The sequence below is a fragment of the Convolutriloba macropyga genome, chromosome 4 (assembly GCF_964194025.1).
Source record: "Convolutriloba macropyga chromosome 4, txConMacr16.3, whole genome shotgun sequence".
In the NCBI taxonomy this organism is placed as follows: Eukaryota; Metazoa; Xenacoelomorpha; order Acoela; family Convolutidae; genus Convolutriloba; species Convolutriloba macropyga.
Window position 1 is genome coordinate 49,729,915 of NC_134471.1, and position 288,358 is coordinate 50,018,272.

Sequence of the window (288,358 nt, forward strand, 5' to 3'; positions counted from 1 at the left end):
CCCGACCCCGGATTAAAGTTTTGTTGAAAAACGGATGTAAGAATTGCGGTGATTAGCGGTAAAAAGCTTTCACCGCAAAGCGCTTGCATTTTATTGCGGTTAATGCGGTTCTTAGCGGAGTAGTTTTATTTTATCCGCATTCATTGCAGTCCTTTCCAAAGAAAACTTCCGGGTTCAAATTTCTGAGCTCCTGCATGTCAGTCGCTTTTTCTTCAGCTGTTGCGCTGTCAGTTAATTCTAGAATGTTCCTTTTGAAATTAAATCAGACTAAATCAAATGCGTTATTTTTTTTTTAAGATTTGCGTTTTCTAACGGTAAGTGTTTGTATGATTTGCGGTGAGATTCTTAGCGGTGAAATGTTTATGATTTTTATCACCTAAGCGACAAAAAAACTTGTCACCTATCCAAATAGAAAGGAAAGAAAATAAAATTTCACTCCATAAAGCCCCAAACAAAAATTTGTTGTTTTTACTGGTTAACTGACTTCAGATGTTTAGTTTCTAGTGGTTAAAGTTTTAGCAGTCAACGCAAAAAACAGCCACTCTTACAACCATGCACCAATTGCACCGCAATTCTTACAATTTTACAATTTTTAGCGTTGACATCTCAACACGCGATAATAATAAAGAAGCAAAGCAATTTTATTGACTTGCTGGAGCAAAAATATCGTTATCTGATCTCGTAGATAACTGTTCCAACCCCACTCAGTAGAGGGAGCAACTACATAATCAAATCATTTTTTTCTTTGTTTGTTCTGTCAATTTTGGCCGATCGATATATTCATTGTAGGATATCGTGGGTGGTGTCATCAGAAAGATCCTCCAGCGTCGAATTTGAAATTAATTTTTTTTAATTTCAGTTTTTTCGAGGGGTTATCCGGGTTCAAAATTTTTGTGAACATTTGATATTTGTTGTAATTTTGTTCTTTTTTGGCGTCATTTTAGCTAAACTTTTAACATGTATCAGTAATTTAATTCAGAATTGTATTTTTACAAAAAATAAGGGAAAATTCCGAGTTTCTTTAAAATGAGCAGCGATAAAGGCCAGTCTTGTTCTCATAGTGAAGTTTACAATCTAAGAGTTTCGATTTAAAATTTTCTTTTTGTTTTTTTCTCGTGTCATTTGGAGACAAGTATCTTCTTAATTACCATTTACGGACGAATTGCCCAATGAACGTTTATTTTGTTTTAGGAAACATCGCTGTTGATGTTTATGGCTTCCACACTGTGTTTCTGAATATTTTTTTTCCTGCAATGATTTTTTTTCAGACGTGTCAGTCTCGTTGATTAAAATTGCAATTAGTGCACTATAATAGAGGATTAAGTGATCCTACTTTTTGATTTGAATGCATTCGTAATGGTTTTTGAGACTTGAAGAAAAATTATTTACCGTTTTCAAATCTTTTCTGTGATCTTATAGGACTTTCACATTAATGCCATGTGGGTTATGCTTATTATTGAATCAAAACAGTTTCTGGTTAGCGGTTTTTTTTTCTAATTATTAGTTTTGTGATTTTGATACTAAGAGTTTGCCACAGATTTTGTGACCACTAGATTTAATCCATAACGGTGGTTCTCTTTCAGAATTGTTGTCATTCTATAGCAAATTGAAAGCTGCCATTGGCGTTCAAAAACTTTTTGATCAACCTAGGGAAAGTTAGCACTGTTTTAGTGGCTTCGGAAATTATTTTTTGCTTTTCCTTACAGACTTTTATTTGTTGCCTTTATTTGTTGTCCTTTTGCAGTCATAAGACATATTCTGATTACAAAATAATTTCATCGGCTTCCAACTGAGGTATACACTAACGTTCTTAAATTGTTTGTCAAGCGTGTTGTTTTAAATGACTCGGATACCAGGAGTTTTTTTAAGAATAAGTTATTTTTGTATATAGGCTACTAACAGTTGATGTTTTTAAATTCAATTTATCATAGTCTTAAGTGATCCCGTGGGTGTTGAAAAAAACGAATTTTTTACATTTTTTCACTGACTATTACATTTTGTTTTATATTTTCGACACTTTTTTTGCTTAATTTTTTAAAATTTGGTTTTCGCCCCTAATTGCCGTTTTTATGTGATTGTATATTTTTTCTATTTAATGAAAACTCTCAATAGTTTTGATTTGGTAGAATGGGTAAGTACCTTGATAAAAATTGTTTAGTTGATGGTTTATGGTTGTCTTTTTTTCTGTTAATTACTCTAACAATTTCATCATTTTTTTGAAATTTTTCTTGTTTGTTTTTTGTTGCTTTTATTGTCAACCTCAAACTTATTCTCATCAAGGAGAGGTCACATCCACTTTTTTGTGATATAAACGTCAGCAGTTTTTTCAGTTTTGAGTTACATCCGGTGTTTTATATCAATATCAATTTTATATAAATAAATATTATTGAAAATAGGTGAACAGTTTTCATATTTATGATAATTGAAATATTTTAAGTAGATGTTGAAATAATAACATATAGCCTTAAAATAATAGCTGGTGACCTAATAGTTTCAATACTTTGGATTCTCGTAAAATCTTTGTAATTTTTTGATATTTTTTCATCTGTAGTTGTTTCATTGTCCTCTCTTGTGGCTTAGTATCAACAAGACGGACCCTAAGAGGACTTATATTTTTTTGTTAAAGCTCTCTAGAGTTTGGTTTAATAAATAATTCATTTAGTAGTTTGGGTTTGCATTTTTTTCATACAAATATCTTTTTTTGTATATTTATAATTTGTCCCAGGCCTAGACCTCGACTTATGAAAAGACTTTAAAAGTCTAGTAGGGGGGCCAATATTGACTATAATTACACGGTCGAGCTTCCTAGTTAAAGTCGAGCTAATTGATTCAATGAACCCTTGATCAATAATTGATTCAATGAAACCAGCTAGCTTAAGTGTATTGGACCTAGTCCTGTTAGCCATCACAAAATTTCGGTGTTATTCAGTTTGTTTTCCCTTCCAAATTTATGAACTATTTTTAAAAAAATAATGCAGGTTTTTGAGGGAATTGTGGTTCTTCAGAATCTTGAATAATGAAGTGGTATACACGCTGACTACGATATATGCAATTTTGCACGGAACATTTTAAGGGCAAAAAAGCAGACTTATGAAAAGACCAATGATGGACCCATGAAAAGACTTTCACTCGACTTTGTTGGCAAACATTGTGTCGAGCTTAATTCCAGTCCAAATTTTAGGTCGAGCCAAAGTCTTTTGTAATAATTTGCGTTCAGTTAAATTCTTTTGCGAAAAATTTGAGTCGAGCTAAAGTCTAGAATGTCTTAAAGTCCAGCTAAACTCTTTTCATAGCTCAAATGAGTCGAGTATGGTCTTTTCATAGTGCATTTTGGTCGAGCATTGGCTTTTCATAAGTCTTTACATAGACCTGGGGTGTATATCTCTAATATCTCTCTGCGTTTGTTGGACAGTTAAATCACAACTTTTGATGAGCGGGGTCGGAACTTATCTCAAATTCTGGCGTTATATGAAATGATAGATGGAAGGGATAACCTTTGCAACACTCGAGCCCAAGTTCAGTTACTCGCTTGACTCTTCACTGGTCAAAAATTTTACACGCCTATTGCAAAAAAGTAATTATTTACCAGTAATGTAAAAACTTTGATTTTTTGTGAGTCTTAAAACAGTTATATTCAAGTTGAAGTTATGAAAGTTTTCTACACCATTTCAAAAAACTTTGTCTAACCACGAAGACTTAATTATGTTTACCTCGACACATGCTAGTCATTAATTTCTGCGTCCCGAAGTACTTTGGTCGAGTGCGGTGTTGTTTACGCCGTAATTTTAGTTTTCTTAAACTCATTTTTGGTGAGGCACTTTGACATTCTTAGAAATGAAACTACATTTTGACCAAACGTTGGAGCAAACCGCACGGTAGTTACCATAATTTCAGTTTCTTTTGAAAATTTTCGGTTAAAAAAAGGACTTGAACAATAAATGTGTTTCAAAGAATTACGGAAAAAAAAACTGATTCAGCATTGATGGTATCACAAAATTTTTGATTATGACTTTTGTTTTATATGATGTAATAAAAAATTGAAATAAATCATCTTATTTACAGAAATATTTATGTATATTGCAAATATAGACTGACAATTATTGTTGCACTACTTAAGCCTAATATCGACATTCACACTTTGGACGAATATTCTGTTTAAATCATACAGACTGCGGCAATAGAAAACAAAAGACTGTTGAATTGAGAAAAAGAAACATCGGATTTTATCCACATCAGTGACAAATCAGGTGTTTTGTATGAACATGATCAAATTTGCTTTTTTTCTGAAAAAGCTGCAATGGTGGAAACACAAACAATAACAAAATCACCACGAGAAAACATCCTTGTCAATAAATCAATTCCGGTTATATGCATCAAATCGCCAACCCAGTGGATAAAAACTGAACTTTTGGTAGCAAGAAATGAAATAATGTCTGGCCTAGTGCTTCTGTAAGCCATCAATAATGCGTTGGAATAGAAACTACGATTATTTGAAAGAGTACGATCGTTCTCTTTAAGGTCTTTTAAGGAGAGACTAGAACCCTTCGGGACAAACTTCAGGGGAAAGCGTGTTATCAAAATACCCTGTTCCTTACACTTCATGCAATGAACTATTCATTTTCACCGCTCAGCAAAATTAAAGGAGTACTTGACTAACTTTGCCACGATAGAAATAGTGTTTGAATGCAGCAAAAAATAGCGGGAACGTCGATTGCAATGGAATGGTTAATATACCATGAAGGTAGAGAAAAACAAATGGTCATATTTGCTACCAGAAATGAAAATTTCCTCAAAATAACAGGGGAGATTTGCAGAAGATAGAAACTGCAGTAAGACAAAATGGACATCGAATATTTGTAGCCATACAATTGCAACTGGTGTGACAATGAACCTTGTCGTAACCCTAGATGCTTAGTGAGCCTGATTTGCGATAACGACACCTTAGTTCGAATTTGTTTATCGGTATTTCATCTGTTGGAGCTGAGCTTAAGGAATAACAAGCTTGCATAGGCGGGGAAAATAGAAACAAAACATTTTCTGTTGTCTTAGTCATTTAATAGTTATAGTTATAGTTCTAGTTCTAGTTACAGTTTGTCACGTGAGAAAAAAGAGAAAAGGGGGAAATAACAAAAAGCAACACACAGAACTCAACGTAGTAGCCGCAGAAAACGGCTGAAAGTATAACTCAGCAAAATATTGCAAAAAAAATTGTCTTGAGCAGTAAATAACGTGTTACTGTGTCTTGAACTAGAAATATTCCTGAGCAGTAAATTGTTACTGTGTCTTGTATTCCAAATATTATTCTTGAGCAGTAAATTCTGTTATTGTGTCTTGCATCAACGAATTATTGGAGCTGAAATTCAACTGTCACAACCCCAACTTCTGGTATTCTCAACTTTTAATGCAACGGTAAGTACAGCAGAGCGGATATACAGTTACAAAAGCGAACTGCATAAACGAAGTATCCGGACAGATTTTGTAACCACTCAGAACGAACTGGGCGGTGTAAAACTTTCTTTGTGAAACACAAGGAGAGCAGCCGTTACATTTGGTCCGCCGACCCGGACAGTGGAATAAACTGCTGTCCAACCCCACAGTCGAAGTGACGAAGTCATCGACGAACGAGAACAAAACCCAACGAACAATTCAACAACGCAAAGCCAAATAGGCAAAGCAAATAGGAACGTTGAAACGCATAAACTAAATTAAAGCAAACAAACAAAGGAGCTGTAGAGGTTCAAGCTGCAGTCCCGAAGTACACAAGAAGTGACTCCGTCACAGAGTCAAAGCGTTTTGGATCGCCAGATCAACAACTTGCGAAACAAGTGGATTGAGAAACAGAAAGAAGGTTTTGAGCTCATTGATAATCGAGATCGACCAAGCAAGCTCAAGACTCTTTATCAGCAGATACTGCAATTGGACGACAGCATTCAAAAACTCGTGAATAAGAAAGCTGAGACTCTCCGAGACCCAGATATTTCTTTAAAACGCAAACTTGAGAGAGAAAAATACTTTCAATATTTGAACGCAGAGTGGTTACCGTATATCCACGGAGAGACAAACATGTCAAGCCAGCAAAGCCAGTCAACTCTTCATGCTAATGAAGAGCAACCACCTGCGAATAATGTGCAGCAGTTAGCACAAAACGTTGGAATTCCAGAGTTTAACCAAAACCATGGTAACACAAGCAATGCAACGACGAATACGGTTACACGGACAATCAACCAGGATACAGAAAACGCTTCGGAAACATCTTCAGTGAAACGTCAGGTTGAAGAACGAATAAAAGAGTTTGAAATTGAATTTGAAAGAAAGTTGCAAATCGAACGAGCACAATTTGGTCGAAAGAGGTTGGATCTAGAAATGCAAATGAAAGAACTAGAGATGCAACATCAGCTTCGGGAAAAAGAGCGAGACCTAGAGCGCCAATTGCAAAGAACAGCATTGGAGAAAGATGACTTACGTTCTCAATCGACTAAGGCGCGTGACAAGTCACCTTTCAATTGGACCCCAAAAGGGAGAGATGTCTCGGAGTGGGCGAATTCGATGAACAACACGCAAACACCAATTCGACCAAGAGCTCGCTTTGACGTCAGCCCTGAACGAAATAAGCAGAGGCATTACCCATGGTACCCAAACTCTCGCGAACGCTCAGTAAGTGTTGAAGGGCGGGATATATCGCCGATAGCTGGAAGGCACTACAACACTGGACATTCCTGCAGTAGTTTACCAAAATTGAGGTTGAACAATTTTGACGGAAACCCACTGGAGTGGCCTGAGTGGTCTAGCATGTTCATAGCAACAGTAGATAAACGCACGATTCCCGACTCAGAAAAAATGAGCCATTTGAAGACTCTGCTAACAGGCAAAGCAAAATCTGCAATCTCGGGAATGGGCTATTCTGGACAGTTTTATAGTGCTGCCTGGAACATTTTAGAAAGAAAATTTGGAAGACCGCATGTAATCATAGATGCACAGCTCGAGAGCCTACGAAAAGCTAATCAAGTGAAACCTCATGATTCAACCAGCCTGATTAATTTTTCTGTTATTGTATCTAACTTCGTGAACGTGCTTAAAGAGTACAAACATATTGGTGACTTGCAATCAAGTTCGACATTGTACATGGCAGTTGATAAGCTACCACAGGTTCTTAAAGAAAAATGGTGGTTCTACGTCGATGACAAAGACGAGGACTGGCCTGACCTTATCATGTTTGAAAAATGGCTATCACGAATGGCATTCGTGCATGAAGGGTTTTCAGCGTTTAAAGGGGAACGCAAAGAAGAAGACAGACGCAACACAAATAGAGAAAAACGATTCTCGAAGACATCGAACTTCAGTGCAAGTTCAAAACTGCAAGAAACCAAGCAGATGCAAAACAACAACTGCCCACTAGCGGATGGCACTCATAAAATATGGAACTGTCCAATATTTAAGAATATGAATGTCACCGATCGCTATGCAGCAGTGAGAAAAGAACGTTTATGTTATGGATGTCTGGGGAAAGGGCATGCAATCAAAGATTGTAAAGTCCACCCGTGCGGTATAAATGGATGTACCAAAAAGCACAACAGACTGCTACACTCAGAAAACCAAATGGACGAGGGTAGTCACGCAGTTAATGTAAGCGCAGCAACAATAAACCAGAGTAACCAAGTTACTAGTTTTCTTCAAATAGTTCCTGTATCGGTTCAGAGTGGTGGTAACAGGCTGACTACCTACGCTTTCCTCGATAGTGGTTCAACAGTATCATTCATCGATCAAAGTGTTAAGGATCAACTACAAGCAAAAGGCACGGACGTTACCTTAAACATAGCTGGCATACATGGGACGCAAGATTTGAGGACAGAGAAGGTTCCTATCACAATAAAGGGACTACATTCAAAGGTGCATTCGATTGAAGCGTTTGCACACCCATCAATCTCGTTGGGAAACACAACATATGACTACAAGGAACTGAAGAACAAATTCAGACACCTGAATGTTCTCACTAACAGAACATTCAACCTGATGGAAGTAGGTATTATACTTGGACAAGATGCCTACGAAATTCAACGTCCATTGGACTATAAGATTGGAACACGAAGTGAGCCTTTCGCCGTCTTAACAGAATTAGGATGGGTAGTCAGTGGTCCCATGACAGGCAAGAAAAGTCAAAATGTTTGTCATTTTGCCTTCACAGAAGATGTGAAAGTGGCAGAAAATATCCAATCATGGTGGGACATAGAAACTTACGCTTCCAAAATAAATGTTGTAAGTCAATCAAAGAAAGAGCGACAAGCTCAGAAGTTTCTAGAGAGCACTACAAATATTACAGGCGAGCGGTACGAAGTGGGCATGCTCTGGAGTGAACCAGAACCCAATCTTCCAAACAACTACGGCTCGGCCCTTGGTCAGCTCTACTCACTGGAACGCAGATTCCAACGAGACCCAAATTTAAAAGAATTGTATCAACAGTCAATTGATACAGATGTTGAAAAGGGATTTGTGAAGATCCTTGGTAAATCGGAAGTCAAAGGCACTTTCGGAAGAGAATGGTATTTGCCACACCATCCAGTACTAAACCCCAACAAACCGGGTAAAGTTCGCCGTGTTTGCAACGCTGCAGCAAAATACAAGGACGTATGCCTAAATGGCAAGCTGTTAGCCGGACCCGATCTACTACAAGGGTTGATCGGAACAATATTCAGATTTCGAGAAGGACCAATTGCCCTAACCGCAGATATTGAATCAATGTTTCTGCAAGTGCAAGTTCCTGAACGGGATAAAAGCTGCTTGAGATTCTTGTGGAGACCAACAATGAACGAACCTGTGCAAATTTACGAGTATCAGCGTCATGTTTTCGGAGCAAAGAGTTCACCAACATGTGCCAACTACGCTCTGAAGCGAGTAGCGATCGATAACGAGGACGAGTTCCCAATTGCAGCAAAAACAATCCAAAACAACTTCTACATGGACGATTTCATCAAGTCAGTCGAAACACCTGAAGAAGCAATCAAAGTTTTCAAACAACTGCAACCTCTTCTCACAAAACATGGATTTGAACTGAAGAAGTGGATCACCAACAGCGACGTGGTAACCAACGCAATCCCAGAGGACTTAAGATCAATCAGCAAAACAAAGCAGGTTGAAGTAGAACCCAGCCAGGAAGGGTCATCAGTGCTTGGGCTTCAGTGGACGATTACCGATGATAGTCTACAGGTTTGTAGAGGTACAAGCAAAGAAGTTGAGACCCCAATCACCCAAAGGAAGATCTTATCTCTAGTTTCTTCAGTGTTTGATCCTCTTGGACTGTTTGCACCATTCAGTGTCCATATGAGACGACTCCTGAAGAGCATCTGGACCAAAAATGGACAACATTGGGACAACTCAGTGGAACCTAACGAAGAAGAAGAGTTTCTGAAATGGAAAGACCAGCTTCCAGAAGTAGCAGAAACCAGCATTGATAGAAGATACTTCAGCACAGCCAAGGACAAATGGGAACTTCATGTGTTTGCCAACGCATCTGAAGACACAATGTGCGCAGTGGCATACCTACGTTCAAAGCCCAAAGAATACTCAGCAGACTTAGCATTTGTAATCGGAAAGTGCAGAGTCGCACCGATGCAACAACTTTCCATACCACGCTTGGAACTACAAGCAGCAGTGATGGCGGTGAGACTTAAAGAACAGATAGTGAAGGAACACGAATCGAAGATTCAGAGTTGCAACTTTTGGTCAGACTCCACTACTGTTCTGCAATGGATTCATAGCTCCCACCGTAAGCAACAGGTGTTTGTTGCAAACAGAGTGGCTGAGATTTTGGACACAACTAATGTTTCACAGTGGAATCATGTGAGTGGTATTAACAATCCAGCTGACATCGGGACACGAGCGATCAATGTTGACGAACTCAAGAGAAGTGAATGGCTCACTGGGCCGGCCTGGTTGAAGCAACGAGAGAACGAATGGCCTGAACAGTTGAATTTAACTTTTGCTTCAGACGAACAAAACGACGAAATGGTCTTCTCAGCAAAGGTTCATGAGAAGAAGCCGATGATTCAGTGGGAACGATTTAGCAGTTACAATCGACTAATAAATACAATGGCATACATACAGCGTGTATTCAAAAAACACAAACCGGCAACAAAAACACTAAGTGTTAAAGAAAGAGAGGATGCACAGGCAAGCATCTTCAGACTACTGCAGCAAGAACAGTTTACTGAAGAGATGAAATCTCTCAAGGCTGAAAAGGAAATTCCAAAAAACAGCAAAATCCGCCAGTTTTCACCATTCATAGACCAGCAAGGACTTATTCGTGCTCAAGGCAGAATAGGTAAAAGTCAATTGGGCTTCGAAACAAAGCATCCAATACTGTCACATTGGAAGCACCATGTAGTTGAATTATTTTTGCGAAATGAACATAGGAATAGTCATCACGAAGGTACTGAACATGTCAGAAACATAGTTCAGCAGAAATTCTGGATCCTAGGCATACGAAATGCTTTGAGATCGATCAAAAACAAATGCATTAGATGTCGAAAGGGAAGAGCCCAAACAAAGGCACCAGTAATGGCAGAACTACCTGAAGAACGATTAGTCGCATCAACAGTGTTCTCGAATGTGGGCGTAGACTATTTCGGACCATTCACAGTAAAGATTGGTCGAAGAAACGAAAAGCGTTGGTGCTGTCTTTTCACATGCCTTACTGTACGTGCGGTACATATAGAGATTGTACCAAAACTAGACACTGATTGTTGTCTGAACGCAATTATGCGATTCATTGCACGAAGAGGCAAACCGGTCAAAATGATTAGCGATAACGGGACAAACTTCGTTGGAGCTGAAAAAGAACTGGCAGAGTATATAGCAGCATGGAACAGGGTGCGAATTGAAGAACATCTGATTCAACAAGGTATCAGATGGAAGTTCAACCCACCTGCAGCACCACACTTTGGAGGAGTGTGGGAAAGACTGGTTAGGAGTTGCAAGAAGGCAATGTACGCAGTGCTGGGCAATCGATCAGTCACGGAGGATGTTCTGTCAACCACGATGTGTCTTGTTGAAAAGACGCTAAATGCTAGACCGCTGACACAAGTCAGTTCTGATGCTACCGATTTAGAAGCTATTACTCCAAACCATTTCCTACTTGGCAACAAGAACCCTTGTTTACCGTATCTATCAGGTGCAGAGCAATTTGTTGATCATAGAAAGCTCTTCCGACAAACACAAGCTTACGCAGACCTCATCTGGGACAGATTCCGTAAAGAATACTTGCCAACGTTGAATAGTCGAAAGAAATGGCAGACCACAACGGAAAGAAGTCTTCAGCAGGGTGATCTTGTGTGGTTAGTGGAAGACAGTGACAAACGTGGATATTACAATCTGGGTCGAATAACCGAAACATTTGAAGGTTCCGACGGAGTGATTCGATCAGCGAAAATCCGAACAAAAGATGGATACTACAAGAGGCCCGTAGTGAAGCTCGCTCCACTACTTCCAACTGACGATGATGTTTTCACGAAGGAAAACAGGGCCGGCGATGTTGGAGCTGAGCTTAAGGAATAACAAGCTTGCATAGGCGGGGAAAATAGAAACAAAACATTTTCTGTTGTCTTAGTCATTTAATAGTTATAGTTATAGTTCTAGTTCTAGTTACAGTTTGTCACGTGAGAAAAAAGAGAAAAGGGGGAAATAACAAAAAGCAACACACAGAACTCAACGTAGTAGCCGCAGAAAACGGCTGAAAGTATAACTCAGCAAAATATTGCAAAAAAAATTGTCTTGAGCAGTAAATAACGTGTTACTGTGTCTTGAACTAGAAATATTCCTGAGCAGTAAATTGTTACTGTGTCTTGTATTCCAAATATTATTCTTGAGCAGTAAATTCTGTTATTGTGTCTTGCATCAACGAATTATTGGAGCTGAAATTCAACTGTCACAACCCCAACTTCTGGTATTCTCAACTTTTAATGCAACGGTAAGTACAGCAGAGCGGATATACAGTTACAAAAGCGAACTGCATAAACGAAGTATCCGGACAGATTTTGTAACCACTCAGAACGAACTGGGCGGTGTAAAACTTTCTTTGTGAAACACAAGGAGAGCAGCCGTTACATCATCCTTTCGTTCGCTTTGAAATGCAGCTCAAAACTGGATCAAGAAGAGCAGCTGGCCGAGATCTTACTTGAGCGAACGACAGCGACAGTAGCAGGGCCATTTCTGTCCATTTTTTTCTTTACAAAATTTCGAAGAAGGTGTTGTCGGGGTCCTCTCGAATTTTTGCTTGACTTAAATTTGCAACTTCAGGATTGCTTGAGAGAGCTTCATTCTTGCAACTGATTGCCTGACGTTTTACCATCAAGATGCGAAACTGAAGAATCACAATCAATACAAATTGCTTAATTTGATCCATGCACCTACGTAACATTAGTAGCTCAGAAAACGACCAAAACTCACATTTGTCCTTTAGTTGAGTAATCTTCTTGTAGTACCTTTGTCACAAAAGATTGCATTATTTGCCTCAAAGTAATTTTGTTTTCAAGCGGAAATCCCATCATCAAGGAACCATTTGTGTTGTTGAGAGTTTGGAACTTCACATGGATCAATGTCTTAGTCGCCACAGCGTCAGAGTGACAAGAGGAGGCCCCTGTATTTTGAGTATCAGAGCGAACTAAAAGCTGCAAAAACTGCTATATAATCGTCAGCTGCTTAACAAAAAGTTTATTTGGTTTAACTGAAAGGCTTTTGAAAACAATTTTTAAAATATGAGAGTTGATAGAACATTCAGCAAGATTGTCAAATACGCATTTTGTTAACTGAATAATTGCCCGTTCACCTCCCACAACAGTTTTTCCAAAATTATGTTCTACTAAAAAAAATCTCTAGCTTCACAATTTTGGACTCCCTAAAAATTTTGCCTAGAGCTTTTGCAAAATTTCATCAATAGCAATTAGACAGACGCCACCTCCATTTTTCTTCACGGTTGTTAAAGAGCAGCAACATAGAGTGCTTGCAACACAGAGTGTTCACAAATTCAAACAAAGTTTTTTGTGTTAACCCCGAATAAACGTCATTGAACCAAATGGGGAGATATGGCCACATGCCCTTTGCTCGAGCCAGCCACTGTGTGCTTTGGAAGCCTTGTAGTTGCTCATACTCTGCATTTTTGACTTAAAGTTGACTCTATGCCACAAGAGATTGAAAAATTTAGCTAATTTATACCGAAACGGAAATCTTGCAAAGAATTCAGGGTACTTTTTTATTAAAAACAGTTTCCTCTACTGACGACAGTTTCCTCTACATTTCAACCGAACAAAACATTCAACGGGAACAAAACGTAATGTTGGAAAAAGAGCATAACAAATGCACTTTTTGTTCTCAAAATACTCTTTTTTCTAATTTTTATGCTTCAATTTTTTGTGGAAACTCTTCCTGAATTGCTTTATAAACACATTTCGGGAGCACGGTACGCCCAAACTGATTTTGATTTCACCCAAATGTCATACCACCACCATCATACCAATTTTTTGTGTATTAATGTGCGTTCAAAAACTTGAATTTGATAGAGACTATCCACATTTTCCGGAAGACAACAACAGTTCAGACGAGTACAGGTAACAGTGACTCGGAAATTGCCATTGATGCCTATATGAATAGTTATAAAATTGTTGAATCAGATATTGTTGCGGTATCAAATTTTATGTTTTCAACGTATTTTTAGTCTATTGTCCGTCTTTTTGAGTTTTGTTTGAGGCAATCGGCATCATACAACAGGGACAATCGGTTTCTAAGCTATCAGTTGGTGTAGAGTTTTACTCAGCAAAATGAATATGAAGTTTGTTGCTGTAAAACGTAGTCAGTACGAACCGCATCGCATCAAGAAAGGTCACAAAAGATCCTGGAGCCAAATTAAAACACTTACAAACTGCACTTGTTTAATTTAGTCCACAGCCCCTCGAAGCAGAAAATCACGAAACCACTGTGAAAAAAAAACAAAACAATGAGATGCTTGTGCCAAGTATTTGAATTGGACCTTAAAATGATTAAAACAGTAAAAGACAAAAACAACAGGAAAAATTAAAATAAGGAGGAATTTTTAGGTTCAACTCTATTTTATCTCATTTGTGCAGTTCTTTTTTTTGTTTTAATCATTTGTCTCTTGATTTTCCAAATTTATCTTCTTTTAATCAGAGACTTTAAGCAATCACTTTTGTTCCAAATTGTCGAAAGAAACGGTAGTTGGTGTGAGAGTGTAGCTTAAACAATTTAGGTACTTAATAATGTTCACGCCTTTTTGCTTTCAATCAGCCGAAGCTTCTTTTAACATCAATAACAATAATCTTTGACTCAATAACATTCTATAAAAAACCCCGTTTTTTTGTCTCGCCTTCAGTACACTAAAGTTTCAACCCTGTGACTAAAATTGACTAGTACATATTTCAGTTTGTCAATGCTTTCTGCTCAACAACTGTTGTTTTGTTTTCGTTCATCATGCTGTTAAATATGTCGTGCAAAATTCTTATCTTTTGGTATCGCTGAAGAAAACTTCTTCCAATAAAAAGATTTTGGGAAACATTCAATTTGTTTTTGGTGTTCGGTTTAAAACTAATTTCATGAAAAATGTGACATTTTCCTAATAAACACACTTGTCCCAACTAGTAGGAGATGCTTCAACTTGTACTGAAGAGCTCACGAAAACAATATACACCATAACCAATGGTTGATGACATTATACCACAGGAGGAATTGATTAGCAGAAACAAAGGCTGAGAAAAGATTTTGGACAAATTTAACTTTGGAAATTGAAGAAGGAATATTAAGGACGTATCTCATTAATGCTTATAGTTTTTTATATTAGGTTTGTGCAAATAATTCTCATATCTGCGCAGCTAAGCAATAAGCGCAAAAAAGCGCGTGTTCTCTTGAGCAGGTTACGCCAGAAATACCATGGCTGAGTGTTTCAAACTCCTGGCTGTGAACACCGATTGGACTAAGAATTACAATTTCTCTTTGCTTGTCACTGAAAAAAAGAGCACCTTTGATTTCATTTACCGTCAAGTAGAAAATCAAGAAAATGAAAAAAAGTGTTTATTGCCGCTCTTTTATTCTAGGCTCAGGTGTTTAACATAAATGCAAAAACCTAATTTTCGTGCAATAAGAGATCCTTGAGAAAGTCCGAAAAGAGAAGCAGCTACTGGCTCCAGATTGATAGATATCCGTTGTGAAACAGAAAATTAATTTCCAGATCTGGCAAAAAAGAAGAGCGTTGTGCTGGTTGAATGCCTTCCCGTTGAAAATATACAATTTCGATGTAACCAAAGAAGATTTTAGAGATGACATTGCCCTGAGATACGGCTGGGATGAGCCGTTCGATCACATATCGAAGCAGGAAGGCTTCAGAGACAACCTGTTTTGATTTAAAAGTGTATAATCCGTTTGATAAGAGTTGCCCTAATAGCATACCCTATTCATTTAAATATTAAGAGACCATCAAAAAATTGAAGCATGATTAAAGAGTAAACGGAATCCGGAAGACCACCTACTTTCTTCTGACATTCATCTGAAAATAGAATTCAAACAGGATTATATAAACCTGTACAAAACTTAGCTGCGCGTGCTTGCTTTTCTTAGAAAACCAACCTGTCCTAATTTGTAGGAGATGCTTCTACTCGTACTGAGGAGTTCTCGCCAATAATATACACCATAAATCATAGTTCATCAAATTCTGTTAAAGGAAGAACCATTATGCAGAAACAAATAGACCAATGATAGGCTGAGGAACGTTTTTGGACATACATTACCGGGTTGCCGTTGTCTAAATTAACGCTAGCATTCATAATGCCGGGTCAAGCATGGTTTCAATAAACCCAGTAACACAATAACTTCCTCTGGAAAAATGAAAAAAAAAGAATATGAAGGAGGTAATTTTTTTAAGGCTTTGCTTTTTATATTAAGTTTGCGCAAATGTTTCTCATATCCGGGCAGCTTTGCAATAAAAGCATAATAGATCGTGTTCTCTTGAACAAGTTACACCAGAAAAAGCTCGGCTAATTGTTTCGAACGGCTGTCTGTGGGTATCGATTAAAGTGGACTATTTATTTTATTTTCTTTTTGCTTGTCAACGAAAAAAGGTAGACCACCACTGTTTTCATTTATATTTAAGTTGACTTTCAAGAAAATGAAATGTGTTCGTGGCCAATCCTTCATTCTAGGCTCAGTTGCTTAACTTGAATGCAATAACCTAATTAGCATCCATCAACAGATCCCTTAGAAAGTCTGAAAGAGAAGCCGCTACTGGCTCCAGATTGAGAGCTATCCGTTGTGAAACAGAAAATTAATTTCCAGATCTGGCAAAAAAGAAGAGCGTTGTGCTGGTTGAATGCCTTCCCGTTGAAAATATACAATTTCGATGTAACCAAAGAAGATTTTAGAGATGACATTGCCCTGAGATACGGCTGGGATGAGCCGTTCGATCACATATCGAAGCAGGAAGGCTTCAGAGACAACCTGTTTTGATTTAAAAGTGTATAATCCGTTTGATAAGAGTTGCCCTAATAGCATACCCTATTCATTTAAATATTAAGAGACCATCAAAAAATTGAAGCATGATTAAAGAGTAAACGGAATCCGGAAGACCACCTACTTTCTTCTGACATTCATCTGAAAATAGAATTCAAACAGGATTATATAAACCTGTACAAAACTTAGCTGCGCGTGCTTGCTTTTCTTAGAAAACCAACCTGTCCTAATTTGTAGGAGATGCTTCGACTCGTACTGAGGAGTTCTCGCCAATAATATACACCATAAATCATAGTTCATCAAATTCTGTTAAAGGAAGAACCATTATGCAGAAACAAATAGACCAATGATAGGCTGAGGAACGTTTTTGGACATGCATTACCGGGTTGCCGTTGTCTAAATTAACGCTCGCATTCATAATGCCGGGTCAAGCATGGTTTCAATAAACCCAGTAACACAACAACTTCCTCTGGAAAAATGAAAAAAAAAAGAATATGAGGGAGGTAATTTTTTTAATGCTTTGCTTTTTATATTAAGTTTGCGCAAATGTTTCTCATATCCGGGCAGCTATGCAATAAAAGCATAATAGATCGTGTTCTCTTGAACAAGTTACACCAGAAAAAGCTCGGCTAATTGTTTCGAACGGCTGTCTGTGGGTATCGATTAAAGTGGACTATTTATTTTATTTTCTTTTTGCTTGTCAACGAAAGAAGGTAGACCACCACTGTTTTCATTTATATTTAAGTTGACTTTCAAGAAATTGAAAATGTGTTCGTTGCCAATCCTTCATTCTAGGCTCAGTTGTTTAACTTGAATGCAATAACCTAATTAGCATCCATCAACAGATCCCTTAGAAAGTCTGAAAGAGAAGCCGCTACTGGCTCCAGATTGAGAGCTATCCGTTGTAAAATTAAAAATAATATCCTGATGTCTCAAAAAAGAAGAACGTTGTGATGGTTGAATGACTTCCCATTGACAAAATACAATTTTGATCTAACCAGAGAGAGTTTAGAGATAGCATTTCCCTCATATGCGGCTGGGAACATGTAAAATGACATGCATGTGGACGAACATTTAACAGAGCGCATGCGTTATATTATTCAAAGGTGGCAACACTCAGATCTGGAACAATGATAAACGCGATTCAATGGCCGATTTGCCAAATAAATTATCTGATGGCTTCGATGTTAAGGCCTTCACATAAAAATTGCCACAAATGATGACGCCAATCGATCCTAAATCAAGCAATTGAGCTGTTTGGTTCGCGCTTCAGCAATATTTGTTTTAAATTGAATGTGAACATTCCGTTTGCTAAGAGTTGACCTAATAGCATTCCGGACTCACATGAATATTAATATACCATCAGAACGTTAAAGCTTGATTTAAGAGTAATTGAAGTGCAGAAGGCCGCCTTCTGTTTTTGACCATCTCCTGCAATAGGGGAGTATAAGCCAGTCAGCGTCGAAAGCTGGAGGTTGGCTGCAAGAGTTTGTGAGATAAAATAGATTCATATTCAGACAGGATTACGTAAATCAGGACAAATATTGGCTCCGCTTGCTTCCTTTGTTCCATCTTCTGCGTTCATTTCGCGTGATCAAAGTAAAGGAATCCCTAAATTGACGCTTTTTTGGAGCCATAGTAGAGCAGGAGCACTTTCTCTTCTTAATCACCATATAAATTATCCAAATCTCTATATAAAACAAATTTGTTCCCTTTCATATTCCTACAGAAGCTAGTTTTTAACACCAGATGTCACTTTTTCGATGTTAATACAATGGGTGTGTGTGTTTGTGTGTGTGCGTGCGTGTGTGTGTGTGTGTGTGTGTGTGTGTGTGTGCGTGTGTATGTGTGTGCGCTTGTTTGGGTGTTTGATTGTGCATGTGTAACTGTGTATTAGTTAAATTGTCTTTCCCGAGTTAACCGACTACACTCTAAGGAAGGGGATTTTTTGTTTGACGGATTTTTACAGGCTTTGTATTACTATTCCTTGATTAACAGGTACTGGTTGTATTCTTGTTCGGGAGTTGTATTTTTATATGCTGTCTACTCAAAGCCAATTTTCCCACTACATTTTTCAATGCAGAATCTTTAATTCTAATTTTGTGCAAAATTTTTCCGCTGATAAAGATTGCCTGCCTTGTTGTTACCAAAATCTTTATAGTGTCATCCTTATTAAAGATTGTAATAGTTTAAAAAATTTGCGTGTCTTGATATTCAAAATAGTTCATTATGCTTTTTCAAAATTTATGTTTTTGATGAAAACAGTTTTTGAAAAACCTAGGGTATCTTTAAAACTTAATATTTTTTGTAGCAGTATTCCCTTAATCGTTCCCCTAACCGTGTAAACTTTTGCAATGATAAAAACATTTGCGAAATTTTTTTGCCTGTAGGTGAAACTCACTCTAAAGGCTCAGAATATATAGCACCTTTGCGCTTAGTTTTTTTCATGAAGTTTTGACTATTTTAATCGAAATAAGTGGTATCACTTGCTTTCCGTAAATTTTCTGCGTTACAGACTTATTGTTTTAAAGTTTGTATCTCCAACACCAGGTGAGGCAATTTTTTTGTTTTAACAAACATTTCTAAATGTTCCTTCGATTAAAGGGCATACTGATTTTAGGAGTCTTGTGTTTTAGGTGGCCGAAAAGACATCGTTATAAACGTTGCTCGTTTTAAGTGCAAAAATGTGGCTACGTCTTATAAGCAAAATTTTAAATTTATCTCTGGCTGAACATCAACTTATATCAAATCATCTTCAGCCATTGTTTTCGATGCTCAAATTCTGTTATTACAATTTTTACTGTCTTCGACAGTAAAGACTTTTGTGGAATGATATTGTTGAAATTGTATCCGCATAATATCATACAAAAAGAAGTAAAAGCGAAAATGGATAGAAATTGCCAGATAAATTACAATAATACTTCATCAGAGGAAGCTCCTGACAAACTTCCTCAATATTAAAGTACTGCTCGCCTTGTTAGATAAATTAGTTTCTTGATCTCTCATGTGTCAATTTTAATCCACTGCAGGTCCTTTAGAGCATTTTATGCGCCTTTGGACCAATTTTTTTCCCTCTGGTTCTTTTTGTTTTATTATTCACTTCTTGTGGCTTTTTCTCCGGATTAGGAATTTTCGTTTCCTACTTACTTTTCTGTATTCTCCTTAGTCCTCAAAGAGGATTCGCTTAAATCCGTGGAAACTATGGCTGCCTCTTATAGCACTTTAGTAGTTTTATAATCTTATTTCGTACCTTCATTCTCAAAGGTTCCATCCGCTAAAATTGCAGGTTTTCGGACTTCTCCCTTTCCGGTTGTTCTGTTGGTTTTAGATTTTTTCACTGTATTTGAAAAAATTTTTTTCAATTATATCATCTTTGTTTGAGTTATCCCAATAAATATCTTCCTCCTCTTCCATTGTTAAATTTTCTTTTGCATTAAGACCAAGGACAAACTGCTTTTCTTGTGTTTCATGTTATTCTAATCGTCATATAGGACCTTAAAAACATTCTTTGTCTATTTGTCTTTCACCTTAAAATTTAAACTGTTTAAGGCTTCCTCAATGGTTTTTGGTCATCTATAGAAAGAAGTGATTTCTGGTGTATCTCTGGTTGGATTAAAAATTAACACTTCTTTTCTCATTTTGTAGCGTGGTCCATATTCTGGCGTTCTGGGTCGACATCGATAAACTCTTGCGTTTCCAGCAGCTGTTGTTTCATTTTGGAAAAATGTCTTTTCGTGTCGAATGTATTGCGGTCTGTGGTGTGCTATAAACATATTCTATAGGTAGTAATAGTGGCAAATTCAATACAACAAAACCACATATGCTGGGCTGTGTTTTGGTAAACTACGGATTGTCAATTGGTAGGCCAACATCGCTTGAGGGACAAGTTTTGTCCCCTCTTTTTGTTATTGGGCTATTTATTTGAAGAAGCATCCTTCAATTGTTTCGTTGGATATTTCAATCATATCTTTCAATTGTAGGTGGTAAGATGTTGTTGATGTCCTTGGGGGTCTTAGTTCACTAAAAAGACTACGAAATAATTTCGACTTGAAAATTCGACTTTTGGTTACTGGGCATTGTTCAACAAACGCTCTTGCCACGGTTTTTGCCTGTTGCTTGGGTAGAGCTACGCCTTCATACCAATGTGTTGCATTGATATCCGATAAGCAATATACATGAAAACCTGAGCGCGAAGTGGACCCATTATATTGAGAAATACTTGCCAAGATGAATGACTAGGCTTCTGTTTTGCGAGCTAATGTTGATTTTTAATTTTTGTGCCTCTCTTTTTTAGGTACGCGTCGCAACGTTCTATCCAATATCTTACGGTCCTTCTCATACACGGCCAATGAAATTCTTTGCAAGCCCTTTATTGTGTTTTCTCCTTCCCAAAGTGACCTGCACTAGGAAAGCACTACAACATTTCAAGCGCGCGGGACACTCCGACGGTACCAGTATTTGGTAAACAGTTTGATAGTTAGGACCGTTTGGTGTTGTTGAAACGAAATCCTTTCTGCGAGACAATGATTTGTATACTGAATCCTGTACTTCCGTAACTCCTTGGAAGCTCGATTTTTCATTCTTCTTGGTTCTGGTTTTTTTATGTTCCATGAGAAGACTTCATTGACTAGATTGTGATTTGGCTGCGAATCTCGCAATTTCATCATCCTCAGTATGAGTGATTGCCAACCTCGACTCCAACAGCGGAAGTTGTATTGCTCTGCGTTAATCGCAGTAGCATTAGTAAAAGCCGTTTGATCCTCATTTTCTTTGTTTTTTTGCGGCATACAGTCATCGTGTGGAATTTTTTTCTGCTCTATGCTTGGTTTCAAAATTAAACAGCACAAGTTTGTCTTTTCATCTTGCGCATCATGATGTCTGAACCTTCAAAACTGTTGATCCATACAATAGCTCTTTGGTCCTATAAGCAAAAAATGTTGATAAAGTAAATAGTTCACAAAATGATGCGTAAAATGATCACTTGGATTAGTTCTTGTTAATTTGCTTAGTAGTTGCGTTGGCTTTTATTCAGAATTTTGTTAGCATATGCAATAATTCTACCTTTGGCTCTCTGATTTTGTGTGAGAATTACTCCAATGCATGTTCGCGAAGCATTCGTAATTTTTGAATACGGATCCGTATCATTTGGGTCTCTTAGAAATCGGTCTCTCTAGAAAAGCTTTTTCTTTAATTCGGTTAGACCACTTTTGCACTCTGTACCCGCTTTATATTTATCTGATTTTTTTAGTAACCTGTAAAGAAGTTCTGCTGTTTTTCTGAATCTCGTAATGAATTTTTGACAATAGTCGACAAGGCCTACCAAAACCCGGATCACCTCCAGAGATGATGGTTCTTTCATTCTCTTTACCGTTCTTTTTTTTCGGGTTGATCTCGACAAAACTTTTGCGTATAATGCTTCTCAGGCACGCTTTTAGAGAAAATTGCCTTTTCGATCATTTACCGTTTAAATCATTTTCCGCTAATCGTTGGACAACCAGTTTTAATTCTTTCAGATGTTCATTGAATTTGTTCATGGACGTTCATGGATAGCGTCATCTAAGTAAACTAGATCTATTTTTCAAGAGACGCCAGCAACAAATAATTCCAATGGGCTTTCAAAATCTCCTGGCGCAGAAACTAATCCGTTAGGATATATTTCCCATTTATGCAGTCTTATAGGTGTCGTAAAAGCTGTTGAAAATTGACTCTCTTTGATGTCCATTTTGATGTACCTTTTATTTCACCGTAACAGCGAGCATGCTTTCTAAATTTCTTTGATTAGACCATGACAGTCTACAAATAATTGATAGGTTTCTTCTTCTTTAGTACCAGTTATGATGATGCTGCCCAGATGGAGAGTGTTTGTTCGACTAAGTCATCTCTCTCCAAATCTTCAACAATCTTATTTATTGCTTTCTGATTCTCAAATCTCATGCTGCCATATCTACGGTTATATGTAGGAGCATCTTTTTTTTCAATTTTTTAAATGATTAATTCGTTGGGACAAAACCCTTTGTTTGAATTTTACGAAAATATTATATCATTCCTAATTCACAGAGCAATTTCATTGAACTCGGCTTTACATGCTTCTCAAAATCAAATTCATCTCCTGATTTTTCATTTATATGGGGTTTGTTTTGCTGTACTTTTGAAACTTCTCAATGTTTTTATCATATGCGCTTCTGGCATATTTTTATAAATTTTCCGTGTTCAGAAGTTGAGTTTAAAACTCGAGCCCATTTGACATCAACAACCATGTCATTTATCGATCTGGCTATTGATAAATCTGATCAAATCTGATTTGTCTGCGAATTCTTTTATGGAATCGACAATAATATCTGCTTGTTGTGTTTTGCTACCATTTTTTCATCAACCAAATCCAATCAATTAAAATTTCGCATTAAGAAGCTATTTCATCACCTTCCGCTGAAATTAAAAACCGGTTTTCGCTGATTCGCTGTGATGTGAATAAATTCAATTTTTCCCAATTTTCCCGCAAAGTAGTTCATTTTTTCTTGTGTTCAAAGTATAAACAAAGCTGTATACATACTATATGCCTAACAAACAAGGCGTTATTGGTATTCAACTGTTTTTTGTTCAGATGTAAATTTTTGGTGTTAACTTTAGACAGCAGTTATCCACATTGCATGCAATTCCGGTTGTTGGAAGTTATCAATATCTTTATTGCAGATTCTGATCTGGTTATGTACTCCCAGTTGCCTATATAGTGTGTCGCTTAAAAAATAAATATTACATCACTGTCAACTAAGACCAATATCACTTTGTGTGTACCCATTAATTTTTGCAAACAATACTTCCACTGCGCTGATCCCGCAGCGAAATTTTTTTTTGCCCGTTGGAAGTGCAGCCCTGCCATCTTCAGCTAGTTCTCGTTTAAGCACGTACAATTTTGTTTTCAATGATTTGGGCTCACCTTAAAAAATCCTGAATGCACTGAATGCATGGTTTTGTTGACAGCAAAAGCGACATTTTTTTCTCAAAACTCTCTGCTGCCTCTGACTGCTCAGGAAAACTGCTGTGTGACCGATCTTGACTTCTCTTCTCTTTGCGCTTCCTGATAATGGCGATTGTGCCCTACTGTCCTAAACGTTTCGTATATTCACAGCGCTGCGTCTGGTATAGCTATTATAATTCCGTTTCTATCTCCGCTTTCTTTTGAACCTCGCGCAGCACCGCAGGAAATTTTTTTGTCCGCGACAAAACTTTCCAGTTATTTTTATCGTTATGGTAAAAAATCCGCAAAATTCGCCTTAAATTCTTCATTCAAATAACTAACTGAGAGTCTTAATTCGACTGGAGGGCAGAAAACAGCTGCTCATTATCGTCCTCCTCAAGTCTCGCCTACTTATATATGTAGTGCTTTTGCTATTCTTTTGTTCAAAGTCATATCCATTTTGCCTATGTTCTTTCTCATGTCGAGCTGCACCTGACTATTTTCTATGCCTTGGAGGAATCTCCTCAAACTAGGTGTTCTCTCATCTCAGTAGACTCTTGGGGGTACGCTTTTAAGCTAAATTTTGCAAATCAACGGGAAAATCTGTTAATTTTTCAGCAAACGGGGAGATTCTCTGAGCTAACCTACTCGGAACACTATTGTTTTCTCAATATAATGATATCTCAAAGCTTTAAAAGTCTCAACATAGCTCTTCTCATTGTCCTCTGAACGTTTACCATAGAACTCATTAGCCGAAATTTGTAAATTTAACACAATATAAATCGGCCGTTATCAATTTCAGTCTTGGCACCGTTTACTGATACTTTGACAGTTTTGAATTTGTGACAAGGACTCCAGTTAATTGTAACAAAACTTTCTAAATCATTTGATTCTGTGAAGGGTTCAACTATCAGTGTTTTGAGGGGTTCAGCGACATCCTTGTTTTATTTAAACGCTTTTGTTTTTCAATGTAATTCAGTAATTCCCTTTAAAGCTGGAAACTAATTTTGACACTCAAGTTCAACAATTATGAAATCTTATTAACCGTTTCTTTCATTCCTGAAGGAGTAAAGAACACTAAAGTTTAAATTTTTTGTTTAGTCAAAACAGCTCAAACAAAAATACAGCCAATTTTTAACGCTAATTTATTACCAAAAAAAAATTTGTTTGATTGCACTTATGTTATTCAAATTGTTAGGGAGTACTCACCAAAAAAGTTTACGAGTGCAGTTCTTCTTGTGAATCCCGACATCAATCCACACTTCCTCTTCCTGGTTGTGAGGTTGAGACATCAAACTTGAGTTAATATCAATTTTCAGCAAAAAAAAAGAATTGAATGAGGTCTTCGATCAAAAGAAATCAAATGTTGGTTTCCAATTTACATCTAATCAATGTTGCAACACTAGCAGCCAATCCCTGCGCAATTTTTTAAATATGTTTTTAATTGAACATTGTACTTTGTGAAAACACACAGAAGAAGTTTAATTTTTTAACCGGTTATGCGGAAAATAAAATTGTTAAACTAAATTCGATATATTCTTCAGCTCCGATAAAGGATTGTTGATCATTGAAAGAATGACATTCTTACTTTGGTCAGTGCCAATTATCGGTTTATCACATTGGCAAACTAACAACGCTATTTCAGTTTTGTTAAAAAGTTGCTCAAAGCCTGAGCTCTGTCTGATCAAATGTCTATTTTGTTTTCTTGGCACCTATCAAAGGTACACCTCTCCGACCTGTTTTGTCGATACCTGGTAGTTCCTACGAAAGTTGAACAAATTTCTGGCACAGTCGTTCTTTAAACTACTGGGCGCAAACATTGAAACCAGCACGCAAGATGCTAGAAACACTTTAGAGCCACCCTCTCTTGCGGATAACAAGCAGATAAGATCTCTTGAAGTAAAAAAACTGAACACCAAAGTGCCGGTTGGAGAGGCTATAGAAATTTCTCTAATAGAACTCTATTCAAGCATTCTAGCTCCAGAGAATTTGTGACAAGGACTCCAGTTAATTGCAACATAACTTTCTAAATCATTTGATTCTGTGAAGGGTTCAACTATCAGTGTTTTGAGGGGTTCAGCGACATCCTTGTTTTATTTAAACGCTTTTGTTTTTCAATGTAATTCAGTAATTCCCTTTGAAGCTGAAAACTAATTTTGACACTCAAGTTCAACAATTTTGAAATCTTATTGACCGTTTCTTTCATTCCTGAAGGAGTAAAGAACACTAAAGGTTAAATATTTTGTTTAGTCAAAACAGCTCAAACAAAAATACAGCCAATTTTTAACGCTAATTTATTACCAAAAAAATTTGTTTGATTGCACTTATGTTATTCATATTAGTAGGGAGTACTCACCAAAAAATATTACGAGTGCAGTTCTTCTTGAGAATCCCGACATCAATCCACACTTCCTCTTCCTGGTTGTGAGGTTGAGACATCAAACTTGAGTTAATACCAATTTTCAACAAAAAAAGAATTGAATGAGGTCTACGATCAATAGAAATCAAGTGTTGGTTTCCAATTTACATCTAATCAATGTTGCAACACCAGCAGCCAATCCCTGCGCAATTTTTTAAATATGGTTTTAATTGAACATGGTACTTTGTGAAAATACACAGAAGAAGTTTAATTTTAAGCGGGTTATGCAGAAGATAAAATTTTTAAACTAAATTCGATATATTCTTCAGCTCGGATAAAGGATTGGTGATCATTGAAAGAATGACATTCTTACTTTGGTCAGTGCCAATTATCGGTTTATCACAGTGGCAAACTAACAGCGCTATTTCAGTTTTGTTAAAATGTTGCTCAAAGCCTGAGCTCTGTCTGATCAAATGTCTATTTTGTTTTCTTGGCACCTATCAAAGGTACACCTCTCCGACCTGTTTTGTCGATACTTGGTAGTTCTTACGAAAACTTGAACAAATTTCTGGCACAGTCGTTCTTTAAACTACTGGGCGCAAACATTGAAACCAGCACGCAAGATGCTAGAAACACTTTAGAGCCACCCTCTCTTGCAGATAGCAAGCAGATAGTATCTCTTGAAGTAAAAAAACTGAACACCAAAGTGCCGGTTGGAGAGGCTATAGAAATTTCTCTAATAGAACGCTATTCAAGCATTCTAGCTCCAGAGATTTCTAGGTCCGCGATCAAATGTTTATTAAGGCTAGTTTGGACAAATAATTATTTCAAATGTAACGGGATCTAGTGTGTACAATGAGATGTTTTTCCGGGAAAATTTGTAGAATGTGAGTCATACAAAAACTAGTTTCATGCAAAATGCCAAAACAAAACAAATGAGGGATAGGCCATTATGAAGGATGTTTAGATTTTGTTTGTACGTATTGCAGCAATCAGCAGAGAGAGAGGCAGATTGTGGGGAAAAATTTTTCAAAATGTATGTGAATGACACCATCTGCACAGCTCGTCATTACACAAAAACTTGCAAATTATCTTACAAAAAGTGAACACGTATAAGGATTTGGTTTTTTTCAGATCAACTTAAACGTGAGCAGGGAAAACAAAATTACCTGCCATTGGCATCCACTGATAGAGGAATAAAACTGATTTTTCCAGAAGTGCACCACTTCAGCATAAGAAACATGTGTTTCAAGGGACAGTCTGCAGTGTTTTTAACACAACATCTGTTTGGTTGTCTTTAGATTAGGCGCTTGAAAATAACAAGACAGGCTGGACCAAAAATCAATATCCAGATTTTTGGTCTTCAAAGAAACAGTGGAGCAGACCTTAGAAAAGATAATAAATGGCATTAAAGATCAATTGAAAACTGTGAAAGAAACTTGAAGAAACTATGTGACTTGCAAGTGGTAATCATAACGCAAAATATAATATCATGCCTCCCACACTAAAATCATCCTTCGATAAAAGCTTAATTCCATAGTGGTATGTGAGATAAATTTTAATGGATGCAGATGTTGGGCAGACAAGCTTGTATGTTGCAACTAGGATATCAGACCATCAAATGATGAATTCACAGGTGGGCCAACATCTTGTTGGATGGTTTGGCTACACGAATGACATTGAATGCAAAATTCGGGATGCTTGTCGTACAGTAGAGAAACTCATGACCATCGAAGCAATATACGTCGGCAATTTGAAGCGGGAACTAAACACACACGATGAATATAGGGGGCGGGAACTCATGCTAAAATATTAGGTTAAATCATAATTTTATTGAGTTGGAAAATAAAAATAGGCCAAAAAATGCTTGGTGCACGACAAAACACAATTTTCAGCACTTTCAAAAGGGGATGCTTGGGCTTAGGGCAAAATCAGAATTATTCGAGAAAAACGAAAACATGGTCAAAATTGAAAAATTAGGAATAGGCATATCTTTAAAGAAATCAATAACAGCTATAAAAATGAGTTGTAAATGGGATAAATAAAGTACAAGCGGCAAATTTCTATTAAATTTTTTAATATAGTTCTTAGAATTGTTTAAATTGTTGTCTCAGACAAATGTAAATACATATTCGTTTTTTCTTTAACAATTGTGAATCAGTTTTAATCTGACGGTGAACGTAAATTCGAAAGCGTTTGTTTTAAATATTAGAATTAGTTATAATTTGGCAACTTTTTTGTCTATATCTACCTTGTTTCGGCCATAAATCAGGTAATAAAATATGTTTTAAAATAAACATTTGACTGTGAAGTCAAATCTTTTTGGGTTTTTCCTACTATAACCGCCTCCCCTCAATGAAAGTATAGACCCCCATTATGATATAATTAACACGATTGGGGAGGAGCGTATATGTTATCTCATGACCGAACTTTGGGCCCTATAGTGGGAAACACTTCTTTTTATATACATATAACACTCACACTTTGAACTAATAAATCAATAGTAGTAGTAGTAGTAGTAGTAGTAGTAGTAGTAGTAGTAGTAGTAGTAGTAGTAGTAGTAGTAGTAGTAGTAGTAGTAATAGTAGTAGTAGTAGTAGTAGTAGTAGTAGTAGTAGTAGTAGTAGTAGTAGTAGTAGTAGTAGTAGTAGTAGTAGTAGTAGTAGTAGTAGTAGTAGTAGTAGTAGTAGTAGTAGTAGTAGTAGTAGTAGTAGTATTAGTAGTAGTAGTAGTAGTAGTAGTAGTAGTAGTAGTAGTAGTAGTAGAAGTAGTAGTAGTAGTAGCAGTAGTAGTAGTAGTAGTAGTAGTAGTAGTAGTATTGGTAGTAGTAGTAGTAGTAGAAGTAGTAGTAGTAGTAGCAGTAGTAGTAGCAGTAGTAGTAGTAGTATTAGTAGTAGTAGTAGTAGTAGTAGTAGTAGTAGTAGTAGTAGTAGTAGTAGTAGTAGTAATAGTAGTAGTAGAAGTAGTAGTTGTAGTAGTAGTAAGAGTAGTAGTAGTAGTAGTAGTAGTAGTAATAATAGTAGTAGTATTAGTAGTAGTAGTAGTAGTAGTAGTAGTAGTAGTAGTAGTAGTAGTAGTAGTAGTTAGTAGTAGTAGTAGTAGTAGTAGTAGTAGTATTAGTAGTAGTAGTAGTAGTAGTAGTAGTAGTAGTAGTAGTAGTAGTAGTAGTAGTAGTAGTAGTAGTAGTAGTAGTAGTAGTAGTATTGTAGAAGGCTTCTGGAATTATTCCCCGGGTGGTTCACACCCTTATTCTTCAGTTAGATGAGTTTGTGTGGATGTTACAGTCCGTACATCAGCAGTAAACTCTCCAGATACAGGGTTCGTTTTCCACAAAACGTTTCCTAAAGAATCGCGTGTAGATTTTGGTTATCCTTTCTTTTCTTTTTGATCTGCTCCTTAAATCTGTTATTCTACAAAAAATGTTGCATAATATTGCCGCTCTCATCCAAAGATTTTCATCGCTTTTACATAGTCTTGCAACAATAACTTCATGTGTGCCTTGTCTTGTTTTTTTTTCATTTGTGTTGTATTTAATAAACTGATTTATATTTATGATGCATTCGCCGTTGGCAATATTACAGTAAAGTAAGAGACTGTGGAGGTCTAAGTACATCGCAAGAGCTAGAATATTCAGATTCAGAAGCCTGTTTTTGTAGTCGATGGAGTTTCCAAGGATCCATTTTGTTGCATTTTTCTGTAGTTTCTCTAGCAACACAAGATCCCTTTTGTTAGGGTGCCATAACTCGCTCGAGTATGATATAATGGGGACAGCATAGCCTTTATACGCATTTATTTTGTTAATGACTGTCGTTTTGTTTGATATGTTTCTTCTAGGTACCAGAGTGCTCGCATTGCTTTGGAAAAACGTCTATTTGCGTTCGCTGTCCAGGTGAGATTTTCCGTGACTACGACGCCTGAATTTTTTTGACTGTTCCCGGGTCTAACGATTTGGTCACACATTTTATCTGGTCCTTTTTTCTTGATAAAAAGTATGCTACATTTGTCTTCGTGAAGGAACATTTCGTTTTCTAGGCACCAGAAATGTAGTTTGTCCAAATTTTTTTCGAGCGAAATATAGTTGATACTGATCAGTTGGTAGTCGTCGGCATATCCATATGTAAGTCTATTATCTATCAATTTTGGGAGGTCATTTATATAGGCAAGAAACAGTAGTGGCCCAAGTAGGGACCATTGAGAGACCCCGCTTGTAACTATTAAAAATCTAGAAAAAATTGTTTTAAGATCAAGTTTCCTATTCCGTCCAGACCTTTGCTTTTACTGATGTCCAATTTCTGTAATATAAGGCTAATCAGATCTCTTGTTCATGGTTTTATGTTATGACTTTTTTAGGGAATTGTTGGTTGGTTTTCTTGGTTTTCGAGCTAAACACGTTATGGAAACACTGGTTGAATAATTCGGTTTTGTTCAAGTCGTCTGTTGCTCTGTTTTGGCCATGAGAAATTTCGCTCTAATACGGTGGTGCTTTTTTTAACTGACCTTAGAAAACCTTGCTATTTTGCTGAACCTTTTGGAGCTGAACACTTCAGTTTCACAACTCAGTTGATCTTCTGTCGTTCTATTAGATAATTCATCATTCAAAAGAATGATTTTAGATAGTGTTGCTTGGTTGTTCTTTTTTCTGCTTTTGCGATGCATTGTGTCTAATTTTTTGATAATATGTGACGTTTATTTAGAGATCCAAGAAGGCAGGTTTGCTCTGTGAGTTGTCATTTTTGGTACGTCTTTTTTCAATAATTTGTTGAACCAGTGGTACCACTGATTCATGAGCTCGTCAATATTACTATAGCAGTACGGCTGAAAGGGTCTCTCTTAAATTATCTCGTTTAGTTTTTGCAAATCGACTTTGTTTAGAGCAATATTCGCCAATCTATTTGTTTCTGATTTGTCGACAGAGAAAAAAAATTTGTTCGGAATGGGTAATGGTCTGAGCACTTAGCGTTGTTATTTTGTATTGGTTGCCTAGAGTTTTATCAATAATAGACTCTATCCAGATCTTGGGCTCGTTTACCAAAAAACACATCTAGTTGCTTAATATTACCCGTTAGGTCTCTGAAATCAAATAATTGTTCAAAGTAAAGTTCAGTTAAGAGGCTTATATAGTCATTTTCATACTCATCGCTTGAATGCATTGTTTTCTAGTCGGTGCTTACAAAATTAACATCACCTGTAACTTTTATTGATTTGGAATCCATAGAATTTGGTTTGTTTGTCACATGATTAAGAAATTGCTGGAATGTGTTGAGGTTCCATCTGTAGGGACTGCTTTGGTGGATTAGAAATACATGCGATTATATAGGAAGAGTTACTTGAATATGTAAATTACAACGGTGTACGAATTTGGGACTCTGTGTCTTTTGCATTCAGGGTTTCTTTGACAGCAACATGAACGCCTCTGTGTTTGGTGTTCCCGTCATCATATAGTTATTCTTTTCGAAAAATTACCTAACATTTTAAAAATAGAGCTTCGTTCGGGACTGCGTCAGTGAGCCAGTTTTCATACATAGTAAAGAGTTCGCGAGACAGCATCTCCGTGTGAGCTCCAGATTGCTTTGGACATTAAAAGTAACAGTTGTAATCTCAGCTTTGTTCAGTTGATTTAGTCAATCCTCCCAATCTTCAACTCAGTCATTGTTGACTTTCCTAAAGAGCTTAAGATTTTGGATCTTTATTTCACTTCTGTTAGTATTGCCCATTTGGAGCAGTTCGGGTCTTCTTCTCAGTTGTTTGTTTTCAATTTGTAGTTCTTCAGGTGTGAATTCTTTGCAAATGTAGACCTCTTTATTATAGTTCCGCATTTTTGATAGAGACATTAGTAAGATTAGTTTGTCCCAGCTGTTAGCGAGTTTGATAAGGATTGGTCTACATTTGCTCTGTTTGTATGTGCCAAGTCGACAGCAGTCGTTGATTTGGGTGTTACTGTTCAGGAAGCTCGTTATTGCATTTACTTCTGACTTGTCTGACTCAGCCTTTTTTGTCGGGTCCTCATTTTTGCTTTCTTCAACTCCTCGGAACCTTACTTCATTGTCTTCAACTAACAGCTTGTTTTGGACCTACTTTTTTCAGTTGGAAGTTTTAGTGGTTCTCCCGTTGGTACGGCTAATACCTTAAGCTTTTCATTATCTTTCTCTCAATTGTTTCGTTGACCACACTTTTGAAAACTGATTGTCAGCTCTCTATTTGTTGCTTTTGTGATTATTCACTGCCTCAATAATGATATCTCTTTTATTCAGAGAGACATTTTGGTTGCAGAGGAGAAAGGTGATAATATTTAATTCTTGTGGAGCAGCTATGAATTGTTCGCTCATTTTTGTACATTTGGATTTCACATACATTGTCTTTTCACAAGATATGCACCCAAAGACGGCTTGATTTTTATTTATGTTGTATGCGCATGTTTCGCATTCCATTGTGAGTGTTTCTGATTGCTCATTCTGCGGTTTTCCAGCATGTGGGCCTATTGTTTAAATTTAAGATTTTCTCAAAATTTAAAATTAAAAAAACAGAGAAAAAACAAACAATGTCCTGTAGAGCCCAAATGCGCACTCTCGGAGTTTTTCTTTTATTTACAAAAATTGAGACTGGGGGTAGCGTTTTCAGACAATTCACTACTGCAACCGAAAAAGGCAACCTTGGATCACTGTGCGAAACTGCCGCACTTGCACGTAACTGCACATTTTATGTGCTCGGATGGCCTCTGCTGTCAGTTGCGATTGAGTAGTTTTCGTATAGTATTTTGTTTTTTAAGATTTTCGTTAAGGCCGAAAATGTTCAGGTGCACCCCGTCATCGTCAAAATGATGTACGTTGCTGTATAGTTCGTGCAATATCGCGTTGCGACTCAGGGATTGAATCAGACTGTTTGTAGCGACTGTACGCTTTGTCGATTTGCCTCGAGGTGTTTTTTCAATAACAAAAACTTTTGCTACTAGCACTAATGCGTTTGCAAGCTTTCTGTGTTCCTCAGCAACGTCGATTGGCTCTTTAGCCGTAAGTCGGTCGCCGTATAATAAATCGTTACCACCGATGAATAAAACGATTGTTTTGTAAACGTCTTTTTCATGGGCTAATATAATCGGAAGCGTGTCGTATTTGTGCTCCGGGGAGTGATAAAATGTTGAAATTTGGAAAAAATAGGTTTTTCGCTGGTGAGTAAGCTATTAATAAATTCCTCTGGGTTGATGTCTTCAATGTGTGGAACCTCATCGGATTGCACCCGTCTAAGCTAGGAAGGGACGGGTCTTGGAAATTATCGGAATATGCGTTAGAACCCAATCGGGCACTCTTGGACACGAAAAAAGCTCGTTTGTGTTCCTAGCTACAGTAAATCTGAAATCACACGATTTGAAAAGGGGAAATGATCAATTTATTAAGTCCCGGTATTTATCACGTGTATTTACTAACGGTTTTGAATTGCTGATATAGATTGCTTCATTTGTCATTAGTTTTTCAAACCGGCAAAATGCGTCGAATATGTCCCAATTAAACTTATGCGATGTACCACAACATTCAACGATGTCCTACCGTTGAGTCTTTCTTTTGATGTTCTGAAATTCTAGTGGTATCATGCCGCTAGATTGGCCAGTTGCATGTTACAACTGGTGCTAGGACAATAAATCCAAAGACAACAGATTGAAAGGGAAAATTGGGACAATAGATTGAAAATTAAATTGTTCGATTTGCGTATTGGCCAATCAGATTTGAGCGCTCATTTATTATACAGCATATAACATGTTCTGTTGTGATATTTTGTTCGGTTGTGATAGCTTCATATTAAGTCCCACGGGCCGCTAAGGTATGGCTCGCGAGGCATGGCCATAATGTGGTCATTATATTTCAGCTCGAAAAAACTCTTAATTTCAACCAATAAGAATAGATTGATTTTCGGTCTATTGTCCCAATTTTTCTGTTCTCGATCTTGTTCTTTCGATCTATTGTCTGGTCGCCGTTATAACTACATGCCGCCAGAAATGGATTTGTATCCATTACATTTAACTTTATATACCACAACCGATTTCGAATCTCTATCAGAAGGTGAGCACGCAAGTTCTTAAATTTCTCGTTGTGAAAATGATTTGAACAGCACACAAATGATGTTTCCTCTGTATTGGACTAAAAACCTTTGCTTATGCCCATTTTTAAGACGATTGTTTGCGTTGAGATTTTGTTCTTTCGGGAAGTTCTGCTGTAAGGATTTTTATTCAACGTCTTTTTAACAACACCGGATGACCACTCTGTTTTTGTTCCAGGTCTTGATTGTTTTGTCTCTCCTGATAAAAGCCACAAAAGATTTCTATTCATGGCATGTAAAATGCAATGTATGAAGTCCCTTGACTCATATTTTTCTTAATTAACGGTGCATAGCCTAATTGTTGTGATAAACTTATTAAATAGTTTCAGATATAATTGAATGTCAGGGTAGCCGTGGTTGCCCCTTTTGTAATGTTGATTGTTGGAGCTAGCTCACTGCATCATTCTCTGGAAAAGTGGGATAACATTCGAAAACGACTCAGAGGGAAGGTCATCTCGAAACCAGGATACAATCTACATCCAAAGGCTAAAGATAAAGACAAGATAATACAAAATCGATTGCGATACGTTGAAAAAAACACCAAAATTATATTGTGGCACGATATTATCAATAATACGGTAACAAGCCCGACAAGCGATAATAGAACACCCCTCAACGGTGATCAATTAAAAGTTGAAATTGAACGTCTACAACAAAAAGTTGATATAGTTGGAGTTGTTTATTGTGTCAGAGAAGGCGCTCCTGAAGTCTACAACAAATTGAAAGAAACTGAGATACCAGTGTTGCATATAGTCAAGAATCTCTTATCTCGCCGAAAGCAAAAGGATATGAAGGTGTTGAAAAAGTACAGTAAGCTTCACTTGGATCCATTTCTCGAATTGAAAACGCTCTTCTCAATCGTACGAAACATCGGTGATTTGAAGCGAATTTGCAAAAAGAAAAATAGCAAACCCCAAAAACAACGAAAGAAAATTCCGCCAACAAATAATCAACTTTGCGGTTAGTTTAAGTTCTGTGAAGTTCCTAGAGATTAAGTTCCGTGGTCCGGATCAGAACTTTTAACCTGAAGTCCCAGTCGTTAAGATTATTTTTTGAGAAATTCCTAGCAATTAAGATCCTTGGTATTGCTCAGAAAATAATATAACACGAAATAGGGAAAAATTGTAAAACTTGCAAGAAGACCGTTAACGCGAACGAAAAGAGTTATACTGGTGTGGCATGTAATTGTAACACGCATCTGACTCCTGAATGTACAGCTCTTTCTCCAGCTGCAATTACTGGCATTAAAGAGCTTGGTATGAATGCCATGCTACTCTGCAATGATTGTGTTGAACAAAATGAAAGGGATAACGTTATTCGTTGTCGAACCCTGGCAAAAGTTGCTGAAAAAATCGATAGCTTGGATGTTGTGGAAAAACTGAAGAATATGGAAAAGCGATTAACGGACTTACTGGATGAGAAAATTGGAAATGTTACGAAAATGACATGTGACAAAGTTGAAAAAACATATGCTGCTGTCGTTGCTGTTGAAACTACTTCAGGAAAACCTAAAGGAGTTAAAACTGATGTAAACTCGAAAAGTCACAATATCAATAAATGTATAAGAATACAAGGGATACCTGAGGATCCTAATAAAACGAAAGGGGAAAATCTTGTCCCAGCAAACGATGAAGTTAACGATCTGCTCAATTCGATAGGTGCAATTGCACATGTAACGAAGACTTGGAAAATTTTGAAATGATAGAAAAAAGCCAAGGGCGATATTAGTAACCTTGACAAATGAACAGGAAACAAGAATCACTCTTGCAAAATGTCAAGAATTCTGAAATAGTTTCGTCGAAAGAAACATTTAAATGCTGCCAGCGTTGTCGAGGGATGACGCACTGAAAGAAAATCAAATGTTAAAAAAACGAAAGGAGCTGCTTGACGGAGGTGTACCTAAGGAGAAATTGAAAATTCGAAATCTTGAACTTTACAATGATGGGGTCAAAGTTCAGTTGGATGTACCGAATGCCCACTGACTAGGAGGCTTTCTCCATATCCTCCAACTAAATACAAGAAGCTCAGTAAATATCGAAAGAAGATCAAAATTCGTAAATGCAGTAATTAACTCAGATTATAATGTTCTATGTCTATGCGAAACCTGGTTGAACGATAACATTCATGACTCCGAACTCTTTCATAACGATTACAAAATTTATAGAAGTGATCGGGCCACGATTGGAGATAGAAATGCGCATGGAGGTACCCTCATTGCTGTGAAAAATACTCTGATATCGGAAAAATTAAATTCCACTCTACCCAACTCATGTGTAGCGTGTAAAATTACTCTGAATGACACTCAAGTATTTCTATATGCGTTCTACAATCCACACATATCAAGTTCATATCAATACACGATAGAGGACTTCCAACTGCTCCTGAGAAACATTCCTAAAAACAAACCAATTGCCATCTGTGGAGACCTTAATTTTCCAGAAGCAAACTGGAAGTTACTGTATAGGACCAACGAGACTGAAGGCAAAGTCATCGAAATGTTTGAGGAAAAATTGTTTCGGCAAATTATCGACTTCCCGACATGTGGAAACAACATCTTGGATACTGCTTTCTATCAAAATTGTCATCTATCCGCTGAATTAGACAAATCTTTTCCATCTATCTATAATCTAACTGACCATGAAGCTATTCGTCTATCCTTAGAAAACCCAGTTACTGAAACAAAACCATTAATACAGAACTTTAGAAGTTTTGGAAATGCTGACTATGACGCTATAAACGAGCATCTTGTTGAAAAACCGTTCCAATCAATTTGTTACATCAACATCAACAAAATGAGCGAACAATTCACAAGGTATCTTGACGGAATTTTTTATTTGTATGTCCCGAAAAGAACAAGGCATAGACAATCACTGCCACCTTGGATTTCCTGTGGTACTTCAAATCTGATTAATAAGCTGAAGACACAGAAACGTTTATTGGAGAATAAACCAATATCTTACAGAAAACAGTTGGTTCTAAAACTGGAAATCAAAGTCACTGATTCAGCTGAAGAAGACAGAGTTGTGTACCAAGAAAATTTACTGGGATCGAGAGATACAGACAGAATTTTTAAACATCTGAAAAGCCTAAACAAATCTGCCTGCCTGCCCAAAGTTTTGATGAATGATACCAAGCAAAGTTCACCTCGAAGAGAACAAGTAAATATGTTAATTCAATTTTTTCACTCCGTGTTCTCCCCAAAAACTAATTTCAGTTTGAAAGATTTAAAAGTACAGAAACCCTCTCTCACAAATTTTGACATCTCGAAGAGTACCATCAGAAATAAAATGGATGATATTGATGCCTCAAAATCCAGAGGACCGAACGGTATACCTCCGATTTTTTACGTAAAGACGAGCAAGAATCTCTGCAGTATCATGCATTCTGTCCTTCGGAACATAAAAAGGCTGCGGAAAATACCCGATAGCTGGAAAGTTGCTGCCATAACGCCTATTTTCAAAAAAGGAGACCAAAGAAAAGTTGAAAACTACCGGCCTGTCTCACTATTGAAAATTGATAGCAAGATTCTGGAAAAATGTATACACATTGCCTTGTATAATCATTTTCAAATTTTCCTATCTAAGAGTCAACATGGTTTTGTAAGGAGAAGACCTGTGCAAACAAATATGCTGCTGTTTCTTAAAAGAATATATGAAACTCTTGATCACGACCCTCAATCAGAGATTATTGCTTTCTACACTGACTTCTCAAAAGCTTTTGACAAAGTACCACATTATGAGTTAATTCAAAAATTGATTGACATTGGAGATGGAGGATGTTTGCTCGAAATTTTAATCGACTACTTGAGTGATCGACGACAATATGTGCGTGTGGACAATAACAGTTCGAGGATACTCGATATAACAAGCGGGGTACCACAGGGGTCACTCCTAGGCCCTATACTGTTCTGTATATTTATTAACGATCTTCCAGATGTTTTGATGTTTTCTGAGACCTTATCTTCGCTGATGATCTTAAAATTTTGGCTGTACAAAGAAGCTACTGGGAAGTCCAAGATGATCTACATGGGATTGAGAACTGGATAATCCAAAATAAAATGGAGCTGGCAATAGACAAGTGTGCGTATCTGAGTTTCAGAGGCAGAAATCAAGAGTACAAATTGATGGGAAAAGATTTGGCGAAATTCACGACTGTCAAGATCTTGGTATTCACGTGGCGGCTGATGTATCGTGGAAACAACATATTTGTGAAATTGGGATTATATAAATCCTTAATTCTTGCCGGTATTGCTGTATGGTTTCACGTGCTTGACTGCAGGAAGAACTGAAATTCAAATTCTGGAAAAGTTTCAAAAAAGGTAGTCCAATGGATAACGGGAAATGAAGATACAGAATACAAAAGCCAGCTTCGACTATTAAACATATTGCTATTACCAATGTTTATCCAACTTAACGATCTATTGCTGGTTTCAAAAGCTTTGAAAGAAGAGAATAGCGGCATCGAGCTACCTGAAGTACATACGAAAGAAACAAGGAACAACTAAATTTTCAAAATGACGAAAACTAGAACAGAGAAAGCGCGCAGCGAATTCACCTTTAAAACCTGTCGAATTTCAAACCGTCTAGAAAATTTAATAAACTTTAGGGAACCATCTGGACTGAAAAACCGAATATTACGTACAATGTGGAATTTTTTCGAGAAGAAATTTTCTGAGCGAAATATTTGCACTTGGCAATTGTTCTGCGATTGTCAAAACTGTAGAAACTATTGGACATTATTTTAATTTGATGACTGGGATTTTAGACCCTTCAGCACAACTGTAAATCCGCAACAACAACAACAACAACAACAACAACAACAACAACAACAACAACAACAACAACAACAACAACAACAACAACAACAACAACAACAACAACAACTACAACAACAACAATAGCTACGGAATAGCTTGTTTTAGGAGTTGTTTGGATTTTTCTTTCTTTCGGTTCGCTCCAATTATAACCTTTTATGGTATAGTTAACATAGTTGGGTAGGATTGTGCTATGAGATAAATGACCAATTACAAAAACTGCATCAAAGGATTGGAATTCACTTCCTAAATAACTAAGGGGTTTGGAAAAGTAAAAAAACCTTCCCAAAAGAATTGAAAAAATTTTATAAATCTTTTTCTGATAGTAAACAATATACAACTTATGGGTCGGTTAGTTGGAAATCTGTCAGATTTTAAAAAAAAGTTCACTAAAACACGACTCATGAATTCAACACTACCTGGTCGTGCTAAGAATTAACTTAATTTAATTTAGTTACACTTATGTACTGAAATAAATAACCACACTCCAGGCAGTATTATAACAATGGTTGGGTCTTTCCCATTATAGCCCCCCAGCTTAGTGGTCAGATAACCTATATCCCCCCAAACATGGTAATTATACCATAATGGGGGGCTATAATGGAAAAGACTCCAATGGTCAAACTCTGTTACTTTTTATTGTTGCCACCCGACCATTGTTGCCACCCAAAAAGATCTCGGAGTCGTAATGTCTCGAAATCTCTCTTGGAGCGCAAACTGCCAACTTAGAACAACCAAAGCGTGGAAAGCCTTCTACACATTAAAACGAAATGTTTCGAGCAGAACCTCAATGGAAACAAAACTGAACGCTTACATAGGATACGTAGTGCCCGTACTCACTTACGCCTCCCAAGTCTGGTACCCTTCGAAGACTGACATGAAATCAATCGAGAAGATCCAGCAAAAGGCAACAAAGTGGATATGCGGTGGAAACGACGAATACCATCAAAATACTCCCACTCTCCATGTACATGGAAGTGCACGATGTCCTCTATCTCCTCTCAATGATAGAAGGCAATTACTACGTCCCCGAAGACAAACTGCCAAAGCGAAAAGACAACGAAACAAGACAAAAGCAGGAATTTGAACTCCCCAAACACCGACTACATAAATCAGACGAAAACTTCTTCTTCAGAGCCGCAAAGCTATTCAACATCATCAGTAGGACAACGGAGACGCCAATGACAAAGAAACTTCTGACAGAGATGTACCAAAACTATTCCACAGAAGCTATAACGAACTCGACAGCTGCACTTGGAGACTTCTGTGGAATCTGCAATCCAATGAAAAAACTCGTGCCAAACGAAAACTGAAGGTTTCCACACCCGAGGGCTCCGACCCTAAAGACTCTCCTACTACTACTACTACTACTACTACTACTACTACTACTACTACTACTACTACTACTACTACTACTACTACTACTACTACTACTACTACTACTACTACTACTACTACTACTGCTACTACTACTACTACTTATGAATGTTATGATTAATAAAGTCTTTTTTTATGACCACAAAGCGGCAGGATATAATAAGAAAGACCTTAGTTTTGGTATTTTTTCGCTGTTTAACTAAATATCCAACTGCTTGTATATATTATACATTGTCAAATTAAAGCGTCTTTTCTTCACGCTCGATATCTTTTAAAGTAGTAGTAGTAGTAGTAGTAGTAGTAGTAGTAGTAGTAGTTCAGGCTTCTGCAATGCACGGGTTGAAGCACCCTTGTTGATCGTTATAAATGAGATATTTTTGAAATGGGGTTACAGTTTTTGCACAGGCAGCAAATTCTCCAAGTGCACATGTCAATTTCGTGAAAACTTCTAAATAAGAATTTCCAATAAATGTCGCTGATCCGATATTTTAAATTTTTGTTGTCTGTAAAGTTTGTCTGTTTGACAATATTATAGAGATAGGCTGTTCTCGACCAGAAATTTTCGTCGCTTTTGAATAATCGTTATTTCGTAAGTTATTTCACATTTCGCGCCTTGTCTCGTCCGATTATTGTTGTTGAAATGTATAAACTTATCTATGGCAATGTTGTATTTATTGTTTATGAGATCACATAGTAGTAATAAGCTGTGAAGTTCGAAGTAAAAAGACAGAGGTAGAATTTTCAGTTTGATTAAACGCTCCTTATATGTGAGAGAAGAACCTATTATCTATTTCGTCGCACTTTTTTGGATTCTTTCGATGAGTACTAGATCGCATTTAGACGGATACCACACTTGGCAGGCGTAGGATATAATTGGTACAATGTAACCCGTGTATGCGCTTAATTTAACTTGAGGGAGAGTTCTGTGGTGAAGATTTCTTCTGAGGTACCAAAGTGCTTTAAGAGTTTTGGAGGCTCGTGTGCTTGCGTTTTGATGCCAAGTGAGGTTATCACAAACTTGTATTCCGAGATCTTTTTGATGAGACGAGATGTTGACAGTTTCATTTTTTATTGTAAAGAGTGACTTTTTCTTGAAACAGAGGATCTTGCATTTGTTTTCATGGAGGCGCATTTCGTTGTTATTGCACCATTCATTTAATTTCTGGAGATCAGTTTGAAGTTCATGTTTGTTATTAGAGAGCAATTTGTAATCATCTGCATAACCGTAGGTTTTACTGTATTTGATTTTTTGTGGTAAATCATTTATGTAGACGAGAAAAAGCAGTGGCCCCAGGATTGAACCCTGCGGTACGCCGCTAGTGACGTCACGAAGGCTCGACGTTGAGGTTCCAATGCGAACGCGTTGTTTTCTGTCGTCAGAGTAGTTGGCTATTAATCTGACCGCTTTTCCCCCGATCCCTGATTCCGACAGTTTTGCAACAACGCGGTGGTGTGGTACTGTATCAAATGCTTTCTGGAAATCTAGGTAGAAAACGAAAAGTTCATCATGTGCAATTGAGTCGACTTCTTTGTACAGTTGGTCTAGAAAGCATAACATTTGAATAATTGCTGAACGTTGAGGCCGAAAACCAAACTGGGAATCGTGAAGTGTTCCTTTAACATGCTCATAGAGTTTGTTGAAAATAAGTTTCTCGAAAACTTTTGAGAGGCAACATAGGCAACTAATTGGTCTATACATTTTGATTGCGGCTTTATCGCCCTCTTTGTGTATTGATGTTATGTCACTTTGTTTCCAATATGCTGGAAATTTACCTTTGTTAATGAATGTTTGAAAAAGTAGAAGTAAGGGTGTGCTTATTGTTTTTGATAGATTTTTCAGAAAAAGGTTACTTGTATCATCAGGGCCGTTGGCTTTACTAGTATCAAGTTTGTTTAGTATACTTTCAATTTCTTTTTCTGAAATATCAAAGCGATTAAGATCTTTGTCTTCAAAATTGAACTGGTTCTCAACATTTGATATTTTTGAATTGAAAACACTCTGGAAAAATAAATTGAATAACTCGGCTTTCTCTTCATTGTTGTTAGCAGTTTGTTCATTTAGGTGCATCTCGCTTGGGAATGGTGTGACTTTTTTAATTGATCGTAAATATTTTTGAATAACGCTGAATTGACGTGTTGCGAAAATCTCGCTTTCATAGATGACTTGATCGTTTTTACAAAGTGTGTTGACTTTTTCTTCGAGACAATCTATTTTGTTTAGTGTGCTTGGAGCAGGACTTGGATGGGCAATTGCTTTTCGTTTCAAAGTTGATAGTTTTTTCATTTTATGGGATGTGCTTTTTGACACCCACGGGGGGAGCTGTGATCTGTGCCTAGTTATTCCTGGGACATTTTGATCGAAAAGGCGATTGAACCATTCATACCACTGTTTAAGACGTTCGTCAACGTTACTGTAACAATAGGGGTTAAATGGGTTTTTTGAGATGTTGCAGTTGAATTTAATCCAATCTATTTTTTTGTAAGCGTATTTTGGTCTGCTGCGATCGGTCGCTTGATCGTAGTTGTATTCGTATCGTGTTATGTAAGCGTAATGATCTGAGCATTTTTTGTTGTTGAGGGCATAGTTATTACTAATTTTGGTTTCGATTTTCGATTTGATCTAAAATTGTGGTTCGTTTGTTAGGAAGACATCTAGCTGTTTTTTGTACCCCAAAAGGTCAGTGAAGTTTAGCATTTGTTCAAAATTTTCATTTACGAAATAGTTGAGCCAGGTGTTGTCAAGTTCATCTGGTGACGACATTTGTTTCCAGTCAGTGGTTGAGAAGTTGAGATCTCCTGTAATGATGATTGATTTTGGCTTTGTTTTCTTCTCTAAAAACTTTAGCGTATGTGTGAGGTCTTCAAACTTCTGCTTGCACCATCTGTATGGGCTGCCTTTAGGTGGGTTGTAAATGCAGACAATTAGGATTGAGTCATTTTTAGTGTTAATTTTTACAATTAGGCAAACCTCACATGTGTTCTTAACGAACAATTCTGTAGATTGAATGTTGTCTTTTACCGCCACTAGAACACCTCCATGTTTTGAGACACTGCATTTTGAAGTTCTGTCATTTCTGTGAATGACATAATTTTTGAGAAAGAGTGCTTCGTTTGGAACTTCTTCTGTGAGCCATGTCTCGGTTAGGCAAAGAATGTCTGGATTGTAGGGGACAATAGCGTTTGCAAATGCAAATCTTCGTGGTAGATCAATGAAACTATGTAAATTAAACGTTAGAATTGATACCTCTTGTTTTTTGTCTGTATTTTTTGCGAGTCAGGTGGAATACCGAGCATTGTCTAAGTACTCGACCCAATTTTCATCTTGTTTTTCGTATAAAGTCAGATTCATTACTTTCAAGTTTTTTCTGGGGAAACCTGCGTCTATTAAGTCTTTTCGCTTTTTCAGACAGTTATTCAGTTGCTCTTCTTCTTGTAGGGAGTAGTCTTTGCTAATGTACACTGTTTTGCTATATCGTTTTAATCTTGAGAGTGAGAGTAGTAAGATGCGTTTGTCATACATGCATGGCATGGTTGCAAGAATGGTACGATGCCTTCCATCTTTGAAAGCACCCATGCGCCAGCAGTCCGTAATTTGGCAGTCTAGCTTGAGGAATTTGAGGATTGACTGTATTTCTTGTATATCTTCTTCAGCTCTTTCACGAGCGGTTTCTTTCTTAATTTCATCTATTCCTCTTATTCTGATTGCCAGGTCATTTGCAGTTCTAGCCTTTACTGTGGGGTTTTTTTCAATGTTGTTGTTAGCTTTTGGCAGTTTATTCTCAATTTAATTTATTTTGCTGCTATTAGTTTCTTTGATTGTGGTTTGAATGTCCTCTTTTATTTCTAGATTGTTCTGTTTTTGTGGTGGACTTTTTGATGTCCAGAATCACATCACGTTTGTTCTGCTGTACGCAAGCGTTGCATAGAAGCAGAACGTTTTGATTGACCTGTTGAAGTGCATTTATTATTTCGATGCTAAGTTTTGTGCAGCTTGGGGACATGTGCATGATTGTGGCACAGCATACGCAAAGGAAGATTGCCTCTTTTTTACCAATTGACTTAGAACAGGTTTCACATTGGATACTCATACCCTCTAATTGAATTTGTTTACCAGATGTTTTGGAACTCATTCCGTTGTGTGTGTGATTTATAGAAAAATTCGAAGTTTAAACGGGTGGAACTAATAAATTGGGGAAAGAAAAACTTTTTTACCTTTGGAACCAATTACTGGTACCGTTGGTAATTCGTGGGGTTGTACGAACCACACTCGCAGTTCCCAGCACAGTGGTATTCCTTTGGATGGTCTTGTTTGTCTATGTTTGCGCTGAAATTTGTGCGTAGGATTTTGTTCTTTAATATGGAGCAGATTCCTCCAAGGGCCTTCCCGTTGAGGTGGACGGCGTCGTTACTCAGGTGTAATTCCGGGGAATAAACTTCTTCAGTGATGCCTCTGTATTCCCACTTTTTACTCTTTTTTTTGTAATTTGTTGATGAATTCGTTTGTTGCTTTGGCCTTCATTTTACTCGCACTGTCGCTTCCTCGTGATGGGATGCCAATTACAAATACTTTCTCTGTCGCAAGGGGCACAAGTTCTTCGGCTAGTAAGGCAAGTTCTTCAGCTGTTTCTTCTGGTTCTTTGTTCGATGGTGTTGAGCCGGTGAAGATGTCGTTTCCACCAATGTATAAAACTATATTGTCGTATTGCCTTTTTTCGGGTAAGAATTCTGATAGATGTCGAATTTGCTTTCCTGGAAGTGATAGGATGTTAATATTTGGAAATCGGAGATGTTTCAATTGGGAATCTGCAAAAATTATGGTTTTGGTCTTGGAAGTTTTAAAGATATGAAATCGCATTCAGTCTTCTTTTATTCACCCGTCCAAGCTAGGAACGGACGGGGCTTGAAGGAAAGATAGATATAAACCGTTGGAACCAATAACTGGTACCGGTGGTCTTATTGATATAGTTCCTAGCTTCAAATGATCTATTTAATAAGTTTATCACAACAATTAGGCTAAAGTTGTATAACTGGTCAAAGTTGTATAACAGGTCAAAGTTGTATAACTGAAGCACCTTTGGCTACTATAACCCTGCCAAAATACTGTGCTGGATGACCGACGAAGAAGTAACCAAAGGGATGACGAACCCTAACGTTCTGCTTTCTGATCAGCTAAACATTTTTGCCTTTAACATGCAAAGTTTTGAAATTGGATCTTTTCCTTTTGTCTAATTACCTAGGGGATTAGCTCTGGAGCCTCAAATATTATTGATATATTTAGTTTTGTGCTATGTTTGTAGAGTGAAATGTCTGTGTCTAGTTTTCTATCTCCCATGTTTTGGGATGAAATAGGAAACTCCAATTATGTCAGAATTGAACTGTACTCGATGAACTGGACTCTTTTGGATGTCGATTTGACTGCACTAATTGGTGTTGGTGCTTCATACAGTGGACCTGTTGCTCTCAGGCTTGATACCAATAAGCTTGTTAAGTCATCGCTGGCTACCAAATGGAAGGATATCACAATATTCAGTGCATCGGGAAATTTACTTGCCAAAGTAGAGAAACCAAACAAGCTTCTTAAGATGGGTTGGTCACTGGAGGAGGATCTTGTTTGCGTCAGTGAAGATGGACAGGTGAATTTGTTTGATATAGATGGACGACCCAAGTTGTCATCATCGAACAAAATATTATCGTTTGGTAGTGATGTGCGGGATATTGCTATTATTGATGCAGTAATCTACAATGACACCAAAAAGTTGAACACAGGTAATCTGTCTACTGCAAAGCCTATAAATTGATGAATAAATTAACTCAAAGCTCTTTTGTCTGCCCTACTATCATATCAGTACTTGGTTAACGTGTGTTGAGTTAGCGCTCTAACATAAGACAAAGAAATCTAATATAAGTCAAGAATATAAGGTTTATTTCGACAAGAGCGTGTTGAAAACATCACTGATTCAATTCTTATGAAATAATCTGCAATATACATACTTTTCATGTGATAAAGCAACCAAATTATACATAACATGGCTCCCCCAACCTTCGGCTTCCCTACCCCCCCCCCCCCCCCCCAACCTTCGGCTTTTCACTCTCAACCTTCGGCTTTTTCCATGAAATTATCGAGACCCTAAGGTGCCCGTTAGCGGTCCCACGGGTAACCAAAAACTACTTATCTGATCGAAAAGCTCAAATTTGTAGGTCACCTCAATCATAAAACGAACCCCTAATTATCAATTGCAAACTCCTTGCCCTTGAAAATGACTGGAGACAATTGTGCCGCGTGCCATCAGAAAATAAAATCGGACAATAAATTTGTCTGCTGTATCTGCAATAAAACACTCCATACAACAGCTGAGTGTACGGAGTTTGACAAGAAAATTAGCGATGTTCTAATAAAATTTAAAGACAATCCACATCTGCAATGCCTGTAAACTACAGAAAGGCAAATTCTTGGAAAAAATCTAGGCAGCAACTGAAAACAAGATTGAAGGTTCCAGGAAAAAACAAAACAAATGAAATTGCTCCCAGAATAAATTCAGCTTAAACTGAAAAATAGAAAAGTCCAGCAACATAATAGCAAATGTTAAAACTGAAGTAAAAACAGTGAAAAGAGATACGAAAACTTCCAAAAAATCTTTAGGAAAAGTCAATAAAGGAAAATAGTTGTTGAGATGCCTGAGAAAACGTCACTAGGAATTTACTTCCGAGGCATCTCCGAAAAAATCTGATTCTTCTGACGAAAGCCTCTATCATGAAATCGCAGAAGTCGAGTCAGTCCTTGATTTTTTTAAAGTTGATGACAGAAAGCTAGTTAAAACGCAGAGGCTTAGCAAATACGACCAAAGCAAAGGCTATCCTAGAACCCTGCTCATTAATACGCAAACCCCATTAGCCGAGACCTCATTCTAAAAGCTGCTTACAAACTTAATGAATAAACAGATATGAGCATGCAATCTACATAAACCCAGGACTTATTGAAAATGAGGAAAACAAGTTGACATCTTAAGAGGTAAGAGTTTGGAATCTTTCTCGAAGTCTTTGAAATATTAAGTGGGGTACGGCTTGAAAAAAAAGCTCAATTTAGCGAGAGTGATTCTAGCGCTAATGAGTTTGGTTGACTGTTCATTTCAATCCTAACATTCAATACGCGAAGCTTGCTTGATTTGAAAAGATGAAGAAAATCTAAGCACTAATAATTTAAGCTTAATCTGGTACTGAAACATGGTTAACCGACGAAGTGGTGATGACTATCAGTCATGACACGGAGGGGTCCTTATCGCTGTTAAAAACAATTTTTGGCATGAGCATATCCAATTAAAAGTTGATCACTCTGGTCCTCTAAGAATGCCTAGCCCCTATTGATTTGCAATTTTTAAAATGCCCCAAACCCTAGTCCATATCAATGGGATTCGGTAACACTAAACAGTCTCCTAGAACACCTGAACGCTTATGCCAAAGAAAATAAATGCAAACAGGTAGTCATAACAGGTGATTTTGACTTTTCACAAACAACTTTGCCTAAAATGTCATCAAAGAACCCCTATGAAGGTGAAGTTTTTATAAATTGGTCGAACATAATTTTGAGCAATTTTGCAAAAGACCAACTGTATGTATTTCTCAGTAACGACCCTTTTTTTCGATAAAAACTTTTTCTCCGACCGTCAACCAATTGAAACCAGAATCGAATTTGACTCAATCAAAGCTGCACATGAAATGCCCAGTGTAAAATATGCGTTTAAAAAAGTAAACGAGTGGGAAAAATTAAACGAAATTATTGAAATTGAGCCTTTTATGCCATATTGTTTTAGTAACGTAGATGAATTAGTACGACCATATTATAAATTGGTGTGGGAGAAAATTGACAAAATCATTCCCCGAGTCAACAAACAGATCAAAGTTAACACCATGGATATCGAGCTCCACTTGCAATCTAATAAAATGACTCGAAACCCTAAAAAATGCAATAAATCATCCTTATGTAAACTGATCAAACAAAAACTAGAAAAACAAGTCAAAAAGTGAAGCGAAGATGATTTAGCGGATTGGGAAAAAAAGTGCCTGAAGGGCGTTTGTTTAGTAGTATACATAAGTACCTCAAATGCATTCGAAAAACCATCAATCCCGCCAACTGTAAAGTACAATGATAATGAAACTTCCGATGACACATTAAGCCGAATACTTAAAAGCCGAAGTATTTTATATCCGTTTTCGGCGAATCTGAAGATTTTAACGACTCAATTACACAAGAACACAAACACAATAAGTTGCGTCGAAAATCAAATTTCTGAAATACTCTCAGAGTTGAATCCTGATAAATCAACGGGACCAGATCAGGTAGGAAATCTTGTCATAAAAAACCCCCACAAATCACTGTGCACGTGCCTAAATGCCATATTCCAAACGTGTACCAACAAACAATGCTTTCCAACACATTGGAAAATAAGTCAAGTAACAACAATTTTCAAGGAAGGCAATAAAGCTGACATCACTTGTTATCGTCCAATTAGCCTTCTCTGCTGCATATCAAAATTTTAGAAATAAAACTGCGGCTTCTTTTGTACAAAGTTCCATCCGAGCCAGTTCAGTTTTCGAAAACGTGGATAAGCGACACTTCAATTAATTTGTTATCTGGATCAAGTTTATGAATTCAACGATCTGGAATCCGTGAAAGAACTTAGCGTCTTGTATCTCGATTTCGCTAAAGCCTTCGATACCGTACCGCATAAAGTGTTTTTTAAATACCTGAGATTACTAGAAATAGGTGGAAACGTTCGGGGCTTACTCATTGAACAGAAAAGAAAAAAATAAATGGTAAAAAATTCTCTCCTGAATGTAACCAGTGGAGTCCCACAGGGGTCAGTTCTCGGCCCTCCTCTTCCTGTTGTTTAAAGGGACTGAAAACTTTGAAAATGGCTCGAGATGAATAAACTGATGGCGAATACAGAGAAATCACATGTATTGAAGATAAAATAGATATTGAAAACCAGTTACAGCCCAGAAAGATTTAGGTCTTACTGTCCAGCACAATTTAAGTTGGAAAGAAAATTGCTATAGCTATCAAATGAAGCAATGGGTGCTCTCTTGCAAATTAAGCGCAATTAACAAACTTGTGTGACTGGAAAACTAAATTAAATGCCGACACTGGTTATTTAGTACCCATAGGGGTTTATGCCTCCCAAACGTGGCTACCTAACAGAAGGAACTTGCATGAGTAAGAAAAGGTCCAACATCATGCAACAAAATGGATGCTGAATTCAGATGTTAATCCCCGAATGAGACTTGGAACACTTGAAATACTACCGCTGAGCCTCTATGTTGAAATGCATGGCCTGTTTCTACTGTCACTAAGAAACGGAGAGTATGGCATTGAGTTTTCTGACTCGCAAAGAACCAAGTCCGCAAAATGAAAGGGGAGAGTACATCATCCCCAAAAGTTGTATAAATAAAGCAGATGACAACTTTTTTCGAACAACAAAATTACTCTTCAACTATGTTCAAGATTCTTCCACGAATACGGGAACGAGTTGAGAAAAACTACTCTGCAAAAAATGTATCAAATTTTTTCAGGAAAAACTACTGTGAAGAAAAAAATGCAGTTGGAGAGTGACCTGCAGATGTGGAAACTGAAATATGAGTGAAAAACTTAAAAACTGATTTGTGAAAGGTGAAAACCCGGGAGATCAAGCTCTAAATCTTTAGTTACTATTTTCTTTATTATCGAGGAACATAACATTTATGCTCGACTATCTATGTGATGCGGAGAATGAATTCACTCATTCGAGAAGTGATAGTAAGAATCTGTAGAGTGAATTTGCGCTCTCGAAGCAAAGCAAAGAATAAATCAAAGCGTGAATCTGAAATGTTAGAAGATGTTCATGAAAAAGAGCTCGTCGAGGCCAATATGGGAGTTTGCGAGACAACTATCACATGAAAGGATGGAGTTTATTAATTCTAGCTTCAGTTTTTTGTGACGCTTGGAATGAAAAATTAACGCTCCCCAAGTTTGAGGATTTTAGATTTTTTGGGAAAACAAGAATGACAGGTTTTAGGTAAAACAGGTTTTAAGAAATGAAAAGATATTCATTTTATCTCGTTTTTGACCAAATATAAATCAGTAAAGCTTGATCAGTCAGCTAAATTTAGGATATGTCAATGTAAATGTGCTGTGGCTAACTTGAAATTGTTTTTTTTTTTCGATTAACTAAGATTAAATTATTGGTTTTTGGAAATCAAGATATCTGAAGTTTCAGCTACTAGTTTTGTGAAAATCCTTGTCCTTCTGAGGGTTCGAGAATTCTTAGCCTAACAATTGGATTAATCAGGCCATCAAATAGCCCGAGTCGAAATCATAGAAATTGACTCCCGGTTAACTACGGTAGACTGCGAAGTCTTTTGTATGTCACCCATTATCTCTGCGATTGTCTAATAAAAGGGCCTTTCCCTTAAGGTTTTCCTTCGTGGTTGACGAGAAAATGGTACGAACAAAATACTTTGCTCCTCACATTTCTTGTAATGGATATGGTACTATTGCTAGAACTTGTGTTCAATTGGAGAGATGAGTCACGTCGTCAAAAGCAGCTGGTCGGTTAGCAATCCATGATTGTGAAAACATTGGTCTGGATTATTGTGCTGCGATTGGACGTAAGAAGCAATATAATAAGCTTGTTTAGCTGGAGGTATTTGCTAATTAAACTGTGATAGTTCCTTCGGCACGATTTGACTGGGCTACTCTTTGTTCACTGTTGTTGCTCGGCAAGTGTTCATTTTTTTTGTGAGTTATGCGTTGCAATTCTGCTTTTGCGACCGTGACAATATAAGCATTTTCCAACCTTAACGTAGAAAGCATTGACTTATTTTGGAATTGAAAGCATTGGCCGATTTTTGGTCTGACACATTTGACTTTTCGTCCCCAGAAACGGGATAAAGAGGTAGCGGCCAGTGGGCATCAAGTTCACGTAGAGCCTGTCAGCTCACTAGTCTCCAAGTATGCGATTCACAGAAACTGTTTTGGAGACTTATACGTATGGTGTGAAGGGTGGTTGTTAGAAATTGATCCCACAGTCGGCACTTCGTAGTGTATTGTTGCTAAGAGTCGGCAATTCAAGGTTTTACATCGTCATTTTTACTGAAATAAATTTTGTAAATTCTATCGAGTTTTTCGTTCTTTACCTTTGATTGTTGATTAGCGTTTTCGAACTAGCGTTGGGTTTGAGCAGCAGAATGGTTTTCCTGTATAATTGTCGGGAAGCTTCTTCACTTTTTATGCAATTTTCGAGCGTTTTTCTCACTTTCCTTTGCATTTTCCCGGTTTTCTGTATGTACGGCCGTGTCTGTTGCTTTTTTATCAGATGGATATCAATCACTTAATGATGGCCATCTATATTGCAAGCTTTTTGCCAATATTCGTTCCGGAATTGCAACTTGTGAAGAAAAATTAATTCCTTTATCGAAATGATTAGTGAATTATTTGAAAGGCTCATTTTGTTTAGTGAGGGGATGGCTAGATCCCTAATGTATGTCTGCTTCGAGTCCGTTACGGAGTCTTCAGGTTATGATTTTTCAAAGATCTCTTCATACTTTTTCATGATTTTTAAAGTCAAATTGAAGTGATGATTTTGGTCACGCCGAAACAGGATGTGGAGCGAAAAAGCGAGTGGTTTTGCGGCGTGAAATTCGTTCATTCCAATTTCAAATGAGAAAACGGTGCTTGAATAAAGTTTCGTTTTCTCGCTTGTGGTTTTTTGTCCACAAATGGCTATTTGACTTTGATATTCACTGTTTTCCGATTTTTACTATCGCTTCTTTTTCACAATCCATTAGTACTCCATTTTTGGTCTAGTTTTTTTTGTTTATTATTGAAAATTCTTTGAATTGTTTAGGACTTCTCCTGCTTTGTTTTTTACAACTCGAGACAAAGAATTTGAATTGTATTGGGGTTCTGTCTTGATTCAATATTTGTTCACAGATTTTCATGGTTATTAAAGTCAAATTGAAGCGATGATTTTGGTTACGCCGAAACAGGAAGTGGAGCAAAAAAGCGAGTGGTTTAGTGGCGTGAAATTTTGAAGTAGAATAAGAAGAGGGTGTGTGAAAAAAAATGCTTTGTCGTTAGTGGTTTTTTTGTTCACATGCGGCGTTTTCGCTTTGGTTTTTACTGTTTTTGATATTTTGATGGGAGTTTTTTTCTAAATGGTTTTTACAATCAAGTCATTATCCGTTCTAGGTCTAGCTTTCTTTTCAGTCGATGAAAATTCTCTGAATTGTAGGTCAGGACTTTTTCTGCTATGTTTTCTACTTCGGCGAACAAATTTTTTTTCCTTAGTTCACTGTTTTTTTTTCGACATTTTGCGTAAAATATTTTCGACTTCTCTGGACTCGTTTCATTGTTCGCTCATTCTGCTCAAAGCTCTTTTGAACAGCAGTGGATCAGTACAGCATGCTATGATGAACGGAATCATAAAAAAGGAAATCAAAATAGAAGCAGGATAAACCCCAATTTTTGATGCTCGCTACTCGAACTTTGTTCTTATTTGTCTCAGTTAAATTCTCTATGGGTTTCGGCATTAATAATAGCCCGTGCATTCTCTCATTAAGAAACAGGAGTATGCATAAATCCAATTAAAACAGTTCGCATTTGAAAAATGTTTTTGTGCAATAATCAATTTTTATCATTGTTTTCTGTTCCTTCAATCCCAATCGGTTATGGGAATCAATGGCCGCTATTTTCCGCTAATCTGCAGGGTATGTTTTTTTATTGTTTCACAACTGAAAATTTAGAATGTTTTAAGCTAATTGCCATTGACAAACTGTCATATCAATGAGCAGTTCCTTCTTTAAAGGATTGTGAATACGAACAGATAATTGTGATTTTAACCTCACTGGCTAGGCTATCTTATATTTGGAACTCTTTTAAGTTTTAGAAATCGACTTGTGAGCGATTCCACGGGAGATCGCTAAAACACGGAAACAGTTGAGGCTGTTGGTTTCCTGTCCTTTTAAGTATCGCTTGACCAACAAAATGAGCTTGATGAATGAGCAGAATTTTGTTTACCAAAAACAATATGCCATCACTGTCGATAAGGGATTTGCCCAACTTTCTTGCCAGGCTCTTTAGATTGAAATTGGAGGTTTAATTCGGAAGATTTTTTAATGAATAGGTTTTTTTAAATAAAATCAGAAAAAGTACGAGACTAGTCTGAACATTCCCTGTACAATTTCAATTTAGGTGTTGCTATATTGACGACGCAGTATACGTTCTATGTAATGCCGAGTATAGAGCAGGAAAACTACATCAGATATCCAGATCTTCCTGGGTTAAATATGCCACCATCTTGTTGGTGCGTCTATTTCCCGCCAATTCCAGACGAAAAGCGCGAAAGCCAGAACCGTTCCAGAGCAAGTATTTTATTAGCCAAAGACAAATTTATGCATACGCTTTCACCTGATGGATCAGTTACAGATACTCTGATCCAAACGAGGAACCCTGTGGATACGTTTGTAGCCTGTGCTGTGTCAAGCGATGGGAATTACTTAGCGCTTCTGGGCAACACGGGTGTTGTTTGGATAGGCAAAGTTGATTTGAGAACAAAATTTGCGGAGTATGACACGAAATTAACCTCGTATGTCCCAAAAGAGTTTGCATGGTGTGGAACGTCAGCCGTAGTGATGTACGAGAATAAAACGAAGAACTTGTCTTTGATTGATATCAGTGGACAGTGTTTGAGATATGACGTGTCTAACGATGTCTTTCTAATCAGCGAAATGGATGGACTAAGAATTTTCAGGTTAGTCATGGTGTTATTTGATTTGTTCAGAATTTGAAGACAACTATTTTGTCAATATCAATTGCTTTTGATAAGGAGACTTTAATAAGGAGAATTTTTTCATACCAATTTGGCTCTGCTTATGGTAATAATTGAGTATGTGTAGGTTTCTAATTAAGTAGTTGTTGCTGTTCGCGTACACACAATACCTTAGTTCAGAAAGAGGAGAGACCAAAGGTGGCACTGTTTGACGCTGATTTTGATTTAAGTGAGACGAGTCATGAAATGATCCAACAAATTCCCCAATCTGTCGTGTCAATTGCTAACATGGCTTCGACTACTGCAGGTGCCAACTTGTTCGCAGCTGCTAAATTGTTCGCTGAGAAAAGTGCTAAGAGCTACGATTATTTAGAGGAGTACAAATCAGACATGGAGGTAGCGGTTGATCAATGTATACTTGGTTAGTTGTTATTCTTTGTTAGAAAGAAAGAATTGAGTTCTTTGAGTGGCAACCTATAAATGAGACAACGGAAAATAAACTTTAAGATTATTCATTTTCCAAAGGGGACAAAACGGGGAAGGTCTTCGACCAAACGAATTGTTGCGAAGATAGGACTCATTTTAAAAGCTGGTTCACTTCAATTGGACTTCTCGATGTCTAGATGAAATAGTTCTAGATGACAGCGACAATTGAGTAGAATATCGAATATTCTCAGGACCGTTTTGTTTCCGACTGAGATTGTAATTGTTATTAATGGAAACATCAATCTAATGAGTCTTAACTTTTTCCAATTTTTTTTTAAAAGTGCCACAATTTCGAGGCTTCATTGACTGCTTTTTAACCGTAATTTGAGCATTTATCTCAAAAATTGCAAACGAACAAGTTTCGCAATTGTTAATGAAGATGATGTTTGCTTTCAGCTGCTCTTGAGTGCTACTTTCCAGATGATCAGGAGGAACTCCTGAGAGCAGCCGCGTTTGGCAAGTGCTTCACTGTAGATCCATCGGGTGCAGAGAAGTTCGCGAGTGCTTGCAGGACACTCAGAGTGCTCAACCAAGTCAGAGATCCAATGATAGGTTTGTAAAATATCGAACTGCATTTAGCTTCGAGTAAAAAACTAGTTGAGTAAAAAAATAGTTGGAAACCCAACTTCCAAATGAGTTAAATAATGACGTGCCGCACTAGAGGGCCGAATAGAACTTCACTTAAAAAGATAACGTGACAAGACAAACAACAAAAACATTAATGGCAAAGCTCAATATCTCGTTTTAAAAGCACTTAGTAATGAAGTCAAAGTAACATCATAAAACCTAAACGACACAAATTCATTTGTCCTTTACTGGAAAGTCGATGCAACCTTGTCCTGAATTTGACTAAGTAACAGGTCGACAAAAGAAAGAAAAAAGAACAAAAGAAGGGGTAGAAGTGCATCAATCCATTGGCTTTTAACTAAAAATACAAAATAGGTTGATTCAGAAGCCAATGGGACCTTTATATAATATAGAAACACTAAAAAACTTACAAAAACACAAAGCATCGAACCCATTAAAATTATTAGATTTTAATTGAGTATTATCTATTATCTATTATTGTTCTTGAACAAAGTCTGAGGTAATTGTGTTATAGAGCATTTGGTGACTCCTTGAGTGACTTTTTCGCGCTTAAGTTCTTCATTTCTGAGGGATATAAGTTGTTCGTTTTCTGAAATAAATTTTTCTGTGACTTTTACGCCCTTGACTTTTTCGTTTTGCGTTATCTGAAGTTCTCTAATTCACAAGTGTCCGCACCTCAACACAAGTGAAGGCAATTTAGAAATGAGACTCAATTGAAAAGTGCGCCGAAATTGATGTAATTTTGTTACTTTAAGTTTAATCAGTGTGGTTATAGTGGTATATGATGACCTCTAATGACGTCTTTTCAAGCCCCTCTTTTCGCAACCACCGACTGAAGGAGGCTGAAATAGATTCATGATCCCACGAGTCGATTGTTTCTTCAAACGTTAGGCGGTTATGTTTTGTTTATTAATAGCCGCCCTCATCTTCTCAGCCAGCTATTATAGCGCTCCTTTTTTTTATACTTGTCGAACTTTTTCGCTTTACCTCATTTTGCCGCTTTTTCGACATTTTGCGTGAAATCTTTTTGACTTCTCTAGGCTAGTTTCACTCGTCTGTTATTCTGCTTTTAAACAGCAGCTGCTCAGCAAAGCAATTCAAAATGAAGGGAGTCAGTATAAAAAATCAAAGTCAAATATAATAATGGGATAAACCCATAAAGCCCATTTTTAGATGCCCGGTACTTGAACTTTGTTCTCATAAGTTACTATCTATAATGCTTATTGGTATTGCTACTAGACCCTGTAGCCTCTCACTGAGAGGAAGGAGTATGTTCAACTACAAAATGACATCAAAATAAATCGCACTTCGAAATGTTTTTGTACAGAAATCATTTTTTGTTGATATTTTCTTTTCTGCCAATCCCAATAGAGTTTTGGGAATCAACGGCGGCTATTTTCCGGCAATTTGCCGGGTATGTTTAATAATAGCCGCCCTCATCTTCTCAGCCGGCTATTATAGCGCTTTTAATTACGACTCGAAGAGGAGTATTGAGATTCTACAAGTTTTTTTGGCAGAAAGCAAGTTTGTTCGTTCTTGCTTCTGTTCGAGCATTTACCTCCGTTTTTAATTGTTGATTTATGTTTTTGAACATTGAACTTTAACAGTAGCTTAGTTCGTAATGTATGGTAATTAGGAACTGCTGGTAATGTGAAGAAGTCATTTTGAGATTTTTTGTTCCTATATAAGTCACCCCTAATTCTCTAAACTACACCGCAACCCCCCCCCCCAACTACCCCAGCACTACCCACCTCCCCAACCTATCTACCCACCCACCCCACCTAGCTCCCCCGCACCTAAAACATTGTCGACATTTTTAACACTTTAATGTGGCTCGTTGGACTACTTTTCTTTTTTCTCTTGTCTATTTTGCTGTTCTGATTTTGGTAAGGTTAGGTTAGAGATTATAAAGAACGACGATTCGAGTTGTTTCCGGTATTCTACCGGCTATGTTTTTTTAGCAGAAAGCAAGTTTGTTCCTGACTTGAAATTCGACTTCTTTCTTTTGAGCATTTACCTCCGTTTTTTATTGTTGACTTGTTTTCGAACATTGGACTTGAACAGTAGCTTCGTTTGTAATGTATAGTAATTAGGAACTGCTGGTAATGTTCAAGGTGAAGAGGTCATTTTGAGATTTTTCTTCTTGTATAAGTCACCCCTAATTATCTCAACTACACCGCACAACCCCCCTTTTTTCTGTTGTATATTTTGATGTTCTGATTTCGGTAAGGTTAGGTTAGAGATTATAAAGCACTACGATTTGAGTCGTTTTCGGTATTCTACCGGCTATGTTTTTTTTACTTCGTCGAACAAAAAAATGTTTCGCTTTACCTCATTTTGCCGCTTTTCCAACATTTTGCGTGAAGTCTTTTTGATTTCTCTAGGCTACTTTCTCTCATTCTGCTCAAAGTGATTTTGAACATCAGTTGCTCAGCAAAGCAATTCAAAATGAACAGAGTCAGCATAAAAAATTGAAGTCAGAAATAGAAACGGGATAAAGCCATAAAGCCCAATTTTAGATGCCCGCTATTTGAACGTCGTTCCTATAAGTCTTAGTTACCATCTCTAATGCTTATTGGTATTGATAGTAGCTTCTGTAGCCTCTTTCTAAGAAACAGAAGTGTGTTCAACTACAAAATGCCATCAGAGTAAATCGGTCTTAAAAAATGTTTTGGTACAAAAATTTTTTTTTTCAATATCTTCTTTTCTTTCAATCCCAATCACTTAATGTTCAAATATTGACCACAGACAAAGTTCTTCTAAAATACGTTTAGCATCCAAGCCCCAAAACGTGCGTTAGAACATAAAATCGATTGAGGCGTTAAATTTTGCTTTACAAAATAAAGTCGATGGGACCTGTCATTGTAACGAATAAATTACAAGTTGACAAGAAGACGAACAAAAAGGGCCAATTTTTTGAAAACAATTCTAATCAAAATTGGATAAACCAATTATCTATCTATTGATGGCTTCAAAGAGGTTTTTAGAATGAAACCAGTAAGTAAGCAGAATAATTCCTTCGAGTACAAAAAGAACAATAATTAGATGCAAAAAATAGAATTAACTAGAAAAATTCGCATAAAGTATCGAAGTCATTAAAACCGTTAGCTATTAACTGAAAACATTATGTATCTGCAGTTGGAACTGAAAACATTATGTATCTGCAGTTGGACTTCTATTGAATGCCAATGTTACCTGTTGTTCTTCTGAAAATGTGACAGGACTTCATGAAAGAACCTCAATTATATGCAAATATCCGAAAATCTCAATTTTTTTATTAAACACTTGGGAGTATCAATGACACGAAAACCATTAGCTATCAATTGACTGCATCAAATAGGTCAATTTCAACCTCAGTTTGTAGCCTCAGATGAGAACTGTTATGAAGCTTGTGACTTCAAATAGAACAACAAATACAGGTAAAGGCAAAATTTTATTAAAAAAGTAAGAGAAAGTGTCAAAGCCATTAAAATTAGAATCTCTTCATTGGAAACTTTTAATATTTTCATTTGGGCTTCTTTTTGGTGACAATGGGAACCATCATTGTTGTGGTAATGTTACCAGACATCATTAAAAGACCATATTTATGTACAAGTATCTTAAAAATTACCAAGTGGTTATGAAAACTCGTAGTATCGACGTCATAACACATAGTTGAAATTAAATGCTGTGAACAGATTAATGGGTCTCCAGAAAGAACGAGACCTGACATTAAGGCCACCGGGAAGAACATTAAGGTCACCAGAATTTTTGTCATGGGATCTGACATTAAGGAGACTCAGTTACAAGTTGGCAGAAATACTACTATAAAAAGTCAAAGCTGTTAACTTTTCGTGTTTTTGATCTTTTAAGTCGTAACAGCCATCAGGTGTCAACCAACTGCATTAATTTGGTTCGCTTAATCCTATTTAGGTAGAAAATTTGACTTCTGATTAATGAAACTAAATCATTAGACTACAAAAGGTTGAACAAATGCAGACACAATTCAAAAGTTGACTAAATGTCGAAGAAAACCGTGTAGAAGCCATAAAAGCTAAGCTTACACTGAAAAGATAATATATGTAAATGGGATTTGTCAGTATTAGAACGTTGATATAAAAATTGACTTGTCTGTAATTGCCATAAACTGGTTTTAAAAAGATTTGGAAATTTTTGAAAGTTGGTAGCGGAATTTTGGTCAGTTCTTATTGGCCTTACTGGCTGTAAATTGTAATGAGTATATTGAGTAGTATATTTTAATTGCTCTTGAACGAAGTTCATAGCAATTATTGAATACGTTTGTGTCTTTTTTAATGCAAATTTTTCGCTTGACAATTTTGCGCTTTTCTAAAACATTCTTTGACTTCTCAAGTGACTTTTTCACGCTTTCGTTCTTCATGTTTGAGTGATCTCTATTGCTCCGAAGTAAAGCTTGTTGCTAATATAAAATCGGTTGCAGCTAAGCAGAGGTAAGTGATTCGTAGCGCAGTGGGTAGTGCGGGTGGTTGTGGATCGGGAGGTTAGTCGTTCGAATCCCGGCGGGGGAAGGGTTTTTGCACCCATAAAGAAAAATTGATCAAGGCGACAGCACCTAAATTAAATTGCCTCGCCTGTTGTTCAAGAGCAATTCTTCCGACATTTGTCTGTAAGCTGAGCGGAGCTATATTGCGGTGCTCTTGGTTTTTACAATTCAAAGAATTTGAATTGTATTGGGACGCTGCCTTTTTTTAATATCTGTTTACGCATTTTCATGATTTTTGAAGTCAAATTGGAGTAGTGATTTTGGTCACGCTGAAATAGGAAATGGAACGAAAAGCGAGTGGTTTTGCGGCGTGAATTTTTTCAGGTTTTGCGGTGTGCAGTTTCACTTTGGTTTTTACTGTTTTTTTTTTCAATTTTTTGGATAAGATTTTTTTCTAAATGGTTTTTCCAATCTATTCATAGTTCATTCTTGGCCTAGTTTTTTGTTAGAATCAGATTTACATTTCTCGCTAGTGGTTTTTTGTTAATCAGATTTACATTTCTCGCTAGTGGTTTTTTGTTCTCCCTAGCGGCATTTTGACATCGATTTTCTGTTTTTTTTAATCTGATTTTTTAGAATTGGTTTTTGCAATTCCACTCATAGACCGTTTGAGGTCTAATTTTTGTTTGGTCAATGCAAATTTTTTGAATTGTACGTTAGGACTTGTCCTGCTATGTTTTTTGTTTCGTCGTCTGACGCTCTTTTTCGTTTTACGTTTGTTCACACAGCAAAGCTGAAAAGGTCAATTTTTCTGAATGACTTCTTCCGCTCACTAACGTTTCCGCACGTGACGTCATTTCTCATTCTCTCTAGCAAAGGTTTTAAGTTCATTTCAGTGATTAGATTTTGATCATAGCTGACTTACCTCACTCAATAAAATGACTTTTGCCTTTTAAAACCTAAGTTTGATTTAATTTAGTTTAACGTCAAAAGAACTTATATGTGAAGTAAAGGTCCCTAATAAAAGGCTTCTGCGGATTGCTTTTTAAGAAGCTTTTAGTTTATCGCAGAATGTTTTTTTAACTTGCTTTTTGAGTGGTGTCGTTTTTTTAATAGCCGCACAGCGATAGCTGGGGCTATTATTGGCCTTCTCTTGGTTTTTTTACAATTCAAAGAATTTGAATTGTATTGGGGCGCTGTCTTTTTTTTTAAAATCTGTTCACTCATTTTCATGATTTTTGAAGTCAAATTGGAGTAGCGATTTTGGTCACACCGAAACAGGAAATGGAGCGAAAAAGCGAGTGGTCTTGCGGCGTGAATTTTTTTCGCTCCAAATTTAAAGTTGAGTGAGAAAACGGTGTTTGAACAAAAATTCGCTTTCTCGCTAGTGGTTTTTTGTTCACATGCGGCAATTTCACTTTGATTTTCTTTTTTTTCGATTTTTTGGATCGGATTTTTTTCTAAATAGTTTTCCCAATCCATTCATAGTCCGTTCAAGGTCTAGTTTTCTGTTTAGTCAATGAAAATTCTTTGAATTGTACGTCAGGACTTGTCCTGCTATGTTTATTTCGTCGTCATGATTTTTGTTACGACCATATGACGTCACTGCCACTTTTTGTTCATTCGTTCATGCAATTTCAACTGAATTGAATGTGTGACGTCATTTTTCGCTCTTAGTGGAGCGAGTTTCTTTGTTCATGCGCGTGATTAAATTTTTGGTCACACTTGACTTACTCACTCTCAAAAATGACTTCCTCACTTTGAAATTGACTTTTATTTACTTTAATTCAAAGAGATAAGGTCAAATGGGTGTGTGTCACTCTAAATGAAGGTTATTTGAGATCAGCTAATAGAGACAGCAATAAATTATACAGATTTTAAATCAAAATATAACAGATCAGCCTTCGATGAAAAGACGAATTTTTTAGGTCTCTTTTTTACTGTTTTTTAGACTGCCTATCTACGAATCTATTGCGGCTATTTTCTGGCAATCTGCCAGCTATGTTAATTTAGATCTGTATCTGTTTCTATCTCTATTATACGGCACGCGGGTCTATTCTTTCGCAGCTCTTCCGGCAATCTGCCGGCTATGTTATATTGTAATAATGTCTTCTGACTGGTCTACGATTAGAAATTTTAGAGCTACCTGAAACAGCCCTTTATTACTATAGAAGTGCGTACAAATTGTATCTCATGTATTAAAGGTCTTCCTTTGACACACCAACAATACAAATCACTCGGAGTAGATGTAATCATTGACCGAATGATTCTTCGCAACCTATGGCCTCTAGCAGTGTCCATGTGTGACCATTTGCAAATCCCAGAGTCAGAGGGTGCCAGTCGTGTTAAAAAGCACTGGGCTTGTTGGAAGATAACCCAAGATTCTTGTTCATCTAGAAAAATGCCAGATGAAGAGCTGGCTAAAGTTATCCGAGACAAACTTGACAAGTCAACTGGTATCTCGTATGCTGATATAGCCAAGCGAGCTATTGATTGCAATCGAGAGGAATTGGCGATCAAACTGTTGAACTACGAAACACGCAGTTCTCAACAAATACACTTGCTCATAAAGCTCAATAGACATGGTGTTGCACTGGACAAAGCAATCCAAAGTGGAGATCCATTCTCAATTTATGACGTCATTATCAATCTCCAGACATCGATGGGAAGTCTGGAATTTCAGAGACTGATGACTTCGAATCCCCGCGCGTTGAGTTACTACCTGAATTACCTGAAGAGCTTCAAGAGAGATCAGTTGTTAATGATGCACGGTCAAAGTGATGATTTTTTGAGTCAAGGTAACTATTTCGCGATCCTTTTCTGTATGCTTTCAAATGACCTTAATTGACGTGCCTTTGGGTACCCTATTGTGCTTTTCAACGCTTTTTATGAATGTGTGTTTTAACAGATGAAACATATGTTTTTTAAACAGAAAACAGTGTTATAGTGGTTCATAAATTACGATTATTTGTAAGATATGAAATCAGAATATAATTGAAACTGAAATATTATTGAATTAGAGCAGATTGAACTTTTTAAAGCAACGCATTAACTTGCAATTTTGTTGATCTTTTCCATTTTGTAAAATTTTGTAGAATACAACCTGAAACAAACTAAGTCAGTCATGAAGTGTAAGTTCGGTGTAAGTGTAAGTCAATCAGGAAGTGTAAGTTCTATTGGGGAAACTATGAATGGGAAACGAATAATTGAATTCCTGATGTGGGAAAAATTTAGCCCAATGGAACAAATATTTTTAGGTCTGTGCAAACTGGACGAGAGTTATTTCGAAATCAACAATGACAACAAAATCAGCGTTCTCAAAGATGCCAAATCTGATTTTGCGAGCGCAAAAGCAGAAATTGTAACTCAACTGACAGATGATCAAATCCGTCTTTACAAGTCACAGCAAGCGATGGATGACACATCGAGGACTAAAGAGTTCTTCGGGCTTTCATTGCACGAGTATTTGCTTAAGTTGATTCAGAAGGGAAAGTACAAGGAAGCAGAGAATGTGAAGAAAGATTTCAAAATGTCGGACAAGAAGTATTGGTGGATTAAGGTGAGATACATCGATGAGTTTGGGTACCGCTTTTTTGGCAGTTATTTGCAATTTTTTAAGTATAATTTAAAAAAAATGGACTTCAAGGAAAGCTCATGACAACTTATCCAAGCACAATTGATGAGCTCTGAGAAATACTTGCTGGGTTATATGGTTTCGTATAATGCTCCCTTTGAGTTGGAAAACAAAGAACAAAAAACAAGGACTTATAAACAAGGACAAAAATGAGGTCTGATTTCTGAACCCTGTTTTAGATTGAAGCTTTGGCCTCGAGAGAAGACTTTCTTGAGTTGGATAAATTTTCCAAATCCAAGAAAAGTCCAATAGGCTATGCCCCATTTGTAGAGGTGTGCCTCAAGTACAACAGGAAACAAGAAGCAGAGAAATACCTTCAAAGAATACCTACCGAAGACAGAGTTATGTGTAAGTTGACCTTGCAATTCGTTAAAGCTACAAAATAGGACACATCAATGAAAGTTTGATGCAACCAAAATTCAATTACTTCTCTCCAAGCTACTTAAAGCCCATGCTTTCTTAGAATTCCGGTTTAAAATCTTTTTTAATGCTGCGAAGCTGTAAGAGCGTAGTTATATTGCGGTGATCTTGGTTTTTGTAAAGACTCGAAGAAGAGTATTGGTTTTCTTGAGGTTTTTTGCGACTCGAAGAGGGGTATTTGTATTTACAGGTTTTTACGACTCGAAGAGGAGTATTTATATTGTACAGGTTCTTTTAGCTGAAGTAAGTTTGTTCATGATTTGAATTTTGACTTTCTTTCTATACAAACATTTTGAGTGTTGGCTTCTGTTTTCGAACAATGGACTTTAACAGTAGCTATGTTTGTAATATATAGTAATTAGGAACTGCTGGTACTATTCAAGCTAAGTCATTTCGAGAATTTTGAGCCCATATAAGTCCCGCTCACCTACCCTCTCCCCAGCGCCATCCCACTGTCTCTATTTGACCCCACAACACTTACCCCTACCCATCTACCCCCTGGGATTCTATCTATCCTCCTGCCTGCATCCCCCACCAACCTTACCTCCGGCACCACAAATGCCTACCCCACCCCCGCACCAATTTACCCCCTTCCAACCTCCTACCCTCTACACCAACCTAAGACCCCTGTACCTATCTGTCCCCACTCACACCTACCTTCCCAACTTCACATTCCCATCCCTAACTAAAAATTGATTGTTTCTAACTATATATTGCGATGATTTATTTTCTTTTGATACTTTTGTAAAAAGTAGTGTTAATTTTAAAAAAATTTTCTTTGAACGAATTGAGTCGTTTCCGGTATTCTACCGGCTGTTTTTTTAACCGGAAGTACTATTAGTTGAGACGGCGTTTTGACCTGAGAGCGAGTAGAATAGCCGTTTGAACTATTATTGAGGGAGAAATTCTTTGATCATGCAGTGCTTTCAGTGAATGATTTTTTGTCTATAAAAGAGTTCTTGACAGAATTTTGTGTTTTTTAGTTTAATTGTATTTTGGATTTAATTGCGGGAATTTTTTTTGCACCGCGAGGGATTTTAATTTCGTTTTTTAATAATTGAATTCTCTTTGATCGTTGACTTTTTTGAGCATTATACTTTGACTAGCTTAGTTTGTAATATATAGTAATTGGGAACTGCTGGTAATATTCAAGGTGAAAAATGTCATTTGGAGAATTTTGATCGCTTATAAGTCTCGGGTATCTAACATACACCCCTACCCCAAACCCATTGCACTACACCTACCTGACCCCCCAAAACTTATCCCCTAACTATCTACCTTCTGGAAATCTATCTCCCTCCTGCCTGCACGCACCCCCATCTACAAGCTTACCACTTCTCCCCGTCACCACAAATACCTACACCACCCCCTCAACAATGTACACCCTTTTTACCCCGCACCTTTCCTCTACACCAAACTCAGCCCTCTGCACCTACATACCCCCTGCCTAGGTACATACCACCGACCCAGCTTTCCCATTCTTACTTAAAATTGATTGTTTCTAACTATATGTTGCGATGTTTGTGTTTCTTATTTGATGCTTTTTAATAGGTAGGATTAATTGAAAAGTTTTTTTGCAAGACTCTTCGAGTCGTTCCCGGTATTCTACAGGCTGTTTTTCTATCGGAAATGCTGTTCGTTCAGACGGCGTTTTGACTTAAAAGCGAAAGCGAGTAAAATTGCCGGTTGAAGTTTTCTGATCATTCACTGCTTTCAGTGAATGACTTCGTCTATGAAAAAGTTTTTAACAGATTTTTTGTATGTTTGTTGGTAGTAATTGTATTTTGGGTTTAATTGCTAAAAATGTCTTTGTGCTCCACCAGGGATTTTAATTTCGTTTTTACTGATAATGAAATTTTCTTTTGGCATTTTGTGAAAAATTTTTCATATTTTTTTGCAAAATGTTTGTTTCGAATCTTTGAACTGTTTTCATTTTTTAATGGGCAGAGGACGATGGCAATATAAATTTTCAGGCCTTGATTGCTAAATAGTGAAACCCTTTCTGTAAGATCTACTTCAGTTATTTCAATTTAATTTTAAACTTTCAAAAATCATGTTTTTTTTTACAGCGTGTGCATATTTTCCACGTTCTATCATGTACTATTTTAGCATTGTCCTGAGACCTATTGTTTTGTATGCTTTTATCAGTTGTTAAAATTTAAAATTAAAGAGGTTTCGCCTTTTTCTTAGATTTTCTTTCATTTTATTGGTTTGCAATTGATTTCTTTTAGTATAATCCGGTACTGAGATTTTGTGGGAATTCCGTCTACAATTTGTGCCTGAAACTTTACTGTGACTATTCTCGGGGCCTCTGGTTTGGTTTTAAACAATTTTTCGCCTTTGTATGTGCGGTGAGTTCTCAGCTGAACTGGTTGACATGTTTTTTATCATAGCTTAGCTTACTCTCTAAATTCATTGAGGTTACTTCATTGAGGTTATCTGACCCCTTTCAAGAAGTTTTCGTCGTTAAATTGGTTTGCAACTGCAACTCAATTTTGGAACTGTTGCTATCTATATTCTAGATCTTGTAAGTCTGTTTCCGGCTATTTCAACAATCTACCGGGCATGTTTCTTTGGAAACAGACCTGAAATATTCTTGTAAAACTGCGAGATAGAAAAATTATTCGCTCAATGTGATGAAATCTTCCGCTAAGCGAATAAGTTCATTCATTCACTATTTACTTAAAAAACAAATTAAGATATTTCAGTTTCTAATATTCGGCAAGTTATCAATACGAATGAACAATTTAACCACGCATTGTGAGGCTCACTTTTCACTGTGAGAAGAATGTGCCATTAATTTGATATATAATAATATATATGAAATTTTATTGGAGCAAATTTTGACGCAGAAAATGAGAGCGTGAAAGAATTTGGAGTGGTTTGGGCTGAAAAAAATTGAAGAGTGGAGCGTGTTTTTGTTCATTCCCCTATTTTTGAGAGAGCGAGAAATTTAGGCGCGAAAAAATAAGCGAGCAAAATTTTTAGTTTGTCTGCCTTTTTAAATTAGTTTTTCATAAGGAGGTTTTCATTAGGAGGTTCAAAAAAATTTTCATTAGGAGGTTTGATTTTAACATTGCGTTAAATTTAGGCTTGCTTGGATAATGGTTTGAAGGTTTCTGGAAGTTAATATAAGTTTTATGCTTTTTTTTTTATCGTTTCTCAGCTCTTTTGCTGATTTTCAGGCGAATTTTTCTGAATGCTTCGTTTTACTGCCTCAATTAGGATTTGCAAACGCGTTAATTACTCATGGAGTTTTTGGATAACAAGTAAGAACAGTTTTGTTGGTAAAAAATAATCTTCTTTGTTAAGAAATTTCTTGGCTATTATGATTTGCCTACTGTTCTGCGAGCATGTTAATTCTCTTCATTACTTAAATGAACTCCTCTTTGGCTTTTTGTACCCTTGTACTATTAAAAAAGTTTCTAGTATTTTAGTTCAAGTTGTTTTTCAGGCTTATTTGTTCTTGAACAGATTTCCAATATTTTATTCTCATGAGTGGTTTAAGTAGTTACAAATTTTTGGAATCGGGCGTTTTTTGATAAGAAGTTGCTTTTTCCGAATTGTTTCAGGAACTCTTTCGTTTTTTTTTTGGATAAATGAGCGAGGAAGAACACCGGGAGTTCAGGGTGTGAATTAATTTTGAAAATGTTGAAAAGCGGAGAAAATTTTTTTTGGGCCTTTCCCATTATAGCCCCCCCCCCCCCCCCATGAAACTATAGCCCCCCATTATGGTATAATTACCATGATTTGGGGGGGGGGGGGGCTATAGGTTATCTGACCACTAAGCTGGGGGGCTATAATGGGAAAGATGCAGTTCTTTAATGTTTCTTTTGAAACAGCGATATATATAGGTGTAAAATTGTTGATGAAAGAGCGATTTTTTTTGTTCGCGTCTGTTTTTTTAAAGCTGATTTCTCAATTAATGCTGAACGAAATTTGAAGCAAGTATTTTAAACGTGTGTACGTGTGTATTATTTTTGAGTTTTCGCGCTTTTGTTGTAAAACATTCTCTGACTTCTTGGGTGACTTTTTCACAATTCAGTTTTTTCATCTTTGAGTAATCTAAGTTGCTCTCGTTCTGAAGTGAAGTTTTTTTGCTAATATAAAAGCGACTGTGAGCGAAGGAGAAGTCTTGATGAAATCTGTCGGCTAATTAACAGGCGTGTCTCACAATTTGTGTGTCGGCTAATTCCCCTACACCACCTTTATTTATAATATGAAAAAAATAGCCCGTGGAGGAGTGAAAATTTTAATTTAGAAGGGGAGGCTGGGGCAGATGTATACAATAAATTTTTCATTGTTGATTCTTGACTAACTGTTTTTGCAGCTTACATCCGAATGGGCGACCTTGAAAAGGCTTCAGAGCAGGCATTTGTGAACAAGAGCATAGAGGAACTGAACAAGGTTGCGGAGCGCTGTTCAGTCACGTTGTCCTCGGCCGGTGGAGTAACAGCAACTAATTTACGGCATCTGATGACGAGGATTCAAGTCAATGTCGAGAAGTTAAATAGCTAGTGAACGTGCTAATTCGTATTACATCGCTATTATTTTTGATTTTTCCATAGTTAGATTTTACAGTTATCGATTTATAATTGTGCGATAAATTATCAAAATCTATTTTCCAAATTATAATTTTCAATAATTTTCTTCTTTTTCAACTGCGCGGTTGAAACGTCAATAATTTTTCTGAGCTGTAGTAAATTGTTCGATAATAAACAAAACAGCTCCTATAGGTAGATGGGAATTTTCTAGTTCAAATAATTGAGTTCAAATTGTTTTGGTGTTTGTACAATTTGTCTGAACAAGTTTGTCGACATCTAAGTTTCCATATGTAAGTTTGTCGACCTTTCATATGCCGTATTCAAAATTAAAGCAGTTGGTCTTTTGAACATTTTAAAGCCGCCGTGTTCAATTTTATTCCATCGTCTAAAACTTGTTTTTTGTATTACCTTTCAGTCTCAAGCGTGAAGTTAGCCCTGATTACTGAACATGTACCATTTTAGGACCAGATATGTGTCCTTATTAATCATACAAAAGTTAGCCCACTTGACAAACATAGTCGAGACAATTTGCTCTCAAAGGACAGCTGATGTCTGCTGCACAATGCTACATTACTCCTTGTGTGAAAGTGATCAATTAGTTGTACTAAATTGATTAATGAAACGTTTGACTTAATTCTATCACTTTCGTAGGAACAATTGAGTTTAAGTAACAAAAATCTGAACTAGAGCGATTGAGGTTGCGGGGGGGGGGGGGTGTTGATTTGGGGAATACTATAATAATTAGTTGTAGGAGAAATCAAATTGATTTAATGTAAACAAGGTTGTATAAAAAAGCCTACTTCACTTCACTAATTGCTTCAATTTTAGTGTGGGAGAACTAAAATCGATAGAATTCTCAAAAAATCGAAATCGTTGAGTCGAATATGCAAAAAAATAGTCTTATGTACATCTTTGATTACTAGCAAATTATCGCCAATTTTTTATCTGAGAGATGAGCGAACTTGTATTTTTGTTGTTAAGTATCTTGAAGTTTGTTAATTGAAGCCTTTTGGTTGGAACATTTGTACCAGTATTAAAACTTCAAACATTAATGTTTACCTTTCGGAAATTCAATTCCATTTACTGTCATCATCATTCTTTTTAATTGCTCTTGAACGAAGTTCATGGTAATTATTGTAAACGTGTGTGTCTTTTTTATGCAAATTTTTTGCACGACAATTTTGCGCTTTTCTTCTAGAACATTCTTTGACTTCTCAAGTGACTTTTTCACGCTTTCGTTCTTCAATTTTGAGTGATCTCTATTGCTCTCACTCCGAAGTAAAGCTTGTTGCTAATAATTGGTTGCAGCAGAGCAAGAATAAGTTTCTGATAGAGCAGTTGGAAGTGCTTGGGGTGACGGTTCGGGAGGTCAATGGTTCGAATTCCGGGCGGGCGGGGCAGCATGTTTTGCACCCATAAAGAAAAATTGATCAAGACTACAGCCCCTGAATTAAATTGCCTCGCCTGTCGTTCAAGAGTATTTCTTCCGACATTTGTCGGTTTATGTTTATTTGTGTTGAGGCAATGCTTATGGACTTCAAAGTCAGCCATATGAGTCATCACCCCTAAATCAAATTATTGTTGCTTTGCAAAGTTTTCTGAAAAATGCGAAGTTGTAGGGCAAATAACTCAAAAAGATGCAAATTTTGCTCCTAGCAATTAATCTGGGCATTCAGCGGTTATACGAAGATCGTAAGCATCTGCAACATTTTGACATCTTGTCTTAAAAAATCCAATAGACTGGTTTGAATAGTTAGTAGCTGGTGTCTTCTACTTGAACTTTTTATGACTCGATATGTGTGAAACTTTCTGCTAGATCAGCGTAAATTTTCAGAGGGTTATGATTTTTTTGGTCAATTATTCTCACCCACGGGGTTCCGTTTTGTTGAACTATAATCTTTCTGGTTGTTTCGCCATTATTGTTTCTCCATTATTGTTTAATTGCAGCCGTAAGCCTCAAGGGTTATTGTTTAGCCGCTCTCCGTTTTTACAGTGAAAAGGATTCGGATTGTTTTGGTGCACTGTCTGTTTTACGAATCGAAGAGGCGTTATTGTTTTCTGTTTTTTTTTAATAAGTAAGCGGGTGAAGAAACCGGAATTTCAGGGAGTGAATGAAGTTTAAAAAAGTTACTTCAGGGATCAAATTTGAACAGCAGAGAAAAATTTTCGCAAAGCGAGTTAATTTTTTTGTTCTCGTGCTTCTTTTTGAAGCTGTTTTTAATATTCAGCCTGTTTTGATACCTTTTTGAATATAACGGAAATTTTTTTGGAAACGGGAGTGTTTTGTAAATAACGGTCATTTGACGGTAACTTGAAGGGTTTTCAACTATTTTGCTGATTTCGTTTATTATAAGCCGCCTCAGCAGGCTATTATAGCTCTCCTATTTTTTTTTACTTCGTCGAATAAAAGTTTTTGCTTTACCTTAGTTCACAGCTTGTTCAACATTTTGCGTGAAATCTTTTCGACTTCTCTAGGCTAGTTTCACTCTTCTGTCATTCTGCTAAAAGTGTTTTTAGACACCATTTGCTCAGCAAAGCCTTTCAAAATGAACGGAGTCAATATCAAAAAACGAAATCATAAATAGAAACGGGATAAACCCATAAAGCCCAATTATAGATGGCTGTTACTCAAACTTCGTTCTTAGTTACCATCTCTAGTACTTATTGGTATTGATACTAGCCCTTGTGTCGTCTCACTACGAAACAGGAGTATATTCAGCTCCACAATGACATCAAAATAGTTAGCTCTTTAAAATTGTTTGTGTACAAAAATCTTTTTTTTCCATTAGTTTTTCTCGTCTTTGAATCCCAATCTTGTTTATTGGAATCAACGGCGGCTATTTTTCGGCAATCTGCCGGGTATATTTTTTAATAGCCTCTCAACGGCCATTATTTAGGCGCTCTCCTTTTTTAATTCGCTTTACCTTTTGAGCACGTTTTTTGTTTTACATAAGTCAAGATTTTTACGCTTGACTTTTGACTTACCTCACTCACTGTTTCAATTGAATGGGTTTTAAATTCTTTCACGCATTGAATTACGCAATGAAAATACTGTCAAAGTCAAAAGAGTAAAATCAAAAGAAACGGGATTAACCGATAAAGCCCTGTCATTAAGGTATTGAGCATTAGGTTAAAGTTCATTAGAGTGCTTGCTAGCTGGCATTGGTATTAAGCTGATTAGCTTTCAGTTTAGAGGCTGAATTATTTATAGTTTTAGAATCTAAGTAAAACTGCACGTCAAATTAGAACACTTTTTGACACTGAAAAAAACAAAATAACTTCGGTCAATCTCTGTATTCTTTTCGTTTCAATCCCGATATGCATCAAACGCGTCAACGGCGGCTATTTTTCGGCAATCTGCCGTTTATGTTTTAGTTTTATATATGTTTTATATATGTTTGCTTGGTCTCTGATTTAAAAATTTTTATTGTCCTTGCAGTGCGACGCAATTTGAGTCAATTTCGCGTTCCAAGTTTTAGCTAACGTTTTCACTGACAGATATCATTTTTCAGTGAGTCTTGTGAATTTGTGAGTCTTGCCTGCATCCCCTTTTTATTGTCCCCATTTCCAGTCAATGTAACTGCTAAAAAAGATTATGTCTTCTAAAATTTTGTTTTGTGCTCTGGATGAAGTTTTGGGCATGTATTTATGAGACATGTAGTTGGGCATGTAGTTATGAGGCATGTAGTTTCCATTTTAAAATATTTGCCTCTTTTCTTTACCTTTGTTACTGGCGAGTTTTGATTTTTCACTTCGTTGTCTTGTCTATATATCTCATTATTGACAAGGAAGGTCTTATCGGTTGAATCAGTTGAATGATCGGTCTAAATCAGTTGCATGATCATTGCAGTTCATAGCTTTTGCTTTCTATTACTTCTACTGATAGTTTTGCTAGTTATTGTTATATTATTGCTGTCTTTTCATTTAATCTCAATTATGACCAGTCTCATCGACCGCTAGTGAGCATTCAGTCGATCAGAACAATTGTTCCAGAAGTAGATTATTTTTTTCTGACTCTTGTACTTCTTGTTTTCAAAATCTTTTTAGTTTTTGCAACATTGGTTGTAGTTCGAGTGGTCACTTAGTCTCATTATTGACAAAATTTTTTTGGTTACCGGTGAGCTTTAGGTGAATCTAAATGCTAGCAATTGTTTTTTTATGATTTCGATTTTCTTCACAAATTAATAGTTGATTTTTTTAGTATTTCATATTTTTTGTTTTTCTTGACTTTGTGTAGTCTCAAAATGACACTTCTGATGGGCCTTTTAGTGCAGCTAACTGTTGATCAAGCTGTTGGCTATAAGCTTTAGCAAATCTCAAATTTGTTACTGATGCCCTTCGTTTTGAATTGCTCAAATGAATTAATGAATCTTGCCTTCATTTGTAGTTACGTTGGCACGTTTTCTGCCATTAGATCTGCTGAAGAATTTTGATGTTTCTGAGATTTCTGGCTTGCGGTTTGGCATTCTTTGCTGCCTTATCTTTTCGTCTCGTAAGTGCCAGGTCTCATTTGTTGCTAAGGATGCATAAATAAATCGAATTAATCGTTTCAGTGAACGTTTCAGTTTTGCTAGTCTTTGATATGCCTACTGCTCTCTTAACATCTAATCTAATTAACGATAGGTCTCATCGGTTCCTAATGAGGTTCTAGTTAATCGAAATAATTCTCTCAGACCGTACCTATTGCTTTCTGTGACTTTTACAGTATTTGTTATCAAATTTTGTTTTGCGATTGGCTGTATTTTTGTTGCCTTTTCTCTTAGTCTAGTTGAAGAGTAGTTTCATCTAATGCTAATGGGGAATAAGTAAATCTAATGAGTTTTTTAATTTCATAGCAGTCGTTTTATGGTTTCGACACTTTGTCCGCAAAAAACAAAAGATGATTTTTTAGTCTTGCCTCCTTAGTCTCAAAAATAACTTTTTTGGCGTCCTGGTGCATATTTTTTGCTGTCTTTTCATTGGGCCCATTTCTAATTTAACGTTTTTATTGACTGTGATGCTGTTTGTTTTCAAACTGTTTAGTGAGTTTGTGAATCTTGCCCTCATTTAGTGTTCTGTAGTGCCTTTTTAAGCTGTTTTAACTAAATCGTTTTATATGCTTACGGATTGTGGCGTGTAGGTTTCTTTCTTTAACGCCACTGACTTTCAAAAACGTTGATTTCTGTCAGTTTCTTCCGTTTTTCCGCCTCTTTTTTGCCTCCTTTCCACTTTGTCTGCCAGTAATTACAACAACCTTGTATTGCGTACGCGTGTATTGTGCTATTGTGCCAATACTTTTATCATGTTGTTTTTGTGAATCTTGAAACCCTAAATATTGGAAAAAAAAATTTGGTTGTTTTTTTTTGGATTTTTTTCAACCCTATGTTCATTTCTGTGAATATAGGGTTATGGGATTGTTTGACTGTCTTAGCTGATGTTTCTGTAATGATACTGCCTGCTTGTCTTTTTTGCAATTTTTCGTTCTACCGACTTTTTGTCTGATCATTTGACCTCTCTTCCTCAAAATCGAAATGACAGGTGAAGCCGAGAGGGCATTAAATTCTCTGCGGTTCACTGGTTATGCGAGGCCGAAATTTTAGTGTAAAGGGCGTTTCTAAGAGTTTGATCACGTGATTTTTTATCGCGTTTGACCAAAAAGCGACTTACCAGAAATTTTTAATTAGGTACAAACCTTTGGTTCGCTTTGTGGCTGCTTTTTTCTAACGGGCATTTTTTCAGGACCTGCACCTAGCCTACTTTCTCTTCTATTAGATTTGGTTTGCATTTTGTTTTCTTGTTTTGCTGTAGGTTGTGTATGGATTTGGCGTTTTCTATTTTTTTTAACAAAATTACAACAATTGGAAATGCACGCAGACTTTTTTTTAGTTTACTAGTATTCATATGGGACAGATTTTTATGTTTGATATTGGTATTTTCTAAATTTCGATTTCTTTATATTAGATGTTCTGTCACCAAGTCTCCCTAATGACAGCTGTCATTGGACATCTAATTATTCATATGTCAATCTACTGTATCATCTCCATTCATTTTGACATGCAGAATTTGTCAAGATTTTTGTTATTCTGTTGCTTGGTCTCATTATAACAGATATCATTTGCTTTTGAATGAGGCTGGATTAAATTTTTTGGCGGTTGATGTTTCTGATAATTTGGTTTCTTTGTTACGTGGTTCTGTAATGGTTCTGTAATTGTTCTTTGTTTTTAAGTTTATATATGTGCTTATTAATTTTGGATATTCTGATTGCATTTTAAGATTTCACGTTGCGTGTTGAAATGACTTTGATGTCGACAAAAATTAATTTTTTCGGAAGTCTTTCAAAATACGAAGTCGATAACGGACATCGTTTATTGCGACTGTCTCTTGTTGTTCTTTTACTGTGTTTGGTTTTCTACAAAGTTGGCGTCTGCTGTGATAAGCGCCATAATGCCAAAGTCTTTTAGGATGACGATATTGGAATTACTGGTTATTGTTTATCGTCAAAGGCTGATCTTCTAAGGGGACTTGTTGTCTGGGTTTCAGATTGTTCAATTCTCTGAATTTTACCTTAGGACTTGTCCTGCTGTTTTAATAATTGGAAGATTTTGAATTGTATTGAGGAACTCTTTTTTATTGAAGATCGGTGCACACATTTTTATGATTTGTGAAATCAATTTTAGTAATGATTTTGGTCACGCAGGAGCAGGAAAGGGAATGAAAACTGAATTGATTGATTTTGCGGCGTGAAATTTTTTCATTCGAATTTTAAGTTAGGGAGAGAAAACGGTGAACAAAAATATTGTTTTTCCGATAAATTGTTTTGTTCACATGCGACAATTTAACTTTAATTCTGTACTGGTTTTCTGAGTTTTTGATAGGGTTTTCTTTTTAATTGCTCTTGAACGCAGTTCATAGCAATTATAGTTAACGTGTGTGTCTTTTTTTAATGCAAATTTTTCGCTTGACAGTTTTGCGCTTTTCTTCTAGAACATTCTTTGACTTCTCAAGTGACTTTTTCACGCTTTCGTTCTTCATTTTTGAGTGATCTCTATTGCTCTGAAGTAAAGCTAATATAAATTCGGTTGCAGAATAAGTGAGGTATGTGATCTGTAGCGCAGTGGATAGTAGTTGTGACTGTGGATCGGGAGGGCAGTGGTTCGAATCCTTCTTTTAGAATAATGACGTCTGTTTTTGAACATTTAACTTTAACAGTACCCCCGGGCACCTATCTACCCCCTGCCTACACCCCCTCGCCTAACAATGTCCCCCACACCTACCCAAATTCCTAAAATTTGGTTGTTTTCATAATTATTTAGTAGGTAGCGTTTGGTAAGAGTTCTTATTGCTCGACTCGTGGAATCGTATTCTATGGGCTATGTTTTTTTATGTGATTTATCGTCTGACCATTTGATTTCTCTCTCTCTCTCACGCACACCACAACACCACATGCGCGGGCCCACACGCACTCATGCCAACTCACGCTCATGAGTGTTTAGTTTGATCAAAACATGTGTTGCTGTTACAGAAATTATTTCGAATCAATAGGTTAATTATTCTGGCAGAGTGTTGAATACTGTTGGGGCCATACGATCTATAGTAATCGAATTTTATTTATGAGAGAACACAAAATTTTGTATGAATAAGTCTTGCCTGACCAAAATGCACTTTTTCAAAAAAGTGACTGAAAATTTTATAAGTAAAGTTAGGTAAAAAATTTATGTCTTTCATTGAAAAAGTTTAACGGAAAAGGAAGGCAAGAAAAATTAATTTTAATGTATTCAACAAACTATTAATTTTACGTAAATTCCTAACTCTGTATGAAAACGCAGGTAGTGACCAAACTTTTTCGAACTAGCACTACGCGGCTTTAGACTGTCGGTGATATTTCATCATATTTAATGTTGTTGAAGTTTGCATGATTTTGCTTGCTTTTGAACAGTATTTTAAGCAACTATTTTAAAACTAGAATAGGATTTTTGGTATTCTACAGGTTTTTACGACTCGAAGAAGAGTATTTTTGTGATTCTACAGGTTTTTACGACTCGAAGAGGAGTATTGAGATTCTATAGGTTTTTTTTTAGCAGAAAGCAAGTTTGTTCATGACTTGAATTTTGACTTCTTTCTGTTGACCATTTACCTCCGTTTTTGATTGTTGACTTTTGTTTTCGAACATTGGACTTTAACAGTAGCTTCGTTTGTAATGTATAGTAATTAGGAACTGCTGGTAATGTTCAAGGTGAAGAGGTCCTTTTGAGATTTTTTGTTCCTATATAAGTCACCTCTTATTATCTAAACTACACCGCACAACCCCCCACCCCCCAACACCCACATACCCCCCAACACCTAAATACCCCAACTACCCCAGCACTACCCACCTGCCCAACCTATCTAACCACCCTTCCCACCTAGCTCCCCCCCGCACCTAAAAAATTGTCGGCATTTTTAAAACACTTTAATGTGGTTTGTTGGGCTACTTTTGTTTTTTTTTTCTGTTGTCTATTTTGATCTTCTGATTTTGTTAAGGTTAGGTTAGAGATTATAAAGCACGACGATTCGAGTCGTTTCCGGTATTCTACTGGCTGTTTTTTTGTTTAGCTGAAGCAGGGTTGTTGATGACTTAAACTTATGACTCTTGTTTTTGTATTTTGACTTCTGGTTTAGAACGTTGACTTCTCTTTGCGAACATAGGATTTGAACATTGGCATAGTTTTTAACATATAGTTCTCAGGAGCTATTGGTGATATTCAAGGTCGGAAGATTATAGATAAGATTCCCCCACAACATAGGTTCATCCATACTCCAACTAAAGACACCACCTTCTGTTGAAACTACCTACCCCTCCCCCTACATTCCTAACCCCCCTCACCTACCTCTCCTATCGATTTCCTTTCTGTGGCCCTATTTCTTTTCAGTTTCCAGAACCCCACCTATCTCACCTAACCCCCCCCCCCCCCACACACACACACACACACACACACAACCCACTTATCCCTCCACTCCATGCGACCATCGCAGCCACCCCACCAACCCTTAAATAAAATTGTGTATTGTGTCTCATTTTAGAAAAAAAATTATGGTTTCATTAGGCATTTTTTATTTTTTGTTAGCTATTTTTGATTTTTTTTACTGAGGAAAGGTTACTTTAGAGATCATTTTGCACGACATTTATAGTCGTTTTCGGTATACCTCTTCTCTTTGTTTGTTACAACCATTTGATCACGCACCAAGAAGTGAATGGTCGAATTTTTCTGACGATTTCTACTGCTCGGCTGAATATGTGTTCGTGTTGTCATTTATTGCTCTAATGTTATGATTTTTTATTCTTTAGTGTGATAGTTTTTAGTCATATCTGACTTAATCTCACTGAAAGAAAATGGCCCCTGAAATGTTATTTAATGTTATTTATTCTAAATTAAAAATTCATTGGAGGTCACGAAAAACATAGTTTTACGGCTATGTTCATGAATAAAAAATGTCATTTTTTGAAATTTGGTATTAAAATAAGAAGTCGATTTGTTTGTTTTGTATTAAAAAAAATTTCTTTGGTCCTAGTAATCTATTTCAACCAAGGCCTCAACTGGCTGCAACCAAGGGCTGTTTACTAATTTCACTGCTCACTAACTCCTGTCGCCTTTTCTAATGAGGGGATGTGATTTCATTGAGGAATTTCACACGTTTACGTGCTATCATTTTTCTATGCGGAATTCCAGCAGCCTCCTGTGACTACAGTACTCTCTGCAATATCAGTTGCAAGTGAGATCATTGGTGCACTTTTGGCGCTTGCAGAGGACAGAAAACATAGTTTGCCAACTGCAGAAGTCAGGGAATAAGTTTCGAGCCTTAACTGACGAAAATCTTGGTGAAATCTTAACATTTTACAAAGCATTAAAACGAATAGCACTGTTGACCAAATGGCTGGAATCCCGTTTTCAATGAAACCAGTTTTGCAATCACTAGGTTGACCCAATCGATGTCAATGGTTTTGATAAAGGCTACCGCCCGCGGCTATGCAAATTGGAAGGCAGTGTGCGCAAGAGACTTGCAGCCTTTCAATTTTGGTCTAGACCAACCTATTTTTTGACATATAATTCCCGATTGTGCGGGTTGGACGCTCAAAGCGTGTCCCAATACTTTTAAGGTGTTCTGGTTGAGTACATTAAATCTCGGCGTTGAGAAAAGCTGCAATTTGGCTTAGTTATGCGGCTCTCATAGATTGAAAATCAAACTTTGTGGGTTTATTTGCTCAAATGTTACACATAATAATTGAATTGATGTCTTAATTAAGTAGATCGTATCGGGACCTTAACTAATGATTAACTTGAATCGTTTAGTTATGAGTGACAACGATCAATTTGTTGTAAATGTGTCCATGTCTTAACTCACCCGAACATGAATATCTAGTCTGACTAAAAGGAGTAATTTCTGCTATATTCAGGTATCAATGCAATGCTTGATTGGAGTCGCTTGATTGGTTTTGACTATGTTATTTCAGTTTTTATGATAGTTCTAACAAAGAGGCTCGCTATTAATCGTTTGCGAATAATATTACGACCACTCTTAACCGCAAGATCATTTTGGGTTGCGGTAATTTGAGTTAGGTTACATTTATATTAACAGATCTGACCATCAGAAAAATTAAGCAAGACTGAGACTTTGGTTAGACTACGAAAAAAAATACCCAAGCTGAAATATGAAACAATTCGCAATTTTTGATGGAAAAATGAAATCTTGCAGGGCAGGGTGCCAGATTTTTTTCTCAGAGGAATTCGTCTAATTTTTTATTTGAGGACAACCTGCTGATTCATCGAGTTTATGGATTTCATTATCGAATATAACAGAACTATAAAACTCAATTCAAATTTTTTACAATCTCTGCCTAATAATTTAGTTCAAAAATATTTTGATCCTCGGTGCTTCATAGAAAACAGCTATCAATAGTCACTACTTGAAGGAATTTTGAAGAGCTCAGCACTCAGCCTTCTAGTGTTTCGGTTATGAGGAACTTATCGAAAGAACCGATTCATTGATATTGAGACGAGATGCGCCCGACACTACGCAACGAAAACTTGACCAAATCGCAATTTGTAGACATAACTAACCGCATAGCGTGTTCAACATATTCCGGTTTTCTTTAATAAAAATTAGCTGCATAAATTGTCTTTGGATTATAGCTGAATTGCAGTTTGGAGCGGTTGGTTCTTCCATAAACTAAAATGCCATTTTGAATCACAGGATTTACGTAAGAATTGTAAATCAGCAAAACTTGTCTCTTGACAAAACATTGAAGCGTTGCTACAAGCTCAACGCAACGATGATTTATCTTGCCCATTTAAACACCTAAATACTTGATAGAATTGCAAATGGATAGTTCATTCTTACCTATTCCAGGAACCAATTCTGGCGTACTCTTAAAGGTTAAAACTGAATTTTTATCGACATTCAAAGCAAAACTGTTTTCTCTGGGCTACTTCTATATTTGCCAGACTCTAAGATTTGTATAGTCTGAGTAAAATGTTGGGTTTTCCAAACTTTCATGAATTATTAAAGTAGTTACTTTTAATCCCAAAATAATCGACCTTCGGAAGCTAAAGACCAATTGTAGTCTGGAGATATGTAATTAACGATTTTTAACAAAAGGGTGAGTTTTCATTCCAACTAAAATTTTGGCTTTTCGGATTATAATATATTACTCTCTAACGCAGTTGGTAGCAATTATATTAGTATTCTAATTTTTCATTTGAGGACAACCTGCTGATTCGTCGAGTTAATGGATTTCATTATCGAATATAACAGAACTATAAAACTCAATTCAAATTTTTTACAATCTCTGCCTAATAATTTAGTTCAAAAATATTTTGATCCTCGGTGCTTCATAGAAAACAGCTCTCAATAGTCACTACTTGAAGGAATTTTGAAGAGCTCAGCACTCAGCCTTCTAGTGTTTCGGTTATGAGGAACTTATCGAAAGAACCGATTCATTGATATTGAGACGAGATGCGCCCGACACTACGCAACGAAAACTTGACCAAATCGCAATTTGTAGACATAACTAACCGCATAGCGTATTCTACTTATTCCGGTTTTCTTTAATAAATATTATCTGGATTATTTGTCTTTGGATTATAGCTCAATTGCAGTTTGGACTGGTTGGTTCCCCAATTAACTAAAATGCCATTTTGAAGCACAGGATTTGTGTAAGAATTGTAAAACTTGTCGCTTGACAAAATATCAAAGCATTGCTACAAGATCAACGCAACGATAATTTTTCTTGCCCATGTGAACACCTAAATACTTGATAGAATTGCAAATGGATAGTTCGTTCTTACCTAGTCTAGGAACCAATTCTGGCGTACTCTTAAAGGTTAAGGCTGATTTTTTATCGACATTCAAAGCAAAACTATTTTCTCTCAGTTTGCCCTACGGTAGTCAGTAAGGTTTGTACTTTTAAGAGTTTTTGTCTGTCAGAACTTTGGTGCTGCAAACGTAATTTGTTTTAATTAGCTTTAACCTTTTGATTCTATCTATAATTGTTCTCAAACGAAGTTTGATTTATCTTAGTCATGTGTCTTCTATGTCATTTTTTGCTGGACTGGTGTTTCGGACTCTTCTAACGTTTCGTCCTCAAAAATGGGATAAACAGGTAAATCCCGGACGGCAGTAAGTGGCTTAGCAGCTCCTAAGAGGTTTGTGTCTTTTTAATCTCAAGTATGCAATTGACCGAAGCTGTGTTTAGAGACAATTTCGTGTTCGGACGGGAGAGGTTCATAATCTTAAAAGTATGACCACCCTCCCAGCTCCCATTTACAACACTTCTCCATCTTCCTCCAACTGGCGTTTTGAAACCCCTCCCTCACCCCAATTGATTGACCCCCACTCACCGCCTTAACGCTGGACCCCTCACCCATTCCACTCACCCCTCTAATGCTAGTATCCCTAAGCCATGCTAGTATCCCTAAGCCGGTGAAGCCCAAACGAAAAGAGGGATAAACAGGTAAAGCTCAGTGGTCTACGCATCTCTTAGAGCCCTACTGTTTTCTTATGTAAGTATGCGATTATTCGATTCTTCGAATTTGTTTTGGGGAGACATTTTCATGGTGATGAACGGTCCTTGATCTTCAAATTTTGTCCCCCCTCAGTCACACCCCCTACCCCACTCACCCCCAAAACAACCCCAGTCGGCCCCCCTCCAGCTTGTGATTTCGACACCACTCTTGTCCAGCCCTCTCAAATCTACCCCACCCCCCATCGCTTGAAACTCCGCACTGGGCACTACCGAATCCAACCGATCGCCGATCGTTTGATTGCACTTCGCCCTGAGTTAGGCAGTTAAGTTCGTGCTATTAAAAATTTTTTATTCTGTCAGAACTTCTGGTGCTGCAAACGTCAAATGTTTTAATTAGATTTAACCTTTTAATTCTATCTATAATTGTTCTCAAACGAAGTTTTTATCTCTTATCTTAGTCCTGTGGTCTTCTTTGTCATTTTTGGCAGTATGTCTTACTAATCGGTAAGTATGCAATTGACCGGAACTGTGTTTAAAGACAATTTCGTGTTGTGACGGGAGGTTCATAATTCTAAAACTATGACCCGTTCCCAAGTCCCCCATCCAACCACTTTTTCATCCTCCTCCAACTGGCGATTTGAACCCCCCTCCCTCATCCCCATTGTTTGACCCTCAGACCACCCCCCCCCCCCCGCAACGCTGGACCCCTCCCCCATTTTTTGCTCGGCTGATTTTTGTCTCACTCTCTTGCATTTTCGTTCTCAAAAACAGGATAAACAGCCGGGGGCATTTGCTTGGAACTTTTTGGATTTTTAGACTCTAAGTATGTGGTTCACCTAAACTGTTTGAGAGAAATACATTCGTGTTGTGACGAGTAAAAACTTCGTTATATTCAGTTAAAATTTGATTTGTTTTTAGCTAACACCTTAATATAATTGACTATTTTATAAATAAAAAATAATCAGGAAAAAGTGAGAGTTTTGGAAATGCTAAGTTTTTGACGACAGTCGTAGTCTTGTTGTTTCTGCAAAATTAATTTAAAATCTTTTTTTAGACACTGCAGTTTGTTTAGCGTTCTAAGTTAAATTTATGGTGTTAACCGAAAATAAGGACATTACCACCCTAATGTTTACACTATTCCTTGCTGTACTTTCATCATTTTCTTAAACTTTTAGCATCATATGCTAATAATGCAGATAAAACTTTGTATTTAGTATAGAGCGACTGTGGAAGTTGTTGCTTCCTAAAATAAAATACGCTGAAACTGATCAAAAATCTGCTTTCAGAAACCTAATAATGTTTTTGAAAGCCAGCATTTTTTAATTGCGTGAGAAATATCTTTTCAATTGCTTGAGAAATATTGATCTAATTTTTGCATGCTGGAATTTCATAAACTGAAGATTTAGCCAGAACTAAAAAGTGAACAAATTTTGTTAATTGCTGTTTTAATTGATGTTTTTAATTTCAAGGCGAATTCGTAGAACTTTCACGTTCATAAACTTTCTTTAAATGATATTATGGTACGCATTAAGATTAATATTTTTATAATCCGGACCAGACAAAACTGAAAGATTTATTTTGTTTTACTGTGTAGAGAAAGAAATAATTCGTTGCCTGAAATTTTATACGAAAAAACATTCGGCAACACTTTTTTCTCAACAGCTTCTCAGTCAGTACAGACAGATTAGTTTTTCTTGGCAATTTAAAAAAATGTCTTTAAGTTGCTTAATTATTTTCCACTGTAGCATCTGGTAATCATGAGAAAGGTATTATTTAAAATCTAAATTTAAAAGATTTCATCGCTTTATTTTATTGTTTTTATCAACAAACTTTTTTTAAGATAATTTTAAAAGTTCTTTTCACAATCTAAATTTGGTAATGCTAGCATAAAGAAAAAAACAGGCTTGTGCCAAACAGTCAGCCATGTGAGAATAATAATGGAGACAAAAACTCAGCGACAAAAGCGCAGAAAACTTTATTGTTAAATTTTCAAATTTTAATTGACAAGAGACTTTTTGGTACTGAAACTGCGCAATACAATGGTAGCTACAAACGAATGAGGGAATGACGGATTTTGCACCTGCAGTTATTGAGTTGGAATCACAAATGTGTCTGTTGCAATTGTACAAAGGGATGTCATGTTTCTGTCAACGTCAACAAGTTAAGGCTTCCTTGCTTAAGAATTGCTAGGAAATTACAACTGAACAAAATCTACAGTAGACAAATTATTATTGTTGCCAGAAGCATTGTATACGTTTAAGGACAATAGATTTCTCGCATGGATGATTTGTCATTGAGAATAAATAGCGGAAAGCTTTGGTACGTTGGCATGTAACAATAAGGGGGGGGGGGGGTAAATAAAAGAAGAAATTAGCCATAAAAGCGGCTTGTTATCAGAGTTATCAGAAAACCAAATTTCTCACAACTTTGTTTTTAATCAACAAGGACATCGATTTTCTCTTTGATGTGTTTGGTTCTACAGGCGCCGCGTTTCACGTTCAACCTGATTTATTTTTATTTCTATCACATTTTGCTTCTGCATCTAATCGAATTAATTAATTGCCTACTCGCACTCGTTTCCTGTTGTTGCTATGCTGTCGGTTTAGTCTAAACGCAAGTATAGTAAAATGTCTGCTCGTTCATGGGTTACAGTTCAATTGAATGCGTGGATCCTTTGAACGTGCGATGCGTGCGTCGCGTCTAGACTTGAGTCTAGACAAAATCAGGAAACCTCAAAATTTTATTCGAGAATTAAGATGTCAATATCATTTTGGCCCCTGACCAGAGCGTGTCCAGTGTAAAAAAAAGTACAAATCTTTAATTGATTTATTGGTTGATTAGTTAGTATGATTTTGGGGATGAAAGCTAATATTGGGAAAATTTTCAGATTCTCATGTGACGATTGTGGAAAGTTGTTCTGGCTATATTTGATTTGATTCGGTTTCAAGAAATCTTACAGCTATGCATCTGTTCAAAGGTGAGTCAAAACTTTCTTACATAAGCGCTCGTGGTCAATTATTCCCCATGCTACAAAAAATATGTGAACTATATGCCAGAGCCTTTTTCCCCAAATTTTTTGAAGGAATCCCTGACGAAATTATCATTTAAGGATCCTTCTGTTTAAGTTATTTTTAGAACCCGATGTTCTGTTTCAGGAAGCGTGTTGTTCACGCTCTATTTCTTTTCGAATTGCGGTCAATTTCTTTTCGAATTGCACTCTTTATGTCATGCATTATTGCTTTTTCTACAAAACGAAGGAGTGTCACACATTTGAGTAGTTTCCCCGATTTTTAGAAGTGTTTTTCAAATGAATAAAGAAGTAAGTTTATTGGGATTTAAGCTCGTTCAAAATCTCATTACAAAGCCAAGTTCACGAACAGTCTGTGAGGCGTTGATTTGGCTGCAAAATTTTTATTCCTTGATACAGGAATCCGTTGGCGTCCTGCTTCATTATGTCATGGTTAAATTGTTGTTCAGCGCTTTCAAAAGCTCTCTGTGCGGTTGATCATGAAACGTATGCAAGTTTTTCGTAACTAATTGCTCTTCTATTTCAATCGCTTCTATTTCAATTTCAAGAACGAAAAGAGGATTTTTGGTTGATTGTGATTACCGGTATCCTTTCGTTTTTATTAAATTTTGCTTTTAGTGGCATCTCATGGTTATTAAATGCTTTTCTCTTGGTTTTTCTACAATTCAAAGAATTTGAATTGTATTTAGATTGTATTAAGGTGCTGTCTTTAAAGATCTGGTCACACATTTTCGTGATTTTTGCAGTCAAATTGAAGTGATGATTTAGGTCACGCCGAAACAGACTTGTCCTGATATGTTTTTTGCAGTTCAAAGAATTTGAATTGTATTGGTGCGCTGTGTTTTTTTTACAATTCAAAGAATTTGAATTGTATTGGTGCGCTGTGTTTTTTTTTTGAGATGTGTTCACGCATCTTTCAATGACTTTGATCTTTCAAAACGGGATAAACAGGTAAAGCCCAGCGGGCATTAAATTTCATTAGAGGCCCAAAGTGGAATTTAGTAGTCCTTCAAGTGCTTAGAGTGGTGAAGCTGCTCGGATAGTCCAAATTTAAGGTTAAAAGGCCATTTTTTGGGCTCAAAATGGTGCAATTTTTCATGTTTGTGATTTTTTGTCCTGATTAGTCCTAGGTTGAAGTTCAAAAGGTTGATGAAGGCTTTTTGCGAGACAAAATTGCTTGTTATGGCCATTTTATGAGCTATGTGTTTTGGTACTACAAAAACAAATCCGCAAAATGATACTAATTTTTGCAATTTTGTTCAGGTTTTTTAAAATTTTTTGTCATTTGTCGAGTTTTTTAGCCCTAGGTGTCAAGAAACCTCCTTTAGGATTTGATAAAGGGTTTGATGATAGATCACTGCATAGTTTCTAGTGGCAATGGAATGCTTTTCAAGTTTCTGCCATCATGAATTTTAGCATTTTTTGACAAAACTTGCAATTTTTTTCATATTTTTTTGACATTCAAGTTGTTAAGAGTCCCAGGGGCCAGAAAACCTCATCAGGGAGTGGATAATAAGTTACTGAGAAGTTTTTAGTTGCCATGGAATAGGTTTCAACTTTTGAATATCACAATTTTTTGCATTTTTTTTGACAAAATTCTCATTTTTTTTCAGTTTTATGAAAATTTTCGTCATTTTTTCAGTTTTTCAAGCTTCGGGGATCAGGTAATCTCCTTTAAGGTTGGTTAATAAGACACTGTATAGTTTCTATTGACAATGGAATGGTTTATAACATTTTAATGTTTCGAATTGTACCATTTTTTGATAAAATCTGCAATTTCTTTAAGGCTTCCTAGAGTTTTTGTCAGTTTTTGATATTCGTCCATTCTCAAGTGCAAAAAAAACATTCCACGATCTGATAAAAAGTTACTGCATGGTTTTTAGTTTCAATGGATTTGTTTTCAACAATTTAACGTTTCGACTTTTTTGTTTTTTCTTGCCTCAGTAGCCAGGTAACTTCATCCAGGGTTTGCTAGTATGTTATTAAATAATTGGTAGGGGGCAATTGTTCCTGTATCCTTTTAATAGAACGAATTTCTATTTTTTGAAGTTTGAAATTTTAAAAATTATTGTCTATCGATCTATGAGCCTATAAGTTTTTTTAAAAATTTGGAATTGCGTTACTGGATAGCCTCTAGAGACACAAAAATGATTCTGAAAATATTTATATCACGATTTTCAGCATTTTTTTAATGACTTTGATCTTTCAAAACGGGATAAACAGGTAAAGCCCAGCGGGCATAAAGTTTCATTAGAGGAACAAAGTGGGCTTTAGTAGTCCTTGAAGTGCTTATAGTGGTGCAGCTGCTTCAATGAGTAAATTTTTGTTTAGGTTTGATTCTTTTAGTTTCTCAATTTTATGAGATGATTTTGTTTGTGTTCTTGCTGAAATTGTTCAATTGATCTGCTGGTCAGGTAGAGTACGTCTGAGTTTTTCATTCAATTCTTTGTGTTGTATTTCAGGACCTGTCCTGCTATGTTTTTTATTTCCTCTTCGATTTTTGTTTTGACCATATGACGTCACAATCACTTCAAATCTGCTTTTTGTTCATTGGTTCATATAATTTCAATTTAATTGCGTTCGTGACATCATTTTTCTCTTAATGGAGAGTGTTTTAAGGTTTCCTAAAGTTTTTGTCATTTTCTGATATTCGTCTACTCTCAAGTTCCAGAAAACATATTCCACGTTCTAATAAAAAGTTATTGCATGGTTTTTAGTTTTAATGCACTTGTTTTCAACAATTTAAACTTTCGTTTTTTAGAAGTTTTTTGATAAAATTTGCGATTATTCTCAAGCTTTTTCAAAACATTTGTATTTATTTATTTTTTTCTTACCTCAGTAACCGGGTAACCTCATCCAGGGTTTGATAGCATTTTATTAATTAGCTGCTAGGGGGCAATTGAATGGCTTTCAACATTTTAATAGAACGATTTTTTTTGAAGTTTGAATTTTTTTCTAAAAATTATTGCCTATCGATCTATGAGCCAATGAGTTTTTAAAGCTTGGATTTGGGTTACTGGATAGCCTCTAGAGACACAAAAATGATTCTGAAGATATTTATACCTCGATTTTTAGCAACATTTCCCTTATAATTTGCAATTGAGTTCTTTTCTTAATTTGTTTGGTCATTTTCGAGTTAATCGATCTTCAAGGGGCAATGAATATTTTTCAGGTCTTGCAGATATAATACTGGACTCATTTCAGAAAAATCGGTTTTGAACATATTTTTGAAAAAGTTATTTTTTAAGGGAAAAATTTTGCCTTAGGTTTTAAAGCTTCAAGAGTTTTAGCAATGAGTATATTTTTGTTTAGTTTTGATTCTTTTAGTTTCTCATTTTTTTGTTGATTTTGTTTGTTCTGGCTGGCATTGTTCAATTGATCTGCTGATCAGGTAGATTACGTCTGTGTTTTTCATTCAATTCTTTGAATTGTATTTAAGGACTTTTCAATGACTTTGATCTTTCAAAACGGGATAAACAGGGAAATCCCAGCGGGCATTAAATTTCATTAGAGGCCCAAAGTGGTCTTTAGTTGTCCTTCAAGTGCCTATAGTGGTGCAGCTGCTTGGATGGCCTTAATTTAAGGTTAAAAGGTCATTTTTTGGAATTTTTGGGCTCAAAATGGTGCAATTTTTCATGTTTTTTATTTTTTCAGTTTTTTTGTTTGATTAGTCTTAGGTTGAAATTTTTAAAAGTTGATGAAAGCTTTTTGCGAGACAAAATTGCTTGTTATGACCATTTTATGAGCTATATGTTTTGGTACTACAAACACAAACACGCAAAATGATACTAATTTTCGCAATTTTTTTCAGGTTTTTTGAAAATGTTTTTCATATTTTGAGTTTTTTAGCCCTGGGTGTCAAGAAACCTCATCTAGGGTTTGATAAGGGGTTTGATGATAGACTACTGCTGAGTTTGTAGTGGTAATGGAATGTTTTTCATCTTTTTGCCATCATGAATTTTAGCATTTCTTGACAAAATTTAAAATTTTTTTCATATTTCTGGACATTTATTGTCATTATTCAAGTTGTTTGAGTCCCAGGGGCAAGAAAAACTTATCAGTGGTTCGATAATGAGTTGCTGAAAAATTTTAGTTGTCATGTAATAGAATTCAACTTTTGAATATCACAAATTTTAGCGATTTTTTTTTTGACAAAATTCGGATTTTTTTCAGGTTTTTGAAAATTTTCGTTATTTTTCAGTTTTTCCAGCTTCAGGGACCAGACAATCTCTTTTGAGGTTTGTAATAGGGCTCTAAATAGTTTCTAGTAACAATGGAATGGTTTTTAACATATAAATGTCTCGAATTTGGAATGGTTTTTAATGGAATGGTTTTTAACATATTAATGTCTCAAATTTTTTTTTGATAAAATCTGCATTTTAAGGTTTCCTAAAGTTTTTGTCAGTTTCTGATATTCGTCTATTCTCAAGTGCGAGAAAACGTATTCCACGTTCTAATAAAAAGTTACTGCATGGTTTTTAGTTTCAATGGATTTGTTTTCAACAATTTAATGTTTCGACTTTTTTGTTTTTTCTTGCCTCAGTAGCCAGGTAACTTCATCCAGGATTTGATAGTATGTTATTTAATAATTGCTAGGGGGCAATTGTTCCTATATCCTTTTAATAGAACGAATTTCTATTTTTTGAAGTTTGAAATTCTAAAAATTATTGTCTATCGATCTATGAGCCTATAAGTTTTTTTAAAAATTTGGAATTGCGTTACTGGATAGCCTCTAGAGACACAAAAATGATTCTGAAAATATTTATATCACGATTTTCAGCATTTTTTTAATGACTTTGATCTTTCAAAACGGGATAAACAGGTAAAGCCCAGCGGGCATAAAGTTTCATTAGAGGAACAAAGTGGGCTTTAGTAGTCCTTGAAGTGCTTATAGTGGTGCAGCTGCTTCAATGAGTAAATTTTTGTTTAGGTTTGATTCTTTTAGTTTCTCAATTTTATGAGATGATTTTGTTTGTGTTCTGGCTGAAATTGTTCAATTGATCTGCTGGTCAGGTAGAGTACGTCTGAGTTTTTCATTCAATTCTTTGTGTTGTATTTCAGGACCTGTCCTGCTATGTTTTTTTATTTCCTCTTCGATTTTTGTATTGACCATATGACGTCACAATCACTTCAAATCTGTTTTTTGTTCATTGGTTCATATAATTTGAATTTAATTGCGTTCGTGACATCATTTTTCTCTTAATGGAGAGTGTTTTAAGGTTTCCTAAAGTCTTTGTCAATTACTGATATTCGTCTACTCTCAATTGCGAGAAAACATATTCCACGATCTGATAAAAAGTTACTGCATGGTTTTTAGTTTCAATGGATTTGTTTTCAACAATTTAACGTTTCGACTTTTTTGTTTTTTCTTGCCTCAGTAGCCAGGTAACTTCATCCAGGGTTTGCTAGTATGTTATTAAATAATTGCTAGGGGGCAATTGTTTCTATATCCTTTTAATGGAACGAATTTCTATTTTTTGAAGTTTGAATATTTAAAAATTTTTGTCTATCGGTCTATGAGCCTATAAGTTTTTAAAAGTTTGGAATTGGGTTACTGGATAGCCTCTAGAGATACAAAAATGATTCTGAAGATAATTATATCACGATTTTCAGCATTTTTTCAATGACTTTGATCTTTCAAAACGGGATAAACAGGTAAAGCCCAGCGGGCATTAAGTTTCATTTGATGACCAAAGTGGGCTTTAGTAGTCCTTCCAGTGCTTATAGTGGTGCAGCTGCTTCAATGAGTATATTTTTTAGGTTTGATTCTTTTAGTTTCTCAATTTTGAGATGATTTTGTTTGTGTTGTGGCTGAAATTTTTCAATTGATCTGCTGGTCATGTTTTTCATTCAATTCTTTGAGTTGTATTTCAGGACTTGTCCTGCTATGTTTTTTTTCCTCGTCAAGATTTTTGTTTTGACCATATGACGTCACAATCACTTCAATTCTGCTTTTTGTTCATTGGTTCATATAATTTCAATTTAATTGCGTTCGTGACATCATTTTTCACTCTTAATGGAGAGTGTTTTAAGGTTTCCTAAAGTCTTTGTCAGTTACTGATATTCGTCTACTCTCAATTGCGAGAAAACATATTCCACGATCTGATAAAAAGTTACTGCATGGTTTTTAGTTTCAATGGATTTGTTTTCAACAATTTAACGTTTCGACTTTTTTGTTTTTTCTTGCCTCAGTAGCCACGTAACTTCATCCAGGGTTTGATAGTATGTTATTAAATAATTGCTAGGGGGCAAGTGTTTCTATATCCTTTTAATGGAACGAATTTCTGTTTTTTGAAGTTTGAATATTTAAGAATTTTTGTCTATCGATCTATGAGCCTATAACTTTTTAAAAGTTTGGAATTGGGTTACTGGATAGCCTCTAGAGATACAAAAATGATTCTGAAGATGCTTATATCACGATTTTCAGCATTTTTTCAATCACTTTGATCTTTCAAAACGGGATAAACAGGTAAAGCCCAGCGGGCATTAAGTTTCATTTGATGACCAAAGTGGGCTTTAGTAGTCCTTCCAGTGCTTATAGTGGTGCAGCTGCTTCAGTGAGTATATTTTTTTAGGTTTGATTCTTTTAGTTTCTCAATTTTGAGATGATTTTGTTTGTGTTGTGGCTGAAATTTTTCAATTGATCTGCTGGTCAAGTTTTTCATTCAATTCTTTGAGTTGTATTTCAGGACTTGTCCTGCTATGTTTTTTCCTCGTCAAGATTTTTGTTTTGACCATATGACGTCACAATCACTTCAAATCTGCTTTTTGTTCATTGGTTCATGTAATTTCAATTTAATTGCATTCGTGACATCATTTTCACTCTTAACGGAGAGTGTTTTTGGTCATTCGATGTTTTGTATATATTTTGGAGCTCGTTAAATTTCCTGTATTGTTCATAGTAACTATTATGTGATCACAGTAGTTTTCCTTAACCAGTGAGTTAACCTAATATATTAATCGCTCGGAATGGAATTTTGCGGCTAATCTTTGGTGTGCATGGTCGACAGCTTAAGGTTTGAGAAATTTGTTACGATTGAAAGGTTAAATTCGTATATCAAGCTGTTCACAGCATCACATTTCTTCTCGCCCTCTCTGGGCGGGTTTTTTTTCTCGTATAAATATTAACATTACTTTGTTCACCAAATTCAACAACGTGATTAAATTTTTGGTCACACGTGAATTGCCTCACTCTCAAAATAGACTTCCTCACTCTGAATTTGACTTTTCTTTAACTCAAAGAGATAAGGTCAAGTTGGTGTGTGCCACTCTAATTAATCGTTATTTGAGAGCAGCAATAAGTTATATAGATTCTTAATCAAAATCTTATATTTCAGCATTTGATAAAAAGAATTTTTTGGTCTGTTTCTTTTATCTTTTTGAGGCTGCAGATCTACGAAATTATTGCGGCTTTTTATGTTTTCTAAATTTTGTTGAATCTCAATAATGATTGTGCGAACCAATAACAGCAATATGTTCCGGCCCAATGCAGTGTATGTTGGGAACTGTTGTTCTCATAAAGAGAGTTGATAAATAAAAATAAAGGTCTCTGACTTCGAAAAAGTCTACGTGAAATTCAATGTCTTCTGGCTGAAGTTAAAATTTTGATTGATGTTACGAATTGAACAGCCTTTACTTTACTTCCCCTTGTTAAAGTGAAGGTTAAGCTATCAAAGTGTTTCATCCAGCTAATGTTAGAAAATTAAGCGTTGGGTGTGCATATTTTTAACAAGTTATTGAGTGTGCATATTTTTAACGCAATTTTTGTGATCAATAAAAGTTGATGGGATTATATTAGGAGGACTGAATTTGCCCTTCAAATCTTTAGCTTTGTTTTGCATGTCAATGTAAAAACTTCAAGGTAATTGTGTTAGTTTGATCACTGACTGTGACCTTCACACTTATTCAAAACAAGCGCGTCAAATTTAACAAATCAAACCAGTCGTCGTTCTGTAAACATGGCTACACTGAAGAGGTATGCCTGGATATTATTGTAAAACATTAATCAAAGAAACTTCTAGGATGAATTGGTTGTGTTGGTTTGTTTCCAGTCAATATAACCGATCAAAAACTTCCTGAGTATTATTGATTGCCATTAATTTGCAGAAAACCGTGTTTTATTTGCAATAACTCGATAAAGAGTTTATGTAGTGCCAAAATTATGCAAATTATTTCTGGGAAACGCAGTGCTTGGGTAGATCATATGAATGCGCTAATTGTAGTTGAAATACTCAAATTATTGACAGTTTTTTTGACTAGGCATTTTTGTATAGAAGTATACTCACATGAATTTGGTAGTTTTCACATGCTCAATTTTTGCGATGGAAGGTACTAGAAGAATCGCGATTTAAAAATTATTTCAAATATCAAAACAACTCTAGGGTTAGAACTTAACCGTGATGTTTTTTACTATTTTATCATTTTAAAATGGCGCATTAATTAAGATGAACTCATAGTTCTGCTGGGTGCAACTATTAGTTCTGACCTCACTTAGTAGGGGAAGAAATTTCTGCACAACTAGGTTATTTTTGTTTAGTCGATTTTGAGTGATCGATATATTTGACGTACAGCGACAAGAGAGCCACAAAAAGCTGGTCGAGTGAAAAATTTTTTAGATGGAGGATTTTTAATTGATCTCGAACTAAGTTTGAAGCAATGGTTGTAAACGAGTTGGTCCTTTTTATGAAAAGTTTTTGCGTAAACGTCTTTGAGTTTTGTTCTAGAACATTGTGTGACATCTCAAGTGACTTTTTCACGCTTCACTTGTTGATTTCACGCGCCATATGAGTGATTTCAATTGCTCTCATTCCTAAACCAAGTTTGTTGCTACTATAAAAGCTATTTTTAGCTGTTAAATCTAAAAGGTGTTGTAGCGTAGAGGTTAAGATGTCTGACTGCTATCCTGGGGGGCGCGGGTTTGAACCCCTATAAGGTCAAGTTAGAACCCCCTATAAGGTCAAGTTCGAATCCCCTATAAGAGGGCCCGGGTTCGAACCAACTATAAGTTTTTGCCTCCCATTCTAAGCTATTGCCCATGCCTGTCGTTCGAGAGCAATTCATCCGGCGCTAGTTGGTTTATGTTTTGATATTCATCTTCTTCGAGGAGGTATTGTGGTTTAAAGTTTTGTGAACATGCGCGAGATTTCGACAGCTTTTTCCGCTGTTTTCAACCAAATTTAGATGTAAATTTCTAAAATACTCTTAAAATAGTTTCCAAAAAGTTTTTGGTTTTATCTCTAAATATAAAGGAGTTATGCTAAATACTTTGAAAGCTGCCTGATGTTTTTGCTAAAATTCAGGTCGAGTTTTTGAAAATGTATTTTTTTGCTAGAATAATTGAGCAAATTGTCTTCTGTAGCCATTTCTGCCTACATTTGCCAGGAGGATTGGCCTACGAACTGCAGGAAACACTTGTCTGAGCCTAGTCGACGGGCGTGGCGTTTCACTCTCACTTTCCCACAGAGTATTTAATTGCTTTTGAACGATGTCTAAGCAATTATTGTAACATTTATGGTCTTTTTTATGCAAAATTTTCGCTTGACTGTTTTTGGGCTTACTTTAGTTCTTCATTTGTGAGTGATCCAAGTTGCTCTCGTTCTGAAATCAAGTTCGTTGCTAAACTTGATTGTGAGCGAAAGAAAATCAAAGTCTTTGTAGCTGAGTGGTTTAGATATCAGACCGGCAACGTGGAGATCGGCATCTATTAGGCATCTTTTTGCACCCATAAAACGTGTTCAAGCTACCCTCCCTCTCAATAAATTGCCCCCGCCTGTCGTTCGAGAGCAATTCGTCCAAAGTTAGTTGATTTATGTTTTAGATTAACAGTGTGCCTCATGTTTTCGCGGGACACACTGCTACCTAAATCCTACTGCGGGACACACTGCTACTGTTTTTAAATATTTTTTTGTTCAATTAACGGATCACTTTGTCTATTTTTTGCTCGAGAACATTTTTTCTGAGGTATTCATTTTATTAGAGAAGTTAAGTGCTTATACATGTAATTAATCATAGTTGAGAGCAGACATATTGAGAAAATTTTAATTGAAATATGATATTTTAAATAAAAAACTACTTTGCGAAATCTTTTTAATTTGGCGAGAAGTTCTTTTAATGGGTACTGAAGTAAACAAAAGTCATGTCAAACCAACCCCTTCATAGGTATTTGGACGGGTTTCTATAGGAGAAACATGTGACATTTAATTGTTTTGCGGAACATTCTTTGAGACTTCAAAAGAGTTCAAATGTTCTAAATTAATTTTGTTTCCAATGCCATTTGTGCTGAATGTGAACTAAATCGGCATCCTTTTGAAATTATAGCACCAGATGTAAGAAAGTGATCAAATCATTGTAAAAGCAGAGTGATTGGTAACGTAAATTAGAAATTTAAGTATCTGTCGTTTACGGTACTTGTAGTAATTTATTGAAAACTAACCAATCATTTTCTTTGTTAAATTGTTTGTCGCAATTTTGTTTAATTTTTTTTAGGTTGTTTAGTGTTTCAGAGTTTTGCAGTTTCTTTGACCTCCTCTATCAGTTTTTCAGTTTTTGTCCAAGCTACCCTCCCTCTCAATAAATTGCCCCCGCCTATCGTTCGAGAGCAATTCGTCCAAAGTTAGTCGATTTATGTTTTAGATTAACAGTGTGCCTCATGTTTTCGCGGGACACACTGCTACCTAAATCCTACTGCGGGACACACTGCTACTGTATTTAAATATTTTTTTGTTCAATTAACGGATCACTTTGTCTATTTTTTGCTCGAGAACATTTTTTTCTGAGGTATTCATTTTATTAGAGAAGTTAAGTGCTTATACATGTAATTAATCATAGTTGAGAGCAGACATATTGAGAAAATTTTATTTGAAATATGATATTTTAAATACAAAACTACTTTGCGAAATCTTTTTAATTTCGCGAGAAGAAGTACTTTTAATGGCTACTGAAGTAAACAAAAGTCATGTCAAACCAACCCCTTCATAGGTATTTGGACGGGTTTCTATAGGAGAAACATATGACATTTAATTGTTTTGCGGAACATTCTTTGAGACTTCAAAAGAGTTCAAATGTTCTAAATTAATTTTGTTTCCAATGCCATTTGTGCTGAATGTGAACTAAATCGGCATCCTTTTGAAATTATAGCACCAGATGTAAGAAAGTGATCAAATCATTGTAAAAGCAGAGTGATTGGTAACGTAAATTAGAAATTTAAGTATCTGTCGTTTACGGTACTTGTAGTAATTTATTGAAAACTAACCAATCATTTTCTTTGTTAAATTGTTTGTCGCAATTTTGTTTAATTTTTTTAAGGTTGTTTAGTGTTTCAGAGTTTTGCAGTTTCTTTGACCTCCTCTATCAGTTTTTCAGTTTTTGTCCAAGCTACCCTCCCTCTCAATAAATTGCCCCCGCCTATCGTTCGAGAGCAATTCGTCCAAATTTAGTCGATTTATGTTTTAGATTAACAGTGTGCCTCACGTTTTCGCGGGACACACTGCTACCTAAATCCTACTGCGGGACACACTGCTACTGTATTTAAATATTTTTTTGTTCAATTAACGGATCACTGTCTATTTTTTGCTCGAGAACTTTTTTTTCTGAGGTATTCATTTTATTAGAGAAGTTAAGTGCTTATACATGTAATTAATCATAGTTGAGAGCAGACATATTGAGAAAATTTTAATTGAAATATGATATTTTAAATAAAAAACTACTTTGCGAAATCTTTTTAATTTGGCGAGAAGTTCTTTTAATGGGTACTGAAGTAAACAAAAGTCATGTCAAACCAACGCCTTCTTAGGTATTTGGACGGGTTTCTATAGGAGAAACATGTGACATTAATTGTTTTGCGGAACATTCTTTGAGACTTCAAAAGAGTTCAAATGTTCTAAATTAATTTTGTTTCCAATGCCATTTGTGCTGAATGTGAACTAAATCGGCATCCTTTTGAAATTATAGCACCAGATGTAAGAAAGTGATCAAATCATTGTAAAAGCAGAGTGATTGGTAACGTAAATTAGAAATTTAAGTATCTGTCGTTTACGGTACTTGTAGTAATTTATTGAAAACTAACCAATCATTTTCTTTGTTAAATTGTTTGTCGCAATTTTGTTTAATTTTTTTTAGGTTGTTTAGTGTTTCAGAGTTTTGCAGTTTCTTTGACCTCCTCTATCAGTTTTTCAGTTTTTGTCCAAGCTACCCTCCCTCTCAATAAATTGCCCCCGCCTATCGTTCGAGAGCAATTCGTCCAAAGTTAGTCGATTTATGTTTTAGATTAACAGTGTGCCTCATGTTTTCGCGGGACACACTGCTACCTAAATCCTACTGCGGACACACTGCTACTGTATTTAAATATTTTTTTGTTCAATTAACGGATCACTTTGTCTATTTTTTGCTCGAGAACATTTTTTTCTGAGGTATTCATTTTGTTAGAGAAGTTAAGTGCTTATACATGTAATTAATCATAGTTGAGAGCAGACATATTGAGAAAATTTTATTTGAAATATGATATTTTAAATACAAAACTACTTTGCGAAATCTTTTTAATTTCGCGAGAAGAAGTACTTTTAATGGCTACTAAAGTAAACAAAAGTCATGTCAAACCAACCCCTTCATAGGTATTTGGACGGGTTTCTATAGGAGAAACATATGACATTTAATTGTTTTCCGGAACATTCTTTGAGACTTCAAAAGAGTTCAAATGCTCTAAATTAATTTTGTTTGTAATGCCATTTGTGCTGAATGTGAACTAAATCGGCAGCCTTTTGAAATTATAGCACCAGATGTTAGAAAGTGATCAAATCATTGTAAAAACAGAGTGATTGGTAACGTAAATTAGAAATTTAAGTATCTGTCGTTTACGGTACTTGTAGTAATTTATTGAAAACTAACCAATCATTTTCTTTGTTAAATTGTTTGTCGCAATTTTGTTTAATTTTTTTTAAGGTTGTTTAGTGTTTCAGAGTTTTGCAGTTTCTTTGACCTCCTCTATCAGTTTTTCAGTTTTTGTCCAAGCTACCCTCCCTCTCAATAAATTGCCCCCGCCTATCGTTCGAGAGCAATTCGTCCAAATTTAGTCGATTTATGTTTTAGATTAACAGTGTGCCTCACGTTTTCGCGGGACACACTGCTACCTAAATCCTACTGCGGGACACACTGCTACTGTATTTAAATATTTTTTTGTTCAATTAACGGATCACTGTCTATTTTTTGCTCGAGAACATTTTTTTTCTGAGGTATTCATTTTATTAGAGAAGTTAAGTGCTTATACATGTAATTAATCATAGTTGAGAGCAGACATATTGAGAAAATTTTAATTGAAAAAATGATATTTTAAATAAAAAACTACTTTGCGAAATCTTTTTAATTTCGCGAGAAGTACTTTTAATGGGTACTGAAGTAAACAAAAGTCATGTCAAACCAACCCCTTCATAGGTATTTGGACGGGTTTCTATAGGAGAAACACGTGGCATTTAATTGTTTTGCGGAACATTCTTTGAGACTTCAAAAGAGTTCAAATGTTCTAAATTAATTTTGTTTCCAATGCCATTTCTGCTGAATGTGAACTAAATCGGCATCCTTTTGAAATTATAGCACCAGATGTTAGAAAGTGATCAAATCATTGTAAAAGCAGAGTGATTGGTAACGTAAATTAGAAATTTAAGTATCTGTCGTTTACGGTACTTGTAGTAATTTATTGAAAACTAACCAATCATTTTCTTTGTTAAATTGTTTGTCGCAATTTTGTTTAATTTTTTTTAGGTTGTTTAGTGTTTCAGAGTTTTGCAGTTTCTTTGACCTCCTCTATCAGTTTTTCAGTTTTTGTCCAAGCTACCCTCCCTCTCAATAAATTGCCCCCGCCTATCGTTCGAGAGCAATTCGTCCAAAGTTAGTCGATTTATGTTTTAGATTAACAGTGTGCCTCATGTTTTCGCGGGACACACTGCTACCTAAATCCTACTGCGGGACACACGCTACTGTATTTAAATATTTTTTTGTTCAATTAACGGATCACTGTCTATTTTTTGCTCGAGAACATTTTTTTCTGAGGTATTCATTTTATTAGAGAAGTTAAGTGCCTATACATGTAATTAATCATAGTTGAGAGCAGACATATTGAGAAAATTTTATTTGAAATATGATATTTTGAATAAAAAACTACTTTGCGAAATCTTTTTAATTTCGCGAGAAGAAGTACTTTTAATGGCTACTGAAGTAAACAAAAGTCATGTCAAACCAACCCCTTCATAGGTATTTGGACGGGTTTCTATAGGAGAAACATGTGACATTTAATTGTTTTGCGGAACATTCTTTGAGACTTCAAAAGAGTTCAAATGTTCTAAATTAATTTTGTTTCCAATGCCATTTGTGCTGAATGTGAACTAAATCGGCAGCCTTTTGAAATTATAGCACCAGATGTTAGAAAGTGATCAAATCATTGTAAAAGCAGAGTGATTGGTAACGTAAATTAGAAATTTAAGTATCTGTCGTTTACGGTACTTGTAGTAATTTATTGAAAACTAACCAATCATTTTCTTTGTTAAATTGTTTGTCGCAATTTTGTTTAATTTTTTTTAGGTTGTTTAGTGTTTCAAAGTTTTGCAGTTTCTTTGACCTACTCTATCAGTTTTTCAGTTTTTGTGAGATTTTTCCCTCATTGCTTGGCTTTTTCAAATAATTTTCAAAACTTTTTCTTGTTACTGGAGAAAATGTGTGACTTTAAATTAGCAAAAGGATTTAAACATTTTTTTGCAGTTTTGAAAGTTTGATCTAAGCTTCTTGTAGGAAGGTTTGCAGTCTATTTTATCGTCAAAGATAATCATCTAGCCTTTTCAAAACTCCTGATTTTAATTGAATGATGTCTCTAGTAAGTTCGTTGGGAAATTGTTTAAGTTTTAGAATTTTGACATCAACAGTTTTTTATTAGCATTTTTTGTCATTTTCTTTTGCCTTTTTTTTGCTTGGCACTGAGCCGAAAACTAGAATTAATTTCAATAGAAAATTAACATATCCTCTTCTATTTTTTTATAGTGTCTCGCAAAATTGATGGCAAGTTTCAGGTTGATTTTCGGTTGCTAGTAATTTACGGGTGCTCATGACATGGGATAAAAATAGGAGGCACAACATACGCGCTGAACTCACTTAAGAAATAACAATGTTTTCCCCACGAAATTATGCGTAATTTTTATTTTAGTCTTTTCTAGCATATTAGAAAGAAGAGCAACCTTTTTTCGTGCGTGGGTGGTAAAAAAGTTCTCTATATTTTGAAGAAAATTGTTTTTATGAGTTTCTTTTTCTCTTTTTGTGTCTATTGTTGGCATCTAAAGTCTATAATTTTTAGAAATTGATAGAAGCGGGGATCATTTTTTAAAAAGAAATTTGTGAGCTCCAAATTTAACGTTTTAAATAAATCCCCAAATACAAATATGTTTTCGTGTCTTTGTGCAATTTGTTTCTTCGATTTTTAATCCCTCTCATTTTTAGTTACAATTGTATAGTTTCACAAGCTGTCTGGAAATTATTAGCTGATCTGACGTTAAGTTTTAATCTTGACAGCATACTCAGTTTGCTTTTAGCCGCATTACTGATGTGTCTCGTGAGTTTTAATTGTGCGTAGCGGCTTAATGACTGATAATGTAATTTTTTTTATTCTACCAGCTTTCATATTTTTCCTGTCACTTGTCATTGAGTGTTAGTGCTAAAAGATTTTTGGATCTTGACCCCAATTTTTTCAAATTTATCATTGAGATATTTGTGTTTGCCGTCCGTTTTTTCTTGCTTTCTGCGCCCTTATTCCTGCTCTCTAAAATGATTCGTGAATGCTCAACATGGGTGCTTAGTTCAATTGTTTTCTGAACATGCAGCTCTTGGCTATGGCTGATTGTAAATGCTTGGAAAATGTGTTTCTGTATTTTGAGATCTTTTCATTGTTTTCTATTTTTGTGTGTACATAGCCCATAAGTTTTGTCGATTTCAAAGCCTCCTCTTGTGACAATCCTGATAGTCATAGCATGACTTTTTGTCGTCCTCTGTGATCATTTGAATGAGAACTCAAGTGTGAGTGTTTTTTTAGTCGTACAGAAGCATCAAAAGCGGGGAGAGGAGTGAGACAGCAGTTAAGAGCTTGAATTGTTCCGATTTCTCCTGACGAGAATTAGCATAATGGTTGTGATAGTGATAGCTGACTCGAATTTTTATTAGCCTGAGCATGGTTTTATTGCAACTTTTATTAGGACATCTGAGATCAGTCTCACTTCAGATCAGCCTTTTGTCAATTATTTCGCTATGTTCGCGTTTTGTTATGCGTATGACGACGTCCAATTGTTATTGGAGTGCGTTTATATTTATTCGCCTGTAATTTTTTTTAAAATGACTAGCTGGCGTTAATGGGATGTGTCAAGGCCAACGAGTGACATCCCAGTACTCCTGCATGTTTTTCGGGGATCGCTTTTATTACAAAATATAAGTTGGACAAATTCCTTTAAATCAAGTTAAGTGATCGTGGCAACCGATAGTAAATGCTGAATTTTTCTTGATTTTACAGAATTGTTAATTTTTATTGGCATTTTCTGACAGCAGGTCTTCGAAACAATCGCAGCTTTGCTCTTTTTCTGTTTACACGATCTCTTTTTCTTCACATAAAAATAGTGATATGTGAGCTAAATTCAAGATGAAATGGTCACTTTTTAATTGCTCTCAAGCTAAGTGTATAGCAATTATATTAGTTCTGCGGTATTTTTTATGCGATTTTTCGCTTGACCGATTTTCGGACCCTTAAATTCTGTCCCGAAAAAGCAGCAGCTCTTAGAGCCTCACGCTTTTTTAGTCTTTACGTACGCGATTCACCGAAACTGTTTTGAGGAGACAGTTTCATGGTGTGAAGGGCGGTTCTTTATCTTAATTGTTCAACACCCTCAGTCACCCCCTCCCCCTAGGTCCCCCCAACACTCCCCCGTCCACAGTTCTCCACCTGGCGATGTGGACCCCCTCTCGTCCAGCCCTCTCTACCGACCCACCCCATCGCTTGCCCTCCCCCCCCCCACGCCGCTCCCTCACGCCGCTCCCCCATCCCACCCTTGAAGCTAGCATTCCTAACCCGAAGCTGGCTACTAAGATCTATGTTCTTACGTATACTGAGCTAGAATGCATATTTTCACATTCTTTTCTCAAGAACTTAAGTGCATGTTCTGCTCAAGTTTTTGCAATTTTTTTTCTAATTTACTAAAAAACTATAGGCTACCGTGTGGTAAAAATAATTGAGCAAAATAATGAGCAAACTTCTTGGGGAGATCCTTAGACGCTATGATAACTCTCTTTTTAGTTTGCTTCTACCTTTTCTATCTTTTTAGAGGCGGCTGTGTAGGTGCTAGTGCCAAGTGCTATATTGTATGAAGACGAGTTATCGTTGCAATATCCTTTCTAATAAAGGCTTTTAATTGCAAGTTTTTGCTAAGTGCTATTCGGAGCGCGGGTTCGGTAAAAACGCTCTTTTTCTGCTACAAGTTTTCAATTCAAGTAATTTATTAAGCAACTGAACTGTACTGAGCAGAATCGTCTGTTTGGATTTCTAGATAATAAATGCGTGCTGTATGAATTTACAAAAGTCTTTTTCAACCAATCAAAATTTAGCATCGTCATATTACGGCTCTTCAGAAAAAGCGGAGGCGATGGGTTTCGAACCTTTAATCTTATGATTATAAACAGGGTTGTCTAGTGTGCTGTGCCAAGTGGGTCTTGATTAGTGGTATTGTCAAAGTCAAGGAATTTACTGGGCTAATTAAGTGTAAATGGAAAGCAACATCAATAGTGGTTTGTTCTAAGTTTTTATTGAGTATTCCAGATCAAAATGCTGAAAGTTTACTTTCTGTTTGCTCTTATTTGGCCTCTTGTTTTCTCACCTGATGTATGTGAACAAATTGAGCTGGGGAACGCGACTGCTGTATGTTGTGAAAAGAATACTACATTCCGCGTTGGTCAAGTGGATGTGAGTTTCGTGCCATATCGGAGCCATATTTGTCCAATTGGTGATGGTGGAATTGAAGATTTGTGTCCTCGATTTTTTCCAAGTTTTTCAATGATGTTCGTGTTGATCGTGGCAGGCATAGTACTCATGCAGTAGAAAAATAAAATCGTGCAGTTTTGTAGAAAAATAGATTCGTGCAGTAAAAAAATAACTAGATGAATTGATTTGTTGCTCTTGTCAGGTTCATCCTGAAGGCGCGTGTTCGTCCCCTGCAAACTTCTTGAAGTTTTTGTCCGTCCTCGCTCCTCTTGAGGACGAACACGCGCCGTGTAATTAGGTCCAGGTTGTGCGGTTGGCCTGGCCAGATGTACTCCACGATAAAGTAGCTGGAATAGATCGGGTTGTCCGATGCTACAATTTTCGTTAGCAGTGCCATTCTGTTATTCAAATTAAATGGAAGAGGGGGATCGGCTGCGAATAAAACAGGCATGACTGAGTTTAAAATTGATTTTTTGGGAAGTGCGTTTTGTGACTTTGACTGATGTGGATAAACAGAGATTTATGCGAGTTATTAGGTGTAGTTGATTGGTTCCTCTTCTGGGTTCATTTGCATTTTTCCAAGAAAGATTAATTTAGTAGTGATCTGTCACGTGTGGCAGTTCAATTTGCTCCGCGTTGTGAGGGGAGTAAAGTAATGAAGTAAATCCCTCGGCATGGCAGTAAATGACAGTCACTAATGGAGTTTTCGCAAGTAATTCCCTCGGTATGGCAGTAATTGACAGTCACTATTGGAAGTTTTGGAGGAAAGTAAATTGAGAACAGTGTGATTGACTGCTCTATTGATAAAAGTTATTCAGAATACTTTTACTGCGAAGAGGTCAAACTTTAATAGCGGCGTTATTCATCGACTGTTGGATATTTTATCGAAGCTTTGCAAAAACGATTAATTGTAATAACGAAGAGACGGGATATTCTATTTTATCAAAGTATGGACACTAAAAGGTTCGTTACTTACTTATAACAATTTAGGATTTCATAGGCTAGCATTAATATTTTTTTGTAATTTTAAACAGAATTATCGTGTTTAGAACGACACGAGGCAGACAAGATTTGCTAATCGAAATGAACGAGTTCAAACATCAGTACTACGATCGGAAAAAATTAATAAGTCTCGGATGGAAAGAAGTGGAAACAGTCGATGGGCGGGGTATAAATAGTTGGAACTCCTTAAAGAATAAGTTAACTATAGAAGGTAGAGGGGGACTGGTTGGAGAGAATGGTTGGCCAAAGGTACCATTGGCAATAAATAATGAAGAAATTGTGGGATTACAAGAAAGTTTAGCAGAAGGGTTCCGGGGCTGTAGAGATCAGGGCGATGTGTATAATTATGTTAGTAAATTAAAGTTGGAGAGTGGTGATAGCAGGTTGTATCAAGAAGTTGGGTCGTATGCTGGTTTGTGTAATTCAATAGGTTGGACGTTTTGTGTGGATGGTTTGATGAGTGGTGTTTTGCCTGATGGTTTTACTGGTGTAAGGAGAGATGCCATGGTACAATGGAATGAGTGGTGGACGGCGGCACATGTTGAGATTGGGGGTAATGATAGTGTTTCGAAAACGCCGTGTGGTGAGAAATTGTTTCTGATTTGTGGAAGTTATCAGACATCAAGGGATTTTAATAATGTTATGGGTACTCCGCAATATTTTATGGATTTAATTAAGAGGGGTCCTTCTGCAAGTGGTTTGGGAAAGGATGTTTGGTTTTTTATTCCGTCGAAAGATAATGTGTTGTGCCAGCCTTCGTTGTGTGCGCATGCTGTTTTAACTTTTACAAAAGGTTTGTCATTAGTGACGGGCTGGGAGGCGCGTGATCAATCGAATCAAGTTGTTGTCGATCGGACTTTGGGATCGTTTGCTTATGGTGTGCGTAAAGGTGTGGTAAAAAGAATTGTAATATCAAATAAAAATAAAAAGGCAGTGTTAGACTGGGCGAAAGAAAGAGAAGTATCAACTGGTGGTGCTAGTGATGTGACTGAGCATGTGCAAAGTTTCGCTAATAGTGGTCTAATTTTAAAAACAAGTAACAAACGAGGTAATCGAAGAAAATGGGGTGGGAAACGGGAAACGAAAACGCAATCGAACGATAACGAGAATATTGTGTATTCGTTTCTTCCTCCAAAGGATCCTTCAATGGAATAAGTGAGTTGTTCAACTTTAATTTACATTTTTTTTAGGGTTGGAACTATACTGCCAGGTTTTTTTTTACTTTTTTTTGAGATTTTATTATTTCAAGCCCGTGCCCTTTCAACGTATTTTGAAAGGATTATTTTTTGTTGATACTGGGCAATCGGTAAGGGTCCTGTCTGTGTTAGTTTGGTGTTGTTTTGGAAAAAAATGATGTTTCGTGAGTTTTTTGGGTCGTTATTTTGCACAGTCGTATGTAGTGTAAGCAATTAATATTTTGACTTTCAATCGCGTGCCCTTCGAAGTGATAACAAGGTGGGCTGTTAATTTTTGTTGATAATGGTTGGGAATAGATTGGTTAATAATAGTTTGCTATGTTAGGGGTGCTTGCTCATTGTGCTCACGAGTTATGACTCACAAGTAATTTTTTTTTGGTCAGAAGTGAAAAATTAAATTGGTAAGAAATTAAAAATAAGAAGAGGAGGCGTTACATTTGAATAATTTGCGGTGTTTATAAAATAAGTACAACTTTAAATTAATTGCGACTCATGAGAGAAAAGATTTTAAAAAAAATATTCCGAATAAAACAAAATTAAAGAAGTTTATGCAAGTCTAAGTGAATACACGGATGCCAACAGGGTCAAACTCAATGGGGTCGTCATTGTCCATTTGAATAAAATCCCAGAATTGGTGGGTGAGTTGGGTACCTTGGGATGAAGTAATGAAGTGGTAAACGTAAGTGTAGTATTCCCAGGTTGTGTAGAAAAAACATTTTTTCGTGAGAAGGCCTGTATGGGAGTGTGCCCAGATCACGATGGTTCCATTTTGTAATATGACATATTCATTGAAAAAACATTCCCTGTATTGGATTCCTACTTTCACGCAAAGGTTGATGTTGTGGTTGTTGTGTAATTTTGGGGCGATGTCTTCTGGGCCGACGTAATTTCGGATTTGGTCCCAAATGCTTGTCATGATTTTAAAGAAATGTCAGAATTGTTGGTGCTAGGTTTTGAGATTTGGAAATATCAGGGAAAGGAAAAGTAAATATGGTTTAAAAAAAGAAATTACAGGTCAAATTTGCCTTCTAAAAATTCTTCTTTGGTGTTTTGTAAGAAATTCAAAAACGTAAGAAAATTTGGATGATCTGGTTCCAAAGTGATTTTTTTGTCTTGATTATCATCCAAGAAGTTAATCCAGAAGCATAAGGTGTTGCAGGGGAATATGAAGTATTCAGAAAAGACTGCAAGTTTTATATCAAAATCAGTGAGAAAGTAAGCATAAAGTGGAAATTGGGTTGGAATTGGAGTGATGTAAGGAATGGTGTCTTCTGATTGGTCAATTGTGGTGAAAGTTGGGGTTGGTGGATAAGACATAAGATTTTTAATGGAATATAAATGCAAATATATGAGGAAGTTTACATGGAGTCATCTGAGAATGGAATAGGTGATGGGGAAGAAATTGGAATATAATTTAATTCAGTTGAATTGTGGTCTGATGTAGAGTCAGGGCTTTCGGGACTTTCAGAAATGGTTGGTTGCGATGATTCTACTGCAACTGGTTCTCCTTCTGAGTTAAGATAGAAATTCTTCACATTAATATAATTATTTCCCGATTGTATTCATTGTAGAATTGTTTGCCATACGGCTGATGTCTCATTCACTGTAAGAGGGATAAAAGAAATTGAATAAATATTGTTGACAATATTGTCCTGTTGCATGTTAATACTAATTATTGCTTCACGATCTGTAAAAAAGGCAATGCTGTATTCGGTAATATAAGCTGGCTGGCCGTTGAATGTAGTGTTAATGCGCGGATCAACTTGAATTCTGAAGTGATATACTGGATTCATTATAAAATGTTTGAAATAATGCAAAAGGTAAAATTTTAGTTGTAGGAAAATTGTTTAAGTTGTTTGAAATAATTTCCAAGTTTCTATCCGCGAAGAAATTGTAATAGGATGAGAGAATGAACAGTTAGCAATGAAGAGTGTTGCTGGTAGTTAGCAGGCAGAAAGTAGTTTGAATGATTGATAGTGTTGCGGGGGAAGTGGGGGAAATTTGACATTTTGATTAATTGGGATTGTGGGGAATTATCCCTGGTTGGGTTGATTAGTATTCCATTATAGGCTGTCATTGTGATTGATGGACAGTTCGCCTTCCTGAGTTCCATTTTGTAATATGACATATTTATTGAAAAAACATTCCCTGTATTGGATTCCTACTTTCACGCAAACGTTGATGTTGTGGTTGGTGTGTAATTTTGGGGCGATGTCTTCTGGGCCGACGTAATTTCGGATTTGGTCCCAAATGCTTGTCATGATTTTTAAGAAAATTCAGAATTGTTGGTGCTAGGTTTTGAGATTTGGAAATATCAGGGAAAGGAAAAGTAAATATGGTTAAAAAAAAAGAAATTACAGGTCAAACTGCCTTCTAAAAATTCTTCTTTGGTGTTTTGAAAGAAATTCAAAAACGTAAGAAAATTTGGATGATCTGGTTCCAAAGTGATTTTTTTGTCTTGATTATTATCCAAGAAGTTAATCCAGAAGCATGAGGTGTTGCAGGGGAATATGAAGTGTTCAGAAGAGACTGCAAGTTTTATATCAAAATCAGTGAGAAAGTAAGCATAAAGTGGAAATTGAGTTGGAATTGGAGTGATGTAAGGAATGGTGTCTTCTGATTGGTCAATTGTGGTGAAAGTTGGGGTTGGTGGATAAGACATAAGATAAGATTTTTAATGGAATATAAATGCAAATATTTGATGAAATTTACATGGAGTCATCTGAGAATGGAATGGGTGAGGGGGGAGAAATTGGAATATAATTTAATTCAGTTGAATTGATGTCTGATGTAGGGTCAGGGCTTTCGGGACTTTAAGAAATGGTTGGTTGCGATGGTTCTACTGCAACTGGTTCTCCTTCTGAGTTAAGATAGAAATTCACATTAATATAATTATTTCCCGATTGTATGCATTGTAGAATTGTTTGCCATACGGCTGATGTCTCATTCACTGTAAGGTGGATAAAAGAAATTGAATATATATTGTTGACAATATTGTCCTGTTGCATGTTAATACTAATTATTGCTTCACGATCTGTAAAAAAGGCAATGCTGTATTCAGTAATATAAGCTGGCTGGCCGTTGAATGTAGTGTTAATGCGCGGCTCAACTTTAATTCTGAAGTGATATACTGGATTCATTATAAAATGTTTGAAATAATGCAAAAGGTAAAATTTTAGTTGTAGGAAAATTGTTTAAGTTGTTTGAAATAATTTCCAAGTTTCTATCCGCGAAGAAATTGTAATAGGTTGAGAGAATGAACAGTTAGCAATGAAGAGTGTTGCTGGTAGTTAGCAGGCAGAAAGTAGTTTGAATGATTGATAGTGTTGCGGGGGAAGTGGGGGAAATTTGACATTTTGATTAATTGGGATTGAGGGGAATTATCCCTGGTTGGGTTGATTAGTATTCCATTATAGGCTGTCATTGTGATTGATGGACAGTTCGCCTTCCTGAGTTCCATTTTGTAATATGACATATTCATTGAAAAAACATTCCCTGTATTGGATTCCTACTTTCACGCAAACGTTGATGTTGTGGTTGGTGTGTAATTTTGGGGCGATGTCTTCTGGGCCGACGTAATTTCGGATTTGGTCCCATATGCTTGTCATGATTTTTAAGAAAATTCAGAATTGTTGGTGCTAGGTTTTGAGATTTGGAAATATCAGGGAAAGGAAAAGTAAATATGGTTTAAAAAAAAGAAATTACAGGTCAAATTCGCCTTCTAAAAATTCTTCTTTGGTGTTTTGAAAGAAATTCAAAAACGTAAGAAAATTTGGATGATCTGGTTCCAAAGTGATTTTTTTGTCTGGATTATTATCCAAGAAGTTAATCCAGAAGCATAAGGTGTTGCAGGGGAATATGAAGTATTCAGAAAAGACTGCAAGTTTTATATCAAAATCAGTGAGAAAGTAAGCATAAAGTGGAAATTGAGTTGGAATTGGAGTCATGTAAGGAATGGTGTCTTCTGATTGGTCAATTGTGGTGAAAGTTGGGGTTGGTGGATAAGACTTAAGATAAGATTTTTAATGGAATATAAATGCAAATATTTGAGGAAATTTACATGGAGTCATCTGAGAATGGAATAGGTGATGGGGGAGAAATTGGAATATAATTTAATTCAGTTGAATTGTGGTCTGATGTAGGGTCAGGGCTTTCGGGACTTTCAGAAATCGTTGGTTGCGATGATTCTACTGCAACTGGTTCTCCTTCTGAGTTAAGATAGAAATTCACATTAATATAATTATTTCCCGATTGTATTCATTGTAGAATTGTTTGCCATACGGCTGATGTCTCATTCACTGTAAGGGGGATAAAAGAAATTGAATAAATATTGTTGACAATATTGTCCTGTTGCATGTTAATACTAATTATTGCTTCACGATCTGTAAAAAAGGCAATGCTGTATTCAGTAATATAAGCTGGCTGGCCGTTGAATGTAGTGTTAATGCGCGGCTCAACTTTAATTCTGAAGTGATATACTGGATTCATTATAAAATGTTTGAAATAATGCAAAAGGTAAAATTTTAGTTGTAGGAAAATTGTTTAAGTTGTTTGAAATAATTTCCAAGTTCCTATCAGCGAAGAATTTGTAATAGGTTGAGAGAATGAACAGTTAGCAATGAAGAGTGTTGCTGGTAGTTAGCAGGCAGAAAGTAGTTTGAATGATTGATAGTGTTGCGGGGGAATTGGGGGAAATTTGACATTTTGATTAATTGGGATTGTGGGGAATTATCCCTGGTTGGGTTGATTAGTATTCCATTATAGGCTGTCATTGTGACTGATGGACAGTTCGCCTTCCTGAGTTCCATTTTGTAATATGACATATTCATTGAAAAAACATTCCCTGTATTGGATTCCTACTTTCACGCAAACGTTGATGTTGTGGTTGGTGTGTAATTTTGGGGCGATGTCTTCTGGGCCGACGTAATTTCGGATTTGGTCCCAAATGCTTGTCACGATTTTTAAGAAAATTCAGAATTGTTGGTGCTAGGTTTTGAGATTTGGAAATATCAGGGAAAGGAAAAGTAAATATGGTTTTAAAAAAAGAAATTATAGGTCAAATTCGCCTTCTAAAAATTCTTCTTTGGTGTTTTGAAAGAAATTCAAAAACGTAAGAAAATTTGGATGATCTGGTTCCAAAGTGATTTTTTTGTCTTGATTATTATCCAAGAAGTTAATCCAGAAGCATAAGGTGTTGCAGGGGAATATGAAGTATTCAGAAAAGACTGCAAGTTTTATATCAAAATCAGTGAGAAAGTAAGCATAAAGTGAAAATTGAGTTGGAATTGGAGTGATGTAAGGAATGGTGTCTTCTGATTGGTCAATTGTGGTGAAAGTTGGGGTTGGTGGATAAGACATAAGATAAGATTTTTAATGGAATTTAAATGCAAATATTTGAGAAAATTTACATGGAGTCATCTGAGAATGGAATAGGTGATGGGGGAGAAATTGGAATATAATTTAATTCAGTCGAATTGTGGTCTGATGTAGAGTCAGGGCTTTCGGGACTTTCAGAAATGGTTGGTTGCGATGATTCTACTGCAACTGGTTCTCCTTCTGAGTTAAGATAGAAATTCACATTAATATAATTATTTCCCGATTGTATTCATTGTAGAATTGTTTGCCATACGGCCGATGTCTCATTCACTGTAAGGGGGATAAGAGAAATTGAATAAATATTGTTGACAATATTGTCCTGTTGCATGTTAATACTAATTATTGCTTCACGATCTGTAAAAAAGGCAATGCTGTATTCAGTAATATAAGCTGGCTGGCCGTTGAATGTAGTGTTAATGCGCGGCTCAACTTTAATTCTGAAGTGATATACTGGATTCATTATAAAATGTTTGAAATAATGCAAAAGGTAAAATTTTAATTGTAGGAAAATTGTTTAAGTTGTTTGAAATAATTTCCAAGTTTCTATCCGCGAAGAAATTGTAATAGGTTGAGAGAATGAACAGTTAGCAATGAAGAGTGTTGCTGGTAGTTAGCAGGCAGAAAGTAGTTTGAATGATTGATAGTGTTGCGGGGGAATTGGGGGAAATTTGACATTTTGATTAATTGGGATTGTGGGGAATTATCCCTGGTTGGGTTGATTAGTATTCCATTATAGGCTGTCATTGTGATTGATGGACAGTTCGCCTTCCGGGTTAATGGATTTCCTTCTTTCTCTCGCTTTGACAGATAATTGATAAGTTTCCTTTGGGAGTTGCATCGTATTACTCCGTTGTTTAGTTCGTCAACATAGATTCTTTTTAAAAATAAATTCGTCGCTGGATAAAAAGGTAGGGAGCAAATCCCCGCCTTTAACAATGGAGGTTTAAGGGGAATTGCTCTGTAATTTTTCCTTGTTGATTTTTCTCAAAGAGTAATTGCTAGTAATGACAATTTCGGTTTAATACTCGAGTAATGTCAAAATTTTGAATTAAGTTTTGGCAAATATAATGGTGGATACTTTCCAGATGGAGGATAGGTCTCTCTGGTTTATTTAGGGCTATTATAAATGTTGTTAAATAATAATTTTTTTTTAATTTTTATTTTTAAGTTTTGTTTTCCTTGCTCACTGCTAACACAAAATTTCTGATTTGCGGCAGAGTAGAAGTGAATGTAATTGATAAATTTTAACAAGTGACTTAGTTCAGTGGTTAGTATCTCTGGCCGTTGAGCTGGGGCCGTTCGAATCCCGGCGGGTTCCCCGTGCTTCCATAATGTGGGAAAATCTGGGAAAGGGCAAAGGGGTGTAAGGGTAAGCTAGGGTAAGGGTAAGGGGGTAGAGAAAAGGGGAAGGGTAAAAAAATTTAACTTTTTTTTCCTTTTTTTTTAAATTTATAAGCTGTTTTTACGGACCACGCGGCCGTCCCACTTAGCGCAGTTGGTAGCGCGCTGCACTCTCATGCTGAAGTTGAGGGTTCGAGTCCCGGCCAGGTTTTTTTTAAAACGTTTCCTGTATTGATTGTTCTGAGAGGGTACGCTCCGTAATGGGATATCGGTGGGTGTTCCGGTATATGTGTATAGATGGGCTGACTCGGTGCGGCAGGCCTGTTGACATGATCAATTTTGATAGTTGGTTCTTCGTTACGTTTTAGTCTCCTGATGTAGTCTCTTAGGAATGTGTAAGGAGTGCGGGGTTTTTTTTATGTTTTCTTCGTTTTGGTTTTCGAACTCAGTTTTAATTTCGAGTGGTAGTACTAGTGAGCATTTGTGCAGGGGATGTTCTGGATGTTCTTGTAGGTATTCATAGTCATTCAATGCGATAACTTGTACTGGTTTTGTTTTTATTCGCCGTCCTTCGTGTGTTATTCGGAAAGGGAAACGTCAGTGAAGTTTTGCCCATTTTTGTAAAAGATGCGAATAAGTTAGATGTAGTAATACGCTAATCAAGAAGGATAAAAATCCGAAAAGAAGAGACATTTTCCATGGTATGTACTGTTCGAATCGGTGTTCGAGTTCGGGCTTGAATGCTCTTATTCTTTCTAAAATTGGTTCGGCCATTTGTTCTATTGATTTGCTGTTTGTTCGTCGTGTTTCCATTTGTTTAAAATCTGGTTGAATTTGCTGAAGAATTTGAATTTGTGCCTCAGATCTTGATGAGAAGTTTGGTAGTTCATCCATTGGGGGCAGTAGTTTGAAGAGTGTACTTGAAGAGTGGATCTGGTAATTGAAAATCTAACCGTATTGCCGGTACTGTGTCACAAGCAGTGAGGTCTGAGCGAAGATGAACATTTGGTCCTCTAAGCTGTTTTCCACATCCCATTGTGATAATACACACTCTGCACCCAGGATGCTCAATTCTTGCCAATGGATTGCTGCCATTACCAGCGCTTTCGATGAGTGTATAATCGTCTTTGGACGATGTTATTAACCAACGACCGAAGCCGAGATTGCGTGCTTTTTCAGTCAACGGCAATTCTACTACATCCAGTTGACAGCGTTGCAATGCAAGTAGCTCGTCATCGTCGTAAAGTAAAGTAGCCATACAGGACTGATAAGTCTGTTCTGTTGGAATGGCTTTGGTGCATATTGCGTATTTTTGGGATCCGATACAATTTGCGAGCTCGTCTTCATCGATAAACGCTAGTTCTTCTCCGTCGTCTGAGACGGCCATGTATTTGGCTTCAAGTCGCCAAACTAAAGCTTTACCCGTATCCCCGTCCGGCATTGGGATCGGAATGGCATGCAATACGTTCATAACTGTACTTTTTGAAGCCATTGGAATTGCAAGTGTAAGTATAAGACCTGCGTCAATTGCCTCGACTTGTGTGACTAATTTCGTTTCATAGTACGAGAGAATCTCTTGGATTGGTACAGCTAGAGATAATCGATCCTGTTGTCCATTTTGTTGCAAATGAAGAATCGTAAGAATTTCATGCAACTGCTCCCTTGGGACTAATGACATTGGTAATAGTTGATTCATGAGAGGCGTCAAGGCATTCAGTATATTGATTCGAAACGTATAAAGGGCCGATCGGTATGTTTTGATGTTAGCAAGTATTGCTTGAAAAATATTGCTAAGAAAAGACTATGTTGATTGATTTGTTCTCTTACGTATAAGTATTGGATGCAGTTTCTCATGTGGTGCACGTTTTGTCGTAACGCCTTGAGTTGTCCTTCAGCAAGTTCCCAGTTCCTGTTTTGTGTCTCTATTATTTCGTTCTGGGCTTCTTTGATGGCTTTCAGTTCACCTGATACAACATAGAATTTTTCATTGTTTTGGATTGTTATTTGTTCAACATGATCGGTTAGGTATTGAAGATAAGCCATTGCTTGTCTGATGTTTTCTGGTTTCTAGCCACTCTTTTGTCGCATCCTCCAAACACTGATTTGATGAAGCATAGTAATTTGTCGCCTGTTCCTATTCCAATTCCAAGCACTGCGGCTGCTGCTGCTGCGGCAGCCGCAACGCGGGGTTGTCTTTGCAGTGTTGTAGAAGTTTGACTGTTTGCTCTTAGTAGTTTGTTCATTTCCAATTTGAGGTTTACAATGTCGTGTTGGGCCTGTTGGTTTTCTATCATTGTTTGTTGCGCTATCCAGTGGAGGCCTGCTGTCGAGTCAGTCATATTTGTGAAGTTCAATGGGCATCCATAATTTTCTGAAGTCCACATTTTGTCTATCTCTTTTGTCAGGTTGATCAGTTTGTCTTCCACTGTTTTGTTATATATTGGGTAGGGGACCAGGATTTCAGTTTTGACAAATTTTTCTGTCAATAGAATTTTCTGGTGAAGGTTGAATAATACTCCATCTTTTGTTGCCACCGATGGTTGGTTCGTTTTCATCAAGGGTAAAAGTTGTAGTAAAAATAGTACGATATTGAGCATTTTGCTGACTAGGCTTGTTTGTGAAATTGAATTAGAGTCTTTGTGCGACCGATTTTGAGGTACAAAATTTTGGAAAATGATTTGAGCTGTGTCTTTTTTCCTTTTAAATTAGGATTTTTTTGGAGTGTTTTCATTGGTTGTTGACGTATCTAATGTGTATGTATAATAGAGAATTGGTGCTCAATTCCTATTGGCTGTCATCTTCGAAGCTAAAAGTTTGGTGAAGGTTTCCGTTGATCTCCCGACGGTGAAGTGTTAGCGGAACAATTCTTCGTCTGTTTTGAAGCGTTGGGCCAAGGTCCGCTAGTTCTCTGTTGGATACTCTTTGAGGAAGTGGTGAAGATGTTCTTGGGTTGTCGTGTTGAGCAATAGCACTATTGCTCTCGTTATCTTCAATTTGTGAAATGGTGACTCCTATAAGGGAGTGCTCATTGTTCTCGTCGGATCTCGATTGTTGGACATCATCGCTTGAGGTTGTATTGTTGTAAATATCGTTGATCGAGTTGGTCCGGTATAAGGTTTCGCCTGTAGTGTCCAATATTGGGGGCGTGTAGACGGGGCTATTAACGTCATCAAATAGATCGCCAAGATTTTCAGATGAATCGAACGTGAAGTCATTGAGACTCTGGTTTCGCGACTGTGAGCTTGTTGCTTGTGAGTCTGCAATGCTCTCATCGTGATCAGTTTCTGTTCTATCAATTGTCAGGTTTGGGTCTGGGATGTGGTCAAGTGGGAAGTAAGTTATTACTTTTACCTGTTCTTCTTTTGCTTTTTCTGATGGTTGCAAGAGGTTATATAGCGAGTTTTCTCGGGCCAATGCCAGATGATCATTTCTGCGAAGGTTGTATCGTCGATTTGAGCCAAAACGATTGTCGGACGGTAAGAAGTTTGAGTTGTTTGAGAAGACGTAGTCTCCTGTATCAATTGATTCTGGTGTTTCTTGCGTGTTTGCGCTTGGAACTGAGCCTTCCACGAAGAATGCATCTTGGTCAAACGTCGGTTCGTGTGTCATATCATGAAATTGTATTGGCGGGTCTTCAGAAGAAAAATTAGCTGTTTGGATGTTTGAGTTGAAAGAAACTGACTGGACATCTGGTGTTGTTATGGGTAGCTGCATGTTGTCTTCGTTAATGTGGTGCCTGACTTGGTTATCGAACAGCTGTGGTTCTCTCTCCTTCTGGTATGGTGGGATCTGCTTCAAAGTTTTCGGGGTCTACATGTTCGAGGTCTTCTACTTGATATTGAGGTTTCACAGGTCGAAGTCGCTTTCGATGGATACATTGCGTGTAATTTGTGTTGGTTTCGCGTACAATGTAGTTTGCATTCGTGAGCTTTTTTTCTACTCTGTATAATGGTATCCACCTGCTTTGCTGTTTATTCATCACTGCTACTTGTGTTGTGCTTTTTGGGTCAAGGATCAGGCAGTATGATTTGGGTTTTAGTGGTGTGGCGTTGGCTTTTCTGTCATAGTACTTTTTATATTTCAGATAAGACGAGATAAGGTTGTCTTTTACGCTGGAGAAAAGCTCCGTAGTTTTGTCTTGTAGCTCTTTAATGCAGTCGTGTTTTGGGTGAGACTCCCATAATTTTGTATTCTGAAATCTGAGGTCCAAAGGATTTATCGGTGTTCTGCCGTGAAAGACGTCAGATGGCGTGCACCCAAGAGCTGGTGCAAATGTTGTGTTGTGTATGAATACTGCAATATCAACGTATCTATGCCAGTCCGAGGAAGTTTGGTTTTCGTTAATTCGCAAGATTTGTTTGAGCGGTGCGTGGTTTCTTTCAAGTAAGCCAATGGTTTGCGCATGTTTCAGTGTGCAATGTTTGAGCTCTACCTCCAATAGGTTTGCTAGTTCGCTCATTAATTCGGATGTAAACGCAGTTCCAAGGTCACATATGATTCTTGAGGGAATGTAGGAGTGTCTCAGAAAAATTGAGACAAGGGCTCGTGCTACGATGTGTGCGTCGCCTTTCATAAGAGGTGTGGCGAAAAGGTACTTCGAGAACACGTCAAAACCTGAGAGAATGTACGCGTAGTGAGAAGGGTGCATCTTTCCCACCAGATCTATTAGTAAAAGGTCTGCTGGGAAGTTTTGCAGAGACGAAAGTGGTTGTAATGGAGGTTTCAATGCAGATGTTGGTGCTGGTTTTGTTTGCAAGCATGTGAGACAGTTTCTGATATATTCTGTTAGGCGTTCAGTGAAGTTCGGGAAGTAAAATCGTTTTCTGAATTCTGCTATTGTCAGTGAGACTCCTTTGTGCCCACTCCAAACACTGTTGTGAATTCTGTAGAGTACTTCCTTCTGTAGGTGCGACGGGACGCAATATTGTTTAATAAATTGGTTTCCAGTGTGGTTATAGAACTTGCGATGAAGGACGCCATCTGTTATCGATAGTCTTGGGAACTGCTTGAGATACTTTTTTAGGTCACTGGATAGATATTGTCCTGTAGTCGGTGAACCTCTCTCAAACCAGAGCAGTACCCGTTTGATATCTTTGTCTTGTTGTTGTTCGGCACGCAGGTCTAAAGGTCCGTGCCCATGAGTGATGAATTCATCCAATGGGTTTTGTTCATGCATGGCGTTTATTTGTTGCGTTGCAGGTGCAAAATTTTGCAGTTGAACGTCAGCTCGAACATTCATAGGATCTTCTACGCTGGTTTGTTTTCTCTCAAGTAAGTATGTTTTCATAATTTTGGGGGTATCGTCATTTTCTGAGCTGCTCAGATAACTGATTGAATTGTCAGGTGTATCTGCTGCTGTGTTGATTTCGATTTCGCGCATCGGTATGCGTGAGTTGATGCGTAGCTCGAGCTTCTCGTTCGGGTTTATGTGTATTCTCGACAGATAGTCCGCTGCCAAATTGGCTTTTCCGGGTATGTGTCCCAGTATGATGTCGAAGCTGAGTACATGATCGAGAGCATTCCAAAGTGTTGGCGGTATGATTTTTGTTTGAAAGAACCTGGTTACTGATCTGTTGTCTGTCAAAATGAGAATTGGTTTTTTACATCCCCATATAATATTTGCAAAGGTATCTAGGGCAAAGTGAACTGCGAGGAATTCTTTCGCATATATCGAAAGTTTGAGTTGGTTTGGGTGGAAAATTCTAGATCCAAAACTGACGGGTGCATAAATTTTCAGTTCCTGATTATCATCATTTGTTGTGTAGTCTTCTATCATTAGTACGTATCCGGCTGCGTAAAAGGATGCATCGGCCATTATTACATATTGCTGGTCAACTTTGGGTAATCTGAGTGAAAGGTCACAGGCTGTTCTCAGATCATTTGTGAGCTTTTCCAGCATAACTTGGTGTTCTTCTTCTATCACGAAATTGGTGTCTTTCTTAAGTAGACGATAGAACGGTAAAAGTTTTTCAGCAAGTTCAGGGATAAAGGCTTTGTAAAATTGAAAAAATCTGATCATTCGTTTGACTTGTTTTGGGTTTCGCGGCATTCTGAATGTTTTCAGAAAGGATGTAATCTTCTGTGTAATTGGTGTGAGACCCTCAGAAGTTATCGTATTACCACGGAATTGTATTTCTCTGAGTCCAAATGCGCATTTGTCTGTTGCGAGTTTCATTCCTGATTCTCGGATGCATGTAAAGACTGCTCGAAGTTTTTCCAACATGTCCTTTGTGTCATGTGCTCCGATGCCAATGTCGTCGACGTACTGAAAGCATCTATCCGCTGTTATCACGGGGTCCAGGTTTTGACGCATGAATGAGCTAAAGGCGCTGACACTTCTGCTTAGTCCTTGGGCTAGTCTTTGAAAAGCATATGTTCTCGATGCGAAGTTGAAGGCCAGTAACTGTACTGATTGTTCATCTGCCATTGGTACAGAGAAGTAGCCGTGGCTGCGATCCATCTTGCAAAAGAGTTTCTTGCCGGCTAAGTGGGTGCCCGCATCTGCTAGTGTAGCTATCGGGAAGTTGTTATTGTTGTAGTCGTTTCTAATGAGATGGTTTATTTTTCTTAGATCTACTAATATTCTGAGCTTCCCGTTTGGCTTCCGTTTTGCAAATATGGGAGATGAGTAGCGGCTGAAGGGGAGCGTTGTTATGACTCCGTAGTACTGGAGAAGGGCGAGTTCAACAAGCAAATCGTCTTTGAGAGGGATTGAAATTCTTTGAGTTTTTGAGTATACAGGTCTGTTTGTGCCTGGTGTCAATTTGACTGAGAATTTGTGAGTGTAGCCAATGTCAAGACGGTGCCTTGTGAATATGTCATTGAATTCGACTAGAAGCTGTTCTGTTCTTTCTTTATCTTTGTCAGAGAGTACGCTGTCGCTCCATTTGAATGCGTTAAGAAAAGTATTCCTGTCTTCGATTTTCGAGAGTGGTTGAACTGCTTCAAGATTTTTAAATTTAACAAGTTCGTCATATATGCGTTTTTCAACTTCACTCATCTTGGATGTGTCGGGATTGGTTTCTGGGGTCGGAAACCAGAATCTGTTTTCGTGTTTTATTGTTATATGATTTATTTCGCCATTTGCTGTTCTCTCTATAGATTTTTCTATTTGCTTTATTGTTTTCTGTGAGTCGCTTGATGGGAGAAGTTTTGGCTCAAGTGGTATCAGGTAGCGTGCTTGCTCTGGTGTGATGGTTTCGAATGTTGCTACTGGAGAGTCTTGTCTAATGTGCTGTGGAACTTCTGTTGTATTGATTGCAAGTAGGGTGGTAGTTTTGTTTTTTGTAAGTTTGTCAAGCGTGCTTGTTAGACCAAGGCCCAGTTTTTCAAATTTGACAGTAGGCTCTACGAGTCCAATTTGTTCTTGTGCATCAGTTTCCTCCGATGGGATTAGTTCCAGGGATTTTTGTTCCCCAGGTGATAGCGTATGGGTTGTTTTGGTTTTGAGCATGATTTTTTTCGGCTGTTGAGACGTTTTTGTTTGTTGTTGCCTTTTATGTGCATTAGATTTAGCTGAAAAGTAAATTCTGGTGTTTGGAGTAGTCTGTTGTGGGCATCAATAATAATCTCATTTTTATCAAAGAAGGGAAAACCAAGAAGGATAGCGGAAAGTGTTTCAAACACCATGAACTGCTCCTCAAATTGTAAATGGCCAATTATGAATGTCAGTTGGACTGTAAATAAAATGGGTGATTGGTGTAGGAAAGCTGTAGAAACGTTTATTTCAGGAGGATTTGTTTTTTCTGGTTTTTGGTAGAGGTTTGTGCTTATTTTATCAAAATGTTTCTTTGACATGGCGCAGCTGAATGCTCCAGTGTCTGCTGCTGCTTTCATTATTAATGTTTCGAACTGCAGAGGTATTATGAATACATTTTCGCTATAGTTTGTCATGCTATCTGGTATATGTTGTAGAAAAACATGCAGGTTATTTAGTTTTTTGATTGCTGATTGAATGGCATGTTTCCATCGCGGTATGCTGCTTGACGTTCTGGAAATCTCGGGCAGTGTGCTCATTGCTAGCACATGTTCTGCAAAATGTTCTCATTGGTGTAGGAGATCTTTCGGTACGTCCATTACTTCGGTCGTATCGTTGGAAGTTTGACCTTCCTCTCGAATAATTTCCTCGACCTCTCTGAAAGCTTCCACGGTTACGTCCTCTGCTGTTGTAGTTGTTACTGTATACTCGGCCATTTTGGTTTCCATTATACTGGTATGTTTGTCTGTTGTGGTTGTAGCCTCTGTAGTTATTTCCTCTTCTGTAGCTAGGGTACTGAGTACTCTCCACGCGCTGATGCGGTGGCTGTGCTACTTGCATTGATGCTATGCCTGCGGCCATTATGCTTTCTATGGCTTGGGCCACAGCAGGGTTTCCTGATGCGTTTAGTGTATTGAATGCCGTGGTGTATTGTGGTTCGGGGTTTATCTGATCAATTCTGACTCGTCGTTTGATGATAGCGCATAGTTTGTTTACAGTGATGTTGTCATTCTCTTTCAGCAACACTTTCTTGTACTTGAAGGGCATGCCTTGAATGAATTGTTCTCTTATTCGTCGTGTTCTTTCGTCAGTGCGGTCTATGTGAGCTGCAGGATCGTCCACAATTGCGAGGTTGGCGAGGCGTTGCAGATCTGTGAGGAAGTCATCTGGTTGTTCTTTCACTGGATCAAACTTTCTCGATTGCAGATCGAGTTCAAAGTTTCTGCTTTGGTCTGCTCCTGCATATCGGTTGCGTAGTTGCTCGAGCGAATCGTCTAGATCGTTTCTTGTGTTTTCGGCGAGTCGAAGGTAATAGTTGAGTGCATTACCGGCTAAGTGTAGCTGGAGATATCTTGCACGTTGGTGGTTCGCTTCAGGAATTCTAGATACAGCAATGCTTGCTCTCATTAGTCCTTCAAATTCAGGCCAGTTTTCGTTTGGTAGTCCTGAGAATCTTTTCAGATGTACGTGAGGCGGACTTGGATCTGCCATTTTCTTTTAGTCAGTTCGTTGTTGAAGTGTTTTTGTGGAAAGAGCAGTTTGTGGGCTTCTCCAATTTAGCTGTGTCACAGAGTTTGCAGTTTAGGCTATTTGGTTGGTCTTTTTTGTTCTTCGCTGCAAGTTTTTGACTTACTTTTCTGTCGATTATTTTGTCGTTGAAGAATACGAACGGGTTTCTAGGATGATAGCCTTCCAATAGTGTCATAGAAGTATTGTTGTGGCTTGCGTTGTATTTTCTCTTTTCTAGCAGAACAAATAGGTTGATGCTCAAATAATTTTGAATGGGTTAAGTTGGTTTGTGCTTGTGGTTTGGTTAATTTCTTGAATTCGGTAGCTTTGAAAGAAATTGTAAAGTTCTGAGTTTTTTGTAATACGGATCCGTTTGATATCGGTTTGATTGTCTTCTTGTGCGATAAAATAAAGGCTAATTCCGGTGTTTGTTTTTCTAATGATTCGAAGATTGTAAGTTTTTCCGTTAATGGCTAATTCCATGAGTTGCAAATTTTTCTTTCTTTTTAACAGAAGTAAGCGTTCAACATCTCTGTCGCCATATGATTACTCTCTTTTTAGTTTGCTTCTACCTTTTCTATCTTCTTAGAGGCGGCTGTGTAGGTGCTAGTGCCAAGTGCTTTATTGTATGAAGACGAGTTATCTTTGCAATATCCTTTCTAATAAAGGCTTTTAATTGCAAGTTTTTGCTAAGTGCTATTCGGAGCGCGGGTTCGGTAAAAACGCTCTTTTTCTGCTACAAGTTTTCAATTCAAGTAATTTATTAAGCAACTGAACTGTACTGAGCAGAATCGTCTGTATGAATTTCTAGATAATAAATGCGTGCTGTATGAATTTACAAAAGTCTTTTTCAACCAATCAAAATTTAGCATCGTCATAGACGCCTTAAGGAAAAATATTATTGGAAGCCCAATGAAAGCAGTACATTTTTGTTTTGCTCATTTTTGTAAAACCAGTGCCCAAGAAGACTTGAAAACCTCAGCTGCTACAAGTAACTCCGAAATGGGCGTCAAAATTAAATTACGAGTATAATTCTGGGAATCTTTTGTTAGTTTGAGCTCGCAGTCTCGGGAAGCGGCCGCGGATCTATGCGCTGGTTGCTTTATGCTTCCCTGAACTGTACTCTAACATATCCTTATTACTAAGGCAAGGAACTGTTGGCAGCCAGATTTAACGCTAGATTTAAGGATTTAGGTACCTAAGTATTATTTTTCTTGTTGAGTTGATCTCATGTTATGGATGAATAACTTATTAGATTTTTTCGATTAGTTCTGATTATTCAAATTGTCTGATCGGGGAATTTCTTCATTTTCAATTTGTCCACTATGCCTGAATTAACGCGATTTTATATTTAACGCAATATCTAAAATTTTTATCACTGTATCAAAGAGATGAATGTATTATTAGAATTATTTGTGTATTTTGTGAATACATTTGGATGTCAGCTACAGGAATTTACATTTCAGCACTGATTTTCGTGTTCTCTGTACATTTACTGGACGTGAGAGCTTTGGAATGCTACAATTACTTGCGAACAATGACAGACAATTCATCGCAACCAGACACAGTATCGGAAACTTGCGCTGACCTTCATCTGTGCGTGGTAATTCTCGAAGTACATGCTCTGATAAAGAACAATCCTCAGTTAAATCAAACAATTGCGAATGCTGTTGCGAGTAAAAAGGCAGATCAAGGTGCTCTTGACCAGGACATGAACCTCAATTTGAAGAGTAGTCTTGCATTCCAAGGTATGTGTGAGAGCAGTTAATTTAATGTTGGAAATTAGCAGAAATGTGAAATAGTATTTTCAAACACAAGTGTTTTAGTTACTAATAATTAATGGCCGTAATCAGCTTCTCGACTGCTATTATTGAGGTGCTTCCCTTTTTTACAATCCCAAGAAATTGGATTGTATTGATGCTCTATTTTTTTTGTTTACAATCCAGGAATTGGATTGTATTGCTACTTTTTCTTCTGCTGCACTCCTGTGGTAAAGTAGTTTTTCTAAACCATATGAACAAGTAGATGTACTTTTGGGAGCATTTTTGACCGTATCAATCTTATATTAGTTATTATGCAATATTGAGCTAGTTTTGTGATTTAAATGTTTGACACTTTTTTTGCGGGTTTTGTACTGCTCAATGAATAAGCCGGAATTGTTTCTTAAGGTGTGTTTAAAACAGTTACTAAAACTTGCAATTTTTGGAGAATATCAAATATTTTATAAGAGTTTTCACATTTTATCCTTCAGTTTTTCTCTGATCGGTTTTTCTCCTTTTTCGAGATGTAGCGTTGGTTATGTATTCCCATCATTTATTGAACAAAATTTAAATCTTACCAGACAATCTATTTCAAACAATGCTTTTGAAAAGTTTTAAAACATTTGAAAAGTTTAGAAAAATTTTTTGCGTTTCCCTGAAAATTTGTTTCCTCCATTTGTGGTTTCAAATTGAATGGTATATCTGAGTTAAGTTTGATAAGTGAGTGGTTGGCTATGGTGTGAGTTGATTCTGTCTTCTTCGGGCTATGTAATGTAAGACCGGTTTGCTTTTTTCGACTTTTTTGTCAGCGAGTTGATTTTAAATTATGATTTAGTCTATCTGGAGTAGTTTAGGCAGCACAAACGAGTAGGTTTATAGTTTGGTATTTTCCCTAAAATTTTTCTCTAATTGTTTTCAAAATAGAGTAAAAACCGTACTTAAGTAAATTTTTGGTTTTGGAGAGAATTTGTATCACATGAGTCAATTTGGTTTGTTTTACTATATTTTATTTTTTTAATGTATACGAATGACTGTAAAAGGTGAAACGACTTATATTGATGCATTGTTTATAAATTCGTCAAAGGGCTGTTAATGCTTTTTGGCTTAGACACTATTCTTTACGTAATTTTTGAAGGAATTGTTCAGCGTTTTCCCTTTTTACAGTGCTTTGCTGTCTTGTCTTTTAGTGTCAGTATTGAATGGTTTCATGGTTTCAATGGCGCTAATAAGGCATAACTCTGCAATTGACTTTTTTTACTTTAATTCAAAGAGATATGGTCAAATTTCACTCTAATTGAAGGGTATTGTAGGGCAGGAAATAAAACCAGCAATAAGTTGAAGGGTAATTGAGGTCAGCTATTAGAACCAGCAAACAGATTTTTAATCAGAACATAACATCTCAGAAATTAGTACAAAAAAGTTTTTTTTGGTCAACTTTTTCTAATATAAAAGTGATCGTTAACGGTTGAGTAACAACGTGGTTGTAGCCTAGTGGTTATGATGTCTGACTGGGGTTTATATGTCGAACGCCTATCAGGTCAGATTTTTTGCACCCACATAATTTCTAAGCTACACCCCCAAATTAAATTGCTCCCAGCCTGTCGTTCGCGAGGAATGCATTCGCTTTATATTTTTAATGATCTCATTCTTACTGTCATTTATGAATGGTCTGTGTTTTCTCTTGGGTTTAAATTAATTTATTTACTGTTGAGGGCTTGTATAAGAATTTTATCGACCTCGACACGATTACAATTTTCAAATCTAAAAGATAAAGCTAATTCATAGGTTCATTGAGTAGTAGATGTTTTTATTTTGATAAGTTGGTATCAAAAATGAAAGTTTCTACTGTCTTTGTTATTCTATTTTGTTTACGCTCTCGATGTCAGTTTTGACAGGTCACATTGGCTTTCTATTGAGACTAGATTGTACATGGCTAATGTTTCTAGCTTGTCGCGAAATGTTCTTACCTTTAGACCGTTCGTTTTGAATTGAAGTTTTTGAATGTTTTATTCTTGCTCCTATGCAGCTCGATCCCTTTTTTGTTTGTAAATTTTTTAAGGGCTTTCTAATAGCTGATATTTCTGTGGTATAAATGTTCGTGTTTGAACTTCTTTGATGGCACTTTTTCAAAGCCTTTGATGAAATCCAAGTTCGCCAAAACTTCTTAACTGTTGTGTTTTACTTTTGTAAATTGCTCTGCAGAGGTGGTGTTGTTTCGAAAGAGAAAAATATTTTAATATGCTGTTGTGTAATTACTTTGATACCACTAGTTTTAATTTTTTTGTTTTTCATTCATCTTTGTTTTAGTATAAGCTCTGATGACTATTAAAGGCTGGTTTTCTGTATTTTTTGGTGTGTGCTCTGTTGACTTTGCATGTCTGTTTTTCCAATGATGCTAACACTCAGGTCTTGAGTTATTGTTTCTTTGGTTTGTAATTGATGACTTGTCCTGCTTTTTTTATATAATGTTGTTACACATTTTGCGATGACTGAGTTTTACGGGATAAACAGGTAAAGCCCAGTAGGATTTAAGCTCCTTTACAGAACCTCAGTTGGTTTAGTGTGCTGAAGCTGCAAGGATGTCCTATTATTCTTGAGGTATTTTTATGGAATTTTTCGCTTGACCGATTTTTGGTCTGACCCATTTGACTTTTTGTCCTCAAAAACGGGATAAACAGGTAGCGCCTAGGGGTCATTAAAAGCTCTTAGAGCCTTTCAGCGCACTAGTCTCAAGTGTGCGATTCACAGAAGCTGTTTGGAGGTGTATACAAATGGTGTGAAAGATTATCCTAGTTTGACCCCACCCACTCCACCCGCACCATTACCCCGTCCCCCCCCCCACCCGCCCCCAAATCCCCACCCCTGCACATCGTGCAGGCCGTAAGGTCCCCGTGCAGCCGAAGATCCCCCGGTTGCCCCCGTTGCAACGCCCCGCTGCGATCTTCTCACGTCCCTTCAATTAAGTCAAAGCTAGCCTCACTAAACCGTAGCTAGCTACTGACGAAGCCAGCCGGTTGTTTGAGAGCAATTCGCCCGACGTTAGTCGCTTATGTTCTATAAATTTGCTGAACTAATTTTCATCTCGACTCGTAGAGTTCAATTGGTCTGCTGGTCAGGTAATGGATTTTACAGCTTTTATTTCAATTATTTTGATTGTGTTTTTCGTTTTAAGTCATCACATTCAATTTTGACTACTGATTCGCCTAACCCTCTGTTGCAACTGAATAGAATACAGAATTGATATAAAAAAATTTGAGCAATTACGTGTCAGGTCACAAAACGAAATTAATGAAAACGGTATTAACCAATGAGCCCGGACACTAAGACCTGATGTTTGCGTGTATTAGACAGTGCATTTAGTTGTCAAACTCCCTCAGAGTGTTTTGCTTGTTGAGTTTAGTTTTATGCTTTTAGTCCTCCAACTTAGAAGCAGAATTCAACATTTTTATCGAATATAGTGAAACTGCGGACAAAATTAGAACGTTTTTAACACTTAGAAAATAAAGTCTATCGTCAATTTTTTTTTAGATTGTTTCAACACCAACGCCAGGCAGTGGAGTTGACGATAGGCCGTTTGCCGGCTCGCTTTTTGATTTGGTAATAAGGTTTTGATTATAGCTGCAAAGCTGTAGGGTGAGCGGAGCTATATTGCGGTGCTCTTGGGTTTTACAATTCAAAGAATTTGAATTGTATTGATGCGCTGTCTTTTTTTAAGATCTGTTCACACATTTTTATGATTTTTGAAGTCAACACCAGGCGGCGAGGTTGACGATAGGCCGTTTATCAGCTCGGTTTTTGATTTGGTTATCAGGTTTTGATTAGCTGCCAAGCTGTAGCCTGAGCGGAGCTATATTGCGGTGCTCTTGGTTTTTACAATTCAAAGAATTTGAATTGTATTGATGCGCTGTCTTTTTTTAAGATCTGTTCACACATTTTCATTTTTGAAGTCAAATTAGCGTAATGATTTTGGTCACGCCAATACAGGAAGTGGAGCGGAAAAGTGAGTGCTTTTGCGGCGTGCACTTTTTAACTCTAATTTTAAAGTAGAGAGAAAACGGTGTTTGCTTTCTCGCTAGTGGTTTTCTTTGTTCACAAGTGGTAATTTCACTTTGATTTTTACTGTTTTTCCGATTTGTTGGATCGGATTTTTTTTCCAAATGGTTTTCCCAATCCATTCATAGTTCATTCTAGGCGTAGTTTTTTGTTTGAACTAAATTTCTCTTGCTCGCTAGTGGTTTTTGTTCACATGCGGCATTTTGACATTGATTTTCAGTTTTTTTAAAATTGTTTGATGTTCTTTTTGGAAATGGTTTTCCCAAATCACTGATTGTCCGTTATAGCTCTAGTGTCTGTTTAGTCAATCAAAATTATTTGAATTGTACGTCATGACTTGTCGTGCTATATACTTTTGTTTCGTCTGACGCTCTTATTTGTTTTACATTTGTTCACACAGCAAAGATGAAAATTCAAATTTTCTTAATGACTTCTTCCTCTCACTATCGGAATTTTTGCGAGTTTTGTCATTTTTCACTTTCTTTAGCCAACGTTTTTAGCTCATCTGAGTGATTAGATTTTGATCATACTTTACTTACCTCACTCAATAAAATGACTTTTGCACTTTAAAACTTAAGTTTAATTTGAATTAGTTTATGTTCAAAGGAACTCATAGGTGCAGTAATGGTCTCTAGTACACGGCGTCTGCGCAATGAATTTTAACAAGCTGTTTCAATTTATCGCTGAATATTTTTTACATAGTTTTTTTGAGCGACGTCGATAACTTTTCAATTTATATCTGTATTCTTTTCTTTCTCAGCTATTCGAGCATTCTCCCGGCTACGTGTATCGTTTCTGCTCACAGAGGGATTAGTTTCTACTTTTTCTGAAACCTCCATTGCCCATATCAGTGAAAAGAAATGAATTACTGGTTTAGTTGCTATCGAACAAATTTTAAAATAATCAACTAATGATAAGTGACGCCATTTGAAGTTCACTTGACACACGTAACCCTTACCCAACCGACTGAATTAGGCTACAATAGGAACGTTCCAGCGTCAGTAATTCGAGAGCTGTTTCACTTCAAATTGCTTTTTATCGGTCTTTCATGCTATTTTGACTGAATTGCGTGCGTGACGTCATTTTTCACTCTTATTGGAGCGATTTTTGGATCATTCTTTTGATGAAGGTTTTGGTCACACGTGACTTACCTCACTCTCAAAAATGACCTTCCTCAGTACCAAAATGGCTTTATAAGCTCTGATGGCTATCAAAGGCTGGTTTTCTATTTTTTTGGTGTGTGCTCTGTTGACTTTGCATGTCTGTTTTTCTAATGATTCTAACACTCAGGTCTTGAGTTATTGTTTCTTTGGATTGTAATTGATGACTTGTCCTGCTTATTTTGATAAAATGATACACATTTTGCGATGACTGAGTTTTACGGGATAAACCGGTAAAGCCCAGTGGGATTTAAGCTCCCTTACAGAACCTCAGTTGTCTTGAGTAGTGCTTAGTGTGCTGAAGCTGCAAGGATGTCCTATTCAAGTGAAAATGTCATTTTTGAAATTTTTAAGCCTCGTATCAGCCAATTTTAACAGTTTTTTAATTGCGCTCTAACAAAGTTTTTAGTAATTATATTAGTTTTTTATGCGATTTTTTGCTTGACCTGTTTTTTGACCCCACCCGCCCGTAAGTCCCTACCCCTGCATATCGTGCAGCCGAAGATCACCCGGTTGACCCCGTTGCAACTAATTTTTATCTCGACGCGTAGTGTTCAATTGGACGGCTGGTCAGGTAATGGATTTTTCAGTTTTTCAATTATTTTGATTGGGTTTGAGGAGCTATTTTTTGAAATTTGGTTTAACTTTTTTTCGTTTTACCTAAGTCAACACTTTCAAGTCTTACTACTGATTTGCCTAACTCTCTGTTGCAACTTAATAGAATATAGAATGATATAAAAAAATTAATCTATTTCGTGTCAGCTCAAAGCGAAATCAATGGAAACGGTTTAAACCAATGAGTCCGGGCACTCAGACCTAATGCTTGAAGACAGTGCATTAAGTTGTTGAAGTTCCTCAGCGTGTTTTCTTTATTGATTTCAGTTTTATGCTTTTAGTCTTCCAACTTAGAAGCAGATTTCAATTTCTTTTATAGAATCGAATGAAACTGAGGGCTAAATCTTTAACAGTTAGAAAAATATGACTATGGTCAATTTTTCTATTTTTTTTTAGATTGTTTCAACGCCAACGCCAGGCAGTGGGGTTGACGATAGGCCGTTTGCTGGCTCGCTTTTTGATTTGGTTATAAGACTTTGACTATAGCTGCGAAGCTGTAAGCTGAGTGGAGCTAAATTGCGGTGCTCTCGGTTTATTACAATTCAAAGAGTTTGAATTGTATTGGGGTGCTGTCTTTTTTTATAGATCTGTTCGCTAATTTTCATGATTTTTGAAATCAACGGCAACGCCAGGCAGTGTTTTGCTTGTTGAGTTTAGTTTTATGCTTTTAGTCCTCCAACTTAGAAGCAGAATTCAACATTTTTATCGAATATAGTGAAACTGCGGACAAAATTAGAACGTTTTTAACACTTAGAAAATAAAGTCTATCGTCAATTTTTTTTTAGATTGTTTCAACACCAACGCCAGGCAGTGTGGTTGTCAATAGGCCTTTTGCTGGCTCGCTTTTGATTTGGTAATAAGGTTTTGATTACTGTTGCGAAGCTGTAAGCTGAGTGGAGCTATATTGCTGTGCTAATGGTTTACAATTCAAAAAATTTGAATTGTATTGGGGCGCTGTCTTTTTTTAAGATCTGTTCACACATTTTCATGATTTTTGAAGTCAAATTGGCGTAGTGATTTTGGTCACGTTGATACAGGAAGTGGAGTGAAAAAGCGAGTGGTCTACGGCGTGAAATTTTTTCGCTCCAATTTTAAAGTCGAGTGAGAAAACGGTGTTTGAAAAAAAATCGCTTTCCCGCTAGTGATTTTTGTTCACATACGGCATTTTGACATTGATTTTCAGTTTTTTTAAAATTATTTGATGTTTTTTTTGGAAATGGTTTTCCCAAATCACTGATTGTCATGTCCGTTATAGCTCCAGTTTCTGTTTAGTCAATCAAAATTATTTGATTTGTACGTCAGGACTTGTCCTGCTATTTTTTTTGTTTCGTCTGACGCTCTTATTTGGTTTACATTTGTTCACACAGCAAAGCTGAAAAGTCAAATTTTCTTAATGACTTCTTCCTCTTACTATCGGAATTTGCGCGTGGTACGTCATTTTTTCACTCTCTTTAGCCAACGTTTTTAGCTCATCTGAGTGATTAGATATTGATCATACATGACCCATATCAGTGATACGAAATGAATTTCTTGTTTAGATGCTATCAATCAAATTTTAAAATAGTTTGTGTTCATAGATTCTGAATAATAATTGTTTCTAATAATTGTAATGATAAATGACGCCATTTGAAGTTCACTTGACACACCTAAACCTTGCCCAACCGACTGAATTAGGCTACAATAGGAACGTGCCAGCGTCAGTAATTCGAGAGCTGTTTCATTTCAAATCTGCTTTTTATCGTTCTTTCATGCTATTTTGACTGAATTGCGTGCGTCACGTCATTTTTCACTCTTATTAGAGCGAATTTTTTTGTTCATTTACATGATTAAGGTTTTGGTCACACGTGACTTACCTCACTCTCAAAAACGATCTTCCTCACTACCAAGATGACTTTACTTTAATTATAGGAGATTAGGTCAACTGAGTATGTGTCACTCTTTTTGAAGGTTATTTGAGAGCCGCTAATAGGAGCAGTAATGAATTATAATTTCTTAATCAAAAGGTACGATGTCACCAGTTATTAAAGCTATCGTGGCTATTTCTTTGCAATCTGGCATCTATCTTTTCTCTGCCGATGTATTATATAACGCCCTGTCGCCGCTTCTCAGGAAGCTGCGGGAGAGATTCACAGGAACGCACTTAATATGTTGAAGCAAATTTATTTTGTGATAATTACATGTTATCATAAAGGTGTACTATTGTGCAAAAAAAGCGACTTAGAGCTTTGCCTTTTCTTATTAAACACAATTTGTGCCCTGTAAGCAAGTTTTGCTAGTTATTTAAATAGAGTTGAACGTTTGATGTATAATGCAATGTTTAATGCTCTCCCCTATTTTTAACAAACCAAAATTTTTGGACTGTTTCGGTGTTTTATTAATAGCCGCCCTCATCTTCTCAGCTGGCTATTATAGCGCTCCTATTTTTACAATTCAAAGAATTTGAATTGTATTGGGGCGCTATCTTTTTACGACTCGAAGAGGAGTATTGGAGAAGTCCTTTTTACAATTCAAAGAATTTGAATTGTATTGGGGCGCTGTCTTTTTTTTTTAAGATCTGTTCACACATTTTCATGATTTTTGAAGTCAAATTGGAGTAGTGATTTTGGTCACGCCGAAACAGGAAGTGGAGCGAAAAAGCGAGTGGTTTTGCGGCGTGAATTTTCTTCGCTCTAATTTTAAAGTAGAGTGAGAAAACGGTGTTTGAACAAAAATTCGGTTTCTCGGTAGTGATTTTTTGTTCACATGCGGCAATTTCACTCTGATTTTTACGGTTTTTTCGATTTTTTGGATCGGATTTTTTTTCTAAATGGTTTTCCCAATCCATTCACAGCTCTTTCTAGGCCTAGTTTTTTTGTTTGAATTAAATTTTAATTTCTCGACAGTAGTTTTTTTGTTCACATGCGGCATTTTGACATTGATTTTTTGTTTTTTTTTGTTTTTTTTATCTGATTTTTGTCAATGGTTTTCTCAATTCACTGATATTCCATTCTCGATCTAGTTTTTTTGTTTAGTCAATGAAAATTCTTTGAATTGTACGTCAGGACTTGTCCTGCTATGTTTTTTTTTTAATCAATTTTATTGGAGTGATTTTTAAAGCGGGAAATGAAACGCGAGTGGTTTTTCTGCTGAACAAAATTGAAGAGTGGAGCGAAATGAGAGTGGTTTTTGTTCATACCGCTGTTTTTGAGAGAGCGATAAATTGATGTGTGAAAAAATTTTCTCTAAGCGAGCGAAATTTTTTTGTTCACATGCGGCTTTTTAAAACCGTTTTTTTTTGTTATTTTTTTGGTTTAGAGGTCTGATTATGATATTGTGTGATGCTTAGGGTTGTTTTAATAGTGGTTCGCAAGTTTTTGGTCATTAATAAAATTTTTATACCATTTCGCTGGTTTTTCAGCTATTTTGCTGAATTTTCGGCGAATTTTAGCAATTTTTTGCGTTTTGTTTTGTTATAATGCTTTTTAATGGCTTTGAATAGACGCATGTTAGTAACTGAGTTTTTAGATACCAAGTGATTACATTCTCTTAGGTTGGAAACGATTTTTTTGTTTAGAAAAATGACAGTAAACTGAAAAGTTTTGAATTATTTTTCCTAATTTTTTGCTGTTTTTCGTTTTTTTTTCTAAACTTGGAAAAATATTTCAGCCTATTCAACTTTCCTATTGTTTTCGAAGTCTTCCAGTACTAATTCGCTCCAATTAACGTTTTTTGGGTCTATGTGCTCCCGTGAAATTTAAAAAAAGCTCAATTTTTTCTATGATTTTTTTTTCAATTTTTTTCAAATGCCCTTTGTGTTCTTCAATTTTTTATAGCATTTGGGGATGCCTATAGTCCAAATTAGTTGTCCTTGATGCGTGTCGATGATTTTAATTTCAGTTTTGAATCATTTTTTTAAGGATAATTGAGTAACTTTTATGAAGAGTTCCGCAAATTTTCGTGTTTTTTCTTGGAATTTTTGCTGAGTTCTTCTGATTGTCTGCTTTTTGCTAGTTTTTAGTGGTCTAGCTTTTGATAGGAGCTTTTCTAAAGGTTTTGTTGAAATATATTTAGTGCACTTTTCAATGACAAATATCACTAACTTTTCTTAAACACTAACTTTTTTTCTATTTTTTTCGTTCTTCGTTTTTACTCATAAAAATAAACAATGATTTGGATTGGTGGACACTTGACCAGATGTAGTTTTAAAAGTTTTTTGAAAAAATGATTTGATTTCAGCATAATGGTATTTGATTCATTATTTGTGGCCAATTTTTTTGTTTCCTTACAGAAAATATTTTTGGTTTTTTTCATTTCCTTTCTTTTACCTTTGTTTATTCTACTTGAAATTTGTGTTTGGTTTTTGTCTCAAATAGCAGTGATTCAACAAAATTAAACTAAAACAATTTCACGGGTTTTCGCCAAAAGTTGTTTTTAAACTTGCAACTCAATGTAAAATTTTTATCACGTGCTTTATCGTCTTTTCTGGTCAGTTATTTTTTCATTGTTCTTCTTTTTTTTGTTTTAAAGTGACAAGTGTTATTCAATAGGATAAGCATTATGTTAGTTATTGTGGTCAATCAGTAGACTACGTTTTATGTTTGTTAGGGGCGTTCGTTTTTTCCTTCGAGTCGTTTCCGGAATTCTTCCGGCTATGTTTTTTTTTTTAAGATCTGTTCACACATTTTCATGATTTTTGAAGTCAAATTGGAGTAGTGATTTTGGTCACGCCGAAACAGGAAATGGAGCGAAAAAGCGAGTGATTTTGCGGCGTGAATTCTTTTTGCTCTAATTTTAAAGTAGAGTGAGAAAACGGTGTTTGAACAAAAATTCGGTTTCTCGGTAGCGGTTTTTCGTTCACATGCGGCAATTTCACTCTGATTTTTACTGTTTTTTTCGATTTTTTGGATCGGATTTTTTCTAAATGGTTTTCCCAATTCATTCACAGCTCATTCTAGGCCTAGTTTTTTGTTTGAATTAAATTTTCATTTCTCGCTATTGGTTTTTTTGTTCACATGCGGCATTTTGACATTGATTTTCTGTTTTTTTTTTCTTATTTTTTTATCTTATTTTTTTAAAAATGGTTTTCCCAATTCACTCATAGTCCATTCTAGGTCTAGTTTTTCTGTTTAGCCAATGAAAATTCTTTGAATTGTACGTCAGGACTTGTCCTGCTATGTTTTTTTACTTCGTCGAATAGAAAAATGTTTCGCTTTACCTCATTTTGCCGCTTTTTCAACATTTTGCGTGATATCCTTTTGACTTCTCTAGGCTAGTTTCTCTCTTCTCTCATTCTGCTAAAAGTGATTATGAACATCAGTTGCTCAGCAAAGCAATTCAAAATGAACAGAGTCACTATAAAAAATTGAAGTCAGAAGTAGAAACGGGATAAACCCATAAAGCCCAATTTTAGATGCCCGCTATTTGAACGTCGTTCCTATAAGTCTTAGTTACCATCTCTAATGCTTATTGGTATTGATAGTAGCCCCTGCAGCCTCTCTCTAAGAAACAGAAGTACGTTATGTTCAACTACGAAATGTCATCAAAATAAATCGGACTTAAAAAATGTTTTTGTACAACAATCTTTTTTTTTTCAATGTCTTCTATTCTTTCAATCCCAATCATGCTAATTGGAATCAACGGCGGCTATTTTCCGGCAATCTGCTGGTTATGTTTTTTTATTGTAAGATGTGATCAAACATTTTTTCAGTGACTTCTTTCAGAACATGACGAACAGTTAAAGCCCCGTAGGCATTCAGTTGAGTTAGAGTTCATAAGCTGGCCTTTTTAGTCTTTAAAGTGCTCCGTTTCATGTTAAGTAGATCTTCAATTGGCGTTAGTTACATTTCATTTTGTTAGATTAGTCCTCAATCCTTGTTTTTTGAGGGTTCATAAAGGTATTTTGGTAGCCAAATTTCTGATTATCTTGCTATTTTTTGGTAATGTGTTGAACTTATACTTACAAGATGGAATTTTTTCATAATCTTTTATTTACTGTTCTGTTATTTATGGGCCCACGAAACTCTCTGATGATGCGCTACTGATTACTTTCTTGACAAAGAATTTTGAGGGTAATATCACAAATTATGGCGACTTTTCACTGCACTTTTTTGACAGTTTATTATTCGAGTATAACTATCTCTATGAACCAGTTAAACTTAAAATTCTGAAAATAAGTCAGTGAATGGTTTTGTGGCAGTGAAAGGGCTTGAAGATATTAGTGTTGCCATTTTTGCTATTTTTAAGACAATTTTAAAAAATTTTTTGAGTTTTTCTATCTTAATGGGCCAAAAGCCGTTTTAAGGGTTTAATGATGGTGTTTGATTGTGTTTCATGACAATGAATTATTTCTTCAAATATTCTTATTACCAACTTCTGGGCAATTTTGATAAAATTGCAGTTGTTCAAATTTTAAATTTTAGTTTTTTTTCTGTTTTGAGTTTTTGGATAGGATCTCTGGGGGTCAACGAAATTTTTTAGAAGCGTACACTGGTTAATGGTTATGTTTGAGATGCATAATTTTGATTTTGAGGACATTATGAACTTATCCCTAGGTTCGGCTAATTTCTTAATTTTGATTTTGTCCATGCTATGGTTTGTCACTTACATTTGGAGCATATTTCTCCTAGCCTGCAATGCTAGTTCTATAGATTTGGAAACATTTAATTTTGGTCCTAAGTCTAAAGAATTTGAGAAATTTGCAATGATTTTATTTTTTTCTTGTGATGTGTTGTGGGTTCCATTTTTTTATATCTAGTCTTCAATAACATTCTTTAAGCTTGGCGCTGCGCTCGTGCGTAAGTGTTTTTTATTAATTGCTCTCAAATGTGAGGAAATTATTTTAAACGTTTGTCTTTTCTTTGCAAATTTTTCGCTTGACCGTTTTGTGCTTTTCTTCTAGAGTAATCTTTTACTTCTCAAGTGACTTTTTCACGCACTTATTCTTGATTTTTGAGTGGTTTCACATGCTCTCACTCGAAAATTGCAATTTTTTCGCGTGACCCTTTTGCGCTTTTCTTCTAGAATAATCTTTAAGTTTTCAAGTCACCTATTCACGCACGTCTTGATTTTTGAGTGGTTTCAATTGCTCTCACTCCGAAATAAAGTTGTTCAAACAAATCCGAATGTTAGAGAGATTACAAGGCTCTGATATCCCAGTGCTTAATACCTCCGTTGATTTGACGGAATCGGTTTCAGCTCGGGGTTCGAATCCTACCTTCGGCTGATGTTTTCGCACCCATAAAGAAAATTTTATATAGGCTACAGCCCCTGAAATTGCGCCGCCTGTCATTAGAGAGCAATTTATCCAACGTTAGTCGGCTTATGTTCATTGATATGATTTTTACTACTCTAGTGTTTGAAAAAATGTTCTTTGGTTGTTTTTTGGATGTTTTCGGTTTGTTTTTGCGCGTTTAGTGTCTTATGCTTTGTTGAAAGTCATTTTTTATATTGTTTTTCAATTGATGTTATTTACAGTACATAAGGTTGTTGTGCAAGCTAGATTTTTTCATATGTGAGGGTTATGCATTTGCATTCCCACTTAAGTACAAAAAAACACAAGTGGATTCTGCTACATCATTTTTTCTGGCCAGTTCATGCGGGCATATTAACCATTTTGAGCCTGAATTTGGGCTCTTCTGTCCATTTTTGCATTATATTGTTGATTCTGAAGATATGATCGGAAAGTATCCTCATGCGAATTTAGGTTTTCTGCCTGATTTCAATAATTTATTCGATCTTTTCGCTTGTCTTATATATCAATCAAGATTCCTCCTAGTTGTTTAAATTTTAGCCGTTCTGGCTTTCTTGCTCTGCTAATTAGAAACCGTGGTATTAAACACGATGAAACTAAAACTCTAAATTTTAAATGCCATTAGTTTCCATTTTCTCTGACTTCGGGAAACTAGATTTTGGCTATAGTGATGCACAGTTGGTCTGCTCTTCAAATATAGGTTCTCATAGCCTTTCGTTCACTATTTTGGATTGTACTTCAGGAATTGCACTGCTTGATCTTTTAACTCGTTTTACGCGTCCTTTTCACGTTTGAGATCTGAGATACCTTGCTCACTGTTTCAATTGAATGGAATTTAGAATTAATCCGGCAAATTTGAGCAAATATGCTCAAGATCAAAAACAAAAATCATAAGAAACTGGATAATACAATACAGGCCGGGCTCTAAGACTTAATATTTAAGCCGATAGAGCATCAATGTATCAAAGTTTCTATGGTACACTGCTGGCTGGTATTAGTATTAAGCTTATTGTCTCCCAGGTTAGAGGCTGAATTGTACATATTTATCTAATCTAACGAAATTGTAGAAGAAATTAGAACAATTTCTGACACCTGAAAAAATTAGGTTTTCGTTAATTGTCGTCTTTATTTTTTGTAACTGCTTCTATCCCAACGCCGGTGAGTGGGGTCAACGACGGTTTTGTTACGACAATTTGCCGGCTATGTTGAAGTAAATTCTTTTTTGTTTGCTGTGAAACAGGAAAAAAATTAATTAAACCGGTTTCCTATTTTACCGCTTCGTTGTTACCCTACGAAACAAAGGATTGCCTCAGACGAAATATGCAAGAACTTAAAGTCATCTTGGCCTGAATAACGAGGCTAAAAGTGTAGCGGAAGAACTTCGAACTGTTATGAAATATCACGGAAATATTCAGAATTATGACAGCAACGTGCTAATTTTTCTTGCTGAAGATATTTCCAATAGTTTTTCAATACATTTTTCAATACAAAAGTGCTGCAGATAAAGTCAGTTTGTAGAAAAGCAATTTTTATTTTTTTATCGAAATATTGTGCCCGAGGAACCTTTCTGGAAGAGTTTCAGGTAGCGTTGAAAAGTCAATAGAATTGACTCATACATGGGCAATAAAATATATTTACCCTGCGAGAAGAATTTTAATAGACAGGTACGCTAGAGGTGTAATGACGCATATTCAGTAGGTTAGTAATCATTGCGTGGCTTTAAATGTCACTCAATGCGTGTATAAAAGACTAAGTTTGCGAGAGGTTTTGCATATTTTATGGAGCTCTATCAAAGTTAACAGCTCTGCGAAGAGTGCAGACATTAGAGCAGTAAAAGTGCATTATCTTGCACAAAAAAGTACTTTGCGTGAATCTCTGCTCCGCAAAGTAAAAGCAAATTGATTTTTTAAACTGGGTTAAACTGGGTTTTCAGCGATGTTCTATGATGCATTTATGCGCAAGAAGAAGAGATTCTTGCTGTTTTAAAATGTTTAATTATGCACAAGCAAAGGTATAGTTAACCAAAAAGTGTTTTAAAATAATTGTTTATTGACTTAAAACTGACTTTGCTTTTGTAACTGATTCAATCCCAACGCCGGTCAGTGGGGTCAACGGCGGCTTTTTTGCCTACAATTTTTCGGCCTTCTTCAAATAAATTCGTGTTTCTTTGCGGTGGAACAGAAGAATTTCAATTTAATTGCTTCCCTAATTTACCGTTTGCAGTTGCTGCCGAAATATCGGATTGCCTCGGATGAACCAAGTCATCTTGGTTTGAAAAACGAGACCAAAAATGTAGCCTAAGAACCTCAATCTTTCATGAAATGTTACGGAAACATTCGGCGTTATGACAGCAACATGAGACTTTTCTTGCTAAATACATTTTCCATTGCAATATTCCAATACATAAGTGCGGCAAATAAAGTCAATTTATGGTGGCGAAAATTTCATGGGGGCTATAATGGGAAGGACCCTTTTTTGAATGCCAAGTTTAATTGTTCCAACGATGAGATCAAAATTTTATGAACATTTTTGATTGACCAAGCCGAAGAGTCTCAATGAGACAGCACAAACGACTTTAAATAACGGTTGCAAAGTTTTTGTTGGGAATTGAATTCTTCTTACAGTTCTGATTCCAAGAACCATTTTTGGCTAGAGGTTTTCGAGATTCATACAAATTTTTTTTTCTATTGTGCCAAGATATATGCATTCAGTATTTTGAGTATACGCTGACTGTCAAGTTATATTATTTTAGAGCAGCATTTATTATTGCTACGATTACCCTAAAACCCGATGTATTTTGTTTTGTCGGCCTTAATTTTAGTTCATGTTTTTCTGAAATAAGGAATGACATTAGTAAGTCTTTCGCTCAATTCATTTTTGCTTTGATATTCAAAAATTAATGTTTTAATTTGATAAAATAGTCATTAATATTCGAAGCGTATGACATGCAGTCTTCGGCATATTTGATTAGTTTGGTATTCCGATTCGGCGATATTGAGATCTTTAACGTATAGATCAAAGAGTAAAACATACAGATGAAAAAGTTGCAACGTACAGATTGAAGAGGTGACGTACAGAATAAATAAAAATCTGGCAAAATTCTGTGCCACGCACAGAATCTTACTGAATCTTCTTGTTTCTTATAACGCTTTCTGAGATCAGCTTGACAAATTGATTGTTCCAAGATTTCTTTAGAAATGGCGGAATTTTAGTGCGATGCTGGTTTTTTCTCCAGACGAAACTGGAATTTTTTTCGCATCCTTGAAAAAAGAACTGTTACGATATGGAAGCTCTTGAAACCCAGATTTCAAAAACTTAGCTTTCAATTTTTTTTTAAATTATAAGACTTCTAATTTTAAAATTTCCCTTTAAGTTGAAACAATTGTTGAATAACTATTACATTTGCCCCTTTTGGTAATGGTTTTCGTGTGCTTTGTGCAGATGCAGGTTTTCAAAATTATAGTAAAATTTTTTCTTTTTGAGAAAGAATACTGTTGTGTTTATAGGCAATTAGGAATTGAATAAGTTACAAATTTTTCAATAACTATTTTTCTGAAAATCATGGCGAAACAAGTGATTGCAAAAAATATCCATATGAGGTTTCCTCTTTGTCGTATGCTTTTTTACCTAAGAGTGATTTTACATTCTTACGACTCGAAGAGGAATATTGGTGTATCGAAGAGGAGTCCTTTTTTATCAATTTTATTGGAGTGAGTTTTGAAGCAGGAAATGAAACACGTGAAAAAACTTGGATTGATTTTGCTACTGAAAAAAATGAAGAGTGGAGCGAAAAGAGAGTGGTTTTTTGTTTATATCACTGTTTTCTAGAGAGCGAGAAATTGAGGTGTGAAAAAAATTCTGCAAGCGAGCGAAATTTTGTGTTCACGTGCGGCATTTTAAAGCAATTTTTTTCACTTTTTTTAGTTACGAGATTTGGTTATGATTTTATTTTATTTTTAGGCTGGTTTTAGTAGTGGTTTGAAGCTTTCTGGAAATTCGTATGACTTTTAGGCTAATCCGGAGGTTTTTTATGTATTGTGCTGATTTTTGGGCTAATTTTTGCAATTTTTTGACGGTTGTTTTGTTTTACTGCCTCAAATGGGTACTGAAAAGACCCCTTTTAGATCCATTTTACTTGAGCAATTTTGAGATAACAAGTGGTTTCAGTTTTGTGGATTTGAAGCAATTTTTTGTTGAGAAATATGACAAAAATTGGCGAAAATTGGAGCTATTTTTCTTAATTTTTTTGCAGTTCGTTTTTTCTTTTTTTAGACAAGTTTCTTAGCCTGTTTTGACTTGCCTATTGTTTTGCGAGCATCTGGTTACCCTATTGGCTGAAAAGATTTTTTTGGATTTTTGTGCTTTTGTAATATTAAAAAATTAACTCTTTCGTTTTTTAGTCCAAGTTGTTTGTAGGAGTTTTTTTAATGATTTGGCATCAAGTATTTTTAAAAAATTCTCATGAGTGGTTTTATTAGGTACTATATGTTTTGATGAAGTCATTTTGACAGAGATAGTTATTTCGGGATCTCAATTTATGACAAAATTTGATCAGATTTTTTAATCATATTTTAACAGATTTGATTTTCTTGTTTTTACTTTTTTGTTTTATGGTTTTGTTTCAAGATAATCAATTTAAATTAGTGGTGCCTTTTGTCTGATGAGTAGTTGAACGGCGTTAAAGTGGATCTCTACTTCGAGTCGTTTTCGGAATTCTTCCGGCTATGTTTTTCACTTCGGTTTTGATCGTATTGTCGTGCCGTCTGAGGTTTATGTTGGAGCTTTCTCTGCAACGCACAGTAGGCGAGTCCTCGTTTTTTTAAATAACTAAGTGCCAATCACATTCAAAATTGAGAAATGATTTCAATGATTGGATTTCCTGATTTTTAAAAATTGATTTTGAAAAGCGCTATAGAAGACGGATGGGAGAGTGAAGGCATTATGCTAGGCAAAATCTTTGTTATGCTACAGAAATTTTCAAGAAATTAAGTAAATTTTATGAATTTAAAACCTACCTAGAAGCTGGGTCATTTGTAAACTCTCCGCCATTGTCCGCGTTGACCAACCCCAATGGACTAAAATGTTGGTGCTTTAAATACTAGCGTTGCAAATAGATTTTGTTTGTCTGTAGACATAGTTGGAGATAATGCTTGTGTCATTTAGGATGTTTGAGGGATGAATGTCGTCATAGTAAAGGCATGAGAACTGTGTGTGAAATGGATACTATGCAGAGTAACGGAGTCATGCTCTGTTGTTGTAATTCAGGCCTTGGATGCAATCGTCTGGACAATATTGTTATTCCTCATGAGATGCTCGTACAAATCAATTCTCAGCGCACCGAAAGTAAGACTACGATTTCTTTTGCAACATTTACCCTTTCAGGTTTTCGGGCATATATTTGGATCACTTTTGCGTCGAGATTCTGTGGTGTTAATGTATTTAATGTAATTGACTTTATTAATTGTTATTTTATTGCTCTCGAACGAAATTCGATGCCATTATTGTAAACGTGCTAGTCTTATTGTAAACGAGTATTGAGATTCTACAGATTTTGTACAATCCAAGGATTGGATTGTATTAGTGCTCTGTCTGTTCTGTCTGACTCCAAGAGGAGTATTTGTGGAGCGTTTTTTTATCGGCAATTTTGCTGGAGTGTATTGAAACAGGAAGTGAAATGCGTGAAAACGGTGTTTAGATCAAATTGCCGTAGAGCTGAGAGAGAGAGAGAGTAAGAGTGGTTTTTTTGTTCATATCGCTTAATTGAGAGAGATCGAGAAAAGTAGGTGTAGAAAAATTTTCACTCAGCGAGTGGAATTTTTTGATCACTTGCGGCTTTTCGAAAGCTGTTTTGTTAAGTTTTATTTTAGCTTCAACTTTTTCAGTAAAAGGTGTTTCTCTCAATTATCTAAACTCACAGTAGTGCGTTCGCAAGGTTCCTTGATAATCTGAAGCAAATATTACAATTTCTGTGTCATTTCTCAGCTACTTTCACCACTTTCACTCAAATAAGTATGCAAATTTTAATTTTTTATCAGGATTGTTTTTAATCTTTTGCAAAGTGTTACTCACACGACTGATCATCTAGCGAAAGATTTAGTTAAAAGTTTTCTCAGACTTTTGTTTGGGAAGCTGCATTTCATTGTTTTCGAGATTTTTGTTAGAGAAATTTAGAGAATTCAGAGAATGTTATTTCAATTTTTCTCTTGCCGTCAAATGTCCCTTTCGGTTTATTCTTTGGTTACAGTTCTTTCGATTTTTTTGTGTCTCGAATCACCTTCATTTCTGTATTACCAGGTCTTACCTGTATTTTTAGAGTCGCACTTTGTAAAGTTTATCAGATGCCTTTTGTTTGACATTTTGTCATGTGAGTATAATCACTTTTATTGGAGTGAATTTTGAAGCAAGAAATGAAACGCGGAAAAATTTGGAGGGGTTTAGCTACTGAAAAAAATGAAAGAGCAGATTGAAAAAAGAGTGGCTTTTTGTTTATACCACTGTTTTCGAGAGAGCGAGAACTCGAGATGTGAAAAGAATTTATTTGAGCGACCGAAATTTGTTGTTCACGTGGGGCCTTTTGAAAGCTGTTTTTTTAAAGTTTGGGTCTCCGAATATCGTTTGGGATGCTGCCTTCAATCGTTTTAGAGAATTTTGTTAGAGAATTCAGGGATTTAGGTATTATAATTTTTCTTTCATTTTTTTATGAGTCTGTTACATTGTCTTTCCATTGATTTTTTTTATTGCGAATTACCTTCGTTTCTGTATTACCAGGTCTTACCTGAACTTTTTTGAGTCGCAACTTGATTTATAAGTTGTCAGTTGCTTTTTGTTTGTTTTGTTTTCACTTGTAAATTTTCCTGTTGTTTCATAGTTTATAGCGTAATCAGGTAGGAGTTGCTTCATGTCAATGAGGATTGTCAGTGGTCTGTAAGTTTTCTTAATTGTTTGCAGTTTTACATTTTTTGAAATTTTAGATAGATGTCTTAGCCTACTATGACTTGTTGTTGTTGTGCGAGCCTCTAGTTAATATATATTTGCTCCAACGAAATTTCAAACTTTCCAGATTTTTTTATTTCAAATTGTTTTTGAATGCTTTGTATTCTTCAAATTTTTATAGCATTTGGGTTTTTCTATGGTTCAAGTTAGTTTTTTTGCTGCCGTTAGATTGTTTTGATTATTTTAGTTTTGAGTTCTTTTAGTGAAGATAATTGAGTAATTTTTATGCAGATTTAGGCAGATTTTCTTGCGTTTTTGGGGTGTTTTTCCTATATCTTCCTTCTGATATTGTTTTTCGCTTTTTGTACCGTTCAATATGTCTTTCGGTGTTTGTCTAGAGGTGTTGCTGGATGTCACTACAAGACAGACAGTGCATTTCAATGAAAAATATTACAAATTTCTGTTTTTAATTGCTCTTGAACGCAGTTCATAGCAATTATTGTAAACGTGTGTGTCTTTTTTATGCAAATTTTTTGCTTGACAGTTTTGCGCTTTTCTTCTAGAACATTCTTTGACTTCTCAAGTGACTTTTTCACGCTTCTGTTCTTCATTTTTGAGTGATCTCTATTGCTCTGAAGTAAAGCTAATATAAATTCGGTTGCAGAATAAGTGAGGTATGTGATCTGTAGCGCAGTGGTTAGTAGTTGTGGCTGTGGATCGGGAGGGCAGTGGTTCGAATCCCGGCGGGGTAAAATTTTTTTGCACCCATTTTTTGCAGCCCCTGAATTAAATTGCCTCGCCTGTCGTTCAAGAGCAATTCTTCCGACATTTGTCGGTTTATGTTTGTTTTTTGTACAAGTCGGCAGGTGGTGGATTGGTACAGGCTTGACCAGAAGTAGCAAAAAATTGTTTCAACATAATGGTTTGTAAGTAGCATATTGAAAATTTTTCTTTTAATAATTGTAGCTAAATTTGGTTCAAAATTTTGCATTGAATGTTTTAGTTGATTTTCTCCTACATTTGTTTTCCCTTACCTCAGTTTTCTCTTAAATTTTTTTTTCTGTCAAGTTGTAATCGTCTAATGAATGAAAACTAAACCTGTTGCATTGTCTTTTGCCAGTAGTTGTTTCGAAGTTTCAACTTTGAAGAAAGTTTTATCAGATGCTTCATCTTTTCTGGTAAGATGTTTTTTGACTGTTTTATTTTCATGTTATTGTTTCAAATTGATTAGTGTTATTTAGTTAGATAATCATTATGTCAAGTAGGGTGGTCAGTTTTTGAATGGATTCCAAATTTTTCCGGTTATGGTTTTTTGATCGATAACTTGGATGTAAAACATGATGTAAAAGTCAATGGCGCATGTAAAAACAGTGTTTACGTCAAATGACTGAACGACTTGAAGAGCAGAAACAGGAGAGTGAATTTTTGTTCAAGACGCGCTTTTAAGAGCGAGAAAAGTCGGCGTGAAAAGGTTTTCGTCAAGCGAGCAAAATTTATTTGATCACGTGCGGTTATTTGAAGCAGTTTTTTAGTTTTTATTTTCTCTTTCTGGTTAAAATGTTTCTTTTTCTATGCCCTAGTAACAAGTAACTGTACGTTCTGGAGTTTTTGACCATCTCACTTTTTTATTAGAGCTTCATTTGCAATCTTGCGCTATTTTAAGATTTCGTTGTTTTAGACGCTTTTTTAACGGTTTTTGTTTGACTCTTGTTTTTTTTCTCCCTCTGGCAATATGTGTTGTGTTCATTTTGTATTTAGATGATTTGGCATGGAAAATGTTGCTAACTGATAACAATTCAAGGTTGGAAAGCACTTATTTCCGCACAATAGAATATTTAACCCCGCAGTCTTAGCAGTTTTTATTTCGGTTTTCATTGCAATTGGCTGTCATGTTGGTATTCAGTGATTCAGCAGTTGCTGATTCTAAAGTTGTGGTAATAAATTTTTGAGACAAAAAGTATTGAGAACATTTTTTAGAAAAGAACAGGGGTTTGATTGCTCTCAAAAGAAAGTTGTAGGAATTGTATTAGTCCTTTGGCCTTTCTATGCAATTTTTTGCTTGAATGATTTTTCGTCTGAACCATTTGACTTTTTGTGATCAAAAACTGGATAAACAAGTAGCGCTCAGAGGGCATTAAGTGCTTTTAGAGCTTTTCAGCTCACTAGTTTCCAAGTATGCGATTCACAGAAACTGTTTTGGAGTTGTGTACTCATGATGTGAAGGGCGGTTCTTAGTTTGACCCAACCCACTCCACGCCCCCCCCCCCCCCCCCCACAACCACCAATACCTAACCACACCTCATCCAAATCCCCACCCCTGCACATCCTTGTTCAGACTCTAAGGACACGTGGCCCGCCGAAGACCATCCTCACCACCGGTGCACCCTCCTCTGCGCTTTTCTCAAGCCCCTTCAATTAAGCTAAAGGTAGCTAGATCATTAAACGGTAGCTAGCTATTGACGAAGTCAACGGCTCGCTGGTCGTTTGAAAGCAATTCGCCGGATGTTTTAGTTTTTTTCCTCTAATTCTTTTTTTACTCAGTTTTTTTTACCTATCGTGACATAACTCGTTGGCTATATTTTCTCATCATTTGGTGAGCCCTATAAATCATTCTTGCAGATCTGTTATACACGATGCTTTCCGAGGAAGTACGTAAAAATGCGTTTCCAACAAGTTTCTAGAAACTTTTTTCGTGATTTGCTCTTTCCATTATAATTGGTTCCTCCATTTTAGTTGAACTGTATATTGAAGTTATAGTTTCATCAGTTAATGGTCAGCTAGGGTGTAAGTTAGATTTTACTTCGAGTCGATTTCGGAGTCCTCTGTGTTTTTTCTTAAACTTGTTTACACTTTTTGCTATGACTTCGATTTTTCAAAACGGGATAAAGAGGTAATGCTCAGTGGGCGTTAAGTTTCGTTGGAAGCCCTAGCTGGCTTTAGTAGTCTTTCTGTTGCCTAGAGTGTTGAACCTGGTGGGAAGGCCTAAATACAAGGTAAAAGGTCATTCTTGTGCTCATAATGGTTTTTTTTTACGTTTTATCTTTTTTTTGAGTTTTATAGCAGTGTATAGAAATAACGTTTTTCAAAGTCATTTATGTTCTTTTACAAGCCTAAAGTCCTCTTTATGTCTGTTTTGGTAATATAAACTGTGCTACGTTTATATTACCACGTTTTGGTCTGTGCTACGTTATGGTAATATAAACTTAAACCCCCAAACTTGATAGTGATTTGTATAATTTTTCAGTTTTCCTATCTTTAACGGTCATGAAACTTTTTTATAGTTTGACGATAGTTTACTCAATAGCTCTGAGAGACATGAATTGGTTTTGAGAATTTAAATATCAGAAAGTGTTGTAACTTTTCTTAATAATTTACCAAATTTACGTAAATTTGTAATCTTTTGGGTTTTTCGGTCTTAAGTAGCAATATAATTTTTTATGGCATTATTATGGTTAAGTGGATAGTCTGCGAAGACAAACATTTGGCTATGAATATAATAGTGTCACGATTTGTAAAATTTTTGTAATGAACTTGGCAATTCTTTCTTTTAAATTTTCTCAAATCTTTTTAGGGCTTTGAAATGGGTAATTTGGTAGTTTCCATAGACAACTATTTGGTTTTACAGATTTTACGAGCACGATTTTCAGCCGCTTTTCGAATAGGTTTTCAGTTTTCAATTTTTTCAGAATGTTTGTTGATCATTAAAGCCCAGTGAAGCTGTTTCTGGCTTGAAAATGAGTTGCTCGACAGACTCGTGTGACCTTTAAAGGGTTTGTAGATAAAATCAATGATTTGAGAAACAAAGAAAATTGCAGTTTTCCAAACTCTTTGAACACTAATCTAGTTGTCAATGTATAGAGTCGGATAAGCCTTTTCAGGTCTTGCAGACGCGTTTAGTTTCTGGTGGAAAAGTTTCGAAAATATAAATATCACCAATTGTAGTTACGTTTTGTTAGTTAATGACCTTTTTCTTCAAGGGTTCTAAATTTTTTCGTTTGCGAGTTTTTTTTTTAAATTTCAGAGGCCAACGAAACATTTCAAGGAATGAAAACTTTTCCTGAATGGTTAAGAGACCTAATTTTTCAAATTATCCACGGGTTAATGGATTTATATAAAACGATAAATTATGACTTTCAGGATTTTAGCTTCAAGAATTTCAGCATTTGGTCTGCTGGTTCGGTAGAATTTTTTATTTCTTCAATCAGTTTTTTGGTTTGTAATCCTGGATTTACTTGTCCTGCTATGCTGTTTATCTGACGCAAGTTTGTTCATGAACTGAACTTTTGACTTTTGTTTTCGAACCTTTACTTCTGATTAAGAATGTTGACTTCTGTATTTGAACATTGTACTTTAACAGTAGCTTAGGTACAGATACATAGAATATAGAAACTGCTGGTATTACTCAAGGTGAAAGGGCTTTATAATAGGTTTTCTTCCCATAAGTCTCTTCTCCCTATTCAAACTACAGGCACCGCCCGCCTTCCCCCGCAGCCAAGCACCCGAGGCCAGATTTTTCTGCCCATTTTGTAGTTTTGTGCGTCGTTAAACTCAATCCTAAAAATTTGATTTGTGTTAGAAACATGAATTTTTTCGGTAATTTGAAAATTTAAAATGGGCTAACTTAAAACCTAAAACTTAAAACCTAAAAATAAAAACCTAAATTTAAAATGGGCTAACTTAAAATCTAAATTAAATAAAGCCTAGTTAAGCCTAATTACGTATACAGAAGTCAATGTTCTTAAACAAAAGTCAAAAGCTCAAATCATGAAAAAACTTGTGTCCGCTAAAAACAGCAGGACAATCCAAAGATTTGAATGAAGAACTAAAACTTACTTTACGGGACCGGCAGACCAATTGTACACTACCAGCCAAACAGTCTCAAAGATTAAGTTGAAGAATGAGAGCAGTGTAATCCCTCAATATAAGACAAATGCAAAGAAGTTACTTGAGAACTCACAAAAAGTTCTAGAACAAAAGAGTTCAAGGGAATAAATAGCATAAAACGCTCAATTGAATTTTTTTTCAAGTCAAGTATATAGTTAGTAAATTTAAATTTTCATATTACTGAAAACAGTCATGTTTCTAAAACAAAACAAACTTTTAGGAATTAACAACTACGTTTAAAGACGGCAAAAACTGAAAATTTTGCAGAAAAATCTGGCCTCGGGGGGTTGGCTGTGGTCGAAGGGGGAGGGTTGCGGGGTAGGCGGATTGTGTCTGTAGTTTGAATCGAAAGAAGAGACTCTTACGGGAAGAAAGGTTTTTATAAGACCTTTCAATTTAATACCGGTATTTCTTAATTTCCATGTAATAGTACCTAAGCTACTCTTGAAGTCCAATCTACCAGTTAGGTCTACGTACTTAAACATGAATCATTGTTCAAAAACAAAAGTCAATGAATGAAGAACAAACTTACTTTACGGGACCGGCAGACCAATTGAACACTGCCAGCCAAACAGTCTAAAAAATTTAGATAAAGAATGAGAGCAGTTATATCCTTCAAGATAAAACAAACGTGAAGAAGATACTTGAGAACTTGACTTGGAAACAGAAGTGCAGCTGAGAGTTTTATGCTGAGAATTTTATTTTCTGCTTGAACGCTTTTGTTCTAGAAAATTTTATGAGTTCTCAAGTAACTTCTTCACGTTTGTCTTATAGTGAGGGATAGCATTGCTCTCATTCTTTATCTAAATTTTTGAGACTGTTTGGCTGGCAGTGTTCAATGGTTCTGCATATCCCGTATGAAAAGTTTGTTCTTTATTCAGTTCTTTGGATTGTCTTACTATGTTTTTTAGCTGACTTAAGTTTGTTCATGACTTGAGCCTTTGACTTCTGTTTTTGAACATTGACTGTGTTTAAGTACGTGGACTTAACTGGAAGATTGGACTTTAACAGTAGCTTAGGTACTAATACTTAAAAATTAGGAACTGATAGTAATAAGTTGAGAGGTCTTTTTAAAAAGCTTTGTTCCTATAACAGTCTCTTCTTCCTATTTAATCTGCAGACACCAACTCCCTGCCCCCCTTGACCCGCAGGCAACCCCCGAGGCCAGATTTCTGCAAAATTTTCAGTTTTTGCGCGTCGTTAAACGTAGTTGATTATTCCTAAAAGTTTGCCTTGTGTTAGCAACATGACTTTTTTGGTAATTTGAAAACTTAAAATGCGCGAACCTAAAACATGGTTGAAAAATTTTTAATTGAGTGGTTTATGCTTTTTTTTGCGTGAACTTTTTGGTTCTACAATTTTTTTTGTTCTCAAGTACCTTCGCGTTTGTCTTATACTGAGGGATATCCTTGCTCTCGTTCTTTAACTAACTTTTTGAGACTGTTTGGCTGGTAGTGTTAATTTGGTCTGCCAATCCCGTATAGTAAGTTTTAGTTCATTAAATTCTCCGGGTTGTCCCGCTGTTTTTTAGCTGACACAAGTTTGTTCATGACTTGAGCCTTTGACTATTGTTTTTGAAGATCGACTTCTGTTTAAGTACGTAGACTTAACTGGAAGATTGGACTTTAACAGTAGCTTAGGTACTAATATTTAGAAATTAGGAACTGATAGTATTAAGTTGAAAGGTCTTTTTATAAAGCTTTATTCCCATAACAGTATCTTCTTCCTATTTAAACTGCAGACACCAACTGCCTGCCGCCCCCCGCCCTCGCCACTCCACCCCGCAGGCAACCCCCCGATGCGACTTTTCTGCAAAATTTTCAGTTTTTGCGCGTCGTCAAACGTAGTTGATTATTCCTAAAAGTTTGCCTTGCATTAGCAGCATAACTATTTTGGTAATTTGAAAACTTAAAATGCGCTAACTTAAAACATGGTTGAAAAGTTGAGCGGTTTATGCTATTTTTTTGCTTGAGCGCTTTTGTTCTAGAATTTTGAGTTCTCGAGTAACTTCGCGTTGTCTTATAGTGAGGGATATCATTGCTCTCATTCTTTTTCTAAATTTTTGAGACCGTTTGGCAGGTAGTGCTCATTTGGTCTGCCGGTCCTGTGTATTAAGTTTTAGTTCTTCATTCAATTCTTTGGATTGTCCTATGTTTTTTAGCTGATACAATTTTGTTCATGACTTGAGCCTTTGACTTTTGTTTTTGAACATTGACTTCTGTTTAAGTAAGTAGATTTAACTGGAAGATTGGACTTTAACAGTACTTAGGTACGAATATTTAGAAATTAGGAACTGATAGTATTAAGTTGAAAGGTCTTTTTTAAAAGCTTTTTTCCCATAACAGTCTTTTCTTCCTATTTAATCTGCAGACACCAACTCCCTGCCCCCCTTCACCCGCAGGCAACCCCCCGATGCCAGATTGCTGCAAAATTTTCAGTTTTTGCGCGTCGTTAAACGTAGTTGATTATTCCTAAAAGTTTGCCTTGTATAAGCAACATGACTTTTTTGGTAATTTGAAAACTTAAAGTGCGCTAACTTAAAACATGGTTGAAAAATATTCAATTGAGTGGTTTATGCTATTTTTTTGCGTGAACGCCTTGGTTGTACAACTTTTTTTCGAATTCTCAAGTACCTTCGCGTTTGTTTTATACTGATGGATATCATTGCTCTCATTCTTTAACTAACTTTTTGAGACTGTTTGGCTGGCAGTGTTCATTTGGTCTGCCAGTCCCGTATAGTAAGTTTTAGTTCATTAAATTCTCCGGGTTGTCCTGCTGTTTTTTAGCTGACACAAGTTTGTTCATGACTTGAGCCTTTGACTGTTGTTTTTGAAGATTGACTTCTGTTTAAGTACGTAGACTTAACTGGAAGATTGGACTTTAACAGTAGCTTAGGTACTAATATTTGGAAATTAGGAACTGATAGTATCAAGTTGAAAGGTCTTTTTAAAAAGCTTACTTCCCATAACAGTCTTCTTCCTATTTAAACTGCAGACACCCAGTGCCTGCCGCCCCCTCCCATTCCACCCCGCAGGCAGCTCCCCTAGGCCAGATTTTTCTGCAAAATTTTCAGTTTTTGCGCGTCGTTAAACGTAGTTGATTATTCCTAAAAGTTTGCCTTGCATTATAGTTACTAAGTTTTTGAGACCGTTTGGCTGGCTGGTAGTGCTCATTTGGTCTGCCGGTCCTGTGTATTAAGTTTTAGTTCTTCATTCAATTCTTTGGATTGTCCTACTATGTTTTTTAGCTGACACAAACTTGTTCATGACTTGAGCCTTTGACTTTTGTTTTTGAACATTGACTTCTGTTTAAGTATGTAGATTTAACTGGAAGATTGGACTTTAACAGTAACTTAGGTACTAATATTTGGAAATTAGGAACTGATAGTATCAATTTGAAAGGTCTTTTTAAAAACCTTTTTTCCCATAACAGTCTCTTCTTCCTATTTAAACTGCAGACACCCACTGCCTTCCGCCCCACCCCCCTTTCCACCACGCAGGCAACCCCCCGAGGCCAGATTGCTGCAAAGTTTTCAATTTTTGCGCGTCGTTAAACGTATTTGATTATTCCTGAAAGTTTGCCTTGTGTTAGCAACATGACTTTTTTGGTAATTTGAAAACTTAAAGTGCGCTAACTTAAAACATGGTTGAAAAATATTCAATTCAGTGGTTTATGCTATTTTTTTGCGTGAACGCCTTGGTTCTACAACTTTTTTTTGAGTTCTCAAGTACCTTCGCGTTTGTTTTATACTGATGGATATCATTGCTCTCATTCTTTAACTAACTTTTTGAGACTGTTTGGCTGGCAGTGTTCATTTGGTCTGCCAGTCCCGTATGGTAAGTTTTAGTTCATTAAATTCTCCGGGTTGTCCTGCTGTTTTTTAGCTGACACAAGTTTGTTCATGACTTCAGCCTTTGACTTTGTTTTTGAAGATTGACTTCTGTTTAAGTACGTAGACTTAACTGGAAGATTGGACTTTAACAGTACTTAGGTACTAATATTTAGAAATTAGGAACTGATAGTATTAAGTTGAAAGGTCTTTTTAAAAACCTTTATTCCCATAACAGTCTCTTCTTCCTATTTAAACTGCAGACACCCACTGCCTGCCGCCCCACCCCCCACTCCACCCCGCAGGCAACCCCCCGAGGCCAGATTGCTGCAAAGTTCTCAATTTTTGCGCGTCGTTAAACGTATTTGATTATTCCTGAAAGTTTGCCTTGTGTTAGCAACATGACTTTTTTGGTAATTTGAAAACTCAAAGTGCGCTAACTTTTAAAACATGGTTGAAAAATATTCAATTCAGTGGTTTATGCTATTTTTTTGCGTGAACGCCTTGGTTCTACAACTTGTTTTTGAGTTCTCAAGTACCTTCGCGTTTGTTTTATACTGATGGATATCATTGCTCTCATTTTTTAACTAACTTTTTGAGACTGTTTGGCTGGCAGTGTTCATTTGGTCTGCCAGTCCCGTATAGTAAGTTTTAGTTCATTAAATTCTCCGGGTTGTCCTGCTGTTTTTTAGCTGACACAAGTTTGTTCATGACTTGAGCCTTTGACTTTGTTTTTGAAGATTGACTTCTGTTTAAGTACGTAGACTTAACTGGAAGATTGGACTTTAACAGTAGCTTAGGTACTAATATTTGGAAATTAGGAACTGATAGTATCAAGTTGAAAGGTCTTTTTAAAAAGCTTTATTCCCATAACAGTCTCTTCTTCCTATTTAAACTGCAGACACCCACTGCCTTCCGCCCCACCCCCCTTTCCACCCCGCAGGCAACCCCCCGAGGCCAGATTGCTGCAAAGTTTTCAATTTTTGCGCGTCGTTAAACGTATTTGATTATTCCTGAAAGTTTGCCTTGTGTTAGCAACATGACTTTTTTGGTAATTTGAAAACTTAAAGTGCGCTAACTTAAAACATGGTTGAAAAATATTCAATTCAGTGGTTTATGCTATTTTTTTGCGTGAACGCCTTGGTTCTACAACTTTTTTTTGAGTTCTCAAGTACCTTCGCGTTTGTTTTATACTGATGGATATCATTGCTCTCATTCTTTAACTAACTTTTTGAGACTGTTTGGCTGGCAGTGTTCATTTGGTCTGCCAGTCCCGTATGGTAAGTTTTAGTTCATTAAATTCTCCGGGTTGTCCTGCTGTTTTTTAGCTGACACAAGTTTGTTCATGACTTCAGCCTTTGACTTTGTTTTTGAAGATTGACTTCTGTTTAAGTACGTAGACTTAACTGGAAGATTGGACTTTAACAGTACTTAGGTACTAATATTTAGAAATTAGGAACTGATAGTATTAAGTTGAAAGGTCTTTTTAAAAACCTTTATTCCCATAACAGTCTCTTCTTCCTATTTAAACTGCAGACACCCACTGCCTGCCGCCCCACCCCCCACTCCACCCCGCAGGCAACCCCCCGAGGCCAGATTGCTGCAAAGTTCTCAATTTTTGCGCGTCGTTAAACGTATTTGATTATTCCTGAAAGTTTGCCTTGTGTTAGCAACATGACTTTTTTGGTAATTTGAAAACTCAAAGTGCGCTAACTTAAAACATGGTTGAAAAATATTCAATTCAGTGGTTTATGCTATTTTTTTGCGTGAACGCCTTGGTTCTACAACTTGTTTTTGAGTTCTCAAGTACCTTCGCGTTTGTTTTATACTGATGGATATCATTGCTCTCATTTTTTAACTAACTTTTTGAGACTGTTTGGCTGGCAGTGTTCATTTGGTCTGCCAGTCCCGTATAGTAAGTTTTAGTTCATTAAATTCTCCGGGTTGTCCTGCTGTTTTTTAGCTGACACAAGTTTGTTCATGACTTGAGCCTTTGACTTTGTTTTTGAAGATTGACTTCTGTTTAAGTACGTAGACTTAACTGGAAGATTGGACTTTAACAGTAGCTTAGGTACTAATATTTGGAAATTAGGAACTGATAGTATCAAGTTGAAAGGTCTTTTTAAAAAGCTTTATTCCCATAACAGTCTTCTTCCTATTTAAACTGCAGACACCCAGTGCCTGCCGCCCCCTCCCATTCCACCCCGCAGGCAGCTCCCCTAGGCCACATTTTTCTGCAAAATTTTCAGTTTTTGCGCTTCGTTAAACGTAGTTGATTATTCCTAAAAGTTTGCCTTGCATTATCAGCATTACTATTTGGGTAATTTGAAAACTTAAAATGCGCTAACTTAAAACATGGTTGAAAAGTTGAGCGGTTTATGCTATTTTTTTTGCTTGAACGCTTTTGTTCTAGAACTTTTTTTGAGTTCTCAAGTAACTTCGCGTTTGTCTTATAGTGAGGGATATCATTGCTCTCATTCTGTTAATAAATTTTTGAGACCGTTTGGCGGGAAGTGCTCATTTGGTCTGCCGGTCCTGTGTATTAAGTTTTAGTTCTTCATTCAATTGTTTGGATTGTCCTATGTTTTTTAGCTGACACAAACTTGTTCATGATTGGGTCTTTGACTTTTGTTTTTGAACATTGGCTTCTGTTTAAGTATGTAGATTTAACTGGAAGATTGGACTTTAACAGTAGCTTAGGTACTAATATTTGGAAATTAGGAACTGATAGTATCAAATTGAAAGGTCTTTTAAAAAACCTTTATTCCCATAACAGTCTCTTCTTCCTATTTAAACTGCAGACACCCACTGCCTGCCGCCCCACCCCCCACTCCACCCTGCAGGCAACCCCCCGAGGCCAGATTGCTGCAAAGTTTTCAATTTTTGCGCGTCGTTAAACGTATTTGATTATTCCTGAAAGTTTGCCTTGTGTTAGCAACATGACTTTTTTGGTAATTTGAAAACTTAAAGTGCGCTAACTTAAAACTTGGTTGAAAAATATTCAATTCAGTGGTTTATGCTATTTTTTTGCGTGAACGCCTTGGTTCTACAACTTTTTTTTGAGTTCTCAATTACCTTCGCGTTTGTTTTATACTGATGGATATCATTGCTCTCATTCTTTAACTAACTTTTTGAGACTGTTTGGCTGGCAGTGTTCATTTGGTCTGCCAGTCCCGTATAGTAAGTTTTAGTTCATTAAATTCTCCGGGTTCTCCTGCTGTTTTTTAGCTGACACAAGTTTGTTCATGACTTGAGCCTTTGACTTTGTTTTTGAAGATTAACTTCTGTTTAAGTACGTAGACTTAACTGGAAGATTGGACTTTAACAGTACTTAGGTTCTAATATTTAGAAATTAGGAACTGATAGTATTAAGTTGAAAGGTCTTTTTATAAAGCTTTATTCCCATAACAGTCTTCTTCCTATTTAAACTGCAGACACCCAGTGCCTGCCGCCCCCTCCCATTACACCCCGCAGGCAGCTGCCCTAGGCCAGATTTTTCTGCAAAATTTTCAGTTTTTGCGCGTCGTTAAACGTAGTTGATGATTCCTAAAAGTTTGCCTTGCATTATCAGCATTACTATTTTGGTAATTTGAAAACTTAAAATGCGCTAACTTAAAACATGGTTGAAAAGTTGAGCGGTTTTCGCTATTTTTTTTTTGCTTGAACGCTTTTGTTCTAGAACTTTTTTTGAGTTCTCAAGTAACTTCGCGTTTGTCTTATAGTGAGGGATATCATTGCTCTCATTCTGTTACTAAATTTTTGAGACCGTTTGGCTGGAAGTGCTCATTTGGTCTGCCGGTCCTGTGTATTAAGTTTTAGTTCATTCAATTGTTTGGATTGTCCTATGTTTTTTAGCTGACTCAAACTTGTTCATGACTTGGGTCTTTGACTTTTGTTTTTGAACATTGGCTTCTGTTTAAGTATGTAGATTTAACTGGAAGATTGGACTTTAACAGTAGCTTAGGTACTAATATTTGGAAATTAGGAACTGATAGTATCAAATTGAAAGGTCTTTTTAAAAACCTTTATTCCCATAACAGTCTCTTCTTCCTATTTAAACTGCAGACACCCACTGCCTGCCGCCCCACCCCCCACTCCACCCCGCAGGCAACCCCCCGAGGCCAGATTGCTGCAAAGTTTTCAATTTTTGCGCGTCGTTAAACGTATTTGATTATTCCTGAAAGTTTGCCTTGTGTTAGCAACATGACTCTTTTGGTAATTTGAAAACTTAAAGTGCGCTAACTTAAAACATGGTTGAAAAATATTCAATTCAGTGGTTTATGCTATTTTTTTGCGTGAACGCCTTGGTTCTACAACTTTTTTTTGAGTTCTCAAGTACCTTCGCGTTTGTTTTTTACTGATGGATATCATTGCTCTCATTCTTTAACTAACTTTTTGAGACTGTTTGGCTGGCAGTGTTCATTTGGTCTGCCAGTCCCGTATAGTAAGTTTTAGTTCATTAAATTCTCCGGGTTGTCCTGCTGTTTTTTAGCTGACACAAGTTTGTTCATGACTTGAGCCTTTGACTTTGTTTTTGAAGATTGACTTCTGTTTAAGTACGTAGACTGGAAGATTGGACTTTAACAGTACTTAGGTACTAATATTTAGAAATTAGGAACTGATAGTATTAAGTTGAAAGGTCTTTTTATAAAGCTGTATTCCCATAACAGTATCTTCTTCCTATTTAAACTGCAGACACCAACTGCCTGCCGCCCCCCTCCCCACTTCACCCCGCAGGCAACCCCCCGAGGCCAGATTTCTGCAAATTTTTCAGTTTTTGCGCGTCGTTAAACGTAGTTGATTATTCCTAAAAGTTTGCCTTGTATTAGCAACATGATTTTTTTGGTAATTTGAAAACTTAAAGTGCGCTAACTTAAAACTTGGTTGAAAAATATTCAATTCAGTGGTTTATGCTATTTTTTTGCGTGAACGCCTTGGTTCTACAACTTTTTTTGAGTTCTCAAGTACCTTCGCGTTTGTTTTATACTGAGGGATATCATTGCTCTCATTCTTTAACTAATTTTTTTGACTGTTTGGCTGGCCGTGTTAGTTTGGTCTGCCAGTCCCGTATAGTAGGTTTTAGTTCATTAAATTCTTCGGGTTGTCCTGCTGTTTTTTAGCTGATACAAGTTTGTTCATGACTTGAGCCTTTGACTTTTGTTTTTGAAGATTGACTTCTGTTTAAGTACGTAGACTTAACCGGTAGATTGGACTTTAGCAGTAGCTTAGGTACTAATATTTAGAAATTCGGAACTAATAGTATTATGTTGAAAGGTCTTTTTATAAAGCTTTATTCCCATAACAGTTTCTTCTTCCTATTTAAACTGCAGACACCCAGTGCCTGCCGCCCCCAGTGCATGCCGCCCACATTCCACCCCGCAGGCAGCTCCCCTAGGTCAGATTTTTCTGCAAAATTTTCAGTTTTTGCGCATCGTTAAACGTAGTTGATTATTCCTAAAAGTTTGCCTTGTATTAGCAGCATGACTTTTTGGTAATTTGAAAACTTAAAACGCGCTTACTTAAAACATGGTTGAAAAAATTGAGTTGAGCGGTTTATGCTATTTTTTTGCTTGAACGCTTTTGTTCTAAAACTTTTTTCAGTTCTCAAGTAACTTCGCGTTAGTATTATACTGAGGGATATCATTGCTCTTATTCTGTTACTAAATTTTGAGACCGTTCGGCTGGTAGTGCTCATTTGGTCTGCCGGTCCTGTGTATTAAGTTTTAGTTCATCATTCAATTCTTTGGATTGTCCTATGTTTTTTAGCTGACACAATTTTGTTCATGACTTGAGCCTTTGACTTTTGTTTTTGAACATTGACTTCTGTTTAAGTACGTAGACTTAACTGGAAGATTGGACTTTAACAGTAGCTTAGGTACTAATATTTGGAAATTAGGAACTGATAGTATCAAGTTGAAAGGTCTTTTTAAAAAGCTTTGTTCCCATAACAGTCTTCTTCCTATTTAAACTGCAGACACCAAGTGCCTGCCGCCCCCTCCCATTCCACCCCGCAGGCAGCTCCCCTAGGCCAGATTTTTCTGCAAAATTTTCAGTTTATGCGCATCGTTAAACGTAGTTGATTATTCCTAAAAGTTTGCCTTGTATTAGCAGCATGACTTTATGGTAATTTGAAAACTTAAAACGCGCTTACTTAAAACATGGTTGAAAAAATTGAGTTGTGCGGTTTATGCTATTTTTTTGCTTGAACGCTTTTATGCTAGAACTTTTTTTAGTTCTCAAGTAACTTCGCGTTTGTATTATAGTGAGGGATATCATTGCTCTTATTCTGTTACTGAATTTTGAGACCGTTCGGCTGGTAGTGCTCATTTGGTCTGCCGGTCCTGTGTATTAAGTTTTAGTTCTTCATTCAATTCTTTGGATTGTCCTATGTTTTTTAGCTGACACAATTTTGTTCATGACTTGAGCCTTTGACTTTTGTTTTTGAACATTGACTTCTGTTTAAGTACGTAGACTTAACTGGAAGATTGGACTTCAACACTAGCTTAGGTACGAATATTTGGAAATTAGGAACTGATAGTATCAAGTTGAAAGGTCTTTTTAAAAAGCTTTATTCCCATAACGGTCTTCTTCCTATTTAAACTGCAGACACCCAGTGCCTGCCGCCCCCTCCCATTCCACCCCGCAGGCAGCTCCCCTGGGCCAGATTTTTCTGCAAAATTTTCAGTTTTTGCGCATCGTTAAACGTAGTTGATTATTCCTAAAAGTTTGCCTTGTATTAGCAGCATGACTTTTTGGTAATTTGAAAACTTAAAACGCGCTTACTTAAAACATGGTTGAAAAAATTGAGTTGAGCGGTTTATGCTATTTTTTTGCTTGAACGCTTTTGTGCTAGAACTTTTTTTTAGTTCTCAGGTAACTTCGCGTTTGTCTTATAGTGAGGGATATCATTGCTCTTATTCTGTTACTAAATTTTGAGACCGTTTGGCTGGTAGTGCTCATTTGGTCTGCTGGTCCTGTGTATTAAGTTTTAGTTCTTCATTCAATTCTTTTGATTGTCCTACTATGTTTTTAAGCTGTTTTTATTGTCATTCATAAGTCATTCATAAGACATCACAATAATACTTGACTATGAAAAGTATAACAATGGCAAAAACTAAAAAAAATTCAGTAGAAAAGTTCGGGAAGAAAGTGTCGAAGCTATTTAAAACCAAAAACTTTTCTCAGAAATCTTTATCTATTATCCAATGAAATTCTTCTGAAAATCAATGGGAACTATCAATTTTAGGATAATGTGATAACAATTCAAAAGAACCAAAAATTAACAAATTTCATGGCATCGAAGTCATAAAACATTAGCTAGAAAATAAAACCAGTAATAAGATTGATTTTGGTTGCAGGAGAAAGGGGTCCTGTCAAAGGACTGACTTACAATTCACAGAAACAATTCACAGAAATAAGATCGGTTAATGTTCAAAATATTTTTTCAAAAATTTGTTTTCAATCTCGACAGCCATTAATTAAATTCAATACCTTCCAAGGGAAGTCAATGAATAAGCTTAGTTTTTTCTCGATGGGAAGACAAAGATGTTTTTCATTCATAAGTCATCCATAAGACAATGAATGTATTATAAGATTATGTAATTTTGAATTAATATTTTTTTATGAACAAAAATTACGCTAAGTGAACAAAATCATGCCAAATTTACCGTGTTCACGCAAAATTTTAACCCTCCATAACTCCCGAAAAATGCCAAATTTAAAAATAATGTTTAATTTCGAACTCTATGCTGGACGAGTTGTTTAATGATACCACTCACATTTCTCACGATGAGTATCTCGATCGGCCAAAATTGACTGAACAAAAAAACTCATTGAGTATATAGTCCCCCCACAAGTGGAATCGGAACAAAAAAGTGACGTGAAAAAAGCAATTAACTATTGTCCACTGTCATTATTACTTCTTGCGTTTGCAAAGTGTTTGGAATAATTTTGGGAAAACAAATTACTCTATCTTGACAACATTAATTTACTCAGAAAATGTTTTCAGGAAAAGTTTTCAACTATTATTTCCTTAGTTTATTCTACCTAATACATCAGAAGCAATAAATCTGATAAAAATAATTTTGTAACTGCTGCTGTTTTATATAAAATATCAGGAATTTCAGTATAAAAGATGGGTTGCTATACTTGAGCGCGTTTTCAGTGGCTCGATGTGGTTGCATCCATCTATTTTCATTTTCGCTTAATATTAGTTGGTAGTCAATTTGTTATGTACCATTCGTCTTAATCGTCTATTTGTATGTTACTGAGTGGACCTCATTCAAAAGATTTTTTGAGATGTATTGTCTGTCCTGTTTCGCAGATTAATTTGGATTCTCATGATAACAAATATGTTTGAAGTTCTTTTTTGTTTTGTTTTTGGTTCTTTTTGTTTTTTAAGTGTTATCGCTTTTCTTGATATGGGTTTTGAAAATGTTTAAAAACATGTAGTTAGACATTAGCTAGCAGTGCCATAAATTCAATTTCACAATGAAGGTAAGCTCGTATTCTGAAAATCATACGTTTTCTCTTTTTTACTTCTTGCCACGTGGTCGCTTGTTTTTTTTGGCCGTTCGAAACTTCGGCTATCTGATCGTACAAGTAAAGGAAGATTTTACATTTTTTCGTCAGTCTGCAATTATTTAATCTAATAAATTGGTCTTCATAATTTCGCTTTGAGATTTTGTTTCACTTCACTTGTCAAGACAAAATGCACAGCTTGTTCCTCCTTCGTTCCGTTAAATAACCTTTGACGGTAGGGACTATAAATGGTAGAGGAAATTTCAAGTTGTGCAAATGCTCCTCCTCTCCTCTCGTTTTATTACCAATTTCCTAACTGCGGCTGACTTCTGTAGATAACTCGTCGATGAACACGATGAGCGGCCTCGGATACATTCTGCTGTTTACATTGGTGCCCGCAACTGTGCTAGGAGTGATAGCCATCATCACGTATCTGTTGACGAAATGCAAATACGACAAAATCACACACATCGTGAGTTTAAAATCTGAATGCACAAGGAATTGTTTTTTTTTCTATTCCTACTAGAGTACTGCTATCTATAATTGTTACGAATCTGATTCCTTCTTCTTTGACGAAAATCTGGGTCTTTCATATTATAATACCCCGCGCTCGTTAAGTCGTCATACAACGCCGAACATATAACCCCTCCCCCTCCATTTACCGTAACTATATCATTAGGGAGAGGGGTAATATTGGGTAATAAAGTCCCGAAAATCTTTGGTTCGATCAACATGTCAGCAAAACAAATAGTTTTTCTGATAATGATTACAGGCTTAATAAGGATATTCATTACCATTAACACGTACCGCTATCAGGGTCATAAATATAATTATAGATGGTGATAGTTAGTCGGGGGATAGTTCTTCTCGTACATTTAAATGGTAGTAGGAATACACAGCCGAATGACTACTGTAAATGAAAATTAAGCCGAATGCTTAAATTTGGTTGGCCCAACAATCTCATTGGTCAAAATATGTTGCCGTCTCTTGATTATCAATGCTAAACGGTCGGGTTGTACAGTTGCAGCCTTATAATGAATGGTCAACGTTAAATGCAATAGCTATGCCCATATCTCGTGATAGCCCTATACAAAAAGCTCGTCAAAGTATGGCACTCTGTCTAATGGGAACCAGCTCAAGTTTGTGAAATCATAGATGCCTTTTGGGATTAGCTGATGTCTTCGTAATAGGTGTAAGCAATTACTCTTTTTAAAGATCGGACGAGGCACAAATGACGTGAGCAATCCAAGTCGACTCAGTTGTCCAATATCATCAAAAGATCCCAAATTTGCGGAAGCTGAAATGATAACAACTGCTGCAGGTATAATTTGATTTTATAATTGCTCTCAAAAGAAATTTCTTGCAATTATATTAGTCCTGTGGGTCTGTTTTAAAGCAATTTTTTCACTCGTGGCTTTTTGTCTGATAATTTTGTTCGTCTAACCACTTGATGGTTTGTCCTCAAGAACGGGATAAACAGGTAACCTCACAGGGCCATTTAGCCGCTGAGCAGTTGTTTTCGAGCCTTACGTGTCTCCGAGTGTACAAATCACTGAAGGTGCTTAGACCTCAATTTCGCTATTAAAGAAAATCAACAATACAGTTAGGCTCGATCACTAATTTTGAAAGTTGATCAAGCAAGAAGTCTTTATTTGATACTTTTTCAAGCGTACCACTTTTTTCAAGTTTTCACGTTTCATATCACACTAGACTTTGAACTTAATCAGTTTTTCGCTCACTTTTCACACCTTCCTCGAAGAGTTCAACCCTAAAGAATTTTTTAAAAGAAAAATAGGTAAATTAAGAAATGCACCTCCCCAACACTGGGTGAATATTGGCTATTCCGGGGCCCTCCCAGTACTACGTCTTCATAAAGCATTTCGTATTGTTTAAATCTATCAATAAAATGATAATATATTCAAACATCAGATGAGGAAGTAAAACAAAAGACAGATAGCATTAGAAAACAAACAAATAATGACAAAAGTAGATGAGTCAAACTATCAGCCTCCCTTCTTCAACCACAGCTCCCATCGAGGCATCAACAATTTTGCGCCGCCTAAGCGTGCTTGACCCACGAATACCGACGATAGAACCCCTCAGGAGAGCAAAGCAGATTTTTGTCCTTAGATATGATATGATATTAGCGTAGCTGTCCTCTTTTCGCGCAGAGAGCTTTGATGCCAGCTGTTTCAGCGCTTTTAAAGCTGATGGGCCAGCTCCACCAGTGCATGCGAAGGCCAGCCGACAAAATGTTGCTTTCTCAACCTGAGTTATTCTTTGTTCGTATTTGTTCTTTTCAATAAATTCATGGTACTTGCAAAATGGTATTACCAAAAAATCTTAAATGTAAAACTTAAATCCAAGTTTAAGTTCTATCAAAATTCAAGTTATATTCCAAATTTAAGTTTTTAACCAAATTTGAAACCTTACAAAATGGTATAAAATCAGCTATCAACTCAGCAAGTTTCTTGGAAAAAATTCTTGGAAGCCTTAAGGCATGTTTCTTGGAAAATGTTATTGGAAGCCCAATTTCTTCTCATGAGACAAAGCATACACTTCAAAGATAATTAAAGCGCATAATTGAAAACAAGAAACAGTCACAAAATATAACAACTCAACTAAAAAAGACTTTTTAAGGTCTATAATTGAGTCAATATGAAGAAATATTTTTTAAATTGCTCATTTTTCTAAAAACCAGTAAGACTGACAATGAGAGTGACAAAACAGAGCCGGCTGGCGACCTCTGCGATCCATTTGCTCCTACAATATTATCAACGAATTCAGAAAAATTTTTATTTGGGTGGAACGATTATTCAATTGTTGGAGTCATTCACTGCACGAGAATTGCAATGTTACTATAAACATGAATTGAATTTTCTCTTGAGTTCTGAACAGCGAAATTGGGGTCTAAATGAGTTAGAGTATAGTTCTGGGAAGTTTTTGGCAATTCGAGCTCAGCCTCGGGCGCAAGCGCACTCGGCTTTGAGCTCTAATTGGCTTAGGCTTTCCAGAACTATACTCTAACATATACTGAGAGGTCATAGATCATGGTTATGGTATGAGCGGCAGTTTTTAGTTTTTTTTTTTGGTGGACGCACTTGTTTTGGACTTAAGGTATAGAGGTCAACTTGGATCACGCTTAGCCTGAAACACATTGCTTAGTTTTGTGCTCGAAGAGCTCAAAAGGAGACGTTTTCAAAATAATTTAGGCATTCGAGCACATTTGGCTCATGCGTCAATACAAAGGCTACTACAGAAAGCTCAACTCTTTCAGCGAAATTTAATGCGCCCTGGCCTTTACCTGTTTATCCCGTATTTAAAACTCAAAAGCATGAAAAATTATTTGAACATATCGTTCAAAAAAGAGAAAGAAAGAACTTTTTTTTGGAAAGACGAACGTGAAAATTTTTCGTTCAATTAGCTATTCCTGCTGCTCTTCGATTTGTCAATAGAAAAATGCTTTCATGCTTTTGAACTTTTAAAACGGGATAAACAGTTAAAGGCCAGTGCGCATTAAATTTCACTGAATAAGTTGAATAGTAGCCCTTGAATTGACTTGAATTGTTAATAAATCTGAACAATATTAAAAAATCTAATCGAAGTTTTATAGAGGCCACACAGGCTTCATGAAATAAAATTTTGACTTGAAGGACAATGTTTTTTTAAAATTTAGTTTGAAAAAATTTTTTAGGGTGATTTCTGGATCTTTTTTGTCTGGTAAAATTAATTGATATTTGATTTTGTTTTTTTTTTAATTGTCAAAATGGTAGAGTGGATTTATTGTCTGTCGTTTTGTTTTTATTAATGTTCATTCCAGTGAAATAAAGAAGTTTGATTTTACTTACCTTATTTAAACACTTTTTTGCATGTACGTCTGTTCATTCTAAAAGTCTGTCAAAATGTAAAAAATAAAATGTCAAAATTTAAAAAAAATTAAAACTACTTTGTTTAAATTTAGATAGTAGTCTGTCTGTGCTTCACTGGAAAGACAATTACGTCACGAATGTGGATATGCGGAGTTGGAACATTATGTGCCAACGCACCTTAGCGATTCTCCTTGATTTGTTTACTTCAAAAGGGTTTTTGTGGAAGGAAACAAAATACTTTTGATGGCATTTAAATAGTTTCCTTTAATATCTCAATGTTAAATGCATCCCTGTTGCGCCCGTATGTTCCCGCCAGCTGTGTACGGATAACTTATTGTCCGATTTTGATTAATTGTATATCAATGCCGTTCGTGGCCAGGTTTCAATATTCTTGCAAAAATATGTGGCCTTTTGTTACGCTCTGAAAATTGTGAATAATCGAATAATCCATTCAACAGTATGATTGTAGCGTTTCGTGTTATTTTACGTATTATATTATAATTTACTTTTTAGCGCTCTCATATGAGAGGGGATAGTGTGAGGGTTCATATCTTGTGGTCTAACTAATAGCATTTTAAATAAAATGAAATTATGAGGTCAAATTTTTCCAATTGCGCAGCCGCAAAACTCTGGTTAAGTTGAATTGCAGTACGGCTGTGATAGTAAATAAAAATAATACACGCAATAATGATTTTAGCTGCTCTAATTAATAGCCGCCGTCAGCCTCTCAACGGCTATTATTTAGGCGGTCTCCTTTTTTACACCTCGAAGAGGAGTATTGGAGAAGTCCTTTTTAGTCAATTTAATTGGAATGATTTTTGAAGCAGGAAATGAAACACGTGAAAAAGTTTGGCGTGATTTTGTTTCTGAACAACATGAAGAGTGGAGTGAAAAGAGAGTGGTTTTTTTTTGTTCATATCGCTGTTTTCTAGAGAGCGAGAAATTGAGGTGTGAAAAAATTCTGTAAGTGCGGCATTTTAAAGCAGTTTTTTTTATTTTTTAGTTAAAAGGTTTTGTTATGATTTTGCTTTAATTTTAGGCTCGTTTTGGTAGTGGTTTGAAAGTTTCTGGAAATTCGTATAAGTTTTAGGCTAATTCGGAGGTTTTTCATGTATTTTGCTGATTTTTGCAATTTTTTGACGGTTGTTTTGTTTTACCGCCTCAAAGGGGCAATGAAAAGACCCCTATGACTTGAGCAATTTTTACACATTAATTTGTTACAGTTTTGTGGATATGAAGCATTTGTTTGAGAAATATGACAAAAAATGGCCAAAATTGAAACTATTTTTTTTGCAGTTTTTCGGTTTTTATCGTTTTTTAGATAACTTTCTTAGCCTATCTTGACTTGCCTATTGTTTTGCGAACATCTGGATACCTTATTGGCTGAAAGGAGTTTTTGTTTGGATTTATATGCTTTTGTATTATAAATATATCCAGTTTTTCCATTTTTTTTATTCCAAGTTGTTTCTAAGAGCTTTTTTTCATGATTTGGCTTCAAGATTATTTAATTCTCATAAGGTGTTTTAGTAGGTACTAGTAATTTTGGCAGAGATAGTATAGTTATTTTGGGAGTTCAATTGATGTCAAAGTTTGATTTAATCATATTTTAACAGATTTGAATTTCTTGTTTTGTTTTATGGCTTTGTTTCAAGATAATCATAAATTAGTGGAGCCATGTTTTGTCTGATGAGTAGCTGGATGGCGTTTAAAGGGATTTTCACTTCGAGGGAATTTAAGGGATTTTATGGGATTTCTTCCGGCTATGTTTTTTAATTCGCTTTAACTTTTGTTCACGTTTTTTGTTTTACATAAGTCACGATGTTCACCTTTGACTTCTGACTTACTTCACTCACTGTTTCAACTGAGTGGATTTTAAATTCTTTCAATAATTAAATATGACGATGTGCTGAATACTGTCAAAGTCCAGAGATCAAAATCAAAATAGACGGGATAAAACGATAAAGCCCGGTCTTTAAGTCATTGAGAATTAGGTTATCAAAGTTCATTAGAGTGCTTGCTAGCTGACATTGGTATTAAGCTTATTAGATGTCAGTTTAGAAGCTGAATCAAGTATAGTTTTTGAATCCAACTGAAACTGCACGCCAAATTAGAACAGTTTCTGATACTGAAAAAAATTCGGTGAATTTGTCCATTCTTTTTCTGTTTCAACACAGATGTGCATCAAGAGCGTCAACGGTGGCTATTTTCCGGCTATCTGCCGGCTATGTTTTTCCAATGTAACTTTTTATTGACCAAAAACAACTTGATTTGTACTAATTGGTCATTTTCTGGTAGTTGTCTCCAACGAGAACCAGCAATTCTTGCGCAGTCTGGATCTCTCTGTGTGTCCCGTGATTGGACAGGGAAAATTTGGCCAGGTGCACAAATTGGAGAGGAGCTTTATGGGAGAAGATGAAGTGGCCATCAAAGTGTTCTACGTTTCGGTTGGTGCCCAATTTTACATTTCACTATTTTCATCTGTAGTTTACATCTGTAGATTCGTCCAATTTTTTGACACGAGGTAATTTGGATTATAGGAATTGTCACGCTTAGCTATAACTCAGATATATCGGTATTACAGCTGGAAAGTGAAATAACATTACCATTGACAAGTTTGAAAATTAATCTGTTGTTCAGAAAGCAGCTAATTTTCATGGTTTTTTTTAAATGGTCTCAAAGACAAAAGTGACATCAGTTATTTGGCTGATGCTGATTTTCATGCAACAGTTCTGTCTGGAAAGTTTCTTTACTTGACTGCTTTGGCCACCTGTGGATGAACGAATTTTTTTCTTCTGATCATTATTTACGTCTCATCATAATAGCTGAATAATTAGGTGCAGCTTACTTTGCTTAGCATAATTGTAAATATTAGGTGTAAGGCCTCTGTCGTTTGGTATCAATCGGACTGGCGTCGTTTAGTTTTGAAGTTTTTATGATTAATTATGATAATTAAAAGACGCCATCAGCCTCTCTAAGGCTATGTAGGCGCTTTCTTTTTTTTCAATCCAAACAATTTTAATTGTATTGGCGCTGTCTTTCTTACAATCCAAAGAATGTGGATTGTATTGGTGCACTTTTTTGAGATCGTTCATACTTTTTTCAACCTAACATATATAACTATTTTCCGGCAATCTGTCGGGTGTTTAGTGTGCAATATAGTTTTTTTTTATATGACGCTCTCAAACAAAGTTTGATCTCAAACAAATGAAAAGTGTTTAACTTGTCTAAGTGAGATAACACTATAAAAGCTTCATAGGGGAAGTTACGAAGCTCCATAGCAGGCTACAATAGACCTTGCCCCACCTGTCGTATGAGAGCCGTTTGTCGGCTTTGGATAAATACTGAACTCACGACTAGCTTTATAGAATTTGCTATTAAAGTCATTCCGCTAAAGTTTCTGTTGCTGCCAAACTCATCAGTCCGACGCCGTCGTAGGATAAATTTTGTCCTTCGTCACATCATTTGAAAACTTTCCACAGGGATGAGTCAATAATGTTTCCTTGATCTTTGCTTTTTTAATGACTTTTGAGCGTCTGCCTATGAATAGCCTCTCTGTCAGTGTGACGTCAGAGTGACATCATCTCTTGAGGTAATTTTCGGGATGTGTTCTGAATCTGCGGCGCACACATATGTCTTGAATATGCACCGAGTTACATTATTGCTATGGCCGTAATTATTCAAATGCGGTCTTGTGAATATTTGACAATAATGGAATTTCTAGGACCGTCCATCTTGGCTGAAAGAAGTTGAGATCTACTCTCTGCCTCCAGTCCAGACCCACCCCAACATCCTTAAGTTCCTGGCAGCCGATGACCAGGGTCCAGAAGGGGGCGGTTGCTGGCTAGTGACGGAGTACCATCAGAGAGGCAGTGTGCACGACTACTTGAAGGTCAACAATCCTGTGTCCCCTCAGGCACTCCTCAGGATTGCAGGTTTGACCTATACTCTGTTCAATGGGTTTCACGTCACTGTACTTGCCTAATATGCAGTGTAGATAATGCAGTGTCCATAAATTCTGTGTCGATAAAATAACCAATATGCAGTGTGCTTATTGATATGATTACTAGCCGCCGTCAGCCTCTCAAACAAAGGCTATTATTTAGGCGCTCTCCTATTTCACAATCAAAAGGATTTTGGTTGTATTGGTGCGCTGTCTTTTTACTACTCGAAGACGAGAATCGGTGGAGCGTCTTTTTTGGTCGATAGTTTTTTGGAGTTTATTTAAAACTTGATGTAAAAATCAATGCCGCATGTGTATGCCCAGTGTTTTGGTCAAACGGCAGAGCGAATTGAAAAAGAGAGAAGAGCGAGGTGTTTTCTATTAGTACTATTTGTTCAGACTGCGTTTGACCTAAAAGCGAAAGTGAATAAAATTGCCTTGTGAAATTATTTTTTGTAAGCGAGAGAAGTTTTTTGATCATGCGCTGCTTTCAGTGAATGACTTTTCGACTTGAAAAGTGTTTTTTACAGAATTTCACGTATAGATAACCATTTTTAGCAGCGTGTGTGTGTGTGTGTGCGTGTGTAAGTTTGTGTACGGGTGTGTTTGTATGTGTGTGTCTCCGTGCGTGTGTGTTTGTGTGTGCGTGTGTGTGGGTGGGTATGCGCGTGTGTTTGTATGCGTGTGTGCACGTCCGTGCGTGTGTGTAAGTGCGTGTCTGTTTGCGTGTTTGTATGTGAGTGTGTGTGTGTGTGCGCGTATGTGTGTTTGCGTGCACATGCGGGTGTTTGTGCGTGTGTGTCTGCGTGAGTTTATGGGTGTCTGAGTGAGTTTGTGTGTTTGCGTGCGCGCGTGTGTGTTTGTTTGTGTGTTTGTGTGCGTGTGTGTATATTTGTATGTACGCCTGTATTTGTATGTGCGTGTGCGTCCGTGCGAGTGTGTGTGTTTTATATATATATATATATATATATATATATATATATATATATATATATATGTATATATATATAAATATATATATTTATATATATATATATATATAAATATATATATTTATATATGGGTATATTTTTGTGTAAGTGCGGGCGTAGTTGTGCGTCCGTGCGTGTGTTATTTTGTGTTTGTATGTGTGTGTGTTCGTATTTGTGGGTGTGTGTGTGTTTGCGTGCGCGCACGTGTGTGTTTGTGTGTGAGTCTGTGCGTGCGTGTGTGTTTGTTAAATTTTTGGTGTAAGTGGTTATATGTGTATTTTTATGTGTGGGTATGCGAGTGTGTGTTTGTGTGTGCGTTTGTTTGTACGCATGTATGCGCGCGTCCCTGCGTGTGTGTGTGTAATTGCGTGTGTGGGGGAGGTGTGTTTGCGTGCGTGTGTGTGCTTCCGTGAGAGTGTGTATATATGTGTGTTAGTTTGTGTGCTTGTGTGTGTGCGTGCGTATTTGTGTGTGTGTGAGTATGCGTGTGTGTTTGTTTGTGTGTACGCTTTTGTTTGTATGTGTGCGAGTGTGTGTGTGTGTGTTGGTTTGTGTTTTTGTGTGTGCGCGTGCGTGTGTGTGTCCGTATGTTTGTGTGTACGCATGTGTTTTTATGTGTATGTGCAAGTGCGTGTGTGTGTGCTTGCGTGTGTCTGTGTGTGGGTATGTGCGTTTGCGTGTGTGTGTGTGCGTTTGTGTGTGTGCGTATTTGTGTTTGCGTGCGCGCGCGTGTGTTTGCGTGCGCGCGCGTGTGTGTTTTGTGTGTGTGTGTGTGTGTGCGTGTGCGCGCGTTTTTGTGTGTGTATCAGTATGTGTGTATGTTTGTGTACGCGTGTGTTTGTATATGTGTATGCGTCCGTGTGTGGGTGTGTGTGTCTGCGTGTGTATATGTGTGTATATTTATGTGTGGGTATGCGTGTGTGTATGTGTGTGTGTTCGTGTGTACGCGTGTTTTTGTATGTCTGCGTACGTCCCTGCATGTATGTGTGAGTGTGTGTGCGTGTGGGGGGAGGTGTGTTTGCGTGCGTGTGTCTGTTTGCGCGCGTGTGTGTGTTAGTTTGTGTGCGTGTGTGTATGTGCATGCGTGCGTATTTGTGTGTATGTGTCTTTTCGTGCGCGCGTTTGTGCCTGTGTGTGTTTGTGTGTCTGCGTGTATGCGTGCGTGTGTGTGTGCGTGCTTGCGTGTGTGTATGTATGTTTATGAGTTGGTATGCGTGTTTGTGTGTACGCGTGTGTTTGTAAGTCTGTTCGCGTCCGTGCGTGTGTGTGTGTGTGTGTGTGGGTGCGTATTTGTGCGTTCGCGTGTGCGTGTGTATGTGTGTGTGTGTTTGCTTGCTCGCGTGTGTGTGTTTGTGTGTGTATGCGTGCGTGTGTGTGTTTTGGTGTGCGCGTGTGTTTGTATGTGTGTGCGCCCGTGCCAGTGTCTGTTTGTTACTCTGTGTGTGCGTGTGTATATTTGTTTGGGTAGGCGTGTCTTTTTGTGTACGCGTGTACTTTTTTGTGTCCGCGTCCGTGCGCGCGTATGTGAAAGTTCGGGAGTGTGTGTATGTGTTTGCGTGCGCGTGCGTGTGTTTGTGTGTGTGTGTGCATTCGTGCGAGTCTCTCTCTGTGTGTGTGTGTGTGTTAGTTTGTGTGCGTGTGTTTGTGTGCGTGCGTATTTGTGTATGTGTGTGTGTTTGCGTGCACGCGCGTGTGTTGCTGCGTGTGTGTGCGTGTGTATATATTTGTGTGTACTCGTGTGTTTGTATGTGTGTGTGTTTGGGGGGAAGGTGTGTGTGTTTGTGTCTGTGTGTGTGTGTCCGTGCGTGTGTGTTTGGCAGTTTGTGTGTGTGTGTGCGCGCGCGTGTCTGTGTGTGTTCGTTCGCATGTGTGTGTTTGTGTTTGTGTGCGTCCTTGCGAGTTTTTGTGCTCGTGTGTCTTTGTGCGTTCGTGTGCGTTTGTGTTTGTGTGTGTGTGTGCATTCGTGCGAGTCTCTCTCTCTCTGTGTGTGTGTGTGTGTGTTAGTTTGTGTGCGTGTGTTTGTGTGCGTGCGTATTTGTGTATGTGTGTGTGTTTGCGTGCACGCGCGTGTGTTGCTGCGTGTGTGTGCGTGTGTATATATTTGTGTGTACTCGTGTGTTTGTATGTGTGTGTGTTTGGGGGGAAGGTGTGTGTGTTTGTGTCTGTGTGTGTGTGTCCGTGCGTGTGTGTTTGGCAGTTTGTGTGTGTGTGTGCGCGCGTGTGTCTGTATGTGTTCGTTCGCATGTGTGTGTTTGTGTTTGTGTGCGTCCTTGCGAGTTTTTGTGCTCGTGTGTCTTTGTGCGTTCGTGTGCGTTTGTGTTTGTGTGTGTGTGTGCGTCCGCGCGATTGTGTGTGTTTGTGCGTGCGCTGATGTGGTTGCGTGTGTCTCTGCGTGGTGGTGTGTATGTGTATGTGTGTAGGTGCGTGCGCGTGTTTTTGTATGTTTGTGCGTGCGCGCTTTTGTATGTTTTTGCATGCTCGTGCTTGTGTGGGCGTGCGTGCGTGTGTTTGTTTGCGTGCGTGCGAGTGTGTGAATTAGTTTGTGTGTGTGTGTGTGTGTGTGTGTGTGTGTGTGTGTTCGTGTTTGTGTACGCGTGGGTTTGTATTTCTGTGTGCGTGTGTGTGCGTATGTGTGTGGTGTGTGCGTGCGTGTGTGCTTGCGCGCGTGTGTGTGTTTGTGTGGGCGTGTGTGTGTGTGTTTAAGTGAGTGTGTGTGCGTTGGAATGTGCGTCCGTGTGTGTGTGTGTGTGTTTGTTCGTGCGCGCGCGTGTGTGTGTATGTGTGTTCGTTTGTGTTTGTATGTGTGCGCGTGTGTCTGTGTGTGTGTGCGAGTGTGTATGTCAGTTTGTGCGTGCGTTTGTGTTTGTGTGTGTGCGTCCGTGCGATTGTGATTGTTTGTGCGTGCGCGCGTGTGGGTGCGTGTTTGTGTGTGTGAGTGTGTTTGTGTGTGTGTGTGTCTGGGGGTGGTGTGTATGTGTGTGTGTAGGTGCGTGCGCCTGTGTGTGTGTTTGTGCGTGCGCGCTTGTGTGTGTGTGTGTGCGTGCGCGTGCTGGTGTGGCGTGTGTGGGCGTGCGCTCACGTGTGTTTGTGTGTGCGTGCGTGAGAGTGTGTGTGTTCGTGTGCTTGTTGTACGCGTGTGTTTGTATTTGTGTGTGAGTGAGTGTGTGTGTGGCTATATATGCGTGTGTGTGTGTGCTTGCGCGGGTTTGTGTGTTTACGAGGGCGCGCGTGTTTGTGTATGTATTTGTGCGTGTGTGTGTGTGCGTGTGTGTGTGTAAGTGCCTATGTGTGTGCGTTGCTATGTGCGTCCGTGTGTGTTTGTGTGTGTGTGTGGTTGTTCGTGCGCCCGCGTGTGTGTTTGTGTGTGTATGCGTGTGTGTTTGTGCGTGTATGTGTGCGAGTTTGTGTGTTATTTTGTGTGCGTGTGTGTGTGTGCCCGCGTGTGCGTGTTTGTGTGCGCGCGTGTGTGCTTGTGCATGCGGGTGCTTTTGTGGGTGTGTGTTGGTGTGCGCTCGCGTGTCTGTTTGTGTGTGCGTGCGTGTGAGTGTGTGTGAATTAGTTTGTGTGTGTTCGTGTGTTTGTGTACGCGTGTGTTTGTATTTTTGTTTGCGTGTGTGTGCGCGTATGTGTGTGTGCGTGCTTGCGCTTGTGTGTGTGTGTTTGTGTGTGCGTGCTTGCGCTTGTGTGTGTGTGTTTGTGTGGGCGCGCGTGTATGTGTGTTTGCGTGCGTGTGCTGGTGTGGGCGTGCGTGCGTGTGTGGGCGTGCGCTCACGTGTGTTTGTGTGTGCGTGCGTGAGTGTGTGTAAATTAGTTTGTGTGTGTGTGTTCGTGTGCTTGTTATACGCGTGTGTTTGTATTTGTGTGTGCGTGAGTGTGTGTGGCTATATATGTGTGCGTGTGCGTGTGTGTGTGTGTGCTTGCGCGCGTTTGTATGTGTTTATGAGGGCTCGCGTGTTTGTGTATGTATTTGTGTGTGTGTATGTGTGTGCGTGTGTGTGTAAGTGCGTATGTGTGTGCGTTGGTATGTGCGTCCGTGTGTGTGTGTGGTTGTTCGTGCGCCCGCGTGTGTGTGTGTGTATGCTTGTGTGTTTGTGCGTGTATGTGTGCGAGTTTGTGTGCCCGCCTGTGCGTGTTTGTGTGCGTGCGCTTGCTTTTGTGGGCGTCTGTTGGTGTGCGCTCGCGTGTTTGTTTGTGTGTGCGTGCGTGCGAATGTGTGTGAATTAGTTTGTGTGTGTTCGTGAGTTTGTGTACGCGTGTTTGTATTTTTGTTTGCGTGTGTGTGTGTGCGTATGTGTGTGTGTGCGTGCTTGCGCTTGTTTGTGTGGGCGCGCGTGTATGTGTGTGTGTGTGCGCGCGCGTGTGTGTGTGTGGGGGGGGGGGGGTTGTGTGTGTGTGTGTGTGTGTGTGTGTGTGTGTGTGTGTGTGTGTGTGTGTGTGTGCGTCTGTGTTTGTGTATTTGCGCGCGCGTGTGTGTGTATGTGTGTGTGTGTGTGTGTGTGTGTGTGTGTGCGTGTGTTTGTGTATAATTTTTATCACTAAACCATTGTTGTGACGTGCGGCAGTGTTTTTGTGAATAATTTGATGAAATTTGTGCTCGATTTTGAATCAACTTTCGTTGTGATAACAAAAGTTGCATAGCTTACCGATGAAATATCTATCTTTCTCCAACACCTTTCTCGATTTTTTATGAGAAAAATTTTCGGAAAAAAGTAGGCTTTTTAATAGTAATGCGGTGTCAGTTAACTAAACTTAAAACAGGTTGCGCTAGGAGGGCGTTAAGTTCTTAGAGCATTACGCCTTACCATTCCCCTAAGAATGCAATTCAATCAAAACTGTTTTGAGGAGATGATTTCATGATGTGAAGGGCGGTTCTTAATGTTGAAAGTTTTACGAAGTCACGCCCCCATCCCCCACTCAGTTACCGCCCACGCCACCATTCACACTCCCAGTCCACCCTCCTCTATCTGGTGGTTTAGGTTTCGAACTCCCTCTCGTCTCCAGCCCACCAATCCCCCACCCCCCGTACTCTGCTCACCCCCTCCACTCGACCCCGCCCCGAATGCTAGCATCTCTGAGCGCTGAGCACCAGCTGGGAGCTACCAAAACCAACGATTATTTTAGTAGCGATTTTGTAGCGATTATACTAGTACTATATTCTTTTTTTGGCCAATTTTGTCTAACCCTTTTGAATTTTCGTCCTCAAAAACGGGGTAAACAGGTGGAGGGCATTAAGTAGCTGAGCAGCTCTTTTAAAGCCCGACGCCTTGCTACTCTCTAAATATGCAATGCCCCCCCCCCCCCATCATCCCTCACCCGTCATTTGAGAGCAATTCGCCCGGCGTTAGTCGGCCATGTTTGTTTTTACCTCCACTTTTTACTTGCCTGTCTTTCGAAATGGTTACTATAGTGAAGTTCAGTTTTTGTAAGGAGGCAGATTGATACCATATAGATCTTTTCTTGCTTCGTGTTGATTTTTTTGGCTATTCTTGTTAATTCGTCTCCATCAATTGTGTGATAAGTTTTTTTGACTTACTTCACTAAACAAATGACTTCTGCACTCACTTAATAAAGTTTACATTTTAAAAACATTTTAAAAAGACAATTGAAGATCATTAGTGTTTCTAAACGGCGCCACAAACTTAAATGCTCTAATTCTTGATGATTAGAGATTTTTGGAACTTTTCATCTGGAACAACATATTCCGGATGTAACCCTTAAAATCCCAGAAAAATACAGGTGTTGTCAATCTATCTTTATTACTTAGATTTTTTTCAATTTTAATGAAAGTCAAGGATGTCTATGGCGGCTATTTTGCGGCAATCTACCGGTTGTGTTAATTTCAACTATACGGATAACTTGTCGGTATTCTGACACATTGGATATTTTGGCATTAATATTTTGTCATGGCTTTGTAATAGTACTGTTCTTTATTAGTGTGCAAAATGGTGTGAATTTTTAAGAGTAATTACTTGCTCCGTATTACTTGTATAACTAATCAATAATTGATAGGCATGTCTGCTACGTAATTCAGAATATTTTAAACAAGGTTGCTTCAAGAGCTAATTTGTCGTTTTGGATGCTTAACGGTCCGGTTTATCCGAGCCATATTCACATATGTTCACATATTCGGCGGTTCACATATTCACTGCAAATCAGTTCGCGGATGTGAGCATAGGTATTAAGTTGTATCTCCGTTGTTTTAGAATCATTCTTTTGTGGGCTGGCGTTCCTTCACGACGGATTTCCGTCCTGCTCAGTTGCGACCTCTAGTAGTGGTGGTGGGGGCAGCGGCGGAATCAGGATAGCCCACAGGGACATTAAAAGCAGGAATATTCTACTAAAGAAAGACCTAACTTGTTGCATTGCAGATTTTGGGTTGGCCATGGAACTGAGACCCGACCAGGAGATCGGTTGTGCGCATAGTCAGGTATACAACAAGCAATTTTTAGACAGACAAGATTTTTCAATGCTGACCGATTTTTCAAAACTTCCAAAAAAATGTCAACGGAATTTCGCTGATAACCGTCATTTGCAAAAGGTAAGTATTATTTCTTGTATTTAATAGCAACGAAGCAATAGTTGAGGCTATTATTGATCTTATCATGGGTTGTAAGAATAGGTGTGTCAATCAATAGCTTTTCTCGGTTGAATTTGCATCGGGAAATGCGGGACGTGCTAAAGGTTGCAGTGGTTTGACTGCTAAACAAATTTTAATAGCAGAGCGAAGAGAGGATGGTTAATTGCTCTCAAGCAAAGTTTTTAGCAATTATATTAGCCCTGTTGGTCTTTTTTATGCGATTTTTCTTTTCGTCTGACCCATTTGGTTTTCGTCCTTAAAAACGGAATAAGCAGGTAGCGCCCAGAAGACATTTAGTTATCTTAGACCCTTTCAGCTCACTAGTATGCGATTCTCAGAAACTGTTTTTTGAGACTTATACTTATGGTGTGAAGGGCGGGTCTTAAAGGTTGGCCTGACCCCCCCCCCCCCCCCCCCTCAACAATCCCCCCGCTGCGCTCACCTCACACTTCAATTTAGCTAAAGCTAGCCTCACTAAACCGTAGCTAGCTTTTGACGAAGTCAAACGCTCGCCGGTCGTTTGAGAGCAATTCGCTCCGACGTTAGACGGTTATGTTTGAGAGCCGCCATCAGCCTCTCAACGGCTATTATCTAGGCGCTCTCTTTTTGATTCGCTTTACCTTTTAATCACGTTTTTCGTTTGACATATGTCACGATTTTCAGGCTTAACTTCTGACTTACTTCACTCTGTTTCAACTGAATGGATTTTAAATTCTTTCACGTATTGAATTACGTAATGTTGTGAATACGTCAAATTGAAAAGAGCAAAATCTAAAGAAACGAGATTAACATATAAAGCCCGGTCATTAAATCATAATGCATAAGGTTATTGAAGTGATTGCTAGCTGGCACTCGTATTATACTTACTTAATAGCCTTCTTTTTAGAAGCTGACTTAAGTTTAATTTTAGAATTTAACTGAATATGTAGACTTTAGACACCAAATAAGATCAATTTGACACTTAGAAAAATTCTGTCCTCTTAATTTTTTTCTTTTTCTATTTCAATCCCAATGTGCGTCAAGCGGGTGCAGGGCGGCTATTTTCCGGTAATTTTTTTGGCCTTTTGTTTTAATTGCTCTCAAACGAAGGGATTTATCGATGCTAAGCGATGCTCTCGATTTAATCGATTTTTTGTCAAACTTTTGGTCCTCACAAACGGAATAAAATTGTAATGCCCGTAGGGCATTTATTCGCTGAATAGATCTGTAGGAGCAACATCTATTAGCTCTTCCCTTTTCCGAGAGAGTTAGAAACAGGTGTCCAAAATTTTTGACACCGTGACTGAAATGTTTTAAGCGCCGCCCTCATCTTCGCAGTCGGTTATTATAGCGACCATATTTGTTTCATTTCAAAGATGTTAAATTATATTGGGTGTGTCTTGTTACAACTCTAAAAAGTATTGGTTTTCTTAAGGTTTTTTAAAAAAATCAGAAACGTGATAAACCCAATTTTAGATGCCCGCCACTTGAACTTTGTTCTTAGTCTTAGTTGCCCTCTCTACTGCTGAATGGTTTTGATACTAGCCCTTGTATCCGCCCAGCAGGAAGCAGGACAATGTCTAAGAGCGGAATGAAATCAATTGAGTTCGCACTTCAAAAAATGTTTTCGTACCTCTATCAATTTTTTCCCTTTTCTTCTGTTCAATCCTAATCAGGGTAGTGGGAATCCAGGGCGGCTGTTTTCCGGCAATCTGTGGGATGTGTTTTTTTAAATAACCGCCGTCAGCCTCTCAAACGGCTATTATATAGGCGCTCTCCTTTTTCAAAAAAATTGGCTCTACCTTTTGATCACTTTTTTCTTTTTACTTAAGTCACGACTTTCACGTTTGACTTCTTACTTACCTCACTAACTGTTTCAACTGGATGGTTTTTAAACCCATTCACTCAATGAATTATGCAAGATAGTTAATGCAGTCAAGGTCAAAAGAGCAAACTGAAAAGAGACTGGATAAATCGATAAAGCCCGGTCATTAAGTCATTGAGAATTAGGTTATCAAAGTTCATTAGAGTGTTTGCTAGCTGACCTTGGTATTAAGCTTATTAGCTTCAAGTTTAGAAGCTGAATTAAGTATAGTTTAGAGTCCATTTGAAACTGCACGCCGAATTTTTCGACATTGAAAAAAAAACAGAAAGAAATTCAGTCAATGTCTTTTTTTCTGTTTCAATCCTGATATGCATCAAGCGTGTCAACGGCGGCTATTTTCCGGTAATCTACAGGCTATGTTTCCATTTTCCGCTTGTCAAATTTTTCAAAAACGCGATAAACGGGTGAAGGAGGGGGCAATTTCATTCTTTAAGGGTTCTTAATCTTGCTGAAACCAAGGTGAAACCAAGCCTAGAATTTGAAACCAGATTTTCATTGTTTTGGATCGCACTTGGTATTCTTTTTAAATGGGATACCATCAGTCTTTTCTGAGGCTATTATACTGCAATCTGTTGGCTATTCTTGTATTGAAGCTTGAGTTTGGCAGTCTTTTTTGCGGCTATTCCCCGGTAAAAAAATTTTGAAATATTTGAAAACTGTTTCAGATAATTTCTGAAATTGATTTTAAAATATGTGGCAAACTTCAGTTTTTGGTTTCTCACAGAATATATTGAATTGACCTCTTTTTATAGCCGTGACCGTTGGCTAATTGGAACGCACATTTGCACGTTATGAAGCTCTCCCCTCCGCAACGACCTCTCCCTCTTTTGATATAGAATGATTTCAGGTTGGCACTAGACGTTACATGGCGCCAGAGGTGTTGGAGGGTGCCATAATATTCACGGCCGAGGCTTTCCTCCGAATAGATATATACGCTGCGTCACTAGTTCTGTGGGAGCTGCTCAACTGCTGCACTGTTAATGGTGAGATCTTTTCATTCAAAAGCTCTTAGTTTGAACGTTTATATATTAAACTTTTTAGCAAATGCCGGCCAACAATTTATTTCGGTAAATTCCAGAGCTTGAATTTCACACTGTTGATTTCATCTAGTCGCCAAACAGAGTCTTTGAGGGGTATTTTTTTATCAGTTTAATCGGAGACATCTCATAAGGCAACAGAAGATTTTGTATCAGCATATCCGAATTAAAGTTAAAATTGCTTGACATCGCTTGTCGAGTTGTAAGATTTTATGGTTGGCTTTTTTAAATTAACATTCTAGTTGATCCTTATCAGACTGACAGTTTCAGTGAGTAGCAAATTAGAGAGCAACAGAATTTGCCATTAGTTTTTGCTACACCGCCGCTATGCAACTCCAATTCATCAGAAGTCACGCAATTCATCAGAATTTGTGCCAATATTAACTATTTTCTCACAATTAGTGGGACACCAATGCCATCGTTATTGGAGCTTGAATCTTAAACTTCAAGTAGTCTCAAACTTACGTTTTAGTAGTCTCTATCAGATGTCAGTCAGTATGTTCACAATGTAGTTTCTGGTACTCAGAAATTGTATATATTGCAGAAACGACAACATACAAAGTTCCCTTCGAAGTAGAACTGGGACCCACTCCTGCTGCCGAGCAGATCAATGTGTTCGTGGCTGAGAACAGAATGAGACCTGTGATCCCCGTCAACTGCAAACGGAGCAAGGTCGGTTCCAAAGCTATTTTGAGACCCGATTCTGTCCAGTTATTGGGTTCTATTCATAGAGAAAACGATCTTTTCCGTTTGCCCCCCCCCCCCCCCCCCCAGTACGTTATGTACCTCCCAGTTACAGTGCACGTGTCATTAAATGGTGAATCATTATGTAGAATATGGCACGTGCGTCTGAGGGGTGCAAATAATATGCACACACTGTTTTTTTGGGGGGGGGGGGGGGACAAACGGAAAAGATCCAGAGCAAACGGAAAAGATCCAGAGACAAATTTTATAATGTAGAACATAAACCCCCTCTCTCAACATAAATTTGCATTGGTATTCGTGCAGAGCCTGAATAATGTTCTCGCCGACTTTTTCGTTTTGCTTGACCTAAATTTTCCCATCATTCACAAGTGTCAGCAGCTGAACTCAAGTGGCGGCAGTTCATTACTAAAAGTCAAATGAAAAGTGCGCCGAAATTGGTGTATTTTTTTCAGTTTCACATAAATTTTATTTGTGGTTATGGTGGTATATAATAACCCCTAATGACGTCTTTTGAAGCCCCCTTAGTGAACTAGTTACCCCTTAGTTACCCCCCCCCCCCGGACTGAAGCGGGCGGCAATAGATTCGAGTTCCCACTAGTCGTTCGAGAGCAATTCTTTCGACGCCACTCTGTTATGTTTATGGTAGGTATGGGATGTTGTGGAAATGCATGAAAGAGTTGAAATGCTTTTCATGTTTTGCTGTCTTTCAGATGCTGTCAGTGATATGCGAGACAGTTGAAGAATGTTGGGATCAAGACTGTGAGGCAAGACTCTCGGCTGTCTGTGTGCAGCAGCGACTCCTCAGATTGCAAGCAGAATTCAACAACACAGAGCATCACACAAGGTGAATCAACATTTGTCTCATTAATAGCCGCCGTCAGCCTCTCAACGGCCAATATTTAGGCGCTCTCCTTTTTTTTACAATTCAAAGAATTTGAATTGTATTGGGGCGCTGTCTTTTTTAATTGCTCTCAAACGAAGTTTGTAGCGATTATATTAGTCCTGTCGTTCTTTTTAGGCGATTTTAGACCGATTTTTCGTCTGACGCTTTTGACTTTTCGTCCTCAAAAACGGGATAAACAGGTAGCGCCCAGCGGGCATTAAGTGCTCTTAGAGCCTTTCAGCTCTGTTTCAGTTCAAACTGTTTTGGAGACTTATAATTATGGTGTGAAGAGCGGTTCTTAGAGGTTGAAGACCCCCCCCCCCCCCCAAATGTTGACCTCCCCACTATTGCCCCCACCCCCACCCCCCACCCACGGCTCTGTTGTCCACCCCCACCTGACTCTTGCCACCCCCATCAGCACCCCATGGCTAGCTACTGACGAACAACCGCTCGCTAAAAACACGCAAATTTATACAAATTTTCACAATTTTTTTTCAAGCTTTTTGGAAATTTTTGTAAAACTTTTGTCAAATTTTTGAGTTTTATCATCACTAGATGTTAAGGAACCCACTCTATTCTTTGATAATAGGTTACTGCACAGTTTCTAGTGGTAATAGAATGGTTTTAACATTTCAACTTCGCAAATTTTTGCAATTTTTTGAAAAAATTGCAAATTTTTTCTAGGTTTTTGAAAATTTTTGTTGGTTTTTAGGTTTATCCAGCCTCAAGCGCCAAGGAGCCTCCTCTAGGGTTTGATGATAGGTTACTGTATAGTTTCTAGACCTAATGGAATTTTTTTCATCACGAACTTTATCATTTTTTTTGGAAAAAAATAGCCTCTTTTTAACATTTATTGTCATTATTCAAGATTTTTCAGCCTCAGGGTTCAGAAAACCTGATTAAGGGTTTGATAATATGTGGCTGCATAGTTTTTAGGGGTAATTGAATGGTTTTCAATTTTTTTATTTCACAAATTTTATCGATTTGTTCTTATAAAACTTGCAATTTTTTCAAGTTTTTTGACAATTTTTGTCATTTTATAGATCTAGCCTCAAGAGCCAAGGAACCTCCTCTAGAGTTTGATAACAAGTTTTTGTATAGTTTCTAGATGCAATGGAGTGTTTTTAATTATTTTAACATTTGACGAGTTATTGCATTTTTTCGAAAAAATTTTGGCAATCTTCAAGTTTTTTTGAAATTGTTTGTCATTTTTTTAAGGTTTATAAGGTTTTTTCAAAGTTTATTTTTCCTTTGAGGTTTGATACTAAGCCGGTGCTTAGTTTCTAGAGTTACTGGAATGGTTATCTTTTTTTAATGACTCGAGTTGTAGAAATTTTTTGATAATTTTGAATTTGAAAATTTTTTGAAAAATTATTATCATGTTCCAAGTGTATAGATCTTTATGAGCCAGTGAAACTGTTTAAAGCTTGAAATAGGCATAATAGATGGTCTCTTGAGACAATGGAATGTTGTTCTGAAGATATTATTATCACGAATTTTGGCAAGATTTTGTTTAAATTTGCGGTTGCTAAAATTTTTGAATAATTTTTTCCTTTTCTGAGTTTAACGATCATTACTGGCCAACGAAGCTTTTCTAGTCTTGCAGATGGGTTACATGACCAAAATACAGAGACAGAAAAATGTTTGAACATTTTCTTTACTGCGAAATGTGGAAACTTTTCTTTGGAATTTTGCACTCAGTTTTTTTTTCTATATGATTTAGTTCTAACAAGTTTAGAAAACTTGAAGTTGTAGAGTCAAATCTCATCATGGAAAATATTCCTAGCTCTCTCTCGCTCTCTCTGTGTTGGCTGACGTTTCTTTCCTTCTCCTTCTCGCTCGCGTTTAATCTTTCTCTTTCTCTCTCCTTACTTTTGTTGATGCCGCACTTCAGCGGCTGTTATTTGGCGTGATGTCATCGTCTATTACCCTAATCTCAAGCCCCTTCAATCAAGCTAAAGCTAACCTCACTAAATAGTGGTTAGGTACTGACGAAGCTAACCGCTCGCTGGTTGTTTGAGAGCAACGTTAGTTGGTCTTTTCACACATTTTCATGATTTTTGAAGTCAAATTCGAGCAGTGATTTTGGTCACGCAAAAACAGGAAATAGAGCAAAAATGCGATTGATTTTGCGTACGTTTTTTGTTCTACCTTGTCCTGCTATATTTTTTTTAGTTCGCTTTACCGTTTGCTTAGGTTTTTTGTTTTACATACGTCACAATTTTCACGTTTGACTTCTGACTTACTTCACTGTTTCAACTGAATGGATTTTAAATTTTTCATGCATTCAATTACGCAGTGTGGTGAATACTGTCAAAGTCAGAAGATGAAAAGCAAAAGAGACGGGATTAACGGATAAAGCCCGATCATTATTTCATTGAGAAATAAGTCATCAAATTTCTTTAGAATGTTTGCTAGCTGACATTGGTTTTAAGCTCATTAGCCTTCAGTTTAGAAGCTGAATTAAGTATAGTTTTGGAATCCAACTGAAACTCACGGCAAATTAGAACACTTTTTGTTGACAGTAAAGAAAGAGAAAATTTGGTCAGACAGTTAGGAAAGAGAAAATTCGGTCAGTCTATCTATTTTTTCTTTTTCTGTTTGTCTTGATGTGCATCAAGCGCGTCAACGAAGTTTTTTTCCGGCTGTTATTTGAGCGCTCTTTTTTTACAATACAAAGTATTTGGATTGAATCGGTGCGCTCTCTTTTTACGACTCGAAGGGGAGTTTTGGTAGGGGTTCCTTTTTACGTCTCGAAGAGGTGTTGTGGTTTTCTGTTTTTTTTAGTATGTGAGCGAGCAAAGAAACCAGAAGTTCAGAGAGTTTTTCTAAATACTCCTCAGCTGGCTATTATATCGCTCCTATTCTTTTTATAATTCAGAGAAATTGAATTGTATTGGGTTGCTGCCTTTTTTACGACTCGAAGAGGAGTATTGCTGGAGCGTCTTTTGTATCATTAATTTTGTTGGAGTGTATTTGAAACAGGAAGTGAAATGCGTAAAAACAAAGTGTTTAGGTCAAATTTCTGAAGAGTGGAAAGAAGAGTGATTTTTGTTCAAGCTAAGTTTTTGAGAGAGAGCGAGAAAAGTAGGAAAGAAAAAATTTTCGTTAAGCCATCAAATTTTTATCACGTGCGGCATTTTCAAAGCAGTTTTTAGTTTAAATTCCATTTTTTTTCTGTAAAAGGTGTTTGCATTGTTTCCCCAAACTAATAATCATGTATTTAAAAGCTTTTTTGACCATCTGAATCTAAAAACTATTTTTTAGGTTCAATTTTTGACTACATTTTAGATTCAAATTTAATTGTATTGGGTTGCTGTCTCGTTTTTACCACTCGAAGAGGAGTATTGCTGTGTATCATTAATTTTGTTGATGTATTTGAAACAGGAAGTGAAATGCGTAAAAACAAAATGTTTAGGTCAAATTTCTGAAGAATGGAGAGACGAGAGTGATTTTTGTTTATGCTAAGTTTTTGAGAGAGAGCGAGAAAAGTAGGAAAGACGATATTTTCGTTCAGCCAGCAAATTTTTATCACGTGCGGCATTTTCAAAGCAGTTTTTTTGTTAGTTTACATTCCATTTTTTTCTGTGAAAGAGGTTTGCATTGTTTCCCCAAACTAATAATCGTGTATTTAAAAGCTTCTTTGACCATCTGAATCTAAAAACTATATTTTAGATTCAATTTTGCTCTATTTTTAGCATTTTGCCGTGTTTTACGCCTTTTTTAGCAGTTTTATTCTTTTGGTGGTTCTTTAGTTCAGATTAGCTGTTTTAATGGTTTTGCTAGCTTTCGATCCAATTGTTTTTGAATTTGTATTGTTTATTTAAAAGGATAATTGAGTAAGGTTAAGCAACTTTAGGCCGACTTTTTACTGTTTTTAAAAATGTTTTTTAAAAACATTTTTTAAAAAAATATTTTTTGCCTTTTTTATGCTTCTGGCTATATTTTTACTGTTCGATCTTAAATTCTTTGAAGTTTTTTTGAGATTTGTTTGAATTGTATGTCAGGATTTGTCCTGCTATGTTTTTTTCATCGTTCTAGTAAATCGTTTTTTTTCATCGACTTCATCGTTCTAGTAAATTTTTCGCTTACCTTAGTTCACAGCTTGTTCAACTTTTTGCGTGAAGTCTTTTGGACTTCTCTAGGCTAGTTTCACTCTTCTCACAATCTGCTCAAAGTGCTTTTAGACAGCGGTTGCTCAGCAAAGCATTTCAAAATGAACAGAGTCAGCATCAAAAAACGAAATCAGAAATAGAAACGTGATAAACCCATAAAGCCCAATTTTAGATGCCCGTTACTCGAACTTTGTTCTTAGTTATCTTCTCTAATGCTTATTGGTTTTGACACTAGCCCCTGTGTCGTCTCACTAGGATAAAAGAGTAGGTTCAGCACCAAAGTGACATCCAATTAGTTCGCGCTTTAAAACTGTTTGTTTACAAATATCATTTTTTATTAGTTTTTTCTCTTCTTTCAATCCCAATCCTGGTCATGGGAATCAACGGCGGCTTTTTTCCGGCAATCTTCGGGGTTTCTTCAGTAGCTGCGATAGCGAGCTAATATTGTCTTTCTTGTATTGTGGTGACCGTTGTTTCTTTGTTTCGGCGTCTGACGCTCTTTTTCGTTTTACATTTTTTCACACAGCAAAGCTGAAAAATTCAAATTTTCTTAATGACTTTTTAATCTCACTGAAGGTTTTTGTGCGCGTGACGTCATTTCTCACTCACTCACACTCTCTCTCTCTCTCTAGCAAAAGTTTTTAACTCATTTGCGTTATTCTACTTCGATCATTCGCGACTTACCTCACGCAATAAAATGATTTTTGCTCTTTGAAACTCTCAAGTTTAATTTGAATTAGTTTTAGGTCAAAGGAACTCGTGTGTGCAGTAAAGGTCCCTAATAAAAAGGACTCTGCGGAATGATATTTGACAATCTTTGTAATTTATCACGGAATGTTTTTTACATAGCTTTTTGAGCTGCGTCGATTTTTTCAATTGAGATCTGTACGTTTCTATCTCTATTTTACGGCAGGCAGGTCTATTTGGCAGCTATTCCGGCAATCTGCTGGCCGTGTTTTTACGACGCGAAGAGGCCTTTTGGCTTTCTTGAGATTTTCCAGGAAGTACTGTGTTCAGACGGGGTTTTGATCTAAAAGTGAAAGTAAAGTTTTTGTGAACTAATTTTCACTGAGCGAGAGAAGTTTTTATGCATGCTGCAATGATTTTGAGTAGTTTTTCCGACAGAAGAGTCCATTGATTGAATTGACGGTTTTCAAGTTTTTCGTCTGTTTGGCTCATTTTTTGCTTGCAGTTAGTTTTTTTTCTGAAGAAACAATTTTCGATCGTAGCTGCTGTCCGCAGTTGATATTGAGGGCCCAATAATGAGTTTCAAGAACAAAACGGCTCACCTTTGTCAAGTTTTTAGGAAATTTATGACTTTTAATAAATTGTGTACTTTCTGAATCTCGAGCAGAATTTGTCATAAGTGTATATGATAACGGACTTTTAGTGCCTTAGATTTTATATTGGGTTTCTGAAATAAGGCTTTTGTGCTCATTCAGAGATTTCATATTTACGTTATTGACGTTTGAATTGTGTTTTTTGGCCTTAATTGTTTGAATGTTGAATGTTCTAAATAATGAAGTTCACTTTTTTAACCAGTTTTTATCTTTGGACTTAACCTTCTCATTCCAGTTTTTACCACATTTTTGCTTATCGTCACTATCTATGATATTTTGTAGCATTAACTTTTTGCTCTGACGTTCGTATAAGTTTTCAATTTTCAAGATTTCTGCCTGTTCACGATTCCTTCTCTCATTTTCTGTTTCATTAAATATGTTGTGGTTCCAAGAATTCGCTTGCGGAAAACAATTTTAAAGTGATCCATTTTTTAAACAATTTTTCATTGGATTTAAACTATTTCATCAAAGGGTCTCATCACATTTGGGACAACTATCAGTCAATCTTTTCAAATGCTATGTTATCAAAATCGACAACGTTCTGCTATACATTCTGTACACATAGTTATACAGCTGTGAAATTCGGCTTTTTTATATCCAAGATTTTTGTACGATTGTGCGTGACGTCATTTTTCCTGGTTAGTGGAACAAGTTTTGGGACGTTAATGCTAACTTTAATTTAAGGAAGAATGATGAACTGATTATAGGTAACTCTAATTGGAGGTTTTTGAGGACAACTTATAGAAACAACACATATGTTATACAGTTTCTTCTAAATCTAAAAATGACATCTCAGTAATTGGTATAAAATCTTTCTTTTTTGTTTTGTTTTTTCATTATCATTTTGGGACTGTAGGTTTACGAAACCATTTCTGCTACTTTGTGGCAATCTTTGCAACTTTCAGCTGTTTCGGGAAACTCCAAAGTTTTCGAATATCAAGAATTTGCAATTTCAAAGCTTTTGATGTGGAGTGGGCAGCTGTCTTTGTAAGATCTGGTCACACATTTTTTGAACTCGAACTAGTAGTGAAATTGGTTGTTTTTAGTGATGGTTTTAGTCACATCCAATAAGTAAAGAAGGCAACAGTCAATCCTTCAAAGGCATTTTTTTTCGAGTAAAATGAGACATCAGAGTTGTGAGAACTTTATTTGCGTGCTGTAATTTGACTGAAATTGGATTTAACTTGAGTACAAGTATATACATACATAGAAAAATAATTAGGAAGGTATCCTCAACATACTCAAGAAAAGACACGCCGAAAGCCTTTAAGGCTTAGGTAGTGCTGTCCTGTCACTTCTGTTTTTGCTTTTTTCCCCGATTTATTAGTGCCTTTTTAATTGCCCTTGAACGAAATTCATAGCAATTATTGTAAACGTGTGTGTCTTTTTTGTGTGCAAAATTTTCGCTGGACAATTTTTGATTTTTCTAGTAACTTTTTGCGTTTCGCGTGATCTAAAATTCTCTCAATCACAATTTCAAGCAGCTGAATTCAATTGGCGGCAATTTAATACTAAAAGTCAAATGAAAAGTGCGCCGAAACTGGTGCCATTTTTACTTTAAATCTTAATTGTGGTATATGTTAACCTCTAATGTGGTTATTTGAAGCCCACTATTGAACTTCTTAGTCCCATTTAGGCTCCCCCTCCCTCCCCCCGACTGAAGCAGGCTGCAATTGATTAGAGCTTCCACTAGTCGTTCGAGAGCAATTCTTCCGGCGTTTAGTCGGTTATGTTTTACAATTGATTTTCAAAGTCTGTGTTAACTTCGTTTTTGCCGAGCTAACATGAAAAATGACCCTCAGTTTTCTAAAGTACAGAGGATGTAATTGTTGAGATCTCTATGGCCCCAATTGTTAAACTTGAAGGTTTCAACAAAGGGAATCGAGTCAAAGATCATTGTGAAGTCGATAATGAAAATCATTATTAATTGCTCTCGAACAAATTTTGTACCAATTATATTAGCCCGGTGTTTTTCTATGCAACACAACCTTTTCTGGGCTTGCTTTCGGACTCCTCTAAAATTTTGCATCAACATTTTGGCTTTGAAGACACTGAAACTGATAGCTGTTGGCGAATTTTACCCAATTGTTAAACTTGAAGGTTTCAACAAAAAGAATCGAGTCAAAGATCATTGTAAAGTCCAATAATGAAAATCATTATTAATTGCTCTCAAACAAATTTTGTACCCATTATATTAGCCGTGTATTTTTCTATGCAACACAACTTTTTCTGGGCTCGCTTTCGGGCTCCTCTTAAATTTTGCGTCAAAATTTTGGCTTTGAAGACACTGACACTGAAAGCTGTTGGCGAATTCTTATTTTTTTTTGTTTTCAGTTTTTTAACCGTTGTCGTGTTTCCTTGTGTCTCCTTTTCTCTTACATGTGAAGTTTGTAAAGTTCTCACTAGAAGCCAAGTTTTCGGTCCTCGTTTTTTAATAGCCGCCATCATCTCAGCCGGCTATTATAGCGCTCCTATTTTTTTTTACTTCGTCGAATAAAAAATGTTTCGCTTTACCTCATTTTGCCGCTTTTTCAACATTTTGCGTGATATGTTTTTGACTTCTCTAGGTTAGTTTCACTCTTCTCTCATTCTGCTAAAAGTGATTTTGAACATCATTTGCTCAGCAAAGCAATTCAAAATGAACGGAGTCTGTATAAAAAATTGAAGTCAGAAGTAGAAACGGGATAAACCCATAAAGCCCAATTTTAGATGCGCGCTATTTGAACGTCGTTCCTATAAGTCTTAATTATCATCTCTAATGCTTATTGGTATTGATAGTAGCCCCTGTAGCCTCTCTCTAAGAAACAGAATTACGTTATGTTCAACTACGAAATGCCATCAAAATAAATCGGACTTAAAAAATGTTTGTACAAAAATCTTTTTTTTTTCATTATCTTCTTTCAATCCCAATCATGCTTATTGGAATCAACGGCGGCTATTTTCTGGCAATCTGCCGGGTATGTTTTGAATCTTTAACAGGACAATGTGAATTCAGGGATTTGCAAGTTTTCTGTTAAATTCTTTGGATAGCAAAACTGGTTGTCCTGCTATGTACTTAATTTGGTTTTACCATTTTTCATTATTACACCAGGCACGACTTTTACGTTTGACTTTTCTCTTACCACATTCACTGTTTTCAACTATATGGAATTAAGAATTAATCCAGTAATTTTACGCAAAAATGTTCCCGGTCAAAAAGCGAAACAGAAAGAAACGGGATAAACTCGTTTGAGTCTGGGCATTAAGACTGAATATATCAAGACTAAATTTCCATGGAGTATACTCCTTACCAATTTTAGTATTAAGCTGATTGTCCTCCAATTTGGAGACTAAATTCACCATATTATAGGAGTCTGATCAACTTGCGGACCAGATTAGAACACTTTTCGACTGCTGTGTTTATTTTTCCCTTTTTGTTTCCTTAATTATTTATTTTATTTGAATCATGTTGAGTTGGTTTTTGATGGGAAGAATGTAACCGGAAACTAAGAGAACCCTTAGAAAAGTAACAGGAAGCTTGAACCCTTTCGTAATATCAAGCTCGCCACGAATTTTCCTCAACGCTTTTTTCGATATCTTTACTCGCTATAGTTTTTTTTATTATTCGGTGCCTAATGAGAATTATGATTTGAAAAACTTTCAGATGTTGAACGATTTTATCTTGCGTCATTTTTAAGCCTTCTAAGTCTTCTGAAGACAATTTTGGGAAAATTTTTACAATTTCGCTTCCTTTTGTCTGCAGGTTTTACTATGCACGGCTACAGATAGCCAATTGTGCAGCAGTAAATGTCTTGATGCTTCAGTTTTTTAAGTGAAGTTTTGAGTGAGCACTTCGTTATTCCGGTTGATAATGGTTTTTTCTGTTTTGAGGCGAGTATTTTGAAGGCTCTGATTGGTCAGTTTCCTGCAGGCGTATTGGTAGAGTATTCCCTTGAAATGTTTGTCTCGTTTTTTGGAAACCTTTCTTTTAGGTTTTTAATTATTTGTCTCCATTTATGGCTTAGTTACCAGCTCTAGTGCTTACTGATCTTTCATCTCCTTGAGAAGAAAGAGTGAGCTTAGCTAACAAATCTAATTTAACAATCTTCCGGAGTTGTTTTTTTCAGTTTTTGCTGGTTTAAATGCCAATGGGGTTCAAGGGGAATCAATCGCCGCTATTTTCAGGCAATCTATTGGATTTAGAAAAATTTTCAGGTGGAACATCTAAATTATAACAAGGTTCGATTCCTCATGAGAGATTTATCCCTCATGCCGCGTGTCAAAATTAAACGACGAATTTAGCGCTTACAATTTTAAAGAATAACAGGTTATCAATTTATTATCTCTTTTTGCTTGCTTCATTTCAATAAAGTTAGTGTAGGAACATCAAGGCAGTCTGCCGGCTATTTTGGAACAATGTTTCAAATTATAACTGTAATATTGCCAAATAGAAAAAATGTTAAAATATATGGGTCACGCAACCGCACACCTTTAATCAAAGAGTGACGAAGACTGGTTTTGACGTTGGTCTGCTTTGCTGCTTCATTGTAACGCGAAACTGAGATTACAGGTGCTCAGCTGTGAAACGCACTAGGAATGTTTGTCTTTAGCGAGCCTTCTTCATTTGGTAGCGCGATCGATATTGTGTTTTAGTTCACAAGATGACCTCAATGCCGAATATATCCCAGAGTTGGACCCGACCTCAGAACTTCACAGACGCTTAGTTGCAACAGATCAAACAACAACTTCTAACAATGCACCATACGCATCTCAACCACCTCAACCTCAAATGACCACTGCTAAAGTCCAACCACAATTGGAGCAGGTCTCAGCATCGTATGTGTGAATGACCTTACTTGATGCTAACCTCATTAAAGCCCATGCATGGTGCCCGCGAAGTGTCAACATATGGCAATTGATTTAACCCACCACACCACATATTGCTCAAGTCATTCTGCTTTTGTGATGCCAAAATGTTGTGGGACAAATTTTCATTATCACCAGTAAGTGAGGTCATTTGACCCCACTGTGCGAGAAAGTTGGGTTTTACTTCTATTCATATTACACGCTGTTTAAGTACGATTTGGTTCTACTGTTTCAAATACGACTGGATTTTGAGGAACGGTTGCCGTGCAATCCATAGATTAGTTTTTTTTTCACAGCTGGCAGGGGTTAATATATATCAACCGACAAGCGTGTATGAAGTCTTTTACCTGGACGTGAATGTTATCAGTGACTCGTTTGCAGTGTCATGTTGTTATAGAAATTCAAATTGGACTTAGAAACCAGTGATTTCGAAAACTGTTTAGAGCGATGGTTCCTTAGATATACGAAGGGCATGAAATGCAATCGAAATGTTCCGACGGGATTTAAAGGCTTGATTCCACTTAAGTTCGGGTTCTATCAATCTTCACAAAGTCTTTGAGTTTTCGAGGTCTTCTTCAAAGTGATACCGTTCTTCGAGTTTACTAATTACAACTTTTACCTCAGTTACCAAACTTTCGCCCAGTTATCAATTTACAATTGTGAGATTGTGTTCCGACGTAGAATAAAGTTCTTCATTGATTTCACATAGCCACCTCCTCTTTTCTTCGTACAAACATTATCAAGCTTAAACTAGTTTTCTATGTCCTTTTATTTCGTTAGATTAAGTGATTAAGTACGGCTTTGGTTACCTGGTTTACTACCGCTGAACATTTAAACCCTCTTACCCTGGGTTCATGTGTTTCGCTTCTTCCCTTAATTTTAAAAACAATTTAGTTTCTCTTTCCTTTTGCTATGTATTTAGTGAAAATCCAGTTTCAAACGATCAATTCAATGCCTATATAACATGTAAAACTCACGAGACCTCGAGATGTTGAATGGGACGATCGCTATAAGGTATTTTTTAAATGTTTTTGTGTTGAGTTGATCTTGTGTGAAAGTATCATGAAAATGTCTTGATTGGTGTGAATTTCGATAATTTGCTGCATAAAAATATAGTATGTATTTTGAATTGTTTTTAAACTTTCTATATTGAAGGATGAATTACAAAACCAATAGCAAAACTTTCGACTATCTTTGAACTTAAACATCTGTGATCATGAATAGCCGCCGTCAGCCTCTCAATGGCTATTGTTTAGGCGCTCTTTTTTACAATGCAATGGTTGCTTTGTCTCTTAGGAATCAAAGAGGAGTATTGATGGAGCGTCCTTTTATCGATAATTTTTTCGAGTGTATTGAAAACAGGATGTAAAAATCTGCGCTGCACGTGAAATCTAAGTGTTTAGATCCAATTGTTGAAGGAATTGATGAGCAAAAAGAAGAGGTAGTATTTTGTCTGTTCTCGTCGCGTTTTTGAGTGAGAGCAAGAAAAATTGGCGTACAAATTTTTGCTAAGGAATTGAATTTTTTTGATCACGTACGGCTTATTTGAAGCGCAATTTAATAGCCGCCCTCATCTTAGCCGGCTATTATAGCACTCCTATTTTTTTTTTTACATCGTTGAACAAAATTTTGTTTCGCTTTACCTTCGCTCACAGCTTGTTCAAAATTTTGCATGAAATCTTTTTGACTTCTCTGGGCTAGTTGTTTTCTTCGCTCATTCTGCTCAAAGAGCTTTTAAACAGCACTTACACCGCAAAGCTATCTAAAATGAACAAAGTCAGTATCGGAACTTGAAATCGAAAATAGAAACGGGATGAACACAAAGCCCTATTTTAGATGCCCACTACTTGAACTTCCTATAAATCTTATTTACCATCTCCTAACGCCTGTTAGTATTGACACTAGCCCCTGTATCTTCTTATAAAGAAACAAGATTATATCTGTCTGCAAATTCCATTGGTTATTGGAATCAAAGGCTGCTATTTTCGGGTAATCCGCCGGCTGCTTTAGTTTTTGCTCTATATTTTTTGGTGAAGTGGTTTTTCTAAAACGTTAAAACAATTATTTGTACGTTCTGGAGCGTTTATACCATCTCAATAGTACCGAGTATTTTATGGAATCTTGAACTGTTTCTGTGATTTTGCCGTCTTATACTTTTTCAGCGGCTTTTGTATTCTTTTGTTGTTTGAACCCAAAAAGCCCAATTTTCTATACCTGCTACTTGAACTTCGTTTTTATAAGTCTTAGTTAACATCTATAATTCGTTTTTGCATTGATACTAGCCGCTGCATCCTGTGAATCAATCGAATCAATCAAAAATCGAATCAAAATAGTTCACTCTAAAAGAATATTTCTGCAAAACAGTCAATTTTTATCATAGTTTTCTGAGACAAAGAGTTATTGAATCGGGCTACTCTGTTAAAGTAATTATCTTAAGAACGTTTCCGAAAAATTTTTCTGGCTTCAATAAAAAAATTTCACTGGATCCGGTCTTTGCACAACCAAAAATTATTGACCAGTGGTCTGAGGCATTCATAGAATTTAAGCTCTGTAACATCTTGTTAAGCAGAATTAGGTCGTTAAGAACTAGAAAATAGCTGACTGGCAATAGGCGATTTTGAACGAGGCTTTCAACGTATTCCTTGTCTCCCAAAACTGAACGGCAAGTTATCCGTTTTAAACACGATCTTTGCAGTCTTCCCAAGCGTTAAAGTCACTGAGGTCCTGGATTCCGGACATCTGACGCATAAAAGACCGCAGAGAATATATATGTTTTCACCAATGTGCATTTGATAGTTTTTGTGGTGCGGGATATTACTCTTCTTAAAGGATTCGATTTCTGAAATCTTTCTTTATGGTCGTATCGAGGTGACAATTCAAAGTCATGCTGGACGTAAAAATTATTGCGAGGTCTTTAATTTGTTTTTTCTTTTTGATAGCAATGCCATTTGCAAACAACTCTGCGGACGAATCATATGTATTTCTGTATGAGAACTCGCGAATGCTGAATTTGTCAAAGTTGAAATTTAGTTTGTTTGAGCCAGATCATTTGATAGCTCTATTTATATCAAACTAAATCTCTTTATGTTCTGAAATCTCTCCCATTATCGTATCATTGGCATAAACGAAAGTTCTGTTAATAAGTTGATCAGGTAGGTCGTTTATGTATACGGAGAAAAACAGAAAATAATGATCCCTGACAACCACCGCTTGAGATTTGTGAAAGTCGTGTAAGTGTCTGCAATTTTTTTCTCTCCTGTCGATCAACCAGATATGAAGCAAAAAATGTCAAATACTTTTCATCCAACCCAATGCGCGCGAGCTTTTTGGGGGAACAATATTAAAATTTATCGTATCAAATGCTTTATCAATATCCAAGTAAACTGTGATTGGGATTGAATTCCCATCTAACGCTTGATATAAGTTATTTTAATATAGTAACAATTGAGTTATTGTTGAATGCTTTTGCCGAAAAGCATGTTGCGCAGTGCATAGTTTCCTTTCAACTGACTTCTTGTTTGTAAACTGTTCTTTCATAAACTATAGAAATTTTGCAGAGCATTGCGATTGGTCTGTAATTTTTAGTTCTCATTTTGCTACCATTTTGTTATGAGGACGCACGTGTACGTTTTTCCAGACTTTCGGGGATTGGCAAGCGTTAATAACGCAGCTAAATATATACAACCCTGTTTATGTCTTACGGCGCTGAGGCTTTAAGGAGTGATGTTGTTTTTGATCATAAGAATTAGCGCCAGATTAATCTGTGATATTTTTTCTAGAACATCTTTTGCGTTGCAATTGATATCGTGTAGAAAAATCTGTAGTTGGGCTGATTTAGGCACAACAGTGTCAGAATTATCTTCGATAAAAACTGAAGAGAAATGCTCGTTGAAACATTCCGCAATTGGTTGAGAACCGTTTTTATCTTGACCTCTATATTTCATTTTCTCGGGGAAAATTTGTTCTTGGTTTAGTTTGCGCAAAAATTTGTATTTTTTTAGTTTTAGTGCAATCGTTGTTAGTGCAAATACGGAAACCCTCGATAAAATTTTGTTTGTCATTAAGCAAAGATAAGTTCAATTCCACCTGTAAGTTTCTAATTTTCTCTGATCTTTTCTTTGTTTTGCTTAGCGTCTTCAACTTGCTTTCTATGTGTACACTATGGGAAGACATGTAAGATGGGGCCTCAAGCCGGCGTTTTGTTACATGAGGTATCGACTTTTCACAAGCATTATAGAAACTGTTTTAAAACAATTTAGCTGGTCATTGGGGCATCTGTTCGGCATTGTGGGGATTTCAAAAAGAGATATGAATAACTGCCAAGCTGCCTTGTTGATAATTAGTTTTTGGAAGAGAGGCTTTTGTTCTTTTCTTGTGAGTCTGACAAAAATTTCTGCTGTGAACAATTTGTAATCAGAGGAATTTGTCTCAACTGCTAGGTTATATTGCTCCAGATTATTGCATAGAAAGATGTCGGGACAGCAGCTTGGGTTGAGGATTGAGCAAAGGTTCGATCCTTTCTTCTAAGAAACTCTAAGAAAGTCATTCCTACTAGAAAGTGTATTCCAGTCAGGATGCGAAAAATTTACATGACCATTCATATTTATCAGTTCTTTTTGAGTACTGGAGTCAAAAAGCAACGCCAATTTAAATAATACTAAACGTACTGAGCTTCGTAAATCAGTATCAGAAACCCTGTTTTTGCTGTTTTGTGGAGGGTTATACAAGGTGATGGTCATTAATACAAGGTTGTACAGGAAATAAACAGAACATGATAAAAAATCAAACTTTATTGCAATTTCTGTGGCTTGAGTGAAACACAGGTTTGTTTTGTGAGCAATAAGAAAACCACCGTGAGCTCCAACTCTTCTATCGTTTTTTGACTGCACAAAAAATTGTCGAGTTAAAAAAATTTCTGAAATTCGAACTTTGTCTGTCAGCCATGTTGCCGTTAAGCAAAATTTGTCAATATGTTCGTAAGTAAAATCGAGATTCATTCTGCGAATAATTATTACAATTGACTGACAGTTCAATAAACCTATCCTGAGTACTTGATTTTTCTCAAGTCATGAACGTAAGATTGTCTGATGACCTATCTTGTGACAGGTTTCTTCTACTGAGAGAATTGTGTCTATGCACTAATTTTCGACGATTAGCGCTCCTGATCTAATTTTGATATCTGATCTGTTAATGTTCAGTTTTTGAGTAAATTTGAAGCGATAGTCAAATAGCTTTTTTTCTCTCTCAATCTTCTTTCGAAAAGAATGCTTTTTCGATTTGCGAATTTTTTATTCGACATCAAGAGCAATCAATAATTCCAGGGATTTGTCAACTTAACTACAATTGGTCGTGTTTTTTTGTGCTGCTTCATCCAATTTCCCCAGCCGGAAAACATCTTCAACCATGATTTTGTCAATACCACAAGACTGAGCAATCTGTTCTACTTGTTTCTTATCGTAGCTGATCATTTCCACAAAGGAAATTGACCCGTACCATCTTTGGGTTTCTCAGCAACTCCAAAAAGGGTCAATTTGTTGTCAGTTTTATTGTTGTCACTTGAATAGCTGTTTTTCTGTTTCGGGAATTTTCGTACTCATATTTGTGTGAACATTTCTTATGCAATCGCGAATTTCAGTTTTGAATGAAACTTATTTCAGATTTCAACTTGCTTTTCATATCTTGAATTTTTTGAGATAATTCATCTTTAATGTTTGACTGATCTTGGGGAATCATGACTTGAGTGCAACAAAGTTAACTTGCCCAAAAATATCCATTAATGTTCCCCAGTGTTTTAAAGTTTTCCTCTGACAGGTCTGTGCAGTTAACATGAAACCATTTAAGACACTTGAAGCTTTGTATGCTAAATGTAGTACAATTGTTTCTACATCTACCGCATGGAAAATCTTCAAGACATTTCGCTTGTTTTAGTGCATTTTTTGTGAGGCATATTTCCTTTTAACTGCCCAGTGGCACCTCACGGAACCTAGGGACAGCCTAAAACAGTACTTCAGGGGTGCCTCATTGCTAAAAACCTTTTGGGGGCCCTGTTCTTTTTAAATTCAATAAAACAACCAGATAATTGGAATGATCTAACCGGATATATTGAGTCCCTTTTCTAGCTTCAGAGTGTTTTTCCACACCAAAATAACTTTCTGGACTACTGGAGTCAAAAAGCAACTCCAATTTGAATAATACTATACGTACTAAGCTTCGTAAATCAGTATCAGAAACCCTGCTTTGCTGTTTTGTGGAGGGTTTTACAAGGTGATGGTCATTAATACAAGGTTGTACAGGAAATAAACAGGACATGATAAAAAATCAAAGTTTATTTCAATTTCCGTGGCTTCAGTGAAACACAGGTTTGTTTTGTGAGCAATAAGAGTACCACCGTTAGCTCCAACTCTTCTATCGTTTCTGGACTGCACAAAAAATTGTCGAGATAAAAAAATTTCTGAATTTCGAACTTTGTCTGTCAGCCATGTTTCCGTTAAACAAAATTTGTCAACATTTTCGTTTAGTACAATCGAGATTCATTCTGCGAATAATTGTTACAATTGACCGACAGTTCAATAAACCTATCCTGAGTACTTGGTTTTTCTCAAGTCATGAACGTAAGATTGTTTGATGAACTATCTTCTGACAGGTTTCTTCTACCGAGAGAATTGTGTCTATGCACTAATTTTCGACGATTAGCGCTCCTGATCTAATTTTGATATCTGATCTGTTAATGTTCAGTTTTTGAGTAAATTTGAAGCGATAGTCAAATAGCTTTTCTTTCTCTAAATCTTCTTTCGAAAATAATGCTTTTTCGATTTGTTGCGAATTTTTTATTCGACATCAAGAGCAATCGATAATTCCAGGGATTTGTCAATTTAACTACAATTGGTCGTGTTTTTTGTGCTGCTTCATCCAATTTCCCCAGCCGGAAAACATCTTCAACCATGATTTTGTCAATACCACAAGACTGAGCAATCTGTTCTACTTGTTTCTTATCGTAGCTGATCATTTCCACAAAGGAAATTGACCCGTACCATCTTTGGGTTTCTCAGCAACTCCAAAAAGGATCAATTTGTTGTCAGTTTTATTGTTGTCACTTGAATAGCTGTTTTTCTGTTTCGGGAATTTTCGTACTCATATTTGTGTGAACATTTCTTATGCAATCGCGAATTTCAGTTTTGAATGAAACTTATTTCAGATTTCAACTTGCTTTTTATATCTTGAATTTTTTGAGATAATTCATCTTTAATGTTTGACTGATCTTGGGGAATCATGACTTGAGTGCAACAAAGTTAACTTGCCCAAAAACATCCATTAATGTTCCCCAGTGTTTTAAAATTTTCCTCTGACAGGTCTGTGCAGTTAACATGAAACCATTTAAGACACTTGAAGCTTTGTATGCTAAATGTAGTACAATTGTTTCTACATCTACCGCATGGAAAAACTTCAAGACATTTCGCTTGTTTTAGTGCATTTTTGTGAGGCATATTTCCTTTTAACTGCCCGGTGGCACCTCACAGAACCTGGGGACAGCTTAAAACAGTACTTCAGGGGTGCCTCATTGCTAAAAACCTTTTGGGGGCCCTGTTCTTTTTAAATTCAATAAAACAACCAGATAATTGGAATGATCTAACCGGATATATTGAGTCCCTTTTCTAGCTTCAGAGTGTTTTTCCACCCCAAAATAACTTTCTGGAGTACTGGAGTCAAAAAGCAACTCCAATTTGAATAATACTATACGTACTAAGCTTCGTAAATCAGTATCAGAAACCCTGCTTTGCTGTTTTGTGGAGGGTTTTACAAGGTGATGGTCATTAATACAAGGTTGTACAGGAAATAAACAGGACATGATAAAAAATTAAAGTTTATTTCAATTTCTGTGGCTTCAGTGAAACACAGGTTTGTTTTGTGAGCAATAAGAGTACCACCGTTAGCTCCAACTCTTCTATCGTTTCTGGACTGCACAAAAACTTGTCGAGATAAAAAAATTTCTGAATTTCGAACTTTGTCAGCCATGTTTCCGTTAAACAAAATTTGTCAACATTTTCGTTTAGTACAATCGAGATTCATTCTGCGAATAATTGTTACAATTGACCGACAGTTCAATAAACCTATCCTGAGTACTTGGTTTTTCACAAGTCATGAACGTAAGATTGTTTGATGACCTATCTTCTGACAGGTTTCTTCAACTGAGAGAATTTTGTCTATGCACTGGTTTTCGACGATTAGAGCTCCTGATCTAATTTTGATATCTGATCTGTTAATGTTCAGTTTTTGAGTAAATTTGAAGCGATAGTCAAGTAGTTTTTCTTTCTCCCAGTCTTCTTTCGAAAAGAATGCTTTTTCGATTTGTTGCGAATTTTTTATTCGACATCAAGAGCAATCGATAATTCCAGGGATTTGTCAACTTAACTACAATTGGTCCTGTTTTTTGTGCTGCTTCATCCAATTTCCCCAGCCGGAAAAGATCTTCAGCCATGATTTTGTCAATACCACAAGACTGAGCAATCTTTTCTACTTGTTTCTTATCGTAGCTGATCATTTCCACAAAGGAAATTGACCCGTACCATCTTTGGGTTTCTCAGCAACTCCAAAAAGGATCAATTTGTTGTCAGTTTTATTGTTGTCACTTGAATAGCTGTTTTTCTGTTTCGGGAATTTTCGTACTCATATTTGTGTGAACATTTCTTATGCAATCGCGAATTTCAGTTTTGAATGAAACTTATTTCAGATTTCAACTTGCTTTTCATATCTTGAATTTTTTGAGATAATTCATCTTTAATGTTTGACTGATCTTGGGGAATCATGACTTGAGTGCAACAAAGTTAACTTGCCCAAAAACATCCATTAATGTTCCCCAGTGTTTTAAAATTTTCCTCCGACAGGTCTGTGCAGTTAACATGAAACCATTTAAGACACTTGAAGCTTTGTATGCTAAATGTAGTACAATTGTTTCTACATCTACCGCATGGAAAAACTTCAAGACATTTCGCTTGTTTTAGTGCATTTTTTGTGAGGCATATTTCCTTTTAACTGCCCAGTGGCACCTCACGGAACCTGGGGACAGCTTAAAACAGTACTTCAGGGTTGCCTCATTGCTAAAAACCTTTTGGGGGTCCTGTTCTTTTTAAATTCAATAAAACAACCAGATAATTGGAATGATCTAACCGGATATTTTGAGTCCCTTTTCTAGCTTCAGAGTGTTTTTCCACCCCAAAATAACTTTCTGGAGTACTGGAGTCAAAAAGCAACTCCAATTTGAATAATACTATACGTACTAAGCTTCGTAAATCAGTATCAGAAACCCTGCTTTGCTGTTTTGTGGAGGGTTTTACAAGGTGATGGTCATTAATACAAGGTTGTACAGGAAATAAACAGGACATGATAAAAAATCAAAGTTTATTTCAATTTCTGTGGCTTCAGTGAAACACAGGTTTGTTTTGTGAGCAATAGGAGTACCACCGTTAGCTCCAACTCTTCTATCGTTTCTGGACTGCACAAAAGATTGTCGAGATAAAAAAATTTCTGAATTTCGAACTTTGTCTGTCAGCCATGTTTCCGTTAAACAAAATTTGTCAACATTTTCGTGTAGTACAATCGAGATTCATTCTGCGAATAATTGTTACAATTGACCGACAGTTCAATAAACCTATCCTGAGTACGTGGTTTTTCTCAAGTCATGAACGTAAGATTGTTTGATGACCTATCTTCTGACAGGTTTCTTCGACTGAGAGAATTGTGTCTATGCACTGGTTTTCGACGATTAGAGCTCCTGATCTAATTTTGATATCTGATCTGTTAATGTTCAGTTTTTGAGTAAATTTGAAGCGATAGTCAAGTAGCTTTTCTTTCTCCCAGTCTTCTTTCGAAAAGAATGCTTTTTCGATTTTTTGAGTATTTTTGATTCGACTTCAAGAGCAATCGATAGTTCCAGGGATTTGTCAACTTAACTACAATTGGTCATGTTTTTTGTGCTGCTTCATCCAATTTCCCCAGCCGGAAAACATCTTCAACCATGATTTTGTCAATACCACAAGACTGAGCAATCTGTTCTACTTGTTTCTTATCGTAGCTGATCATTTCCACAAAGGAAATTGACCCGTACCATCTTTGGGTTTCTCAGCAACTCCAAAAAGTATCAATTTGTTGTCAGTTTTATTGTTGTCACTTGAATAGCTGTTTTTCTGTTTCGGGAATTTTCGTACTCATATTTGTGTGAACATTTCCTTATGCAATCGCGAATTTCAGTTTTGAATGAAAGTTATTTCAGATTTCAACTTGCTTTTCATATCTTGAATTTTTTGAGATAATTCATCTTTAATGTTTGACTGATTTTGGGGAATCATGACTTGAGTGCAACAAAGTTAACTTGCCCAAAAACATCCATTAATGTTCCCCAGTGTTTTAAAATTTTCCTCTGACAGGTCTGTGCAGTTAACATGAAACCATTTAAGACACTTGAAGCTTTGTATGCTAAATGTAGTACAATTGTTTCTACATCTACCGCATGGAAAAACTTCAAGACATTTCGCTTGTTTTAGTGCATTTTTTGTGAGGCATATTTCCTTTTAGCTGCCCAATGGCACCTCATGGAACCTGGGGACAGCTTAAAACAGTACTTCAGGGGTGCCTCATTGCTAAAAACCTTTTGGGGGCCCTGTTCTTTTTAAATTCAATAAAACAACCAGATAATTGGAATGATCTAATCGGATATATTGAGTCCCTTTTCTAGCTTCAGAGTGTTTTTCCACCCCAAAATAACTTTCTGGAGTACTGGAGTCAAAAAGCAACTCCAATTTGAATAATACTATACGTACTAAGCTTCGTAAATCAGTATCAGAAACCCTGCTTTGCTGTTTTGTGGAGGGTTTTACAAGGTGATGGTCATTAATACAAGGTTGTACAGGAAATAAACAGGACATGATAAAAAATCAAAGTTTATTTCAATTTCTGTGGCTTCAGTGAAACACAGGTTTGTTTTGTGAGCAATAGGAGTACCACCGTTAGCTCCAACTCTTCTATCGTTTCTGGACTGCACAAAAAATTGTCGAGATAAAAAAATTTCTGAATTTCGAACTTTGTCTGTCAGCCATGTTTCCGTTAAACAAAATTTGTCAACATTTTCGTTTAGTACAATCGAGATTCATTCTGCGAATAATTGTTACAATTGACCGACAGTTCAATAAACCTATCCTGAGTACTTGGTTTTTCTCAAGTCATGAACGTAAGATTGTTTGATGACCTATCTTCTGACAGGTTTCTTCGACTGAGAGAATTGTGTCTATGCACTGGTTTTCGACGATTAGAGCTCCCGATCTAATTTTGATATCTGATCTGTTAATGTTCAGTTTTTGAGTAAATTTGAAGCGATAGTCAAGTAGCTTTTCTTTCTCCCAGTCTTCTTTCGAAAAGAATGCTTTTTCGATTTTTTGAGTATTTTTGATTCGACTTCAAGAGCAATCGATAGTTCCAGGGATTTGTCAACTTAACTACAATTGGTCATGTTTTTTGTGCTGCTTCATCCAATTTCCCCAGCCGGAAAACATCTTCAACCATTATTTTGTCAATACCACAAGACTGAGCAGTCTGTTCTACTTGTTTCTTATCGTAGCTGATCATTTCCACAAAGGAATTTGACCCGTATCATCTTTGGGTTTCTCAGCAACTCCAAAAAGTATCAATTTGTTGTCAGTTTTATTGTTGTCACTTGAATAGCTGTTTTTCTGTTTCGGGAATTTTCGTACTCATATTTGTGTGAACATTTCCTTATGCAATCGCGAATTTCAGTTTTGAATGAAACTTATTTCAGATTTCAACTTGCTTTTCGTATCTTGAATTTTTTGAGATAATTCATCTTTAATGTTTGACTGATCTTGGGGAATCATGACTTGAGTGCAACAAAGTTAACTTGCCCAAAAACATCCATTAATGTTCCCCAGTGTTTTAAAATTTTCCTCTGACAGGTCTGTGCAGTTAACATGAAACCATTTAAGACACTTGAAGCTTTGTATGCTAAATGTAGTACAATTGTTTCTACATCTACCGCATGGAAAAACTTCAAGACATTTCGCTTGTTTTAGTGCATTTTTTGTGAGGCATATTTCCTTTTAACTGCCCAGTGGCACCTCATGGAACCTGGGGACAGCTTAAAACAGTAGTTCAGGGGTGCCTCATTGCTAAAAACCTTTTGGGGCCCTGTTCTTTTTAAATTCAATAAAACAACCAGATAATTGGAATGATCTAACCGGATATATTGAGTCCCTTTTCTAGCTTCAGAGTGTTTTTCCACCCCAAAATAACTTTCAGGACGCAAAAAAGAAAGCTTTCTTGTTCTGAATTTATTTTATGATAATTCTTTGATATATCAAATCTTCTGTCAACGCTTTTCTTTTTTAAGGCAGAGCCAGCGCACGTGCTAATTCTAATTCTAATCAGTTCAACTTTTTGAATCAGTTTCAGAACGAAAAAAAATTAAAGTTTTGTTGAAAATAGATCAGCTATAATCGTTGATGTCTCTTCAGCTGATTGAATTAAAAATCTAGGTTCCATTGAGTAACGTGTGATGCTCTTTGGAATTTGCAATTTTCTGAATAAGTTCGAAACGAAAACTAACAGGTCCTCATTTCTCGACGTTCGATGTTTTGGTCGACTTTTATTTGAGCTAAACGAGCTAGCTGTGCAAATTTTTTTACTTTTGTTCGCTAATTTAAAATTCAAACAATTTCTCATCTCATTTCTCTTCGCATTTGACATCTGATCTGGCGAGCTAAACACTGGCATTTAATCTTTGTTATGAGTGTATGAATAATTCAAAGTTTGAGTGGCAAAAGAATGCAGCCTTACTGTTTGTTCCACCTTTTTAAGCATGTCAATTATTTTAAGCTTTTGATTTATTGGTGCTTTTTCTGATATAGGTGAGTTTGAAATATCAACGGCTACTACTTTTTATGGTTTTTTAAATTTTTAATACAGACGATTTTTATGGAAAACTGCATCTTAAAGCAATTCTTAATTTAAATTGTTTCGTTGATGCATGCGTGAACACGTATTCCGCCTGTGGGTGTTACAAAGTGAATCAGGTATGAAATGGCTTCAATAATAGCCTACTTAAAGATGACGCAATCTCGCTTTTTTGTACTTCGACGCTTAAATATTAGGCAATTATTAATACACCTTCTCGTGTTAGACAAGCGTGAATTGTTTCAAAAGGTTTCAAAGGTCGTTATCTGCCGAATTCACCGTGAAGTCTATTTTACGCACAGAATAATTGGGCCATTTAATCACAATTGTCACTCAATAATTCTAACTATCGCTTTGTTTATTTTACCTAGCTTGCTAATTGGGTCACAATTGTTAGCGCTCGCTAACTTCGTAATTGCACAGAAATCTTTTTATCGGACAAAACGCGGATTTGTATCCACTGTTGTTGTGAGTTGTAAACCGCTAACGGTAACTTTCTTCAATGATTTTTGTTGGATTAACTTGCATATACAATTAATTCTTTTGGCAAAATTCAGCAAAATAGTTTAACATAAACTTTGCAATAGTTTCGACAATTTAGGGCGTTAGATATTATTTCAACGTTGGAGGTTTTCGAAACCTTGACATTATCTCTTCACCCACGAAGAAGCTATCTGCCAAAACTTACGCGCTGGGCCATAAATTTGGGAAAGAAACACGGTTTGGTAAGTGAGGACAATTGGAGTAGTCGGCGCGTCAACCTTTTTGATGTATTGTAATTTCAGGGTCATAACTTAACATAGTTATATTTGATTCGTCTTAGTTTATAAACAGCCTTTTAATGTTCACGCTTATTTATATTGAGTTAATACTCCAGGTATGAGTTTATTAATACCTGTTGAGAGTTATTGAATTTTGAGAAAGTGGGCTAAGATTAAGCTGCTTTCATTTAGCATAAAACCGTTATGCTTATTTCTCGAGTTTTGTTTCAGTTTTGATTTCTCCTTGCAGCCATTAATATTGACAGCTCCTAAAACGCCTGTTGTTACCATAAACCATTTATGTTATAAACTCTAAATAGGGTTCCAATGTCACATGAGGTCCGCACGTATTAGCAGACAAGGTTTTTACCGAAGAATTTGTAAATTTCAAAGGATTGTCACAGAATCAAATGTTTGTCGGTAATTTTTGTACTTTCTTGTACTAAGTTTTTGCGGTGAACGCAAAGTAAACGGGAGTAAAAGCAGGACGAATGTTCCGTAATAGTTATGTAATCGTTGAGAAGTAATTCAATGCTAACTGTTACAATCACGACAGCTTTATTATGTGTAATTTATAAATAGCCGCCGTCAGCCTCTCAACGGCTATTATTTAGGCGCCCTCCTTTTTTAACAATTCAAAGAATCTGAATATTGGGGCGCTGTCCTTTTTTTAAGATCTGTTCACATATTTTTATAAGTTTTGAAGTCAAATTGGAGTAGTGATTTGGTCAAGCCGAAACACGAAGTTTAGCGAAAAAGCGAGTTGTTTTGCGGCGTGATTATTTTACTCTAATTTTAAAGTAGAGTGAGAAAACGGTGTTGAACAAAAATTCGCTTTCTCGCTAGTGGTTTTTTGTTTACATGCGTCTTGTTGACTTTGATTTTCTGTTTTATTTCTATTCTTTTTACCTGATTTTCTTCCAAATGGTGTTCCCAAATCACTCTGTGTCCGTTTTAGGTCTGGTTTTTATTTATTCTATAAAATTCTTTGAATTTTAGGTCAGAACTTGTCCTGCTATGTTGTTTTTTAATTCGCGTTAGCATTTGATCACGTTTTTTGTTTTACATAAGTCTTAATTTTCGCTTTTGATCTCTGACTTACCTCACTCACTCTTTCAACTGAACGGATTGTAAATTCTTTCAGGCATTGAATTACTCAATGCAGTGAACACGGTCAAAAGAGCAAAATCAAAGGATCAAAAGAAACAGGATAAGCATATTAAGGCCGGTCATTAGGCCTTAGTGCATTAGGTTATCAAGGTTCATTAAAGCGATTGCTAGCTGGCATTAGTATTATGCCTAATAGTGTCTAGTTTATTAGCCGAATCAAGTATTTTTAGAATCTAGCCAAATATGCAGAATTTAAACGCCAATTAATAAATTTTTGGCACAGAAAAATTCTGCAAATCTCTATCTCTTATTTTTTCTTTTTCTGTTTCAATTCCAATGTTTGTCAAGCGGTTCAGCGGTGACTATTTTCCAGCAATTCGCCGGCTATGTTGATATTTTTCCGTGCATCAAAGAAACGAAATTAAAGTGATTTAAAGATCTAGTTAATGCGAGCCCTGCAGACAGCCGTCGATAGCCATGCCTCTCATCCGCTCTGGGCTTTAATCTGGAAATCGACTCATTTTAATACGGGTATATCAAATGTTTTCTATTTACTTGACAAAGTTCGGCTTGATTGCCAATCGGATTGTTTGACCGCCACCAGTTTCTGCTTCTCTGAAACTTGTTGATGGCCTTTTGCTGCACAAGATAAGGAGGAAAATTTACCCAATATTTGAGGGTATTTACCCAACTCAGTTAGCTGATTCTATGAACATGCATGCTACCTGAATTGTTAGAATAAGCTTTATATTTTTCCATTTTCTTGCTCGCGTCTATAAAAGTTGGGAGTTGCTTTTGCCTGGTGTTTTTGCCATCAACTGATTACTTCTTTTTAAAATGCGAGATTTCTTATCGCAAGCATGACCAGTAACATTCTTATCATTAGCTCGTTATTTCTTTGAGACGGAATGGTGATATCGGTTTCCGTGCAATTTTTGTCAACTTTACTATTACTACTGAATTAAAAGAGGTGAAGAGCTATTTCATCCAAATACGTGTTAGGTACTTAACCGTTGTTTCCCTTTACATGCAAGCCAAAACAGCAGGTTTTCAAATGTGGCGACAGGTTTTGTACATGACTGAAGCCTTTGGAAATCTATTTTAAACTGACATATGAATTCAAAATTTCCTATGAAGCTTTGTACTAAGTGTTTGCGGTGAACGCAAGGTAAACGGGAGTAAAATCAGGACGAGTGTTCCGTAATATTTGTAATCTTTGAGAAATATTTCAATGCTAACTGTTACAATCAAAACAGCTTTAGTATGTGTAAATTATAAATAGCCGCCGTCAGCCTCTCAACGGCTTTTATTTAGGCTCCCCTTTTTTTTTACAATTCAAAAGAATTTGAATTGTATTGTGGCGCTGTCTGTTCACACATTTTCACGAATTTTGAAGTCAAAATGTGGGTGATTTGGTCAAGCCAAAACAGGAAGTTTAGCGAAAAAGCGAGTTGTTTTGCGCTGTGAATTTTTTTACTCTAATTTTAAAGTAGTGAAAAAACGGTTTTTGAAGAAAAATTCGCTTTTTCGCTAGTGATTTTCTTGTTTAAATGCATCTTTTTGACTTTGATTTTCTGTTTTATATCTATTTTTTATCTGTGTTGCTTCGAAATGGTTTTCCTATTTCACTCATTTTCCGTAGGTCTAGTTGTTTGTTTAGTATATGAAAATTCTTTGAATTGTACGTCAGGACTTTTCCTGCTAATTTTTTTAATTCTCTTTACCTTTCGATCAATTTTTTCGTTTTACTTGAGTCACGATTTTCACGTTTGACTTCTGACTTGACTCACTAACTCTTTCAACTGAACGGATTGTAAATTCTTTCAAGAATTGAATTACGCAATGCAGTGAATATGGTCAAAGTCAAAAGAGAAAAGACAAAAGATCAAAAGAAACAGTGTAAGCTTATAAAGGCCGGTCATTAAGTCATTAGTGCATTGGGTTATCAAGGTTCGTTAACGCGATTGCTAGCTGGCATTAGTATTATGCTTAATAGCGTCCAGTTTAGCAGCCGAATCGAGGTTTTTGGAATCTTACTAATTATGCAGAATTTAAACACCATGAAAAAATTTATGACATGAAAACTCTGTCAATTTTTTTCTTCTTTTTCTGTTTCAATTCAAGTTTTTGTCAGGCGTGGCAAGGCGCTCATTTGCCGGCTTTGTTGATATATTCCCGTGCTTCAAAGAATCAAAAATAAGGTCATTTTAAGATTCGTGAATGCGAGCCCTAGCAGGCCGCTGTCGATAGCCATGCCTCTCATCAGTTCTGGGCTGTAATCTGGAAATCTACTCATTATAATACGGATATCTCAAATGTTTTTGTATTTACTTGACAAACTTGGGCTTGATTGCCGATCGGATTGTTTGACCGCCACCAGTTTCTGCTCTTCTAAAACATGTTGATGGCCTTTTGCTTCACAAGATGAGGAAAATTTACCCAATATTTGAGGGTATTTACCCAACTCAGTTAGCTGATTCTATGGACCTGCACGCTACTGGAAATGTTAGAATAAGCTTTATAATCGTCCATTTTCTTGCATTTTCTTGCGAGTCTGTAAAAGTTGGGAGTTGCTTTTGCCTGGTGTTTTTTTGCCATCAACTGATTACTTCTTTTTAAAATGCGAGATTTATCTCAAGCATGACCAGTAACAGTCTTATCATTAGCTTGTTATTTCTTTGAGACTGTATGGTGATATTGATTTCATAACATTTTTTAACTAAGTTTAGTATTACTATCGATGTAATATAGGTGAAGAGCTATTTCATACAAATACGTATTAGGTACTTTGTTTCCTTTTACATGCAAGCAAAAACAGCAGTTCTCAAATGTTGCGACAAGTTTTGTTCATGAACGAAGCCTTTGGAAATCTTTTTTTAATTGACATATCAATTTGAAATTTCCTATAAATCATTGTCCTTGATGTTTTCGCTGAACGCAAAGTAAACGGGAGTAAAAGCAGGACGAATGTTCCGTAATAGTTATGTAATCTTTGAGAAGTAATACAATGCTAACTGTTTCGATTAAGACAGCTTCAGTATGTGTATTTTATAAATAGCCGCCGTCAGCCTCTAAACGGCGATTATTTAGGCGCCCTCCTTTTTTTAACAATTCAAAGAATCTGAATATTGGCGCTGTCTTTTTTGTTAGGATCTGTTCACACATTTTCATGAGTTTTGAAGTCAGATTGGAGTAGTGATTTGGTTAAGCCGAAACACGAAGTTTAGAAAAAAAGCGAATTTTTTTGCGGTGTGATTTTTTTTACTCTAATTTTAAAGTAGTGAAAAAACGGTGTTTGAACAAAAATTCGCTTTTTCGCTAGTGATTTTCTTGTTTAAATGCATCTTTTTGACTTTGATTTTCTGTTTTATTTCTATTCTCTTTACCTGATTTTCATCGAAATGGTGTTCCCAAATCACTCTGTGTCCGTTATAGATCTAGTTTTTATTTATTCTTTGAATTGTAGGTCAGAACTTGTCCTGCTATATTGTTTTTTAATTCGCGTTAGCTTTTGATCACGTTTTCTGTTTTACATAAGTCTCAATTTTCGCGTTTGATCTCTGACTTACCTCACTCACTCTTTCAACTGAACGGATTGTAAATTCTTTCAAGCATCGATTTACTCAATGAAGTGAACACGGTCAAAAGAGCAAAATCAAAAGATCAAAAGAAACAGGCTAAGTATATAAAGGCCGGTCATTAAGTCGTAGTGCATTAGGTTATCGAGCTTCGTTAAAGCGGTTGCTAGCTGGCATTAGTTTTTTGCATAATAGCGTGCAGTTTAGCAGCTGAATTAAATTTTTTTAGAATCTAATCAAATATGCAGAATTTAAACACCATGAAAAAATTTTTGACATAAAAATTTTGTCAGTTTTTCTTATTTTTTCTTTTTCTGTTTCAATTCAAGTTTTTGTCAAGCGTGGCAAGGCGCTAATTTGCCGGCCTTGTTGATATACTCCCGTGCATCAAAGAAACAAAAATAAGGTTATTTTAAGATCTAGTGAATGCGAGCCCTACCGCTGTCGGTAGCCATGCCTCTCATCAGTTCTGGGCTGTAATCTGGAAGTCGACTCATTATAATACGGGTATGTCAAATGTTTTCTATTTACTTGACAAACATCGGCTTGATTGCCGATCGGATTGTTTGACCGCCACCAGTTTCTGCTTCTCTGAAACTTGTTGATGGCCTTTTGCTGCACAAGATAAGGAGGAAAATTTACCCAATATTTGAGGGTATTTACCCAACTCAGTTAGCTGATTCTATGAACATGCATGCTACCGGAATTGTTAGAATAAGCTTTATATTTGTCCATTTTCTTGCTCGAGTCTATAAAAGTTGGGAGTTGCTTTTGCCCGGTGTTTTTTGCCATCAACTGATTACTTCTTTTTAAAATGCGAGATTTATTATCGCAAGCATGACCGGTAACAGTCTTATCATTAGCTCGTTATTTCTTTGAGACTGTATGGTGATATCGGTTTCCTAACAAGTTTTTTTAACCAAGTTTACTATTGCTAGATGTAAAAGAGGTGAAGAGCTATTTCATGCAAATACGTGCTAAGTACTTAACCTTTGTTTCCTTTTACATGCTTGCCAAAACAGCATTTCTCAAATGTAGCAACAGCCTGTTCTTGACCGAAGCCCTTTGGAAATCTATTTATAACTATTGTATTTTTGGTGTTCATGCTATTCTACGAAAAGTCTATCTGTTTCTTCCATTTTTGAGTGATTCGGCTAAAATCCTTTTGTATTCATTTCTCAACGCCCTTTCTCACAAAACATATAAATTAGACTAGCAGCTGGTTTAGTCCTCGAATATTTCACATTTTCTAGCAAAGGTGGTTTTAGTGGTTTGCCTGCTGGTTTAAAATAGGTGCACACTTATTTGGAAAAGGAAAAAGAAAATTTCTCCTAAGATTGAGCGATCAAGTTATAGAAAATGGCACAGTTTCCAGTTGAGACTTGGCGGCGACGAATTTTACAGTCTTCAAGCCACTCTTTCAGCAATGGTTTACAATTACAGGATCATTTTGACAATTGTCAACCTAGCTGGTTCGAAAGGGAATTAAGTTTGAGTTTGAAGCGGGAAGCACCCGATTTGGGTTGTAAATTAAGCGTGCAATTAATAGGGTTGAGCTGAAGTGTGATTGAGTGTTGACGTGCGCCAGATTGTCTGCTAATTTATGGTGAAGATCAGTCACTTTAACCCAGGTCGCAGAATCAAAAATTAGCAGAATTTACAGTTTAGTCAAGAACAGTTTAGTTGTCACTTGTTCGGCTTACATTATATGTTAGTAAACAACAAGTGAAGTGTAATTAGATCATTTATTGTGCAGTATCGAGTATCATTTCTTAGGAACACTAGAAATGTAGCAGAACTGATCCGGAAGATCGAGCGACTAAATATCATGAGAAATATCTAGCTCTATGGCTCATTTTTTTGCATGTTTTCAGCATCTTTTTATCAGTTACTAGAGTTTTTACCATCGACCAAAAATCCGTGTAAGGAACAATTAATGAGTTCTTATTGCCGGCAAATTTTGGTTTAGTGGTAGTAGTAGTAGTACCTCGCTATTGTACCATTGATGTTGAAATGAATGCTTGATTATATTGAAAAGATCTGTGTTGATGCTTAAAAAAAGAGAAAATGTTTTCGGAAAATATATTCTCCTTGAGACGAAAACTGCTTCTGAATTTTCAATGTCTGCTGGTAAATGTTTATTCTCAGCAATTTGAATGTTTGATTTTTGTGTTTTTTCAATAGGTGTTCCAGATAGCAATGGACTGTGTCAGCCCAAATGCTGGTATATTTTTGCGCCTGGAACTTGGTCTTTATTTAAAAATTCCACGCTGATTCTGCAACAAATCTGTCTCTGTTGTACTAAGTAAATGACAGAAATATTATTTGTTATTTTTGAATTTCCATTTCCTTGGGTGGTGAATAGAGGCGATATTTTCGTGGAATTTTCCCTAAAGTTTGCGGCGTTCAAATGTGAACGACTCTAGTTTCTATTAGACGCTTTCTATTAAACAGCGTGAAATAACTTTTGAGGCTGGGTGGAACAGTGTTTCATGTGGTGAAATAAGTTTCCCTATTTGCGGTCGGGTCTTTCAAGTTCTTCGAATTTTTGTTTATAAAACAGAATCCAGTTTAAGCCTACCACTAAGCGCAGAATAATTCTAATCTTAGATAGCTGAGAATCCCATAAATTTATGAGAATTCTTCCTTAAAGCTAACGTTTCCTGTATATAAATCCTAAAGCTATGCAATATCATTTAAGCTCCAGTGTTTAATTCAATTCAGCTTTGGCGCGTCATTTCAATTTGAAAAGGTTTGAGAAAATTTAGAGGATTGTCCTTATTTCGACTTTGTTTTGAAGTTTGAACATTGTAAGTATGCTTTGAAAATATTGGGTTAATTTCTGGGAACTTGGTTCCAATTATTGCCCTCTTTTCAGGCCATTTAGCGCCTCCCTTCAAATGGTGCATACCGAATTTACTCTGAGAGGTAATTGAGCCCCAAAGATTTATTTGAACTAAAATGAAGAAAGCTAAGTTGTTGATTGAAATTCATTGACTCTTTTGACCTATTCTGACTTCTTGTCAAATAAAACTTCAGGTGAGGGCAATTTTTTATGTGGGACTATTATGGAAGGCGTGAAAATTTGAGTATTTTGATTTATGAGGACTTAAGATCTTCATAAGTTAGTCGTCTTTGAAAACAAAACTATTTATTAAATCTTCTCTAGCAAACTGTGTTTGTAGTGGAGTTTAAGCGATAACTGGTGGCCTTGTTTATAAATTTTGTTAGTTTGATGGTTAATTTACCGTTCATACTTGCTGTAAATTTTGTAATGGCGCTTTTCGTATTCCATCAGAGTTTCCATTTGTTCCTGTGTTTCTGGTAAGACAGAAGAATATGGATTCAAATTGAGTGTTTTCCTGCACCATAGCACGAAGGTCATTTATTTTGATTGGATTTTTATATTCGGTTTTTAAGCTTACACCTGTTTTCAAATGAGAAAAGGGGCACTATTACCTATTAACGTCAGTAATGGTATCAAAGGCTATCTCAGTTAAGGAACAAACATCTAAAAATGGGCTTTTCGGGTTTGTTTATCCTATTTTATTTTTGATTTCCTTTGTTAAAGTTGAAAAATTGACTCCGATAATTTTTGGTTGTTCTGCTGAGAAACTGCTCTTCATATGCCGACTGCGTAGGTTGAGCTAAGAGTGCCTATAGAAGTCGACGATCTCCCGCAAAATCTCAAAAAGGGGTCAATAAATGGCAAGGAGTTTGGACGAAATAAAAACAGGACGACAAGTTCAAAGAATTGAAAAAATGAAGACTTGGCTATGAAGAGCAGCGCTGACAAAAGGTATGTCACTACATATTCGAAAGTGAACCCGGCAAAAGAAGAAATTTAAAAGAAAAAATCTCTTTTTTTGCTTTTTCAGAGAAACTTTGGGACCATTGGGACAATAAATAAACAAAAAACAACTAAATTAGAACTTCATTAGAACGTCTTTGAAATTTAGTGTCGTCAGAGACAGTAAACTTTGCACGAACATAATAAAACCTGCAAACATGTCAAATTAATTGTCATCAAAAAGCGCATAGAGCAAATGAGACCTCTTGTTGCCTAGACTAATTGAAAATTCAGAAAGGAACAACAAGTTCGAGCAGAATTCAGAGTAGTTCAATTGCTCTTGAACGAAGTTCATAGCAATTATTGTAAACGTGTTGGTCTTTCTTAAATTTTTTGCTTGACCATTTTGCGCTTTTCTTCCAGAACATTCTTTGTCTTAAGTGACTTTTTCACGCTTTCGTTCTTCATTTTTGAGTGATCTCTATTGTTCTCACTCCGAAGTAAAACTTGTTGCTAAAATAAAATCGATTGCTGCATAGCAAGAAAGGCCTGATAGCCGAGTGGGCAGTGATTCTGATCAGGGAGCGGTAAATCAGTGATTCGAATCCCGGCGTGGTAAACTATTTTTGTATACCTAAAAATTTATCTAGGCTACAACTCCTGAATTAAATTGCCTCGCCTGTCGTTCAAGAGCAATTCTTCCGATATTAGTGTTTTTTTTCCTGAAAACAAGCAATGTGAGAGTTATTAAAAATTGTTAGTTCCAGACAGTGTTTAAAATAGTTCAGTCTTGCGTAATCAGATTGCTTCATCAGACGAGATGTGTCGCTTATAGGGCTAAGTGAAAAAACTGTAAAACCAACAAACACGGGCATTTTTTTTTAATTTAATTTTCCTAATAAATTGGCGCATTTGTTTTCAGGGTTTCTGTTTATATTTAATGTTTTTTTACTTTAACACGAATTTTGTTAAGGCGAGAGAAAGCATAAAAACCCATGCCGTCAAAGCAATTGCGCTAATTTCTGCCATAGGATGTTTCCTTGATGAAAATATGTTAAAAAGCAACTAAAAGAAAAAATCAAATTCAGCTAACACTTCATGAAACCATTTTGTAGCGCAGTCATAATATATCTATAGACACCAACTGAAAGTTCTCATTTTGCCTCATTTGAAAGCCGATAAGATCTCTCAATGCTAAGTATCAGAACATCAAACTATGTTACTATCAAGGGGCTAACTGGAAAATTCGAGTTTACTTTATGAAAACGAAGATCGTCAATGTGAAGGCATCAAAACTCAGCTCAAAACATGTGTTGAATAAATTATATACATTAATAAAAAATTTGACTTTAAGTTAGCTATGCAAATTGCTATTCACTTTGATCGTTTAAAAACTGTTTACTTAAAAAGTGAAATAGAATTACTTTTTAGTTCAGGTATATTATTTAACAGAAGGTATCCCTAGGTGTAACAGTTTCAGATATATCAAAACTATCTATCTTTCGGAAGCAATGAGAACCCCATAACAGATAATCGAACGAAAAAAGGAAAAAACTGCCACACAAACATAACTTTTGGCACATTTAATCTCTTCTTTTTTCTCTCACCGAGACTGATGAAACTTGGCTTTTTCTTTTTTAATTCTAAACGCTTAATTTTTTAAATTGACCATTTCTCGAAATGGTGCCGATACGAGATCAATAAACCATTTGTATTAGAATTCAAAAGGTAGCTTGTGACATACAATTTTTCCTGAGAAGCGAAACTTTTAAATTGTAAATTTGTTTCAGGAGGTGAATCAGATTGTGAACGCTAGTGAATTGATATGAGTAATGGGACGTTCAAATCGGCGTTAATTGACAATGAAATTGAACCAGAACCATTAAAATTATTACCCAAGGAATTTAAATTTTATGTTTTCAATTATAATAAAGCGGAAAATAAAACTGAAGGCTACTGGAATCCCTTTCAAAGGACATTGGCGAAAATCAATGGTATGACTACGAACAAGGTTATGCAAGATGATGGGCTCTGTTAGAATTGAAATTAGGAGCTGGATTGGGATTTTCTTCATTCAGGCCTAACTTTTTGGTAATTTTTAAGAAAAAATTTATTGATTTTTGGAAAATCCCTTCGCGCTGAACAACGGCACAAGAATGAAAAGCATTTAACGTCATTTTAAAAAATTGTTTTGATTATCTAAGCACAATTTTTCTTATTAGTTTTATCTTTGGAGAAGTAACCCAGATTTTTCAAGAGAAAATACTTTGTAAACATCATATTGTCGAGCTTTCACAACTCAATTTTATTTCACTATTTGGCGCTACCCGAATTTAAGAATTCATAGATTGCTGATCAGATTGCTGTGCATTTGATGCCAGCTTTTTACTGCTTTAGGAATTCATATGACGTTAATGTTTAGCAAATTATTTTCATTAAATTGCAATCTTAAGTGAGTTAACAAAAATTAAAAATTCATCTGGATGGGTATAAAACGAATGAGTATCCGAATGCAAAATATAATATCATTACGTTGATAAACAACTAACAACTGATGTTTGCCAAATTTGCAAATGAGATAGCTTACTTAGCTCATGCATTTTGGCTGTTAAGTGCAAGAGAGCAGACGTTAAAAAGAACCGAACAGAAGATGCGAAGAATCTTGAGTTGTTACTCATAGCAGAAAGTTTTCTTATTTATTGAATCTTGTTTTCCATTTTTTCTGGTTTGTTTTAGTTTCTGATAAATAATTACGAACGGTTGGTTAAGTTTTATATACATCTTATGCTATTAAAATTTTCCGTTTTGATGTATTGCTATTGTCAGCTTTAGCATCGAAAACGTCAGCGTTAACGTCCGTATCCGAATGGGGAATTTAATTTTGTTACGTTGATAAACTGTGACTTTCCGAACTAACAACTGATGGTTGCCAAATTTGCAAATTCAATATCTTAATTTGCTTACGAATTTTTTGGCTGTTCAGTGCAAGAGAGCAGACGTTAGAAAGAACCGAATAGAAGAGGGGTAGAATCCTTAGTCTTTGAAAATTTTTACCAACTGTTGGTTAAGTTTTATGTACATCTTATGCTTGTAAAATTACCTTTTTGTTCCGACCCCTCTTGAGGGGGGAGGAACTATATACTCAAATGGGTTTTTTTTTGTTCAGTCAATTTTGGTCGATCGATATATTCATCGTAGAGAGTTGAGACTGGTATCATTAGAAAGCTTGTCCAGGGTAGAATATGGAATTAAAAAGATTTTTTTTATTTTCGTTTTTGACAGGGAGATATCGAGGTTTAAACTTTCGAGAAAATAGAGTGAATTCCGTTGATTTCATTCACCTTTTTTCGGAATTTTTGACTAAAATTTCGCCAATTTTGATAAAATTTAATTGAATTTTTCAAGAAAATCTTGTTGATTTTACTTTTAGAGACAAAATTCATTGTCGGCTATTTTCAGTGAATTTTTTCGTCACAAATTCCGGCTAAATATTTCACAAAATTCAGACTTTTTCAAAAAAAAACAGCACGAAATAAGTTTCTTTAGTCCACTCTGATTAAATTTGCAGGAAGTGCACACCCAAACACCACTAACACAATCTTTGTAGACTGAAAAGGGGAATAATTCCACTTCAGCTTCCGTTGAGAGTGCTCTGTAAATAAAACTTTGCCGTTTTTTGCAAACTTTATTCGTTGATTATCAAAAACGCAGCATTTAATTTTGATTTTTTTAACTAACAAAACATCTATATCAATGACATTCCAAAAATTAAATTTTCCTAATGGACAATCAGCATTAGCAGGACTAGTTCTGTGCCAATCTTGGACCGTTACCATCCAAAAATATTTCGTATTGTCGTCAGTTGGTTTTTTATTAAAAAAATTCGATCTTTTTTATATTAATTAAATAACAGAACATTTCAAATCAAAGCTCACTAGTGAAAGGTCCTATTGACCTCCTAATTAGCCCAAAATCAATTTATCTGGTTGATTGCTTGAAAGCTTATGGTCGTTTTGACTTTTAACATATTTGATTTTTAAATAAAAAATAGCTTTCTGAGCTTTGCCTCCATTTCTCTCTTAATTTGGTCAACTTTTAGCTTATTGTCAGCAATCAAAGAGTGCTCCTTCTTTCTGCTGAATTCAAATTTAGTCTTTATTATGGTTTTACACCTTAAGTTATGGTGTTCTGGCTTTGATACTACTAGATTTCAGAAATTTTTTTTTATTTTAAGGTATTCGCCCATTTTTCATGTTTTCTGGTTTTGTCAAATTATCACGTAATTGTCAGTTCATATATCACATTTTTTGCGTTCAAAATAACGCAAAATTGACAATATTTAAATCCTTAAAGATATAGATTGTGGTTCTTTACCGCTTCGACAGCACTTTCTCGAAGAATTTAGTTGAATTTTTTAATTTTGTCTTTAACTGTCGTTTTTACTTTGTCTTTTTAATCGTATTTAATTTCCTGTACAATGACCCGGTTCGATTGGCTTTTCCTGGAAGAGTAGATGAGCCGATGTTTTGATAAAAGAAGATATTTAATGGCTTTCTTCACTTTGAAAAAACAATTGTTTTCCAAAATGAAAAAAAAAACATTTCAATTTCAAAATTTTGTTCCTTTTATTGTCTGTTTGTTACCTGGTCTCGTTAATTAAAGGATAAAGATGGCATTATTTTTGTCAAGGGAAGGTGTCAAATGGGATTGGTGTCACAAAATCGAACGTTTTTAAAGAATTCATGACTTCACTGGCTTCGACACGGGTTTTTCACAAAAAAAGTAAATTAACTTTTGATTTTTGTCAGATTTGACGTTCTTTTTGTAGACGTAAGACTTGTTTTGGTTAATTGCAGGTCTCTAGGGCTTCCTTTGGAAGAATAAACGAACCTATTCAATTTTTTCATTTTGTAATTAATGGCTTTCATGTCTTTGGAAATAAATTTTTTTCGATAAAAACAAGTATTACATAATCTTGCTTTTTTTCCTTTTTGGTCTAATTGTTACCTAGTTGCATTAATGAGAGATCACATAAAAAATTTCAAGGGAAGGTCTCGAAAGGGATTGGTGTCACAAAATCTAATGTTTTAAGAGAATTCGTTATGACTTTACTAGCTTCCACACGGGTTTTTCACAAAAAATTGTAACGAATTTTTGATTTTTGTCATTATTGCCGTTATTTTTGCAGATATAAAGACATATTCTGGATAATTGCAGGTCTCATGGGCTTACTTTGTAGGAATGGACGGATCTATTTAAATTTTTCAGTTTGTAATTTATGGCTTTTATGTCTTTGGAAATAAATTTTTTTCGAAAAAAAAACAAGTATTAGATAATTTTGCATTTTTCTTTTTTGTCCAATTGTTGCTTATTTTCAAAAATGAGGGGCCACATAATACATTATCGGTGTTCGACGAAGGTGCAATTGAACATATTTTGTGGGCCAAAGTATGGCTTTACGGCTTCCAAAGCATTTTGTGGCAAGTTTTAATTGATTTTTAGTTTGTCTATTTGTTGTTCTTTTTGTAACTGCATAAAAAAATTGAATACCAAGAGTTCTTAATTCTTTTCTATAGAAGCATTGGTAATTGTAAACCTATGGTATATTTCATTGATTCCTAATGGTTTTCATTACTTTGAAATAATTTTTTTAAAAAAATTCAGCGAATTTTCTAACTTCAAAGTTTGTTCTTTTTTGTCTAATTGTTACCAAGCTTTATTATGAACTGGTGAAAAACCATTTTTTTCTGGTGAATTACAATTTATTTTGGTTTATTTGAGTTGTATCTGACGCTATTTTGACTTTTTTATTAAGTTTTGTTTTTTAAAACGGACATAAATTTTTTGATGTAATTAATGTTTGTTGTTGTTGTTTGATTTTGCCGTTCGTCTTCGCTCGCTTTCTTAATATCGGCATATCTCATCAATCCAAAGCATCATTTTTTTTACTCCACTGAGTTATTTGCTTTGGAGGCTATCTTTTCGTTCATACACCATTTTTTTTTTGAAAAATACTTGAATTTTTTGTGTTTTTCAATCTGTTCCTCATTTGGTAGACAATTATGCCAAAATTGTGGATGAGTGGGGTCGAAACCTTATGTGCGATCGCACATTACCGAGCCGCCTTGTTTGATGTATTTTTATTTTGTTTTAACGTCCCAATCGAAAAAAATTCTTTTTTTTTTAAATTAAAAAAAGAATTTTGTATTTTTTGACTGCTTGTTTCTCTGCTAGTTGAGCCTACAATTGAAAACTGAGAGAAGGTTGGTAGTTTTTATTTTGCTCTCGAACAAAATTTGAAGAAATTATTCCAGACGCGTGCAGTTTTTATGCAAAGATTTTGTTCGACCGTTTTTGTTTTATTCTCTAGCTCGCTTGAATGATATGAATCTTCCTCAAAAGGGACGGGCTAAACGGCCGTTGAGTTAATGCATAGCTTCCAAATTTTTACTAAGCTCTATTTGTATTGTTCAGGGAAGCTGTCGAGGAACTCCTTAAGAGGGAGATATCCATGATGTGAAGAGTCGTTTTGAGAAACTTGGGATGAGCCCAGCCTCGGCTTTTTTCCTTTCGCACTGAGGCTAACTTACTTAGCCTAAGCTATCTAAAAGCAAAGCCAGCAACTCTCTCGTCGTTCGAGAGCAATTCGTGTGTCAGTTTTCGGTTTTAATTCTTCTTTTGCTTTCAGAGGTGAACTTAGGTTTCTGTTGGCTTGTTGTTGTTTTGCAAAAATAGTTTTTAGATCAGAAACATCGTTGAAGGTAGTGGCTTTTGTTTTAAACTATTTCTCATAATAATCAATTTTGTTTTAGCACTTGTTCTCAAGCGATCCATAATTCCTGCTAATTGTCCTGCTTCTGTTTGGGAGTCGAATAAACTTTTGTCGGGATGTTTGTTTGTTCGTTGTTTTAGAAGTATTGTTGAGTAGCTTTTAATATTTGTAACGTTAACAGCTATAATATTGCTTATTTTCTCAATTTTCACTGAAATTCATAAGCTTAATATTTTTTGGTCTCTAAAGTTGTGAGAAATCAATGAAAAAGTAGAAAAATAAAAAAAATCACGTTTGTGCTGTTAATAGCCACGAAGCGATGACGAGGCTATTATTGGTCTCATCGTGTTTTTTTTTTGTTAAATAAATTGTCTTCCTCGGTTTTTAATGAGTGCACTTAATCACGCGCCAAGCCAAATCGCTATTTGCTATTCTCCTCATGTGATCGTTTTTGATCGATTGTGTGATATTTTTTTATCAGCAACGACTTAACTCACTCAATTAAATGACTTGGGCCCTCAGTTAGTAAATCTAAATTGAAACTCAATGCGGATCAGCCAATCTAGATGAGGTTGTTAGTAAGGCTGTAATGCTTGAGAGACATTTATCTTTGAAGTTCTATACGAAGTGAGAATTTGAAGTCAGATTCTCTTATTGCCTTTACTGGTCATAGTAGTTATTTTAACTTGAAGTTTTCAGCAGTCCGGCAGTGTTTGGCAATATGATATTAACGTTACAACTATTAATTCATTATTTGCGACTGATTTCTACTCCAAAAATGTGTGCTCGGGAAAATTTGGCCGATGTTTTAAAAATGGCCAATATTTTTTGTAGTTCACTTAATAGTTCACTTAAATGTGAGACAAATTGCGAAAATTGATTGAATTAATATTTATGCCCAATTTTTAGCTGAACCGAGTTGTCGTTTTAATTCTTTTTAAGGCTATACTACATGCACTACCATATATCTGCCAGCTAAGTAAGGACAATCAACTAACAGATTGTCTATGATCAACTATGATTTACAGATTGAGTTTTGTCTGAGAAAATTACAGATATCGTATACGAGTCTTCTTAATAGCAGATTACGGAAGCGATTAAACGGGAGTTTAATCCCATGTATTTTTTCTTTAATATTGGTTCTCTCCCATTTCCAATATTTCCTACAATTAAACAGCATAAATAATTTGAAATTGAGTTTTTTCTTTGATGAACAGTGATTTTGTTGTTGCTATTTCGACATATTCTCAACATTACGATGTGTATTTTTCCATTCAACGTTGGTGGCCTCCATTTTCAGTCTTTTGTTGCTTACACCCGTTTAATTGGAATTGTTCAGGGCTATTTTGGTACTGCAATTACTAAAACGGCTGCAGGATTTACAATGCAGTGTTTTGCATTCTAGTTGAGCTGGTGTGAAATTGTGCCGTGGTCCTTTGAACTTTACTATACTTGGCTCTTTTAAAGATTGCACAAATGTTCCTGTCGCTTGCAAACAATTAATAAAACACAGTTGCCTGCCCCAAATTCTTTGAAGCCTGAACTCCCTCCGAGCTAATAAATTCTTCTCAGAATCGTTCAGAGACCGGTTTCTGCTGATTGCGTGTAATGTTCGAGTGGAAGTAATTTACACAATTTATTTTATGTTCTTAAATTGAGTTAAGAGTTTTTACAAGAAACTATTCTGGAACTGACCGATCCAGTTATCTGTTCGAAATTTGTGGCCAGAACTATTGGAATTTGAATCAAACTTGCCAAACCACAAAACACTCGGACCTGTCTTTCAAATCGAATCCTTGTGCTTTATCATTTCAGCCTTTAACTTTGCTGGCACGCAAATTTTGCACCAAAAACCCAGAAACGAAAGTGGGAAATTGGGCCCCTTTTGGGAGTTATTTGTTTGGATTGTTCCAGAATTCTGGTGTGGTCCCGTATAAACCCAGAAATTGAGTTCCAAAGTTAGTAAAACTACTTTTGGTTTGGAACTCAATTTTCATTTTGGTCGAGTTGTCTTGACCAAAACGCTGGGTAAGGATTGCTCCAGAATTTCTTACAAATTTCCACCGAAAGCAATTCATATTTTCTTTAATTTTGCAGATCAAAAAATTGAATGTTGGTTCTGGCTATTTGCATGATTGGACTTAATGAAATATCTTATATATGAGTTAATCTTAAAACAATACACATATTAAGACTGTTTAAGCTTCGAACTAACCCGTATTATTTTTATTTGTTCCTGTCGTCCCAATGCTTCAAACTTTGTTTACCTTATTTACCAGGCTATCACACTAACAGCGGGCATCACTTCAATTGTGACGAAGACTCGAAAAAGCCAAGTTGGTTATTTAAACCAAGCCTGGTTTTAAGTTATTCTTACTTGTCAAATGGAATCTTGGTTCGAGTTTGTCACCTTTATGGATCACTAAGCGGTCAAAATTAAATCAAAAATTATTTTGCGCTATTTGTGTCGCCGAAAACTTATTCACGCTTTTGTTGCTATGGTGCACACGCCCTTAGATTATAGTTCCTGGTGCTGCTTTCTTTCACTTATACTGTAGTTTGTTTAAACTTGCTTTAACTCAGTAACTTCGTTCTGGTTCTTTTCAGAAAATTTGTTCTGTATATACGGCTCCTTTTCTCTGACATCGTGGAAACCAAGAAATAGACGGAAACAGATTAATTGGTTCGTCTTTTAATTGTCAATCAACATGAAACGGTCTACACAGCAAATGTCAGCATCAAACAAAGACAATGTTAGCAACAATTACGGCTCAAACAATAGCAATGGAAATGCAGGGCATAACAGTAACGCGAAGAAACCCAAGTTTGCATTTGCAATTGACACGACTAAGATTTCCTCAATTCCAACAAATACAGACCCCAACACGATTCACAAATTATTCTGGTCTAAGTTTTGTCCAAACAAGACGACAGCAAATTCAATTTCGACTACTGATTGGAAAAGTTTTAACAATTTGTTACAGCTGGAAAAATCGCTCATTCCAAAATCATTCAGGTTAGTGTGCTATTCTATTAAACGAATCCCATCTATGAAAACAAATAATCACGTGTATATCAGACGCCTGCTTTTGGACTTGTTATGTTACTAAAGGGCTCAAAACGAGTTAGTAATGAGTTGAAACCAAGACGGCCTTATGAAACCATAAATAACAAGGGTCGACAAGCTCAATCTAATCATATTGCTCATAATTTAATCTAATGTTATGATCTTTGGTAATCTAATGGTTCTTGATCTGGTCAAAGACGACGTGCAAATTAATTCCTTGTCGATTCAGCCTCAAATTTTTACTATTACTCTATAATTGTGACGGGGAGTACTTGAACAAACTAGATTAAAAAAACATGAATGACTCTTTTTCCAACATTGATACAAGATCGCTGTGATACCTTCAAAACTATACGATGAAATAAAACCTTTCAAGAGAAAGATATTGAGTGATTGGTGAAGGATCGTTTTTGTTTTAAGTTGTACAGTTCAGAACTTTCTCTTTTCTAACAAGGAGGCTCGGTAATGTGCGTTTGCACATAATGTTCCGACCCCGCTCAACTAAATTTTTGACTTCATTGTCTACCAAATGAGAAGGAGAGAAAACTTTCAAAATTATTCTTCGAAAATAATTGGGTTTTCCGTTAAAAATAGCTTTAAGCTCAAACCACTATACAAATTAATTCATGCCTCATTAGCTGGTCCATGATACCTGCCATTAAGAAGAGTATGAGGCAAGGCAAACAACAAAATCAAATAAAAACAGCAGGCACTACTTACGAGCAAAAGTCAATGTACATATGTTTCTAAAACTTAAATGAAAAGTCAAAGAAGCATCAGATAATAATCAAACTAAACCAGTTGCATTAGATTTCACCAGAAAATACATAGACCTGTCTTTATTGAAAATAATTAACAAATAGACAAAGAAAAACAGAAAATGCGAAGTTAAAAAATACTTTTATACTTTTTGAAAACAGTTAATTTCAAAGTAATGAAAACACTTAGCTATCAACTGAAAACAGTGAATGGCTTCCTTTTTACCCTCATAAACAGCCATTGAATCTTGTCATTATACAGAATGTGATACGACCACAAATACAGGCAAAAATCAACAAATTCGAGGAAAAGATGTCGAAGCCTAAAAAATTATAAATCTTAGTGAAAATATTAAGTATGATCAATTGCGCCTTCTTTTAACGGCATTAACGTGATGTGTGACTGGTCATTGATGTGCCATTCGTATGATAATTGGACAAAACATCAAAAGAGAACTCCAAAAATTGGAAAGTGAAGAAAAAATATAAAAGCGCGTAGTGTCAACTTGAAAGAATCATTATTTAAAAGAAAAAACAACGCTGAAGATCAAATTGTGACTCTCTTGATATAGGATGCAACCTCTTTTTTGCCGAGACTGCGCTTAAAGGGGGTTAAAATTAAGATTAAAGGTAACAATTCTCCGTATTTTATAAAGTCATAAGTCAGAAGAACCACAAATTTTCAAGTGAAAAATAGTAGAAAGATTAATTTTTAGTGCTTAGGAAGCCAATTGGACATTTCATTAGCGGTTATGTTGAAAGGCTACAAAATAAGAACGACTACAGGCAGAAGTAAAAAATTCACTAACAATTTTACGCCAATGGTGTTGAAGACCAAACAGCAAGAAGGTTTTCTCAAGAAATTTAGCATATGTTCGTTGGTTTTTTTTGGCACGTATTTTTTTGTAAGTTTGGCCTGTCAATAACTGGGCTTTGATTTGAAATCGTTCGGGTCTGAAATTAAAATTGGAATATTTTTTGAATTGTAAAAATTAATTCAAAAATGGTTTCGCAATTGGTGCTTGTCATTTAAACCAAAATAGCTTGTCAATAAAACCGAAACAGCTACTTTCACCCAAAAAAGTCGCTATATATCATATAAATAATGAATTTACATATTAATTTTTGTTAGCGAAAAACCATTATGTTTAATCTTCAAGCACAATATAGTTTTGTTAATAGCTCCGTAGATACCGAATTAGACATTTGATTAATGTGTTGGGCCATAAGACTACAAAAAGTACCTGAAGTGCTGCCAAAACTGAAGAATTAGTTGATAATTTACTAAAACAAGTTTTTTGAGCCATAAAAACCCTGAGCATTACTCAGAAAGCAATACTTCGACCTTATTTGAACATGAATGGGACCTCATATTAGATGGAATTTTAATTTAAAAGAGACTTGTCTGTAATTTGGAATAGAAATGCAAAAATGTTTCAAAAAGGACAGACTCGAAATTCGAATCCATTTTCGTTGCAAAAATTTAAGGATGATAAAAATGCTATCGCTGTGCGGCTGTTACAAAACGCAATTGCTCCAAATATTGCGTAATATTTTTTTGTATACGAAATTCTTAGTATATCGAAAATAATCGATGCCTTTTTATATCGATTGAAATTATCGAAGACCGCTACAATGTGAGATCCAAAACACCTTCTTAGGAACCGGAGGTAAGAAAGCTCCGAATACTCAAAGATTTTGGTCTACAGTTTTTATGACTGCACTACCGGTGAAACTGGACAACGTGGGCCAAATAAGCGTATTTGATTCCATTTTTTATATAAAAAAGAAAATGCTAAATTTTCAAAAACTTAGTCGAATTTGTAGTCAAAACAGTTGACTCAAACAAATCAGCAACTCTCGTTTATCTTACTAATCAGACTATTAGTAGTTTTTTGTTATTTTTAGGCAAAATTGATCAAAGTTTTGAGAAAAATTACAAAAAATGCGAACAAGACAACGCAAATTAGTCATTCACAAACCTTTAAACCTGGGTTGCTTGTCGGAAAAATGAATTGCTAAAAAGTCTTTGTAATTTGAAATTCTACGCTTGACAAGTTTTCTAATGATACCGGTCACAACTATGTACGATGGATATTTTGATAGGCGAAAATCGACTGAACAACTGTGAAAAAAAACTAGTTCAGCATATAGTTCCTCACTAACTAAAGTTGATCGGAACAATAAATTCATTTTTTACTGTAGCGTTGAATTCAGACAGAAGAATCATCATGTTTTGCGTTCAATTAATTTTTAGAACTATGAAAACTACTGAAGATACAAATCATAAATAGACTACAGAAGAGACCAAAGCTACTATTAGGACTTGCAAAGCCCATTGATTATTATAAGTACTTATTAAGTACTTTATGACGACACGCCTTGCAATTAGAACCTTAAATATATTTCAAAGCCCTTTTGGGGATTTTGCATTTATCTTTGAAACCAAAGCAGTGAGATTATTACCTGCATAAATGTTTATGACTTTGCAAAAAGTCAATAAATGTATAAATTATTTTTCATGTACTACAGGTAATTTTCTTCTAGCCATTGAAATGTATGACCAAGCTGAAGCGAATGCTGTCATATTGTTCAATTTTAAATAAAGCGGAAAATTTGAGAATAATTAAAAAAAGATGAAAAGAAGGTTTTTAAAATGTTATCTATGAAGTTTAATGCTGTTAAAGGTATGCGGTAAAAGTAAGAACCACTGCTGAAACCTACAGGCGCAGTTTTTGAATAAATTAAGCCCGTGCCGAACTCCAAGTGTAAATCAGAACTGGGCAATTGTAAATGCAAGTCTCCCATGTAATATATTTTGCGCGCTTTCTCGCTTGAAATTTGCTTCTCTCAAGCGTATATTAACGGTGCAAAGGAGAAGCTCTCCATTGTAAAATCAGACTGAATGCAAGTCTGACAAGTCAAAGAAGTGACATCAATCAGTTTATGATTCAGTAATGATGAGGAATTGCATTTATACTGGCCCAGTATTGAGTTACGAACGCGAGGTCTCCATTCAGAACTAAATGTTTATTGTCTGCTGAATGCCTCAGAAATGGTCCTAGAATCATCAATTGAGTTGGTCTCGATCTGCAAGAAAAGATAAAAAGTTTTGGCAAAGCTTTTTTTCCCTGGAAAAATCCCTGCTGTGCTTATTTACGCATTATTTTTATTCCTGCCCAACATTGCAAAATCAGTTTGCATCTATGTTCGTCAGCTGTTTCATTCAGCGAGGCATTTTCAGGAATGACAAAAAGCAGTTGTCTCCTTGAAAGGGAATGTGTGAGCCAACTTCTTTTTCGTGTCTATTAAAAGTTCAGCGGTCAACAAGAGTGTAAATTCAAGTAAACCATGGCTTGATTTGGTTGTAATTAAATGTCTTGAAACTGTTGTTGAAACTATGAATGAAAGGACAATTTTCCAATCAAAAACCACCAATTTTAGCTCAAACAATGGCCTAGCCTGATTCAAATTTGTGTATTTTACCTGTAGGCTTTTTACGCACATCAATGAATGCATAGTGCAGCGTGGTATTTGCACGGCTAGTGAGTTCATTTTCTTAGCTCTGATGTCAATTTCTATTCTTGTGGAGATCGGGAAATCAATAAAATGTTGATTAAGATGTATACGTCAAAGATGTTTTAATTGTACTTTATTTATTTCCGAGAATCCCATATCGTCTAACAAAGAAAAAGATTTTGAGCAAAGTTCGGGTTACAAATTTGGTTTGGTAACTATCTTTGAAATGACTTCTTTCACTTACTTCTCTTGAGTTTATGTTGAATGTAAAATTTTTAGGTACAGGGATCCAGTTTTTTGGTGCATACCTAATTTTCTGCGATATGAACCGAGCACTGCGTACAAAAGTGGAAAAACAATCAAAGCAAAACAGAAATGTTTTGAACAGAAGTTCTTAAAATGCATCGGAGACTCCAAACAACTTTATAGATTTCGAATGAACTTAAGGGAGTTACTTCTAGAAACAAAAACATTCCTTACCTACTGATAGATGACCGACTGGTTGATGGCAACCTAGATGACAACCTGATTCTTCTTTTAATCTCACCCATTGTGAGGGCATATCACGAAATCCCACTTCCTAATAGAATTTCGAAACAAGATACGTCATCCAACATGCTGCTACTCTGGGCATGTGATCGAGTTTAAACTTAAATATTATTAATCAACCACGATTGCTAAAAAATATTGGTAAAAAACTAATTTTTTTAAGCATAATGCCAATTGATATAATGATAAATTAGAGAATTGATTAATTCCTATTACGTTTTCAACGTGATTTTTTAAAAACGACCTTTAAAGGGAGATGAGAATTAGGTGTTTGAATAAATATTCTGGTTTTGAGAGTGATTTTTTTCACGATCGGCAATTTGATTTCTGTTTTCCATGTTTTTTTCTTATCGCATATTTAAATTTCATATGCGTACTCTATTTGCACTTGCTTAAATCCCTGAACTGGTAGCTAATGCTTTTTTACTTGGAAACCAATATTAGTGAATTTTTTTTGTTTGCCAAATTTTTTCTTACTTCTGCTGTCTTATTACTTAATCTCGTTAATGGCAGTTAATGGCAGTCAATTACTAGTGAACTTAAAGGCTTATTGTTTTAACTAAATATTAGCATTTTTTAAAATTGTTTTTTTTTTGCGTTGTTCATTTTGTTGTCTTATCTATTTTTTTGATCAAGTGCTGGCATCTTCCGTTGCTAATGAGGCATAGATGTCCCTAATTTATGGTTCAAATTCATTGCTGGTGGCTTATGTAACTTTGACTTTGTTTTAAAAATTGCTAATTTTTGTGTTTTGTTTGTATTTGTTGTGGATTTTGTTGTATCATTTAAGTCCATTAATGAAATGTCTGATCGGCCGCTACTAAGTCTTAAAATAATCCTCAGTGGTTTTCATTACTTTGACACTTTACTTTCGGAAAATATAGATAGATTTTGAGTTCTTCTTTTTAATACCTGCACAGCGATAGCTGGGGCTATTATCGGCCTTCTCTTGTTTTTTTTTATTTCGTCGTCACAATTTTTGTTACAACCATATGACGTCACAACCACTTCAAATCTGCTTTTTGTTCATTCGTTCATGCAATTTAACTGAATTGCGTGCGTGACGTCAGTTTTCGCTCTTAGTGGAGCGAGTTTTTTGTTCATTTGCGTGATTAAATTTTTGGTCACACTTGACTTACCTTACTCTAAAAGGACTGCCTCACTTTGAAATTGACTTTTATCTACTTTAATTCAAAGAGATAAGGTCAAATGGGTGTGTGTCACTCTAAATGAAGGTTAATTGAGAGCAGCTAATAGAGGCAGCAAAAACTTATACAAATTTTTAATGAAAATATGACATATCAGCCTTGTTGAACACTTCCCAAATGACTTTTCACTTCTCTTCTTCATTTTCGAGTGATTATTAGCCGCCATCATTGTCTCAACCGGCTATTATAGCGCTCCCATTTTTTTACAATTCAAAGAATTTGAATTGTATTGGAGCGCTGTCTTTTTTTTAATATCTGTTCACACATTTTCATGATTTTTGAAGTCAAATTGGAGTGGTGATTTTGGTCACGCCGAAACAGGAAATGGAGCGAAAAAGCGAGTGGTTTCGCGGCGTGAATTTTTTTCGCTCTAATTTTAAAGTAGAGTGAGAAAACGGTGTTTGAACAAAAATTCGGTTTCTCGGTAGTCGTTTTTTGTTCACATGTGGCAATTTCACTCTGATTTTTACTGTTTTTTCGATTTTTTGGATCGGATTTTTTTCTAAATAGTTTTCCCAATCCATTCACAGCTCATTCTAGGCCTAATTTTTTTGTTTGAATTAAATTCTTTTTTCTCGCTAGTGGTTTTTTTGTTCACATGCGGCATTTTGACATTGATTTTCTGTTTTTTTCTTATTTTTTTTTCTGATTTTTTTAAAATGGTTTTTTTAATTAACTCATAGTCCATTCTAGGTCTAGTGTTTCTGTTTAGTCAATAAAAATTCTTTGAATTGTACGTCAGGACTTGTCCTGCTATGTTTTTTTTTTATTGTCGTCATGATTTTTGTTACGACCATATGACGTCACAGCCACTTTTTGTTCATTTGTTCATGCAATTTCAACTGAATTGCATGTGTGACGTCATTTTTCGCTCTTAGTGGAGCGAGTTTTTTGTTCATGCGCGTGATTAAATTTTTGATCACACTTGACTTTCCTCACTCTGAAAAGTGACTTCCTCACTTTGAAATTGACTTTTATTTACTTTAATTCAAAGAGATAAGGTCAAATGGGTGCGTGTCACTCTAAATGAAGGTTATTTGAGATCAGCTAATAGGCAGCAATAACTTATACAGATTTTTAATCAAAATATAACAGATCAGCCTTCAATGAAAAGACGAATTTTTTTGGTCTGTCTTTTTTACTGTTTTTTTAAACTGCCGATCTACGAATCTATTGCGGCTATTTTCTGGCAATCTATGTTTTTCCATTTTGGTTCTTTGAATCACAGCCAGGGTTAGGGGAATCAATGGTGGCGTTTTCCCGGCAATCTGCTGAGTGTGTTTCACCATTTTTATTGCAAATCTCATGTCAAAATACAAAATGACTGTGAGAACTGTTTGTTTTCCCTCGTTGTAATATAGAGATCCGTTATTGATACTTTTAACCCTAATAACGGTATTTGTTAAAGCTCTACGAGCTAATCTTGGTTCTTGGGCTATTGTCATTTTTTAAACCAGTTCTGCACCATTCATTTGAAGGGTCCTTACGACGAAAAGGTTTGCGAAATCTTATCTTAATGGAAAAGTTAATGGAACCCCTCATTAGTGATAAGAGGGGATTCTGCCGCACACTTTTTGACTTATTTCAATCAAAAACCCCGCTGATTTCGGGATTCGAACCACTGGGAAACGGGTTTTTATCATTACTCCCCTCCCCCGCTCCGTGGCGGAATATGTGCAATTACACCTTGATAATGGTATCTAGTAATGGCCAGTCCAATAACTTTGGTTTGACCGTTGTGAACTGTGGTTTGACTGTTGTAGGTACATGCGTGATATGTCAAGTGGTGCTGTTGTGACAAATTATGCCTCTGATGACATTGAGCCGTGGATGAGGCAGAAGTGCTTCGAGTGGCTCTTGGAGGTATCCGAATCACGTGAGGCCGACCCCAACGTAGTCTTTCACGCTATGGCTCTCTTCGATCAGATGTTGATTTTAAAGGTAAGCTCAATATTATAGCTGGATTGAACTTGAAATTTGATTCTCATGGTGCATAGGTAATTGCTAATATAATTGAAGAACACTAAGGGTCTATGCCGGCGTTGCTGATAGGAGGTCTAGGAAATAAAACTTCACAGAAAAATCCTCAGTCAGGTTCTGATTAGAAATGAAATCCGAATTGTCATACTATTATTTATTACGAAGCTATCAGCACTTCGGTGATTTACTATTTGTTTGAATCTAAGTTTGAATCTAAGCAATTATCTTACAGCTTTTAGATAATTTTGGCTATTAATACTGATTCAATTTAGATCAGAAAACAATCCTCGGACCGTTACTCTTCATTTTCTGCATGAGTAATTTTTGCAAACAAAACATCAATAATCAATGCATTTTTTTTGGAATACGCACACTGCATAATTTAGGCATCACTTTAGTTAAGCATCAGCAAAACTAAGCCTTGAGACTTAGAAAGTTAACTTTTTCATTGACCAACTCGTGTACTATAAGAATAAAATGACAAAGCGATGCTAATAATATAGTCATATACTTAGAAATAGCTCATTGAATTTTCTTCTGGGAGAAGGCTAGTGAGTTTTATAACCGGAAGTTGTGTTTTGGATTCCAACTAGTTATGCATGTCACGAGCAGGTACAGCGACATGACAGAGCTAACGAGGGAGCTAACACTGGTTCTGCACGCCTAATCCTATTACATTTATATAGAAGGTCGCGTGAACCGATGAGTCTTCACTAAGAACAGTGCCAAATTGATTTTGATATATTCCCGCTATTTACCATTTTTTGAAGTATTTGAAACCATTTCTGTCGGAGTGCTCCAACGAAGCAAATAAAATAATGACGTAGAATGCTTAAGGAGACTTATGGGTCGTCGAATTCATTCAAGATACCAGTAGTTTTCGCTATTCGTTTCATAAGATCACTTGCGACGTTTTCTGAGCTCCCAATTGCTGCGCCTAGCACCTCAAGCTTGCGACGACATTTTTCAGTTCTTTTGTTGATACTGTTTAACTCTACTGTTGGTCGGAATTCGCATTTGTCGGGTCGGAGAAAGATCACTTGTTCTATTTACCCGATGATTTCAATATTCTTTCATGCAAAACTTTCTGTGAATAATTGCTTCTTGAACACCGCCAACACCGAGTTGTATAAAAATTGTTGAAAAAAGGGGTACGGCATCGCTGCTAGCTTCCATGATTATGCACTATGCTGTCAGCTGGGTTAAAACTTCATCAACTGCAATGGGATGGATGCTACTTTTTTTTCTTCAAAGCTGTTAATGAAGCACTGCAGGGCTTTTGTGAAAAAATCTTGTTCGTGAATTTCTATGCAGGCTGTGTTCACAAAATCATATGAAACTGTAAGTGCATCCATCGCAGCTTCGGATAGATTGGCTGCTGTACATTGCACTACTTTGACAAATCGAAAGTTTTCAGTTTGGTCTGCTGCTCTATACTTGGAAAGATTTAAATTGATCGATAATTTTTTCTTCGGGGAAACTGGTAAGTATTGGAAAAGTAACTCCGCTTGCTTTAAGTCTGCTTTCTTTTGGAAGTAGCGCTTCGAAAGATGCGTTTCCAACTGGTACTAGGCCATAGAATCTCTTGGCTTTCTCATACATCACTTAATGAATTTTTGTGTGATTTAATTAGCTCTTATTAATAGCCTCGTCAGCAATTCCAGGCGGCTATTATTGCGCTCCTGATTTTTTACAATTCAAAGAATTTGAATTGTATTGGGGGCGCTGTCTTTTTACGACTCGAAGAGGAGTATTGGAATAGTCCTTTTTTTAAATCAATTTTATTGGAGTAATTTTTGAAGCGGGAAATGAAACGCGTGAAAAAATTTTGGCGCTGAACAAAAGTGAAGAGCGGAGCGAAAAGAGAGTGGTTTTTGTTCATACCGCTGTTTTTGAGAGAGAGCGAGAAATTGATGTGTAAAAAAAATTTCTCCAAGCGAGCGAAATTTTTTGTTCACGTGCGGCTTTTAAAAGCAGTTTTTTTGCAACTTTTATGGTTATGAGGTTTGATTATGATATTGTATTAGTTTCAGGCTTGTTTTGATAGGATTGAAGGTTTCAAGCAGTTGATTTGATTTTTTATGCTAACTTGGAGGTTTTTGATCAGTTTTGCTGATTTTTTGACAAAATTTAATGATTTTTTTTACCTGTTTTTTTGTTTTACGGCTTTAAGTGGGATTTGAATAGAAGCTTGTTCCTTAACGAATCTTCAGATACCAATTAATTAAAGTTTTGGTGGTATAAATCAATTTTTTCTTAGGAAAAATGACACAAAAATTGAAATTTTAATCTTTCTTATTTTTCTTATTTTTTTGCAGTTTTTCTTTTTTTTTAATCTTAGACAAATTTCTTACCCACCCTATTATGACTTGCCCATTGTTGTACGAGCTTTTCATTGCTCTAATTGCAAGGAACCCTTATTAGGCGTTTTGTTCCCTTGTACTATTAAAAAAGTTTTTATAGTTTTTTTTTAATTTGTTTTTGAATGCCGTTTCTTTTTTTCCTTAATTTTTTATGGTATTTGTAGAGGTTTAGGGTTCACGGTAGTTGTTCTAGTTGCTTAGTAATAAGTATGGGCATTTTGCTGCTTCGAGTCGTTTCCGGAATTCTTCCGGCTATGTTTTTTTTAGATCTGTTCACACATTTTCATGATTTTTGAAGTCAAAATGGAGTAGTGATTTTGGTCACGCCGAAACAGGAAATGGAGCGAAAAAGCGAGTAGTTTTGCGGTGTGAAATTTTTTCGCTCTAATTTTAAAGTAGTGTGAGAAAACGGTGTTAACAAAAATTCGCTTTCTCGCTAGTGATTTTTTGTTCACATGCGGCAATTTCACTTTGATTTTTACTGTTTTTTTTTCGGTTTTTTGGATCGGATCTTTTTCTAATTGGTTTTCCCAATCCATTCATAGTTCATTCTAGATCTAGTTTTTTTGAACCAAAATTCCATTTCTCGCTAGTGGTTTTTTGTTCACATGCGGCAATTTGACATTGATTTTCTGTTTTTTTAATTTTCGGATCTGATTCTTTTAGGAAATGATTTTCCCAATTCACTGAAAGTGCGTTCTAGGTCTTGTTATCCTTTAGTCAATGAAAATTCTTTGAATTGTACGTCAGGAGTTGATCTGCTATGTTTTAAACTTCGTCTAACAGCGGCTATTATAGCGCTCCTAATTTTTTACAATTAAAAAAATTTGAATTGTATTGGTGCGCTGTGTTTTTTTTTAAAGATGTGCTCACACATTTTTCAATGACTTTGATCGTTAAAACGGGATAAACAGGTAAAGCCCAGCGGGCATTAAGTTTCATTAGAGGCCCAAAGTGGTGTTTAGTTGTCCTTCAATTGCTAATAGTGGTGCAGCTGCTGGGATGGCCTTAATTTAAGGTTAAAAGGTCATTTTTAGGAGTTTTTTGGCTCAAAATGATGCAATTTTTCATGTTTTTGAGATTTTTTTGAGTTTCTTTTTTCGATTAGTTTTAGGTTGTTTTTTTAAAAAGTTGACTAAGGTCGTTTGCGACACAAAATTGCTTGTTATGACCATTTTATGAGATTTGGTACTACAAACACAAAGTCGCAAAAGGATACTAATTTTTGCGATTTTTTTCCGGTTCTTTGAAAAGTTTTGTCATTTTTTTAAGTTTTTTAGCCCTAGGTGCCACGAAACCTCCTCTAGAGTTTGATAAAGGGTTTGATGATAGATTACTGCATAGTTTCTAGTGGTAATGGAATGGTTTTTAACTTTTTTTTTGACAAAGCTTGCAATTTTTTCATGTTTTCGACATTTATTGTCATTAGTCAAGTTGTTTGAGTCCCAGGGCCAGAAAACCTCTAGCGGTTGGATGATAAGTTACTGAAAAATTTTTTTTTGTCATAGAATAGGTTTCAACTTTTGAATATCACAAATTTTAGCAATTTTTTTTGACAAAATTCGCAGTTTTTTCAGGTGTTTTTTTCTTTTTTTTTGTCTTTTTTGCAGTTTTTCCAGCTTCAAGGACAAGGCAATCTCCTTTGAGGTTTGTTAATAGGGCACTACATAATTTCTAGTACTAATGGAATGGTTTTTAACATTTTAGTTGGATTTGTTTTCAACAACTTAACCTTTCGACTTTTGGAAATTTTTTGATGAAATTTGAAATTTTTTTCAAGTTTTTTCAAAACTTTTTATTTTAATTATTTTTTCTTGTCTTAGTAGACAGGTAACCTCATCCATTGTTCGATAGTATGTTATTAAATAATTATTAAATGCTAGGGGGCAATTGAAAGGCTTTCAACATTTTAATAGAACGAATTTTTTTTTGAAATTTGAAATTTTTTTCTAAAATTTATTGCCTATCGATCTATGAGCCAATGAGTTTTTTAAAGCTTGGAATTGGGTTACTGGATAGCCTCTAGAAACAAAGAAATGATTCTGAAGATATTTATATCACAATCTTCAGCAACATTTTCTGATAATTTGCAATTGTTTTTTTTTCTTAAGTTTTTTGGTCATTTTCGAGTTAATCAACGATCTTCAAGGGCCAATGAATATTTTTCAGGTATTGCAGATATAATACTGGACCGATTTCAGAAACAAAAATTGATTTTAAACATATTTTTGAAATAGGTATTTTTAAAGGGAAAAAATTTTGCCGTAGTCTTTAAAGCTTCGAGTTTTATCAATGAGTATATTTTGTTTAATTTTGATTCTTTTAATTCCTCAATTTTGTGAGATGATTTTGTTTGTGTTCCGGCTGGAATTGTTCAATTGATCTGCTGGTCAGCTAGATTACGTCTGAGTTTTTCATTCAATTCTTTGAATTGTATTTCAGGACTTGTCCTGCTATGTTTTTTACTTCGTCTAACAGATTTTTGTTTCGTCTTAGTCTGACTTCTTGGAATTGACTTTTTCCATAACTTCGGTTACTTCTACTGCTTTGCATTTAAAATTTGTGTTCGTGACGTCATTTCTGCTTTTTGGTCAATTGCGCGACTTACCTCACTCAAAAAATGACTTCTGAGCTCACTTATGGAACTTTAAATTTTATGAACATTTACTAATTAAAGGTCAATAGTGTGCATCTAAGTAGTGCCAAACTTATATGCCCTAGTTCCTGAGTAATAGGGTCTTGTTTTAGTATCGAATATAATTTTGAAAAAGCTCCATTAGGGCTTTTTCCTTGTAGAGCAAATGTGCCTCATAAAAATGACAGTCCGAATCTAACCCAAAAAGTCTAGCGGTTTATTAAAAAGCTGGTGGTCGATTTGTCAATCTTATTTCTTTAGTTGTTTCAATTCATGGTAGGCTACAAACGTCTATCGCGTTTTTCGGGCAATCTGCCAGCGATGTTTTAGAATTAAGCGGCCGGTCATACCGCTAACATCAAATCAGAGATGCGGTGATTGTTTTCTTAATCAATATATATCATTCATTCGGCCTATAGTAGTCTCCAGTTGAAATTATGCTAATCGTTATCGTCGATAAAGTTACAATCTGTAGCTTGAGCACGTTACTGTCACTTCCCATCTTGTCTATTTATGGAAGGCAATTGAACGAATTCGTTGGTTGTTTTCTGTTCCAGGTAATTCCTAACGATTCCCTACAGTTAGTGGCAGCAACTGGGTATCTGTTGGCCTCTAAGCTTAGAGAGACGTGTCCTGTGACGCCGAGTGAACTTCAGACCTTCACTTACAATGCATTCAGTGAGAGTGATATCAAGTACGTATAGTTTTAGGACTCCATTTTGATTTAGATCTAGGTGATTGGAAACCATCTAAGGTTGTTGATCGCTTGCAATCACTATCATGTCAATTAAATATTCTTTAACCAAAAGGATTAAACTGTGTGGCATCTAATTTAAGGAAAATGCGCTGTATCAATTTAGTTTGTCTTGTGTTCAGCCTCTTAAGCTCTATTTTTTTTTTACTGAATCGGTGAATTTTACTTTTTCACACTCTCGTTCTTCATTTTTGAGTGATCTAAGTTGTTCGCGTTCTGAAATCAACTTCGTTGCTAAAGGTGATTGTTAGGGAAAGGAAATTAGCGCCATTGTAGCTGACTAATTAAAATGCCAGACTATCAACATGGGTACGGGGTACCGTGTTGGTGCATTCTTGTTGCAACCATAGAACATTTGTAAGCTACAGTCCCTCGAAATAAGTTGCCCTCACCTGTCGTTCGAGAGCAATTCATCCGACGTTAGTCGGTTTATATTTGTTTTAATGAAATTGTATTTATTTTGGCAATGTTATAAAATATCTCTTTACGTGTACATGTAAGTGTTCTGCTTGATTGTGTGTAGGCAGTTTGAGATGTGTATGGCGGTGTGTTTGGAGTGGGAGTTGGACTGTGTGACGCCCTGTCAGTTCCTGCAGCCTATGGCTTCGTTCCTCGTCTGCACGGATATTGTCGGGACAATGGTGGGTACTCAACCGTTTCTCTGAATATTTGTGCTCATTGATGAATTTTTGGGTTTTTCCGATTTTAGGCCTCAGCTTTGTGGTAATATAACGTATAGTCCTCCATTACCATAATCGTTGTACCCGCTTTGATCGCTTTTCATCTAACCGATTTGACTTTTTGCCAGGAGAAAATAGGCAAACCGATAACGCCCAAGGTCTATAAGTTGTTGTGCATATCTGTTACGGATCTGTCAAAACACTCAATTTTTTTTACCATATCCTGTCTTGACCTAGTAGTTTTATATCCTCTATTGAACAATAGAATTGAGTCATTGAGAATTAGGTTATCAAAGATCATTAGAGTGTTTACTAGCTGACATTGGTATGAAGTTTATAAGCTTTCAGTTTACAAGCTGAATTAAGTATAATTTTAGAACTGAAACTCCACGCCAAATTAGAACACTTTTTGACTCTAAAAAAACAGAAAAAAAATCGGTCAATTTGTATTTTTTTTCTGTTTCAAATCCGATGTGCACCAAGCGTGTCAACGGCGGCTATTTTCCGGCAATCTGCCGGCTATGTTTAATTAATAGCCGCGAAGCGATAGCTGAAGCTATTATTGGACCTCTCTTGTTTTTGTCAAGATTTTTGTTACGACCATATGACGTCACAATCACTTCAAATCTGCTTTTTAATTGCTCTTGAACGCAGTTCATAGCAATTATTGTAAACGTGTGTGTCTTTTTTATGCAAATCTTTCGCTTGACAATTTTGCGCTTTTCTTCTAGAACATTCTTTGACTTCTCAAGTGACTTTTTCACGCTTTGGTTCGTCATTTTTGAGTTATTTCTAGTGCTCCGAAGTTGCTAATATAAAATCGGTTGCGGCCGGCGTAGTAGAATTAACTCACTTGTAGCGCAGTGGTTTGTGAGGGTGTCCATGGGGCGAGAGGTCAGTGGTTCGAATCCCGGTGGGTTCAAACTTTTTTGCCATAAAGAAAAATTGATCTAGGCTAGAGCCCCTGATGAATTAAATTGCCTCGACTGTCGTTCAAGAGCAATTCTTCCGACATTAGTCTGTTTATGTTTGTTCATTCGTTCATACAATTTACATCAGCCGAATTAGGTGTAAGTCGTGAATTTATTTCCAGACATCTGTTAAAGCGGGGCGAGATTTTATTTACAAGTCGTTCTCAAAATTTATTTATATGGTTATTGAAGTTTTGGTTTTGCCAATGATTTTTTGATAGCGGAAAGTGAGAGCTGGGACTTTATTTGCCTTCTCTTTGATTTTACAATCCAAAGGAGTTGGATTGTATTGATGCTCTGTATTTTCAATTGCTATCAAACGATGTTCGTAGTCAATCAATTATCTTAGTCTTGTGGTTTTTTTAGTCGCAAAGCAATAGCCCAGGCTATTATTGGACTTGGTTTTTAGAATCCAAAATATTTGAATTGTATTTGTGTGCTGTTTTTTTAAAGGTCTGTTCACTCTTTCTTCACGTCAGTGGGAGTGTTGATTTTTATCACGATGGAGTAGTAAAGGGAGCGAAAAGGCTAGTATGTTTGGAGCGTGATTGTTTCCAAGTGCCTTTAAAGTGAGGTGAGAAGTTGGTATTTGAAAAAAGTATAGGTTTTTGAAAGCGACGTGCTGCAATTTTACTGTTGGTTTCAATGTTTGTTTTTGTGTGCTATTAGTATGGTAAATATTTTTAATAGCCGCAAAGCCATAGCTGAGGCTATTATTGGCCTTCTTTTTTTATTGTCCGCAAAGCAATATCTGGGGCTACTAATGGCCTTCTCTTGCTTTTTATTTCGTTGTCCAGATTTTTTTTACGACGATTTTTTTCATTCGTTCATGCAATTTCAATTGAATTGCATGGGTGACGTCATTTTTTACTCTAACTAGAGCGAGTTCTTTTGTTCATTCCCGTGAATAAATTTTTGGTCACACGTGACTTAACTCTCTCAAAAATGAACGTTAATTCGAAGAGATAAAGTCAAGTGAGTGCGTCGCACTCTAATTGAAGGTTATTTCCGAGCAGCTAATGGAAGCAGCAGTAAGTTATACAGAGATTGTTAATCATAACCTTACATATCATTATTTAATAAAAAGAAATTTCTCTTTTTGTCTGTTTCTTGCTATCTTTGTGACTGCAGGATCCACAAAGCTATTGCGGCGCGACTATTTTCTGGCTATGATTTTTTTTCGCCGTCAGGATTTTTGCTACGACCATATGACGTCACAATTACTTCAAATCTGATTTTTGTTCCTTCGTTCATGCAATCGCAGCTGAATTGCGTGTGTGACGTCATTTCTTTTTCTTATTGGAGTGATTTATTTGTTCATTCGCGTGATTTAGTTTTAGGTCTCATGTGACTTACCTTTATCTCAAAAATGACTTCCTCACTCTAAAATTTAGTCTTATTTACTTTAATGCAATGAGATAAGGTGAAATAACTGCCTGTAATTCAAATTGAAGGGTATTTGAGAGCTACTAATATCAGTATATTTAGAAAAGTTAATATTGTTGGTCTATTTTTTTTACTATTTTTTTTTAAACTGAGATCTGCAGATCTATTGCGGCTACTTTCTGGTTATCTAGCAGCTATGTTGTGCAGTTTGTTGCCTGACCATTTTTTCGTCTGACCCATTTGACTTTCCCTTCTCAAAAAAGAGATAAACAAGTTATGTGCGTAGATCATTAAGTGGCTCAGCAGCTCTCTTATAGCCTTAAGCCTTTCTATTGTTCGGTATATTGTGAGCAGAGACTTGAGTAGGTAATTATGGTTTTTCTAACTAATTTAAGCTTCAAGTTTTTGCCAATTTTCTCAGTTTTGCACATTTTGACTTGTCTGCTATTCTTTTCAGAAATTTCTTATATTGTGTGCTCATTCTAATGACACATGGTGTCAATAATGTACAGAGTGTTGATTTTCTATTGATTTTGTTTGGAACTTTTTTAAAATTTTTTTAATTTTTGTTTTTTTTAAATTTAGAAGTAAATAAGATATTTTTTCGGCGCATAAAGAATCATGTGCTTTGTTGACTGCCATAGTTTGACGTTGCTGGCAAATTTCCGGTCCTTCGTTTAATTCAGTTCTTTTGATTGTAGTTCAGTGTGTTTTTCTATGGTTTTATTGTCGCCAAGATTTTTGTTACAACCATATGACGCCAAGATCACTTCAAATCTGCTTTTTGTTCATTTATTCAAGCAATTTCGACTGATTTGCATGTGTGACATCATTTTTAACTCATAATAGCGAATTTTTCTGTTAATTCGCGTGATTAAGTGTTGAGTCACACGGGACTTACATCACTCTCAAAATAACTTTTCTCACTATCAAGATGATGTCTTCTTTTCTTTAGTTCGAGGAGATGAGGTCAATTGATTATGTCTCACTATGATTGAAGGTTATTTGAGAGCAGCTAATAGAAGCAGCAATAAGTTATACAGATTCGTAATCAAAGTATAACGTCTCGGGAACTGATAAAAAGAAGAGAAATTTATTTCTCTTTTTCGGCCTGTTCTTTTATTTTCTTTTTGATACTGCATATCTAGGGAGCTATCTGCCAGTCATGTTTTTAATTTGTAGCTCAGGTGTTGGCTTACTACGTTTTTAATTCGGCATGCATCAGTTTTTGTTGCAACAGTTTGATAACTCCTCGAGAAGACAAATGCTTAGTGAATTTTTCCACTCTGTATCTAAATTGGTGTGCGTGTCGTTCTTTGTTACTCTAGAGTAAATTTTTAGTTGAGTCATGCATTAATTTTTATTATACATGGCTTGCTTGACTCAAAGTGACGTCTGCTCAAATAGAGTTTAAATTGAGAATCGTAACCCTAAGTGTAGATTAATCTGGGCCGCCTAGGAATGTTGTAGCGCGCTGTATTTCTTGGAATTCAAAATATTTGGAGTTCGATTTGAAAAATTGGATTTTATTGAAAATCAGATTATACTCTATAGGTAGAATCCTCCGTGGGAGTGTTGCAGAAATGTGTGGCAAGTGAGCAACTGTGTGGTGTGAGAGCATCTCTATTGGCTGCCTCTGGTCTACTTTACACTATGGCCTGTCTAGCCGTATCTGCACAGGCACAGAACGTCAGTATCCAACTATAATCCTTTTGCAATATAATCAGATTTTTTCAAATGAAACATTCAACCAGATTCTTAAGTTCAAACACGCGTGCAAGTTTTGAATTTAAAAAGGCAGATTCTAGAATGCCAGATGTTTGCAGATGCAGTGCCAGATTTTAAAAGCTGTCGGCATTTTAAACGTACAAACGGTTACGTGACTCTTTCAAGCAAGTTTACGTGACTCTGCTATTATCGTCGAATGCCAGATTTTCGCAGTGACTTCGTCAGTGTCGCAATCTGTACAATCATTTCGCGCTGAGCTATTCACATCTGAGTTTAACGGTGGGTAGTAGTAGTAAACACTTAAGTAAACATTTCAGAGTGTGATTTTTAATCGCTGTCTTTATCGCACGAAGTTTATGGCAATTATATTAGACCCGAGGTCTTTTTTATGCAACTTTACATACGTTGATAATAATTGGGGGTACACGCACATGCACCCCCATTTCGCTATCATCCCCCCCCCCAATGCAAGTATCTCTAAGCCCCATCTGGTTACTAACGAAGGCAAATGCTCGTCGGTTGTTTGAGAGCAATTCCCCTGACGTTGTTCGGTTATGTTTAATTGCTCTTGAACAAAGTTTGAAGCAATTATTATAGACGTGTTTCTTTTTTACAACTCGAAGAGTATTGGCATTCTACGTGTTTTCTGTTTTCGAACAGTTGCTTAGTTTCTGATGTAAAATTCTTAGGAACTTGCGGTAAAGTTCAAAGTCAAAAAATGATTCGAGAAGTTTTGATCCCATAACAGTCCCTCCTCTCTATGAAAAGTGCAGACAACCCCTATCTATTTCTCTCGCCCCCAATCTTCCCATCTCTTCCCATTGCACACTACGCATACCCCCCCCACTACCTACCCCCAAACCTATCTATCTCCTACCTTCTCCGCTCCAACGATCACCCTCAATTATCACCAGCCCCCCAGCAACAACACCCACAAGCACAAACTAACGAATTGTGTCTGCATCTTTTAAACAGTATATGTATTATTCTGCAATTAACTTTGTTTTTTGTTGTTTCCATATTTTCCTTGATATTTGTGATTGTTAATCTTAAGAGTTTAGATTACACAACTTTTTTATTGGCTATGTCTTACTAACTGAAGTTTTGTTTATTACTGACTGAGTTTTTGAATATTGAATATTGACTTGATCAGTTGTTTAGTTTTTAATATATAGTTATTTGGTACTGCGGGTATTTTTGGAGGTCAGAAATTAATTTTGAGTTAAGTTTTGATCCCTTATCAATCACTCTTCCCTTTATAAATTGCAGGCACACTCACCTAAATAACCCCATGCAACCCACCTTCCTACATCCCCTCCGCAACGTACCCCCTCCTACCTCACCCACAGCTACCAACCTTTTCGCTTACCACGTGTTCGAACCCCTCCCTGGTCAGATGTTTTTGCACCATGAACGTATCTCTATCCCGTCAATGCCTCCTAAATTGTTTGCCTCGCCACTAGTTTGAGAGCAATTCCTCCAACGTTAGTCGGTGTAGGCTTGGTATTTCCTTGTTTTCTTTGATATTTCTGAGCTTAGCTTAGTTAAGAGGTTATATATACCGACTCTTCGAGTCGTTTCCGATGTTATCTTTTTCTATGCAAAATTTTTGTTTGAGAGTTACTTATGCTTCTGTTCTAAAACATTATTTCGACATCCCTTCTTTGTTTACTTTTTTCAAGCTGGACTTCTTGATTTTGGCCTGATATTAATTGTTCGTATTCAGAAACTAAGTCTGGTGCTAAAACGAGCGATTATAAGGTAAGAAGTTCCAACGTCCTGATAGCCGAGTGGTTAATGATTAAATCTAGTACGACGGGAACTTTTGAACCCCTCCTAGTAGAGAATTTTTACCATTAAAATTCATCTAGGCTACAGCCCCCTCTTAATTAGAAGTCCCACCTGTCTTTCGGAGCAATTTTTGCGACGTTGGTCGGTTTATGTTTTCACATGGAGTTTTCAATTGAGCGGAATTGAATTTAACAGGCAATTAGAGGCAAATGTCATCAGAGTGGAGATTTTAAAGATTTTTTTATGGGTCTTTCCAATTATAGGCCCCCAGCTTAGTGGTAAGATAATCTATATAATAGCTGAGATGGTCGGATATAGCCCCCACCCAACTTATTGGTCGGAGAATCTATCTAATTAGTGGTCAAATAATTTATCTGCTCTGGGCTCTGTTTCTTGAAGTCCAATTGTAAAAACTGAGGAAGTCGTCCGTCTAGTAACGGTGTCGTTTCCTTTTTTGTCGAAGACTTTCAGCGTTATATTCAAATAATCAAGATTAAATACTGATCAAGACTGAACTTTGGAACCCCCTGTTCTCAACAGGTATTCAATCTGTGTTCGCATCGGCTCATGGAGTTCACGGGAGAGAGCATGGAGAACATAATCAACATTGTCAATAGGATCGAAGAGTCACTTACGTCACAAAGTCAGTCATCAGCTATTACGTCATCAGTGCACAATAATAATAACAACAGTGTAACCAACGATTACCGGGAAGCAAATCCAACACAGAGTTCGAACGTCACTCCGCCCAAAAGTGGGTCAAATAACGATGAAGAATCTGAACAAACGACACCCTTAGGTGTACAAGACGTGATACAGTTACTGTAGCATACAACGCACTTTCACGGGTCACTTTCATCGAAATCATTATTTATTGTTTGCAACGTAGACGCTAGTTATTACTCACTCAAGCAAGTCGTTCGAAATTGTGACGTTGAAATGACAATATTTTGACATAAAAAGCTTGTTGTCAACGAATTTCGAAATCAGAAGGTAATTTCTCAAACTTACACTAAAAATATGAGTGGCAAAAAATTAATACCATTAGCAAATGAAAATTTGCGTGAGACTCGTTTAAAGCTTCGTTTCTGTGTTCTGTTATGTTATTGTGAAAATTCCTGTTATGTTAAAGTTGATTTGGAAGTGCGTACAATATAGCCTAGATTAGTTTCACTTCTATCATTTCCAGTGCAATAAAAAATGGTTATCAGTCTATCCGTAATTTGACAATGCTCATATTTTCCATATTAAGTGCAGCGCTGTGATTGCGAATTTCTAAGTCTTGGAGGATTTTACGGATCTATTCTGCTCCCCCCCCCCCCCCCCCAGCTTAGTGGGCAGAAGTTTTACGCCTCCCTGGTGCACGTGCTAGGTTTAGCAATTAATAATTTATAAGTGGGGGTCATTAAAACACGGGCGTTAGGGGGAGGAAGGAAAAACAGAATAGATCTGATTTTACTTTTAAAATCATAGTCCGTAGAATTATTGTTTGCACTGTCTTAATTCTTCCCCTCTGGATATTTGTATCACGTGAGAAGTTTTGAACAATTAACAAGTAATTATGAATTATTTAAGTATTACTGAGAAATGGGGTGGAAGTTTTAATAGTTTCTTTCAGGATCTTTTTTAGAAAAAGCGATTTAAAAAAATGGGTTTGATCTGATTCCTGGCTGGAATTTCATTCAAACCCATTTGAATGAAATTCAAATGGGTACGCTTATTTCATTAATTTTATCTGATCTCGAACTTGGCGAACGCTAACACATACTAATCAAAATTATTGGTACATGCCAAACTGCCCGAATCACTTCTGAGTTAATTAGACCTTCTTAACTGAGAGAGTTGCAGGAAAAACATGGAATTGGACAATTTTGGGTAGATGTTATGAATTCCGGCCAGAGTTTTGGAGTAATGAGCTTTCTCTTTTCCTATTTAACCAAACCAGCTGATTAACCAAACCCACTTTTCTCTTTCCTTCCTTCCTTTTCGTGATTTTACATCATGACCCATCTCAGGAACTCTGTTGACCTTCTCTGTGATTGTGTGTTTGCATGCTTTCCTTCTGAGAATAGCGAAGCATTGTTCTAAATAGGAATTCTATGTTTGTGTCCTTTTCCCCGGTAGATTATGAACCTCTAAATTTGATATACTGGTAGATACCTTCTTAATAGTATATATAAATTGTAATGCATAGCCGCAATTTTTATTAGGCTGTATAAACTATTCTTAGTGCAAAACGTGCATAATTTAGTTCACATAAGTTAATGGAGTCAAAAATTTTATTCACGGGGAGATCTCATTTTTGATCAGAATGAGAGCTCTTTTTGGGCGAAAGACATGTGAATGATCCATGTTCAAGATCATTATTAAATGGATAATGCTTTGCTACCTTTTTTCCGTTGATTGAGTAGTGAAAAGTTTGACTGCTTATGAACAAATTTTGTAAGCAAATAGTTTCTTCGATTGTGACTATAATCTGTGATAACCTTTTAGTGCCTTTGTTAAAGTGTGTAACCTTCGTTGCCTTATGAAGAGGCAGAAATGAGGCGATGTCGTTGAATTATTTCTAGTGTTATACTAAATTTAGTGATCTGCTTTGGTATTAATGGTGCCTTGTCCGTAATTGCATTTCTGTTTGCAATACAGCAAATTTTTAGAAAAAACTCAAGGAAAACAACCCAAAAATTGTGCCTTTTTGTGGTGCTAGTTAGTAGAAATTGTCACTTAGATTTTTACCCTATTTTTATGTTCTAGTTACATCTTTCCTTCTCTTATGTTTGTTATCTTATTGTTATTGTTTGATACATACAGAGTTGTTCCATTCTCATTTTATTAATTGTTAGAGAGCCGCGCTTTTTACAAACAGACATTTGCAGTAATACATTCATACACAACCTACTTAACCTTTACTTTCCACAGATTTTTCTACCAACGATTTTGATTCCTCCTCATGAAGCGTACCATTGTTAACAGTCCCAATAGGAGTGGGGGGTGTGTTTCTAGGATAACAAATCTTGAATGTTTATCTTTATTGTTTTGTTAACAATACAAGGCGGCTCGTTAATGTGCGTTCGCACATGATGTTCCGACCCGAGCTCATCTACATTTTTGACTAAAATGTCAACCAAATCAAGAGATAACAAAAATAGATGTTTGAGTTTAAAACAATCGTTACACATTCTATCTACTAATTGAATTACTAATGCCATGCTTCATTACAGCACCAACGTGACCTGACATTGAAGAGACTAGAAAAAAAATAGCACCAACAAAATTTTGGCGGCAAAAAATGAATATCTAAATTTAAAAGCACCTGGTAACAACGTCAAAATGCAGTCAGATAAAACCTTAACTACACAAGTTTACCTTTTACTAACTATACAGCAGATGAAAAGTTTTCTTAACGAGACTAGGTAACAAGCCGACAAAAAGAACGAACAGTGAGGCGAAACTTAAAAATTAATCAACATTTTTTGCACCAAGAAAATTCAAAAATCTTAAAAAACATTGGTTTTTAATAAAAAAATCCTTGATAAATTACTAAAAAGTCATTACAAAACCAAAAGCACCCGTCTGTGGTCAGACTATGCCATAGAAACAAACTAAAGAGAAACTCAAAAAATTACAAACGATTTGCGAAAACACAAACCTTTGCTACCATTAAAATCAATACCTATCATCTGAATATGTATTTTTAATTCAGTTGTTATTTCTGCTATTTCAGTTGAAGGATTTATACTGAAAGATTAAATAAGTTTACTTGGGCCACATTTAAAAACCATTGGGATCTGTTATTACGCGATTGTTCTGAAGGAAGAGAAAAAGAAACGCAAAAAATGGCCATTCAATAAACGTTCAGAAAAACGAAACAACAGTGGCACATAATATCAATATATATGTTATTTCTTGAAATACACGAAATTCGATGGGACATCTGATTGATGAATAGAAGTTAAATTTGACGAAAGGAACCTATTCGCTATATACTGAATGTTTCGAGCAACATCATTCATTCAGTCCTCAATTACAAGCCTATGAGATCTGTGAGCAATTTACGGCTACCTAAAGAACAAAAACAGCGAATTCAGGAAAAAAAATTGAGCGACAAAAGGGTCGAAGGCATTAAAAAAATGAACTTTTCACTAAACACTCTTCAATTTTAAATTAATTTTTCAGGAGCAATGGGAAAACCTTTTTTATCAATATAATTTCAAAAAATCAACAAATATAAACAAATACATTAGACGCACGAAAATTGCGGGAAAACACGTATTATCAACGCCATTAAATTCATTAGCCTTCAACGGAAGCCAGTATATACAATAAATGATGCCTCGAGGGGACAATAAGTTTTTTTGCCAATCGTATTTCATCAATAAGACCTTACAACAAGTTAATGACTATGAAAACAACAACAGAGAGAGGCAAAAACCACAAATTCAGTAGAAAAGTGCCTGAAGAAAATGTCGAAGCAACTCAAATCATAAGCTCTTCCCTGAAAACTTTATTTATGATCCGTTGAACTTCTTCCCTAAACCAATAGGGACTCTCAGCAGTAAGATGATGTGATAAGATTTCAAAAGGATCGAAAAACAAAATAAAGTACCCAAAAAAAATATGAATTCTCGTGGCATTGATGTTTTAAAACTAATAGGTAGAAGATGAAACCGCTAACCAGATTAATTTTGGCTATAGTAGAACGGAAATGGATTCTGTTAGAACCAACAATGACCAAGAGTATTCACGAAAAAAAATTAGGAATGGTTGAATTTCAAAAAAGTTTCGAAAAATTATTTTTAAACCCTTAACAGCCAGTAAACTCAATCTTTCATCGGAGCTCAATGACGATGCTCAGATATAACCCATAGGGAGGAAAATGATGTCTGTCATGCATAGATAGTTAAAAAGACATCACAATAAGTCTTATGACAGAAAACAATAACAAAAACAGCAAAAACTAAAATTCAGTAGAAAAATGCGAGAAGAAAGTGTCGAAGACAATTAAACCATTAGCTATTCTCTGAAAAATTTCTCTGTGATCCACTGAACGTCCTCTTTAAGCCAATTGGATTACAATAATCTTTGGATAATGTGATAAAGAGTTCAAAAGTGACCAATAATTCAAAAAATCCAAAAAAAAATTTAAAAAAATTGAAATCTTTGTCATTGAAGTCATATAACCAATAGCTAGAAGATAAAACAGCTAAACAGAATATTTTTAGTCGCAGTAAAAAGCAAGTGGGTCCAGTCAATACTGAAACTCACTAACAGTTCAAGAAAAATTTAGGAATTGTTATTGTTCAAATAAAATTTTCGAAAAATGATTTTTATTTTAACAGACATTAAATTCAATAGCTTTCAACGGAAGTCAATAAAAACGCTCAAAGATGCCCCGGTGGCAGTACATTTATGTTTGTCATGCATAGGTATTCATTGTGAGATCACAGTAAGTATAATGACTATTAAAACAACAAAAAAAAAACAGGAGAAAACCAAAAAATCAGTAGAAAAGTGCAAGAAGAACGTGTCGAAGCCATTTAAACCATAAATTTTTGTTTAAAAATTTTATTGGTCATCCACAGAACATCGTTTTTAAGCTAATGGGAACTGTCAATATTTGGATAATGTGATAAGATTTCAAAAGTAACCAATAATACGTAAAAATCCAAAAAAAATTTTAAAAAATTGAAATTTTTTGTCATTGAAGTCATATAACCAATAGATAGAAGATAAAACCGCTAACCAGTTTAATTTTGGTTGCAGTAGGAAGGAAGAGGGTGCTCTCACCCCTGGACTGACTTACAATTCACTATAATAAGATTATGATTCTTTAATATTCAAAAAAAAATTCGAAAAATTATTTTTTAAGTCTTAACAGCCATTAGCCGCCCCCTCAATGAAATAGACATGTTCACTTAATGCTCATTATGGAACATATTGCACTGTTAGTCAATGAATCCCTACCATAGGACTCCAAAAAAATAGTAAAACTTCAAAAAGAAATTCAAAATTTCATTCAAAATTACGAAAACTCAGAATCGAAGCCAAAAAAAAACATGAGCAATTCCTTGAAAACGACGTTTTTTGTTCATTGCGCTTCATTCGACTATAAAGGAGTTTTGTCATTAATAGAACGTCGATATAAAATGTGACTTGTCTCTAGGTGACTTAAAAAAGCAAAAAAGAGAAAAGTTTTATTTAAAAAAGGGCTCTCAATTAGAGTTCGATTTTTTTTTGATAGTGAACTTCCCTATGAGACCAGAACTAGTCTTTCTATCGCCTTGCATTCAACTTTTACGAACTCAAAATTTATTCTTTTTATAGAAATTTGAATTAATGTTTTCGTAAAAAAGATCTTAGTTTGAAGAAAATTGTACTAAAAGTGAACAATCATGCTAAAGATCCCATTGTTCACACAAAACTTCAATCCTCGATAACTCCTCGAAAAAAACGAAATTCAAAAAAATCTTTTTACTTTTGAATTCTACGCTGGACCAGCTTTTTAATGATACCACTCACATTTCTCTACGACGAATATATCGATCGGCCAAAATTCACTGAACAAAAAAAAAAAAACCCATTTGAGTATATAGTTCCTTCCCCCACAAGTGGGGTCGGAACAAAAACGTCAACTAGGTTTTTGTTTATCAGCCTATTGTTTTTGGATCTGCTTCAGCATTAAACCGTTTTTGATGAATAATTTTTCAATTGGAATCAATTTTTTCATGAGGATCAATTATTAATTGTGGGTGGATAAGGCATTTTAGCTACTTAGATTGCGCGTGCTGTTGATTCTAAACTTATGTCAAACTAATTTGATGTGGCATTTATTACTCGATTGTCTTGTAATACTCCACTTACTTAGTCTCCAATGTTTGAAAGTGTCTAGTAATAGAAAGTTTACAATTAGCTGAATTGATTTCTAACTTATAACGTACCAACCAACCACGTATTTGTGCAGTTTTTGTTCACGTTCTCTTATTTATGCTTACCATGTTTCGCAAAGACGACTTGTCTTGATCATGTAAAAATTTCACTTCAAGAAAGTGCTTTGTTGTCTACATGGCTCAATTATTTATTTCTGCTCATTTTATTATTGTCTCATTTCTTATTACTACTCTCAATAAACGCTTCGACAATTAAGTAAAAAGACAATTTATTTTTCTGCAGTTAAATTTGTTCCATTCTGATCTGCTGTAGGTAGTGAAAGAATTATGTCAGTCTGTCGCAGCCGTTTTCCTTAAAATGAAAGCAATGAAGTTTGTATTCAATCTAGAATGGAAAATTGGTCTGGTTCAATGAAAAAATCTAATGTTAAATGTTGAATTTAAAACCCCTACAATTTCACGGAAAACCAAACAAAACCTAACGAACCCCTTACTTTTGGACATGTTTTGAGACCATTTCATCAGTTGTTGATCTTTTCTAAAGAAAAATTGGCAACATTTTTGTAGTAATCTATAGACGTACTGATTAGGAATCAAACAGACTGCTTCAGACCTAAGGTTTGAAGCGATCTACACATTAAATGCTAAATTACATGTGTGATGACATCTGTGATCTTGTTGACAAAAACGCATGTGTTTCAATTTATCAGCCCCACTCACTCGAACACGACGTTTAGAAATGAACAGGTATTTTGAATCAGCTATTAGGCGCAACAATAGCTGATTTTTTTTCATGTTTTTGAAAGGATAAATGTTGAAAGTATAAAAATTGGTTGTTCATTTACAATTGCAATTTGAAGTTATCATTTATTAATTGCTCTCAAACAAAGTTTAACAATTATATTAGTCCTGTTGGTCTTTTTATGCGATTTTTCGCTTGACCGATTTTCCGTCTGACCCATTTGACTTTTCGTCCTCAAAAACGGGATAAACAGGTAGCGCCCAGTGGGCAGTAAGTGCTCTTGAGCCTTTCAGCTCACTAGTCTCCAAGTATGCGATTCACAGAAAATGTTTTGGAGACCTATATTTATGGTGTGAAGAACGGTTCTTAGAGATTGACTCCGCACCGCGCCACAGGTTGCTATTTTTTCCAGCTGCGCACTTCGCACGACCGACAAATTTAAAAAAAACAGTAAGTTGCTGAGCAGTTGTCGTATGATTAATAGCCGCCCTTATCTTCTCAGCCGGCTATTATAGCGCTCCTAATTTTTTACAATTCAAAGAATTTGAATTGTATTGGTGCGCTGTTTTTTTTAAGATGTGTTCACACATTTTTCAATGACTTTAATCGTTCAAAACGGGATAAACAGGTAAAGCCCAGCGGGCATTAAGTTTCATTGGAGGCCCAAAGTGGGCTTTAGTTGTCCTTCAAGTGCTAATAGTGGTGCAGCTGCTGGGATGGCCTTAATTTAAGGTTAAAAGGTCAATTTTAGGAGATTTTGGCCTCAAATTGGTGCAATTTTTCATGTTTTTGTGATTTTTTTGAGTTTCTTTGTTTGATTAGTCTTAGGTCGAAGTTTTTAAAAGTTGACTAAGGTCGTTTGCGACACAAAATTGCTTGTTATGACCATTTTATGAGCTATAAGTTTTGGTACTACAAACACAAACTCGCGAAAGGATACTAATTTTTGCAATTTTTTTCAGGTTTTTTGAAATTTTTTTGAGTTTTTTTAGCCCTAGGTGCCAAGAAACCTCCGCAGAGTTTGATAAAGAATTTGATGATAGATTACTGCATAGTTTCTAGTGGTAATGGAACGGTTTTCAACTTTTTGCCATCATGAATTTTAGCATTTTTTGGCAAAATTTGCAATTTTTTCATATTTTTTTTTGACATTTATTGTCATTATTGAAGTTGTTTGAGTCCAAGGGGCCAGAAAACCTCATTAGTGGTTGTATGATAAGCTACCGAAAAATTTTTATTTGCCATGGAATAGGTTTCAACTTTTGAATATCACAAATTTAAGCAATTTTTTTGACAAAATTCACATTTTTTCAGGTTTTTGAAAATCTTCATTTTTTTGGTTTTTCCAGCTTCAAGGACCAGGCAGTCTCCTTTGAGGTTTGTTAATAGGGCACTTCATAGTTTCTAGTAACAATGGAATGGTTTTAAACATTTTAGTTTCTTGAATTTTAGCATTTTTTTGATAAAATCTGCAATTTTTTTTCTATAAGGTTTCCTAAAATTTTTGTCAGTTTTTGATATTCGTCCATTCTTAAGTACGAGAAAACCTATTCCACGTTCTGATAAAAAGCTACTGCATGGTTTTTGGTTTCAATGGATTTGTTTTCAACAATTTAACGTTTCGACTGGAAGTTTTTTGATAAAATTTGCAATTTTTTTCAAGTTTTTTTCAGAACATTTGTTTTATATTTATTTTTTCTTGTCTCAGTAGACAGGTAACCTCATCCACAGTTGATAGTATATTATTAAATAAATATTAAATGCTAGGGGTCAATTGAATGGCTTTCAACATTTTATTAGAACGAATTTCTATTTTTTGAAGTTTGAAATTTTTTCTAAAAATTATTGCCTATCGATTTATGAGCCAATGAGTTTTTAAAGCTTGGAATTGGGTTACTGGATAGCCTCTAGAGACATAGCAAGTATTCTGAAGATATTTTTATCACAATTTTCAGCAACATTTTCTGATAATTTGCATTTGATTTCTTTTTTTATATATTTTTTGGTCATTTTCGAGTTAATCATCGATCTTCAAGGGCCAATGAATATTTTTCAGGTCTTGCAGATATAATACTGGACCGATTTCAGAAACAAAAACTGATTTTGAACATGTTTTTGAAATAGGTATTTTTAAAGTGAAAAAATTTTGCCTTAGGTTTGAAAGCTTCGAGTTTTAGCAATGAGTATATTTTTTTTTAGTTTTGATTCTTTTAATTTCTCATTATATTGAGATGATTTTGTTTGTGTTCTGGCTGGAATTGTTCAATTGATCTGCTGGTCAGGTAGAGTACGTCTGAGTTTTTCATTCAATTGTTTGAATTGTATTTCAGGACTTGTCCTGGTATGATTTTTTTTACTTCGTCGAACTTTTTTTCACTTTACCATTTTGCCGCTTTTTCGACATTTTGCGTGAAACCTTTTTGACTTCTCTAGGCTAGTTTCTCTCTTCTCTCATTCTGCTTAAAGTGAATTTGAACATCAGTTGCTCAATAAAGCAATTCAAAATGAACAGAGTCGGTATAAAAAATTGAAGTCAGAAATAGAAACGGGATAAACCCATAAAGCCCAATTTTAGATGCCCGCTATTTGAACGTCGTTCCTATAAGTCTTGGTTACCATCTCTACTGCTTATTGGTATTGGTAGTTGCCCCTGAAGCCTCTCTCTAAGAAACAGAAGTATATTCAACTACGAAATGCCATCAAAATAAATCGGACTTAAAAAATGTTTTTATACAAAAATCTTTTTTTTTCAATATCTTCTATTCTTTCAATCCCAATCATGCTTATTGGAATCAACGGCGGCTATTTTCCGGCAATCTGCCGGGTATGTTTTTGCTAGTCTCCAAGTATGTGTTTCACTCACTGTTCAATATAAAAAAATTTCATGTGAAGCTAGTTCTGTTACGTTTGACCGCCCTCCCACCCACACACACCCAAACATCCACGCACAAAACAATCTCCACTTTCTTAATTTTTGCGTCATTCTGCGGTCGTTTGTGATATTTCTGCGTCATCAAAATTTGTTTGTTCACGAAGATTTGTTGTTCGCTGCAAAAATGAAAAAAAAACTTGATGTGTTCTTTTTATGCTATATAATTATAGGTCAATGAAAATTCAATTCTGTTATTAGATAAACAACTAAAGAGCTCAATCCTAGGGAAGCTAAAACACAATCTGGATTTTAACTAGTTAAAAAAGTATTGAATGAAACTTTGAATGTAGAGATAATTGAAACGTTTTCTTGGTTCAGTTTGTTGCTGCCCAATTTGCAGAAAACTGCCAGCGTTTCCTCTGCTAGTTACGCAAAAACAAATTAAAGAACTAATTCGATGCTTATTCCATTAGATTTTCATTGCCTCCAAAAATAATTGTTTTTAATAGCTGCGAATCTGGTCCATTTTAGGTCTAGTTTTTTGTTTAGCCAATGAGAATCCTTTGAATTGTGTCAGGACTTGTCCTGCTATGTTGTTTGTTTCGTCGTGTTCCGCTTTTTTCGTTTTACAGTTGTTTACAAAGCAAAGCTGAAAAAGTCAAATTTTCGATATGTCTTCGTCCTTTTACTAACGGCAATTGTACGCTTCAGGTGATTTCTAAAAAGGGCCCCTAAAAGGGCTTCTGTGGAGTGAATTATAACAAGAATCCTTATTAATTATTCGTTAAATGTTTAAAAAAGGCATTTTTTTGAAAAAAAAGAAGCGAAAAAACACAATTTAGCAGAAAGCGAAAAATTATTTTGTACCGCGCAAATCATAATGTCTTTATTTTTACATTAAGCCCCCGTCCAAGCATTTTTAACCCACAAATTCTCAGTCAGCTCAGAATGTTAATTACAAACCAAGTTCATTGTAGTATGTATCAGTATAGTTAAATAAACAAATATAATTGAGATAATAACGTTCACGATGTTTAAAGAAAAATAAGTAACTGACCACCCGGGTTCAATTCGAATGGTTAACTTGTATGAACTTGCCAGTTTCTTGCAAGTTTATACAAAGCGATGTATCGCTTTGCAATTTCTTCCTCCAAAAACTTCTTAGAAACTTCTTGCGAATTCTTACAAGTTAACCATTTGACATAAAATTTCATGCAAGTTAACCGTTCGACTTAAAGGCTCTTGAAAGTTAGCCATTCGACTAACAGTGTTCTTACAAGTTAAATAAGTGACTTAAATTACATGTACTTTGAATATAACTACATACGTTCTTTGAATATAATTTGTTACAAGATAGCAATTCTGCCTATGTTGCAGCAAAAAACAATAAAACGTTGCAGGTTATGAATGTGAACAGATGTTTAAAAAATATAGTATCTGGAAATGTGTGAATTAAAATAGGAAATTGTAAAAAAAATTAGGTACGTTTTTGGAAAAAAAGTAATCATGAAGAAGCTAATTGAGATCTAATATTTATTAATTGTATTGCAAAAGGGCCTCCTGAGTTGACAAAAATTGAAAAGTAACAATTTTGTCAACATAGGTTGAATTGTTTTATGTTATCCAATCTGAGCAACGAACTCCCAGGCGTTTTGTTCAGCAAATCACAATGTAAATATGAATTAATCAATGAGAGTTGAGCTCAACGGGAACAAACTGGCGAGAAACTTATAAGTTAGCCATTCGACTTGCAAGTTCTTTTAAGTTAACCATTCGACATGCAAGTTCTTACAACTTAACCATTCGGCTTGCAAGTTCTTTTAAGTTAACCATTCGACTTGCAAGTTCTTACTACTTAATCATTCGGCTTGCTAGTTCTTGCAAGTCAACCATTTTTTACAAGAAACATGTGAATTCTTACGAGTTTACGAACTTTTGCATGAAATTCGTACAAGTTAAGCAGTCGGTCTCGACCTGGGTTTTCAGACGGAGTTTTGGTTCATTTGATTTAAATAATTGCCCGATTCGGAGTGCTCGTCGTTTCTTATAGACGTCGTCAAAATAGATAAGTTTGCAAGTACCAGTTGGTTGCACTTTTTTCTCTCAGTACCCGGTAAAAAATGGAATGCTTTTACGTTTTCAAACCGAGTTTCAATCCCAAATAACTTTGAAAAAATCATGTTTTTGGAGACGTTTTGAACATTTTTGAGCAGAATGATGGCTTTACTACTAACACTATCCCCATTCTAGATTAGAGCTCTTGATTATTTGCCTGTCTTTGAGATCTTTTTTGGTTTAAAGTTTTGTGTCTGCCCTTGTGTTGTTTAACAACCTACTCTTTCATTAAATATCCTTCTCGAGATTTTGAACGTGTCCATATCATTTTGTTTGCGTTGGGATTATTACTCATGACCTCGTTTTGAGGCATCTATAATGCAACTGCTCATCATAAGGCTATGAGCATTAAAAGCATAATAATTGTTCCGGCCCCACTTTAATTGAATTTTTACGGTTTTTATAATTTGAAGTTTTCTGTTTTTGTAGAGGAACTGATTTCTAAGCTTTGACAACATTTTATCTTACTGATGTCAATAAGAAGCGTAATATCAGTAAAAACAGGTCGCATCCTATTTCTAGAAAAACCAAATTACATCTGATTTTTGGATATCTGCCCATTTTGAGGTTGTTTTTTTGTTCCCTTGCCTCAATATCACACGAGGTACTTTTGGCGTTGAAAGAATTTGAAATCAAACTTATTTGATGTTCTCATTGAATCGCTTTTGGTTTTAAATTTTTTTGCCTGTTTTTTCATTTTTCTCGTAGTCGTATTACATATTGTGGAATATTACAGATCTCAATTGCTTCCTCGAAAGGTATTAATGAACATGTCTCAATGGTTCCCTCAATTATATCTCAAAGTTTTGATTATTGTTTTCAGTTGATACCTAAACGTTTTAATCACTTAAAAACTAATGGTTTTCAAAAATGACAACTTATTATTTTGTTATTTTGACAACTGGTTATTTTGTTTCTTAGTCTTATCTGATGCGATGACATTTCGATCCTGTTTTTGCTTTTCTTTGTAAATATAGACATCGGGTTTTTTGTGTAATTAATTCTTGTTATTTTATTTTTAGTTTTGTCTTGTCTTTTAGTCTTATTAATGGCAAGTTTCATCAGTTCTTTAACGCGGCATTAATTTATTCAATTGTTGGTTTGTTGAACATGCGAATTTTTGAAAGATTTCTGTCTCTTCCTCATTGGGTCCTCATAGGATCAGGGGGGTCGGAACAATGTGTGCTAACGCACATTGCCGAGCCTCCTTGTTGGAATAATTGGAAGAATGGACAACAAGTTATCCTTGATGCAAATGTAGCTAATATGGACGCATGAGAGCTCAATTGGTCTCATGATCGAACATATTTATGTTTATCGCAACAGTTAGGCAATGTATCGCAATGCTCATTTTTTGCTTTGTCTCTGTTGAAACGATAAAGATAAGAAACTTAAGCAGTTTCAGTTACTTCAGTGAGGGTTGTCAGTTGTACTGTTTTTACAGTCCTATGGATTATAGCTTTGTTACTTTAAAAAAAATTTGAAGAATTCCAATTTGTCTCTCTCAATTTCTGTAGAAATCGAATCAACTGATTACAGAGCTAAGGATTTGTTCTCTCCAACGCTACAGGTCACTTGCTTAACAGTTTAGCTGGCAAAGTAAGCATTTGTTAAATGTTCTTGCATCTCATTTTCAAACTGGTTGAAGTTGTATTGAGTAACTTTTGTGCGTGAAGGAGCCGACTAATTGAGCAAACTTTTTAGTATCTCCCGTTGAAATTTAACATAAATTTGTATTTTTAAGCAACTTAATTAAATGAGTTCAAGTTATTCAATGAAACTCTTCAAGGACATAGTACATGTTCTACGAAGGTTGTTTCAACTTATAAATCACGTTTTTAAAAACCGATTTGTTCAACTTGAAATTTTCAATCGAATTTTCTGGTTAGAGCTTAGTCTTAAAACTTTCAATTGTATTTACCACTTCGGCGCCTATAAATTGTTTGATCTAAAACAAGTTACAAAATATGCCTCCATTCAAGAAGATGTGACCACATTTCAGTTGACTTCTCTGTCTAATATTAAGGTCACTCTTTGATGTTCTGATTCATTTAACCGAATCGCATTGATGCTGAACTGCTTTTCATAATTTTCCGTTATGCTCAAGGATATTAGTTTCCAGCTTTTTGTAAGAACTTGTTTCTAGCTTTTGTGAACCATAGTCCAACATGACTTTGATGCATACGTTTGATTCATTCAAGTTTCGTTAACTTTTTGCCATGCAGATTAAATTTATATTACAATTTGTTTAGTCGTCATTTATAGTTTCAACCGCCTAATTGGGTACGGGTAAGTGACGTTTTTTGCAGTGACATTCGGCCAATACGTTCTCAGAAAAAGTGCTTTTAACCAATTAGCTAATTACCTATTTTAATTAGTTTTGTCGATTGAAGATCAAAAATAAAAAAGATTGAAAACACGAAAAAAAATCATCCATCACAAATGTTGTATCTTTGGTGATATTTTAATCCCCCAACCGCGCGGCCCGCTCCCGTCTTTCCTCACTCTCAGGTAGTTCATATTTGCTGCAGGCCAAACTCTTAATCGATGCTCGCACCAAGCCAATCCAATCTCAGTACTGGTTGCAGGCCAAATCGCAAGTCTGATATCAGTACTGATTTAGAAATATGATCATGTCAATTTTTAAAACTGTCAGTCTTGTGCAAGTCTTTTCCACAGTCTTGGCGATTACGCGACACGTCTTAATACAAGTCTTCCGCAAGACTTGCCACCCTAAATTAAAAGCAGGTCTGGGTCAAGCTAAAAGACGCCAAATGCAGCCAGGATTTATATTACAAAAAATTGCATATTCCGAGAAAAACATTCAATTGTCGAATGTTTGCTTGATAGCATCCTTAACATTAAACTTAGAAAAGACATTAGAAGATCTCGTAGCAATGAATATTACGGTAATTCATTAACTAAACATTTTATTGGATATATTTTTTACTTCTATAAATTGTTAGGAATTTGTAACCAGTTTAAGCAACGTTAAATTTATTATTCTATTTTTTATAAAACAGGCACAGGCAGAAAAAATAATAAATTTTAGCATTTGGGCTGTCATTAATGGTTGATTAGGTGTTTTCTAAAACTCTTAATAACCATCAAAACCCAGATAAAACGCGCTTTTTTGGTAAATTCAAATGTGATACCATACTTATTGCAGTAGTTCGAGTGCCCATATTGATCAAATTAATTGATTTAGTATCTGCTGCCAAAGTTCTAGAAAAATTATAGTCTGGCCATTATTAATTCTATTCTCAAGAAAATAGACCTGGAATGAAAGATGCATGTTTTTTTGGTAATTCAAAGTGTTTTTCATCATTTTCGATTTCTATGGCTCTTTAAAAACTTTTGGTATAATTTTTTTGTTTTGGTTTTGCAATTCAAATGATACTCAGTTTTGATGGTGATTTTACTAGTCGGTCAAAAAAATTGTTAAGTTTCAAAGCAAATTAGCAACAATGCTATAATAAAGACAATGCTATAAAACATTTCAATTTTTTGAAATGTTTTACCAAGTGCTCCCTTCGTCCAGTTTTTGTAATTTTATAATATTCCAAATTTATAAACAAGAAAATTTAAATGCAAGAGATTGTTGGTTTCTGCCATTTAATGTTAAGTTTGAAAACCGTGTGCAACTTCATTCAATGAGTTTAAGCTGATTATGCAAAATATCAAATGCTTTTTATTGAACGCTTCGCTATAACACATAAAAGTATGCCAAAGTAACCACTTATAAAGTGAATCAAGTAATACCTTTTTATAACGAAAAGTATAATACTCTACGTTAATTGCTTGCTTCAAACAGCATATAGTGTACTTCTTTATTTCAGTCCCAAAAGAATTTGTTTATGAATATCTAAAACGGATAAGAGTATGACAAGTTAACCTTTCGCGGCTAAAACTTCTAGTGTAAGAAACGTGTAGCTTTATATGTAATTCAACGCTATACATAAAAAAACGAAAAACGATCAACCTAACAGTTTTTTGTGCGATGAGAACGCACAAAAAGTCGGGTGAATAGCTGAGATGTTTTGCACGTTTCAAATTTAGCAATGAGACCCACGATGCTTACATTCAAATAAAATTGAACAAAATTGAAAGAAACCTGTCGGTTTTTCTCGAATTGTTTTAACATTCGCTGCATCTGTATAACAAATAAAACTTCGAAAGAAATCCAGTTAAACGGGAATGAAATCCAACTTCATTCCCGTTTAACTGAAACCACTCGGAAATCATGTTGAGGTAGGTTGTTCAAATTATTTTTTTGATGTCGAAAACTTTGTTGTTTCAATTGATATGTTCGTTTCAGCTCTTCAAATTTATATTAAGCTATATTCCTGAAAAACTTATGAAATTGAAAAGAATTGATTGAAATGTTGATATGGTGTGATAGCCGAGTTAGTGTGGAGTTAAGGCGTGTCCCATAAGCCACAGATTGAACGTCTCTCCCCTGCCTCTGTAAAGCTTATTGTGTGAGGATGAGATATCTCTTTATCATAGCTACAGTTTGACCATAGCCTGTCCAATCTTGGCTGCGATGATGGTATCACAAATGCAAACGAGGGACCAGAGAGACTGGGCTTGACTGATCCTGCCGCAAAAACCCGTTTCTTGCAGTTTGTGTGTATACAGTGTGTATGGATACTGGGAGCGGTTGCGCACTCGTTGTTCTGCCGCGTAGAGGCGTCCATACTTGAGAACCCGTCCATACTCGAGAACCCGTCCATACTTGAGAACCCGTCCATACTTGAGAACCCGTCCATACTTGAGAAGCCGTCCATACTTGAGAAACATACTTGAGTCTGGAGAACCATACTTGAGTCTAACCATACTTGAGTCTAGAGAACCATACTTTTTTCTTTCTGTTCCAAAAGATTTTGTATCGTTTTTTTCTGTCCCAAAAGATGTTGTCTCTTTTTTCTTTCTGTCCCAAAATGTTAATCGTTTTTCGTTTTTTTTGATGTGTAGCGTTGCTTTACATTTAAAGCTACACGTTTCTTATAGCAGAAGTTTTAGCCGCGAAAGGTTAACTGGTCAACCTCTTATCAGTTGTAGATGTTCATATACAAAATCTTTTGGGACAGAACGAAAAAAGTATGGTTCTCTAGACTTAAGTATGGTTAGACTCAAGTATTAAGTCTAGCCAAATTGCTGGACTTAATTCCATCAGTCCTACACGACCGCACTGCACAGAATAATCCGCCTTCCTTGCCCCTTTCCCCTGATGTTGACGATGCCCCTCTTGGTCCCTCTAACCCGAGGACCGCATGTCATTCACCACTGCGTAGATGCAGAAAGGTTGCCGCACTACAAGCAAGTTGTGGATAGGCAGTCACACACACTACAACTAATATACCTATTATTAAAATGATACAATTAGGGTACCAGTTAAAAACGGCAATAAGCGCCTGTATCGCGCCAAAATTACCTGATTTGCGACAGCTACAACAACAACAACATGATGGTATCACTTAAAAATTTCAAATGCTGAAATGTGGACATAGTCTCCAAAAAAGAGCAATCCTACTAACGAAAAGAACACTCTGAATTGGGAAATAAAAAGAAAAGGGGCAGTTGAGAACAGGTCGCTTTGGCCTAAGTGTTCAGGTTCGGTTACCCAGAAACCGCAATTATTAATTATTATTTTTTGCAACTCCCTATCAAAGAACATGGAACTTTCATTACTTATATTTTGGAAGTCCCAAAAAATCAAATCTGGTTTTAATGACACTAAGAAATAACGTTCTGTTTTACATCAGTTCAATTTTGCAATAAAATTCAGTTCTCTACTTAATCAAGAGGTTCTTAAACCATCTTACTATTATCTCCTCAGGAAATGCTGTACCTGCGGCATTGTTTTGAGGTAAAATAAGAATGTTATTATTCCGAGCTTTCGCTATATGGCGATAGTAGATTATATTAGTTCTTGCAATTCGCTGAAATGCTGGTAGTATTTACCAACAAAACACCTCATTGTTTTCCAACAAAATTTTATTCAATTTCAGCAGAGTTGATATTATAGAATATGAAATGCTGTTTCGCGGTTTGTGCGATTTTATGACTTTGCGAAGCAGATTTGAAAGACACACAAAAATATTGTGATTCCATTATAACTTCTTGATTGATTATCATGCTAGAGGAAACGTAAATTAGTTATACTTCATTTTATAAACTTATCACTTTGACTTTCAACTGGCTTGTCACTTTTGGCAAATTGTTAAATTATTGCCTGACGAATATGACGTGACGAGGAACGTAAGTTTAAGAGAGGGAGTGGGGAGGGGGGGGGGTTGTTTTGTCAAAGTTTCAGCAAACATTGGATCAGAATCCTCTTGCGTCTGGCTCCGTACGATGAAGAGACGAAAGTCTGTTTGATGGCTTACTTAGATGTCATTTTTAGTACTTTGGGGTCTGAGCAGATTTCTCTGGTTTAGTGCGGTTTGATTTAGATGGTATGGCTTTAACCCGTATCGTAATGCGCGCTTCATAATGTGATCAAACACAATTGATGACAGGAAGAATAAAACGTCTCAAATTTACAAAATGTTAATTCCTGAACGAACGTGATCTACACCAGGGATTTCAAGAACTCTTTCTTACAAAAATGTCAGAAACTCTTTGAATAACTTATTGAAGAGTGTTGTAACAAACGTGTGGCACAGTTTTTAACCAAATCTTGGATCTATTCTGTTTTGGCCCTCAGTGTTTTTTACGCCACACAGTTACAAATTATATGTTTTTATATAGCACGTTTTTATATCTAAAAAATAGCACGTGTGCCTGGGGGGGGGGGCGAAAAAGATATCAGCGCACTAAGCTGGGGGGCCAAAACAGAATAGATCCCAAATCTTGTAAACAAAAGTTTCAAATATTACGCGACTGTTTAGCCGATTAGAGCACTTTCTTTGAGCTCCACCTTTTCCTGCCACTATTCATACAGCAACTGCGGCGAGAAATAAGTGATATGAATTTTACCACATGATTGTCATGCTCATCTAAAAGTTATCAAAATCAACATCTGTTTTTAGTTGCAATCTCGTTGCAATTACAGCAGCATAAACTTACATATTACTGCAATTGTTGCATCTCTTTCCTCCGCTCTTTTCTCGTCACTCTTTCGTCGCCACTCTCTACAGTATAGTGAGGAATTTGGTTCCAAATTAACTTTCTGCAAAAAAATTCTAAAAAAGTGTTAAATATTTTCTTCAATCCTTCCGGTGAATTGATTGGGCAATTACAGAAAAATTACCTCAGTTTCTGATACTGCCCAGTAAAAACTTGGTCCACTTCCATTATGATGAAATGACTGCAGAAGTTTGCATCGACATTTTTTTCTGAATTGCAACATCAAATACCTCAGTCAACGTGATGTTTCCTTTTTGGACGCAATTAAGCACTTTGCCTATGAAACACTAATTCGTTTATCAAAAATAAGTTTTTCAAAAGCTGATAATGGCTTATCTAGAAAAAAATCAGATATAAAGTGAAAAATTTTCATTTTTAATTGAGACTAATCATTTTATGGCCCTGTTTGTAATAACGTTTGGAAAGAAAATTTTAAAAGAGAAAAAAGTTTTATCAATGTTCACAAACAGAGCAAAAAAAAACAGAGAAAAATTTTCTGTTTAGTCTCTCATTTTAAAATGTGGCCTGTCACGGCTGAAACCGCTAATAGTATGTAGGTTTTTATGGAAATACTGATATCACCAGACAAAAACTTACCATTTACATTTTTTTTTCATATGGACAAAATAACAAACTATTCAACAAGAAATGTGTTTAATGAAAAGAAAAAGAGACCACGTTCTGAAAACAACAGAAAGTTTAAGGTTTTTTTTAACAGACCGTAAAAAAACAATCTTTTTGTAGAGATCACAGTGAAATTTAAGCAAAATAATGGAGCGTCAGAATGCAATGACTCTTTCTGGCATTTTGTTTCTCATAATGTTCTAAAAAATAAACAACTGAGAAAAAATTTAAAAGGAACTCTTGAGAGAAAGCAAAATGTTAGAATTGATGAAATTCACGCCCGAAAAGAGCTGCTAGAAACTTATGATAGCCAGTCTACTAAAAAGAATTACGAGGTATTGTAAAACAATAGGCAAAGTTTTTTCAAGCCAGTGTTCAACCAAGTAAAAAAGTATTTTCCAGAAGAATTGGTTCTCGATTTTGGCACGAATTGGTCAGTTAAAATACCAAAAGACGATTTTTCACATTCGGAAATTTTCTAAAGAGCTAATAAAAATGTTGAGTGACCTAAACAATGATGTGCATGTCAAATTTAATATCACAAAGCTTCTTTTCTAACCCATTAAAAGTTGTGTATTAACTTAGAACGCAATAACGAGTTAAATTATATTCGGTGACAATAAACAGAGCTTCCGATTGATTGGATTTTTTTTGGGTTAATGATTATAAGAAACAATATGCTTTTCAGGGACTCTTCGCATTTTGTTTTATATCAGCAACTTCATTCAAACAACGAATAGAAGAAGAATCTAACATCATAATTCTGTGGGCCATTGATTCAATTTCTTTTACAATTGAAAAAGTTGAGTAATTTGAAAAGCGAAAGAGTTCTTGCAAAAACTGATTTTGATTTCAAACAAAAATGAAACAAAGCAAATGATTAACAACGCCAAACAATTGAGTCTATGAAAACACTGCAAATATTTGGCAGTAAAAAAATGGTTTCAAATGAACTTACATAACATTTCATACATAACATAAAGTTATCTAAATTGACTAGACTTTTTCCAAAAACTAAATTTTAGTACAATTTCAGGATGAGCCGACAAACAGACTGGGAAAAAGATTGTGATTCATGCAATATATTTTCATGAATGAAGTATTCTGTATTCTGGTTTTCTAAATTTTTGAGTTTTTAAAGAAAAGAACTTGCTGTGAATTGCAACTGCAGTGCTTTTGAATTTTAGAAATTTTTCTATAAAAGACAAGTGACGGAAAACTTCACAAGAAAATTTTTCTACCTCAGAAAGTTTTTGGATTTGAAAAATAATGTCATTGCAAAACAGAGAAGTTTGAAATGTTTTTTTTATATATGTGATCCTTTCTCTATCATACAATAATTTTCATTAAAAAAAAACTGAACTGACGTTTTCTCTGACAAAATAAGCATAAAAATATTGATTTTACTTGGATTCTTCAAAATCTTGTTAATCGAAGTACTGGTTTTATCATCAAAATGACCCATTGAAGTGACATTGAAAGTTTTTTTCAACCATTTTTTTTCTGCCATTCCAATAAAAACATCTTAGTTTTCCTGTTGCTTTGAAATCTATCTACTTTTAGAACAGCTAAGAAAATGCGAGGACAAAGGGCTCTATGAGGCTATAGATTTTAAATAGCCAAAGTTCTCCCAATTTTAACGGTTTAGCAGTTCACGATAGTTGTAGTAACATGATTTTTCCATTTAATTGTTTACGGAAGTTGAACAAATTATTATAGATGGTCACTTCTCTTCAAATTAGAGAAGGCTGATAGTTTTCATTTTTTAAAATTCCGTCAAGTCTTATCATACTTTAACGGTCAATGCAAGTCACATTCGTTTCTATTAACATTTTCGTCAGCTGAAAACTGCAAATAAATTATTTTGATATTTATTTGGATCATTCCGCATAATGAATATTTTAAGGTTGAAAATAAGCTGAAAATTCTTGAATCATATTTTCCGAACTGCCGAAAGCAACAATGTGACCACAAGTTTCGTGATGTTGGTTGGATATCTTAATCTTCTGCTGTAGTTAAAACTTTTTCCAATAAAAAGTCTGACGAAATTTAAATTTAAAAAAAACACTGTGCTTTCCCAGATGATATATAAATATACACAAGTTAGGCAGCGTACACTCTCTTGAGTCGGCATTAATCAATAGCTTACAATTAATTTTTTTTATAACAAATGTAAACAATAATTACTGAATTGAATCGCTCTCCAACTCATTGAGCAATAAAATATTCGTCCAGGGTCTCTCTTGAATTGTTCCATATATTATTTCTTGTTTTTGATTTTCGCTGTGGATTGTTTTAGATCTAAAAACGATTTCGGCAAAAAATATGAATTGAAACTTTTTTCCTTACAAAACTATATCCAGTGACACTGAGGATGATTTTTCTGTTAAATAAAACGTATTTGTTTTTTTTATGTAGTAACTAGCAGTTGGTATTTCTAATCCAATTCCAGTTTAAATGCTCTTTTTTCATTCCTCATTAAGAGTCTGGCATAAGTCTCTAGCAGATAGTCTAATAGGAACTTAATTGGGAGGATATGGTTTTCCAATTTTAATTGCGCGGAGGAATTTTGTTTAGCACAATGAAAGCTAGCCTTCACCGCTCAGCTTAGTTGCTTTTCTATTGTTATGATCCTTATTGTTGAAAGTAAAATGGCTGAATACTGTATATGACTTACTTTTATTGTGTTCAGGATTGACAGTCTTCAATGTAAAAGTAAATTTTCTCCAGTTGTATATTGTTTTAATTGCTTGGGCGTTTTTGATAGAAATTGTATTACATGTGAATCATGCCTAAACTTGTTGTCCAATATTACATCAAGATTTTTTTTTACTTTTTTGATTTCCCTTATAACCCGGTCCTTAATGATGGGTTATTTCTGTACACAATGGTTCCGGAAAAGCATGAATTCTGTTTTGTCAGGTTATATTTTCAATGAGAGGAATTTAGAATAGTCAATCATTTTGATAATGCAGTTTTCTAGTACATTCACACTTTCATCAATATTTTGATTACTGCTGATTAAAACTGTGTCGTCGGCCTATCGGACAATTTTACAGTCTGCTTGTGTGTACATGTCATATACATACAGGTTGAACAAAAGTGGACCAAGGACGGTTCCATGTGGTACTCTTTTTTTCAGATTTTAAGCAGTCACTTTGCACACAATTGAACAACTGTATTTTAGATAGTAGCCGCGACTTGTGTACAAAATTGATAATTTGTTCTTTTAAAAGTGTCTCGAAAACCTTTTCTAATGCGGGTGTTAGTGGAATAGGCCTACAGTTTAATGGATGATCCTCCGTCACCTTTTTTAAAAAGTGGAGAAATGTTTTCCTTCTTAAGGTTACTGAGAAACCTCTGTATCTTTAAATATTCGGTAAAAAGAAAAGTTAATGGCTCTGCTAAATGCACCGCACCATCTCTAAGCACCCAAGAGTGAACTTTTGAAGGACCCTGTGGTTTGTTGGGATTTAATCTGATTAGAACTTTTAAGCACTCCTGACTTGTTATGTACCTAAAGTCAAAAAAGGTTTTCACTGTTGCTTTTGCATTCTCATATTTCGTTTTATTGTTTCCAAAATTGGAGTCACCAAGTTTACTGAATCTGTTATTCAATGTTTTTTTTTGACAAAATAAGCATGGAAATATTGATTTTATTTGGATTTTTCAAAATCTTGTTAATCAAAAAACTTGTTTTGCCATCAAAATGACCCATTGAAGTAACATTGAAGGTTTTTTTCAACCATTTTTTTCTGCCATTCCATTAAAAACATCTTAGTCCTCCTGTTGCCTTGAAATCTATCTACTTTTAGAGCAGCTAAGAAAATGAGTGGACAAAGGGCTCAATGAGGCTATAGATTTTAAATAGCCTAAGTTCTCACAACTTTAACGGTTCAGCAGTTCACGATAGTTTTAGTAACAACGATTTTTCCATGTAAGTGTTTACGAAATTTGAACAAATTTTTATAGATGCCTTCTTAAGGCTACTGAGAAACCGCTGTATCTTTAAATATTCGGTAAAATGAAAATTTAATGGCTCTGCTAAGTGCACTGCACCATCTCTAAGCACCCAAGAGGGGATTTTTGAAGGACCCTGGGGTTTGTTGGGATTTAATCTCATTAGAACTTTCAAGCACTCCTGACTTGTAATGTACCTAAAGGCAAAAAAGGTTTCCACTGTTGCTTTTGGAATCTCATAATTCGCTCTATTGTTTCCAAAATAGAAGTCACCAAGTTTAATGAACCTGTTATTCAATAAGTTCACCATTTTTTTTCTCGTCTGTAACTAAATCCCCAAAAGAATTCTTAAGTGCAAAAATAAATGTTTTAGTTTTTTTCGTGCTCCTGGTTTCATTGATAATATTCAATTTCTCTCTCTCAATTTTAGAATTGAAAATTAGTTGCTGCTGAAAGCCTGCAAAGTCATTCAGATAGCTTTTATTCAATGACTTCTTAAACTGGTTTAAATTTCTGAATCTATGGGCTTTGATTATCTGTTTCATCTTGACATTTTGTAACAGGGGCATAAATATTACAGGGGCATTATAACAGGGGCATAAAACAGCTCCCTTACATATTTTTAACAGGGGCATAAAAAGCAATTGGAGGCGGGCTAAACACAATAGAGCATTTCAGCTAACCAGCCACTGTCTTTCGATACTCGTTAGTTATGGTTCTTCTCAGGCTTCGGTCTCGTTTTAATTCCTCATTGACATCAGCTGTTGAAGTTAGTTCCCAGGTTGAGGTCGCGTTCGAAATTGTCCCTGATCAGACCGTCCCAGACAAGTGTGACCTCTGATCAGACCGTCCCAGACCGAAGTGACCTCTGATCAGACGAGTGTGCGCTCGAAGAGCGTAGTGCGCTCGAAGTGCGCTCGAAGCCGCCTCTGATCAGACGAGTTCCAGACCGAAGTGACCCCTGATCAGAGAAGTTCCAGACCATTCTCCAGACGAAAGTGCGCTCGAAGCTTTTTCCAGACCATGTAATTCGAGCGCACCGGGAACATGTGTGCGCTCGAAACTCGTCTGATCAGGGGTCACTTCGGTCTGGCCCCCTCGACCTGGGTTGGCTTATATACAGTTAGAAAATCAAGGTTAAATATAGTCAGGCTCTGAAACCTGGAGGCAGCTGAAATTCGTCAATCAGTTTGTATTGAGTCATAGAAATACACGTGGAAAACACGTACGCTATGGAAAAATGTTTTCCCGTGCATTTGCATGTTTCTTGAAATTCATGCTTGCTTCCTGTCCTGCTTAGTCACCCTGCGTTAGTAGCAAAATCTTACCGCTAACTCTCTCTAAATTGTAAACAAAAACCGCCTCAATTTTTACTTTGACTCTCTTGATACGTTAGAACATAAATACTAGTCCCATCAGTCCTTGTGCCTAGCACTCGGACATGCATGCAACCTGATGTCAGGGCACTGAGTCCCTCGGTCTACTAAGATTGATTTTCTATCATATACATGAATTTCAGTTGCATGAGCAATACATACTCTCAGAATATTATAAACGGAGGGCACCAACAGGAATGATCCTACTTGTGTTGGTAGAATTCAAAAACGTGCAATTACTTTTAAAAAACCCTGTCAGAAGCCGAGTTTCAAAAGTATTCTTTCAAATCTTAGACTTCGTAAAATTCTTACGCCCCCACGTTCACGTGCTGTTTTTTACACAGTCTCGTTCCTTACAGTACTACAATTTAAAACGTAAACGTTACAGGGGAAACAGCGCAAATTATATTTGAGAGTTGTGATGACCGTTGTCCATGTGTTCTTTGAAGGCAAGAAAATCTCTAAGAATTAATGATTATACAAGATATAAGTCAGAGTCTATCCTTAAATCAGGGTGAGATTATGATAGGAAGGTTTAATTTCATTATATTGTATCAATATTAAGAAATCTCTTAATATTGTATTCTTAATATTGAAATCAGCACAACTTTTTTAAATCAATTTTTATTAAGACAAGCTTCGGCTGTTTAGTCATTGGTCACGAAAGTTCATTCAAATTTGTCTGTGACCAGAAATTCCTACTGAGTTGTAAAGTGGTTAGTGGTGTTTTCCATAGTAAGAAATTGTTCGTTACTTGTCAATCTTTATTTTATCGTGCCAGTTGAAGTTTTGACAAGCTCTTATCGAGACAATGCTTTCGGAATTTAAACTACTTGAGCTGTATTATTTCACATTATACTTTGAACCATTTTCTTATACAAATGAATTATTACTTAACATGTCGCTAATTTTCTGATGCCGTTTTAATTTCTTGAGCGAACGAGAGAAAGATCGCTGGGTGAAAAGGGAATTAAAGTGAATATTCAAAATTCAGCTGTGGACTCGTTTAGAAGAGACTGGCAAAGATGGGCTAAACAACTCTATTCATCCAAGGGTGCAAACTTCCATTACAATCTCTATCTTGATCAGTTCTGCTCACGTGATAAATCTTAATTCAGAAAAAGATATCGTGAGTTAATAGTCAAAAAGTTGCGTGCATATCTTGTTTTTCTGAACAGATTTTTTCCGAATACTTCTGGATTTGTTATACTGTGCTGCTACTAATGTGAAAATATTCTCTAAAATTACTCAACGAAAATTAACTGGTTTAAAATTTTTTCATCTATTTATTTCAGAAGCGACTGCAATCAACAAACTCTTTTTATATGTTCTATGTCAATCTCCTTGATGAGTTTTTGTTGCGACCCACTGAGAGTTTTGAGTGGTATCATTAGAAAACCCGTCCAGCGTAGAACATGGAAATAAAAAGATTTTTTTTATTTTCGTTTTTTTTTTCAGGGAGTTAACCATGTTTTGTGAATAATAGACGGATTTCCGTTTTTCACAACAACAGAATCTCCGTTGTTTTTTTTTCACATTTTCTGGTATTTTTGCCTGTGTCAGTTTTGCTAAAATTTGTTAAAATTGTTTAAAAAAGGGTTGTTGATTTGTATTATCGTATTTGTATTATTGTATTCGTACAAATTATCTATATCCATTACACTGGGAACCATTGTATGTTCCTAATGTGCGAATAGTAATAGCAAGGATAGTTTTGATTTGATCGTTGAATTCTAAAATCCAAAAATAATCCTTATTGCAGTCAGTGGCTGTCTTTTTTTTTGAAAAAAATATCGACTTTTTATGTTCACTACAGAACAGAATTCATGTTAAGGCTCACTATTGGCAGGTCCAATTGAAGTTTTAAACCTTTTAGTTGAAAGCTTTTTGTCGTTTTGACTTCAACACATTTGTTTTAAAAAAAACATGGGATTATAGAGGTGTGCCAATATTTTTCATATTTTCGGTCAACTTGAGCTTAATATCAGCAAAGACAGAATGCATATTTGGTTAAATAGAGTTCTAATCTCTTTGGTGCCTTTACGCTTTAAGTAAATGATTTCTGGCTGCAAAACTAATAATTTCACAAAACAAATTTATCTATGGACATTTGCACATTTTTCGAGGTTTTTCTTGCTTTCGTCACATTATCAAATTATTGATTGGGTACTTGTCACTTTATTTGTGTTCAAAAAATAGGCACCTTCAAAATTATATTTTTTTAAGGATTAGATTATGATTTTAACGACTTCGACATTGTTTTCTTGAATTTAATGGAATTTATTTCATTTTTGTCTTCAATTGCTTCTCTCCTTGCATTTGAGAATTTCTGAATACTAAGAAGTCTCAAGGGTTTGAATTGTTGAAATGAAGCAGCATATGAAATTTTTATTTAATTTTTCCAATTTTTTGTCTATGTTTGATTTTTCTTTTGTAAATTTCTAACATATTTTGATTAATGACAGGTCTCAATGGCTTCCGTTTGAGGAATGGAGGAGCATTTTTAATGAATTGAATTGAAAACTGATGGTTTTCTTGACTTGGAAAAATACTATTTTAAAAAAAATTATATAATTCTTTACTTTGCGTCGTATTTAAATATTTTACTTATTTTGGTTAAATACAAATCAAAGATTTCAATATTTGTGTTGCAAAAAGGCGTATTTGAGCATATATAGAGTTCTCGGCGAGCTAATAATAGTCATAACGGTCTGGTACCGTTTTTTTTTTTCGTTTTCGAGATTTGTCTGTATTTGACGTTATGAATGTTAACGCGCGACGTTTTCTGATTACAGACAGGTCTCAAGTGGTTCCTTTGGACGGTTAATTAAACCTGTTTTGTAAGTTCACTTACTTGCTGATTAATTTAATGATTATAATCATAATTGTTTTGAAAAATTGTTTTTTAACTCTGCATCTTCTGTTTTTTAATACATAAGTCTCATTTTTTACAGGTAAAAAGTCACGTTGATTGCACAAAAGAAGACAATTTTGGAAAAGATTTCAGTGTGCTTATAATTGCTTCGAAACTCATTTTTCGCAAAAAAAAATTCTGATTGTTTTGTTTTGTTTTTATCTATGTCTGACGTTCTCTTTTTGAACGTAAGACATGTTCTGATCCAAAAAGGTCCCCATGATTTCGTTTATGGAACGAATAAACCTAAATTTTTTACTCGAATGTATTGCTAATCATTTTCATCACCTTTAATTAATTGTTTTAGAAAATTACAAAAACGTTCTAAATTTGGTTCTTTGCCTGCTTACTTATTACCTAGTCTCATTAATGAGTTGTCACATATCACTTTATAGGCATTCAGAAAGCGCGAAACCAAACATTTTTTGTTTTTAAAGAAAAGAATATGGTTTTAACGGCTTCAACACCGTTTTCTCGCAAAATTTATTGGAGTTTTTTTTTCTGTAATTGCTTTTTTTGTAGTCGTATGAAAAAAGTCTGAATAATGACAGGTCTTATCTTATGGGGTTATAAGTGATCGTTTTACTGTTGTATTTGAAAATTTCAATTCAAATCTGAGTGTTCATCACTTTGGAACCAATTGCTTTCAAAAAGTATGAGCGTATTTTTTATGTTAGCCGCTTTTGTTGTTTTTTGTCTATTTGATACGGATTCTCATTAAGGACTGGTTACAATTCTTTTCTAGTGAAGTAGAATGAACTAGTTATTGTGTTAAGTTTAGGTTTTATTTGCGCTATTTAGACTTTATTATTGTCTTTTCTACAGATAGACAGCGAGTTTTGGATGTTATTAAAGCTTGTTGCGGTTATTTGATTTTGCTGTTCGTCTTTTTGCGTTTTCTTGATAATGGCAAATCTCCTCGGCCTTCTTAAGCGGAATAAGTCCACTGAGTGATTTGATTGGACCCATTTTTTTCATACAATAGTTATATTCGAAAAATACTCGAATTTTTAAAAGTTTTCTATTCCATCCTGATTTGGTTGTCAATTAAGCCGAAATGCGGATGAGCGGGGTCGAAACATTATGTGCGAACGCGCACGCTACCGAGTTTTTTTTTATAGAATAATACAAGGATAAGCCTCAAAGTACACTTAAGTGCATTCTTGTAATCCGCTCAGCATTCTCATGAATATCAGACAAGAAGCTGAGTTGCGTGTTTTGGAAGCGCTCAGAATGATTTTCAGTACAAGATTACTTGACATTCGGTTTTTGCGGTGCAGTATGAGACATTAAGAGTTTGGGGTTTTCAACAGTCAAATGAATATACTTGAAATGTTATATCAGATCCTGCATTTACTCGAAAAATAAGCAAAAACTCTAACCCTAATTGGTTGTGAAAACACTTGAGTTTTAATTTTGTACAATGACATAGTTTTTGTGGACGGGTAGTTAAGCTTGTATTGAGTAACTAAAATATGATGACCAAGATAGCTTTTTTTTCTGTTATATTAAGGTTACGTTTTATCCGTTCTTTTTCTTTGAACAGCTTCAAAATGCAATTTTTGTATAGCATTTGCCTTTAATTAGATCTTTTACCACAAGAGAAGCGGAAGTCTGTTTGAATTTTCAAAAATTAGAACGTTCAGCCCTGTGTATATTAGTGCTGTTTGTGGAAAGGGAGTCCAGCTACTTTATTGGCTTTCATTATTGAAACCTTGGTTTTTTCTTTAAACGTTTGACATTTTGAATTATAAGTGTATATCTATATACATTTTTTGCCAGGATCGATTAAACAGTTTTGAGCTTTCGAGATTCATTACTTCATTATCTAATAGACATCAACCCAGCGTGCTTTCTTGCAACTCAAATAGATATAAATGCAAATTTTGGTGGTTTATCCTCTTAATCTGGTTTTTTTGAAATTATTTTTTTAGTGAGTTTGTCCAGGGATATAAAAGTTTGTCAACGGAATTAAGCTAAGAATATCAAAAATTTGTCAATTCGGCAGGATATTGAGAAATGAAAAAAATTCTCGAAAACTAGCCACTATTTTAAAGAGAATCGAAAGGCCCAGTGTTTTTCGCTTTTAGTTCAGCTTCGTGCTCAAAGAGTGCCATAGTTACCACCTTATAACAGATTAAAAAGATTTTTCAAGCACAACCATTTGCAGAATTTTACACGGTCTCTATCTTTTTGTCCAAAACTTGTTCATCGTCTTGATCTCGTCTTGGCCAAAACCTACAGACATACTGTGCTAATCCATCGCACCAACTGGTCTGAAGCTCTCCAACATAAGATTCTTTCATATAACCCATTCTCTGTACTATTGTTTCTTCTTGTTCCTCAAAGGTTCATATCTAGAGTAGAGCAAGTATGAACAAGTAGAGCTTCTTGCCATCTTCTGTGACGCTTATTTTATTCACAAACAGCATTTGGTTGTTCCCTCTCAGCCTTCTCACATCCATAATTTTAAAAAGATTTCACTCTTTTTCTCTTGTCAAATTTGCGGTTGAAGGCCGATGCTGATATTGTTTCAGCTACGGGCCATTACTTTATACATTAGTGTTTAATCGGCTGTTTTTCCATTTAAAATCCCGTGGACAGCCGAATTCCAGGAAATTATTTGCGAATTCTGGTAGCGCAGCATAAGTAGATGTTTTTGCATTGATTGTGATGAAATGTTCTGTTTTCAATTAATTTAACAGTCATGAAATTCGAAACTGATGAGCGCTGTCCTTTAAGCAAATGACAAGTCTATCTGATCTATTATTATTATCATTATTATCATATTATTATTTATTATCTAATATATTGTATATGATTATCTGATATACAGATACGTCTAGATTATCTCATAAAAATTTTTGATTAATCCAATTCATTAAAAAGTCGCCCAACTCATTAAATAAATTTTCTTAGTGACGGAAGTGAAATTCCATCGGATAAGGTGTATCAATTACTTTTTTATCGCAAAATAAACAGAAGTTAAGAGAGAAGATGATAACTGATAAATACAGGATCACAGTGGAGTAGCACTCAGTGACTCATGTGTGACAAAAATATTGACTTTTTAGTATATTTTACCCTTATTCTACTGCATTATTCCTTTCGAATGAATCTTATAGATTACCTGATATACCTACATGCCTTGCGAGTTTATCAACAGTAAAAAGAAAAAAGACTGCTCGGCAATGTGCGCTCGCACATAATGTTCTGATCCCTGCTCATCCTAATTGTTGGCTTAATTATGTACCAGATGAAGAAGCGATAGAAAACTTTCAAAGATTTACATTTTGTTCAAAAGTAATTGGTGCATGAAAAATTAATCACTTCAAACTCAAAACGCTAACGGAACTAAATAATGCCGGTTTAGACGGCCGTACGATAAGCCATTAATGAGACTACGAGGCAAGACAAACAACAAAATCAAATAACAAAATCAAACATTAACTACGAATAAAACTCAATGTCCCTGTTTTCGAAAAACACTTTAAATAATTCAAAATAGCGTCACAAAAAATATTAAACAAACTATCTTATACTTCACTAAAAAATATGCGTTCCTGTCGTCCATTAGACCAGGCAGCAAGTGGACAAAAAAAGAAAAGTTATGGAAAACAGTGACGACAAATTCTATTTCATTAGAACTAAAATTGAACCTATCGATTGAGACTCAGCTACAAGTTGCAGAAAAATGGCAAAAACTAAAAAAATGCGATTTTGAAAACAAATATTTTTGAAAACAATAAAAAAAGCTTTCAACTACAAACTCTAAATCGGATAACTTTTAGCTCCCTAGGACCCAAATTGGACCTGTCATTAGTGAGACTAAATTATAAAACTATAAATAACAACAAATAATGAACTCCAACTTTCGAAAATTTTGAGTTCAATAAAATATTTGTTCATTGGGATTATACAATATTTGTTATACAAATTTTTTCATTTTTCCTCCTGTTTTATGTAAATATGATCTATATAATTGAGGAATATATTGAAATAATACTGAGCTTATAACAGTCCGTTAAATAACGCGAAAGAAACAAAAAATTGCGGAAACGTTTTTTTAATTGACAGCAAAATAACAAGAGATTTTTCAGTGTATAAACTCTTGATTAGACCAGCACTAACCGTGATATTTTGAGACCGATACTATTGGTACTTTAACGTAAGTATTAGTTCCAGCTGTTAGCAAAATAAATATTGTGAAAAAAATTAATATATCAAAAAATAAATGACGAGTTTTGATTAATTAGTCAGTTATATTTGAAAAATACCGACAAAATTTTAGTTCCACAACACCCATAAAAATTTGAAGTAAATTTAGATTTTATCAGTTGTCGCCAGGTTCGTACTTTCGGCAAATTTAAATAAAGTGCGCTATAGTGGAATAGTTTGTGCTTTTTTGTGAAAAAGGCAGAGTTTTGAAAAATTTAGCTCAAATGATTGCCAAAAGTTTGATTCAACCAGCTCATTAAGACTCCTCCGTATTTTAATTTACAAGCAATGACACTATTGGTAACATATGTTTTCAAATTTTAATTGACAAAAACTGATGAAAAATACGGAAAATGTAAACAAAAACAATTGAAATCAGTCAAATTTTCACAAAATTGCAAATCTCGATAACCCCGTGGAAAAACGAAATTAAAAAAATCCTTTTATTTTTTTATTTTGTGATGGACGGATTTTTTAGTGATACTACTTACAACTCTGTGCAATGAATATATCGATCGTGCAAAATTGACTGAACAAAAAACCCCTGTTGAGCATATAGTTCATCCTTCATCGAGGTAGTTCCGAACAAATATACATCTAATAAAGGTAATGACAAAAACCAAAAAGTTTCAGCGAAGCAATTCGCATCCCTCCAATTTCATAGGCGATTTTTGTCAGATCAAGACTCGTGCTCGTTATAACTAATAATGTTTTTTTTGGTAATCTTTCTCATGCTCAAGTTCTAAATTTTGCAAATATTTAGCAGAATATTCAAAATCGGTAAATGTGGAAGGGCAAGTTCCCATTTGTGACCCACAAACATGATCTCCCTGGATTTTCTGGTATTCAATGGCTCTATGAAAGACATTGCACCTGGTACTGCAGTAAAAGTCAGCGCCAACTTTAAGACCGTTCACAGTCGTAGCAAATTGGCTGCGATGAGACCGAATGCGCGGTCAAAACTCAGAAAAAAATTTCGTTGGGTTGCATTCGACAACGAGTCCGCGACTTTTAGTAGATCAAAGTTGTCCTGCATCATGCATCTCTTACAGTACCTGGTATGCATACCCTCGAATTGACCAAAGGTAACAAAATCTTATCCACCAAAAGGTAAAAAAGCCTAGAATTTTCATCGATGCATTATACGTTCCTGCAATCTTATGTTTAAATATTTCTAGATGGAAAACCAGACTCGTTTTGGTTCACAATTTAATCATCTCGTGTGATCAAGTGTCACAGTCGGAAAAGTCAAATCCGGTAAGTTACCTTTCAATAATAACAACTTTATAACGCTCATTAATTAATAAATGGCAGTAGATTTTCACCACTTCAAAAATGGTGGTGATTTAAAGAGCGCATTCTTTAGACAGATTATTATCGCTAGTCCGATAATTGCACCTCTAAATGTATGAAAAAGCTGATACTTGTACATACTTTCTGATTGACTTGAGACAATTAAGTTAATTATGTAAGAATTATAACTCAGAAATGATAACTTTTGAAGTTTGATGGTTAAAAACCACATTGATATGTACAACATGATCAAAGGCTTTTGTTTAAGCTTTAATGTTTGAGATTTTCTGTCGCCGTGCGTTTCATTCTTTGCTTACTTATTTTTTTTCAAAAAAAAGAAGAGAAGTGCTGATTTATCTTTCTTTGCGTCGTTAATTTTACTTGCTCATTAATTATTATTAACTCACTCATTTTGTAATTCTTTAACAATAGTAATAAAAATTTTATAAAAACGGGGAACAAAACACCAAAAAAAGGTTTTGCAACTTGACTTAATTTCAGTATGTCATTTCAGTAAGTTCAACACGCATAATTATGTCTCCACAACGTAATTATTTGTCACAACCAATCGGGTGCAAATTTTGTCACGGTTCGTGTAATAAAGTTCATAATTTATTAATTCAATTTACCTTATTGGATTACAGGAAAGTCATACAAAGTGAACTTGTTAAAGATAATGGGGTAAATTTCTGCACATTTTATTTGGCACATGCATTAAATTATGTCGCAACTCACTCACTTTTACGGCATAGCATAATGTGTGAAACATTAATTGTAACCACAAATAAGCTCTCTATTTTCCTGGAACTTTTTTCCCATTCAGTAATCGTGGCTTGGCCTTCCGAATTTTTTTTGCCGTTGCAGATTTTTGCGACAGTCTGGGACAATGTTGCGTAAAATATTTATTTCATGCGATGTCAGAAATTGACCACATAATTTTTTAAATTGTTCGCTTTATCGATGCTGTTAATAGCCTAACCTGTAAAGTTTATTTTACAACTTGCGACGTTTGTTTGGCAACTTGCAATACTGATACAAAAATTTGGGGCGATAAAATTATTGATCAATGAAATCATACTCTGGGTGTAATGGTAACAACGTTCTTTTTTATAAACTAAATACTGACTGAAAACTTTCAAGTGTTACCAGTTGAAGCAAACCTTGCAATAACTTGACGAGATTATTGTTGGAACATTCTCAAAGAATGTATAAGGAACTATATTAAAGGCTGACTTTTATTCTCACCGCATTCTAGAAAGAGAAATGAATACAATTAGAAAGCTTGTTAAGTGTAGAGTTCAAATCCAAAAGGATTTTTAAAAGCAAATTAAAAGCAAACTTTCAAAGCATTTTGCTTAAAGTACTCTTCCGAAAAAAATTCAAATATATTTTATGTTTTGTGACTTTTTCTTTTTTAATCTGATTAATTTTTATATGACAAGCTATCTTTCTGCTAGCCTACAAGTTTTGTGTACCTTTTTCTGCTGTAAACTGGGGCACAAAAAATTAATCTGAAAAAAGAACCAATTAATTCTTCAAAAATAAAAGCAGAAGCAATTAAAAGTAGAAGCATTTAAAAGTAATAATAGTGAAATTTTTAGGTTCCGTTTTTTCATCATTCTGTCTGTATACCTGTTTGGGTCTGAAAAAAATCAAATAAGATACTTCCGTGTAGTATGAAATTAAACGAAATTTCTGGGAGACCAGGATGCTGAGGTTAAAATATCAGTTTTTGTAGGTATGCAAATTTTGTGACTATTTTCTCCTTCTCAGATTTGTCACAAAAAAGCTTGCAATTGAAATTGGCCACACTTCATAAAACGCTTGTGCCCTAGATTTTTCTTGTTGATAATGTTGGAACTATGAGTATTGTTATGAAAAATTTGAACAAATAATTATGCAAAGCTCTTGATGTGTCAGTTTTGGCTTTTTTTGCAAATTAACGGTTGAATAATTTTGTCAGAAGCCTCAATGGGTTGATTTTACCAAAACTGAAAAATGATTAAAAAAACTAATAAAAAGACAAACCTAAAGTGTAAAAGATGATAAAAAGCTGGTTGTCGCCTATGCTCAACGAGCGCAAAACAAGACGACGGCGATAAAGATATTGGAAAAATTCCGCTTAAGATAAACCCGACAACTTGAGTTGTTTTCTCCTAACAAGGAGACACAAATCGACAGAAGTATTTGAATTAATATAAACGAAAAGTTGGTAAACATGGTGGGAAACTTCGTTAAGTTTGTTTTCTTAGGTTCGGCTTGTTCGATTTCAAACGTAAGAAATCGTTTGCATAGTTGGTTTGATAGACTCGTATGTTTGGTGTTAAACATAAGAAATTGTCTGTTTTTTGGTTTCTTAGATTCGGTACGTTTGGTGTGAAACCTAAGGAATTGTCGTTTTTTCAATAAGAAACTGGGACTGTTTTCTTGTTTATAACGTAGTTTGAAATGTTATGATAGGCTTCTTATGGCACGAGTTTCCGACATACCTTTTGGAGACTATGAAGCTAGCGGAACAAACATGATTTTTTTTATTTGTTTATCAAGTTAAAAATTTAACAGAATTTTTTGGTGGGCTTCCAGTTCATCAAATAACAATCACCGAGTCTTGATATGATCGTGAAAAATCAAACGCCCGCGTCCTTTTCTCATGATTTCCCTATACACCCCAAAGCTTACAAGTAAGTAAAAATTGAACGAACTTATTGGAAAATAGGAAGGTGGTATTCAAAGGATCACTTTATTGCTGCCCTGGTAGAGGTGCCATCCGGAAGTGACCTCTGATCAGACCAAATCCAACGCTCACGGTGTGTTCCCAGACAAAAATTACAGCGTTTGGTATTTGGTTCGAGCGCACAATAGTATGATCAGAGGTCACTTCGGTCTGGCAATTGTATGATCAGAGGTCACTTCCGTCGGGGCATGGTATGATTATAGGTCACTTTAGGATGGGAATGGTCTGATCAGAGGCGGATTCAAGTGCACATTAGTTTGATCAGAGAACATTTTGAGCTTAAATTTTTTTTCAATATTTGTTTTTTTACCGAGCGATGTCAGCTCAGCCAGAAGACAACAAAAAGCAGCATTCTGATCACAGACACATCTAAAGCCTGATGTCTTTGATCAAAACCAAAGGGGTGCAGCTGATATAACATGCCAGTCCCCTTAGAAGTAATTTTTTTTACCTGTAGAGTACGACGTTTTATATAGAATGCTGTCTAAATTCATGCATTGAGTTTGAAATATGCACTAATGTTTACTAAATGAATTTTTTCGCAGCAGTTGCTGAGCAATAACACTATTATAATGGTCTTTTCTTTAGATGAATTTAATAATGCAAACATCAATTTTTATGAAATGAATATATTATAACAAAATTCGTGCGGTGAGGTGATTTTGAGCGCGCAATAGACTGATCAGAAGTGACTTATGAGCGCACAATAGTCTGATCAGAAGTGATTTTGAGCGCACAATCGTCTGGACGATTGTCTGGGTCTGGTCTGTGCCATGGTTGCACAATCGTCTGGACAATAGTGTGATTTTGGTCTGATCAGAGGTCCTTTCCGTCTGGAAAGGTCTGATCAGAGACAGTTTGGAGCGCACTTGGTGCGCACACTGTGTTTTGAGCGCACTTTACTCTGATCAGAGGATACCTTGGTCTGGGATGGTCTGATCAGAGGTTACTTTCGTCTGGCACGGTCTGACCAGAGGTCACTTCCAGATGGCACCTCAACCTGGGTGTCTTTCTTGCTTTGGGATATGAAGCGACCCGTTTTTTACACTTGATTTTATAGCTCTTAAAATGATTTTACTCTGGTATATAGGTGTACTACTTAAATGACGTTGGAAACGAAAGCAAACTTATCTGACCGGTCAACAGGATTTTATTCCGATCTTTGACCTAAAGTTACCCAATAATTGTTAAGAATTTTCTTTGAGAAAGCAATTTTTAAAGGAGCCTAATTTTTATGTCGTCAATTAGTTGCAAATGAAGCATAAATTCATCAAAGGTCCATAAATTTCGTAAATAATACAAAGTAACGCTTGAGCTCACATTAGATGATTTGTTTCCTATTCTTTCAAACAAAACTTGAAACCTAATTTATCCAATTTTTCACCTGATTGAAGTCCCAGACAGAATTGAACTTCCCAAATTAACTGAAGCAATTATCCAGTCGTTCACCTCTAGTACGTCACGCGGTCAGATGATAATTTGTGGTATTCGGTTTTCTGAGGGTCAACTTGTTTGTAGAAAGAGCACAGGTATCGCAAAGCAGTATAAATGAATCTAGTGCACTGCGCTGTGTGATTTTTTTTATTACTCTGTTTTCCTTCGTTTTCAAATAACATTTGTATTTCCGTTAAAACTCATATGTTAAACGTTTTTCTTATAAAAAAAGCACTTCTAAAAATCATGTTTCCAATCATTTTTTGGTTTGTGTGTGTGTGTGTGTGGGGGGGGGGGTATGGAGAGGGCATGCAGATTTTTTTGTGATTTTTGGCTAATATTTTTCAATTTGATTTTTTTGTTTGTTTATTTTTTAACATTACTAATTTTCTCCGATATTTCTGGCCGAAAAGAAAACTTTATCGATTAATTTACCTTTTGGGATAAACTTTTTTGCGACAATCTTTCAATATATTTTAAGATAGCCTTCTGGCATCGACTAGGATTCTCAATATTCGGACTGCAATTTACCCTAGTTATTCGGCTAAATGGATTTGATTTAAAACAGCCTCTTCCTCTACCCATCTCTCACCTTTTTCCACTTATCCATATTCATCCATCCATCTAAGTATTTATCTGGTGCATCTCTTTTTTGAGCACTTGTGGGCATTAAGTCTGGATTAGACAGAGCTCCTCAGACTAAATTGACCCAACAACCCAATATCACCCTTCTCAACCCAATCACCCAAACGCAATCAAACTGATCTCTTTTTTTTACGCTCATTACTCTAACGCACAGATTATACACGCAATACTAGATTACCCTTTAGCTTGGTGAGCACAGACACAGATCAGACGTTGAAGGTCGTTCAAAAATACAGGTAAGGAAACTAATTATATTCAATAAATTTAACCTAAGTTGCGGTATGCGAACTTTCATGGCTTATAGCAAAATTTCATCGTTTACTTATTTATTTTTTGTTTTCCGAAATTGGGGAGACTTTCCTGAGCATTTATAAATTTTGTTGGTCAGCTATTAAAAATAGGTATAGCTCGCCTAATCTGTGCTGTTTGAAAGACCAGCCTACAAACTCAGCGATAGTTTCAAAATGTCAAGTCTTATCAAAAACTCAAATTGACAAAGGACTTTTAGTCATAGTCTTTCAGTTCTTCAGTAAACGTTCTTGATGTTTGATTATATTTAACAAAAGACAAGACTTAAACTACTACACTAAGTGGCACATAGGACTAAAAGTAACAATTGATTTTGTTTTTATATCTCTAAAAGTACGTTAAATTTTTTCTACTTGGTAAGTTGGTTTTAGCAGTGCACCGAATAAAGAAATCTTTGTTGCTGAAATTTGAATTTTGGGATTTAGAGAAAACAAGTGGAATTGATCTTACACCATGTAATTAGACTGTTTTACAACCCCGTTGATTTTCTCGCAATAGAAAGATCGGAAAAACAATCCTTACAGAAAACTAAACAAGACGGCTACTGCGAGTCTGTTGGTAGCACAGAATGCTCTAACATACCACTGAAGGTTGCAAAAACAACTTTTCTGTTCTGTCAGAGAAAGCGTTGGGAGTTTCTGAAAGTAACTTATACAAATTAGATAGAACTCAGACAAAAAAGAAAACTTCAACAAATTCCAGAAAAATAATGCCAGGATTGTCACTGTTCATTTAGATCTTTTTTTGTTTTTTTTTTCATCTCTCCGAAAACTAGGCAAGATTTGTTGAGGCAATTGTATTGGCAACTGTAATTTTAACAGAAAACTTTGAATTATATTTTTTAAGAATTTTTTAAACCTAGATTTCTCAATAGCACAATAGGACGATTAATTCTAAGAGCACAATATGACAATTAGTTTTTAAAAATCTCAAAGACGTGTAATCGTTGAGACTTAAAATTACATTTTTTTTGTTTTGGACTTATCTGCTGCAATTTGTAGCAAATAATAGGTCATTTTCTAATTTTGTCATGATTTCTGACATTTTTGCAATCTGCCTCTATCTGTGTCCAACATTTAAACAGACCAAATCTCTCAAACTAACTTTCTCTCTCTCTTTTGTGTGTGTGTGTGTTTCACACACACATACCACTCACATAGCAAACAAAAAGACAATCATTCACACCCCTACAAGCGGGAAAATTAAAAACAAACACAGAGAAACGAACACTAATGTTTCCTTTTTGGTATCTGATCTTTACTTTCAAGGTTCCTCAATATCCATTTATGTTTTGATTGTTTTTTCTGTTCAAAACGTAGTATAGGTGAGATAATTGCATCGCTAAATGTGAAAATGACACCAAAGTCTACAATCAATTTTCTGAAGTTTTTCGAATTATTGTGTATTTTTTAATGCTGTAGGAGCATAAGGGGACAAATGTTTATCAAAATCCCGCTGATGTGTTTTTGCCGTGATATAGAAACACAGTTTTGGTCACATTTAAAGCCGCAATTTAAAGCAAACATAAAATAAATTATGGGTTTTTTCTTGACAGTTTTTGCGCTCTGCATCTTTTTGTGTCTAAAATCTTTCTAAAATTTACTCTCTTTTTTTCTCTATCTCCCAATACATACTACGTACATTACAAATAAGCTAACCTGTTTTTGCGTCCAAAAAAGAGCGCGCACACAAAAACACGCACCAACACATATACAAACCTCGCCACCAAAAAGAAACAATTTTTAATATTTACCTTTTTGCAACTGATTTTCAATCAAAGTTCGTCACCGTTCATTTATGTGCTGGTTATTTTTTCTGAGCAACTGAGGTTGTACTTTTGTAGGCAAATGTAGCGGTCATCTCGAAAATAACATTAATAACTGAGCTGAAGTTCTTGAAGTTTTTCAAAATTATTTGTCACTTTCGATTTTTCATAAGCATTATCGGCGCAATCGTTCTTTTCTCCAAATCTCGCAGATGTGTTAACAGATATGGTTCTCATAAACAATATTATGATATTGAGTGTTTGAACCGGCAGTTTTTTAACACAATTTTTAAACATTTCTTTCTAACTTTTTCTAATTTTTTATTATATATAACTATTATTTCTAAGTTTTCTCACTCTGCCTCTGGTCGTGTCTATCTTGTATGGGATTGTTGAAAAGGTTTTTGTTCTGCATAGCTGAAGAGCCTTGGCAATCAGTAAGTTCATATTTTAGCTCTTTCACTATGTGAAGTAAGATTATTAACTCTCATATATCTATGTTTCCTTACACCAGAGGAAATTAGTGCGAACCATCGACTCTGACAATAAAAAATACAACTAAAGAAGTCAAGAAAAGATTTCCTTTTTCAATAATGTATTTGGTTGATTTGATGTTCATTAACCAATCTTTTACACGTCTCCAAAGTTTTGGAAATACTCAAAAGTTTTGGAAATATTCAAAAGGAAAGAGAGTGGTGAAATTTGCGCAATTTTTTGTAAAACAATCGTTGAATTTGGAAGCAAATTATTTTAGCTTACACTTTACAATTTCAGAGATCTTTTTTGCCATTTTTGGTATCTATAATTTGCCCGAAGTCTGTAGTTTTCTATAAACAAATTTTTGGTACAGAAAAAAGTGTTTTATACAATATTTTTTAACCAGCAGAAAACAGAGGGACGCAAAGACGTGTTTTTAAACAAAATTTTGACACTACATTTCTAAAAAAAACTATTTAGTATCCGTGAAGAAACTTTTCAATCTGTAAATTCATATTTTGGTTTTTTCACTCTTCGAAGTAAAATTATGTTTGAGGAAATAGGAAAATTTAATAATTTCTATGTGAACGGAAAAAGAAAAATTCTTCTTTCCAAAAAAATTCATTTTTTAAACGAGGAATTTTGCAATCAGTAAACGATGTAGCTAATCATTTCACGGAAATGCCCAAAGACGGGAAAAAATTAGGCCTCAGAACAATCTCAATATACAGAGGAGTGAAAAAGTTTTTTTATGTTTTTCCAAAAAAAAAATATGTATTAAAGTTTTCAACCTGTCAATACATGAGCTCTCTAACTCTCATTTCTCTGTTTCATCATACCAAAGGAAATTACTGTGAACTATCGGCTACGACAAAAAGATACAAACAAAGAACAAAAATTTATTTTTATTTCAATAATGAATTTGGTTAATTTGATGTTCGTTTCATGACAAACAGTTCTTTTCACGTCTCGGTTTTGGAAATACACAAACGGATAGTTCTGGTGAACTTTGTGGAATTTTTGTAGAACAAACCTAGAATTTGTAAATAAATTTTTTCAGCTGACAGTTTACATTTTCAAAGATCATTTTTAGCCATTTTTGAGATCTATAAATTGCCCGAAGTCTTCAATTTTCGAAAAAAAAAAATTTGATATTGAGAAAAAGTCTTTTGTACGATAGTTTTTAACCAGCAGAAAAGTGTTTATTAAACTAAATTTTGAGACAAAATTTTTAAAAATTTTTTGAAATGTTAGGTCATCTGGTTCAAATTATTGGTTTTTAAACTTGAAAATATAAATTATTGCTGACAAATCTCGATGAAATCGAAGTTTTTTAATAAACACTTTTCGTTTGTTTCTATCTCAAATTTGGGAGCTATATGTCACCCCCAATGCAAATGCGCACGGGCGATGTTTTTCCTTCTCAATTTTTCAATTTTGCCTCCAAAACTTTAAACGGTTCCCCCTCTTCAAATTTGAGAGAGGTTTATATATAAAGCAAAACTTGATTGTGGGGGCTACAATATGTTACCTTTCTTTTTTTTACGACGCGTAAACAAAAAGTGGAATTTGGACTGAAGAAAAAGGCCAGGGTTGCGTATATTTTGCCCAATTTTGAAAAAGTGTTGGAACAATTACACAACTCAAGTTGTAAAATTTACTCTCAAAAAGGATGAAGTCCACACAATCAAAAGATTTGCTTTCTAAAAGCAGCCAAATGAAGATTTTAAAAAAATCATTGTAAAAGTTTTTGCGCTTCTCATTTCTTCTTCATTCGCACGTATGGCGCATGCATGTATGATATAGTACGTATGTTTCTTCAGAGAACCTGTTAACCTTGTTTATAGTTATTCTGAATGATGCTTTCTGTTTTACATCTTTCATAAATACATCCAAAAAACTGTTGAGATCTTTCATGATCTAGAAGAATTTAACCGACTGCAAAGAAAACAGTTGCGGCTGCTCAAGAATCTCAGCGGAACCGATATATCACAGCCTGGTTCTCGAGCTTTACGCCGGCCTGGTTCTTCACAGGGTTCGAATGACCAACAAATTCGTAGAAATAATTAGTTGCTTGGACGTATTAAAGGACTGTAATTTTAATTTTGTTGATTGAATTTAAGAAAATCCTTAGTGATAGTCTATGTTCAATCTCGTGCTGAAGTTGGTATGGTTTTAGCCAGTGTTAGTGATGTTGCTGTTGCTAACTTCTCGTCAAGTAAGCGCAACTAACTTAAAACTCGCAAGATCTAGCAAAACTTGGCAAAAATAGACTAAAGTTGTTAGAGAATCCAATTTTAGTCAATCTGAGAGCCACCTGCTCTGTATAACAGTTTCTAATGGTTCTAAGTAAAATTCAGTTTTACTAATCAAACAATTCGGTTAAGTAAATAAGCAAATATTTATCATTTATAACATCATTGCTACTTGTTCTGATTGGTTAATCAAGAAAATGATTTAGGTCATTGTGTACATAGTAAATGTCAAATTACTGCAATTTTTTTTGTTGACATAAGCACGGATGGTTATAACGTAGCTCTAAATGCCTCGAATGTACGGTATTTGACCTTTAATGATCACCTGAAATATCATAAAGTAAACAACTTAAGAATTTTAACAATAAATGACAAAAAATCGAAAAATGCCAATTTTGTACCATATAAGTGCTAATAGCCACACTTTTGGGTCTGATTCAATAACGTTTGTTGGGTCCAGAAGTACCCAAAAATCAATATTCCTTAAAATATTTTTGATATTGAGAAAAAGTCTTTTGTACGATAGTTTTTAACCAGCAGAAAAGACCGACAGACGAATAGAAGTGTTTATTAAACAAAATTTTTAGACAAAATTTTTGAATTTTTTTTGAAATGTTAGGTCATCTGGTCCAAATTGTTAATTTTTAAACTTGAAACTCTATATAATTTTCGACAAACGTCGATGAAATCTTACTTTTTTACTAAACATTTTTCGTTTGTTTCTATCTCAAATTTGGGCGCGATATGTTACCTTGTTTTCAATCTAGGAAACACCATCGTAAAATACTGGCCCTAACTTCACGACTGGCCGTTTTAGCTCTCCATGTGCCATTTTGACTCTCGCTGATCTCAAAACACCATTGTTGCCAGTGAAGATCTCATTGATTCGTACCAGTTTGTACTGGCAGCGTTTCACAGAGTCATCTACTAGCCACACTAACTCGCCTTCTTTCAGGTTTCGCACATGTTCTTTTGACCAATTCGATCTTTGGTTCCATTGTGGAAGGTATTCACGAGTCCATCTTTTCCAGAGCATGGTAGCGTTCACTGGAACGCTACCAGGTCATGGTAGCGTTCACTGGATGACATGAATGGTGCACTCACGTTCTCTCGTTCTAGCAAGAATTGATTTGGCGTGAGTGCTGTCAAATCTTCAGCGTCGTCACTTACTGCTGTCAGGGGTCTTGCGTTGAGTGTTTGTTCCATAAGACACATTGAGGTGCTGAGTACCTCATCAATGAAGCTTCGATTGTCCAAGATTGCAGTCTTGACCTTCTGGCAACTTTGAACCAGTCTTTCCCAGTTTCCACCAAAGTGAGGAGCTCCGGGAGGATTGAATTTCCAAACAATCTTTTTCTGTGCTAAGTCACTTTCAATCTTGGCTTATTCCCTCTCGTTCATGAATATTTTCAGCTCGTTGGCTGCTCCAACAAAATTTGTTCCGTTGTCGCTGATGATGGTACTTGGGTACCCACGTCCTGCAATGAAACTTGTCACAACAGTTAGACAGGACTCGGTGTCCAATGACTGTGCGACTTCGATGTGTACTGTTCTCGTTGTCAGGCAAGTAAAGAGGCAGCACCACCTTTTCAAGGTACGTCGAATAAACTTCACTTCAAAGGGCGCGAAACAGTCTACACCGGTATGAGTGAATGGGAACACATGTTCATCAAGTCGTTCTCGGGGTAGGTCTGCCATCGGTGGGTGGATTGGGTTGGCGTTTTGTGTGTCTCCATTTGAAACACCTCGACTTGATTTTTCTTAATGCATTTCTCAATCTGATGATCCAGTGCTCTTGTTGAAGCAAATTTAACACATTTTCTGTGTCCTCATGTAGGTTGTCACGATGTGCTTTATCCAGCAGAATTTGTACGACTGGATGTTTTGCTGTCAATAATATTGGGTGTTTTGCATTGTAATCAAAGTTTGAATGCTTCGGTCGGCCTTTCACTCTAATTGTTCCATCTTCCTCTATGAATGGTGACAATTTGGCAAAGTTCAATGATTTTGAGATTTCTTTGCTGTTGGCTATCGACTTTGAAACATTCGGGAAGCTTTCGGTTTGAACAAATCGAAACAGTTTTTGTTCTGCTTGATGGATTTCGTCTGCATTGAGGGGTCCTTTCTGCTTCGTCGTGAACCTCATGCAGTAGACAATGAATTTTCTAATTCTGTTGAAAGTATTGTATCGTCTCCAGTCAAATAGTTGGTCTAGTTCAGTTTCTGTGGCTAGACTACTAGTAACATGCTCAGCTTCAGCTTCGTTCACTTGGCACCACGGCTTTGGCCACTTCTCTTCATCTGTCTGGAGCCAAGACGGCCCGTTTAACCAACGGAATCCTTGGGACCTTCGATGGACATCCCTTTTGTGCCAATATCTGCTGGGTTTTCGATGCCTTTGACATGTCTCCATTGGTCCCTGGAAGTATTTTCCTGTATTCCTGCTGCCCTGTTGGCAACAAACACTTGCTGTTTCTTGTGAGCTGACTGTAGCCACTGTAAGACTGTTGATGAATCGCCCCAATCATAAATTTTGTCAGTTCTGATTTCCTGTTCCCTCAAAATCTTCCTCCTGAGACCAACTCCGTAGACTGCGGCGTGAAGTTCTAACTTCGGAATCGTCTGATAGGTACTACACGGCATTTTCCTGTCACATAGGCGCGTTTCAACGTTGACTTGTCTTGCAGATATGCCACGATGCACAACGCTTCCTCTGACGCATCTGTGAAAACGTGTAGTCTCATATTTGTACATCCGTTTTCGAAATAAAGTCAATTTATCCACATCGTCCTTATTTCTCACAACTCAGAGCACCAGTCACTGAATAGTTTTGAGTGTTCTGCTGATCCAACTCTTGGTCCCATGCTTGTCCCATTGCTGCCCAAATACTTGTTTGAGTAGAAACCGCATTCGTATTGTGAAGGGTGAACATATCCCATATGGGTCGAACACTGCTGCGACAAAGCATAAGAGAATTCTCTGAGTTTTTTTGCTGGAACTTCTTGCTCAGCTCTACGACAGACTATGAGACTATCTGTGTCTACATTCCAGTTCAGTCCAAGGATTGATGATGATTGTGGTTCGGCCTCGAAAGTTTTCACAATTATCATTGATCTGTGTGCCTCTGGGATTTGTGACTTGACTTCTTCGTCACTTGCTATCCATTTCGTCCAGCTGAATCCACCTCTGCTAAGGATCTCTCTGACTCTCTG

General features: G+C 36.0%; 4 protein-coding genes and 1 long non-coding RNA gene across 10 annotated transcripts in view; all 5 read left to right on the top strand.

Annotated features, from left to right (window-relative positions):
* Positions 1-34,195: 34,195 nt before the first annotated feature.
* On the top strand, positions 34,196-190,164 carry LOC142337724 (TGF-beta receptor type-2-like). The gene is made up of 13 exons (XM_075387186.1): positions 34,196-34,223; positions 83,872-83,963; positions 121,374-121,655; positions 139,887-140,066; positions 159,225-159,361; positions 160,105-160,210; positions 165,054-165,202; positions 166,480-166,690; positions 173,873-174,096; positions 176,958-177,093; positions 177,692-177,819; positions 178,563-178,696; positions 188,823-190,164. Exons 2-13 carry the CDS (start codon positions 83,948-83,950, stop codon positions 189,013-189,015), a joined length of 1,896 nt encoding a protein of 631 aa, XP_075243301.1. The 5' UTR covers positions 34,196-34,223; positions 83,872-83,947; the 3' UTR covers positions 189,016-190,164.
* LOC142337723 (vacuolar protein sorting-associated protein 16 homolog) lies at positions 45,368-68,108 on the top strand. The gene is made up of 8 exons (XM_075387185.1): positions 45,368-45,858; positions 53,318-53,876; positions 54,125-54,315; positions 54,777-54,932; positions 61,614-62,207; positions 62,667-62,968; positions 63,223-63,391; positions 67,794-68,108. The coding sequence occupies exons 1-8, from the start codon at positions 45,396-45,398 to the stop codon at positions 67,979-67,981; spliced, it is 2,622 nt and encodes an 873-aa protein (XP_075243300.1). The 5' UTR covers positions 45,368-45,395; the 3' UTR covers positions 67,982-68,108.
* An 18,182-nt stretch (positions 190,165-208,346) lies between the features above and the next one.
* LOC142338481 (uncharacterized) lies at positions 208,347-213,154 on the top strand. The gene is made up of 2 exons (XR_012758984.1): positions 208,347-211,240; positions 213,022-213,154. It is a non-coding gene; the product is annotated as an uncharacterized LOC142338481 (long non-coding RNA).
* Positions 213,155-219,958: 6,804 nt separating this feature from the next.
* LOC142337725 (uncharacterized) lies at positions 219,959-242,778 on the top strand. The gene is made up of 6 exons (XM_075387187.1): positions 219,959-221,019; positions 228,868-229,045; positions 234,640-234,776; positions 235,360-235,477; positions 239,428-239,562; positions 241,933-242,778. The coding sequence occupies exons 1-6, from the start codon at positions 220,712-220,714 to the stop codon at positions 242,218-242,220; spliced, it is 1,164 nt and encodes a 387-aa protein (XP_075243302.1). The 5' UTR covers positions 219,959-220,711; the 3' UTR covers positions 242,221-242,778.
* A 12,970-nt stretch (positions 242,779-255,748) lies between these two features.
* Positions 255,749-288,358, top strand: part of LOC142337728 (gamma-aminobutyric acid receptor subunit pi-like) — a 107,765-nt gene continuing 75,155 nt past the window's right edge. Inside the window, exons 1-2 of one of the 6 annotated variants that reach the window (XM_075387188.1) lie at positions 275,799-276,208; positions 280,232-280,576. The gene's annotated coding sequence lies outside the window, so the exon portion shown is untranslated. Of the gene's footprint in view, positions 256,298-259,644; positions 260,273-275,038; positions 275,492-275,798; positions 276,209-280,098; positions 280,577-288,358 lie in introns of those variants that run through there. The other 5 variants (XM_075387190.1, XM_075387197.1, XM_075387194.1 and 2 more) reach the window with 5 other exon arrangements.

Excerpts from the sequence above, each read along its gene's own strand:
- LOC142337725 (XM_075387187.1), top strand. The coding sequence starts at position 220,712 with ATGAAACGGTCTACACAGCAAATGTCAGCATCAAACAAAGACAATGTT. Across the intron at positions 221,020-228,867 it reads CTCATTCCAAAATCATTCAG|GTACATGCGTGATATGTCAA; the intron begins GTTAGTGTGCTA and ends TGACTGTTGTAG. Across the intron at positions 229,046-234,639 it reads ATCAGATGTTGATTTTAAAG|GTAATTCCTAACGATTCCCT; the intron begins GTAAGCTCAATA and ends TTTCTGTTCCAG.
- LOC142337723 (XM_075387185.1), top strand. The coding sequence starts at position 45,396 with ATGTCTGTGTCTAGTTTTCTATCTCCCATGTTTTGGGATGAAATAGGA. Across the intron at positions 53,877-54,124 it reads GATGGACTAAGAATTTTCAG|TGAGACGAGTCATGAAATGA; the intron begins GTTAGTCATGGT and ends TTTTGATTTAAG. Across the intron at positions 63,392-67,793 it reads TACCGAAGACAGAGTTATGT|CTTACATCCGAATGGGCGAC; the intron begins GTAAGTTGACCT and ends CTGTTTTTGCAG.
- LOC142337724 (XM_075387186.1), top strand. Across the intron at positions 159,362-160,104 it reads ACGACAAAATCACACACATC|ATCGGACGAGGCACAAATGA; the intron begins GTGAGTTTAAAA and ends CTCTTTTTAAAG. Across the intron at positions 177,820-178,562 it reads TCAACTGCAAACGGAGCAAG|ATGCTGTCAGTGATATGCGA; the intron begins GTCGGTTCCAAA and ends GCTGTCTTTCAG.